The sequence below is a fragment of the Cinclus cinclus genome, chromosome 5 (genome assembly GCF_963662255.1).
Source record: "Cinclus cinclus chromosome 5, bCinCin1.1, whole genome shotgun sequence".
Taxonomy (NCBI): domain Eukaryota; kingdom Metazoa; phylum Chordata; class Aves; order Passeriformes; family Cinclidae; genus Cinclus; species Cinclus cinclus.
In genome coordinates, this window is record NC_085050.1 from 28227460 (window position 1) to 28515817 (window position 288358).

Here is a 288358-nt window from a genome sequence, read left to right on the forward strand (position 1 = left end):
AGCTTTCAGAGCTGAGCATATTGTGGAATTTTGGAGGCAAAAAATAACTTTGTTATGTGCTTTGGGAAAATAACCTGAATGGGCAAACTATGGTTGTCACAGCAACCATTGGTATGCAAAGGATCCCACAGGATCCCACTTATTGAAAATGCTAATGAACCTGGACTTGATTACGAGGGTTGGTGCAGGCTTACTTCTCCAGGGGAAGAATTAAATTAGATTTTTTTATGGGGGGACAAATATCTTTTGTGCCCCTTTAACATTCTACCATCTTAATTTTTGTCAGGCTTAGGTATGTTCATCACAACAGTGAGTTTCACAGTTTTCTACATAACAAAATTTGCATGACAAAAAGAAGTATCCAGCTGGTGATGGATAACAGGCCAAGGAGATGATCCTTAAAAAAACCCATAAAATTAAAAGAAAACACTGAAGATGGACAGAAAGCTCCTTTAATTAAAATTAACTGGGTTTTAATATCTGCAAGCGAAAGGTTCCTTGCTGCAGATTACCATACCCTGAAGACTACAGAAGCTCTGTCAAAAGTCAGACAAGTCAGAGGAGCGGGTTGTGTGCCCTGGGAAATTCCCATTTCCTTATGAGCAGACTTTAAATTATGCTATTTTTATATTTTAAAACATAACCACATCATGCCTGCTGTATGATGATGATTTTCTTCGCTAGTAAGGCAACATACAGTAACAATTTCTTCCTCAGGCCTAGAAAAATTGATGTGTACTAGATGCAATAGCTAACTGGATGATCCTAGTGCCAGAGATAAGAGTCTGTGAAGAATAATCTTGCAGTACTCAGTTTTAACTGATAAAACAAAGATTATGAACAACCATGACAGTACGATATATGGTTTGTTGATTGTGGATTGGAATTAAACTCCAGGAAAAGAAAGTTGCTGTCAAATGAGCTGGGATGCATGGCTGTGTTTGAGGATGAAAGGCACTGCTACTCAGATCATGCTTGCCAGACCATTCAAACACCAGGAATCAGAGAAATAGAGGAAAAAGAGGGAATTTGTTCATGAAAGCTACATACCCTGCATTTAAAAGAAAATAGTTTTGTACACATTTTTTTTAGCCTATATTATGCTGACATGCCTTAGTAAGAACACTTAGTGTTCTTCCTAAGGGGATATCATCAGTTCCACCACTGACTGTAACAGCACCAGGACATATTTTGTGTGTCCAGCACTAATAAAAGGTAAACATCCTTACTCAAGCTACTCATTATTCTCAATCAGATTTAGGTGCTTTGAAAAACATAGTGTAGCAAGCCTCAGGCACACTCCAACTCATCTGTCTGTGCTGTAATTTAAGAGACTATGCCACCACTCTGTTGTGCTTAGTTGCTCACACACATTCAATTTTTAAACCAATTCATTCTGCTTGCATAGCAATTATAAGGATATTAAAAACACTCATATAGTAAATATCCCATGATGATAATCTGCTCCAGAAATAGCAGTACTGCTAATCCCTCTCAAATTATTTCAGATATTTGAGAGTGAATGTTTGAATAAGGATGGATTTTCATTTTCCTGACTTTATTGCTGAGGCATAGATAAAAGAAGTAAAATCAGGAATTTCAGTGCTAGCGAGAAGTTGCAAACACTTGGCAGCTTTTGGCTGAAGCACAGTGGAGATGTGTCATCCCTGGGAGTTAATTGTCGTGCTGATGTGGCTGGGAGCACTCTGCCAGCTTTGCTTGCCTACTGCCAGCATGCTCCCTCCTGACAGTGGGGTAGGGGAGCAAACTCACAAGAACCTCCCCATAAAAAGCTCTGAGGATTAGACTGAAGGGAAGCTTGCCCAAGGTGCTGGTTATATAGTGGTAGGCTGTATGTATATCAACATAGAGCCTTCACAGCTATTTTACTACCATGGAACCAATAAAGTTGCAGCCTTCCATCTCAGTTTTCCCTATGTCTATCTTTACCTGTAAGCCCTACTTAATCTGTAATAGTTTCTTTTCAAATAACCAGTTCTAGCAAAAAGATACTTCTAGCCGTTCTAAATAGCATTGGCACTGACATCAAAACAGCATGGTATGGCTTTCCACTTGTAGTTTATATGAATAGCACCTGAGCATTCAATTTTAGGGCAGAAACAATTAGCTATTTTATGCAAGTCAGATACACTTATGCTCCTCATGAACCATGTCAGCCTGACTCCTTAATTGGGTAGGAAGTGTTCAGGTTTTGCTCAGGGTATAATCAAATGTTATAAGTCAAGCACAAACAAAGCTTATCAGCTACAAAAGAAGAGTAATTTGAAACGAATGGCAAAGGAAGTTCTGAAAAGCAGTGTGCAGCTAGAAAGTTCAAACATATTTTCAAGAACAAAATATGCTACAATAATAATTAGTCATATCCTTAAGATAGGGTCCTGTAAAATGATGCTGTGAGTGTGTGCTCCTTTTATTGAAATAGAAAAGGAGTTGAGAACCAAACAAAGATGAACAAACAGACATTATAAGGATACTATTAATAATGACAATAGCAGAAGGAATTTTTTTCACTTGCAAGATTCCAAAATGAGGGGAAATATAGATTAAAAATATGGAATTTCTCAATACTTAAAAAGCTCAATCTTTCTTTATCTGCTATAGTATAGCATTATAAAACAGAATTGTCAAAATGTTTGTGAGATTTCTAGCTTAACTGGAATATTTGTATTTTAGTAGCATAATCCATTAAGTTATGGCTGAGAAGAAAATTCAACTGAGTTTGGAAAACTACTGTCAGATTTGCTACTTTAAGTAAGTTGCATTAAAAATATTTAAGTTATGAACATTGTCTTTTTCTATATAAACAACATCTTCAGGTAAAGCATTCTCATATTTATAAGTTACCACAAATATATTTTTCATATTTTAATTTTAATCATAAAACTGCTGGTTTGATGGTTCATCATCACATAAGAAGCAGCAAATCAAAGTGCACACTAAGTATTTATGTACATCATTTGAAGAAAGAAAAACCTATTGTAAAAACATACCTAGGGAAAACTTACCCCTATATGGATTCAAATAAGGATCTGCGGAAGGAAACAAGTTGAGCTAAAAAGTGAAATGGATGTCACATGGATGTCTCAGCAATATACAGTAAAGTGAAATAAAAAGGTTTTTGCTCGTTGCCACAGGCAGAGCCACCATGACTTCCTGCATCCTACGAAAGAATCATGTCCCTCTTCCCCAGTCCCCACAAGCACTGATTTTGCTGTGGTCACATTCAAGCTGTCCCAGTCTCTCCAAGGAAGTGAGTTGAAGTGCAGGAGGTCAGAGTTCTGTGTGCATTGCTTTCTTCCTGCTTTTCCACCATCCTTCTTGCTGTGTTTCATGCACTGCTCCATGATTCTTTGTGCTCTTGCCCTGCCTGAGGTCACTTGCCGTGTCCCAGGGTGTCTCTGCCTCGTTTGTCACCTTCAAGGCTTCCTAACTGAGCAGGCTGTGCCACCTGCAGCCTTGCTACTCAGGCCCTGCCAGGTATGCCTGATAACCTCAGTCAAAAGCCATTTCCTGGAAAGAGCACATGACAAATATTTTGAGAGTGCTGTCTCACAGCCCTTTCCCTCATGAATAAGTACCGATCGCAATAAAAAGTTATTGCACATTAGTGAAGACAAAAAAATAACCCACACGCTCCCCCACAATGAAACTGAACAATGAGGTTGTCTCATGAAGGAGGAAAAGCTGACTCCTTTTCATTATAAATAAAATAAGCAAGTAAATAAATAAAGAGACTGGATCAACATACCCCACAAATAGTTTAAATAATTAATATACTTTATGGTCCTTCTCTCTCACTTCCTAAAAATGTTCTTTTGATTTAAAGGAAGTTGTAACTGAAATTATTGGAGTTGAACTGAACCAAAGCAGTAACCTATGTTTTGACAAGGCTGAAAAATAAAAAAATGCAGATGCTTGAATTTTGCATTCCCATGTTCATGACAACCTACCAAAAAAATCACAAATAAACCTGTGGATATGCATACATACAATTTAACCTGGGAGAAAGGCTGCAATTTTAGACTTCAGAAAATGCTCCAGTCTCCTCTGGCCTTGAAAATTGCACTTACTCACAAGTCAAAGACAAAAATCGGGAAGTTTCTTCTTTTGGAATGTACTCTTTCTAGCATAACACAGTGTAATATGTAATAGGAGATTTTAATATCTATTCACATTTTTGAATCTTCTCAATACCTATTAATTAAAGACATGATGCTGTCAGTCTCCAGGAGGCTTTAAACATATATGTATCTCAAATTAATCTTGAATTAAGCAGAAATAAAGATTTCTTACACAAGCCTCAGGGACCTCTGTGCTGCACATCTTAGTTCTTGGTAGGATTTGTAAAAACCTCTCGCCTGCTGTCCACAGGAGTTCCCTCTGATATAGGAGGCAGTGGAAGCTGTTCCCACAAGGAGCACAATAGAACAAGGATTAGCTAAAATAAAGGGAATGGAAAAAATAATTATCCTATAATGTACATAGCATATTTTTTGATTCACACGACTCATTAATCTGATCAATCTTGTGTAGTGCAGATCCAAGCAAACCAGGATATATAATTGGATTCTCAAAGCAGATTTCACTAAGACTAATATCAATACTTATTAAGAGAAATTTACCTTCTGTTCATAGCCATATCAGGTGAATGGTAGACTGGCTAATTTTCTTGTCTTGAAAAGCTAGTCCAGCATAAATGATGAATTGACTGAATCTGTCACAGTCAGAGATCACATATGGATTGACTTTAAGAGAAAATGTTAGATAATACAAAAGTTACATTTCTACATAATGATGGCTAAATAGGTAATGCATGTCCTATAAAAACAGAACAAAAAAGGCTATGTTTTTTGTGTATACTGAAGTGCTTGGAATTAAAGTTCCATTTTTTGAAAGACACATCAGGCAAAACTGAAATAAAACTCAGTGATTAGGGTTTGTCTTAATATCTAGTCAACTATTTCACTGTTTGTTCATAAATTATTAATAATATATATGAAATTGAAAATCTCCATGGTGACCTCTATGAAGTCAAAATAATTCTGCTTGAAAAAAAAAGAAGAGATTTTTCTACACATTTTTGTGCATTGTGCAGAACAATGTATTCCTTTAGATAATAAAAAATCTTTTCTATATGTCAATGAAATAAATTTTTTCATACAAAGATCAAGTGGCATTCAAAGAACCAACAGAGAACAGTGCTATGCCAAGGTAGATTAATGGTGTAATGGCAGTTGTGGAGTGCAAAGGGAGAGAAGAATGATTTATAGCTAATTCTTGAAAGGTTGTACATTAGTTTATTTACCACCATGAAGTTCTTATTATTTGGATAGAGATACTTCCTTCAGGGAAGTTCCAGTCCCTATCATTATAAAACTGTTAGTAAAAAAGGACCAGTTGGACTGATGGCAGGGAGAGAAGAAAGAACTCTATAAAAATTGTTTGGTTTTATGCACGTTTTGTTCCAGTGAGCTTCTCCAGCTATGTTTAAATTACAAACTATTCATAAATAACAAAACTGTACAGCACAACTTCTCTAGCTGTAATATTCAAGCTCTTACTTCATTTGACCTGCTGCTGTGAATAGCATGTTCTTTCAATAGACCGAAGAAAGAAAATTTCAAAAGCTTTGCCATTTTTTTGAAAGTTAAAAAAAATACGTAGAGAAAGAAAGGTGAAAAAGTTGGGTATTGCCAGCTGATATTATTGTCCTTGTGTTTCACTGGAAAAGAAATAATTTTTCCCTACGTTGTGAAACAAAAGAAAAATTTTTTTTCAAGGTATACTGTCAAAGGCTAAGCCCTTTGGTCACTACACAAAACTGTTTTTCAGTCTGCTACACTGACTGCAGTGCAGTTTCTTTCCTACTTACATAGTGGTAAAAAACACATCTTGTTAGAACATTGTGTAGCTCGCTGGAGGTCAGAGCATCTGTTTTATTTGTATTGCAATACTTCAGCATTAACAGCAGGCAAACTCAGACCAACTATAGGAAGGGTCAAACATGAAAACAAAATTGGTTACAACCTGGTCCACAGAGTAAATTTACCCCACCATGTGTCTTTTAAAGGAAATCTGTCACACGTGCATGCATCCATACTACTTTATCTTCCACTTTGTTTACTTAACTTCTGTTTAAGCAGTTCCAGCAACTAGGTTGACAATATACCCACTCAGTCTATTTCTAGACTTACCAAACTTCCTAGTCCGTCTGTCCGTCCATCCATCTATCCGCCCATCCATCCATCCATCCATCCATCCACCCATCCATCTTTAGATGATTTTCATTGGGGCCATTATCTGCTCTGCCCTCATTCTTAGACAAAAGCTTGTACACTGAGTTACCTTATTTCTTTAAGCCTTTTCTTAGTGGGCTTGCATACTAGAAATCTAATTGCCACAATCCTAAGTGAGTTGCACTCCTCATTGCTGAATTGCACTACTTTTTTTCATAAGTCAAAATTGTATTTAGTTCCACTTCTGTCCAATATTTTAGCCCTCTTCTGCAAGATATATCTTGTACAATATCTTTGTTTTAACAAATACTGTAAAATAATAGTAATAATGGAGGTTCTTTTTTCTTTTTTTTTTCTGTGCCATTAATCCATCATAATCCCAGAACTCTGCTGATCCTTGGCTTATCACACCAAATTTGCAGAATAAATGTTTCACAACACAGTAATATGAGACAAGATTTTCAAGAAGAAATTTGGAACAATCTGAGAAATCTAAGAAAGCAGAATTCTCTGCCCAGCAAAGGAGTTAGATCTTCTTAATTTTAGCAGAAACTGATGTATACATTTTTTGTATTGCATTAATAGCACCTCTACATTTTTGAAAGAGAGGAAGGAAAAGACAGCTTTTTTCGTTTGTTTCAATGTCGTTGCAGTAAAATAGTATTGATTAGTGGTTACACCAGAGGCTGTGAAATATCCAATATATTGGAATATATTAGTAGGGTGCTTGAAAATATGGAAAAGATGGTATTGGATAAACTACACCCTTATCTACCATTTAACATACTAAAAAATATAGTACTTATTACAAACCCTGATTTATTCTGTGGAGAGACCATAACTTGTAAGGCAAACCAAGGACTCTGATGTGTTCTCCTTTTGACACCTTGATTGTCTCCATTGCCTGCTAAAAATTTTCTTCCTTTTAAAAAAAATATTAGAACTTCTGAAACCTATCTCAACAGATATATCATATTCATAATTTAAAACCCAAACCAAACCCTAACCCAACAAAAACAAAGAGGTGTTTTTCTAGAGATTTCCCTCATGAGATTTACTTCTTTACCCACACAAGCTGCTGAGACAGACAATTGTCTGTCAGACAGTTTCCTGGTATAAAAAGGCTTCACCTGTGACCTGGTACTTTGTTGTGAAATATACTACAATTCTTTCAATGAAAAACACAGTCTTCCAAAAAAAATTCTTGACATGAAGGAGAACATGCCTTTACCCTTCCACTTTTGATAAGAGATGCAAACTGTATTTACGGTTTGATGCAGTTTTCCTGAGGTAGGTAGCACCTACTCATGGGAGCCATTCATCCATTTTGGGTGCTTCTAAGCCAGTGTCAGAAACCATCAGTAGGAGGTGTGAAAATTTCAGAGCCACTGAGGTCTGCCAACCTCATAGCAGTGACTAACCAGGGAGGAGGAAGTAAAATCTAGAAACAAAACTGAAGCATCAATCTGAGTTAGAAGAATTAGGAAAATTGCAAACCCCACAGAAAGTCTGTTACGGTTTTGGTTTTATTGCTTGTTTTGTTTTCCTAAAGACGATGGTGTAATCAACTTCACTGTTCAAGGCAGATCTTAAATATAACACTCTGTGTTTTTACATTTTCAGCATTTCTACTCCTTTACATGAACCTTTTATAGCCTTAGCAATAGAGCACTCAAGAAATATAAAAAAAAAATTAACTACCCCCTGTTGTATTCCAGAGCTTTGACACTAACCATGCTGATGTCTGAAATTGAAAAAGGGGGGGGGAAGAAGAAAGGGGAAAGAAAAGAAAACCCTTTTCTTACTACATCATTTTCTTTCAAAATATCCGTGTCAGCTTTTTCTTTTGTTCTAATACACAGTCTGTTTCACACAGAGGGCACTAAGCTTTGCCCCATGTCTAATCTCCTATAAAATATGGTGCTGTGGCAGAGGTTGTCTCCTTTAATTTGTTTACAACTATATAGGCTTGCAACACATACTTCAAAACTGATTGTAGGCAAGACTCTACAAAAATATATATGGCTTTAGAAAGATGTAAAGTACAATTAGCATCATCCTGTGATTATTCAGCTGTCCTCAAGTCCCTGCCTTCAAGCAGATTAAGAGGTAGGTGAGTAGGTTTTAGTTGGTACAAAAAGCTTGTAGTAGATACAACAGTTACTAAGAAAATACCTTACTGTTTCCCACTCCTCTTCTTTCTTTTTTTGCCATGTTATGTAATCTTCCTTCAGATTTTGGGGCTACAGAACATTTTACTTGATTTGCTTAACCAGCTCACAGTACATCTCTTCCACCCCAGTGGCCACACCCCATATGTATTTGTGTGTGTTTGTGTGTATGCATACATAAATAATGTATATGTCTACATGATATGTATGTGTGTGTGTATATATATATATATGTATGTGTGTGTATATATATATACACATATATGTATGTGTGTGTGTATATGTATATATATGCATATATGCATGTGTGTGTATATATATATATATAATGTACATGTATAGATATGTATGTATACATATATTATATATACACATATGTAATTAAACATGTAGCTAACATCAGGGAGTTCAGGCAGAAATTAGTCCTAAGAAAATAAACTTGCTAAAGACAAAACAAAAATCAAATAAACATTTGGTAAGGACAAGTAAATCAATTTTGCGAGAGAATACAAGTGTTCACTGATACATTTGGGACTGTTTTTGGAAATCAACAAATTCAAGATATCTTGTTTTGTTTTGTATACATAGAAATTCTCATAGCATTGCAGGAAAAAAAATAGGTCTACCAAATTCCATTGAATTTTTTAACAAATATTTTGAGAGTTTTGAGAAATGTAATGCATGCAGACTCCAACTTCAGCTAACATAGTAAGTCCAACTACATTAGTATATGTCAAGATTTTCAGAAGTACAATTTTGTCTTTTTTTTCATAACATATAAATATTTAAGATACTCAAAAGTTCTGTTTGCTACGATGGTTGCAAATCTAAAATATTTCTATAACAACGTGTACATGCAAACATGTAAAGAAGTGTACTTTAACATACTTGTTCTCATTCAGTCTTGAGAATGATTAAGATTTTAATTTGATTTAGACTGTATTGCATTCCCTAATGATATTAGAAAATATTATTCATAATAATTTTTGCTAAGTATCATCTCTGAAACACAGTAATATTAAAAAGAGAGGCTGGGACAATGATTAAGCTCCGAGATCTTTGAGATCTGCTATCTTAGATTTGTACATCAATCTAGAGGAATCAAGAAATCTGTATAGACCTCAGTGTCCTTTAGAAGGTCACAATATCCAGCCCTTCTTTTCACAAGAAAAAACTGGCACTCATTTACTTTATAAAAAAATCAACAAATAAGGTTTCTCTTAACGTCAACTCACCTTATGACTGCCTGGATTAATTCTTCAGTTTCAGTCCAGGAAATTCTTGACTTTCAGAGCAGTTTCAGGAAGGTGATGTGATCTTATAACACTGATGGCTATATTAATTCTTTCATCAGTTTTCAAGAGAATGATAGCTATAACTCGAATCATTGCACTTTGATTGTGTGGAAATCAATCCTATCACCACTATGTCAACCAGCGCTAATAATATAAGACCAGTTTTCCATTATTCATAGAGGCTAGTTATTGTTTGCATTCTTAAATGGTTTAGCTATTTAGTTTCTTGGCAGAGAGATGAGTTAGCTATGAACATTTTTAATTATTTTCTCTGTATCCTGACAAAATTGATTATTATCAAGGGAAATTAGACTTTTGAAAGCAATAAAATAAGGAGAAATTAGCTATGTCAGGGGTCTTCCATACTAGAAGAATAAGCGAAAGGACTTATCAATTGATTTCTAATTGAGAACGATGGTAATAAAAACTAGAATACATTTAATAAGATATATATGCATCTTTTAAATATACCTTCTGTTGAGTTTTTTTTGTCCCCATAAATTTGTGAGGCCTTTATTTTATCCAGTTGCCCCTATGGGATGTAGGAATACCATTTCAGTGAAATCATATTAATTTTTTAATCCATTGTAGTTCTGAAGTGAGTAGAACACCATCATGAAGGAACAACATTTTAAATTCAGTTTCAAAAACATTAGATAAAACCAAAGTTATCAGGCTTCTTCTTCAGACTTCATGAAAAATACATTAATGAAAGTAAAATCACCATTGTTTCTTAGCAACATCATCATGACAAGCAAAGTAATGGAAACTCTACAAACTTTTGCATCTCTTCACAGCTAAAATGTAATTTGTCCATCAGCAGTGAAGTAAGTTTTCCAGGATCCTAGGATATATACACGACAGTTGAATAAACTCATTATAAATCTACCAAAGAAGAAAATCATAGAGAACTGAAACTTTTATGTGGTCACTTAAGTGGGCTGCACTTGTCTGCATCAGAATCTGTTTCAAGCCAGAATTCCAGAATTAATTGAACCTTGGTGTTGGTTGTTAGGCTAAGATTTTTTTTTTGTTGTTGTTTTGTTACGGATTGGAAGGAGGGTGGAGGGTGGGGGTTGTTTGTTTGTTTGGGTATTTCTTATGTTTTATTTTGCTTACTGTGGGCAGGATGGAATTTATAAATATTTTAGGAATTCCCACCACTACTTTATAAAAGTACACAATGGCATAAATAAAGGGGGGGAAAGTTTACCCAATTTTCTCATCTAGAACTTTGAAATGCTGTTTTCCTTTCAAATGCATTTATACATGAATTGTGTGAAAAAATTGCAAAAACATTGTAATAGCTACTGTGACAAATAATTACCTTTTGCATTTATTCCACATATATGTGGCATAGATATACACACACATACACCTTACATTTTCATCATCATTGTTTTGAGCGTTTACATTTTTCCTCGGGAAACAGTACAAGTTATATAAATCAGATCCTGTTAAAAAAAAAATAAAAGCACAAGAGTACTGCACTTGTTTCATAACAGAAACTTATAGCCCCAGGATGCAAGTGCTAAGCAAATTGGGAATTTGTCTAACAGCCAGAGCTTTGCTTTCTTGCAGAATTTCTCAGAGGAACTCAGCAAGAACTTGTTGAAGACACATAGTTAGTACTATACTATTCCTGACTTTGCTTTTAACTGTCTGCAAGCAGTACAACTTGAGTTAGCTTGGGCTAAATACAGGAAATATGACCCTGCAAACCTGATTTTGTCTTTGAAGTTGGTTTTGCTTTGATTAAGGGGGGATTTCCAGAGATCCTTTCCGTCTTAAATGATAACCAAGCAAACCTATGAAGTGCTGGTCTAAAACTAAATCCCCTGTGTCATAACCCCCAGCCATGTGGTTCACTCCTGGAATTGTTGAATTGCTGTTTGCAAGATGCATTCTTCGAATCCACCATGCTCCATATCTAACAATGGCATAGAGAACAAGTTGTGATATTGTGTGAATTGACATGTATGGGTAACCAGGCTAAACACCAAACCACAGCTGAAATGCAAAGAGCAAATTTATTTAACACTTTATTTAACAATTCTGGGTGGCAGAGAGGTGCAGACTGTGCCTTCATGATCACTCTCTCCCAGCAGGAGGTTCAAGCATGTCTGTGAGAGTGTTATCTCTACACAGAAATTCTACTTCTCAAAATAGGCAGAGGATGAACAACATTAGGCATAATAAATGAAGTTACCCAAACTGATAATTATTAGCCTTCCCAGCTGCAAGGTCACTTTAAGCAGAACTACTCCCTCCTTGCCAAATCTTCTGGCTTTGACCACTTTCTCCTAAGAGATGTTATTCCATGCTTTACTATTCGTAAGACTGTTTGAAGGAATCATTAGGATTTCATGCATAACAGGGGAAATGTCTGGGAGTATCTATGAATCTCCCAAATGCTCGTCCATCCTAATGCAGCTGCTTTGATGAGATCTCTCTTAGGAAACTTATTGCATGGCAGAGGCAGTAGCTCACAAAAGTTCTGGCATCCCTGCTGTGTTTCTCACTCTTTTGATAACAAGCCCCTTGCACCCCACCTCCTTTCTTCTTATTCCTTAACCACTGTTCTGGGATCAAAGACTGTTTGGGAGAGATTTACACATTTAAGCATATCTAATTTCCTGTACTTGTCAAGGAAGCTGTGGTCGATACAGGCAGTGGTGATATAGACAGTGTAATCAATGGAGTCCAGAATTCACTATTGGCCAGTTTTTTTTTAAGCAGCAGGTAATGATGTCCTTAAGGGAAATCCTAGCCACAAGCATTCCAACCCCCATGGACTGTAGATTGGTATTGACAGTAGTGGGAGCAGCCCAGATCTTAATTCGCAGATATGGTAGTTCAAGTGCTTTAATTTGGAGCTGAAACCCTCACCTACTGACTTTACATGTGAGCAGGTTATTCTGCACTTTGCAAAGCAAGAGGAGCATAGCAATGTGTAGACAGAGGGTAAGAGGTGCTCAGCATGTCTTTGCTCCTGAGCTGAGAACCCATGCTAGTAACAGCACTCCAACCCTACCAAAGTGAGTACAAGAGAAGGGCAGGGAATGGGGGGAGTTGTAAGCAGCAAGGGAAGAAAGGCATGAGCCTGGGAGAGCAGGAGAGGAGCAGAAAGCCCAACATAAGGCCCACAGTGACAGTACTGACACACAGCATCTTCAATAACAGCTTGCTCTTACAGCAACTGCATTGTCACAGTATTTTTTCCTGCCCTCTTTAGTGGGACCACACGAGGCTTTAGGGTTAACTAATATAATTTTATCAGATTTGATGCATTTGGCATCTTAGGTAGCTTTCTTAATAAGATATAAGACCATGTCCAGTTATGTTATCTCAGCACTCTTACCACTGACAAAGTCCAAAAAAGCTGGCCTGTATCTGAGGCGTTCTCTACTGATGCCTGGAAATTTCACCAGGATGTTTCTAATCTCAATTTGAAAATAGTCCAGATGGCAACATACACATGAAGTGCTAAGACCATATTATTAAACTTTTACTTAACAAAACCATAATTATCTTTAAAATCTAATTTTAACAGCAATATATTTCCAACTTGGTTCCATATAAAAATACCAAGCCTTTATTTCATAAAAGATTGCTTTAATAGGCATTTGGCATCACTCTTGATTATTTATTCATGTATTTAATATGGTACACCTCTCTTTCTTATCCATTTAAATAAAAATATCTAGCTGAAAACATAATTTATCTTTGAGGTATTTACTGGGAGTAGGTGGCTTATAGTAATTTAAAGATTTTACTGATAGCCCTTTAAGGGCTACTTATAATTAAAATCTTGCAATTACTATGGTATTTGCATTTTTAACACTACGAAACTTCATATTCTACTACACAGCAAGTTAATTTAAAAAAGGGTATATGCAGTCTGACTAAGATAAGACAGGCAGTGATAAATGGCCTAAATATAAAAAACCAATAATTTAGAAGAAAAATTCCGAACAGTGTAATTTGGAGTCTTCCAAGCAACCTTGTGGACCTGACGAAAAGAAGAATAAAAATTAGGAAAGGGAAAAAAATAAATCCATTTAAGGCTGCTATATGCTGAACATACTGAATAATTTTGACTTGGTCTTTAGCACTCTTAAATTTTCTATTTTGTTCTCTGAGAGAATGTTGATAAGATCTCAAGAGCCTAGGAACAATGATGGCAAACAAGGATTTTTAGTTCACACTAATTTTCTTCTGAACTATTAGCCGGGCACAGTTTTGCCAAGTTTCCTTTCAAACCTGGGATTTACATTCAGTTGCTTCAGTAGCAGCAGAGGACTTCTATGCAAATAAAGCATCAATTAACCTGCTATGTGGTTGCTGATTCAAAATAAAGTGAATTAAGGAAACTCTTAGATATGCATCTGCCATCCCTTCCCTTTCCTGTCACATACACACATAAAGTGGAATATAATCTCAAACTAGACTAGGAAAAGATCCTGCCAGAAATATGGTGACAGTTGTGTGCTGTCTAGGAGACAGACTGAGAAAATTGGCCTTCTGTGACATTATGTTCATATATAATGGTAAATTAATGTTGGCACTGCTCTTGGCTGTCTGTATTCACACCCAGAAATGTGGGATTCATTTAATTGGATGAATTTCAAGTAATACTGGAAACTCCTGCCAATAACCAAATTGAATTTTCCCAGAATTAGAAAGATATGGACCATTCCTGAAAAGAAGTGTTGAAAGGTTTGACAGACAATTGCTGACCCAAGATAAAATGAGTATATGTTTCAAATTGAAAGGCAGAGCTACTCAATAGCTCAATTACATAAAATCTCTACGTATCCCTGTTTTAGGATATGTGCCTAATTAAAGAAGTGTTTCCCTTATGATTTATATTAGCATGACTAACACCCTAGAAACTTTTCTCTCCCAAAGGAATGTTAAATTTAACCATGGCAGTGGCTTTCACTTAAGAGTAACCTACTTTGTAGCTTTTTAGTTTATGTCAGTCATATTTCAGAATAATCATTTCAGTAACAGAATGTGGTACTCTGAAGTGATGGATTGCTTATACGTTCTGGATTTTGTAGTATTTTCCACTATACTGGATGAAGACAACTTTTATTAAATAGGTAATAAATTATAGTATTTCTTAATATCATATGCTGATCATATTAATCTCATCAGGTTCAGATAAATTTGCCACATATCTTTAATAATACCTTTAACAATGACACTAGAAGTAGTGATATAACCTTCTTTGTCTTATTCTTCTCAACTGACAACATATTGGCCCAATATTCTCATTGATTAACCTTGACACTTTCTCTTTTTAGATTTCTCTTTAATATGTCAGATTCTGTTTGTCAGTTTCCCTAGTTGAGTGGCAAGGGAAATAAAAAAAGATGAAATTCCAGCAGCCAGAACAACTTAGTATACATACTGCTTCAAATACCTCACCTGGCAGATTCAGTTCTCTTTTCTCTATATGCAGAAAAGCAATGCATCATTTACAATAATTTCTATACCACAATTATTTTTACATAAATAAAACAATATAAAAAAGAAGTACAAAAAGACCACGTTCATCAGGTGCTTATACTTCTATTAAAAAATTAAACTGATTTATTTTATATATTGTTTTCCTTGATAGGAAGAGATCAAGCTTCTGTAGATCAGGTCCAGCCATAATAAATTCTTATAGTGCATATAGCTGACATATTAGTAAAGTTAAGGAGACATTACTATAATGCTTCAAGGTCATGTCGCATAACACTTGTTTAAAGTACAGTCTCACCAAGAATGATTAACTACTGCTCTCAAATTACAAACAAGGAACATATTAAATGACAGTTCTTGTCCCTAAGCATTTTCACAACAATTTAGATACATCTTAACTGAAAGACACTGAATATTGACTCACACACTAAAAGAAAATAAATATTTACCCATATTTGGCACAGTGACAGACCACATGCAATCTCTGAAGTCAGCAATACTGAGTTGGGAATAAACCTGAGTAGATTGGCATGCTCTGTGCATTTCATAGGCAGCATCAAACATAGGCAGTATAGAATCAAAGTAACTTCTCTAGATCAGTGGCAACAGACTTTGTTTTTTCCCATTTGCCCACACTTTTGCTGTGACTGTTTATCTCCCACTGGAGTCCCATTTCCTGCAAGATATTATTCACCCTAAGTCCTTCCCCTAAAGTGGCTCGTATTTTTCATATCTATTTCCTATGAAATGAGTGTGCAGAACAGCCAGATCAGCATGCCTTTTTCTTTTCTCTCTTATAAAAAACAATCCTTACAGAAAAATTTTTCTTTTCTTATTACAGAAATATCTGTCCTATGGACTTCTCAGATTCTGTACACTTCAGGCCATGTAGGCTGGGAAATTCAGGTTCCTTCATGATTTTTATCATAAGATCAGAGGCATGAGTTTTTGGAAAAGTTGTTCCATCTTTCCTTGCTTAGATAAAATTTACCTTCAAAAGTTTAGCAGTTGATGAGAAGTGGAAATCCAAAAGCCCATCATCATGTAAAAAAAGCTCTGGTGTATATTAGCTATGTAGATATGGATGAGTGTTTTAAAACTGCATAGATATAGCCAAACTTTAGGAAGTATCAAGTGTTAAGGCATTTGAAACAAGTGTTAAATGTAGGAAAGCCCATATTATCCAGTACACTGCTATAGAGGAAGATAAATTCTTCCTTTGCAAAACAAAACTACTTCTTCTCAACAAGAAGTTACAGATAGCTAGTTAATGGGGCAGGGGGAGGGAAACAACGACTTAAAGGACAGCTTAATTTCTCCTTCAAATGACAATCATTAACAAAAAAACATGGAGTTGCATTCCGTATAGTGGGAAAAACTGTTGTTGTACTGTACTGTTACAGCACATCACGTAGAGTAGTGCTAAAAATGTCTACCAGTGTTCACATAGAGAACAAGGCAAACATTTAGCTTTGTAAAATAATGAAAAATTTGTAAAATCAAAGCTAGATCAACAGCCTTTTGTGCAATTCATACTCAGTTTTGTACAGGTAAGCCAAAACTGTTCAAGGAAGTGAGTGCACTTTGGTGAGTGGAAGGAGGCACAAGGTGCTCCCTGTTTTCACTTGTTGAACTAAATAGATAGATGGTGACAGAATTTTTGTTAACCCGCAAAATAAGAGGAAGCCTATGGTTAGGGGAAGCTTGAAGAAAATATTTCAGGGAACTAATTTAGTTTGTAGTCACAGTAATGACTGTCAGATCAGAGCCAATATTAATATATATGAGGTGATTTAGCAGCAAATGACAAGCTACTGACTATACCTAAGGAGCTGTTTTTCAGAACCATATTAATATATTGCAGGGATAAGGAAAACACACCTGATCAACTGCAGGGCCACCTTAGACCAGTTTTGACTTTCCATTGTGTTCCCATGGTATGCTGCAGTGTTAGAAAAGAGTTAGTTCCCTGTTGAAGAACTGATGCTTGCATAGGAATGGAAATGGCAGAGACTAGAAAGTGTTAATGCACTTCAGATATTTTCTTCTTTAAGTCTCTACAGTCATAATGCAGTACTCATGATTTCTGCTTTGAGAATTTCACTAGGAAGAAAATATTATAACCAATATTCCTTTGCTCATGAATTCTATACCTTCCCTGCTGTCCAGTGATATTTTCCCTTCAGTATAATTCTACAGGAGAGTGTGAAATGACTAGTGATGCCTTCTGTTCCTGTCTCTCTCTTTCTGTCACAAAGGAAAGAGGTTTGGCTTTCTTCCTTCTTTTGGCAAAAGGAACTTAATAAACTATCCTTCCTTTCATTTTTAAGCCCCTTTTCTTAAGTTAGATTAAAGGGTTGCAGTTCTGCAAGAATAAAATTAATATAGTCAAGAATTGTTTATCAATATATATTTCTACATACCACATTCACTCTCAAAGATTATAGCTTTCATAAAAGAGGTTACTCAACAAATCCATTTGGCAAACTTTTTTGAAGCCAGACAATTTAGTAACCAGAAAGAAGCATTTATTATTTAGTATTCAGTTTCAGTGGTCCTTGGCCGGCCAGATGCTCCCTTCCTTTCAGTGAGCTGTGGAAGACATGCAGAAATATTAAAACTAAAAGACAGGATGCACTATCACATTCAAATAAAACTCACCATCTGACAACAATCTACTGTAAAAGTACTCCAGCTCTAATTAATGCCAAGGCCATACAAAAATATGTACATAGAGACGAAAAGCTGCTGCATACTGGGAGCTCTCATGTTGCTGTATAAATGCCTCAAAAAATGCAGTTAGAAGATTTATTGCTGTCTAAAATTGTGAACTTTAATCCAGACCTAGCTACTTCTGCAAAGCCAATTGGAAATGGAGAGAGGACAGGGCAGAAAAACTGATCAGGGAACCTGATCCTCTTTGCAGTCAATATTCACTTGTTTCCAAGGCCAAAGACTTCTGCATATTTGATTCTTGTTTGCATTGGCAACCAATCTAGCACTGATCTATCAGTCAGCACTACCCACCCATGGTTTGACAATGGAACACATGAGGAGGAAAAGCTGGAGAAAGGACAAGGGACTGGGCAGTGGCTGAGCACAGTGAGAACATTCTCTACACAGGTGGATTAATGAGTCTACAAAGATAGGTCTAGACAAACCCTGCTAAAGATACCACTTCAGGTTGAAGGTGGTAGCAAGGAAACCTCAACCAACATTTTACAAGTATTGCCTACTCTATCCTTATCCAGGATTTTATGCCAAAAATTATGCCTATATTCCTTACAGATGATGAAAATGATTAAAAATGTACACCAAAGAGGTATGGGTCAGCAGTTAGCAATTGTAATAGAATGTAAACTACGAAGGAAATAAGATTTATTCTACTGTTAAGTAATCTTTTAACTGCTTTTCTTGGTAAGCATGGATAAATACATTAAATACCCCTTGCCAATATTAAAACAGAAAAATATTAAATTTTGTACAAAAGTTCCAGTTCTTTCAAGTCCCTCTTGACTTTCCTTCAGGAGTTTAGAAACTAACTGGATTCATCAGTTACACATGCAGTGGTAAAAGGCAAAAAATAGAACATAATAACATATATTGCTTTCACTCTTTTGTTTTATCTATCAACATTCAAAGAATGTAAGAGAAATGGTGAAAATTCTCTGATTAAACTCAGATTTCACTGCTCCAGTTTATAATCTCTGGAAATTCACTGAACTAAAGGGCATTTTTAGGACATTAGAGGACACACAGTCTTTTGGGGAAGGGGAATCTCTGCTCCTTCTCAGATAGCTTTTTTTACCCTTAGCCTTTCAGTAAAAGATTTATAAATAAAATTGCACTGAAAAAATATTTAACCAAAATTATAATTTAAGAAAATTAGATGCAATTAAAGTTAAATAAATTATAATTTTGGTTGGATTTAATCACACGTTATTAAAAATAACCATTAAGGTTAAGATCAACAGCTCTTCTTGCCAAAGATTTTCCACAATATTTTTTGTCTAAAATATGAAGTTTCACATTGTGTCTTTTTTTCAGAGAAGGCCTGTGTCACCAACATTTTAATATTCAAAGAAATAGAGAGCCTGGAGGCAGCTGAAGGAAAAAAAAAAAACCAAACAAAAAGATACTTTTAGGTAGCAGCCATATTTGTATTTTACTTTAAAAATAGGAAAACTAAGTAGTAATCCCCATTTAAAACAAAGAATATAACATTATTTTTCTCCCATAATTGCAATAATGAAAGATGGGAACAATTGTATAAAGCACCACAGCTCTTGTAACAACAAGTAACAGAATACTCCAGTTAAAAAAATTGGAATTTTTAATTTTTCCTTTTTTAAAATTATCTCCACAGTATAGACACTTTTTTATGGTTATCTAATAAATGACCAATATAGGTGCAAGTGACTCCATGACAAAATTTGTATCAATCAGATACCAAGGGCATAAGCATCTGTTTTAATCTGTACAACTGTTTTAATCTGTACAACAGATTAAAACAGATTTAATGAAGATGCGATTACTATTATATTATTAATGAAACAATATTTTAAAATTTAGCAGAGAAACTCAAGATGTATGAAATTTTTATTCAATCTAAGAAACAAATTTAGACTGTGATGGATTGACATTATTTGAATACCAGGTGCCCACCAAAGACATTCTGTCACATCCCTCATCTTGTTTGGGGAAGGAAAATATAACAAAAGGCTCATGAGTTAAGATAAAAGCAATAAAAGATCAGCAGTCACTGTCACAGACAAAATAGAATCAACTTGGAGAAAAAAAATTGAATTTATCATGAATCAAAATCAGAGTAGGATAGCGGGAAATAAAACCAAATCTTAGAACATCTTTCCCCTAGTCCTTCCCTCTTCACAGGCTAACTTTCACTCCCACACTCTCTACCTCCTCCTGCCAGAGGAACAGGGGGCTGGGGAATGGCAGCTTTGGTCAGTTCTTCACAGCTTGTCCCCGACGCTCCTTCTTCTGGTGCTCAGAGGCACAGCTCCTCACCATGGTCCACAGGAGAATCTCTGCTCCAGCACCAGGAGCACCTCCTGCCATCCTTCTGCACTGACCTTGGTGTCTGCAGGGCTTTCAGGGCTTTCTCTGCCCTATTCCCACCCCTGTCTTCTCTGGCTGCCGTTGCACAGGCTTTCTTTTCCCATCTTAAATACGTTATCCCAGAGGTGCCCCCATCACTGCTGGGCTCAGCCTTGGCCACTGCAGGGTCTCCCTGGGAGCCCTCTGGCATTGGCTCTGTCGAACATGAGGGAGGCTTCTGGTGGCTTCTCACAGAAGCCACTCCTTTAGTCCCTCTGCTGCCAAAACTTTGCCACGAAAATTCAATATAAACATTTACCCGTTTCAAGCATAGTCTTTTGGGCCCTATAGGAGTAGGAAAACAAGAACAAGAACAAGAACAGCTGAAGTTATTTCTGTTTCACCTTTAATCTTTAAGAAGCTGATGAAACAGAGAATTAATTGGAACTGCTGAAACAACCCTCACTTTTTTTTCCCCCCTGAAGTTTTAGCAACTTCAGTTTGCAAAAGAACAGTGCAAATAAAAAGATATATCTCTTTTTCTTTTTTTTTTTTCATTAGTCCAGAGGGACCAGAAGTACTGTGGTAGGCTTCTAAAGGGCTAATGTACCTGAAAAGATGAACTGTCATATATTTCTCTTTTAGGTTCACTGCACTGAGCTAAGATGTCTAATTTGAAAAATCCTAGTAAAGCAAATCTTGCACACAAAAATCTACTTCCCTGTGAATAGCTAGCTTTCCCCGAATGTTTTAAAATTTTCCAGTGTTTTGTACTTTTCCATTTCCCTTTTAGTTTTTCTAGGCTGTATGCAGAATTCTGTTAATAACACAATGGTTTTATTGTTTGTCAGGAATAAATAACTGCTCGACTATGCTGGGATTAGCTCTCAAGATTGTCTCTGAGGATATTTCAATCCAGAAGGTCTATGAAAAAAGGACTGGATACAGCCATGAGGAGCAGAGCATGTTTACATATGCATTCTCACAACAGTCAGGGGCTGATCTGAATACACCTATAAAAAAAGGCTGAAAGGATTTTTGTTAGTCACTGATCTCTTATATTTCTGCAAGATATGCACTGAAACTGGGCCCCATATGTTGTGAATGCACATACTTCCATATTATATTCTTTGCTCAGGAACTTTGGAGTCATTATTTTGCATACCTGTGAGGTCAAGATCCAGGTTCTAGTTCCCTAACCCTGGAAGTGAGCCAAAAGCATTTATTGTCTTTTGTTGTGTCTCTACTGCAATCTCAGGTCCTCAGCTATGGATGAGGAGAATGAGACAACTCAAGGGGGGCATGTGGGGGTGTGTGGGAATGCTACCTCTCTTTTCCCTCATTCTCAGCATCTCAACACCCAGTCTCCTGACTGAGCATGTGAAGTGCCACATCTTATATCCTGTTTGTCAGAACACTTTACATTATGCTCCTCAGGCCAGCAGCAGAAAGCTAAGCCATTCACAGATCACTTCATGCGTCTGAGTTTCCCCCATTTCTGCCTCAAAAAACCCCACTCTTCCAAATGCTGATTAGATAGTGTAGTGCCATTTTCCTCCAGGAAACAAATCTCCACCTGTGGTAATAGCTCTCTAGACAAATACTGACAAATTGGATGACTAATAGTAAAGGATGCTGAACTGTTGTAACAGGTAAGGGGAAATTCACACATAAGATCTTGTTGAGGAGCATTTCCAAAGAATCCTCTGTGTCTCTGAGAAATCTTTCAATAATAGTATTCTTAAAACTTAAAAAATAAAAAGTCTTCTTTATTGAATGATTTTTTTATCACTAACTAAGAAACCAATGACATTTTAATTTTCTAACACCTAATGCAGGATCATTTAGCTGAAGAGGGGCAAAAGAAATTACTCAGTCTAAGCCCTGGTCATGAAATTGAAACACCACAAGTTATAGAGACTTCATTACTTGTGCAGCCTACACATCACGAAAGCTTCCATAATATCCTCCTGAGTGCTGTATTGTAGCTCTCTGCTCATTTTCTTACACTCTTATTGATTCATTCCAAGTACTATTTTTTATTTTAAATGTAAGACCCTTATCCGAATACTGATGTTCTGTTAGTGCAGAACATATGTATAAAAAACTGCCCAACCAACAAATCAGGGGCAAGAAAATACTGAAAAACAATTTAGTTTAAAATATTTAATAGATCATTTCATTTTAATCACCTGGGACCGGAACAATCACTATTTACAAACAGTACAGTTAATTGATTCTGAGGGTAAATGAAATGACTACCTCATGGATAGGTTTAAAATGTAATTAAAGTATCTGATAATCATGTAATATTGTCAAATTCTGTATTATGGAATAATAGCATTTGATAGTTCAATGTTTTTGTTTCTCCTTTGTGATACATACAGTTTAAGGACTAAGTACTATAGGCTGCATACTAAACTTAGATGTGTCCAAGCAAATGATTGTACTGAAATGGAATTATCCCATATAAAGATTGGTATGAATATAACTGATTGCATTGAGTACTTTGATAAAGGTAAATATATTTAAACTGGAACATAAATAAAAAAATTCCAAGACAAAAGTGTTTTAATAATTGATTTACCTTCAATAAAGAATCTCCTCCACAACCTCAAAAAATCTCTCAATAATATGCAAGATGCAAAAATCTACCTGTTCTAATAAAAGTAAATCAAAATGCCAGCAATTCAAAAGTAATTTACAAGATAATAGCACAGAGTTAATGTGGGAAAAGAATGACTTTGTGGGTAGGGCATTTTTTTGACAAGCAGGTGAAATGTAAAATTAACTATGTTTAAGGTGTTTAGGTACATTTCCCTTATTCAGTGCAAAAAAGTTACCTGGCAAAGGTTGAAAGCAGAAAATTAGGTCATTTGAAGGACTATCTCTAATTTTAAATTAGTTATATTTTTGGTCTACCATATAATTTTTTTTTCTTTTCATTATAGAAGAAATATTAGATCTCAGTAATAATGGGACATAAGCAAGTCTCAGAGCCCATGATTTAGTAATTCTGCATGTGTGGTCCCAAATCCCTTATACCAGTTTCCTATTTTGAGAAAAGAGGATCCAGTCTCAGTAAGGACACTTAGCTAACTCTGCAAATAGAAATAAGTGAAAAATAGGTCATATTGTGGTGTATTATTCAATTAAAAAGGGATGGCCACAACTATAGGCAGTCATTGAGCAGATTCCCCTCCTATTAAATGAACTGTAAAAGCAGAAAAAGGAAGGTTCAAGGCAACAGTTTAAAAGACAGTTTAAAAAAGAAGTCTGCTATTACTGAAGGACACAAGCACTTCATCAGTGCTTCACAAATCTGCTTTTCAGGGTTTGTGAGCCTCCGTATTCCTGATGCCTAACTTGGAACAAAAGTGGCTAAAAAATATTGATGAGACTTGCTATCATCCTTTCATTTTTCATTTGCATCCAGAACATGTTAAAACTCTGCATGCGGCAGCATGTTTTCTGCTCAGAACCTGATACTCTCTATTTTGAAATTTTGTGTACAGTTAGAATGGGGGGGGCGGGGGGAAATTTAATTCCTCATCATTGGAAAGAAAACAACTTCATCCACAATTTATTTGTCATAGCCCAATAATATTTAGTAGCCATGTATTTATAGTTTTCTTCCCTAAAATTAAATTGCTCAAAATATTGTGGATTAAAACATCAGGTGAGAAACAATGAAGAAACTATCAAATAGCTGCAAACTCATGACTTTTATCTCTATTTAGTCAGTGCAGATATCTGTGTATACTGCATGGCTTTTCATTTTAAAACATCATATGCTATATGACTTGTAGCAGCTGAAAATCTGATTATTTGTGCACGTTTACATTGCACATCTCTATGTCCAGATATTTAGGAAATCAGAGTTACATCAGCTTCATAATTTCATTACTTATTTTCCTGAATTAGAGACAAAGTAATGCTATGGATGAAATTAGAAGTTAATAGTAAATGGTTTTGCTTCAAATGCTTTAAGATTTATGATTAATATCAACAAGTGTGCACAATTTTATAATCACTTTTTTTCTTTACTCATCTTAAACACAGAGAAATAACAAATAATATCACTCCAAAATGCATCAGAATAGGGAAAAACAAGTAAAATAAACGTTTATATAATTTTTGCTGCTAGAAAAATAAATTCTCCTTTTAACTGGATTAACCCAGTTGGCACCCATAATCTTGCCATGAGCAGAACAATAACATTGCTATTTTCCACCGGCACTGTGGTCCTTTACTTCATCTGCAACTAGCATTGAAGGGCAAAGCTAAAATACACAGCCTTCGGTATCACTTCCAAATTTATTTTCACCACTATTGGAATATAAAATGTACAGAACTTAATATCAGCAAAATAATTACGATTTTATCAGATTAACAGAGAGAAGAAGTAATTTGAATCTTTACTCATGATAAGTAAGAGAATAAGCCCAGGAAACTATCCTTGCAACCAGAGAGTATCACGCCCAGAGATCTCATGCAATGAGCAGGCACCACATTTGTTATTTAAAATCAAGATTTTCAGCCAGGTATTTGACACAAGCAGTTTGGGCATCAAGCCCACCAGCTGCGTGGCCACCAGCTGGGCTGCCCAGATTCCTGGGAGTTTTGGTTTAGGGTAAATTTAAGGAGAAAATTGTTGAATGGGGTTGTTTTAGGAAACAGATTTAAGCATGGGTTTTTTTAACTGGTTCAGGGAAATATTTTTTTCGGAGAGAAGTGGAAAAAAACCATGTTTATTTAACAGGCCGGTTGGTGGAGATATTCTGGTTATTAATACAGAGTAAAAACAACCAAAATGCAATTAGAACAGGTTTTTGTTATCACTTTCTCGAGCCATGCATTGGGTGCCAATGTATATTTGTTCTGGTTTAGGGTAAATTTACAGAGAAAAATTTTGAATGGGGTCTCTTTAGGAAACAGATTTAAGCTGTTCTTCTTTTTAACTGGTTCAGGGAAATATTTCTTCAGAGAGAAGTGAAAAACACCTGTTTATTTAACAGGCACAGCACTTTCTAGCACAAAAACGAGTAATACTAAACAGCAAAACCTCTCGCCCCTCTGAAGAGATGACAAATCCAGCAGAGTCCCTTCTGTGTGTTTCAGCCTGGCTCATTCAGGCTGTTCCCAGACCCTCCAGTGCTGGGAAATGTCACAGCCCAGGCCAGGCCTGGTGGGACACAGCTGTGAGCTCCTGGTGTTCCTGTGCGTTTTCAGTCTAGAGCAAGTTTGAACAATTCCAAGAAAAAGAAAAAAACCCCTATTGTCCAGGGAGCTCCTCTGCCTCAGCTAGCCAGAAAAAAAAAAAACAAAAGCAAAGGAGAGCTGTCTCCTGCTGCCCACTGCAGACAGCACAGTCTGTGTGAAGGATCTGGGGGAGCAAGTGCAGTCTCTGATAACAAACTCTGCACCTCTTCTCTCCCCCTTCACTGCTGGAACCAGCCTTAAAGCTGCAGAACTCAATATTCAACACCAACAGAACAGATCATTGGGGATACAAGCATCATAAAGTCACCCCAAGACACTGGGTAGCCCTGGGGAAGTTGCCTCCAAGGGAGCAAAGACAGACCATAACCCACCCCTGGCAATCGGGTGTGGGATCCCAGCAGCTGGAAAACTGCCCCAGCCTTCCCACAGCTGAGGGTGCCAGACAGTGCAGAGCCCGAGGCAGTGGGGAACCTGCCGTGGGCAGCAGCAGATCATTCCTTCAGATGATCTGAAGAAAGCTCATCTTCCTTCAGATGAGCTCAGGAGGAAGCATTCCGACCTGCGGCTCATCAGATGCACTTTACAAAACTCACTGTGTGGGCTGACAGGGAGCAGAGATCCCGTGTCAGTGATCCCATGAGATGGCTACCAGTGCTTCTAGCAGCTGAGAATCCAGGCATCCCAGAGTCACTCGTTCAGTCTGATGGTACTACCAGCATCTGCTTTGGAATGGAGATGGTTAGCAGCTCACATCACTGATCATGAGAAGAAAATTAATGCTTTTGCAAATTGACAAGGTCAGAAAAGAGGCCCTTGACTTACAAATATCGGAATTCTGCACAGCTTAAAATATCCTCAAAGTTTGGACAGACCAAGGCAAGGGATATGAGATCAGAAGATCACAAGATTAAAACCTTAGCACAAAGCTCTATGAGAAAACATCCTGCCAGCAAACTTCCCTGAAGGAGATTAACAAGCTAGTCTGCATCCACATCCATCTGCTTGCGCCTAAACACTGCTCCCAAAAATTTCAAAGCAATGTGAGGTACTGTGATCAGCTCAGTGAAGACCCAGTGATCCATTTGCACTGGTCAGCACAGAGTGGTAGTCTCTCCATACATGGGACACCTCTGACAGCAGAATTGGGGTGCTGTATTCCTTTTTCTCCATCCCAATCTCTTTGAGGATTTTTTTCTGTGTCCTAAGATAACTTTTGAAACCCTGGACTCTGGAGAAAAAGGCTTCAGTGCTCCTCAGCATGCTCAGACAAAACACTTGGCATTTTGAAAGCCTGCTCTAACAGCAAGACAAATAGCTGGGGACAGCAAAAAGCAGGATGACAGTGTGTGAGGATCAACAGTCCTGCAAATGATTTCCAAGAAACTCATCGCGGTGAACCAGCAGCATAATACTTCTCTATGACCACAGAACTGCAGTGTCAACCTGTGACATGCAGCCATTGCTTCAGAATCTTAAAAAAAAAAAAAAAAACAAACAAAAACAACCCACATTTTCCTGGAGCTGCATGACAAACGCCCTCCAGCTACTCAGCAGGTATTCCCTGAGATGTAAGCTGGTCCGACAGCAGAGAATTGGTTGGGTGAACAGTGTGAAGTGAATGCTCATGCTCTCAGCAGGGAAAATGTTTTTGTGGATACCATACATGCAATGGATTATACAGTGAAAACACTGCTGAAATGGATGTTCTTGCCTTGATAAGATGGATGAGATTTTTTTGAATATACTGCATGAAGCTAGTGAAGGCATCACATCACTAATGGAAATTTTAAAAGTCACTATTATGCAGCAAGCCATCATCAATTCATAACTTCTACAAAGAGGTGCTACTGCTCTGGGGATCTGCACTTCCTTTTTGTCATACTCGTCTTAGATGCAAACATATGAGCCCATGCTACTTCCTATTTAGAAGTGAATTGACTATTTCTAGGCAGAAGAATGGTTCTTTCTGTGGTGGATGCTTCAGTCAACAATTTCTTGTTTGTTATTTCAGATAGTCAAACCACACAGTTTTTCTGATTTCCAACAAAATGCTAAGTAATTTACTCTGTTTTAGGATCTCAAATCATATGCCCAAGCTTCCACACCAATTTATTTTGGGCAGAGACTCTTTACAAGAGCATGTACTAACAGGACAAAGGGGTGTAAAAATGAAAGATGGTAGGTTTAACTTAAAATTCTTTATTGTGAGGGTTCTGAGGCACTGGGATAGGTTTCCTAGAGAAGTTTTGGATGCCCCATCCCTGGAAGCATTCAAGACCAGGCTGGATGGGGCTGTGAAAAACCTGGGTTCAATGAAAGGTGTCCCTGTGCATGGCAGGGGGGTTGAAACTAGTTGATTTTTAATGTCCCTTCCAAGTCAGGCTATTCTGATTCTACATAAGTTTAACATTTTTCTTTATAATACTAAAAGACACTTTTCTAAATGCATAAACACATCACCAATGTCTTTCAGATATCTACTCAGATACCGTTCTATAGACAATTGTCTCCGTGAGAGCCCACAAGTTGTCCTCTTTTTGTGTATGGAACAGAAAAGTATGTAACTTCTTCAGAGACTTCTCCATTCTTTGCATGTAGGAGAATATTTCTGTGAAAGCTCGAACTTCTTCCCTCAATAATGCCACAGCTTGGGATATTACTTTAGCTTGGTAGAGCTTGTAGAGGTGAAAACAAAATTTTAAACTAAATTGATTTCCAATTCTAGTGATCCCCAAGCACCCATGTATAGAAATGTGGCCAAAGTATTGACAAGCACTGCAGGGATGGTTGCATGTTGATATTAAAGGTAGAGATATTATCACATGCATAAAAAATATTCAAGACTGTGTTCAAAAAGCTAAAGTTCAGAAGTGTAGAATATAAAAACCCTCTAAGTACTGTTTGCTGTGGATTTTGTTTTGTTTGTAGAACGCCAAGAATCTCAAAGATTTCCATCTAGAAAAATGACTGCAACAAATACCAAAGGTTGTATTGCCTTCCTGTGTCTTCCCTTAAAAAAATATCCAAACTATTATCATTACCTTCTTGGCATATTCTGACAGTTTGCCTGGTAGCTTTCTGACTTCAGAATTCCCAGAAGAGCCAAATGCAGCCCTCTTCATATTTCAATCAATCTGGCCTCATCACAACTCCTTTTCTGAACATTCTAATTTATTTTGGTTTCCTTCAAAACTTTAATGATTGTATAAACACTTCAGAAATTCGCTGGAGCCATAAGATTTCCATCTTTGCTGATATTTATAAAGTATATCTACCACTTTTGTCCAGTAGGCATTCTCTCTCTTATTGTCCATGCACTCTGAAAGTCAAATGTGGGGTAATACAGACTGATTATTTTATTCCAAGTGTCCCAGTTCACAGCAAATTGATATTTTGAATCCCCTAGTAATTTTCAAGAGACATTTTGCTGGTTTTCGCCTCTGTGTTACAGGGAGTTGACAGTTTAGCTAAAAAGCCTCCATAAATTGAAGTTGGCTGGCTGTCACAGAAAAGCCTTTAATTTCCTCTATGTCTGCCCTTACAACTTGGCATATCTCAAGCAAAGAGGAAAATATTACCCTATAAACTAATGATTTAAGGTAAATCCTACACCCCTTTATTATTTATATAATATAAAAAGCAGGTATAAGGCTTTAAACATAAATTATAATCTTCTCTTTGAAAGTATACATTCAAAAAGGACATTAATTTTTATAAATATAATAGACCAAGTATAAAGGCTGGGTACAAAGTCCATATAAAATGGACTATGAGAAAAAATAACTTATTAGTGATAGTTCTACACAAGTATGCCTAAGTAGTCTGACCTGCTTATCTCAAAAGGAAAACATGCTGGTGAGAGCATCTCCCTCTGAAAAGAGGTTTATCTTCATGCTGTGACAGATCTGAGCCCCTCTGAACTGAGTTATAAATACTTTGTATTGTTTGCAGTCTGAATACACTGAGATACCTCCACTGTCTGTGAAACAGGTGGGATGTAAAAATCAATAATTTAAGAAATAGTAAAGGACAAATTCAGAATCATTGGCTGAGAGGCTTATGGCTCAACCTCTTTATTATACATTTCTGTAAATCAGAAACCAGAACAATTGCAATTCTACAAAACAGGTTGGAAAAAATTCTAGTTCAAGAGAAAGTTGTGCGAGAAGCATGAGTTTGGAGTGTGGTTTGCAGAGGCAACAATGCATAATACACTAAGAGAGAAAAAGAGTATATTTTCCACAGGGTTTAGATTTATCTTCTTTGCCATAGTACAGTCTCGATTCTTTCCTTCTACTGTCATATAAATAAAGGAATTAGCAGATTAAAATAAAAATATCCACTAGGGAGAGAGATGGAATAATTTGCCTTCAATGCTTATTCTGCGCAAATGATTCTAAATTTCTCCCTTACGGGGATGTGCCTGAAAGCAGAAGAAAACATTTGTCTCTGAACATATGACAGCACAGCTCTGTCATCTGAAGCTTTCTCTCAGATCTCAGGAGTCAATTTCAGTGCTACCCAAATCATTTGGTAATGCAGAGCCAGGTAACTTCTATATATGTTTTATTCATATAATGCAAAGTAATACCTTTAAGGCCAAAAAAGGGGGAAGGAGTAGTGAATCTGAACAGGATATGGAAATTAGCTTATATAATCATAACAGTGAATATCCTTTGTTATAAAAATCAGACAGGTGCCAAATGCAGCCAGAAAGCTGTCGTGCTGCCGTGTCAAGAATCCAGCTACACACATCTCCTGAGGCACGACCTGAAGACACCTCAGAACTTGGAGAAAGGTCTCAACCATCCTGTGTGAAAACCCAGAATCTTGTGTCACCTTTTCTGTTTGTGAGAGAACATCAAGTTTCCAAAATGAAAATGATAGAGGGACCTTTAGAGAAGAAAGACAGCTATAAATATAGGATTGGTGGGGGAAAAAAGAAAAGTCTTGATGAATTTACATTCTTTGGACAAAAAAGAAGGTGAAACAATTACTAAGCACAACGCAACATCATATTTATTGAAAATGAAATTGAATAACAATTATTGCTAAAAGTCAAGATTTAAATAGTATCTATTAGACTTAAATTCAGGATGTAAATAAGGCACAGTGAATGGAAACATTCCTTAAGAACTTGAGAAATTTGCTAGCTATGGTGATGGCAGTGAAATTAGGGTGGCTTTTGCCCCCAAAGTATAGCCTACTGGAACAAGAAACAATTTGGGCAAAATCAAATCAGATACAATTCAGCAGACAAAGGCTATTTCTTCTGCCTATGTATGTGGCAAATGTTGAATTAAAATTTCAATTGAAACATCTAAAGGTCACTTTTATTGCTTTATAACATTTGGTACTAAGTGTCTTGTGCTGAGCTTCAGAGAACATAAAAATCAAAAAATAATTCCTAAATGAATCTGAAATACCCATTCACTGCATGAAGAACGAAAAGTGTTAAAATAAAAGAAAATATATTTACACATATTTCCATTCTCCCTGTTAATGTTCTTAGTAAACACTTAACTTTTTTCTTGAAAATCTTATTTCAGAATTAGGGGAGTAGTGTGAAGTTAAGCAGCATATAATCCTTGCACAGCATGTCAGATTTGCATCTGAAATTTCCTTGGGAGAAGTAATAACAGAAGCTGGTTACCAATCTCTGATTACTGCCTTTGGGAATGCTCAAACATTACAACAGCAGGGACATAATATGATATGAGACGGAGTGTAAAAAATCCAAAAACTATTGGGAATAAGAAAAAAACAGATACCAGTGCAAAGTGACTAAAAAGGAACCGAATCATTATTTGAGAGCATGCAAGTATAGGGATGCAATGGAAAAAGTGACACTAAAACCATATTTTAAAAGTGCTGGATCAAGACCTTCAGAGGCAAAGAGCTCTAAAAATGATTCTGAGAAATTAGGTAGTGGGAGTTAAGAAATGAGAAAGGTTCTTGAGGAAAACACTCATAAGAAAATAAAATATTTTAGATAAGAGTTCTTTTCCTTTTGCGACATAGATTTAGCAGGAAGCTAAATGCTGAAATTAAAATTAGAAACTCTGTTTTTTTCCTACTATGTACATCTGGAATGTATTCACAGGCTAAAAAAAGGTCCAGAAAATACAAACAGTAAAGTGAACACTCATGATAAGAAGTTCCATTTTCCCAATCTGAGTTATCATTAGCAAAGAGATACTTTGGTAGATTCTTTAACTCTATAAACATGGGAAATGTATGAGGCATAACTGGAGTGTGAGGAATCACTAATACAGAGTTTATCATCAAAGCTTTCACAGAAGATAATGCCAACAGTAGGAAAAGAACACTGGCCAATTAAAAAAAAAGAGTTTCAGTGCTACTCATCAAGCAATGCCTGTGACAGATTTCTAGCATCAAAATTTGCATATTCATGAAGAACTTGAACACCACACATCTGGATGGAGACCTAATTTGTATTTGCTCTGAGTATTTACACTGTATTGACTATGGGAGAAAAACAAATACAGAGTCACAGTGGGCAAGATCAATACTCAGACTCTAATACCCACACCGTTGTGCCATAATGCCTTCCTGGCAGAGCAAACAGCATACAAGACAGACAAACTTTGACCATGACTGGCATTGTATCCAGCATATTTTTCAGTAGTTGAGATGACCGTAAAAAACCAGCTCTTCTTTTCAATAGACTACCCTGTTCAGAATTATCATTTCAGGCTGAAAAGGTTATTAAAACATAATAAGAGTTTCTAGCTATGGGAATTGAAGATACCCAGCCATGTCAGATACCACACACTCTGTTGTCTAAGGCCCTGAGTGACAGGCTGATTTGATTGATATGGCTTGAAGTCCCATTACAGCTTAGAATGTCAAACTGCCACCAGCTCTGTACACAGCTGTTAACTCTCTTTATTCAGTTCTGTTAAGACAAAACTGAAGGATTTATTCTATGACATAATAATTAGTACGTAGAATCTGAATTTTTCACGTGCTTGTCATTGTTAAGATAAAACACAATGAGAGCAAAGCAAACTAAGAACAATGCTGTTCCAACTTAAGAATTTCTGTGTGCTGAGGAAACATATTAAGCATAAAGAACAATCTGTAAAATTTTACTCAAGGTAGAAAGAATGATAAAAACAAGTTTAACACAATGAATTTACAGTTTGCCTTTTTGACTTCATGGAATCTGATATATCACTGATTTTTTGAGGTATGTAAGATTGGTATGTGTGTACATATACACATACACACATCTATACTCCATGTGTTGGTGTAATATCTATGAATTTTAATGCAAGCATGTGTGCTTAGCCCATTTTTGATTATTTCAGTGCTTATTAAAATGTAGGAAATTTTTGAAAAGCCAACACAATTAAATTCATCCTTAAAGAGAAAATTTTGGCTTGCCTTGTTCCCCCTATTCCTGGTTAATTTACTGGCCAGTACTTCCCTGATGAGAGGGATCCCTTCATCTTCTGCATGTAAACTTGTCTTCCATTCAGAATTGAGGCACAATTCATACAGAATGTGGGCTTTGTCAGCAACTTCTCCGAGGCCTTCTTCCTAGCCTTGTTAAAAATTAACAATCTTTGCAAGAAGATGACATTTGTATCATTTTGAAAGTTTTTCATGACTCCACGAGAATGGATTACTGGAATCTGAAGTTGTAAACACGCTTGGTTTGCATCACTAACTTCAACAGATGCAAAAGGCGTCTTTTTGATGATATCTTGTTGTGACTTATCAAACTTATTTGTGCATAAAGTAGCCTTCCCCAACTAATTCTAATAAATAATTTTTACCATGTTTACACCATATTGTAACGTAGCATTGTGTGCTCCAGATGCCAACATAATTTTCATGGCTTAGAGTTACATCTGTTCTACAGAGAGCTTCCTGCCTTTTATGATGAACAAGATGTAGAGATCTATGACTTAATAGGACTTCAACTTTATTAACTTAGGTCATCTGAGAATTCCCACAGTACAGGCCAAAATCCTAGAACTAATCACTCTTCTCATTTGAAACACTCATCTGCTACAAAACATTTGATGTTTTCTCTTCTAAAATTTTTACTGCAGTAATTTTACAGGAAAAAAAAAGTCTTAGATTTATTTTATTTCTTCCACTCATAAACTTAATAAAAATAAATAAATAAATCCGAAGAGTTTACATGTGGTGAAGAATAAGAATATCTGAAATCTCCTTCCTGGCTGTTGAAAACTGTAAGAGAGCTATTGAATAGTTTGAGAGTGGTTCATCTAACTTCCCAGCCCACTACCAGAAGTTTGTTTTGTAGCAGCTTCTATGAATGCACCAACTTCCTTTTTAAGTTAGTAAAGGTTAATATTGTAGGCCCTCTCTTGTATATTTGTTTTAAATATGGAATTCTGCCATAAAAAGAAGAAATCAAGGAAAACTAATCTGAGTTTATGAACAGTTCACATTATTTCCAAGTGAAGCCACTGATTTTGTAAAAAATGGGGCGGGGGTGGGGGGAATGGTGGGGGGAAGTCACACAAGTGTTGGGTCAGTCATTCATGTTTTCTAATCATTCTTCCAGGAAATTATTGGTTATTAAGTTTTCATAAAAATCAAGAATCTAGATGAAGACATATGATAAAATTATATGAGTTTACCCTCTTACAAATCTGAAAGCTATTAATAACTTTACTGTTTTCTCCATGCATTTCTGAAACTTCCTTTAAACTTATACTGTAGAAAACTTTGGATTTGACCTACTTTTTTTTTTTTTAATCAATCAATGCTTTGTGTACCTTCAAGGTATCTTTGTTTCCTTGGATATAAGATATAATTTTAACGTGTATTACAAATTATAAAGTGTATAACAAAGTTAGTCTTGATGCTAAAGATAATTCTTTTCTCTTCCCCCCCCCCCCCCCCCCCCCTTTCCCCTCTCCATCCTGATGTGTGAATAATGCCATGCAAAAGACTTGGGAAATGAGAGCCTGTCAACCACAGTCATGCTGCAAAGATCATTGTAGGAATGAGACCTTTATATAAAAACCTACACAGATAGCAGCAGTACAGTACAAATATTTATTACCTAAATATTTGCTAGTCCAATACTAGCAAAATTAGAAGAGTCTCCATTCTCTACATAAAGACTTCTTGCCAAGGCTGTTGATTCCACCCACTGTAGTGTATTTTTGACATGAGGACACTAGCTCATTAAGGTCAATGATTCATTTTTATATGGTCCAGTAAACAGCCAAGTTCATGAAAATTTTTGGCTGATAGTTCCTTATAGCTGGCATAAGAAACAGCTGACTAAAGTATTCCAATGCTCAGTGAACAATGATAGCAGTGTCTATTAAGGGTATGCAGCTACGCCAAATACAATCATATATAATCAGCTGCACCAGAAACCCCTGTTGACACATTGCAGAATATCATCAGTCAGATGATGCATCTGCTACAAGTGGCAGCTGTTGTGCTCTGGAGTGTAGGCAATTAGACATGAACATACTCCTTGGGCTATCTGCAGCACTCAAGCATGGTATTAACTGACACCTGTTAAGTTGCAATCCCTACAGTTTTGATATCTATCCATGATAATTACTGAAAATACAATTTAGGATATCTGAAGACAGGAGATTTCATAAATAGCAGTGAGCATACCAGCTATACTCCATGCATTTTTGGACTTTAGGAAAAGCTCTTTAAATAGTTCACAAATGATCAGGCTTACTAAAATTATAAGCCTCTTAGCAAAGTCATAAATGCCAAGTACAAATGTATTGACATATAATTTAATATGTGCTGCAGTGTAATTTTTATATGTAATTACTGAAGTAGTAATGAACAATATTGTAAGAAATATTAACTATGTGAACAGGAGAATCAGAGAGAAAAAATCCCTGAATGTAAGGTTACAAAGAGACTGAGCATAAATCATTGCCTTTGGCGTAAATATTTACACAGGCAGCGAGCTAAGATTTTTATTGGATTTTGCTTTTTTTTTTTTTTTTTTTTACTAGATCTGGATTTTTCTTCATATCACTAGATTAGGTGATAATTTTTATTATCCTTCTGACTTTCTCTGGATGACAAATTTTTCTTGTAGTAAGGAAATAATCTAGAGGTTTATTAAATTGTTACATATATCTACAAGAAATACAGACTGCTACAGATGTCCTTAAAAACACCAATCACTCAAGGTTATTAAAAACAGTGTTCTCTGATTAACTCTTTCTCAACCAAGAAAAAATGTCATGCCTGGACAAAACACGATTAATCATGAAAGCATATCTGAATGCCAGGGGTTTTCAAACTGTATTTAAATTCTTAAACTCAAAGTTTTCTCATTATTGATTGAAAACAAACAATGACAATTGTTCTCATACAGAGTGATAAAGCAGACATAGATAAAGCATGCACACTTAAAAATCATGACAAAAGTTTCTGTCTAGGTTTATCTTCCTCTCTTTGTGATAACTTTTCTTGCAAAGAGTGAAAGAGAAAGAAGAGATTTTGTAAAAAATCTGATCGCATAGAATATTAAAAATATGTCTCTCAAGATGCTATAAACACGTAATGCCTTGTTTTAATAACTGTAAGATCTGTTAATTTGCTAATTACAAATCTATTACCACTTTGGGGGCTTTTTATTTTTAAAGCACAGTGGGAAGTATCAGGAAACATCACTAGAAAAACATATTTTTCCTTTAAAGTTTGTAGTGCTGCTAAAGATTTATTTCTTAGCTTCATCAAGTTTTCTTTTTGTTTTTGTTTGTTTGTTTGTTTTTGGGTTTTTTAAATATAATCCTGAATAGTCCTTTAACTCGATCTAAGGCATTAAAAAGCATCTGGTCCTTATCACTGCACATTATTTTATTCTCTGCATTTGTGTAAAGCCCATAGGGTATGTGGTACAAAGTCATGTCCTGATGTATGTACTGACAACTTAGCTGTTAACCCTGAGAGCAGCATCATCATAAACCTTACTGAAGATGTAGCCTACCAGCAGTTAAAGCCTTACACACTTGTCTGTAAGGCTGGAACCTCTGCAACAGACTAAGAGAAGGCAAAGCACTTACGATATTCTCCAATACTGGAGAAAAATAAAACACTTGAAAATAGCTTAGTTATTTTTTGCCATGCAGAAAACACTAAACAACATATTGTGATGACTGTTCGGCTGTCTGGAGAGCTCTAAGCCTGAGAGGGCACCAGACACAGTGCACACACTAGTAGACAATTCCTTTCCCTCCAACAGTGCTTACCATGCTGCTTCACACACCAGACTGAGGGCACAATGTGTTACAGGATGTTGAACACGACAACTACTTCAGAAGTCAGCAGTAAAGACAGCACAAGAGCAAGGATGGGGATTTGATCAGGAGCTAGAGCCAAATCTACTCAGGAAGACAGAAGTTTTGCAGGATGATGAAGACACCAGCTGCAACAACTCCAAACACTGTTTACCAAGCAAACACCCAGCAGGCCTACCTGGAGTCTTAGATACATTTTTAAAATCCCATTTTCCCTGAACAAAAAAACCCTCATTTTGTCTTGCTGAATGCTCAGAGAGCAACATAATTTATATGCCAGATGAATGTGGGACAAATTTTATTGCAATAAACATTTTGGGAATATGACGATAAGCAATTTACTTGGAGAAAAAGTAGTACTAGGAAAGGACAAACTATAACCAGAAGTTATTCAAAAGCTATCTCACTGAATGATAAAATAGTCAAACAAAACTAAAAATGCTGCTTCAGTATGTTTTTAATATAGTTTGGGAAATGATGGCTAAAGGTTCAGGCAATGGCCTAAGAACAGATTTTTCTTGCTTTCTTGTATAGCTTGATTGACCTTTGGGAAGGGTGGTTACAGGGGTCTGTAACTTTAGGAGTGTGCATGACTTGTCACGAGATGTGAATAACACCAGAGAAACTCATATACCCTCTGCAGCAAAACTTTCAGAATTTCAGTCCTGTTAAGACTAAACTTTAATAGAAATGGAACCAGTCTACTGGCACTGAAAATTAAAAGGATTGTAGAGAAGTATTTATGATAGGGACTAGGTGAAACCCAACAGGCACATAGGAGCACCTGGTTCAGAATGAGGAATCCCCTGAGAGGATGTGGTTGATATTCATGTGTCTCTGAAAGTCCAGGAGGGAATAAACATAGAGTGGACAAACCAGATTGCTAGCCAGGCTGTCTGTCTGGCATGTGTAATGTCAAATGCAGAATCACAGAATCACAGAAATAATCAGGCTAGAAATAAACACTGCTTGGTATACCGAAGGTATTCAAGTCCAGCCTGGGACCCAACACTGCCATGGCAGCTAGACCATGGAATTAAATCACCCAGTCATTCCCTAAAAACCTCCAGGGACAGTGACCCCACCACCTCTTTTGGCAGCCCAATCCAACATCTGATCACTCTTCCTGTGAAGAAAAAAATCACCCTTCCTTTGGAATCAAAGTAGAGCAAAGGTAAAATTTATTTTCTGTGCCAGAACTGCAAGCCTAATGCAGAGGGTGCTGATGGTACTGAGGATATTCCCACACTCAACGTGTTCTACACAGCAGACAGATCAGAGGGGCTAAATCACCAGAGAATATATGCAGAAGAACTGCCAAACCAAGTAAGTTAGTGACCAGGACTAAGTGGGATTTATCTGAGAGCTCTGGAGTATTGTAAGAAGAAACTGCAGAAAAGATGGGGTCTCTTGAAGGCTGAAGGAGATACATTTAACTTTTATGGTGGTCGATAGAGTGGCTGTAGAGCTATTATTCATCCAATTAGGGGAGGTTCAGACTGGAAATTAGGTAATATTTCTTTATGAAGGGGGTGGTCAAACACTGGAATACACTTCCTAGAGAGGTGGTACATACCTGAAGCCTGTCAGTGTTTAAGAGCACACTTTAAATTTTTGGTCAGCAATGAAGTGGTCAAGAAGTCAGACTAGATGACCTCTGTAGGACCCTTCCAACTGAAACAGTCTATTCTGTTATATTCTAAATCCTACAATAAAAGAACTAATGGCAGTGAGTAAAATTACCTGAAGATGTGTTTAAATTAGATAAAAGAATGTTCTTGTTAGCTTGCTGTCACAGAAAGCAACTGTCAACAATTTTAAAAAAGGATTACAGAAACCCACGCACAACAGCTTCATAAGTCAATACGAAAGGTAGGGACATGGAATATAACTGTGGTGCTAGGGTAGTCTCTGGGGAAGGGACTGTGTAAGCTGGCCTGACACCCATGCTGTCCTTAAATACCATCCTCTGCTGCCACTGCCAGTCGGACTTGGACATTGGTTGGGCTAAGTGCATTTTCCAGAGTTCACAGAAGTCAAAGGGGAATGATAACAGAAAAACTGCAGAGTGATATCTAAGGTGTTTTATTCAGAGGGATTTTAGGATAATTTAATTTGTAATTATGACAAGACTTTTAAACTTCTTTTGCAAAATGAAGTGTTACTTCCATGTGTTATTCTTTTAGTCTTGAGAAGGTAAGGCTGTTAAACAGAGATCTTTTCCAATACTAGTGTTTGCTACAGATGCTTACAGAAAGAGTCCTAAGGAGTTATAAAGTTTATGGATAAGAAAAAGAGATGGCACAAGCAGAATAATCAAAAATACTGAAAATACATAACTAAAATATTTTACAGATAATTATTCTCCACAGAGTAAAGCTGACAGAGCAGTCAGTTCTCATACAGCTGATAACCAGATCTCCCAATACAAAATCTGATATTACAGAGCTTTTATTTTCACGGGGGCAAAACTAAAAACTGTAATTTTCTTCCTTTTCTCTCTTTCACTATACAATCCTTATTGCAGGTGTGAAGGAAGTTTTATTCTCCTTCCATTCAAGCTGTGTCCCATGGTAATAAATTGGGCAGTCATGAAGCTCAGCTTTTTACAATTTACAAAATGATTTCTTGTTTGTTTTTTAAATCCCTCTCAAAGACTCCAGAGTTGAGGAACAACTGGCAATATACAGTGACCATCTGCACCACCTTCATTTTTTGACAATTCAAATTGATTTTCTTCATCCTGTGGAATTCAAGCCTGATGATGTGCGTTCACACATCCAATGCATCTGGGAAGACATTGTTAGTAAGAGAACATCAGAATGGGAAAACTCTATTATGGCAGATGAAATATGGAATCAAGCTGCTTTTGCCCTTTTTGTGCAAGATAAAGATTTTATCCACGTTTCAAAGCTTGAAATTTAGATAATTTCTAGAGTTGTATAGGTGAAATATAGCCCAATGCCACTGATTCACTTTGTTGATTGATGGCATTTATCCTTAAAGACCCAATAGAGTATGTTCATATAAAGTCACCAGGGCTTCTTAAGACTTGCACAAAATACTTTAACATAATAGATGCTGATACAATTCAAATCAGGAATTAAAATAGTCATGATGCAGAGAGCCAGTGGTGCATAGAAGTCACACACAGATCTGAAAAGGAAAATGGTGATTAATATATCTTCTCAAGAGCAGTTTTGCTCAACTAAAATAAGCAAAAATGAAGCACTGTGGAATGGTCAGAATAGTCTTTCACCTTCATTATTTTACAGTAAATAATTTTTAGATTGGAAGGGTATTGCCTTAATTTGCTTGATTTATGAAGACTGATCCAGCAAAATATTTTATCATGCTCCTAACTTCTAATTTCAGATGTTCCATTAAGCTTACTGGAATGACTCACGTACAAAGCTGAATATATATTCAGAGCTTTGTTGTGCTTGACCTAAGAGTTAAGTGTAGTGACAAAACTGCATTCAGAATAAATAAATCCAAAATATAAGTTGGTATGACTTAAATAACAGAACGAGAGTATACAAATTCTTCTCAAAAACCATAGAAAAGTATATTCCACTTACACAAAAGATATGTGAGACAATGCAAAATGCCATAAAATATTAAAAGGATTAGCATGTTGTTTAACATATTTTCCCAATTAATTATGTTAGCAGAAAAGGTCAGTAAATTGAAGGTGCACATTTCAAAGAAGTTTATACTAAAGAACTTTATTTACATTTATTTAAAAATTAATATAACTTAGTTTGTGATATTTCACAACATGACAATACATTATTTACTTCTAAAAGGGAATAATACACAATTTAGAATCGTTTCTTTGGAATGTTAATACTCTGTCACGCAATATCGAACTGAACTGATATTTCCTAGGCAAACTGTACAGTGTCAAATTTAATTAAACATTTGCTTCTTAGGTTTCATAAAAATAGGCAGGAAAATCACCTAAAACAACAGAAATTATACTGTTCTGTAAAATGTTTAGACAATATGATTTAAACGTATTTTTCCATTTCAGTTCTCAGGAACATATGGCCATTAATAAAGTTTTGTGGTTTAGGTATATAACTTAAATCTCTTAAAAGTACATAATGTACTATAGTTAAACAAAAAGATAAAAACCCACATTATATTAAGCCATGCAAGATTTTGGAAACTGGATGTAAATAAACAAATAATTTAAAACAGCTCCAGGAATCTGGTTAAGCCTGTGGTGACTTGCTCAAAGTGTATGCTAACATGCATGAGAAGAGACATTTGTCACAGCACCATAAAAAAGACTGGTACAATGGACTAGACTTTCCCAAAGTAAAAATTGAAGTACCAAGAGTTTAAGATCAGAATTTTAGTAGGTCTACTAGAGTCCAGCAGTTTATGCTAGGAAACTTGAAGATGAGGTTGCAATTGTCATCATAGAGAATAAATATCTTTATGGAAAATTTCACTGCATATGAACTCATTCATACATAAAGATTTAAAATATTTCTTTACATGGTTATATAAGAGGACTCATCTGGGCTTGAAAACTGTGTAATGTGATGTGAGTAGAGATAAATCTGCTTAAAAATCCTGGACACAAATGTGTGCTTTCATCCATCCCATTCTTTAGTTGATGGATCAACCTTTCACAAAACAAGAAAACTGCTGTTTCTAAAATGTACTCCTTTCTTAATTACTCTTTCATATATATATATATATATACATATACATACACACACACACACATTTCTTGACTGCTGTGAAATCGCAGCATAAGTCTGTTTGTTCTCAGATGCTGTTTGGAAAATAAAATAGAACAAAAGGAAAAATAAATAAGGAAATAAGAAAATACCTTACAGTCCATATCCCCTCCTCTTAAAAAACCCTCAAAACAAACACCTCACCAACCTATAGACTATTGTCCATTTTCTAATTCTCATTCCAGCTTTTTTCCATTTACACTGCTGTAGTCTAATGCCAGCCTCAGAGACTTCTCCTCCCAAAACTGTACTTTTGTACATAAAACTTTCTGTCTTCTACACAATTTCCATAGCTTACAGCTTCCATATCTGTGCCTCTCTTCACAGAGAGGCCAGAGAAGCAACAGAAATTTTCTGATGTTGTTTGCACTGTCTTGTTCCTACGAACAATACACTTCTGGTCTAGAAAAGATTTGCGAAACAATGCTATCCTGAAGCTTTCCCCTGCTTTCTGCTCTTTGGCATGAAATATTTGACAAAGTCAGAGAGGTAAAGAGAAATTTTAACATTTTTTAGCACTTTCTTCCCCTTTAAACAGTAAACCTGTTCTAATACCCTTCTTTGTCTCTTTTCCTATGCCTTCATTCTATTTCCATGCTGTTTCTTTGTATGGTCCCTTTCTCCTCCAGCATTTTGCTCTACCATAGCAGTAATGATTATCTCGAGCAATAACCCACCCCATGCTGCAATTAAAATTCTCAGCCTTAGTACCTGCCATCAGATTTTTCTCTTCCCTTTACACCTAAAAACAGGGATTAAGGAAAGTGTAAAGATAGACCAGGCAACAAAAATCAAGCCCAAACACAATGGAAAGAATTAATTTCCCTAGTTTTCTTCTCCTGTGCAAAAGGAAAAGGAAGCAGCATGGTCAGCAGAGCCTCTTTAGAAGCGAGTGGAAAGGCCAGGAGTATAAAATCTATTGCTTACAGAAACAGTACATCTCCTCCACTGCAAGGAAAAGACTGAGCCAAAATATGAAAAGGCAGTGGCAGTAGATTTTTTTTACCATTTTTTTTATGATTCATTTTGGACATCTTGTAATTGTTTTATTTGGTTTTGACAAATGACTGAAGACTGCACAATTATGTAGAGTTCTCCCTGTGGGGGAATCAAAGCGATACCTGCAGTTAGAAGCTGGAACAATTTGCAGAAGAAAATTACAATAATGTTGATGATGGATTTTAGAAATGCACTATAAAAAGTCATGGACTATGAGGATTTTTTTTAATTTGGCACAAAGCTTTAATGAACATTTAAAGCCTAATCAAGAGACACAGAATTTGCCAGTATTTCCTATTGACTTTACTGGGGTTTGAATCCACCCTACAGTACTGGCCTATTTTTACCTCTTTCTGCCATAAACAGAGATACATGTTCAAACAGAGTTCATTGTCACCCTCTGTTTGAAAAGAAAAAAAAAATATACCCAGGTTACTGATTTTTCTCCTTCCTGATGCTGGTTTTTATAAGATCCAAGAAAATAAAGGAAAAAGAAAACTTGAAGGATATAAAGATACAAAAATGACTCATAGACCTTTTGGACTGAGTTCCAAAGCAGGGCCACAGAAATGATTACAGGGATGAAACACCTCTGATGAAAGGCTGAGAGAAAGGGGTTGTAGAGCCTGGAGAAGGGAAGGCTCCAGGAGTAGTACCTAAAGGTGGCCTACAAGGAAACTGGAGACAGAGACCTTTTATGAGGTCATGTAGTGCCAGCACAAGGGTTACTGGCTTTGAATTGAATGAAGTTAGGCTTAGATTGGTGAGGCACTGGCACAGATTTCTGGTTCAGTGGAAATCAGCCCTGCCGAGGCAGGGTAGTTGGATCTACATGCTCCTGAAGTTTCTTTCAACTCAAACCATTCTAGGAATCTATTATACATCCTCACCTGACTTTATTTCCATTTCTCTGAGGGTTAGGGATAAATCTTGTGACTGCTTTTACTGTTACAACATGATTTGGATTTCTGTCTATGCATCACTGTCCTACACATCCCAGTACAGATCAAGAAAACACTTTATTTTTTGTCTCTTGAAGGTTATTACAACACCGCGTGTCAGCCATCCTGGGGAGCATGGAGCTGGAAAGCATCCTGACTATTTTCTTCACAATATTTAAATACTGTAGATGACCTCTTCCCTCACATGAGTAAATGCCCCCATATCTTTTATCAGGTTCCATGGTAGCATGGGGAATATTATCACAGGTGCTTCTTTTAATACTGTGTAGTAATTGTATTTCCTTTATCATCAGGGGTTTCCTGGCAGAGATCACACAAAACAGCAGAAAGGCTTGCCACTGCATAAGAAATCAGAGCATTAATTTACCAAGGATGAATGGGAAAGTCAGTCATAAACTAAGAGGAACAATATTATGTTATTAGCAGGGGTTTAAAATAGTTATCTTTATGTTATTTACCATTTTAGCTCTGTTTTTTCCTTTCAGATTTGTAAAAGTAAATAAGTGCATTAGGAGAGAGGAACAAATAATGAGTTCAGTGATTTCCTTTTCTATTTAAAAAAAAAAGTAACAGGATAGGACAGTTTGCATTTTTATTTTATGGTGGTTTAAATACATTCGTTGAATGACAAAATTTTAACAAATTAAAAGTTATTAAGTCATCTATAGTTTAACATCTTTCACTCTAGAAGTTTTCCTTCTAGTCAGAAAGACTAAAAATTATATTTACCTGTGTGTGTTTTCCTTCTTATATAACTTCTGCTGTTGCAAAGCAAATAAGCTTCCTTTTGACACAGTTTAAGTAAGTCACACAGGAAGCATCTTGATAAAGAGAAAGCAAAATTCTCTCTTTTTTTGCCTATTCTTTTGTTATTTTTGAAGAAAGGAGGATGCTTAAGGGGACAACTGAAGCTCAGTTGAAGAGTTAAGAGCAGGTGGGAGTTAATAAGGAGAATTTGACTTACTAACTGCTGCAGTATTTGGGACAAGAAAACTGACTAAACATCACCTAAAAAGAAAACAAGTAAGTTTTTTTTTTTTCAGAAAAGTTCTGAAATATATATTTAGAAATAAGTTGTGCTAGATTGCAGATCTCTCCATGGTAAAGTATGCAAGCTCTCAAGATATCATAAAGCACTGAAAACAATACATCTTGCCTTCAGTAATGCATCCGTATTGCTTAAATCCTACCTTGCATTGTTCTCTAGATGATGCTGAAAACTGAACTTGCCCCTCACGAATCTCTCAAACAAGGAGGCATACAGGTGGCTAAAAGCCACTTTTACTTCTCAGATCAAGTCATGCATTAAAGGAAGATTTTTAGCCTCAAGGACAAATTTTTTAATATACGTTGCTTTCACTACTTAAACATGTCAGAATTGAAGACACTTATAGAGCAGGACACTCCTCAAAAAGGTGAAATCCACCTAAAGTTTTCCTGAAAATCAGCAAAACTTTCAAGTTTCAGTTTCAATTTCTTTTTTCTTAGTTAAGTATGCTAGATTTTTTTATTTTTTTTTTTTTTTACCTCAGCTCTTCTGAAACTATTCATGTCCTGGCCTCTATAAGAAATGTATTACTTAAAGACCAAGTAATACTTTCAAATTCAAAGATAATCTGAAGCTCAGTTCAATGTTTCAGAGGAAACATATCTACACTTTACATAGAGAGCTTGTGCTAAATTCTAGTTTCAGTGTGGACTGTGTTGAATCAACATAACATATGGTGCATTTTTTTTTTCCAGTTATCTTCTGTTTATCTTTTACTGTCAGTAGTTTCCTCAGATTGGGCTTGTCCAACCCTGAGTAAAACTGCTAAGAATATTTTTTCTTGTTCTATCAGCTATCTTGTTTTAGTCACTTGGGACTTACCAGTCTGTATTACTGATATATTGTCCTATATTACTGATAGTTCAATACAACTGTTGCTCTTGTACAGAAATTGCTGAGTTTTTTAGGCATTGTAAGGCAAGCCGCTGTATGGATATTGATGATGGCATCAAGGAGCTCAGTGTACACAAACCCACTAAATGCTCACCTTGGTTTTTGTCTGAGCTCTGTACAAGGCTGTGCTGTTATCAGCACTGACACTGCCCAAGGTAACCACAGAGAGCATTTGTTTGCATTGATGACATCACCCCAAAACCTTTTACAGGACTTTGTAATTCTCAAGTGTCTTGTAAACAAGTGCAGTCTAAACAGGAATATGCAGTTTAAGCTTAATCTGGCAAGATACAAAGGAATTTGAGAAGTGTAATATGCTTTTATGGTAGATGATATAGCAGTACTGCAATGTAAACTTTGCTAATGCTGCTGTAGAAATAGCCTATACTTCTTTAGAATTACTTTTTTTAACATAAGTACTGCATTTAAATGCAGTGTCTGATGTTTTCAAAAAATGTTTGAAATAAAGCTGTACTATACTCTGTGTTTGAAGACAAAACAATTGAAAAACAAATTAAAGCTGTCACAATGCTGCCAATGTCGACAGAGGTAAGGAAATGTAAACTAAAATAAAATAAAAATATACAGAAAATCTAAAAGTTTCTCATCTGCTATTGTATATGTTCTTCTCACCCTTAGTTTGAATATTCTTGAAATTAATTCTGATATGTTTCCTGTTTAATGTACCACATTTATTTATGGTTATATGGTAGCACCAGATGGAAATGCTAAGACCAAACAAAAGAACTACAGGAGACATTTCAAACTGACAGTGTTAATTACGTGCTGAAAAGGTTCTAGCTTTCCAAGGAAAAGCAATTTCCAACTTCCAAAACCTTGCTATTATTTTCATTAAAAAAAAAAAAAGGTAAAAAAAATTAAAATCTTAAAAGTTTCAGTGTACTACTTTTGAATAATGCTATCCACAGTTTTAATACAGTCCATTAAATAGAAAAAAGATTTTTTTTTTTTTTTTTTTTTTTACATAAAGCAAGAGGGCACAAAAGCACAGCTTTTGTAATTTTGGTAATATTACAGTTCTACAAACGTATTGCATAGTATGTGTAAGAAAATAGTTCTCATCTTTTTTATATATACTTCTATATACAAGAACACCATTAACATGAAGGTTACAAAACAAAATAGATTAACAGACCTTTACTGAGTAGTGTTTGAAACAATACAACACTCTGATTTTCATCCAACTTTCATGTGCATTACAGTGAATCAGCTGATAACAATTCCATAGTCTAAAGGTATTTAATTTGTTTTTTATTTAGCAATTATTTGGAATCTAAAAACAAAGCAAAACAAAAAATAAAACAGAAAAATCCCTAAAAGATACATTGTGCCAGCAAACCAAATACCTTAAACATCCTTCATTAAACTCTTCTAGACATCTATGGCTGTATCTTCCAGACTTAATAACCCTCTGCATCTAAAATGGTTGAAATGGAATTCTTTTATCCAGTCAAGACAATTTTGCAAGCAAACCAGTATAACTTCTCTTCAAAGAAACTATTTCTTGGCATGTTTTCTTAGTAATACCAAAAGACCCCAATATGCATGAATAGTAATGTAATTGCAAGACACTGACAAAAAATTTAAACCTTGGAAAAAAGAGAAAATCTACAGCTCAAAATGCTGCACAAATCTAAACTATGTTACATTTCATGTTGTAATTACAACTTTTAATCTCTTCATTCCAACAGAATTAGTAGAAACAGCAGTGTCATAGTGTCGGATATAATAGAAGTGTCTGTCTTTGGTCTTAACATTGAACCAATGAAAGCACTGCAATACAGACCATACAGCTAACAGTGCTCAGAGATGTTGCCTGATGCTTTTATTTTTCTCTTCTCTTTTTTTTTTTTAAACAAGAAAGAGACAGTATCCTATAATATGACACAAATATTTTTTTTGCAGGAGATAAATCTATCATATATATTAAATACATGTAGCCAATAAGATCTTTGCAGATATTTCGTTGTTGACATAAGGATGGCATCTTAATTTTCAGTATGGTTAATGCATTGAAATCACTTCTCCAATACTCCCTGAAATCATGTGGGCTAGAAATACTTTTTGAAATAAAAATTGTTTTCTTTTCTTCCCTTCTTACAGTTTTCAACGAATTTAAAGTAAAACATCATTATTATGAAATTCACCAGAATATTAAGACATTATGAGAACTTGCTATTCTATCCCCATAGGTTGTTGAAGCTCTTAAATATACTCTACTTCATATTGATGAGACTCCAATAATGAATATCCTGACAGTGCAGAGCTATGTAAATTTACTGACTGTTTTTTAGGAGTCCAATGTACTATCCACATATATCTTCTAAGTTCTCTTCATACAAAGTGGCAAATTATTTCAGACTTGCTGTTAAAATTAAACTGGTAAAAAAATATTTGTTTTCCTACCTGCCCATTCCTAACCAAGTATGTGTGAAATTTAATAAGTTTGGGTCCTTCCATCCAGTGAACAGAGACAATTTTCTAAATAAATAACGGGTAAATAATCTCAGAAGGTGAAGAACAAACATATAAGAATTTTTCAGTGGAAAATTCATGACAAAGTATCTGCAAGTAATCCTCCAGGTTTGTTTGAGGAGAAAAAGAGCTCCTTAGCTTTTTTTGCTACTTGTATGCAATTTGTAGGAAGCCACATTTTAATTCACCGAATAGATTAGTCACTATATTTGTTCATCTTTTAAATAACAGGTGAATGTAGGTGTGCACAGATAATGCATACACACAGATGTGTCCTCATACATATCTTTATACTTGTCCTCCTGAAATTAATGAATGTCACTCTACCATTCTATTACTTGTGTGCATAAGAAGACATCAATATCCCTATAGTTATAAGGGTGTACTGTATAGCTACACCTTCTCATGTTTTATTGTCATGTTCTTCGTCATCTGTAACTCATTTTGTCCTTCTTACTATCTTAAAAGTTTTAATATATTTTCTTGCAATATTTTCTAGTTTGAAGAAGAAAAATCTCAAATGCACAACGAGTCAGCTGTTAACAGCCTTCTTATGAAGACATAAAATAATCAATTCAAAATCTTCCTTTAACTCTTAAACTCAGCAAATAAAGAACTCTTGCTGTGGGTTAAAATTCACACCTCTGAAGAGGGCCAATGGTAAGGCAAGACCAGTCAAGGCATTGACACGTCTTGTGCTGGTCTTCTGCATAGGAGTGAATTTCATCTGAAGTGAAAACAAAGTCAACCTTATTAGGTGGTAATAAGATGCCAAGGCAGTCACTGTACTGATTTGCTCATTTTCATTCTTTTCCTCTAAAAATATATTTTAAAAAATGTGTAGAAATACCCCTCCTTGCACCATCTCCCCCACCTTTAGAATTACTTTTCCAAAGCTCGCATTTCACTCATGATCTTAGATTCAGAAATCTCTAAAAATACAAGCTAGGTGATGTGATTTAAAGAATAGAATTAAAAGGCACACTTACCTTACACAATCAAGCGATCTTCCACAATAGAAAACACTTTTCTATTGTTTTACTTTCCCGGGTTCTGCAAGTTTCAAGACACTCTCGTTAATTAATGCTGTGGCAAATTACCAGCAGCATACCAAAGCATTTTTATAGGATTTCAATTACCAAACAATCCAAATAAGAACATTGATACAAGGAAGAAATCCCACAGGAAACTTGTCAAAAAAGAAACTCAGTAGTGAGGTCTGAGTGCAAATGTGGCTGAAACAGACCTGCTAATGTAGTATTGATATACTTTTTAATGCTGAATGTCATTTAAAATGTGGTTTTGTATATACTACTATTACGTTGAAAGCTCAGCACCAGATGAAAAAAAGAAAATATAATAAATGTGAATGTCATGCCAGTTTGTGCACTGCTTCTCAGTGTCACACCTTACATTACTACTGATGTTTGTACTGTGTTCAAGTGACAGCAGTAAGACAGTCAGAAAATGGGCAAGATATACCTTTGAAGATTTCTCTACTGGTTTTGTATTTGCCAATTATAAGAACCTCGTTAAGTGCAATACACTGACCAACAAACATATCATCAGAATTTCCTTCTTTACCCTGTTCTTCTTTTACAGAAGCTGTATGTTCTACTTAAAGTAATTGCTTCACATGCAATGGCCACAAAAACATTATATAAGGTCATTCAGATCTGACAAACAAGAGCATGTCTTTTAGCTTTTAAAGTAATATTGCTCAGCACTTCCAAAATTTACCTAGCATACAAAACCCTAGACTTAGTAGACAAATACTAACAACACATTTTTAAAGAAATCAAACTCAGGGAGGAATTCTGTCTCTTTTTGTATTAAAAACCATTTACTGAATGTGTTTAGTAAAGCAAATATCACACAATGCTTTAAAATTTTAAAATTCAGGGATAAAAGTTTACAACATCCAAAAAGATGAATGGAAAATTGTGCTTTCAGACAGTTAAGTTGTTTATCATACAGGGGGAACCAATTCATCTCACCATCAGATTTTGAGTAAAATCATGTACTCTCTCTCTCTATATATATATATATTTATGTGCAGTTCATATCCAGGTCCTGCAAAAATCTAAAACTATGTGCTTCACTTCAAGTAGCAAAGGCACCTGTGTTATTGTCCCTTTTGGAAAAAAAAGGTGATTTTATGTTCTCGGTTTCCTGATGAAGAATACTTTGATTTCTGGATATCTCTCTCCCATCTCTGTGTTGGGTGGCAGCACAAGCCACAAGAGAAGGCAGCGCTGTATTCCTGCTTACAGTGGAAGAAGTTGCTCTGCAGGCCGTTTGAAGCGTCGGATTTGTCACAAGGGAAACCAAACTGAACTGTGAAGCAGAGGGATAGTAACAAAAGGCTATTCTGGTGTGAGGATAAAACGGAGTCATTCTAGCTCCACAAGCAGATGTTGCTACTGGATTGACATGTGGAGCCTGCTCCTGCTGGGGACAGGTACAGTTTACCATTGGGACAGGCGCAGAGCTCATAGATAGTCTGGCGAGGAGCTGAAGAGCTGGGTGAGGAGGAGAAGGAGGAGGAAGATGAAAAGGACCCCATCGGTAGATTTCCCAGGCGGATTGTATCTGCGTTTAAAAATATCTAAAAGGGTGAGAAAAAAAAAAGAAGTACATAAATTTCTTTCAGCAGTGAGACATATTTTAAAGAAGTGCTTTGAGGCAGGTCTGGTTTTTTTAGAAATATATTTAAGATTTTAGACATATTTATTAGAAGTATTATAAATATATATTAGGAATTGATTTTTAAAAGTAAAAAGGCTGTCAGCATTTATTGTTTTTCATCTTGTGTAGTCATTTCTGCACTAATAGTCATTATGACAATATATGCAATTGCTTCAATAACATGTTTATTCAGGTACAAACATTATACAAAAACATTTTGGTAATGTTCTTGAATAGGCTGAATTTTCACTTGTACATTTTATGATTAACATTTATTCATACACAGCAGCAGCATATATTTGCTCTGGCAGAATCTGTATTTTAATAAGTGAGAAGTGATATTAAAGCACATTCCCCAGCGTGCTCCTGTAAGCAGTTGGAAATATGTGCTGAACTGTGCTAAATTGTAGGGGCTTAACAATAGCTACTTCCAGGGAATAATTAAATGAGGTTACAAAATAAAGAGCTTCTTTGACCTAAAGTAAGAGGAGGAAAGATTTCAGGTTAAAGTCTTATCAAGAAGGTCATCAAGATATTTGTTTTTGAACATTGAATATGATTAAAAAATATTGTGTTTTTTTTTTTTTTTTTTTTTTTAAATTTGCCACTGGAAATAACATGAGTCAGTATGAAACTGTAGATGCCAGTAACTTTCATGAATCTCTGTTGAGCTCTCCAATACTTACACTTACATTTGCAGAAAACTACATCTCTTCTACTGGCACAAACAGATGAGTGTTCAGCTGCTCAGAATCAATTTTTTATTAATGGAAAGAGTAAATAACAGCTAAAGATCAGTCATTATCTTAGGAGCAGACTAAGTACTTCCAGACAACAGATAACAAATCAACATGGCTTTAAGCTCTGGAGGTAATACTATAAATCTTAGTAAAAGGTGACTTCCTTAAATACTTGCTAGTGTTTTTTATATGCTATCTAAAATCAACAAAGCCAACTTCACATTGTTATAGCACACTGTTCACAGTACTTGTAAAGAACCTGAAGAAATATGGAAAGATATGGAAAGTATTACCTTTTTTTTTTTCCTACAGGAGACAAGTATTATTTTATGATAAAATAAATGTTATATGGTATCAAAGCAGTGCAGAAACACTGCTGAGCTGCAGAGAAGTCAGGAATAGCAGGCTGGGAAAAAAATTATAAGTATCTGGATAAAATTCCATACAGGGATTGATGCATATTCATGTTTCCATCCACAACAGAAGCATTGTAAATGACTGGAATTATTGAAGGTAATATACTCAAAGCAGCCCTAAATACTACAACTCCCCATCACTGTAAGATCTCCAGCTCCCACAGTAATATATTGCATGGGAGGAAATATTCACTAAAAGGTAAAGAAAAGGACAATCTCAGAGGCAAAGGTGACATCTGCATGTCACAAAGCTTGCTTTAATTCACGTTGTGACTAATTAGAGGAAGGGGTCACAAAACTAAAATGCAGCAAATTATTATCTTTGTTCTGTAACTCATACAACAAAGGAATTATGTATTTAGACACACATACACACAACGTTGCTTGGAAAGTCCAGTATTACGGACCTGAGAAAATGACTAGTCATAACCCCTGCAGAAATCCTTTCATATGTAAGAACTGTGAACAGTGTCGGGAGCAATTTAATAATGTTCTGAGAGAATTAAAACTGAAAAATAAAAAAAGATTTCACGTTAAAACATTCAGCCCAGCTAGGAGCAAATGTGGAAGTAACTGTGGCAAACATAATAAGAAAACAAAATAACTGGGGGGAAGAAGAGTTCAATAACAAACTTAAACTAGGAACTGGTAAGAAGTGGGAAGGAAACAAAGGACAAAGTAATGAATGGAGTGACAAGCAATGAAAAGAAAAGAAAAGAAAAGAAAAGAAAAGAAAAGAAAAGAAAAGAAAAGAAAAGAAAAGAAAAGAAAAGAAAAGAAAAGAAAAGAAAAGAAAAAAAAGAAAAGAAAAGAAAAGAAAAGAAAAGAAAAGAAAAGAAAAGAAAAGAAAAGAAAAGAAAAGAAAAGAAAAGAAAAGAAAAGAAAAGAAAAGAAAAGAAAAGAAAAGAAAAGAAAAGAAAAGAAACCCAAATGACAACAGGTCCATTATTAAAGCAGTAATAGTAGAATTACCAATAGTATTGCGTAAAAATCCAGTAACATTTAACAATCCAAGGTCTATGTAAGTATAAATGTATCTTTTGTACTAAATAATGCTCATCATAGTTCTGTACTTGGAGAAAGATCAAAAATTGATGTCAGAACATGACTGTGATAAAATACTTTCAATTTCAACAGTAACTCAACAGGATATTAAACTGGAGCCAGTAATATCATATACTTTTAATCAGCAGTTCTTGATAACTTTTAGCAAATAGAGATAAAAAGAAAGATCTGAGTGGCCTTTTGGACTTTTAATACTGACTTTCAGTATGCCTTGTGTCACGTTTTAACCCCAGCTGGCAGCCATGTACCACACAGCCAATCACTCAGTCCCCCACCAGAAACATCAGGAAGAGGATTGCAAGGGTAGAAGCTGGGAAGCTCATGGGTTGAGATAAAGGCAGTTTAGTAGTGAAAGTTATGGAGACAAGCAAAGCAAATTAAGGAATGAATTCACTGTTTCCCATGGGCAGGCAGGTGCTCAGCCATCTCCAGGAGATTAGGGCTCCATCACATGTAATGGTGATTTAGGATGACAAATGACAACACTCCAAATGCCGGCCCCCTTATTCCCTCTTCCCCTAGGAGCTTTGTATAGTGAGCCTGCTGTCATAGAGTATGGAATGTCCTTTTGGTCAGCTGAGGTCACCTGCCCTGACTGTGTCACCTCTCGGCTTCACATGCAGTCCCAGTCTCCTCCCCAGCATGGCATTATAGAAAGCAGAAAAGTCCTTGGGTCCATGTAAGCCCTGCTCAGCAATAACAAGAAACATCTCTATATTATCAACCTTGTGCTCAACACAAATCCAAACCACAGCCCCATACCAGCCACTGTGAAGAAAATAAACACTATCCCAGCCAAAATCAGCACACCTTGATATACTTGGAATACCAAAGAAGATAAGAAAAATATTATTTCTGTGGAAGTTGGAGACATTACACTATCATATATGCAATAATAAAACACACTTGAATATAAAAGGCATACATGCAAGGCAATCCAACAAAATAAAAGATGAGCTCTTTATACTTTTGGCAGATTGTGTGACTGGGCATTTTAACAGCTTAGCTGGAGTGATGATGGGGAAGGATCATGAGAAATCTGTAAAACAAAATTAAATGGATTCTAAAAGACATTTTGATTCAAACAAGAATTAACTCAAAAAATCACAGGACCTATGAGTCAGAGATCTAGCTGGAGTTAAATCTCTTGAACTTTATTATTGTATTTGCTGTGAGCTCAATAATTTTTCCGTTTGTTTACATCAGGACAGCTACATGTCTGGAATTCATTGTTGCAGGTGTTCTGTAGTGTACTGCTCCAAGACTTTGATCCAGAACACCTTACTCTGTTGTGCATTACAATACAGTGTAGCTCAGTGATTTTACTCATTAAATGAAATGATCTTTATAAGCATTGCTGTGTAGGCTTTCCCCCTGGTACTTACAAACTTCACACTGTAACGTACAACAATATACTTTTATCTGGTACCATAATCCTGCGTGGTAGCTATCAAGTCCTGTCCCAGCATGCATCCCAGAACATCTGGTCAGCAATGTGCATACTAGGGTATGGTGTCTGAGGAAAATTAAACTGGCTTCTTGAGAGGGCGATATCTGCCACAGTGAGTCCAATTTAATCACATCCCTATAGCTACACCCTGGTGAAGCCTGAGATGAAGAGGATTAATAAAGATGATTTAAAGGCAGTATTAAAATCTACCTCGTACATATGCTGTCAAGGTTATAAATTAAAGATCAAATTTAGAGATGCAACAATAATTGCTTTCTATTAGTTAAGCAGGAATACAAATATACCACCAGAGTAGTCCAATTCATTCGAAATTTCAGAGAACATAATACATATTTGAGGATCTACCTTTCCTGTCCTCTGATTTGCTAAAAACTGAAATTCATGGCTGAAAAATCCTCCAACACTAGCAAAACTTAAACTACTTACTACTTAATGCCTGATATTACCAGGTATCGAAAGAGAAGGGAAGAAGTGGCAAGACAAAGCATTAAACAGTATGACGTTTCTAGGGAGCACTGTTGCTATATGACAGTAGTTAATGGATGTACAAGGTCTTTCTCTAATCTGTTTTGCTGTGAGAGGTATAAGATAAGCCATTTAACACCTCATGTGCATCAAGGCAAAGTAGGCCAGTCATACTCTTTCTGAGAGTCTCACTCCTCAGCAGATAAATAGGCAGAGATAAAACCAAAGCCTTCAGCCATTCTTGAAACATTGTAGGAGACTGACTGGCAGACTGCAAGAAGGAAAACACAGCAGCTACTCAGAGAAATGTTATTTCATGGAAAGCAGACTGCTGAGTGGCATCATTCTCTCCAAATACTTAAGGTTTAGAAATCCCAGATCACTGCTTTGTCATGTGCATATTAGTACAAATACACTAATTCTATAATGTTTAAAAGTAGATCTGATTTCTGACTAATTAAAGTACCAAACTGAATCAGCCTGTAGTGTATGTGATAGGAATGGGAAAATGGTACTATTTTTCATACAATTTTTCCTAACAATGATCTGCCATTCATTTGGCCATCAGACTGTATTGTTAATCTGAACATTGAAAGGGAAAGGGAGAGGAAGGCAAACCAGAAAATACAGATTATCTGGAAAACAAAGACCTAAATTGAAGGAGCAAACTTTCAGTGGGAAATATGTAGGGATGAAAAAAAATCAAATACTCGTAAAAGCCCTTTAATATGGAGCTATGAACCTGTCCTGTATAAAATTCTCCAGTGGGTCTTAGTCAAGACAGTAAATTACAGTTTAAATTCATACAGCCAAATTAAAAACTTAGGAGTTATCGACAATGAAGAATTTTCTGAATCCACATACTCTTTGATTAAACAGTCAGTTCTATAGGGCTGCAAAGGCAAATTTCAGATTTATTGTAGATAATAAATGGCAGGAAACTGGAGGAAATGTGAAAGAAGGAAATCTGATAGGTGGGTCTTAATCAACCAGTATGAGAAGACACTGCAGTGATGTCTCAATAAAGAAACTTTTTGGATTCCCTTAAACATTCAATTACTCTGAATTATAGGAATGCAAGGTTTTTTCTTAGTCTTTTTGCTATTCTGCATAGGCTATTAGAAGCATCCTACAAAGAGGATTATACAGATTAGGTCACTAGATTCAACTATGTAATTTTCATATGTTGATGTGTTTCAATATTCAAGGTTAAGATGAACTATAGGATAAATTGAAGTACTTTAGTTCACATGGACCATTTATTCTAACATTTATCTGTGGCTTTCATTAAATCTAAATTATAGTTCTGAGAAAAGGAGCAAAAAGTCATAATGAAAACTTAAAATATTAACTTGATAACATATATACTGGAAAATTTAAGCATATGGCAGCACAATATCTGGAACTATATTGATCATAATCATTAACAGTTTTGAGGAACAGTTAAACAGTGAAATTAATGTAATGATTGAGATGATACTGAATATACTAAATATTCAGAGAAGACCAGCATATCTAGTACAAACTGTGTATTAAAAATGTATTCTTTATAATACTAGGATCAGCTGACCACAAGACAAATGAGACCTTCAGGCCTGAGGGTGATGAATGTTCTCTTTCTAATGATTATACCTGGTCCACATGAGCAGAGCCACCCTGGCAGCATTGCTCCCATTCCCATCCCCATGTTATGACTACAACTAATGACAATTGAAAGGGAATTGAAAAATAATATCTATACATTTAAAACAGCACTGTGCAATAGTGAAGTGTACAGTTCATTCTTGAATGGAAGAATTTGTGTTTTGACTCATCAGTACCAAAGAGGTGTTTGTGAGGGTAAGGTTTCATTTTAAGTACAAATTTCAATAAATTTAATACACAAAACTATATATTGGTACTTCTGAGATTTAACCCCAATATAGTATATGAATGCCTATTGAAGAAAAACACTTCCTGGTGTATTTATTCTTTCTGTTATGGAAATGATTTTCATTTTTGCAAATTTATTCAGTCTTGAACAGATGTGACTTCTTTGTGGTTTATGCACACAATCCAGCAAAAAGAAAATGTACTCGGGATAGTTCTGCTTAATTTACAGAGTACAAAACCTCTATTGTCAATCAAATAATCATTAGTTTAAAAGGTACACTATTTTTTTAAAAAAAATATATATAATAAATTATTCATTGTCAATTTTACCTTTCTAATAAAATTCCTTAGGGTGTGGATCTTGAAAATTTGGCCATGAATAAACATTTTAAATATGGGTGTTGACAGCTAAATTGCTTTACTTTTGTAGTTTTGTATTTTTGATTGTAAACCGGTACGGAACACTGTTTTTTCTATAAATTAAATTACACTTGAATAACTGCTTTGAAAATGAGTGTTATGTACTTTAAGTATCTGTAAAAACATCCTAATAGAATTTTTTCAAACTTATAATTGAAAAAATAGAGAAAAAATTCCCTTCATTTTCACTAATCTCCTTCTTCACAGACAACAGTAAGAAGTCAACTGCTTAATACCATTAAAAAGGCTTTGAAAACAAAATGCAACACATGTATTAGATATTTGGTGAATAAACAGTGGATCTTTGAGCTCTAGAGCCTGCCATTGCTTATTGTCTATTGAATTCAATTCATGCATACAAACATTTACATTTTTTGCATATATTTAATCTCAGACAAAAATAACTTGCTTGAATTAAACTAATCTGTGGCATGTTTTTGTCTTTGATCAGCCATTCCCGTAGTTAAGGCAAGCAGCATGTACAAGGTAATTCAGTTTCAGTGTATCCACTTAATTTAAAGTCCTTTTTTTAAATTTCCTGTTTCAGAACATAAAAACCATCCACAAAAATGCAACCAAATGCTTTAAAATGGTACTGATATTTGATCTTACAAGTGAAGATCACTGCAGTTTTATTAAATATTAATAAATCTTAATTATTAATCTGTGTTAAATGCATCTCCTGGATTTAGAACTGGATAAGATTATAGATCAAATGTTAGTACTATATGCATTTTTAGACACTACAAAATAATACTGTCTGTGTGTTTCATTAAATGTGCTCTGCTAAAACGGTAAATACAAATTTGGCCTCTTGTCTGCCACACTGATTTTGAGTAAGCTTTGTCTGTTAAAGAGTATTGCTCATTTTTAATGTGACAGCTATAAGCCTTACCATCATGAGGGATCAACCTCATTTTGCCAGAAACAACAAAATACACTCTACAAATGATGCTGCAACAGTTTCATTTGACCGGGAAATACAAGGGCATAAAGCGGTAAATAGGAAAAAGGTCATACATGAGGTGATTAATATGAATACATTTGTAAAAATGAGAAGCCTCTGTACATCTTTCTCCTTTTATTGACTTCATCTTTGACAGTCAACAGGATGCAATGAAAGTGCAGAGCCTAACTTATACAGAAGCCCCTTGCAAAGACACATAGCAGCTGCCCAAGCTTCCTAATAGCTCAGCCTACTTAGCAGCCTTCTGCTTCAGGGACTGATGCAGTCAGTGCCCCAGAGGGCTGTGCAGCCCTTCAAAGGGGCCTTGAGAGGCTGGAGAGAGCAGAGAGAAACATTCTGAAATTCAGTGAAGGCACGTGCAGGGTCCTGCACCTGGGGAGGAGTAACCCCCTGCACCAGCACAGGCTGGGGACTGACCTGCTGGAAAGCAGCTGTCCAGGGAAGGACCTCGGGTTCTGCTGGACAGCAAACTGTCCGTGAGCCAGAAGTGCATCCTGGTGGCCAAGAACACCAGTGGGATCCTGTGGGGCTTTAGGAAGAGCATTGCCAGCAGGCTGAGGGAGGTGATCCTGCCCCTCTGCTCAGCCCTGGTGGGGTCACATCAGGAGTTCATCAGTTGTGTCCAGTTCTGGGCTCCTCAGGACAATGGAGCTACTGGAGCAGGTCCAGTGGGGAGCAACAAAGATAATGAAAGTGTTGGGTCATCTCTGTTATGAGGAAAGGCTGAGGGAACTGGGCCTGTTCAGCACTGAGAACAGACATCTGAGAAGGGACCTCACCAACACCTATAAGCATCTGTGCAGAGGGTCTCAGAGAATGGATCCACACTCTTCTTTGTGGTGCCAAGCAACAGGTGGCAATGGACAGAAACTCTTTCACAGAAAAGAGAGATATGAGAAGGAACTTTTCCGTGTGGGTGGCTGAACACCAGCGCAGATTGCCCAGAAAATTATGGATTCTCCCTCACTGGAGATATTCAGGAACAATCTGACACAATCCTGTTCTGCATGCTTCAGAATGACCCTGTTTGAGCAGGAAAGTGGGACCAGATGACCCCCCTGTGGTCCTCTTCCAACCTGACCAATTCTGTGATTCTGGATGGTCAAAACTATTACACTTAGTTGTTAGGCCAGTGAGTGGACACCATCAAATAGACCTTTCAGCTTGCTATCTTTATAGAATTATGTATTTCAGGCTCAATTTGAACATTTTTATGTCTAGTAAAATCAAGTATCTACAGAATTCAAAATTGATGTGTACTTTTGTGTGAAAAAACAGTAGTGAACTAGCAGTCATTGTGCCAAGTTTCCAGACAAGAAATGATCTTTTACTTCTTATGTGAACCAGTGGATTCAGCTGTAGCCTGGAGCTTCACATTTCATGTTCCTTGGGAATGATTGCTGCTTTAAACCATTTGTTATGGTTTATTTATAGAATAATACATAGTTCACAATTAAATGCCAAGTTATAATTGAATCAAAGGATTCTGCTGATGCCTCAACTCACAACGGTGCTGCTCTAGAGCTTCAGAAAAGGCAGCAGAATCTGAATCTAAATTACAGCCCCCAATATTCAGTCTGGGATCACACATTATAATGCGCAATAGGGCTAAAAGGATTATTATAATACTGCAGTAAATAAAAAGAAAATGTATCAAACAGCAGAATTCAGGATGCTTGCAGAGGCATTCATGTGATGTGGGAGGCTAAAGATTATGCTGCATAGAAATAAAGCTATAGGAAAAATATTTCATAAAAACATTCATGCTCTGAAAGTTTTTCTGAAGTTATTCTTAAATCAAAGCAAAATGTATGTTTCATAGCCAGTAAATGCAAAATGCTCTGTAACATGGCTATAACTGGTTGATTCCCGGTGCCATATAGCCATTTTCTGTCATAATGGGGCAATAACTTTTGCTAGAGAAAGAAAATACTAATTCACATCTCTGACGAAGTTTTGAAAAAGCTTTCAAACATTAAAAAATTGAATTTAGTTAACTAGAATAAAATTAATAAATAACCCTTTCATGTCTTTCTAGTACAAATTGTCTTATCATCAAATGGTTCACTGATCAATTCACAAAGACAACACTAATTTATTTGTGGAGGAAACCTGATCGATAAGGTATTCAATTCTTAGGCTAAAATGAAGACTATTTTTAATACAGATACTTTCATTTTAGAATGTGTTTTCTTAAAAATAAATAATGATAAAAACTTTAAACATTTTTTTTTGTACTGTTTGCCTATCTGCGGTTTATGTGTTGGTCTGTAAGCAGGAAAAGCAATCAATATTTTGTTGTGTAGATATTAAATCCATTGGATGTTTTCCCTGGTTCCTCACACCAGGCTGTAATTCCCTAACATGGCCATAGTAACTCTGCACAACAGCTAATGCTGTGGTGCCTGTCATGTATGTGCCTTCCAAAGTTTCTGCATTTTCCTCTGACCCTCTCCAGTGAAGAGATTAAACAGTGGACTATAAAGGCATTGGCCAGATCTCAGGATAGAATTTCTCTGTGGATTTCAACTACAGTTAATTTCAGATCTTACTGAAATTGCAAGCATTCAAGACTTTGAACTTTCTCAGATGTATATTTATTGAACAGTTCATTAGGAAAGAGTGGAGAAAGGTTGGTAATTTGTTTTCTGATAATTTTCAATCTAACTTCTGTGTAGGGAACCATAGATGTGCAAAGTCTTATAGAAAAATACTGATTTTTAAGAAGAAGTTCAGAAAAGTCAGCTTTTCACTGGCATTTTTTTACTACAAAACATTTAATACCTAATTGAATTCTAGTTCTGAATAATATATAATATAGGCATTATATCTTTTCTTGGATTCCCATTGTCAAAGTCCAACTGAGGTCATAGGACATTATTTCCAAAACTACCTTTCCAACAAGGTATAGTAAATACTTAAGAAAAATTAGAAGTCATGCAATTAAATCACAATGTTGATATGGACAAAAAAAACCTGATGCATCCACAGATAAAATATTTGTATGGAGAGGTGTATGTTACAAAACAAAGAGAATATATAAACAAGCACTGCCTAAATAATAATGGAAGTCTGAGGAAAGGTAACAGTATTTCCATTGGCTTCTTTTTTTAAAACTTGAATTTAAATTTTACTTTTCCTCCCTGGCAATATCATGGAGGAAAAGAACAAAGAAATACATTCTATTTGTAAAAAAATTGTTAATAAATTTAGGAAACAGAATAGATTTGGCCAGGTAGGGAATTATGAAGGGAAGACAAGACAGGTTGCAGGAAGATCTAGACTCAAAAATACACACAGAAAGGACAGTGATGAGGCAGGACAATATCTACTATTAAAAGAGGATTAGATTTTTTACTTCTATCTCAGCAATGTTAGGAAACAATAAGAGAGCTGGTAAGTAAAGATGAGAGACTGGGAGAAGGGCTGTTTTTGGAGAAACTCAAAAATAAGGTGGGGCATGTGGTATATAAATATTTGAGACTCTGAATTAGGAAAACATAGTGCTTTAGTTACACTGGACAGACACTTGCATCAATAAAAAAATGTTATCCAAACAGGTTTGTGATGCAGTATATTGGCCAAAATGTTCCTGTCTGCCTTGTAATGTAGAGTGTGCATTCCAGGGGACTATCTACCACAGATATGAATGTTGATTTTGTTTGGTCTTGCTTATATTGGATAGTGTGTAAAATATCTGGAAACATTTGGTAGAGAATACAAAATACAAAAACAAAAAGCAAAAAAATTTCTAAAGAAAATTCACAATGACATATTTACATAATGGATTTCCAAAAATGCTGTAATGTACCAAGCCCCTCTGAGAACAATTTGAAGATCTATCAATTCCTCCAAAGTGCCTAAAAGAAATCTGATATCTCTTGATAGCTTTCAACAAGTTTTTTGCTTTTTGTTTTGTTTTGTTTTCTAAAGTTGTATCATTTATGATACATGAAGATGAAAGGACTGCCATACCAGCAATTCTTCATACATTTCTGCAATACATAGATTGCCATCCCAACAAGTGATGCAATTTTGAATAATTTTCATGAGTTCACACAGGTTTACATGTGAAGACTCTACCAAAATCTTTTTATGTCAATCATTATCACCAATCTCCGAAACAAGACACTGATGAAACAGGAGAGAAAATACAATGGAAGGAATCTGTCTCTCTTACAGAGATAGTAAAAGATTAAGGAGTTAAACTACAGGTAGAGCAAATCTGTTAAACTTCTTAATCATGGTTTAATGATGCCTTAATCCAAATTAATACAAACTTCTCTGTCTAATTTTGACAGATTAATCCAAATCTAAGTTTTTGCCAGTATCACTTAACTGCTTCTGTTCCATGGAAGATTTTTCTTTGACTCGTAATTTACAAGTAATTCTGATCTGTATTAATTTAACCAAGTTTATTTTCAGTGTGGATGAAACTTGGGAATTCAAATATTTGTAAAAAAGGAAATAAATATTAATAATCGAACAAGCTAAATGAAAATTACTTGAACAAAGGCAAATGCAGAACACTTTTTGTGTTGTTTACCTTGCAGCTGAATAAACCCTCCTCACACTGTGTTATGCTCAGCAGAGGTGTAGAACATTTCTCTGCTGGCTGAACTTACCTCCCCTTCTGTGGACTGCAAGTGAAGTTCCTTCCTACAGGTAGCCTTTAAGTCTCCTGCAGCTGCATTGACTTGCACACCCCTGGGTGCTTCCATCACCAAAGCTCTTGTAGGAGATTCAAGTCTGAAAGACAAAAACAATCACTGAGAAAAAATGCACTGAAATGAACCACCAAAAACTTCCCAGCCTCAAAACCCACGATGCAGGTAGATATTAACATATTTTGAAAGGCAACAAAGCAAAACCAGATTATATGTCTGATCCTATGACTGCCTTATATGGCACAGAGATAGAAAAAAAGTGAAGCATTTAAGAATATACTGATGTAAACTTATCTGCTTAGTGATGCTTTTTGGCACTAGCTGTTAATGCATCTAACTGCTCTAATACTGAAATATAAATACTTAAGAATCTGCGCATCTCTGTTGATGCTTCTGTAATGACAGTTTAATACTAAAGTCTTCTTAGTGACTGATGACAAATGTTTAATGACAATGTTTGATGCTTGTTAATATTTGATGACAAATGTTTAAAGAGAAAACCAAACCTTTAATTGTTTTAGATGATGTGAAACTGGTTCAAATTGCTTTGACAGACTCATTCATGTTTTGGGTATGTTTAACAGCTTCATGTATGAAGAGAGGAAAATAAATCTCTTATACTGCAATCATTTGGGGGGCATTGTACGATTTTTGTGTTCTCCAAAACACTCCTTATGCTCATATATCCCTGTTATAGTAGGTTTAAGAACCATCAGTGCTTCTTGGTATCTTTACTCAAAGCAATTCTTGTTCTACTGTCAATCTTTCTGCTTCTCACTTCCATGTGCTCAAGATCCTCCTTGATGCAGAACTATGACACTTTCTTAGCTGTCCTTTCTCATAGTATTGTAGAAATTTTTCTTGAAAGGGAAGTACTAATGCAAAGACTTTGTAGAAAACACGCTGATATGCTGAATAAGGAAAATGACAGGATGAAAACTATTGAACTAGGAAACAATAATGTAGATTCTGATTGTGTTCAGTTTCAGAGTTACTGTATAGCACTAAAAGGGAGGGAGACAATTTTTTAAATCTATTTACAATTTAGTAATATAATGGTAGGACACAGCTCCACTTTACCTGAACAAAGGCTTTTTGTAAGATGAAATATGTTAATGATAAAAATGTCTAGACTGAGTAGCTTGAAGAAAACACTGCATTTCCAAACAAAGTGTCAGTGTCACAGCTATCCAAAAATATAATGAGGTACTAGATGTATAATGGAGAGAGTAGTTTGACAGAGAACTTGGTGCAGAAAATCCAGATGAGATCTGTCAAGCAATGGAACAAGAGAATTTCAAAGTATTTCAACTACTGTATTTTTTAAGTACAGAGAACAGTACTGGATTACCATTTTAAAACCAAAGTGCCACATTTGCATGCAAAGAAAGTCACTGAGATAGTGTCTGTGAAACATTTCTGTTTGTTGCAGGTCACTGACACTCAATAAGAAAAGGATGAAATGAAAAAAAAAAAAGCATTTATTCAGCAAACAAAATAAAGCTATTAATAACAGGTGTCCACATAGAGAAGAACAATTTGTAGATACTGATACCTAAAAAAAATACATGGGATGCATATAGATAAGAAAAATAGAAAAATATCTATCTCTGGTACTACTAGAACCTTTCTCTTTTTTTTTTTTTAGCTTTGTAGAGGGAGAAATTGAAGGTTCTGCACTTCTTTGTACTGGGGAAGAATCTAAATATCATTAATTATTTAATGACATACGCAAGTGCTTTTCAGGTGGCGGTTTGTGAACTTCTGATGGCTAAAGGACAGCAGAAAAAAAACCTTCCAAAATATTTTATAAATGATGTAAAGGATAAAGTTTAGAAATTAGATTTCTGAGAGTACTCCGGTGCCTTAATGAGGTTTTACCATGAACTTAAAAGAAAAATTGAATCGTATAAATGTTGAAAGATTTTTTTCTTCCACTACATTTTTTTCAGCAGCTTATCATTGTGATTTATAACCTACTTTACAGGAATAGCAACATTTTTCCGTTGTTTCAGATGCCATTTGATAATAATGAAGACAAACGTGTTCTTAGCTACGTTTATTGCATTCAATTCATATGTCTTAGCCAAGTCATAAATATTTCTGGTTTCATAACATTCAAAACCCTAACTAAAACTTTGCAGCTGGTGGACAATTAAAATCTGTTTAGGAACATCAAACAAGAAATTATGTTTTTCTTTAACGAATAAACTTTTGACAGTGTATAGCTTAAAGTTTAGTCTAGTTTCATCACAGTTTTTCATGAAGTACATTATCATAAAGACCTTTTTGTTTGTCTAAAAAGAAGATATTTGGGAAATGAGTTCCTTAACTTGAAAATTTTATAATATCAACCTTCTCCACACCATTGAGAAGAATTTTTTTTTTTTTTTTTTTTTTTTTTTAGGAAACAGAGATTCCTAGCAGTCTGGTAGATTTGAAAACACCACCCTTCTTATTAGTAAAACTGAATGCCTAAATCTGTTTTACAGTTCTAATTTACTTTTCTTATTGTTATTCCTTGGATGATCTGCTTTGCCATAGTTCTGATACCTTTAATCTCTCCTATAAACTCATTATAACACTACACATTGTAATGCTTATCCCTCCAAGGAAAAGTGTACTATTATAATAACATATGGAGAATTTGTTTTCCTTTCAGATTTGCTGATGGTGTGTCATAGTGGCATTTACATCTATGAGTGAATCCTATTCACAGAATTAATTTTTCTTTTCCAAACAACAAACTGCTCTGGTGGAGACGGTAACTACTGCTATTATTAAACAGAAAATATGAAACTGTAGGAAAGACAAAAAGGCTTTTAAAAAGAGTTTTACAATAATATAATTGGTCAATTTGCTAAATGTGATGATGCAAGATGATCTATCCAAAGCAGAGAAGGGCTTTTTCTTTTTAATTATCAGTGGTTAATTTGTGAAAAAAGATAAATTTCATAAGATCAAAACCATATGAATTTGAGCTGAAATCATGAAAGAATGATTGCTAGAAAAGGGAAACTTTTAAAATAACTTGAATATGTTCGTTTGAAGGTATTAAAATATTTCTCATCAGAAATATTTTTTCTTCATTTTGTATTTTCTGTTTACAAGCTGACCTAGATTGTATTTGAGAAAAGTAATTGAAAATATAAACTAAAAGAAAAGGTTTTCTTTTGGGTTTTAAGCAATATTTTAGATTTACCTGCTGCATAACCCTCATACTCACATGGGATATAATTTATCTATGTTAATTTTTTTCTGTTGGTTCCTGGAAAGTATTTCTTAAAATAGAAGGAATAGAAGATTCTCCTGGGCAGAAACAAATAATTTATTTGCTTTGTGTCTATTTAAACCCTATATCCAAACCATGATACTTAGTAAAACAACTGATATAAACCTCAACCAATTTAGAATTGCTATCTAAAACAATGAATTTAAAATATGTCAGCTAGAGATCTCACATGTAAAACAGGTACTCGTTTCCCCTTTATTGACATCTTTATAGCTGGGGAAGAAATCAACACTTGCCAGTATTTAACTTTAATACATTATAGTCTTGCCAACACATACTGTGCTTTTTTTTTCAGTGAGCATAGGAAACCCTTCTAGGAAAAAAAAAAAAGTGTTTTGCAAATATAGAACCCATGGAAAGTCTACACACTTACTTGTTAAGCCTATTGTAGATTTTCACAAATTAAAATAATTGTGCCACTGATCTTGCTACCTGTAGGTCAAGAGTTTTGGCAGACTGCGACTGTGGGTGGGTACAACACACGAAGATGAGAAGGAAGGCAAATGGATGTGCCAAATCTCTCTCTATTCCTCTTCCTACTGCTTTATTGTAAACAAGTACCCTCAACCCTAAAATCTCAGAGACTGCAGGACCTTTCTCTCCCACCAGTGAAAGGATTTTGTACCAAATTAGAATAAAGAATTTTTTCAAAATAATTTTGAAAATGTTTTTTCCAGAAACCTCCAACAATATAAAATATACATTCTTTCAATTTCTATTATTATGAAGAGCTGGCTGTCCTGATGTTAAAAGAAAATTATTCACATGTCCTCCAGTGAGACCAAGAGTCCTTAAAGGAGTCCAATGAATACTGATGGCAATAGATAAGATTAGGCTTTCCATTCAGTCCATTTTTTGGAAGCCAGGTTGTAACATGAAAAATAGCTAGCAAGTTTTATGATCATGGTAACAGAAAATCTTAAAGCTTTATATTAAGATAATGTAACTATTCAAACACTGGATTCTTGAATAGCTACATTTGACATCACAGTGGGAATAATATGAAAAAAAAATATTCAATCATTCCAACCTTATAACTTACACTATTTACAAAGTTATACATGCACATTTTACCATAGATATATATATATAAAAATGACTAAAATATTTTGATACATTTACACGTATCAAAATATGCACCTCTTCAAGATGCATGTGAACCATTGCCAGAATGCTAATACTTCTTGAAGCTTGTTGCATTGTGAAGCTTTTAACAAATTGCTTATATTTCCAGGATGATGTGTTTTTTTAAATATTACTGAAAAGCAGTGGTAAATTTGGAGGCCTCAACATTCTTAATATTGTTTACTGATCAACAGCTTTTCTGTATTAAGAAGCAAAATTCTCATATGTTCGTGTGAAACTTACTTTTATTTATGTGAAAACCCAATATTGGGCATGATTTGTCTCCAGTGTTTGACAGAAAAGTTTAACAGAAAGTTAGATAAGTGTTTTTTTGAAAATTGCATTGTCTTGAACCAATAAATATTAATCTTTTTTCCTCCTAATTTCCAATTGTGCAACTCATGGATGTTAAAATTAAAGAGGAAACTTTCATGACTTAAATCAAACTAGTAGAATGGTATACAATACAACATCGCATGTTATGTCCATGCTCTGCATGTCACTGACTTTGGCATGTGTCAGAATGCCCTTATTAAAATTCTCACCAACCTAGAAATTCACTGGGCTCAAAGATGGGTTCTAATTGCCCTGTACATGCCACAGATTTAAATCCAATAGGTCTGCTTTTTTGTAGCAACACTTGCAACCACTGAATATTTTAAAGTTACTTGGCATAGATGATAGAAAGAAAAAACATTTGACCACATAGGGAAATAAAGGATCTCTTCTGAGAATATAAATTAAAAATAAAATAAAAAAAAATTACTGAAGAGGAATAAAAATGACCAAAAGGTCATTGAAGAGTTTTTCAGAAGTGTTGTTAAAGGAATAGAAAGAGTAAGGAAGCATCAAGTAAAAGTGAGAAAGGCTGGAAAAACCATATATTTAATGCAAGAGCTTAACTAAATAAGCAGGTGATATGAGGAAGGTTAAAGAGAGCTTAATGCATGATTCTTTCTTAGCATGGGTGAAGGCATAGCCAGAATAGCTAAAGACAAAGAAGCTATCAAAACTAGAAGTAATATTAAGAAGAAAAGGAATCAAAAACATAAGTGGCATCTCAGCTAGTAAAAAATCATGCAGGCATGAGTCATCTAAAACAAAAACCTTTGAAAATCAAGCAAATTAGTAGAAATGTAAGGTTTAGAACATGAGTTTTTATTTCTTAGAGAAACACCAAAACATGCTTGAAACCTCCAGGCTGTGAGAAAAAGTTATGGATATGAGACAATCCAACACAATTGCTTAAGGAAAAGTGTGGGGAAAGGATTTGTCATAGTCCTGACAACTTAGAGCTACCCCATTCTACCCTAAATGTTTCCCTTTGCATTATCTTCCTTATTTTTACTCTGGCTTTAATCCCCTTCTACACATGCCCAGCCTTTCTACTAAACATTCTTACATGAAATTTCTTTACAAAAATAGCTCCATTACCTGAGTTGTTTTTTCAGAATATATTTCCTTAAATTAGAAATCTATCTTGTCAGAAAGAGATTGAAGCAACTTGCCCACAGAAAATGCTCAAGGGCTTGTCAAGAGTTAGATCAGAAAATAAAGTGCCTGGGGGAGACTGAAGAGTCTCAGTTTGGAAAACCATTAGTTTCCTGTGATTAGGAAGCAACAGCCCAGACCACCTGTAATTGTCTAATGATATTTTCTATATTGTTTCTCTAAGGGGTCTTAAGATGATATAAACAGATATATTTTAGCTGAGGCAAACTGTGACATGGCTTGATCCACATTTTTAGAAAACTGCATCTCAAGGAAAATTATTCTGCTGAAAATCCTTTGACAGGTTCAACTTCAAACTCCACAGATTAAGCATAGCAGAAACCTTGGAAAATACTTTCCAATGGCCCATATTTGTATTCAAATATTCCAAGAAGAAAATTTAAAAAAAAAAAAAAAACAAAAACAGCCAATCATGAAAAAAAATAAGGTTTGGTGTGTTTGCTTTCAGTCACTTTTTTAGGACAACTGCCATGTCCAAACAAACTAGAGAGATATTTTCACTTTCTGCAATACAAAATTGAGTAGTAGATTGTGAAGAAGTCAAAGAGCTTTTTTAATTCTTTTGGCAGTGAATTCCATCTTGAGATACAATGAATGATAAAATGTGAATTGCAGGATAAGACATGTAAAATCATTCATTCTCTCTGGCCAAAAGCTATCTTTCAAGTTCTCTCTATAATTATAGATATAAACAATAGGAACTGTTTGGTGGACAGCAGAACTAATAGTTTCATAAACTCATGTACTCCCCATAATTTCTGAGCCTCCTTGTTCTTCTATCCAGTTTGTATGAGCTCCAGATCCCTCACAAAATATCAGGAGCATGAGAGGAAAGAATAGACAGAGACACAAAAAAACTATAAAATTAAGATGCCTTGTTTTCTTGTAAAAGTTGTTAAACAGCATCACTGAAAACTGAGATACTCCCAGAGAGGGAAAAGGAACAGCTGGAGTGAGGAAAAAGTATCTTTGGAGAAATTTAGTATGAGGAGAAATTAAAGAAACTAAAGATTGCTCAAATGGGAAAAAATATATCAGTAACCCTTTTTAGTAATGCATTAGTAAGCCTGTTTACTTAGAATCAAAAGAAAGACATGAAATGAAAATATTAGGTATATTACAGCATCGTTGCTTAATGACATATAGTACAATATTTATGGAATATAAGTAGCATACCAAATCATGTTTCATCAGAAAAAAGTACAGCAAATGCAGGCACGGTGGTATGGTGAAACAAGTCTGCATTTAGAGTCCAAAGCATGCAAAAAAAGAGTTCTAGTATCTCTAATATCTCCGGGGTATGGAGGACTGTTGCTCAACTTCCATTTAAAAAGACAATGAAATGCTTCCACCTGTAGTATCAGCGAAAATGAAAAGCTTGGAAAAACTGTGGGCTGTTGTGCCTAGTCCTAGGCTGGACCTACACAAAATTAGAATTAATTAAGCAGCAGCTTGGATCTGGAAGCAGTGTGAAAGCAACCACAATTGAAACAAGCCTTGCAGGAGCCAAGGGCACGCAGGAGGGCACCCACTGAAACCTTGAACATGTCCCTCCGGCACTCTGAGCACTCACTGGCCGTGCCTGCTGTCAGACAAGACAGAGCTTCCAGTGAACAAAGATCCTCAGGTGCCTTCACAATAATTGCAGTGTAAAGTTGCCATGACTTTCATTAATTCAGCATTGTGCAGATGCTTTCTAATGCTACAAGCTTTATATGGGTTTTCAGATGAGGTTGATAGGGCAATATAATTACCATCACAACCCTGTGGAGGTTGGGACAGCTACTCTTGGAGCCCATCTGCGGGTTCCTGAAGGCATGACATGGCATCATCATAAAGCAAACACAATCATAAGCCCAATAGAAAAGGACCTGGGGATGCTGGTTGAGCATGAGCTAGCTGTGCCCAGGTGGCCAAAAAGGCTGATGGCATCCTGGCCTGTATCAGCAAGAGTGTGGCCAGCAGGAGCAGGGCAGTGACCTTGCCCCTGTGCTCAGCACTGGGGAGGCTGCATCTTGAATTCTGGGTCTGGTTCGAGTCCTTCACTGTAAGAAGGACATTGAGGAGCTGGAGTGAGTCCAGGGAAGGGCAACGGAGCTGGGTGAAGGACTGCAGTGTAAGACATAGGAGTGGCTGAGGGAGCTGGGGTAATTCAGCCTGGAGAAAAGGAGGCTCCAGTATCCTAAATGAACCATATGAAAACTCAATGGATTTTTCTATCTCTTGTGATAGTAATATTCCTATCCTTTGTATCTTGGTTCCTACTAGAGCCTTTTCCCTTTCCAATGTCAAATATAATCATCATCACTGAACACCAAAGCAAATCATTCTTTCAGTTTAAGAGCCATACACAGCTACCTTTTGTTTCTACTCTGTCCTATCTGCATAGAAATTACAACCATTCATTACTGGCTTTTTTCTCAGTTTACTTCAATATTTTAAAAATTATTATATATATATATGCACACATATATAGACACATGTATATGTATATGTATATGCATATGTATATGTATATGTATATGTATATGTATATGCACTTAATGTATATTTTAAAAGAGAAGAGTTCATTTATACTTAAAAAGAGAAGCTTAACTTTTGGAAGTTTTTCAAATTTTGCTATACCCATACCTATTTTTGTATGAACATGTATGTTAAAAATTAATATTTTCAACAGCTAGCAATAAGACTAAGCAAACAAGTTTCTGTCAATATACATGCCCCAACAATGAAATAACTAACATAAATTATGAAAACAAAAATAGCAATTATTTCTATTTTATTAGAAAAGGGTACTGAAAGTAGCTAAAATCTGACATTATTAAAACAGCCTAGGAAGGGAGACGGGTTTTTTTACTCTGCTGCATTTTCTACCTTTTTATGGCTAAAAATAACTGAACAGTCATGGTGATTTTGTCACTCTCAACCTGCCCAGATGACTAACAAGTTAAGGTCAAAATTTCTGATGTGATCTCTGGCTCCAGGCTTTTACAAAAGAAATATTTGGGCCTATTAAAAAACCAATCCTTAAATGTCACAAAAGGTGTCTCTTACAAACCATGAGATAGCTCTGAGTGAACCAGACCTCCTGTGCAAGATAGGTGTATTTTTAATTCTTATTAGAGGTAAAGCAGAATTCAAATATCTTGCATGGTTCCTTTCCACTTGATCGATTTTCATCTCATTATTCCCAGCATTAGCTTGCAGGATTAACTGATAGTGGTGTGTGAGGCATGACATTGAAGTGAAAAAAAACCTTAAATTTGATCTTGCAGTTATCTCCAGAGGACAACAACAAATTAATTCATCCCCTTATTAAAGGTGTTATTGAGGGCAAAGTTATCTGCATTTAACTACTCTCTGCCTATTTTGTGCATGGGTATTGCCTATTAGTGCACCATATTTTAATGCACTGTTGGCATTTGGGGAATATATTGGCAGTTTAGCTCTCCTTACTGTGTTCCTGTGAGAAAGAGTAGCAAGAGAAAAATGAAGATTCAATTATTAAGATATAATTAATTTTTTTTATTCTAATGCATGATTCTTTTATGCTACTTATCCCAACTAATGAAAGTCATCTTTAATAAGTTTTTGGGATTTGACACAAAAGCTTTCACAAAGGATTGTATAACAGTACTGTCTGAAAGCAAAACCTTTCCAGTATTCTTTGAAAAAGCAATAAAGGAGAAAGATGTGACCAAAATGGTTGGACACATAGGAATGAATTATATAAGTACTGATTAAAGTTTATTTTCACATAACACATTTTTAATTGTAAATATTAGGGGAGTTTCTCTGTATGAAGACCTTAAAATCTGGCTATAGAACTAAGAATGTCTGAGGAAAGGTTTAGATATGTGGAGCTTATGTAAATCTGACTTTATCTTTTTGCCTTCCTGTCCACAATAGGTTAAACTAAAATCCCAGGAAGTACTATGATCCTTGTGGGTATGAAATTCTTAGCCTGAATTTTCTAGTTATGTTTCAGAGTAATCAAGGTGGTCATTACTCCATTTTTAGAATATTCAGTAGTCAATCATTTTGTATATACAAGGATATTAATAAGTTTCCAGCATATATTATTTTGGAGAAAAAAGTAAAAAAAATGTCCTGAGGTTTATTCATTGACCACAAATACATATTCCAGCAAGAAGAATATGGGGCAATTTATGCTTGAATTAATGATTTAATATATATTTTGTCATCTTTCAGCCCTGTATACAATAATTCTGATAGCTTAATGTATTTACATTTATCCACTGCAATTTGCTGCCAAATTGCATCCAAGTGAGACTACTGAGCAAAAATGAATAGTGTTAATTCAGCAAACTTTCTACTCTTATATTACTTACCATTAATTTTAACCATCCAAAGACACAGGGATGCAGCACTTGAGAAAACAGTCTGGGTGATTTTAGGACTGCTATTATTGGACACTTTGGGTAAGTTTATTCTAAAACATTAAAAAGTAATGGAACCCACACCAGCCCACTTAAATGTCCTAATAGTAACTGTCACATTTTAAAATTACTAAATTTACTTGAGAGTTTAAAAAAAGAATATGATGAAATCCTACCGATATAGAGGAGCACATGTGTACAAAAACTTGCAGGACATAATATGGACTGAATATATTAAGAATAAACCACTTAAAAGTCAACTAAGGTTACTTTACCCAACTCCAAGGATACCTGTTTCTTCACTTTTTTGATTAAAACGTATGGGTTAAATTCATTATTAATGAGAGGGCAGAAAGTTGAATGCCAAATGCTTGCTAACATAAGTCCATCTTGGAAAAATGAACTGAAATAACAGTAGAGTGGAAAACATTAAGCAATAATAGGAATCATGACAATGAATAAAGACAAAAGACTGGAGCGGTGAATGGAGGGGTGAATGTCCCACGTCTGAATTTCAGAAGCAACGTGAGGTGATTTTAACCTTACTTAAATTAATCCTGAAGACACAGGATTATCTATTTTACCATAAATTTTCCCCTCTGTTAATATTATTTAATGATTAGAAAGAAGTAGAGAAAGTAGTGTTTGCACATTCTTTAGAGTGGGACAAGTTCCATCCTCTTACCCAAATTATTGGTCCCCTGCAAAAAGAAAAGCATGTTATGTTTCTTTAATTTCTGCCCAACTTCCTCTGATTAGAGATCATATCACCTTGGTGATTGTCATTAATAAATGCCTTTAGAATTATTTTCCACAAAGGACTGAGAGGAGTCATGGAAGGGGACATGGAAGAGATTTTTAAGATATAAATCCAGCAAACCAACCCTCTGGAAGAACCTAAAGCTCTACATTGCTTTAAAATGTTTGGTGTAAATAATCAAACACAATCATTTACCTCACACACTCCATGTACAATGGTCAAACTTGTCCACATGGACTGCTTCACGTAAATGATTTCTGCAACAGTTATTGGTCCATGTTCCTAAATGCCTTTGCAAATGTAAGGCTGAGAATTTAACCATGCTTTTCCGTAGCAATTAATCAGAAACACTTCTGAGCAGGTAAAGAGATAGTCATGTAATGTTCAAAAATCATAGTAGAATTGACTCAAAGTCTATATTGTTTCTCATCAGTTCTGCTGGGAGTAACATTAGGAAGGACCTTTGATTTTCTGTGATTGTTATAAATCACAACCATATAAATCACAGATAAGTACTTAGCAGCGCACACACATGCACTTAAAAAAAAGCTTTCACTTTAAACCTTTCTAAATTTTCTTTTCTACAAATTTCTTAGTAAATTTTAAGCCTAATCTTTTACTATCTACTGATTTTTCCAATTCTTTGACTATGTACAGAAAAATTTTACATTTAGAAATGCAGCCTTGCTTGGTAATGTATTTTTAAAAAGTTTGTGGGTTAGTATAAAAAAACAAACAACCCAAAAACACCGCTAAATGGAAAAATCAGGGACTGTTTACTTTAACTTGACATATATATTCTGTAACAGCTCATAAAAATATCAAACTGGTCTGATGCTATTGAACAATACTACAGACATTGGACCTTCAAAACACTGGAATATTGCAGTCTCTAGGGAAAATATATTTTTCAAGAATTCTAATATGGGAGGCAGGTCATACATTAAAAAAAAAAAAACACTGTATTTTACATTTCATTTTATAGGAGTTTGTGGGAGATTTTTGACTAGTTAGAAGAAACTGGAGTCTATCAGTGTTTTTGTATCTATGAGTCATTAAATAGGCAGTATATATATTACTATACAGATACTGTTATTTTAGAACAACTTTTTGAACAGCACCTACTTGAGGTCTTGGGAAGGTTCTGCTCTGATATGGGGTGTCTCCACAGAGTGCCCAAACACTGCCCCTTCTGTGCCTAAAATACATAAATAAAATACAGTACAATTACTTTGGAAAATAAAAACACATGAAATATATTGAAATATATGACCACAAGTTGACACTGTTTGTAAAAAAATGTCTGATCAAATAAATTATTAATAATTATAAATGTTTCTTCACAGTTACATCTTCATTTCTATATCAAAATCTGGATCAACATCCTGTGAAAATCTGTATTTCTGCTTTTTTCACATACAAATCTGAAACACAGACCCAAATTTTTCAGGAATGGTTTGCCTGAATGCTTGTCTCCATATTTTGGAGAACAGCTATTTTACAGAGAAATCATATAAATTTGTGTGCAAAAAAAAAAAAAAACAGTAGAGAAATATCTGCTGCATTTTACATTCTGTTTATTTTGATTGCTTAAATTGAGATGCCAAGCTTTTAGAAGTTTTGAGTTAACTGTCTCTTGCCTGAAGATGCTGGCTCAATCTAGATATCTGACAGTTTCAGAGTTTCTTTCCATCAGATCTTTCTCACCGAAAAATTTTATTCTCATGGAATGTGCTTTAGGTTGTGTTAGGAGTGGACACTAAGGTATCTACTACTGAGCATTTAAAATCCATGCAAAGAAAATGGCTAACAATTTTCCAAATCTGAATTGCTTCTCTACTGAATTTTAATTTATATTACTAGGTCCAAGTTGAATATGGTAATTCCACAGTTTTCATTACTCAACCAAGATTTTTCATTGGGAAACACCTCTTCAATTAAAAAAATAGAACTCTAGCAAACATTCACTGACATTATTTGAAAAAAGACTATTCTTTAATCAATTTTAAATGCATTTCTTGAAAGAAGATGATGGGGGGGAAAGACAAAAAAATAATAAATATCTTTATTCTTTGTTAAAGTAATAGAAAACTCAAGAAGGGAACAACACAATAGAATCAGCTTTTCTCTTACCTCTCCCTTCTAAGGACTGGACACATAAGTTATTTATACCACTCACTTTACATTTAATAGATAGAAATAGCCTCCATATATTTTTAGGCATTTGAAGTTTGCCTTCTCTTTTTTACTTGCTGAACAATCATCATGCCTATCCTTGTTTACTGATTTATCCAATGCCATTGTTTTTGTCATCCACTTACACAAATTTTACTTTCCTCCTCTGAAGATGGTTTACTGGGCATTGTTTAGGGCAAACAGCCTAGAACTGGGGAGTGTAACTCTTTCCAACAGAGAACCTCCAGCAAAGGTAAAAGAACTCAAGAAAATTTGTAAAAGAGGTAAAGCATTTATCTTCTATCAATATAAGATCAAGGAAACTGTCTGGGATAACTATAGTTCATGACTAAATATTCTTGAATTAATTGTTATATTTCAACAGCAGAAGGTTTCTTTTGTTCTGAGACTTTAATTCTGAATAGACCTAAAAATATACCTACAATATCTCATAGTAGGTCTGCAAAAAGTGCTCAACAGAACATAAGCATCACTCTAATTGCTACAAAATTTTAAATAAAATAAAGTAGTTTCAATTTTTAAAATATTTAAATATTTTTCAAACTTTTTCAGAAACTCTGGATGTCAAAGAAGATTGGTATTAGATACTTTTACAGTTAACCAATTTAATTTAGTTTCAAACATTTGCCAGGATTTGAAAGTAGAACAAGGCTACAGATGTCCAATTGGTAACATTATTTTTTAGTGTTAAAGGGAAAATAGCCTGAGCAAGAGGCAAAAAAACACCAAGCTAAGAAAACTTCAATCTGGTAATAATTTTCTCCACCTTCATTAAAAATAATAAACTCCACCATTATTAAAAGAAAACATAAACAAAAACAACTAACCAAAAAAAACCAAAAAAACAAAAAAAACACCCAACCAACCCTACCCCACCTCCAGAACCTTCATTGTAAAGTGGTCTACTAGCATGGAGTATTGAAGAGAGGAAGAGTAATGAATTAAAATCCTAAACTGTTATCTCCATAAATCTATAACCTTTACAGATATTCTGGCAAAGAACACTGAAAACAGCTTTATTACAACTGCTACTTTGAAGAAGACACAAAAAAACCTCAACAAAATAGACTATCTATAACCAATGTTTGCTGAGTGCTATGGAAAAACCACAGTAGGAAAAACCCCAGCATCTCTTTTTTTCCTAGTATTATTCCTAAATGTGCTGTGCAGAATTTAGTTTTTAAATCTGGCAATGACTTGAGGTTCTCTTTCCTTGAAAAGACCAGAATAGCATGTCTGTATAGCCAGGCCTTTTGTCACTCAAAATAAAGCTCACTGCCATCTACACTAAATATACTGAGAGCTGAATATCCAAAATCAAAGAGTGTGTCTCCAGATTTTTGAAGGTGGCAATGAGATATGAAGATGTAAATAAGTGAGCAGAATTCAGAGTTGCCAGTCTTTACTTATGAGAAGACCATGCCTGTAATATTTGAAAGAGCATTATCAATGTAAAGATGCACAAAATTCAATCTAGTGTGAGTCTGACATTAAATCAATCAGAATTGCCAAAGGTAATATCGGGCATAATAAAAGTTAAATGTCAGCTGGCTATAACCCAGCTTTAGCATTTCCTCACTTTCAGCATAATTTTTTTTTAAAGGTGAGAAGGCATTTCTTCCCTAAAAAAAATAGAAATCTGAAAGAAAGGCCAAGTTCTTCAAGCAGACTCACAATCCAGGCAGGTAGAATTAAAGATAAACTGATATAATTAAATAAAATATATTTAGAGCTAAAACCAAACCACATAGGCTCCTTCTGCTACTTGAAAATAGAATCTTAATGTTTTTTTCTTCTCATACAGCCTCAAAAGCAGAAGTATAACAATACTTGTGGTAAATGTTTTATCCTTAAAAGAAACCCCCTACTTTTGACAAGTTCAAGTATATTTCCAATTCCTTTTATTATATAGTGGAATAAAAGCAGACACTTTCAATTATCTTGGTTTTAGCAAGAAAGGTAAAAAAGATCAACCAACCAGAATTTACTGCTATATTTCCAGCAGTTAAACAGCAGGATCAAGAAAAAAGAAAATCATCAGCATTACTGAAAAGTACAGGAGAAAAACTATATTATCCTCTTTTTTTTTTCAATTTACTATATACAAATCTATAGTAATTTGACGAGAAGTTGGATCATATTGTTCAGTATTATTAAGAAATGCTACTATGGACATACCTTCTAATGATATAACTAAATAAATAGAACTATAAAATCAAATTCAAAGTCCATAGCATTTTTTTCTAAATGAAAGAAATACACTTTAGGTATTTGATACGTCACAATGTTAAAATACTTAGTTTTTACAGAAATAAGAGGACATTCTAATTACTGTATTTCCAGACTTACAGAATTATAACCAAGACCTACTTTGACATGAGTGAAATTCTAGTGACAGATCAATGAATAGAAAAAAGGTATATACATTTAAAAAAAGGGTTGAACCCTAAGGCCCTTTCAACTACAGCACTAAAGGAAGTAGTTAGGAACTGAATTCAAAGGGACATGAGTTAGAATGGCTAACTATAAAAAGCAATCCTTTTAGAAGAAAAATAATCACAAGGCCATGGAGTAGCTGCAAAGGATCTAAAATCAAAACTGTAAGTGTAACTGAGCAAAATTACTCACATCTTCAGCTTCCAGTTAATGAGAATAAGTTAAGTGAAGACTTCACTAAGAAAGAAGCATCTGTGCAGGCAAATTATCGATCAAAGAATACCAGCTATAGATGTTGCTAGATAAAACTCAGTAAACAGCACAAGTCAGGTAAAAGGCCAAACGTTCAATTTATAAAGAAACCTTTTTATGCAGAGCTGATTTATAAACACCAGATCTTTAAGAACCTTTTTTTGATACAGAACAAATCAAAATTACCCTTTTACTACAAGCAAAAACAGTCACATGTTCCTGCTGAAATGGAACATTCAGAATTCAGAAAGAGCAGTGTAAACTACTAATTTCTGCTCAACTTACTGGTTTCTGAAATTCAACCTTTTAGAAATTACTAGTGTCATAAAAAAATGGAAGTGCAACATCGGCATTTGCTTCTGGCTTGTATTTGCTTACGTATGTGCATGCTGAGGGAGTTTTTCATTTATTCAACCATCAAATAATCTTTTCATACTTTCTGAGTAGTTAGCTTACATAACAAAATGGTACCTTTCAGTGGCTTTGTAAGTGACTAGGATGAAAAGATAGAGCTGGAGGGGTTTTTTTTAGTTTTGGGTTGGTTTTTGGGCGGAGGGGCTTTTGGGTGTTTTGTTTTGTTTTGTGGAAAGAATGTTGTCTGAAGAGATGATAAGGCAAAAACTAAAAACTAATGAAGTGTTTGCTGTGACTCACGTACTACCATTATCCCACCCCTTCACAACATTCTTGTAAGCAAATCACCTGACAATGGAATTGTGAACCATTTTGATGTGTACAAACTACACGCCATGGACACAGCTCAGTTTTACCACCTCGATCTTTTACTAGGTTTTTCAGAAACATCAAATAACAATTACAGAGATTATACAAGTAGTAGATTGGGATGACAATTTGTCTGCCGACTTCCAGACTTTAAAGGAGGGTTTGTAAAATATTTATTATTTTTGAAGCTTACAATTTTATTTGTTGCACATTAATTAGTTAATTTAAAGCATTGACAGATTTCACAGAGGGATAGATAATCAAATTTTTTTACCATTGAAGAGACCTTAAAAACACAAACTGTGCATTTTATGTTCAGAACTTTTATGTTCTAAAAATTTAATTGCAATAAAAAATAAAATTCCTAAATCTTGTACCGTGTGTACATAGATAAAAAGGGTTTTTGTGAACTTTGAGGTCTGTTGCTCAATAATAAGGCCTTGGAAGAGCTAATCACTGCCAGACTAGAAAACAAAAACCCAGAAATATTAAACGGTGCTAAACAATGATCATTAAAAGATGACATAAAATGTTTGTTCCTGCTTTTGTTAAAGTCTGGTTATTGTCATTTACTTTGGGATGAACAAGAATGCAGCTTCTGTTGGTTGTGCATCTCTTCAAGACTTTCAGTTTTTTAAGTTACTTGAAGTGTAATTTAGTTAGATACTTGTATTTAAAAATGAGATTCAACTGGATTTTTGCTATGGAGGTGTACAAAACGAAAATTAAAGTAAGCTATTTTCTGAAAATATGATTAGTATGATTGCTGGCATTTCAAACTTGCAGGCTCCCTCAGCAGGAAAACTGACTAATGTTAAATGATGAAGGTTTCAGAAATGACACTGAGGTGGCCATACATGAGGTGTATTATAGGTAAGAGGTGGTAGTACAGCCTGATTAGATGCAGTTGTTTACTTATAAACTAAAGCATGTACATTGGAATCTTCAATGTTAAGCTGTTATTAAAAAGAAAACTCTAAAAGGAGTGATTTAGATTTATTACTCAAAGCCCTTGAATATGACTAATTTGTGAAGCATATTTTCTTCAGTAAGGCAGCCTTACTAAAACAAAACTTTTACTAAGCCTTTCATTTAAATAAGAAGAACAAGTTCCCCATTAAATTAAAATTCAGCATCTTCAGTGAGCTAAATTTTGATCAAAGCAAATTGTGACACCAGGAAATACTTGCAAAATTGCCAGTCGGTATTTATCTCCTTAAATAGCATCTTAACTTGTAAAATACAAACATCTGAAACACAGATTCTTAATGGCGGGCAGTTGAGACACCTCTTCTCTTTCAATGCAAATGAAACTGTCTGTTCAGTTTCTTATCCATAGCATTGTTTGAAGGTTCACATCCAAAATCTCTGTTTGACTACCACTTGATTTAATTTTCTGAAAAAGTAAATCTATTTGAATAAAATCTGGACTGAGAATAGCAGTAACATAATTCAATTAATAATTGGAAATGGCTTTTCTAAATGCTCCCTCTGAGATGAGAAAGCCAATAAATGTAAATGAAACTGCCAAGAAGTCACATTAAATTTGAATAGTTCCTCAAAACATGAATGAAATAGAAATATATATAAGGGGTTTAGAGAAAAGAGGTTTTAAAAACATAATAATTTCTGTAATATCTTTTACTTTTTCTCCCTATTACGTATGGCAGACGGAGATACACATGACAATAAAAATGATGAAATACAATCATTTTCTGCTTGAATTGATCCAGTCTCCTTGAAACTTTACAACAGCTAGATTTATGAATAGACTTAAAGCTTACATTGAGATTTCACAGTAAATAATTTCTAGTACCCTCCCTCTCAAAATTCATTATCTTTTCATATAAATCATAATCTGGACTTCACTTCTCTTAAAATTGTGTAAATGATTTTGGGTTCATCATAGTTCATCAAACACAAAAAGTATCCCTGTCTATATTCAAAAGATAGCATTTTAATGGGATTATTTTCATATTTAATAAATACAAAAGATCACATTTTCAATTTGTTGTAGTAGATAGCCCTAGATTTTGGAACACTCCGGTTTATGCTCTAATGAATAGTTAACAAGTTTCAAAGCAGAATTGCTGTTTCCCTGATGAAAAATGAATGAATCAATGAATAAGAAGACTATCAAACAGCAGTCAATAGCTTCATAACCAGGGGACTCGGTTGGAATGTAAAGGAACTGTACATAAACTTGGATATCCCAAATACAAAAATGGGAGAATGAGAAAATTTTTTCTTACACAGTTTCAAGAACAAGTAACAATGATTTCCTATTTTGAAGCTTTTTGTAAAATACACCTGCACACCCACAAAACCTAGCCAGGAATGCCTATCAGTTTCATAGATTCATATAATCATTAAGATTGGAAAAGACCTCCAAGATAATCAAGCCCAGTCTTTAACTTTAGAAACTTCTAAAATAAAATGAATTATGATTAGATTTTGATAAAAGTAAAGGGCATTTCCCCTTCATTGATGACATTTCATAAATAAATAGTTTGATTTTGAAAACTTAAAAGCTCAGAGGAATTTATCAGAAATTTGTCCATTAAGCCTAGCCATCACACTAGTTCTATAAATTAGGAACATAGACTAGTTATATTTTATGTGTAGCCAAAATGAAGAAATTGGCATCTCTAGAAGTTAGTTACTAATGATAATGACTGTGACTAGAGCAATGATGCACAAAACCGAAGCACCTTGAAGCTTTTCCTTCAACACCTGATCAGCGGTTGATGATCTGAATGTTACCTAAATTGTGAAAATCTTGTTTGGAAATCTCACTTTAACCGTATCAGAACTCATCCAAGTATTTTAACTGCTTCACAGGGTACCACATTTACCTCTTAAAGGCAAATTCTCTGTGCCACATGGAAAGGGGTATTTATTTCTGTTCTCTTTGCCATTACTGTAACGTACTGAGGAATTATTATGAGTATATGATAATTACTGCTGCATTCATACATTTTAGTAAATTGTTTTATTCATGCTAAGGAGGTCACAAAGAAGCAGGACAATTATCCAGATTTTTTAGATAGCTGTACTATCTTTTACTGTATTGGAATGCCATCTATAAATTATAATCAGTTATTTAGATGAGTGCATTTGTGCACCCTGTAGAAGTTCATCATATGCAAGAACATAGTATGTATTTAAAAAGTTTTCAAATGCTTCCAAATACTTCTAAATAAATGCAAAAATTAAAATCTGTGACAAACCCTCACATGTCTTTCCACAATGCAAAAACAGGGATATTTGGATGTAATACATTTTGGTGCCTTTTAGAGCAAAATTTAACGAAAATACTAGTAACTCAAATTCTTGAAAGTCTTTTTTATTTTTTAGATACGAGAAATAAAATGAAGCTGTAATATTAATTCCTTTCAAGGTTGTTAAAAGGTTTCTATTAGATATTAGCAGTAGCGATTATAACCTATTCTGAGTTTCTATTCCTGCACTTTATTAATGTTCTGGTTTTTGCTCTAAAAGTAAATTACATAGATGAATACAGCACGTTTAAATCTGGAATTAGGTAACTCTTTATTGCAGCTTTAAATGGAAATTCTGCAGCTGTGAGTGGAAGTGTGAATGTAGAACAGTAATTTTGTTACTTAATATTCTCACCTTCAAGTCTGCATAGCCATGAAGCTGTGCTGTTAATTTAGCAACAAAATGGATGCAAGTGTATTTCAAATCAGTTAACTGCAGTGACTGTAAACCACCAGTGGTTGTGTTAACAAACACATGCCTATTTGTTATGTGTAATAACCACAGGAAAGAGTCTTTTCTGCAGGAAAGGACAAGATACTAAAGCATAGTGCAATATGGGAAAGTTGGCTGAAATATGCATCTTTTCCAAAGACTCAGACTTTTTTCAGGCAAGAACCACAAGAGACATGCCACATACCTTTCAGGTGCTGTAGGAAGAGGGTTTACAGCAGTAATTTACTGCTAGATCTACCACTCCATTTTCAAGATGGGACTGAGCTGGTCACAGAGTAATTTATGATTTCCAGTCTCAATAGTTCCTTCTATATCACCAAGGAGCAGTATCCAGGACTCAGACTAGGACCACAATTCAGATTACTTGGCAAATCTTGCAACAGTTCAGCTCTGCTGTGAGTCTTGTGGCAGAACCTTCGTCTAGTCTTTGCTCTTTCACTGTTTGTGACTCAGGAGAGACTCAAAAATCACACTCTCATCACTGCTGCAATACAGCTATCATAAATTCACCTTTCACATACCTATCATAAAGTCAGACTTTTAAGATTTAAGTGCTTTCCACTGCCTTGCTACATACCAAGGCATGTCTAGCTAAAACTAGCAAAGCAGGCTTTACTGCTGCATGAAAATTTGGTGTGGTCAGCTACCAGAGAAACCTATTATTCCCATTCTCTTAAAGTAAAATATGTTCAGGCATTTTCAGAATAGAAAACTGAGTCCTGGGCACCAGAGTCATGCCTAGAGAACAGAATGTCATGAAATTTGACAGTCATCATGAAATTACTAATTTGCTTTATCATTTTTTAAGTTAAAAACACAGAAAGAATTAATTTCCTTTGTCCAGCTATCAACAAAAGCCCTTACTAGTTTCAGAGACTGGCAATAAGAAGTAAAAAGAAAATATATTTTATTTTGCATTTTCTTCAGATCAACTGTAAGAGGTATTTCTCTCTTTATCCACTCAATAAACTGTCATGATGTTTACCACTCCAGCTTTCAGCTTACACTGAAGAGAACGTGACTGGGAAAACCTCTATTCTTTTATTCTTAAACCTTCCAAAGGAATATACTACTTTTAGATTTAATCTTCCTTGTCCTTTAGTCTCCCTCTGGCTTCTAGACATCACTGTAAGTAATATATTCTGGGTTTTTTCAGCAGGATACTCCCTATGGTCCTTTTCTTGTTTTACATTAAAATTCCCTTTAGTACCTATACAATTTTTTACATTGTTTTTTGTGTAAATCAAATTGTTCTGAGTTACTGTTAGATTTGCTGTCAAGAAGGAAAATAAAAAGAGTGTTTTAATTAAAACTTCAAATTCAGAAATTCTAATTGTCTTTTTCTTTCTTTGTAAATCTGAATATAAACCAGGGAGGAAAGGCCAAGAATGACAGTGATAAGAAAAAAAAATGGAATTATAAAAAGCCTGAAACCAGTTCTGACATCTAAAACATTAAACAAACTTGTTGATAGATACTTTTTCTGCACAGTATGCTTTATCTATTGCATTTTCCCTGCTCTACACTGAGAGTGTAAAAACAGATTTACAAAGTAGTCCATCATTTGGTAATGCTGCTAGCATAAAAATACAAAAAATAATACAATTGGCTTGCTTGATATGAAAATAAATACGTTTTAGAAAACCATCTCCCCTTGATATTTGATGAGAAAAACTTTCAGATGCAACTACCAATCATACCTCATGCTTTCAATCATAAATTGGGACAGAAATTTTTCAAGTGAACCTAGCATTTGGCTACTTCCAGTATCTTTCTTTGTTGAGCTTGGAACCATCTGGGGACATAGCATGATATCCAAGTACTTTTAAAATTTTCCACGCTGCTGGTTTCTAGACCTCTGACCAACACAACACACTTTGCAGACAGTGATGTAGATAAAGGGCAGGAAAATGCCCTATCACACTGTAAGCAGTGTAACCTATAGTACTTGCTGTCATTTCAATCACACTTTATGAATCAAATTGGTTTAGAATGATGATACTTAAGGGAAATGGGCTAAAGGACATTTTGGCATTTGTGAAGTGATAAGGCTGTCTGCAAGGACTGGAAGGTATTTGAGGTATTTGTCTGTACATGATTATGCATGTGTGTCTGTTTATATGTGTGCTCAGATGTACTCTCTAGTAGTGTTTTTTGAGCATACTCACAAAAGAGGGTTCAAATGTTTTACAAACCTTATAGCTTCAATGAAAACCAAGATATGTGCTAAAGAACAGTCATCACACAACAGAATTCTAATGCTTTCTAAGTAGGAAGAGGTAGACAACCACATCCCACTATACCTATTACTGGTATTAGTGTTGTTAAGATCAGTACAAGTGTTCTTCATACATTAAACCAGTACAATTTATGATATTCATATTCAGTTCAGTTTACCGATGAATGTAACATATAACATGGAAACAAGGACATGTAGGTTTTAGTGTGGGTGACCAGCTACAGCACAGATGAGTTTCTGAAGAGAGGACCCTTCCTTGCTTACCTTGCTAAGCTCAATCACTCTATTCCTTCTTGTAGGAAAGTGTGCTTATTTATGCAGCTTTCTTATCTTTCCCTCACTGTACCAAACTGTAGTCAAAAGTGAAGTTGATAATACATCCCAAAAGCAATTAACCTAGGTGCAAATCATGTAGTGAGCTCTAATTTTTTGGTTGTGCAGCACACATTTCATTCTAACCAATGTGTTATAGCTTAAAAAAACCCCTGAAGACTATAAAAAAAAAAAACTACAATGAAGAGTTCTGTATCTAATATGTTAGTAAAAGCCAAGATTAGAAAGAAAAAAATGTATTGAAATTATATTAGATGACTTGTGACTAGACATAAAAAGGAAATATCTGAACTCTTCTAAGGCTTATTCCTCTCTGTGATCATTAAGTTCAAAACCAAATCAAGACCAACAAGTTCCTCTTCGACAGATGATATAATTAGCTCTGAAATAAAAATGAAGAAAAATTCTACATTCTCTACAGTCAAATTATTTCCCTGTTCCTCTATTCCTTCACTTAAAAGATTTGTGTATATTTTGTTGATTAGTTGGTGTGAGGTGTTTTGTGGGGCTTATGGTTTTTCTTTTAATCAGTTGGGGGTGGGTTTTTTGTTTGTTTAGTTTGGGTGCTATTTTGAGTTTTGGGTTTTTAACTGATAGATAACATCCCTTGTTTTTCAACAGGTTGTTTCTCAGGGCCTCGAGACTGATATGAAATTCTCTTTGAGATTTTTTCTTTACGCAGCACCAATTTCTTCTCTCTTCCTCAGAAATAATTCTTCTGTACAACTATTCCTCCTCATGGATGTAAATTCTATCCAGTTGTTTACTGAACAATGGTGCACCAAACAGGACTAAACTCTTTGAAGAGGACCTTGCCAGTGTGGAATAAGTGAGAAGATCTGCAGGGCGTATTCCTGTTTACACATTCTAGCTTCTTATTTGACTTTCTTGTTTCACATGATGCTCTTCACCTTTGATCAAAATGCTTTCTAGCTCTTTTTCTGGGGATACCTTTAAGTATTACTTATGATTTCTTTGATTTGAAAATTGACTCCTAGAAGTAAATTAGCTTTTTTTTCTGTTGTATTTCCCTATGACTTTGGAGCAGGGGATGTTTTCATTTGAAAAAAAATAAGATTTCTTTTCACCTTCACATTCTCAGTTCTTTCCCAATGATCAGCAACACTTCACACATTACTTGCTCAACACAGTGTCATTCTTACAATCTGCATGTCTTTTGTACAATCTTGATATTTTCTTTTTTTTTTCCTTAGTCTGTTTCTGTAGTTAAAAGTCTTTTGAAGTTAAAAGAAACATGAGGCCCAAAATAAAGTTACTAGGCCCTATGCATTAGATGATTCTTTTTCTTTATCAAAAGCCTAGTCTGTTTTTTTACTTTTGGTATGGTGGTCAACATTACCACATAGACTATTTGCCTTTTCTTCAATACCCCTGAAATACAAATAATAATCTATTTTGAATCTCATAGCAGTTATGCAGCTTTCAGATACATCCACTTCTGCCTGGATATTGAGTTGTTTTCTTCATTCTAGTTTTGTGAGATAATTTTTACCACAGAAAATTTAATGTCTTTCACAGAATATGTATTAATTTCTACCGCTCTTCTGGAATTTGCATTACCTATTCTGAATTTTTAAGCATTTCTGTCTATACTTCTAAAATTTCATAACACATACATACTTACATATTTTCTGATACTTCTTAAATTTCATAACACATACATACTCACATGTTTTCTGAACCTTGAGAAAAGCCACATTGTTATACACAACTCAAATACAAAGTCCTATATATATATTGATGATATTTTTCTACAGCCAGAATGATGGCTTATTATGTTTGTGTCTTGGTGTGCTGAATTTAATGCTGTCAGACACTGTGAAATTTAAACTCATCATTAGCCACAATGAGGATAGGAATTTAAATTCACAGTGCAGGATGAAAGCTGCAGGCCGAAAGCTGCAGGCCATATTTTTTTGGTCAAAATAATTTTTTCTGGAGTTGCTTCCTGTGTGTGAAATCATTCCTAACTTATAGAAGTCTGCTATGAATAAGATTTGAAATGTATTGCAGAGCAGACATTATTGGAATCTGTGTTTTCAACAGCTTTGCCTGCATACCTGCTTTAAAAACAGGTCTAGGGAAAACAGTGAAATCCAAGATGTCACTGGTGGTGAGCTAACTTTTCCTCTGACTAAGGCTTTGTATCAAACTGCGACTGCCGTGGACTCAAACAGTGCCTTCATGTGAGGTCTTCTGCTACTTTCCACCTAAATTTAGTCAGTCCATGCAAGTTTGTAAAGTATGATGCATGTCATAACAAATGCTTTCATAATCTCACTATGCAGTTTGTGGTTACTGAATACATTAACTTGTGCATAAAGTTGGGATAAAAGTTTGCTTAAGGTTGGGTAAAAATAAAAAAGCCACTTTGTAGGGGTTTCTAATATAATTCAGAGAAAATGAAGTGCAGGTCTGATGTGTATCACATGTCTTACAGTAAAAGGTACATAAGTATATTTGTAGTGAAAAATCAGATGCCTACACTATCTCCTGCAAATGTAACAATATTCCTCCTATTCTGAAAGCTTTACAAATTGAAATCCAAATAATTTCATCTTATTGTGCCCAATGAGAATACTGCTCTAGGACAAAGAAAAATATTTTTTTGGCCTGTAGTGTCGCCATTATAGCATGAGTATTTGGAACCAAGTGCTTTATTTTATTGAACTGAAATCCTATAGTGTTCTGCAGCCTGACCCTTATCTCCAACAACAGATTTTTTTTTTTTTTTACAGACATAAATAAACCACAAGCAAGTTCTTTAAGACAAAAAAGAAAAAAGGAAAATAGAAATGTTGGAGCTGTTTTATGATTCACCATTCCCTCCCGTGAATAGCTGTATCTTAAAAATAGAAATGGGTCTGGCTGCTGCAATTTAAATGCATATTTTCAAAACTACAAAGACTGAGGGCATGTGAGTGTCAGACTTAGTTCAGGTTTAAGAGTTAGAATGTTGTTGCAAAATCTGAACCCAGTTAATACCTGGTTCCTGCATTAAAACCTTCTGAATGTTTAGTGTGTGTTTTCCAAAGAAGTTGATTTTGTTTGATTTAAGAGTTAGCTTACTAATAGTAGGGAAATTTTCCACTGAGCTTTGACCCTTCCCTAGGTCATCTGGATTTGCCTGGTATAATGTAATTCAGATGCCTCAAACTAGAACTATTTTAAATTGCATCTGTGGACTTTACACAGTCCTTCATCAGGAAGTGTAGAGTATGATTAGGAATATGATGCCAAAACATAGGCAGTTTTCCCTAAATTATTAGCTCTTACATTGGCCACAAATATCCAGTAGCTTAATCTTGGTGCTAAAGGCTTAACCTGAAAATCAGATTCACTTGGTAAGTTTGAACTGGCCTCTGAATTGATGCTGCTCTGTACCAGAACAGGGAAAATGATCTCCACTAACCTTGAGAAACTGCTGGCTGCATTCTGCAAGGGAACAGCTCAGGCAAGAACAGAATCAGCTTTAAAAAAATAAACCCTATTTAACAGAATTAAATAGATTACAGCCCAGAAGGAGAGGAAAGGATTAGAATCTGTCTTCCCTTGTAACTGATGCTATCATGAAAAAAAAGAGGGAAAAAAGTCTATTATTTAAGGAGAATTATTCAGGAAGTACGGATTATAAGGTTGACTCTCTAGGTAGGAGATAATTTTCTTCTACTTCTATTTCGAAGTAGTGGTATTTAGCTGTTTGGGGTTTGGATTTTTTTGTTCTTTTCCTTTCTTCTGCCTGATTATATGCTGGCTTCTTCTATGTCTCAGTCTACAGAACAGCCCGGATGAGTATTTTTCACTGAAATAGCTGTAGAGGAACTGAACACATTTTCCTGCTCCTACAGAACTGTTTGCACGTTTGTCTGCTTTTTTGGTTTATTCCCTTTTCAGGAAAATTTATTTTACCAACACTTATTTCACTTTACATATGTTTCTGAGACCAATTCTTCTTTTCCTTCCACATATTTTTAAGTGCCAAAAAGAAAAATCTTTCTTTTGCCAATAAATTGTTATTATCCTTAGGTTAATGTATTCCTCCAGTAAACTACAAAGACATCTGCAGGCTGGTGTAAGTTCACACCGCTTGGAATCTGAACTGGTTGGATGCATTCTACCTTAAAATAGAAGATACAAATATATTTAGGCAATGTCCTGGATAAGAAATTTATTTATTTATTTACTTACTTATTCTCACCATTTGTAGCCTTCCATAAATGTTTCAGTTCATTGACAGGCTGGAGTCATATATATATATATATATATCTATCTATATATATATATCTGTCACTGTAATCAGCTCTGTAGTTCTACCTCCAGAGTCATACCCTGCCAGGTTGTTTTGTCAAAGTGGTTAGACTACCACAATAATATCTTTCAGTCAGAGCTCCCTTAAAGGCAAGAAAAGACATTGAGTGCTTTCTTGAGACCTAAATAAGCTTATCAGAAGCCTTATTCATCACTGGAGTACATATTAATGTACTCATTACTCAGGAAACACAGAAATCCTATATATGTGATGCATTTTAGTTACTGACAGATTATGATAAAAGAATTGGGTTCATTCAGTGTTCAGGATACCAAGAACTTGTCATATCTGCTTAGAGGATTAAATTTTAGTACAACATCAAATACAGTAGTTTTACTGTGGTCAGATAATTTGGCTCCATAAGCCATCTTAAAATGATTAAGTGTTTCCCTTCATCTTATGCCACTTCGCTCTCTAAACTCGATCTGAACTTCTGTCCTGAACGACAATCCACCCACTGAACGTGGCAAGTGCAAGATCTTCTTTCTCATTCATACTGAAATTCTTATTCAGTCCCTCAGTGCACTAGATATAAGCCTAGTGTAATAACCACATACATCAAATAATAAGTTTTTTTCTGCATTTCAGTACTTGTTATAAATATTTTATTTCTACTTCTCCAACCTAATTTGCAATTCACATATATTTCCTCGTAATTCTGTCATATTTCCTTTTTATAGCCATAAGCCATATTTCTATTTTATCCTTTCTTTTTTAACTACCTTGGAAGACGTTTCTATATTTCAATTACCTGCAGACTCCCAGTCCTGCAGCATAATCTTAAAATCAAAACTGAAGTATTGATGCACTCCTCTGCATATTATTTCTGATTATTATTAGAATATTATCAGAATATAAGTATACTAGAACCTTCTGAAGCTTTCTTGACACATTAAGGCTCTCATCTTTCATCTAGTGAAGTCAATGACTGATCAAAAGCCTGACTGAAACCACTGCAAGCATATGCTTCAGTGTAATGAATAAGATACCTGCAGCCCTTCACACATTTTCCTGACTCTGTTTTGGTGTCAAAGTAGTTTTGACCTATATACATCTTGCTATTAATCTGAGAAAGTTATCAAAGTATGTACTCTACTGTCCTTTTCCAACTTCCATTTTTCTACTTGATTGTGCTATTTGACAAAGAAGGGTCTTAGTAACTCATAATGACCACCAAATTTTTTATGCCTCTTTGTTTCTCATAATACTGCTAGCAAATATGTCCAAACCTTTTTGCAACTTCAATTCCCCCAGTGAGAACAATTTTTATGTTTGAAATATGGGAAAAAGTGTTCTTCAACCAATTAGATCATACAATACAGATGTGGAACTTCATGTATCTAAAAAATGTGCGCTTCCAAAAATTATGAAGTGGTTGAACTCTACAGAACTAAAATCTTGGTAAAACTATAACTGACAAGTTTCTAAGTAGCTCCTTATTTCTTTTTAGAGAAAAACGGATTACTGTTGACATGTTAATTACCATAATAAGAAAAATCAGTTATATGCAGAAAGGAACTTGGGTGCTGTGCTAAAACACACTATACCACCCAGATATGCAGCAGTAAGAAAGAAAATAATCCAGCAATTAAGAAAGTAGAAGAAAACAAGATTAATTAGATTTCCTTAAAGGTAAGTAATATTTTCCAAACAATTTAGACTGGGTTATTTAGAAAAATAATATAGCTGATTTCTACATCTAGAAAACAAATTGATTTGACTGCAGAACAGCAGTGGCTTCTGATTGACAACCTATCTAATTTAATTTGCAAATCTAGTTTTGCTTTGCCTTTTTAAAGTATGAATAATAAACATAAAAAGCCACATGTGCAAGTATAACTTATACAGAACCTATGTAAACCTGGAGCAAAACAAATTATACTATAGTTTTTATGGGTCTTGGAAGAAGGGTCAGAGATGAAATCACGTTTAAACAAAGAAGGACATAGAAAAATGAAGGAATTTTATGGATCAAAAGAACATGTAGGAAACAACATGAGAGTTAAATTACTGTCTTGTCCCCTTTGAAATCATAGAGAGGGAAATACCTTTTTCAAAAAGCAAAATTTTTACAAAATTTGAATAGAAAAGTATAAGTTGAATGGCAAAAAAGAGAATTTCCATTAATTTGCATTTAGACTTAACCAAGAAAGCCACCTGAGAAGACCAAGGAGAAAAAACCTTATTTACATTGTAAAAAAAAAAATAGGTGCAATTTGACTAAAACCAGATAAGTTCCAGGTTCCTTCATCCATCTTATACAGCTGCTAAGTATGAGTTTGCTTTAAGGATAAAAGGAAAAAAAAAAAACTAACTATACTAACAGAGCCATCCAGTGAAGGTTTTTATATAACTTTATTTCACAGCATTTTCTCAGAAAAATGTACACTGACCTAAGGGATTCTTAATCTTTCTCAAAAGTGCTCTGGCAGGATAAAGCTGCCCCATGATATGTGCTTGTACTCTCATGAAAAAGGTTGACCAATACAATTCTGCTACAAGAGTATCTTACAGACATCATATTCCAGTTAAAAGAAAAAGAAAAGAAAAAAAAAAAAGGTAGAAAATTTTGAATTAAGATTTAAATAAGAGCAGTAAAAATCAAACAGATACTCTTGTTCTGTACCTGCAGAGAGACCGAAGACTCTGTGATGCCATAGATGCTGTCCATTGGAACAGCAGGGTGAATATAAAACATGGAGAAAGGTTTAACCATGTGCAGAAAAGAACCCATGAGCCCACTGGAAAATGAGCTTATTGTTACTACTTGTTTCCCCATTTCTTTAACAATATGCTCAATTCACCAAGCCTTTCTCTTTCCTCCCTCCACAGCTCTATGACACATGTTAAACTTGGTGGCAGGAGGCATCTCTGTCCAAAAGGACAATAGACAGCTGCAATTATAACAGCTCTCTCTAACAACACAAAATTTAAATCCTTCTTTCCTTTCCTTGAGTAACAAAGCAGAAAAGAGCTAATGCAGTTAAAAGAGGAAGCAAAACTAGCAATGTAAGGAAGAAAAAGAAGTTTAAACTAAACCAGCCAAGTGCCAAATTTTGAAGTGAGAGATTCTTAATATACAAATATATAACTGCAATAGGTCTAAACCAAAAAGTACTGCTTCTGATTCTATATTTTTCTTATCTGGGAAATAAATTGACATCTGGATTATTGCCCTATATCTACTATACCTCTCTTCTTGGAATAGGCTGGCTATATAAAAATTTACAAATAAAAATGTTACATAAAGTAAACAGCGAGAAGCTGTCAACTTAATCTTTCAAGTTTTCATTAATCAAGAATTTCTTAGACTGACTTATGATAGCTTGTTTTTAAAAGCTGAGCATTAAAAACCATTCTTCTGAATGGAGGAAAAATAATAATATACAAAAAATCCCATATTGCTGTGGTAGATTACAAATGCCCATGGGCATACTTTGAAAATTAATTACCAAAATAAATCATTTATGGGACACATTCCCAGTGAAGTGTTTCCAAAGAGTCACTATTGATTGCTACAAAAGAAAAAAAATAATCATTGCATTGTAGTACCACCCTTAAATAAATACGTGTGAGGGCTTTATCTTCAAATAAGCACATCTTATTTTCTCTTTTTTATATTCAACTTCTGTTTTATTTCTCCTTCCATAATTCCTTTCCTATATTCACCCCAAGGCACCAAGGAAATAAAAAACACAAGCTTGAGAAAAATAAACTACATTAAAAAAGTTCTGGTTGATGGTTTGACATTATGATTTCCTGCCAGGTTTCATCAGTCATATCATGCCATGTGGAGTAATACAGTCTGATTGATGCTGCTCACAGGGACTCATCACCTTTCATCTGTTTGCTGAAGAATTTAAAGATATCACACAATCTTTAGATAAAACTAATTCTTATGGTGCCAAATGTTTGATTAAAAAAATGCTCAGGACACCTAAAATTTATGAATGCATTTGTCAGTGGCGGGAATCTAATGCATTAGATTCACCATTTGTACGATGTTTTATTATTTAACTTATGATAGATGCTTTGAAATCTCCTGTGTTAATTGCACATTTAAGATTAGTTTTCTCAGTCTGCAGTATTATGACCAAGTTTGAGCCTTAGCAGGATTCACCATGATTCTCTTTTGCCATGTTATGCATGATGGGGCCCAGCTTTCCTGCAGACTGCTGAATACCTCACTGCCCATGGAAAGCAGTGAATTAATTCCTTGTTTTGCTTTGCCTGTGTGTGTGACTTTTGCTTTACCTAATGAACTGTCTTTATCTACACCCATGAATTTTTTTTTTTATTGTCACCCTTCCAATACTCTCCCCCACCCACACTGGTGGTGGAGTGGTTGTGCAAGGCTTAGTTACTGGCTGTGGTGAAACCATAACAGCAACCTTTATTTCATTAAAAACTAATACAGCCAAACGAAGGCAAGGTTTTTCAGCTAAGCCTCATGAAATCTTAATTCATATGGAAGTTAGACTTGATATTTTGTATACAGAAAAAACAAAGGTCCCCATATAAAATCTTTTTTCTCATTTCCAAGGAGCATTACCTAAACAAATGGCAAACACACCACAAAACAATGCTTAATGGTAACATATAAAAGCCAAAACACAGAGGTAAGTGCAATTTCTACCACAGTTGGTCCTGCAGACTTTAAATTGAAATGTACCTTTAGAGGAATTGATATTTAGATTATGCAGTATCTTTTGGTTGATAATGAGAAGACGCTTTATTCTCCGGTGGATTACAATTTTGTAGAGGATTGATAGTTTAATTATTACTGCAGGTATTAAAAATATATGTTTACATAAATTTAGAGTCTTTATTATTACCATACCTGTTACTTTCAGTCTGTCTGCTCCAATGACAATCTCATCTTCATCTGCAGAAAACAATACTTTTCCACCATCGCTTGCTCTCACTTCAAATCTCTTACACTGAGCTTCCACGGCATCAGCTCCTGAAATAGAAGGAGTGGTCATTCCATCTAAGGTATTTTGTAAGAAGTAACCATTGGCACAAATGGAATATACAAAACATATCAAATACACTATGCTTTACTAAGATATTTGGCTTTATGTAAGATTGACAGATAATTTGCATTATAAGACGCTGTTAAAATAGTTTACAGAAATAACTATGAAAAACATCTATTTCAGCATTATGCGGAAATCAACATTAAAATGTAGAATGTACTTAAATAAAGAGATCTTGAAATGCCAATTCAGACAGAGCTTTCTGGGGTTTGTTCAGCTTAAAATGCAGTTTCTTGCCAACGGAAAAATAAAGATAACACATGACCCTATTCCATCAAGACATAGAAATCAACAGCAGAAAAGGGTCTTTTTCATTCAGTTCTAATGCAAGTTTAGACAACAGGATAACAAAAAAAACCCACAACAAAACAGCAAAACAAACAAAAAAACTCCACAAACTAAGATATCAAAATTTATGATAATTTTATGAAAAAATATTGTCAAATGTCTCAAAGCTCAAAAACCCTAAAATAATTCTGAAATTGGACAGATGTATGAAATTGATCTAACTTCAATGAAGAAAGTTGGCAGGTGCTGAGACTTTTAAATTTACTATGCTTTTAAATTTACTGGTCTGATTCTTACTCTCCAGTGTTTTGCATACGAAATCGTTTCTGAACATTTCATTTTATTCATAAATGAAAGGAAAAGTCACTTCTTAAAATGGCGTTGAAAAGCCAACTGCATAGGGCACAACAAGATATAAGGCAAGATACATTATTTCAGGGAATAATAATCTGAAATTTTCTCTAGGATCCTTAATTAGACTTGTAATGCATTCCTGGGATAAATCTATATGCATAGAAATCATGTGGAGGGCACTATGAACAAAGAATTTTATATATATTATTTCAGTTTAATAATCTGGCCAGAAGTTTGTAAAAACTTGGTTTTTAGTTTAATATGCAAATGCACAGTATCAAAATATGTAATAAGGACTATAAAAACTGTGATAATGAATTTTGGTCAAGGAATTGCCTTAGCAGCTCATAATTTGCAGAATCAGCTATGTAATCAAAACAATTCCTCTTACTTTCAGATGAACTTATGTTTGTACTGTAAAAAATTTCTGGCTATTTTTTGATTCACAAAGGAAAAAGCAAATGAAAAGGAATTATCAAAATAATTGCGATGATGCACTTTGTTGAATTTAGATATGTTTAGTATGTCAATGTGTAAAACAGTATTTTATCCCGCTTACCCCCCCCCCCCCCCCCCCCCCGCTGAAGTTTGTTTAATATATGCTAATTTAGGTTGTTGGCTGTGTTTTGAAAAAATACAAAATCTTCGTAAAAACAGACAGGGGAATATTTCATATTTCAGATTTTTGAGGATCCCTGTGTCCTGCAACCAAACTTATGGTTCAGGAAACCAAAGGATAACTACAAATAACTTAGTACTAAATAGTTTCATCTTTTTTTAAAAGAGCTGATGATAGATTAACCACCTAAAAGCAAGTGTCATTACAAGTACTGTGATGTTACTAATTTACACCCATCAAAGTTGTTAGCTCTGTAAGGAAAAGAAATTAGCACAAAACGTGTCAGAAATCAAAAAGAGAAAAGACCTGCCACATTCTTACTCATTATATATCAGTGTAAGTGACAGCCCATGTTTCAATAGCAGCTTTAAAAATTGTGATGTATTTAGGGTTTCATGAAAAATGACTGAAATAACAATGATCTTGAACTTTGACTAAGGAATGCACATATTTTAGCTGCTTTTTGTGCTGTTTCAGAATCACATTGTATAAAAGTACACCTAGAATTCAGGTAGTCCAAAATATAATTACAGGAAGTAACTAAATTTTAATGCTAAAATAAATGGGCTTTTACTTCATGTTTCACTGAGGACTTAATAATGTATTGCTTGGTATTTCTTAGTGCTGAAATGGTAGTGTGTTCAAGGCACTTGAGGGATTACTAAAAAACATAATACATGTTAAATCTTTTTGACATAGAACCAGGTGTGAATGGTATAAAGCTGGTTTCAAAAAGTTAAACTGCCTATGGATTAATCAGTGCTATCAAAATGGAATTCTGTTTCATTACATTTTCATTTCCCAGTTGAAATAGGAGCAAGCAGCTGCATTTGCAATGTATTAGGGTATTGTTTTCTTAGCTGTAAAGCAAATAGCTGTGTTCCAAAAACATTCTACAAACTTACACATCTCATAAAATGTCTGAATCTTTAATAGTACTACTAATAAAAACAATGCATCAAGTCTTAGAATATTATGCATGAACAAAGGAAATATTCTCAAATTCTAACCTCAAACTTGTAGAGCCGTCACTATTTTCAGCATATTTTGTCTGCTTGAATAATGTATACTTCAGTCCAGAGAATCATGTATAAAAATATATCTTCTAAATTCTGTTTGGACAGGTAATTTCTATCAAACACATGTCTACTTGATAAGTTGTTTAGCTTTGCTACTTATTAGTGTATTGCTATTCTACTTCATACTAGACATGGAGCTGGCTCCATAACAGTTTTAATCAGGAGATGTCTATGACAAACTCTTTTTCTCATCCTGAGTTAAGGAAAACTATTAACTTTTAAATTCAGCTGTATAATTCTCAATTAAATTATTACGCTTCTGTAAAATTCATTTGATTTAAAGTATATAGATGAAAAATATATGTGTAATATTCATATATACATGGTATGTAATGATGGTTTTATAACACATGCTTGCTGCACAGCAGCTGTATAATTGAAACTATCATTAAACCAACTACATTTAAAATGGTACAAAACCTAAAGTTGTTCATTTTAACTGCAGTGAAGATGCATTAAATGAAAATGTTGGGCGGTACATGCAGTAAAACTAGAAAATCATGGTTCTATAATCCAGATTAACAGTAATAGAGATTAAATTTCAAGATAAAAAATATCAGCTTTGAATTTGAAGAAAGTTTGACTTGCAAATAAAGTAATATAATAATAAAAATATGAAGAAAGCATGTTCAAATATTTTGCATTTAAAAGTCAATGATTACTTACAGCACTTCATTATTATTCAGAAATACTGATTAGAAGCACTATTTGCTGTGAAAATAAATAGTTACAAGAACTCTCCAGTCTTACAAGGTTTAGATATGATTACAAACACTAGCAGTTGTGTCTGATTTCTCAGTCACCTTCCATGTCCACCTGGCAAACAACAAATTCAAACACAGAAAAAAATTAAAAATTAACAACCTTAGATTAAATACAGGGATCAGAATTCAAATGGAATGACCACAAATTACCTTGTAAATGGGAAACATAATAAAGTTCAATATACTTTCTTCTGATTCTTCAAGGAAAAATTTAAAAATTAAAAAAAAATTAAACATTCATTAAAAGCAGAGTTTTTTACAGAGTCTGGATGAAAATAAAGTTACTTTTATGAGAATGTGTTGATGCTTCTGAGATTGGAGATTAAAGATGTAAAGCATTTCTAATAAAGATTCAATACTCATCTAGGTCTAAGATCAATTTTTCAGAAGCATACACCTAGATTTTTATATATATATTCATAGGAATGTTAGACATTATGGTATTTTTGTCACCAAAGATCTTAAAAAATTTTCAATGAATGCAAGAGCAATTGTGCAAATTAAGAGAGAGGTTGATCTTCAAGGTTTCCTGCTTTGAATGATTATCTACTCAGACAAGGGAAGCTGAAGCAAATGCTAGATGAGAAGAAACAAAGCACAGTTTTGTTACCTTTTTTGAAAGTGAACAATAACAGCTGTCAACATAAATTATTAGCATAGGAATAAGCCATACATTATTGTAGGAGGAAACTCAGTAGAACCATCTGAATCAGACAGGACACCACCTTCATCATGACCTACAGAACCAGTAACATCCATGAAAGATTAGTGATATTGCAGGTTTAGGACTTTGTCAAATGAAATCTGACAGAAAAGATCTGCCGTCCCAGGCAGATTTTACTTCTAGGAACTTTGTGGAATCATAGAATCATTATGGTTGCAAAAGATCTCTATGATCATCGAGTCCAACATGAACTCAGCACTGTCCAGTCCACCACTGATATAGTATATCAGTTTTACTGGAAAACACATCTGAAATACAGTCTGTCACCTCTGCAGTAGATAGAATACATCCTTCCTGCAGTCTGCCCTCCTGGTGCATCTTGACAGTGGAACCCCAGCTATGAAAATAATATGTGGAAGCAGCATTGAAGTTGCAGCAGACAACACCTTCCATCCTACTTCTATATGAGGCCACAACAGTTCAAGAGCAATTCTGTGCTTTTCTGCCTACTATCCCTAACATATGGTAATTTCCATGACACTCAGAAATTACGTGGCTGAACAGACCTTTGGTCTGATAAGATCCAGCTGTTCATAATTTCATCATCTGTGAGCAATACTCATGCGGGAATGAAAGTAAAATGTGATTCTTTGCTTCTTGAAGGTTGTTTTGAGCTTTAAGTCAGCGCATTTATTTTGCTTCTATAACGGTTGAAAGGATGTGCATTATCTGTAATTTTAGTTATAATATCTTAATTGCTTATATGGGTCCTTAGATAAGAAAGCCAAGCAAGACAAGCAAGACAAAGAAGATATGTCAGGCAACAAAATATAGGTGTAGGACTTCACACTGTGTTTAGCTCTCCTTATAATCCCATTAAGTTTAATTTACTCAAAACATGATCTAGATTCTTGAACTGAGGCTTGTAGCAAGTCAAATGACTTTTGTATCAGACTGTTTTTCTCATAATACTGTAGAAGTGTTATAAACATATAAAAATAGAATAAACTTATTAATAATAAATTAATATGCATGTTTATGTAAATGTATATATTTTAAATTAGATTGTTGCATAAATATTTAAAATATGAAATAAATAGTAGGTTAAATAATACATAAATATGTATTATTTTTTATTACCAGATCTATTATATTATCTTTCCTACATGCTTTCCTTTATTGTCCAGGAATCTACCTTTGTGACATCAATAAATAGCTACAATATGTTAGCTTCTTTTTATAGCTGCATTTATCAACTTAGCTTTCATTGACAAGCTCAAAAGTCCAGCTCATGAAACTGCATTATTTATAACTCTAACGTGTTTTGTGTGCTACAAAATGTGAATGGGAGTAGAAAGCTTAGTCTTTCTAACTCATCATGAATGCAACCTGAATATTACTAAATCCTAAGAGAATTTTTCAAGTTTTCCATTTTATCCTTAACCCTGTAATTTTTAGCTTTTTGTGATGTGATTTGCTTTTACAACATAACTAATTTACAAAGCTGAACATACACCTTTCTGAAGCTGAGGCATACTGAAGCAGTCTGGGCACTACTTTTCCATACAAAATTAGTGGGAATATTTCCATTGTCTCTGTTAGCTGAAGTAGGCTACAAGGTTATAATTATGCTGTTTGGTCATTATGTTTTATGAAAATACCAAATTGTTTCTAAGTAGCTTCACATTCCACTGAAAAGAGAGTTAAAAACAGGCAGAACAACTCATAATGAGATACCTGACTACCTGCTGTACTTGATGTATACCACATTCAAATGAATTAGCAAAAGCACACAGAAATAGTAAGTAAGGGGAGTTATGAAAAGTCTCCAGTAGATAGATGAAACTTGGAGACAAAACAAGACTGTTGAATTTCGCCTTGGGAAAGATAACATCTTGCAGATCACAAGGTCAATCATTCCTTGCTAAACCTGTTACTGTTTATCATTATATATTTCCTTTAGGTCAGACTTCTAGCCAGACTTCTCTATTGAACGTTCTACCAATTTACCAGAAATTCTACTGAAAATTCACTGATATATAAATCTCTATATATTTGTTTTATTCTTTTCTTAAAAACAAATCAAATTTTTGACTTATTGGCATCTTTGGAAGCCTAATCTCTCATCTGCAGGCTGTCTAAAATAACTGCTAGTAGTGCAAGGACCTTTATGCATCCTGCTTTATCACTCCGAGGTAACTGCACTGAAAATGAAACTGGATGAAGTGAAATACATTAATGTAGCCCAGTGGTTCTGTACCTTTCCTCTTACTCATTTATCCTGTGACCTTTTTAAATAACTGTTATGGATCTTACTTTGTGAAGATTTAAAAAGAAAAGCATTTCAGCTTTTTCTTTCTTACTGGTAATACTCTGTAAGCACTAGGCAGTTATTCAGAGACTTTTTTCCTGCCCTGCAGGCATTTTGAACATTTTTTTGTATTTTATTAATATAAATTAAAAGCTAGCAAATATTTTTCATCATATTCACAGAATCATTCATGTTGGAAAGACCTCCAAAATCATGAAATACAATGTTTGACCAATTTCCATCTTATCAATATAATCTCTATGTGTCTTTGTTATTAAGAGGTTGGCTTTGCATCTTCCTTTTTTGTTTTTTCCTGACTTTATTAAAAAGATACAAATTATTCTTCCAGATGCTTTTGGCAGTTTCCCATAGACTTTCAATAAAATCTGTTGTGAGCAAAAATACTGTATAATATTATCTACAATGTAGTGAATTAGACCATTATAATTTCTCTGAATACAAATCAAACTTTTTTGAGATAAAGAATTGAATTAATCATACTCTGAGAGAGAAGACTTAAACAAAGGACAGAAGCTACCACAGTACTTAGAAACTTTCTTGAAAAAGAACCATTAAGAAACACTACTTTACATTTTTATAATATTAATTCAATATTGATAGCTACTATATAAGGAAGACTACAAAAGTCTAATTTTTACAAACTGACTATTTCTCCGATTATCTGTTTTAGCTAATGAGTACAAATATGCTGAAGCTATCGACGCAAAATGTCTTAGCACTTCATATAATCACACTTTATCTGAGAAAGATTTAATAAAAGAATGTACAAAATGCTAAAAGATAAATGACTCATCCACAAAAAGTAGTACCACTGAGTAATAAACAAGAGAAAAAGTATGCCTGATGACCAGAAATGATAATTTTAAACCCTTCTGCTAGTTGGCAGATCAGTGAAATGCATTTGTAGATTTCTGAGCAACTAACATGCATTATGATGATGGCACAACACCATGAGGGGTTAACCCAGCTCTCAGGATTTCTGCATTATCCATTTAGGAAATTACTTGTCTCCTTGCTCTTGACAGTGGGACAATGGCCAGAAAGCTGCAGAAGCAGGATAAAAGCATATTGGTCTCTTAGGTTCTGGAAGTGTCTCTTTTGATTAATGATCTCAGTGGAGTTCACTGTTGACTTCTAACACATAAGATGCAATTCAATTCACTGATGAAGACATTTACCTCAAGCCAGTTACCCTGCTGACACTGAAATTCTGTGTCTTTGTGATTTGAACCACTGCCAGGTTGTCTACGTTTTAAATACTCCACTTATGGGGTACTTCGCTGATGGGAAATCTGAAGTGTCTTTAAAAGACTGTACGATTCTGCATCTAGAAGGGAATATAACCTAGATGCAGATGGATATGTAAATTCAGAGACAAGACCTGCAGCATAGGTGGAATTTTTGTCTGGACTAGCTGAACACTTTCACATCAGAAATATAGCAAGCCAACCAGAATCACTCAGCTAGAGAAAAAGAAATGTGCTAAATTAGCACCTGGTTTCTTCTTCTGCACCAGAAAAAAATGGGTAGAAATCTTTAAGTGTGTGAAAATTTTGAGGTCATAACATGTCCAGATGCCTTGGCAATATGTATGATAAAAGAGCAATACAACAACTTCTGCAATCAAAATATCTGCGCAGAATAGCACAAAAGTAAATCATGAAGTTTTCAAACCCTAATGTTGTAATGTTTGGAACCTTAGCGTATTTTAAAGGTAAGGTAGTCCTTAATTGTTTGGAAAATTTATTTGTTTTTCCAATTGATTTGGAAAAAAATGCTCACTCTATGATTTTGATCTCTAACTCATCTTAGCGATTCAGTGAATGATAATTATTTCCAGTGACTAGTTAAATTCAGATTTATGGAATGCTTTTCTTCACAGGAAGAAATATAGTAAAATTTAAAAATATTATTCTAATAATTAATTCAATGCCATCTGCTCATAATTCAGTTACAAATACAATATTTATCACTCCAAGAATAGCCTAAAAAAAATAAGTTCTTTTCAGAGACATATTTCTGTATTAAAGAAATTTTTAAAATATATAATAAATATACCTTTAACTATGCCGTACATGCTTGAGACAAATTACATCAAGACAGATCTGCTCATCTATAAATAGCATAATTAAACATGTCTAGCATTGGGATAATATGGAACTTGAAACTTAATTCTGTTCTAAAAGGAGGTAAATAAAGGCAAATAATTTAATTTATAAATAAACAAAAAAAGCATCAGTTTTCTATCTATGTTTATTAATTGATATTTTCCAATGTATTTTTAAAGCACACGCACACTGTTGCATTGAAGTTGGTTTTGGAACTATATTTTTATAGTTCTTGGAGCTGTGCAATAAATAGAAATTAAGCCTCAATACTGATGCTTTTTAAAAAACAACATTAACTGCAACATAACATTGAGATGAAATCTCTGATAGTCTGAAGATATAGGAGGGTAAATCCCATAAAACTGAAATTTTTTCATTACTTATTTTTTTAATACTAGTCATCTAATTTATATGAATCGGAACTTGCTATCTAAGAAGTTCACAATCTCATATGGACAAATAATTTTCATGGGCAAACACAAATGTTTCCAAGCCTGACTGTTCACTTGCAAGAATCTCATTCACTAATAGAAACAGGCTAATTTCCCATAGATGTTTCAGTAAGAAAACTGATAGAACTCAGACTTTTGAAAGATAAGTTTGCTGAAGAAAGAATCTAACTCTACAATCAAATTACTTCTCACTTCTGCTTGACAAATCTATTTGCTGTTATTTCAACACCTTTATGAACACCAGCCTGCTGTTGAATTTCTACCTCCAAGTGTTCTCTGCAACTCTGAAATAAGGAACACCAGAAAGATCTCACAGCTCTTCTCTTTCTTTTAAATTATGATTTTTTGTATTTAATTAACTTAAAATCGGCATCTCATTTTTTGCCCCTATTTTGTCCTTCACCCCTTAGAATAATATATTCCTGACAATATTAGTGAGCAGTCTGAACATCAGGGAGAAAAGGGGTAAAAATAAAATCTTAATGTCCTGTCAGAGACTTGTTAAAGGTCCAGATGTTGTAGGTAATTTAATAATACTTAGCACACAGCAGCAGCCTTGTGAATGTCACAACACATGCACAGCAGCTGTTTTTGAAGTTAAATGAAGTATTAGCTTCAGATAAAGCTAAAGACAAAGAATTAGAACCATCTTTGTAAGATGTATGCTGCATCCTTCACCCCATTCCTATACCTCTAAAGCCTATTTATATACTTCTAAATAAGCCCATTTCTTTGACTCTTGGGATGTCCCTCCTACAAAAGGAAATCACTTCTCCTTCCCTGCTCTGAACATTTAGGCACTAGTTATGCTGTCTGTACTGGCCAACAGCACATGGGTAACAGCAGATGGCAATGGATTAATGTTTAAACACTAACACTTTTGCACCACCATGAAAACACTAATTACCTCTTCCCACTCAGATTCTACTTCTACAGTTAAATCAATCAACTATTCATAGTTCCAGGTCCTCTGATAGCTTATGTGGTCACATTGGGTGGGGTGGGAGGAGGATAAAATATTTGAGAATTACAACAGAATACCTTTTTCTCCTGTTTTTCAGTTCTAGTCCAGACTTGCATTTAAAATGCAGTAAGGTAAAATAAAAAGCCTATGAAGCACCAAAGTAAGCAGAGGACTGCAGTACCACTGTCAAAAAGTTATTGATAATTAAAATCTACTTCAGTATGCATGCAGACTCACTACAGATGCTCTGGGGTCGAAGTTAGCATTGACATGAAATACTAAAGGCAGCAAGTTAAGGCTCATACCAAGTGGTTTGGACACATCTCTGCACAGTCACTGTTGTACTCCTGTTCCCCCCTCCATAACCCTGCCTGGAAAACACTGATTTAGTGTTCCCTTTAATCATTTTTGTATCACCTCTAAAGTGACAGTGGATATAGAGCACTGTGTTTTCATGAAAAAAAGAGAGGCATGTATTGGTTCTTTTTGAAGGCTGCCCTGCAGGAAGCCAACACCTCACCAGTCCTTAGCATGCGAGATGTTCCTGCCAGCACCACATCAAAAATAAGGTACCAGACCTTAAAATTCCCTCCACATTTAGATCATGGACAAACAAGGAAAGAAAATAAGCTGCATGTGTTTTGTCTATGGTAGAAAAAGAAAAATATAAAGACTATTTGTAGAAAGTACAAAGTAAGTTTTTCTTTTTGTCTGTAAGTAACAGACAGAAAAGATGCCTTCCACGTTAGATCCATACAAGTTCAGATATGAATTAACATGAGCTGTCCCATGTATCTGAGGTAGAAACAGTCGTTCTGATCTCAGATTGAGGGGAAGAAAAAGAGAAGAAAAGCTGGATCAAGACTCAAATGACAAAAACTTTTAGAGTCTGAAGAAGGTAGAAAGAAGAAAGAAAATATAGTGAATGCAGAAATAGGGGTAAGAGGTCTTAAGGCCTCAGCTCTGGAAGTACTGAAGTTAGTAAGATTCAAAGAAGATTATGAATAACACACTACTGAGGATCATAAAGCAAAGAATCATATCCACTGCATAGACATTTTGGATAAGCTCTTTAATACCAACAATGTATAAGCACTTTCTCTCCCCTGAAATAACCATGCTGAAATTGCACAGAATTCAATTACTATCCTACTGCTGCTTGCAGTGGTGTTTATTCATAGAGAATTTTTAATTTTGGCATCTAAACTGATGTGATATGCTCTTGTATTTCAGGAAGGAGATATCAGGCTAAATAATGGCCATACCTACAAGAAAGAATGACCACTTGGTCCTGATAACTGACAGAGAGATATCTTACTACTCTATTTTTACAGCACAGTTTTATGTAGCAATTCATGTCGCAATGACTTAAGATATATTTTTATACCATAGAGTATTTCAAATATTAACGAGAAATGTAGTGTTATGTCTGCACATAACATATAACAAAATCATCATAATGATATTAAAGGTATTGCTTGAAAACTGAAAATATACCTGATTTATCAAATGCAATCAGAAGTACTGTGTAAAGTATCTCTCTCTTGTTAACCAAGCACAAGCTGGATTTAAAATGGTTGATGTAGTATATTTAACAGTTTTATGAGTTAATTGAGTAATGGATGTGTAAAAAAGTACTATTTTTCAATCCATTTAATGCAAGGGCTTGTCACAAGGGCATATTTGCCATAGCTGAATTTCAAATGCATATATGAAGATTAACACAGAAAATGATGCAACTAATTTACAAGTGAAATAGAAACAAAAATTAGAAAGGAATTGTCTGTCTCTTGATGCTGAATCAAAACAAACAAACCCAGATGCTTTCTATTTTTTGTAAATTACTTGAACAGAGAATTGCAAGAGAAAAATGGGTGGATTTTAAATAAATTATGATGTTAATTTTTTCAGGATTAGGTTGGCAGACCCATCAAAGTTCTGGCAAATAGGTCAAAGTTTGGACCAGTTTTCAGAGAGTTTCACATTTTCCTAATACCACACTTCAGGTTAATTAATTAATGGGAGTGGATTCTCATCATAGTTTAGCCTAAGTCATTAAGAGTAAATATTAGGTGAACTATCATAAAACCTGTTATAGCACAGATGGTTTGTAAAAAGACTTTTCTGTGGACCAGACAGACAGAAATGGAGGCAACATCACGTTGCACTGTAAATTACAAGGAGGGATGAGACTCAGATTCCAGCTGGACATTTCAACTGTTTTGAGGAACATGGCTCACTTTCTGACTGCCTCTTGGCTCATCTCGCGTGCTTTGCCAGGAGGACACATAAAGCCATATGGCCTTCCAGGCACTGCTCCATCATTCCTTCTGTATTGAGTCCTGAAGCAGAAAGAAATCCTTTAACCCTGCAGTTAAGTACAAGGTAAACTAACCTGCATAAAAAACCAAACAAGTTATCTTCAATCTACCTCCATTTAAAAGACCTCACTATGGATTTACCACACGCTAGCAGATGAGATGTATTTTCACCTCCTGATAAACTGTTTCTATTCCTACATCTGGGAAGAGTGCTTAATTATAAAAGTTTAAGAAACATCATAATTTAAAACCAGTACAGTCAGAATGTATAAGGTTTTCCTGTGTAAATTATCCAAATATTTCTTGAATGACAAGTATCTAATCAAAAGGTAACCGGGGAAACATCTGACAGCCAAGTGATGTTCAACAGAAACTTCCACTTAAGGTGAAAAAAATCTGAAAAAATTTAAGCACTGCAAGTAATTTAGCCCAGAAATTAGGGATTCTGTGTTAATTTATTTTTGTATCAGAAAATTAAGAGGCAATGAAGTAACTATAACTTAAAAACCTTCACTACAATGAGAATAACTTGATAAGTAACAAAATGCCCCAAAAGAAGATTTTAAGCTATTACATATTCAGTCTGAATTTCAATGTGCAATACTCCTATTTGTACATAACTGCAAAAGCTGGACTACTAATTCATCTAGGTATGGTAAAATGAACTGCTCAAATGAATTGCATAGATTTCATTTTTGCATACATTTAAGAGGTATTAGGGACCAAAATTTGAGTTTACTCAGTCTGTATTTCTGTTAAGGACTAGAAATTGAGAGAACGCTGGGAAGTGGATAACTCATTTATCTGGCTTTGTTTTGCCGTATCTTTTAACAACAATAATTATCCTTCCACAGTTATTACAAGAGCAATTGCGTTAATATGGAAATTAGCAGAATGTTTAATGTATTTCAGATTTTGGAAATCTTGCTATTGTTTGGAATGACAGGTAGGCAAACCTCTTTGTAAGCAGAAGCAGAAAGTCTTTATTTCACATATTCCTGACAAGTTCTAATCCATGTTTTCCCAGCTGAAGGGCAGAAACAGATAATGAGGGATTGTAAACCAACTCATCCCTTCCCTCCCAGCACCCTAGTACAGATGATGTAAGAACAATAATGGAGATAAGAGAAGAGCTGAGGCCATTTTTTCCCTTTTCCTACAGTGAGGAGAGCGTGTATGTGTATGATCATTCTAAAACCACTGTCTTCTTGCAACAGTTAGGAGAAAAGACTTTAGAGTTGAGGCTACAGTGTATGCAAACAAGATTCTAAACCAGAAACATTTCTTGTCTGATCAAGCATGTTATTAATGGATACTTAGTTTGAGTTCATAAAAATCTTAAGTAAATGTCTGGCAATAGTATCAAAGATTTAGAGCAACATGTATACACAAATATACATATGTACCTTATTATTATTGTTACTACCCCAGAGAGTAAGAATATAAGATTTTGTTACTCCGACAGGTGATTCTAAAAGCAAGAATACTTGAAGTGCATCTTGCTTCAGATTTTCATTGATATCTAAAGGTTGCAAAGGGAACATCAGAAGTGGCATGAGGTGATGAGTTATTTGGCATTAGGTGATGAATTATTTGAACACCCCACAAGTGAAGGGATAGCAAGATGTGTTACCTGTTAAGGTATCACTTGATATAAGCCTAGGAAACTGCCATATATGATATAGGTATGAATGATGAAGGAAACTCCCACAAAGTTATATATCTGCAGTTTCTAATGTCCAACAGTTTCTGCACAATAACTCAAGTAATCTGGATGGAACACCGCAAATAGGCAAACACATTTTAAAGAAAAAGATCTCGGAACACACAAGGCAAGTTTTGTGGTAAATGTATGGAAAGGATCTCCAAGTTTGACCAGTTATTTCAATATATCTTTCAGCAATGTTATCAGTCTTTAGCAGTGCTGTAACTGAAAATCATACATCTGCCTGCTATTTTCAAAAAGTAACTGCAAGAATGTGATATAACATTGGTATTCAAATATTTTTTTTCTGAATTTGCATGGCTCTGGAGATCTCAGTGACTAGAGAGACAGGTTTAGGAGCTCTCTAAAGCTGTGACTTGTACAGGTCTGGATGTCTGTGAGATTTATGATTTTGTCTGAGGGCTCAAAGCTTAGCAGAAATGAAATGAACTTTTTTATGCATTTCAAATATCCCTAGAGTTCTTTATGAACAGAAAAGAGTCAAACGGTAGCAGAAATACCTGTCAGAAACAATTATTGCAGTAAGGAAAAACACCACTCACCAGAAAAAAAAAAAAAAAGGTATAAAAGATACATGCAGACAGCAGCATGGAGAAAAAAGACTTGAGGCTCAAGGTCAGCAACTAATGTGCATTCTCAGATTGATAGAAAGAAGTAGATAATTTTCCATATAAATTATGCAAACATTGATTAAACAGAGAGAAAAGGTTGTGTAAAGGTAATTCAGCAGAATGCACAATGAAGTATTAGCAAGTAAGGGCTGGGAGGGGAGAGATGTGCTAAGTTTTCCAGCAGAGTTCAATGGATTGTCATCTTTTCATCTTTGTTTTGTAGATACAATTCATGTCTGTGCTACATCTGTTCCTTGGTCTTATATGGCATGTCTAAAAACTGAAGGCTGTGGAGTCCTCTTGGAGATTCAGTCACAAACTTGGCAGTTTCCAGACCATATGTCATGAATAGACTGGAGTACAAGCCAACATCTCTTGCTCAGTTGGTACAGATCCCAACAGAAAGCATTGCCACAGCTGTGACTTTCTCTCCAGTTTTTAGTGCCAGTATAAAAATACTGTACTGCAATAATGGGCGTACCCTTGGTATTGTATTGTATGAAGCATAATTTGAATTCATATCATTTAAACATGCAACAACTTAATCATCCAATACACTTAGTTATGTTTTAAAAAAATAGGTTTAATATACTATTTCTTTATTCCTCTTAGGTTAGGATGCTTCCCAAGATATCTTAATGATGCACTTTCATGACGTATTTTGTCTTCCATAGTGACTTACAGAATTAAATACCCATTAAGAGTTTCACTGGATTTTTTCCATCTCCCCAAGTGAACATATAGCCTTCTTCCTCCCAGCCCAAACACCACTTTTTTACATCAGTCCATCTTCCCATTACAGTTCTAATTATATACCCCTAGGGCTGGCCTATTCATACATGGCACGGTTTCAAACACCACAGAAAGAATTTTTAGTTGTCCTAAAATTTGGCATGAGCAGCAATTTGGTTGCCAGATACAGGATGAGACCAGCCTATTTGCTGGTTTGTAGTATCACTTCAGTCCTATGAAATATGGATAAAATGCTAATGATATCACACGTATAAAAAGTGCATTATCATCCTTTTTTAATGCACTGGCATCCTTCTTTCTTTGTAGAATGCTTCTTTCATGCATATTAACTTGTATGCATTTTTTAATGATTATTCATCTCCTTTAAGACTGAACCGATAATGACATTTCAAAGTTTTAACAAGAAAATTTTTCCCCCCCAAGACATGATAATTTGATTTTCTGTTGCTTAAAACATTTTTCCTCACTGTTTATTTTCATTCATTTCACATAAACAGCTGCTTCAATGCACAGCACTAGTGAATGGACAGAAAGCATTTTTAAAGACAGGGATTTTCTGGAGTGCATTTATAACTAATACAAAAAATCATTTTCGTATGTCAGCAAATTCTGCATAGAAAAGTCCCCTTCCATTCTTTCAGCAAATGTGGCCATGTTTTTCCCTAAGGCAAAAGTAAAAACGTGTCTCTGTTCTGTCTTTCACAACAAAAAAAATTAAAAGGGAGTGCATTAATAATACATTTTTACTTTTAGGTTCCTGTTAATTTATTTGATTTCTTAATAATAGAACATCCAGGTTTTATTGATTCTACTGGCAGATGTGACTGTCTTTACTAAGTAAGAAGCATTTAGAGATAAGGAATGTTTTAACATGCATCCAATCCTGAACAGAGGATTCACAACAAACAAAAATTGTATACTGATTTAAGAGATAATAAAGGCCATATCTGAAATAAAGAGGAAGATAGATTAAGAAATAATGTAAATATAATATTGGAATTTAACAAGCTTCTAATCTTCAGAGACAGCACCAGCTGCACACCAAGAAGCTTAAGGTGTTCACCCTAATGATGGTAACATAAAAACACATGTTTTTTTCAGCCCTTCAGGATTTTAGAATATTAACCTCTAGTGTGATGCCTTTAAGTAGGTCAGTCTCAAAACACTCACAATCATTTTCACTGCTAGATTCACTCAGCCAGAATAGTGTCAGTGATAGAAGTATTAAATGTATTTCAGCCAATGTGAATGTCTGCAATGGGCAACTCACCTTTTTGCAATTACCCACTAAAGTAGAGGTTTTAACAAGAGAGTTACCAGATGATAGAGAACTGCATTTCATAATTGCACTGGGCAAGTACAATATGGCCAGAACAGGTGTTACCTTAATTTTCCTCATCTGTACCCGTTAGCAAGTGTGGTTACTTTTGCACACTCATTCGATGTGGTTGTTCAGGGAAATCAGTGCAGATGGTGTGTCACTGTGTGCACTTGGCAAAGATTTTTACAACTAGAAGCCACTGTCTCCAGTCAGTATGATAACTTAGTATAGATTACAACTACAGTTTAATTTAAAATCATTCGTGGGCATAACCTCAGCACATGAGGAGAAAACAATTAATAAAACACATCTTAATCCAGAAGTAAAATGGGAAAAATGAAAACACATAAAATCTAATCTCCTTGAATTTTATATACTAAGGTATAAGGAAGTGTCTCCTTGAATTTTATATACTAAGGTCTTACACATGTATGCTGTTTTATTTTTATCCCATTCCTAGTCAATATATATTGTTTTGTACTAGAACTAGTACATCACTTTTCAGTGAATTTTTTTGGCCAGTATTCTTAAAAATAAATTATCAGTACTCTTCTAATTCAGAAAATATAAAAAGCATTGTTTCATATTTATTAGCACAAGAACTATGATTCATACTAAAAACAAAGTATAACACAATAGACTACATAAAATGGGGGACAATACATGGTAAGTGAAACAGATAAGTAGAGGATTTTTAAATGTCCATTTCATTTGGAACTGTTGTATTTTCATACTTTGTAAAATATCAGTTTTAATGAATGACTGGCAGTATGCTAGCTTTTCATTTAAATTTTGTAGTGACTAGGAAAGCGTTTTGTTTTTCGTTTTTTTTCCCTGATTTTTAATATTCTGTTACTCCAACTACTTTGAATATGTGCTGATACAAATGCCTTAAAAAAAGTGACAGGGACAAAGTAATTGCCACTGAAGTGATGGAAGACTGACAGAAAGTGTAAGAAAATTATGGTTACTTTCCCACTGAAAGTATTGTTGAAACATATTTTGCTGAGACTTTTTCAGTTTGTTTTGTTATGATGGTCTCAAAAATAATAATTTTTCACTAAGCTGTTGTCATTTTAGTAATTTTGAAGCATTTGTAGGTTTTCTTCTTGAGCTAATGGTGAATCACACTCTTATGATCCATTGTATGGAACAGTTTTTGAGTATGGTTGATGAGATTTTTTTTCCTGCCCTTTCAGTAATATTTAGTATGTGATGGTAATTAATTAAACTTATTAATAAAGCTAAACTGATAAACATAACATTCAATAAAGAACACTCACCTACTGTCAGTTGTCCAGTTAACTGTCCCATGTGATTTCTTGCATTCACTGTTACATTTCTGTCAGACTGTAAGACCAGTGGGCTATCCTGGGAAACATGCATGAGACAATAAATGAGAGAACAAAAAATTGAGGTAAAATTAAGTTAGAACTTAATATAAACATGCATGCTGAGAGGGAAGTTGTGTCAAGTATATTAGCCCTTTTTAATAATTTCATTAAATATTATTCAAGTCAGATTTTTATATTAAAGAATAACAAGAATACTATTTTAAACTTGAAATCTTTGTGCCTACAATCCTTGCTTCAGAAATCAGATTTGAACTTGGTTTATTTAATTTGGGTTTTGATTTCCTGTTAATAAGACAAAGTTACAAATTCAAAAACCTTAATGCAAACTTGATTCACTAGACTTTTCTATAGTTTATATTGTTAAACTATACTTTTTAAATTACCTAACCAACACTATATTTCATTATTGTATTAATCTTCACAATCTATAATATTTACATTGCACTTAATAAATCATACCAACACAGACATGCATTTCTTTGAAGAGAATTATTACTCTCAAAAAAACAATGAGAGTACTGGAAGGTGAGATCCTTGAATAACCGAGATTCCTGATCCACTGTCAATGTACCTTGCAGGTACTATTAGGGATCAAACTGATACAGCAAGGAGAAAAACACTTTATGTTAAAAACAGTCATAACAATTTTGGAGTCAGTTGGCAAGATGACTACCTGGCTCTCAGCATCCCACTAGGTTTGAGCCTTTGAAAAATGTTTGCACATATAGATGTAAGCTTATCCTGTGCTCAAAGACAGCATAAGCAATCTCAGAACGAACTGAATTTTGCTTCTTGAAGAATGAGGAGCCAGATGCACTCCTCTAGGGGAAGTGCAGATGCACAGGGAAGAACTTCGACAGAGAGCCAAGAGAAACAGCCTAAAAAAAAAGAGCGAGCTCACCAGTCATGCTCTAGAGTGGGGTGAGTGCATGAGAGAAGAAAAAAAGTAGGATTGTCACTGCTGCTGCAGAGTCACTTTTCTCCCTGGAATCACTTGATACCACACTGTTCTTTTCCTGAAGCTTGCAGAGAGACCATAGATACTTTAATGTTTCTGGGGAAAGAGCTGAGTGAAACAGCTGGGGATGTGCCCTTGGTAGGAATGGCTAAAGGTTACGAAGATATTTTGGAAATTTATTACATACTTGTTATATTCTTAGATTCTTCCCTGGGCATCCACTATTGGTCATCCCTGGATTGAGTATATAAGGTTAAAGAGATCTCATATGTGTGTCTCTTAATATATTGGTTCTTGCTGTTCTTGAACGTCTTTTTTAGATGAGGAGGAAAGGATGTAAGGAGACATAGATAGAGATTTATTTTTACCTGAATGATGCAGTAGGTTTTCGATAAAATTTTTCTGTACTTTACAGTCCTTTCCTTCATATCCAGAGCTTTCCTGTACAAGAAACATTCTTTCCAGTTGTTTTCACTATGATGATTAACTTTAAATGATAATCAGTTCCCTGGGAAGCCTGAAATGATACTGAGCTAATTTCAAGAGGTTCAGGTGTATTTAATCTCTCACTGGACTATGCTATGACCTCTCCAACATCCTGCCAATTAGCTCTGCTTCACAGATTCTGGCAGATGAAAGCGACTGTTTGGCTTGTCCATCTTTCTAGATAAAAAGATACAATTATCAGTGAGACATTGTGTTCAATTTTAGTAGTTTGAGCTAAACATGTGATGCAATCAAGGGAGCTTCTGACAACAAAAGCAGCTGTTAAGGACCTTTTTCTCACCACTAGATTTCCACTTTCCTTATGGTCCTTTGAAATTCATTAGTCCAGGCAACTGCTGCTCTGGGAAAGGCAGTTGTCCTAATAGGCATCTTCAAGGCCAAAGACTTTTAAGGAGCCCTTTTCACTTTGGTGCAGTCACTTTTTGGTGAAAAGTCTTCTCATTTAGAAAAATCTTATCCTTAGCAAGGGAGGATACTGCCATTTTTTGCAAGTACAGCAAAGGTTTGGGAATTTATGCTCACAAAAACTGATCACAATCTGATCTGAAGGTTTCTTTCCTTTCACCATAGAAAAATACTTAACATGAACCTCAGGCTAAAACCTGCCTTTCTGGTTCTAATTTTATAAAAAGAACCTTGGATATCAAATTCTGAAATACAGGATAATGAAAAATTAGTGAGTCAAGCCTTCTTTCTTCTCCTTTCCTTGTCTTATAGAAAAGATAACAAGAGGGCTGAAGAAATTAAGAACTTAAATTTATATTCCTCACTTTCTGGATGAAAAATGCAGGGCAGCAAGCTTAAATTCTGGACCAAACCAAATGCAGTGGCAAAACTGCTATCAATTTAAGCAGTTCAGCATTTAATCTACATTGTTTACCTGCACTTTATTTTAAGCAGGAAGTGCCTAAAGACAGAGGTTCAAGCAATTAAAAAATAGACTACTCAGAGCAGCTAGATATTCAGAGAAGATTTAGTTGAAATCAGGGGAATTGTTGATCTGTAAAATGAGTATAAAGTGCAAGGAATATCACTCATAGGAATGCAAACATATCTAAAGCAGAAAGATACTGGATAATTTTCTCACTGCATGACCAGACCTGTTACTCTCTTGATGCAAACTTCGTCCCAATGATTTGTGATGCCATTTCAAAAATTATTCTGTAGATAATAAAACCCAACAATGCAAGAACATTCATACAGTTACACAGAGCTTTAATAATGCCAATGTATTGACAATTAAATATGACAGAAGAAGGGCTCTACCACCCCTTACTGGCCCTACCCAACCTCCTTGGGGGGACCCATTTCAGTCCAGCCCCACCTGAACCCCTTCTGGCTTGTTTGTGCTACTTGTGTCCCCTCGCTGTTTAAGGAGCATTCAGCTCTCACTGCTTCCCTGTTGGAACCCTGAAAACAGGGAATTTTGAACTTTCCACGTTGTCAGGCACTGACCCCCCAAAAAAACACTGCTTTTGGCCTGGGGCCTTGGAGAAGGCTTCCAAAATTGAATGACAGAACTAGAATCACTGGTGTGTAGTTTGAATAGAAGTGTCTAATATCATATGGTGAAGGGTTTGGAATTTGGGTTTTTAGAATATAGTAATAGGTATGGGACAAGATGGAGGTTTTAGGGCGGAGGTTTCTTTCTTCTGTTTCATATTCTTCTTCTTGGGTTTAGGTGGTATTTGTTAATTGGCTAGAAAATGTCACACTGCAGGTCACAGGTGTTTGGTCATTGGGTTAAAAGTAAAAATAATTTAGGTGTTAGCTTTTAATTGGACTGTTTGGCTTTAAAGGACCTTGTAATGAGCAAGATACATTGCCATTTCTTCATTTTTAGCTTGTTAGCTAGAAGTGCTGTAGCGCTCACTGTACTATAGATAAGAATTAATACAGAACTGAGTCCAAACACAAAATTCTATCTCTTGTGCTTTTAATCTTGACTCTGACTGAAGGGGAAAAAAGAAGATAAAAAACTAATACTTCCTGACAGATGTGATGACCTCAAGAAGCAGCTGATATTCATGATACTGTGTGAGATGACTCTTGTTATAAATCACAAAGCATTACAACTTCAAGATTAAAGGCAAATCAGATTAAAATGTTACAATAGTTACTTCTTATCTGAAACAGGTTTACAGCTTGTATTCATAAAAGTAAAAACGAACTAATTAATGTAGGGGGTATTTTCAGAAAGCTTTCTTTGTAATTACTAGAAATTGTAATCCAGTAATAAATACAATTAATTGAAAATTTATTGAAAAGTTTGAGGAAAAAAAAAATTGGTTTTTATTTTTGTGTTTGTTTGGTTTGGGGTTGTTATTGAGTAAGAATCCCTGTTCAATAATAAATACCAACTTTTGTTTTCAGAATTAGATGAGCATATTATTGTAAGTATATGACAGACTGACAGATCACTTTATAAAATCATTTTACCAGAAAATATTCTACGTGAACAATCACAGCAAAACTTATTTTTTTTAGAGCTCGTTCAATTATTTTTAACATATTTTGGACAAATTTCACGCATTTTGTGCACCATTCAAACAGGCAATCCCATCCAATTATCTCAGTTTTGAAGAGTCTTTCCAAAATGCACATTTTAAATTAGAAACACTTTAAATGGAGCAATTTAATTCCAGTTAGTTTAATAAAACACTGGTTTACTTTAGGTAAGATGGTACACTGTATAATTAAATATAATCCTAGACTTATGCTTGGAACACAGATAATTATGATAATAACACCAACTTTGAGACTCAGGAACAGTACCAACATGTCTACATTGTTATAGCACAAGCAGTGGCTCTTTTATGATTTGATTTCTGTGCTTGGGCAAGTGTAACACTTCAGGTTTATGGACTTTTACATGGTGTCATACAGATGTAAAAAGTAATTTAATAAGCAGGTAGGACTCAAGATCTGCCATGCTATCTGCTGGCAGCTTGCAAGAGGATGTAATTCTTTTATTTGAGCCTATCCCCAGCATGGGCAGCTAAAATGTTTGAAACAGATTTTTTTTTCTTTTTATTCTTTTTATTAAAAAAAAAAAAATCAGTATTAAACTTTGTTTTGATGAGAAACTCCCCATTACCAGATTTTTAAGAAATACAGAGAATATGATTCCTTACTGCTTCAGAGCACCATAGTTTGTCATTTGCTTTAGAGATTCACGCTGTGGGTATCACTGAACAAGCTGATTGTCTGCATCTGGTCAATGACTCTGACAGAAGAGAAAGTGTATGAGTTATTTGACCACACCATAGGAACAAAATGAGAACTGAAAGAAAGTACTTAGTACCCTGCTCAGTGCAGCAGACCAAGGGAGTCAAAGGACAGATGAGTAGGTGTGCATTAACTACAGGGACAACTGCAGTTAAGGCAAATGAGGGAAAAAAGTATGAAGAATATCTTGGAGGGATTAAGTGCAAAAAGTTTAGAAGAAGGATATGAAAGACATAGTGTCAATCAAGAAGGGTAAAAAGCAGGGAAAAGAAGATGTAAGGGGATGGAAAAATCATTCCTTAGAGGTTACCCATCATCCAGAACTGGAACATCAGCATGTTTTAGCAACATTTTCTGCAAATGGGGAGAGATGAAAGATAAAGCTCCAGAGACTAAAAAGAACACATATCTGTAGGGCTTGGAGTCTCAGAGACGTACTTTCTATCATTAAGGTTATTATTAGCCCTAAACAAACATGAAGAAATTTGCATTAGGAAAGATATGAAAAAAAAAGGTCCCTCAAATGAAAGCAATTGCTGAGTTCTTGAGTACTTAAAAAATTGAAGGCTCCATTAAAACTTGTGGAAGTTTGCACAAGTTTGGAACTGTTAAAACAAAAATTAAAGAAAACTATTCTTCATCAGAATATTCCCATATTTTTTCCAAGAATATTTCCAATATTCCATTGTATCAATATTTACCAATGTTAATTATTTCCAAGAATATTTTTTAAAAATTCCTAAGAATCTTCCCAAGGTGTCAGGACAGCAAGAACTCCAACACAAGTGTGTTTCAAATAGGGAGAAATTAATATAGTTTATTTCTGAGTTATTCCTGGGCAGTTCTGAGCTGAAGAGTTAAGATGAGTTTTGGTCCAATTTAACTGGATGCTTTTACTCACTTCCTATATCCCTGCTTTCCCAAAACAAATTTTCACATCACATTTTAGTGTTCTTCCTGTCTAATTGTCCTGTCAAACCTGAAAGTCCAAATTTAATTGATAGTAATTGCACTTAAAATCACAAATCTGATTGAAAATTTTCAGTAAACACATTTGGACTTCTGCTTTAAGGAAACAGTCCAAGTATCTTAACATTTTGACCAAATGTTATTAGAAGTCTGTATTTCTTTACATGAGATTTACACACTGAGGAGCTTTGGAAAAGCATTCAGGTAAACTAATAGGTCAATGAATTTCATTCATCCATGGCCAAATTGATTCACATATAATTGCCCTAAAATGCAAGCACCAAAAAATAATGAATCAGATCTTTTATGTAGCACACTGGCCAAACATGTATCAGATTTGGCTTCGTGTCAAAACAAATTTGGTAAAAATACCCCAAATAATGACATAGGGCCACATCACCACAATTGACATGCAAACTCTACGTTTTTCAAGTCAGAGGGCAATATACCTCACCTAATTGATTCACCAAAGAAATGAAGGGTGTAGAAAAAAGGTAAACAAAGCACAAGCAAATAGTTTGAAACAAACAAATAAAACACCCTAGTTGATACTTGAGGTTATTGATAAAGTTTTAAGAAACATACTTTCTAGATAATTCTTTTTTTCATCAAAGGATGCTCTCTTGATCCCCAGCCTTTGCTGTGGTCCATGTCAGCCTTGTTATATGCTAAAGGCAATCAAAGATATCAACCACACTGACACACCAAATCTCAATCCCAACACAGCTACATCGACCAAAGTAATACAGATGTACCCAACAAGAATTATACACAGAGTTCCAAGAAGCCACGTGAACAATGATCACAGCTATAACCTCCAGATAGAAATAACCTGTTTGCTTTATGTCCTTGTATAATGCACCATGGAATTTTTATTATGGAGGAATTCAATCATGCATACAAAAATGTAATGATAAAGCAAAAGTAGATACTTAAATAGCAGACAATATACATGACTTTTTGTGGGCATGATTTAAACATCAGATTAAATTTAAAATGAGATTTAGATATAAACATGCCAACTAAAAATAAAGCAACACTACAAATGTACATGGAGGAAACCTGTTAAATGCCCAAAGCTCACTACTTAGTCAGTAAACTTGTAACACAACAAGTAAAACTGTATATTACTGAACTGCAGAGCCCCCCAAAACCTAACAGAGACAAATGTAGAAAATCAATGTAAGCCTTAAAATCTGAAGGAAAAACATTAAGGGTAGAATCACTATACTTCACTCCTTTGAAACCTGTCAAAGCTCTTGCAGTATGGGTGCATAAGTTATTAAAAGGATTTTTGTCATTTAAGTTGTGCTCAATGGTGAACAACACTTCATAATGCTATTTTCAGTCTCGGAGAGCAATCTTTCAGTTCTCGTTTGTGTGCAAGTGCTGACCATGCTGTGCCATCACAGTGAAACAGGACTGTCTTTCCCACGCTGCTTTAACTTAAAATGCTACAACATGAAATATAGCAACAATTAACACCAGGAAGAGGATGAAGATAGTACAAGAAAATTTATATAAATCAATGTACATTCATGCTTTTACAAGCTATTTCCCACCATTCCCTATTGAGGGAGAATTTCTCTAGTTTATTTTAGATTAAGTAGCTGAGAGAAGAAAAAAACAAAAACCACCAAAAATCCCCCAACAATATGCTTTAGTGAGTGATCTGATAACCCGGATAATTATGAATCTTTTACAAGAATTCTTGTTTCTGAGATGCTTCTCAGAGGAAAGTCTGTCAACACCTGTTCGCTTGATGTGTGTCAGGAATTACATATCAGTTTTACTTGGCAATAAACGTAAAAACTGATAAAATTTAAAGAAATATTCAAAATAAGCTTTTCCCATTATATTTATCCATTTCTATGGAAAATTGGACATAAAAGTTCTGAAAAATGTGAACTTTTCAGCACATCAATAGGTTCTGGGTTCCACTTTAGTGGTTCCTTGCAAAGGACTGCATGAAAATAATATTTCTATCAGCAGTTTTTATTTCACTACGATTTCTTTGACAGATCTTTTCAAATTCTAAAGCTGAAAAAGAATAAACAAATTAAAGAAACTTTGGGGAACAAATTAAAACTTTAGAAATACATAAATTGCACCAGAAATCTGGAATGAAGCTTATAGCTCAGACAAAGCAGAAAAGAAAGGCTTGCTGTGAAACAAACAGTATTAGAAAGTCTGTTTAATGTGCATTAAAAATGAATATGTTAAATAAAAATGTCAGACAAAAAAAAGACAAGTCGTTAGGCCTTTAGTTAGAAGGTTTATTCTAAGTGAATATTAAACCTATTATTTTATGAAATTATTCTATAGGTGGCAACTTATCTAACTAAATGATAGCACTGGTATTAGCAGCAGTTTTAACAGCAAAAATCAATTACCTGTATTTTTGTTTCTTCATGTAACTATCTTATTTTCTACATATATGTAGAAATATGTAAAATATTTTCTGCAATATGTTTATATTTCCTGATAAGCCTTCCTTCAAGCAGAATCACTCACTGCTGGATCCTAATTACCTTAGCAAATCCTTCTGCATTGCTAGTTCTCTACTGTTCATGTGTTAAATAACCAGAAGCGAACACATCTCAAATGAACTTTGAAACACATAGAGAACACAGGGGATATTATTATTGTTACTTTATTGGGTCTTCCCCTGCACACACCCATTGCCTATTACAATTGTTAGGTGCTTTCAGGCTGCATTATTGCACTTCACTGAGACAAGAACTATCAATTAGGTGGATGTTTAGCATAAGGTGCAACAAGACTTTTATCAAGGCATCAAAAGGGATGAATAGGAATGGCAGTTACAGGAATTACAGATAACTCGCTGATTTTTCTGCTTCTTACCAGCAAAGGAAGGTCAAAGAAGCTGTAACTCTCCCTAATAAAGAATGTGGAAAACTGCTTATAATGTATGAGGAGAAGGCTGAAAAGTCCTGAGGGAACTGGTTTATGTCCTCAAGGCAGTCAGGAGAAGGCACAGGTGACTGCAAAAGGGGAAATGTATCTTTTTTTGAGCAGGGTAGAAATGAGGACCCTGGGAACTGCTGACATGTCAGCCTCACGTCTGTGCCTGGGAAGAACACGGAATGATCAGATCCTCCCAGAAGCTGTGCTAAGGTTCATGGAGAACAGGGAGGTGATGAGATAAAACCAGCACAGCTTCAGAAAGGGCAAGTCCTGCTTGACCAAACTAGTGGCCTTCTCTGATGGAGTGATTACAAGGGTCAAGAGTGACAAGGGAAGGGCCACAGATGTCATTTATCTGTAATTCTGTAAAACCTTTGACATGGTCCCTCAAAACATCTTTCTAAGTTGGAGAAAGATGGATTTGACGGGTAGACTTCAGTGGATAAGGAATTTGTTGGATGACTACATCAAAAGGGTGGTGGTCAACAGCTTCCAATCTCCTGATGGACATCAGTGACATATTGTATCATTCTGGGGTCTGTATTGAGACCAGGGCTGTTTAATGTCTTCATCAGTGACAAAGGGGTTGAGTGCAGCCTCAGTATATTTGCAGATGACCCCAAGCTGAGTGGTGTGGATGACACATCTTGAGGAGTGGATGACATTCAGAGTGACCTGGACATGCTTGAAAAGGGGACCCATGGGAATCTAACATGCCCAAATACAAGGTGCTGCACCTGGCTCAGTGTGACCTCCAGGTATCAACACAGGCTGTGGATGAACAGACCAGAAACAGCTCTGCTGAGAGGGACTTGGGAATGCTGGTGGATGAGTCTGGACATGACCCAGCCATGGGCACTCAGAGCCCAGAAAGCCAAACGTGTCCTGGGCTGCATCCAAAGCACTGTGGGCAGCAGGGGAAGGAGGGGATTCTGCCCCTCTGCTCTGTTTTGATGAGACCCCACCTGGAACCCTGCATCCAGCTCTGGGGTCCTCAACACAGGAAGGACAGGGACCTGCTGAAATGACTTGAGAGGAGGCCACCAAGATGGCAAGAGGGATGAAGCACCTCTACTATGAGGAAAGGCTATAAGAATTGGAGAAGAGCTGGCTATGGGGTTACCTAATTGCTGCTTTCCAGTACCTGAAGAGAGCCTACAAGATGGAGAGGGACTTCTGACAAAGGCTTGTAGTGGCAGGATAAGGGGGAATGGCTTCAAACTGAGAGAGAGTAATTTTAGACTACGTATTAGGAAGAAATCCTTTACTATGTGTGATGAAGCACTGCTACAGGTTGCCCAGAAACGCTGTAGAAGCTCCAGTCCTGGAAGTGTTCAGGCCCAGGTTGAATGAGGCTTTGAGCAACCTGATCCAGTGGAAGGTGCCCCTGCCCATGGCATGGGGGTTGGAACTAGGTGTTCTTGAACATGCCAGGACTGAAATCTTCAACATAATTGCAAAGGTCTCAGCATCTATTTTACCAGCTCCTAAGCAAGAAATTCAGTCCAAACTTGTCTGTGCAGCAATTTTTTCATGAAGGCAACTTCTGTGGTGTTATTAAGAAAATTCAATTCTGACTGTCCAGCTAGAAGAATCAGATAGCTCTCCATGTGGTCTGGCTGTAAAAGAAGAGAAGCTAATTTTTAGCTTTTTAAATTATGGTACCATTACTAACACCTTTCCATACTCCCTGCAGGCAAGACAGTCTTCTTTTCAAGACCACTGTTACTTGCACACCTGATGTCTCCTATCGTCTCATGAGAAAGGATCTGTCTCATGATTTCTTACTGTTTTCTCGATCATTAAGCTTCCCTAGGTGATATGGGACTATAAAACCTCTTTTTCCTCCTCCTTTCTTTATTACACACCAATTCTGATTCTATGGTTAGGGCTACTCTGAATTTTCCTGGGGAAATGACAACTGCCGGCAACTTCCCTCCTGAGGGAGAAGAGTGTGGTTTTCTCATATTGAAAGACAGCCATAAAATTCTCCATTAACAAACACTGGTGACATAAAAAGGAATGATATTTCATGCCTTTGGTTGATACAGCATCCTCAATTTTTGAATAAATATGTGAACAGCTAATAGTAAGTCAGAACAGTCTTTGCTTTCTAATCCTCCAGGCAGATCCACAAGAAGATCTTAATCTGATTTGCTATTTTTTAACAAAGTATGCATTTTTTAACATCATAGGGTATGAACAATCAATACAAAATACTACATTATCTTGAAAACTACAAGTAGAAGAGAGTATTTTAAGATTAAAAACCCCAAATATCTCCTACATATCATGCATTCACCCTTAATCCTTACATATCAACATCTAGAATGTGACCTTGAAAAGTATTATCTCAGGTTTTGCTGTTCAGTATTCTTTAACCTTGCAAAATATTTAGTAAGTAGCTTTGACATTAGTATGACACAAATTTGGCCAAAATGTGAGCTCAGAATTTGTTTCATGTCTCCTCTAAAAACTGTCCTCTTTGGAAAGGAGATATTCATCCCCACATTTATTGTAGGATATATCTTGGTGGGTCAATAAATTGCCTTTCTGCTTGGAAATTTGCCTTGAGACTTGCCAATCACAGACTGAAAGAAGTCACTGAACCTGTTCTGAAGGTCAAAACTGAGGAAATAAAATTCTGTAGAAAGGATTATGGTTAAGGGAAGGATATGGCGCATGCCCCTTCATGGAAGCATATTATTTCCCAGTGGGAACTGCACTATTGTCAACTTTGCTATTGAGATAATTGCCACCTTTTAATAACACAGATCTTTTTGAAAAGATATAATTAACAATCTGACTTTCATTTCAACTCTGAAGTTATTCAGAATTTATTTTTGTTTCAGTAACTGGGTAATTTTTTCCACAGCAAACACTTTTCACTGCAGATTTTTAAATACTGAGGAAAGCTTCTCTCCACTGACAAAGACTACATCAAATAGAGCTTCATGACTGCACTTTTTCCACAGATAATATTTAGATTGATGCAACATGAGAAATGCCATGGACCTGGATCACTTCTGCAACCTGCAGCATTAATCAATAGAGTTGTAAAGACTGAATTCCTTTTAAATTCAAGATTACAGAGCAATATGTGAAATTAAAAATGGTTGTATTTCCTTAGCAAAAGTGTTAAAACTGCCAAAAAGATCTCATTCTAGCTTGCATTAGTGTTTGAGTATTTCTCATGTTTCTGCATACACAAAGCAGTGCACACAGAATACCAAAAAAACCCTGAGAATGCATTCTACTTTTTTCTTCATTGCTGGCACAACAGTAGTTTTAATATTTTATGCTGTGCTTCAGGCAGCTATTCAAGCTGTCCTAAATGTAAAGAGATCAAACGTAAATGTCAAATGCAAAGACTTCCAGGTGATTCTGTATCAGGATTTTACAGTAATTGTCAGTACAAACCATTATACTTAACTTTTCATTGTAATCTTATAATAATATGCCATAAACTTATAAATTTATTTTACTCTTTAAAATATTTCCAGTGGTCCTTAGTTATTTTCAGTGAAACTTTAGATGTTTATTTGTTTTCCCCCACATTTATCCCAAGAGAAAGTGAAAAAATTCTGGCTTGTGTTTTCAGTTCTGACTTTTGAGCAAAGGTAATGAACTAAATTTAAACTTGGTTAGTACATCTCATAGAATGGCTCCTGTAAAGCATAAAGCCTTTGGTTTAGAACTGTCAAAGTGTTTAAATATATGAAAATTATGTCCAAGTCGTCCAAATGTACTCTAAAAGCTGTATATGTAACATTTTCATAATAAATTAAAAAAGAAATTAATAGTGAACTTTTAAAGGAAATTCTTGAGGACTCTAAGAAACCTGTCTAACAATTTCTTCCTTCCTTGACTTTTGTCAGGCCTTCTTGGATTCTGGAGCTTTATGCACATTTAAAACCATTGTGACTTTATATATTTTACCCTTAAACTCAGTCCTGCAATTCAAATAAAATTAAGAAAATTTGTCATAGGAACTTAGTTTATATTCACCTAGGCAAAGATATTGTTCTGACTACTAATTAACATTTTAATAAACATTAAAATTTATAAAATTCCTACGTTTAGTATTATAATTAAATCAATATGCCTTCCTATTTGATTCTAAGTGTCAATGAAAATAATTTACTAGTTTGTAATATAATATAATATATTTGTAATATAATCAGGTTTAATTTTATTAACCTCTTTTTAGATCAGTTGATCTATATATCTAGAGCTAATTCTACCAAGTGTCCTCAAACAAAATCTTGCCTGTGAGTAACAAACTTTAATAGAATATTTGGTGTAGAGAAGTGGCTTAGTGACTCATTTCAACAAATATTACTGATGCAAATGACCAGTCATACTTCAGAATTTTAAAGGCAATGTATATTTTAAAGAAGGTTGTATATAGATAATAATAAAGATTGGGGATGTCCTCAGAAATTTAAAGATAATTAAAAAGAGATACTGAACATCTCCTTGCAGTGCTTTCAATGATGTAAGTCTGAATTTTCAGATTCTTCCAGACCAAATAGGAATAATGAAAGAAATACCAGTTTACCTTCTCTCAATATACAGTTTTGGTTTTTTCTCCTCAGCTAAGGAAATGCATTTCTCCCATCACTAAAATGAAGTGGCTTACTAAAGAGTGTAAACAGACAATAGCAAAAAATAGAATTCAGATTGTTTATTAAGACAATTTAAAACCACAGCTCAACTAAAATCATTGAATGGCAGAGGTAAGAGCAAAGTTCTGCAGTAGTGAATAGGGGTGTCCAACTAAGATTAGCAAGAGCAGAGATTTCTTAAACTATATTTGAGCACAGAAACATAATTCTCTGCCAAAGGACCTAATGTGCAACTGCACTAGAGTCTTCCAATATTTATATAACTTCCATCCAAATGATTTATGGCAAAGTGAGAGAAACTACATCAGAACTTTTGCAGAATGTGATCATGCATTCGATGTCACATTAAGAATTTAAACCAGCTTCAGATAGTAAGTATTTAAAGTTGAAGAGACCAATATGAATTTATTTGAAGGATTCCAGTTTCCCTTCAGATAAAAACATACAACAATAGTTATCCCAGTGATAATTCCTTGCTTTTATACAAGGTTGGCATTTATAGTTAAGTCCTTATAGATTCTAAAAACACCAATTTGGTTTAAAAATAATTTTTACCGAATTAATTGCAATTACTTTTGTGCTAAATTCCAGGACATTATTTACAAGATAAACTGCCCTGTCAGTGAACTTGGGCCCTCTGGGACTCAACTATATTTGTAAATGTCCTTAATGAGTAAGTGACTGCGTGATGATTCCTCTCCTGAAGTGGACATTTTTTTATTTTTATTTTATCCATTTTGCCATGGGAATTATTTAGATGATTGGCACACTGAGTACAGGAGATTAACAGCCAGAAAAGTGGAAAGTCATTTCAAGTCAAGTTTTGCAACTAATTTTCTAACTCAACTAACTCTACTGTTAAATATTTTTCCCTGCCAAAAAATCATGAAACATCTATTTGGAAGAAGAGGTTGGCTATCATTGGCAAACAAAATTATTTAATGAGAATTCTAGCTAACTTATGCAGTATTTTAATAAAGTATTTCAATTTTTTTTTCCTTTAATCAGTCTTGCTCTTCCATTTGCCAATGCCATGGAGGTGGGGGAGGAAGGTTAAGTGCATTATTTCAAGAATACAAGAAAATATCTGATTAAATGTCAATCAGAAAGAAGTCAGCTAATTTTAGATGTACTTGTGCTAACCTATAACCTTTGTATAAGAAAATCAGAATTATTAAATTTTCATCCTCTGAAAATGCTATATTTATATTATATTTCAAATTTATTAACCTTTAACCCAGTGTGGTAATTTTTCAGCAAGTAATGGAAGATATTATGTGTATTTAGATGATATAATGGATGAATTAACTTGCACCAGAAGACCTTTGACTAAAATAATGAATGTATAATCATGCATGTATCTTGAAAATTCTTTTGATTCATCTAATAATATGGCCATAATTCTACATGGCATACTCAAATATCAGCTTGATACCCTGGAAAACACATTTTCTTTTCAATTATCTCTGTCCAATAATTTCATTTCATTCAAAATCAAATTTGATCAAACACTTTTTGGATTTTTATTTCAGTCAGTGAATCTCAAATTGCCATGACTGAAGGAAAGACCAGGGGTGGGATCAAGAAGTAGAGGGACTCCTCAAAGTTCAGGAGCCTCACCATGACCCTTGGTAGCCAACCAGGCAAGGAGGGCCAGTGCTGCAAACAACCAAGGGAGATTTCAATGTCTCCAGGCTATGTGAGCAAGCAGGAGCACAGAAAGCAGGAGATAGGCAAACAGTGGCCTGACACAGCAGTTTGTCCTTCTATAGCCCTGTGCTCCTTAACGTCTTCATAAATGACTTGGACAAAGAACTCAAATGGATTCTAAGTAAGTTTCCAGACAATACAAAACTGGGAGGAGTTGTTTACTCCCTTGAGGGCAGAGTGGCCCTGCAGAGACACCTCCATAAATTAGAATACTGGGCAATCACCAGCCACGTGAAGCTCAACAAAGAGAGGATTCTGCACCCGTGATGGGTAATGCTGGATGTATGTACTGAGGAATGCTGGAGAGCAGACCTGGGGGTCCTGGTCTGGGGCAAATTGAACATGAACCAACAGTGCTCTGGCAGCCAGGAGGGCCAACCCTGTCCTGGGGTGCATCAAGCACAGCATCACAGCCAGGCAAGGGAGGGATTGTCCTGATCTGCTCTGAGCTGGGGCAGCCTCACCTCCAGTGCTGGGGGCAGTTCTGGGTGACACAATATAAAAAAGACAAGCTGTTGGAGAGGGAAGGGTCTTGAAGCGAAGCTGTGTGAGCAACAGCTGAGGTCACTTGTTCTGGTCACCCTAGAGGAGACTGAGGGGAGACATTGCAGTCTTTGACTTCCTCTTGAGGAGAAGAAGAGGGGCAGGCACTGATCTCCTCTCCGTGGTGACAGTGACAGGACCTGAGGGAATGGCCTGAAGCTGTGTCAGGGTATGTTTAGGTTGGATATCAGAAAAAGGTTCTTTATCCACAGGGTGTTTGAGCACTGGAACAGGCTCCCCAGGGAAGTGGTCACATCATGAAGCCTGACAGAGTTCAAGAAGTGTTTGGAAAATACTAGTATGGGTACGTGGTGTGAATCTTGGTCCTGTGCAGGGTCAGGAGTTGGACTTGATTCTTGCAGGTCTCTTCAATTTAGTATATCATTCTGTCATTCTGTGATTAATAGTGCTAGCAATTATGAAATGCAATGCTTTCATTTATCTGTAATAATAAACCCCCAAAAAAGTAGAACTATACATCAAATGGGAGAAAATCACAACAGAATTAGTTTTACTTCATTGTACTTATATCAGCTAGTGGATTTTTTTCCAACCAATAACATTACAAAAACCATAATGAAACACAGTTGCATTTCCCAATTTCCTGAGCTTGAGTTTCATCATTTTTTCCTGCACAGACATCAGCAAATAGACCTATGTCAGCCAAAGGCTGTGAATGTTAGTCATCTATCAGTTTCTTTTTTGAGACTCCAGCATAAAACCGTATTTTAGCAGAGTGCTTTTTCTAGGTCAGCACTTCTGAAGTATCAAAGATCCTAAGGGAAAAGAAGAATTTTAGTTTGGAAAAAATCTACCCTGAGTCAGCGTCTGTGTAGTTTATAGCGTGAAAAGCTCAGGAAAATTTTTTATACGAGAATGCAAAAGACAAGGTAAAATATAGCCATAACCTATATTATCATCTATATTTTTACGTCTCATAAGTTATATAAAAGGAATTATAGCAATAGAAGAAGACTAGTTCAAATTTATGTAAAGGAAAATGGAGATTGTCAAAATCTATGATATTCCCATTGTGTCACAGGGACAGAGTTCTATACTAGCTTCATTTTAATACAAAAATCAGGAAGGATTCCTGATTAATTACCTTTTCATTAGAATCCAGTTTCATTACCATTATCTGGATATATTTTTATATACCAAATTGATAAAAAAATATTTGGTATCCCTTCCAAAATCAGGAAGGCTGTATTTTCAAAACAGCATTTTGCCAACAAAATAGAAAGAATTTTTCAAATATAAAATTCCCAGCAGTAAAAATAAAAAGCAAACTAACAGAACACTCTTCTATATAATTGCCTGCCATGTTGCTTTGATATCATGCTTCTTTTAAATGCCCTAGCTAATTCCTCAACAAGCAGTCAGGGACAGAGTTACAGCTTTTAAACTTGCATTCCTTTGGGAGCACAGCTCCTTTTTATGTCATGTGTACACATTAAGGCAGGTGCTCTACCTGTCAGGCCTCATAGTCCTGACTCTCTTTCCAAGGAATCCTTAAAGGCAACCACTTCTCCCATTGCTCAGGCAACTGCATTCCCTGTTGCTGAAGGGTAAGGAGGGACAGATGCAATTCATCTGACTTTCATGCCAGGGTGAAGTCAAGAACAGAGAAGACCAAAACCAAGGACCTGGGAATCAAGTCCCACAGCACATTTCTCCACAGTCTTTTTCTCCTGACAAGCTGAACTGCAAGGTTGTACCACATGATTCAAGGACAGGTGCTCAAATTTGTTCCAGATTCCCATGGAATTTCTTCCCAATTTGACTGTAGAGAAAGCATATGATTTATAAAACTTGGCACCTTTTTCACAGGGCGTTAAAAATACCTCATATGTCAAATAATCTGTTCATTTTTACACCCTTAATCTTTCTTTCATGAGACTAAGATACCAATTCCTATGAGGTGCACATAAATCTTGCCAAAGAACTTCTATAGTAAAGTACTTAATGGTGTCGAAAGTCCTTTTTACTTAGCCAAAAGTGATTGATTTTCTAAGATTTTTTTTCTCTAAAAAATCCTTTTCTTCATTTTTTCTAAGATGTTTTTCTCTAGTTCATTCAGTTTTTAAAACAATGTCCAATACTCCCAGTTCAATATTAACACTTTAGAATATTATTTTCACTAAGGGTAAAGAAAGAAAAATGAATTCATGCACACAATGAAGTTCATGGCAAGAGAGTCAGAACAGAGCACGGAATTTCAAATACTATCCATAAAACAAATATATATCCCAGGTTTTTTGCTTTTCATTTTTTTACACAGAAAATTGATTTTTTTTTTGTTTTGTTTTCCCCATGATTTATACCTTTCAGACATAATTTTCATGTTTTTTTTCACTATCCAAGGTGCTACATTCAAAATGATCCACTCCCAGTATTGTCAGGATGTAACACAGATTTTAGTAAATATTAATGCAATAGGCTGAATATGATTTGATTTAAAACAGATTTATACATGAGTAGAGGATTGATATTTATCTGTGTGGGCAATTTACCTTCTTCTGTACAACTGTCTTGCATGAATGATTTCAGCCTTTGCTTTAACTTCCTAAGAAGATGCAACAAATCAGCCACCTTTTAAGGCTGAAATGTATATTTTATTATGTCATATCTTCTTTTCTCTAATATATTGTATAATACATCTACAAGTTCTCTTTTATTAATAGAGACTCATTTGGAGTTATTCAATTGTACCATGCTAGCAGTAATTCATTATATCTGCAGGCTCTTCTAAAGCCATAAGTGAGAGGAATGATTGAATTGGGGACAAAGTTTCTTCAAGTGTTGTAGGAGAATTATAAACACAATGGAAATTTCACAGAATTTAAAAGTAAAATCAAGTTCTGCACAGTGTGATTAATTTTGAGGATCCCCTCCAGAAAATGTAAGTACCCAATTTCTTACTGTTAATGACAATGGATTACAAAAGTTTAATTTAATTTTCAATTTTAGACAGTTTGAATGACAAGTCCAGCTAATAGCAAAAAAAGGGTTTTGAAAGTCTTTCATTCAGTTCTTTGACATAGATTAGATCACAATGTATTTTATTATCGCCGAGAGTGGAAGGAGATGCTGGCTTTGCTTTGCTGGGAGGGAGTAAAGGCACACACATCAGTCACTAGCTGACTTTGTGATGTAGATGCTTTATCAACCAAAGAGGCTTTGTGCTCAAGTATTACACTGGAATTCTAGGAGGTGCAAATAGCTAATAGCATTTGTAGAAAGACAGGTGCTTGAGTTGACATAAATTTCTTTATGCTACTTCAGATACAGTGACCTTGTGTGTACGTAGGATTCACTGTGCCACTTATTTCTGATGTCTCTGCTTACTACAAAATGGCATTTCAGTATTTGTATGTGGCAATGATATATCTGTACTGTCTATACTTTGCTGCCACCTAAAATGAGGAAATATTTTTTGATATGAAACTGCAATTACAAGCAATGGCAACATCTGAATCTTTTGAATATTCCAAAACAAAGAAAAGCAAAACAGAAAAAACAGCACTTTCCACTTTATCACAATAGTATCACAGAACCAAAGCCCAGTGCTCTCACCTAGCTGGTGAGAAACTTGGTGAAATTTATGTAGTTGAACTGTGTGCTGGATATCCATGACTCTCCAATACCACTAACTGATTTTTGGAGGACAGAATTTACCATATAAATATGTGTTCTTTATAATTTATTGCCTGAAAGCATTCAATAACCTTAAAATTCTTCATTCACTAGTTCAGAAAAGTGGCAGTATATTTTTTAGTTTATTACTGAGATTAAAAAAAAGTCCCCAGGTTTGTTTTAAATAATAATAAGCAAAAATCAGTAGGGAATACTGGCATATCATTAGGAACCAACCTGTGAAACAGTGATTTGGAAGGAAGAAACGTAGATTCATGATCACGTAAAACAACAAAAGAGCAAGCAAATATTATCTCAGTGAATGGCCAACACTTCAGCAAATTAGCCAATGGTCATATTTTAGCTCATTTACAACTTTCAGTCAACAGTAGGGAGAGAATAAATATTTAAATGCTTAAAATAGAAGAGTCTTGTATTTTAGAAAAAATCGCAGGCTGTAGATGCACATACATGGATTAAAGTGGAATCAAGAAAAGTCCCAGAACTTCTGGCAACTTCTACCACAGCCTGTTTGGCTGCATCTATGCTGCCTTTAAGAGCCATTCCAACAAGGGCACATAAATGTGTCCATCTGTTCTGTCAGTGTTGCCGACTCTTACTATTCCCATAGGCTTCATATTGCACAGGACACCTTTGGAACTCTCTGAGGCAAGTTCTTCCTCCATTCTCCTAGCTGCATGTGATTCATAATGGTCAAATATAAGGAGCTCTGCCTCACTCCTGGCTTACTGAAGATTGCTTACAATTGCTGGCATTTTGCTAAGTGTCAGGGCTTCCAGAAATGTCTCTGAATTATTAAAATCATTTTGCTAAGAGTGGTATAACAAAGGATTATATTTCAGACCAGTGTCCCTGAGGTGACACCGCTTCACCTTCTCTGTATGCCTACTTCTACATGGATTTCAAAAGGTTAAGATGAAATTGCCTGGCAAAATGACAATATATATTTGTTCTAATTGCTACATTATGGTAGAAAAAATAATATAGCCAATATATCACTTCAAGCATTCTTTCTCAAAACAAAACCAGCCTTTGTCACAAGGCCAGCTGTTTGTTTTTTAAAGTTACAAACTTTGGATGTGTGAAAAACCTGAATTTCATCATTAGTCTGAGTTTTTTAGAAGAGTAACATGAGTTTATCTGTCATACAGAAAATAAAAATAATACTGAATGCTTCAACTCATGGCAGTGGTGTTGGGACTAGATGATTTAATAGCTTGTGATTCTATGAACTATGATTTATACCTCTTTTCTCCTTCAAGAAGTCATTTCATTCTATACCTACTGAAATGAAACAACACATATGTTCCACATCTGTAACATAGGATTGTCTAATCTGGGAGTAAAAATTTATGTTTCTATATACTGAAATATTACCAGAAACAACAGATTATATAAATTTTGATGTCTTTATTAGCTAAAAGTGGAAACAATTTTCTCTATGGCTGATCTGTTCAGAAATGTATTTTAAATGTTATTTTCTGATATTCCTACCTCAGTTCTCTTACTTTAAAAAAAGACCATAGAACCTCTAAGAGAAATAAACTGTTACATTCTCTGCCCTACTGGGTATATTGAATCCACACTGCCTCCTGTGTCACTTAATTTTTGAATCACTGAGCCTAAAAGTCATAACTGTCTAATATGTCATAACCATTTCAAAGGGGTTTAATGCTCATATATCTCGTACGTACCATAGTTTGAATGTCTCTCCTTGGGTTCTCTCAAAGTTATAAATATGTAAGCTGAAATGTTATGAATTCCTAATATGTAGTACATTTTTTTTAATAAGATGTGAGACTGTTCAAGAGAGATTTTTAAAAAACCAAATTTGAAGAATTTTCTTACAATATCAGTAGCTGAAAAATCTTGTTCATTTTTCATCCATGTTGCTCCTTTTTAAGAAGGATTGTTGGGCTTTAGCTTGGTGCTCAAATCTCTAATGTATAACTAGCTAAATGTAGTTTTCTCCTTTTCTCTTAATTTATTATTTGCAAGATGTTCCGTCATGCTCAGACTTTCCCAGAATATTTCTGGCATTTATGATATCCTTGCTGAATTGCATTTGCTCTACAGGGTCCTGAAACCACAAGAACAGATTGCAGCTTCCCTTACTCTTTTCCTTTAGGAACATATTGAATTAATTTAAAATAGGTTTACTCTCATCTTCTGATAAATAAATGTAAACCTATGAAGTTCTAAATAATGTGGAGAGCAAAATCAATTATTGCATAGTGCAGACTCTCTTCCTGGATGTCACAACAGCAGCTCATCAAACTAAGGATATCCAAGAAAAACAATGCATCTGTAAGTCAAAAACTACTAAGCAGGGAAAGTAATTTCTCTCAACAGTCTGAGTCCAATGTAATTTATGAAATTATTATCTCACTGCTCTGACAAATTCAAAAAAATTGATGTGCTATATACAATTTTTTCAAGTCATAACAATTAATTAATCTATCTTTCATTACAATCTAGATCACAGAACCTTAAGCCAATAACTTCTTCAATGGTCTCTCTTCCACATCCCTTAGTCAAACCATGTTTTTTCCCAACTAATCAAAATTAATTATATGTATCAAAATATCTATGCAGTCCAAGATCTGTCTAATAACTAATTTCAAGTGTAGGAAAACAAAATATAGACAGAGGTGAAATACAGAAGATTTCTTCATGAAGAACAACCTTAGTCACATGAGTTACAACATGTAACATTTTTGTACCTCTGCAAGGATTTGTAAATTAGTGAGAACTCAGTGAGGCAAACTTTGGTGAGAAAACCCACCAAAGGTATTGAGTATCTCTATCTTAAACTGCTTGATGGTAAAATTCTCACATAAGAATTTTGCATTTAACAAGATTACTATATGCAGAGAAAGTGAGAAAGTGCATAAGTTCTTCAGTTTTACAGCTCAAATTAATTCTTGATACAACTTCTAGTTTCAATATACCAATTGCAGGTACCACATATGACCATAATTTTAAATGTCTTTTGGAAGAGAACACATTTCAGGAAATACAGGACTTAAAGTACCAAAGTACTGCAGAGATGAAAAACAATCTATATCCTTTCCTGGCTCAGGGATGATTCTTACTGGGAGTACACTTATAAAGAACTTTAAAAGTACGTCCAGCAGATGATATTGCCTTAGTTAAAGCTTTACTATATGTATTAACATTTAAAGAACTATCAAGCTCTAAGTATTACCATTATTATTATTTCATGAGGATAGGGCATACACTGATTTTTACTGCTAAGGCAGTTGCCTTGCCTGTCATTTTAGTCTCTTGAATTGCACAAAAATATTAAATCTGCTAAATGGCTCCATTTTCTATCATTGGTGTGCCGAACTCTATAAGGACAGGATCTGGTTGCTTTCCAAAGAAACCTGAATATCCTTTTAGAAAAACACATGGACAGATGGCCTTCTTCCCTGATGATGTTACATTAGAAATGTGTTTGGAGGGAAATCCTGTCAACTTCCCTGAGTCATATTTTACCTTGTTTAGTTTGAAATATTACATAATGTGATAAAGTTCATTAATACATATTATATTGCTGTGTGAAAGTTCATTAATACATGCTATATTTCTGTTCATTGTAATTTTATTGACACAGAATGTTTTATCTTTTTCTTTTTGCATGGAAAAATTAGCACACAGCAAACTACCAAAGTAAAAAACTTAGAGGAATCGCATTTTGCAGACAATTCTTAAACTATTTTCTTCAATTACGTCACTTAGAATAAACATTGACATCTCAAGTACATAGATGGTGCTGAAAACATGCACTCTCAACATGATTTTAGCAACTGCAAATTGATGAAGTAGATCAGGAGTAGTCCGAATGGATTAATGAGTAAGAAATATCTGACCAAACTGATGGCCTTCCACAATGAAATTACTAACTCAGTGGATGAGGAAAGAGCATCCACTCTTTATCTTAAGGTTTTGACTCTGTCTCTTGTGGTATCCTCATAGATAAAATGATGGTTTACATAAAATGATAATTAAGTGGACTAAAAACTGCCTGTTAAACAGCTGCATTCAAAGCGTTGGGATCAATGGCAGAAAGCCCAGCTGGAAGGGAATCCACTAGGAGCGTACCTTAGGGATCTCTACCAGGACCAACAGTATTTAATTCCTTCATTAATAACTTGGACAAGACCACAGAGTGCATCTCAGAAACTTCACATGACACAGTACAGGGAGGAGTGGTTGATACATCTAATGGCTATGCTGCCATTCCAAGGGACCTCACCAGGTTAACGTCAAAAGTCTCCTGGACTTAGGAAGAGTGTCACCAACAGGTCTACCTAGCCTTGCAAGAACCATCTGGACTTCTAGGACCAGTTCTGGGCTCCCAAACACAAGACAGACACCAACCTACTGAAGCAGAGAGCCTCAAAATGGTGAAAGAATCTTAGCATTTGTCATAAGAAAAGATGCTGAGAGAGCTGTAGTGTTCAGACTGGAGAAGAGAAGCCTTAAAGCAAAAGGTCTTAGTAATGTCCATAAATACCTGATAAAAGGGAGGAGGAAGTCTGAGCCAGAGCCTTCTTTGTAAGGCCTAGTGACAGAGGAAAAGAGGCAATTGGTGCAAATACAGATATAAGAAATTCCATCCAAATATAACAATAAAAAACCAAAAAACAAAACTAGTCTGAGTGTGTTAAAGCACTGCAAGAGGTAGCCCAGTGGTCCTTTGGAGTCTCCATCCTTACAAATATTCAAAACTTAACTGAGGAGCCTGCTCTAGCTGACCCTGCTTTGAGCAGGCGAATTGGACCATATGACCACAAGAGGTACATTCCACCTGCAGCAAATATTGGCATGGTTTTATACAAGGACTTTTATGTCAGAAACATCTCTCTATCTATACCATAATGAAATTATGTAATCATGCAAATTATAAAAAACTGCAGTGATTCTATGAAAATAAACACGTATGGAGTATTATTAAGTCTTGTTCCATAGGTCCCCCACATGACTCCAAATAAAGCTGACAGCACTTTGTATTTTCAGAAGTATATTGATAAACATTGTGATAAAATTAGCCTGGATCAAGGTGAATTTAAGTATTTTTAATGTATTTGTTCTACTATAATAACCTGCCTTTTCTTGAAAACTGATATCACACCTACATTACAGACTCTTGGGTAGTATTTATCAATTAAAAAAGAAGCTATGGATTAGACTGGCATTTATAACTGCATCCAAAAAGAACATTCAGGTTCTTAAACTTTAGAACCTTCACAGAAACAGTCAGTATCTTATTTGGCATGGCTATTACTTTAAAACACTGTAAGGTAGAAAAGTTGTTTGACAAAACTTAATTCTCCTTTTCTGAAGAATACAAGAGCTTGATCTTTCAGAATTGTATCATCTATATCATCATGCTGTCATCTAAATCAATTTACAACTGTATGGTATTTTTATTGTTAGTAAGTTAACTATTATTAAAAGTATTAGCTTACAGTCACAATCATTTGTTGCAAAGCTTCTGGTTTGCAAATGTGTACCTTAATGCTATATCTGGTTCTTCCTGGAGAAGTTTATTTACTTATCAAAGACTCCTCTGAGAAAACTAATACTTATATTTTGTCTCCAGCAAATATTAACAAGATATTGCCCTCTCAAAAACAAGGAGACACAGTGAGACTGAACTGAAGTGTAAATCAATTCTTTTCTTTATTTTTCAAAATACCTTTGTCCCTTAGTCCCTCTCTTTCTGGAGGCTACAGTCTTACTTCAAATCCAATAGTTGTACACACTGAGAAAATACATTACTGCTCTCACTAAGTGCACCTCCAAGATGTACCAAGGGGAACTTCTGTGAGCAATCGGCCAGAGGCATGGGAACATCTACACACTAAGGCAAACTGCTATCTAATTTTTTGCAGAAATTTCATTATGGTATAGATAGAGAGACATTTCTGAAGTAAAAGTCCTTGGATAAAACCATGCCAAATTAGTCCTGGCAGGAGATCTAAACAAGAAAACTGAGTAAATAAGTACCTTCCTGAATGAGTACTGAACGACCAGATCTTCACAGGCTCTCATCAAAATCAGTGATGTGCTAAGAAAGCTCCAACACATTTGTACCTACTATATCCTTTCAGTAGAGATATAATGCACAGAAATTGTCTCTTATACATATTTTTCAAAAATATATTTCAGAACTAGAATAACAGAAGTGCATTCCCTTATTTAAACATACCCTGCTATTATAACATGAAATCCAAGCCATATTACATAAACTTTGTGTTTGCAAAAATGCTTACACAGGCATTTGATGCAAATACATTTCCAGTAGGGAATCTGCAATAGATATTTGTATGGACTTTTGTTCTTTCTGATAAATCTATGATTTTTAAATACAAGAAAGGAAAGAGGCAAAGAGATTGGAACCAAAACTAATATCAAGAAGAGTGAAGAAAGATACAGAATACATATCATGTATTAAGAAATGTAGGGATCCTCTTTCCCTTCTGTTCTAACGCACTAACATGAGACTGCTAAGTAAGCTCAAGGTCAACATATTTTAAATTGTTAAGTTCTTGTGTTTTAGGTTTTTGTTTTTGTGGGGGTTTTTTTGTTTTTGTTTTTTTTTGGGTTTTTTTTTTTTGTTTTTTGTTTTTTTGGGGTCGGGAGGGAGGGAGGAGGATCAATTTTTTGGGGGGGGAAGTTTATAAAACAAATAATTGACCTAAGAGACTTAATTGGGATACACAGCAGTCTACACAGTTTAAGAAAGGATTAGAGATTATCACAAGGAAGCAGAACACCTGCTGCTACAATAGATTTGGTTGCAAGAAAAGAAGAAAACAAGCTACCTAAATCTTCATGTTGCAAGGTCTGAATTAGTCAAGTGACAGAAATTGGGAAGGCTGAAGGAGCATAATAAACATCACACATTTCTGTGATCTATTCTTGAGGTTCTCTGGACAATTCCAGAGAAACAAAACTAGAACAGCAAATCAGTTATTAGGATAAAATAGAGTGGTAATTGTTGTGTTTAAGGACATGTTGGTTTTTTGGGTATCTCCCATCTTATATTTTAACCCTGAAAAATATTTTAAAAATTAATTTGTTTATTTAAAACTGATTAGTTTTAAAAATTAATTTAACCTAGTCTTGCATTTACAGAAAATTAACAATTTTTATTTACAAAATAAAATGAAGAAACAATCCTGACCTACTATGGAATTAGATCAGAATTTTAGTAGTTAACAGCATTTGCATTTTGGCCAAAATCTGAGATATATTCATTATTTCTTTTGTCCTCCACAGAGGCTTCCTTATCCTATAATCGATGAGAAATGAGTTAGGAAATGTAAACAAACGAATGCCTTACCTACTTCCAAAACCAAAACATACCCCATAAGCAAACAAAATAAACTTCACAAATTCCTCTTGAGTACAAGGGTGGTTTGGTTTTTGGCTGGGTTTTTTTTAAATATTTTTCTACTTTTCATTGCAAATTGCAAACCAGATATGACTGAATAAAAATCAAATACTTCGAAGATAAACTGGAAATAATATCTTCTAATTCCTTTCTTCTTGGGTGTGCAAACATAGTCACAATTAACTTCTGCAAGCAGTTACAAGCTGGAAAATTTAGCTGACCTTGCTAGCAAAATGAAACCCTTAGTAGCAATAAATGTATTTCTCTGAAGTCATAACACAATAGTATTTATATCTGTCAGGATTTGTATTGAGACCTAATAACACTGAAATATTTTCACTTTACATATTTAAACGGAATCCTTATTTTGTTCAAGTTGAATCAAGCTCCCAGAAATTTTAATAAAAGCATGATTAGATATTTCAGTCAAATCAGAAAAACACAAGTCTTTTTTTGACAACATTTGCAATGTACTTATCTGCCCCACTGACAGTAAGACCTCAGGCTTGGTACACATTTTCTAAGTCATTGCTATTCAAATTAGGTCCGTTTGCTGGGCTGTTTATTAATGGCTCTCAGCTGGTCTAAAACTAATATCTCAAGGCTGGCATATGATTTCCTTTACTTTTAATTGCCTTTTCAGTGTGTCCTAGTGGGGGAGGTAAGGGAGACAAGACCAATTACTAGAATTTTCTTCAAGATTGTAAAGGCAGGAGCTTCTGAAAAGATAAAATTTATGCAAGAGGACAGTAGGAGTGAGAGATAGCTGAATTATGAGAAATGACCTCTCAGTACTGTGGCTGTTGAAAGAGATGAGACACACAGCACTGGTAATTATTTTTCATGGAACAAACAACACACATATAATAATTAAATATCTCGTCATATTAACCTTATGGAAAATCTGTGATTTTTTTCTCTGAAGTAACCACTTAGCTTCCTAACCTGAACCACAAAAGTAACTCACAAATGAATAAATAAATTTAGATTGATCATTTCATTTCACTTACACTGCATGTACTCTGAGGAATCAGACTTATACTTCTGGCATGGAATGAATCTTCACATTTCAAAATACAAATGATATTGGAAATTTTGTGTCCAATATTGTATCTGATGGAAATGACACAGATATTATTTCAGACACATTGCCCTCCATGCCAATAAATTATGCTTTTTGCTGAGAAGAATAATAGGAAAACAAAATTTCTCAGACACTACCTTCTCTCCTGGCTAAGGAACAATACGCACACCTGCATGAAAAATTGGATCATTTTCCAAAAGCATGAAAAATTTCCAGCGCTTAAAAAATTCTGATGGTGGTGGTCCATTCTCCACTCCATATTCCTCTGAAGGATGAGAGGAAAAGAGACTGAGTCATTTAACACACATCTTTATCTTTCAAACCACAAACTAAAGCTATATCAGAAAGTAATATCAGTCAACAATTACAAAAAGCAAAATAAAATTAAAAATCTTTTTCATTGTACAGAATTTTTTTCCTCAACTTCACACCATACATTCACTGCCAGGCAAGCCAATCAAAGTTCCAACACTCTAATCATTATTTCTTAGCCACACAAACTGGTTGGGAAAGTTCTTTTCATTTCTTGCTATGCTTTAAAAGCATGAAAACCAGGTAGGATTTCCTCACTTATTCTGGAAATTCAAGAGTCAAACTAATTATGAAAATTGTTACATAAAACAAGATAAGTAACAAGATAATTGTTACATAAAACAAGAAATGGAGTTTTTTTAAAAAAAAAATTAAAACGGGGGGAAGCACCGCCTCGGATACCACAGTGCTTTCTTAAGTCACCTTGACCAAGATCAGAGACTTGAATATTGGTCTTGTACAACTCTATGTCTGTGATGAGGATGTCTTTCTCCCACTTTTGCACACGTGCACAAGAGAATCAGAAATATCGAGATTTATTTTTTCAGAGGATAATTATTAATTCTCATGGAGGATAAAGAAAAAACAAACCAAAACCAAACCAAACTTTTCATAGAGAGAGGAAGGCAAGTCATAGTGCTTGGCTCCAGAAATTCAGCAACACCTTCAGTTCCTCAAAGCATGGTACACTTTGTGTACTTATCTTTATGATCAAACTTTATTCACTTTGCCAAGGAAAAAAGCAAGTCCTCAGAAAGTATTATAGGATGTGATGCTGTATTCCTAATGCTTTTTTGTAACAAATAGGATATTATGATGCTATAAATACATTGCTTACTTGCAATTATTTTGGAAGGAAATATTTGAGACAAGAAGGATGAATTAAATCTTTCCTAGTTTTCCATCTTTGACAGATCTACTGCTTACTTAGTTTTAGTGGTCCTGCCCACAAAACATCTCAAAGGATGAAAATATTTGCTAGAAACAATTTACAATAAAACTGTTTATCCTTCTTCCCAATCAGAAGAAATATCATCATGAGTTTTATCTTACAATGGGGACATTGTATTAGTTGCCTCATTAGTAAAATTGTTTAGCAAAGCAGTGAAATAATGCCAGGCTCTACTCTTTACAGCATCTGATTATAAAACCCGGTGCATCTCATGTGCAATTTATAGCTCATCAGTCTCAAAACACAAAGGAAATAAATTATGAGGGAAGGATGAGCTTAGAATGATGCCTACAAGCCTGATCTTCAAGACAGGAAACAAATAATATTTGTGACAATAATAGAAGGCACTGAAAATTAATGGGTGATATCAGTATGCTTGTTACAGAATACACCACACAAATAAGAATCGGTAATACTTCCGTGCTTTATATTAATATCCCCCCTTGCCAGGTGTTCCTATTTGCTTATGTTGTCTAACATCACACACAATAATTTAAAATATGTAGCTGATGACCTTCTGTGAGATAGGGATCTGCTTGTTTTGTGGATGAGAAATTGCGGTGCACATACCATGTTGTCTGAAATGCTGGAGAGAGCTGTGGACCTTTAGAAATAAATATAGATCTAGTTCTGCTTCTCCTAACCTTTGTACTCTGTCATCATACGAACCACAAATGGCATAAAGGTAATAAAACTAAATTCTAAGCATTCATGAATTGTCTAGAAATGGTGCCTTCTGGTCTTAAAAACAGTATGAAACATGTAGGCACTGGTGGGCAAGACATTCTTTGTAAATACCTTTTATCTTTAAAGGCATATGTCAGTCTAAAAAAGGTTATTTTATTTACTTTTAGAGAGTCTTTCCAAATTTACCCTTCATTCTTGTATTAAAGAAGTGGAAAACCAAAACATATAAAAAGTGAAGCAGATTGTTCAGTTTTCCAGCTTTCTACAGTAATGTTATGGGGTTTTAATAACACTTTTTTTTTTTTTATTTTGAGAACATCACAATGGAGTTATTTTGTAAAAAAAAATAAAGCAAAGAAGTAAAACATTGAATCACCAAAGATTATTCCAAGATACAGAAAGAAGACTGAATAAAGCTAGAGGCTTAATAAACATATAAGTAGGCACATACAGCAAATTCTCAAGGCACTGTGTTCCTAAGACATCACACCAATTTGTAAAATAAATTTTTAAACATATTTCCTAAACATACACTAGATACTTGAAGATTCAAAAGTGACTGAGTGAAAAAAATATAAAAAAGTGTAATCTTTTAGTAAGGATAAGATGAAATGCAAAAATCTTGTGAAATTTCTGAAAAACCCTATGCATATGCACAGAGAAACATGCATTTTACTTCTATGAAGATTCCCTGCCTGCTAAAACTTAGTAAAAATAGTTTCTTATTTTTATGGGAAAGCCGAATAGGATCACAAGCAAGACTACTAGATATTCAAGACATTCAAGGTCTAATATAATTAAGATAATTAAGAAACTTACAAATTTCTAAAGGTCAAAAATTTAAAAAAAAATAAAAACGGGGGGGGGGTGTTAATTCTCAGGATAATGATTTTTCAGTTACATTTCTGACTTGGAACTTTCAGCCTTTAAAGATTTCTCAGTTTTACTTTATTTGAATGGTAGGGATCTATCCAAATTGTAAGAGAGTGCATTTTCCAGATCACAGCTGAAGACATTGATTAAGCCTTCTGCTTAAACCCCCAGGCAGGCTGACAAAAGAGAAAGACCCTTGGCTTCATTTTAAGGAAGGGAAGCAAAAGAAAGTGAACAGGTTGATGAGCAGAAGTGAGAAATTGGTTATATATACAGCGTGATCCAATTGCAACACACTTTTACAATGAAACTTGCAATGCTGTGGACATAGCATTAGGAAATAGCATCAATTCTATTTTTTTTTTTTTTTGAGGTTACACTTCTGCATATTCCATCTTAGCTTTGCAGAAAGAAATCCAATTTTCATGCTGCAAGACCAAGCCATAACACATACCAAAGGACAGTATTTGGAAAGGATTAGGACAGGCATTACAGAAGTGCTCTTTTGATGAAAACCGAAATGCTAAATATTATGATATGGATCAGGGAAGATTCTATTTTAAAGAGATAGAATCTCATTTGAAAAGGACTACAAGATGAGGGACTATGCCCAGCAACTAGAAAGCAAGTCCTTCACCTGCACTTTGTCTTCAAGAACAAATGTTAAGCTAGTCTATAAAAATACCCAAACTGAATGAATAAATAAAATGTTGGGGGATTTTTAAATTTTAAAATTCTTAAATTCCTATTAAATTCCTATTAAAAAACTACCAAAATAAAAAAAAAATCTCCAGAACATCAAAATAACCGTAAAAAATGTCTATGGGCTTTTTTATAGGGAAACACTCCTAGTCTAAATATTTTTAATTATTTGATCCAAGAGTAGTTTATTTTAAGGGATAAGTGATTCCACAACAAAATTTTGTAAATTAAGTGGAAATTGACCCAAACATGCAATTAAGTGTCTCCTCAATTCCCACTGAAATTCACATAGAAAATCTCAGATGGTGTGAAGCAAGTGTCTCTGTGGACATCATAAAAGATTTCATTACTGTGTTAGAAGGACTGAAGCTTTTTGAACTCTTTCACCAGGGGACGGGTGTCATTTCGGCCTAAAGCTGAGGCACTAGATTTTAGTATCCACAGTTAAGGTTTAAATTATGTTTATTTACTCTACTGGTTTGTGTTCCAAGACTGAACTTGGTTTATTCAATAGAAGGGAATTAAGCAGGAAGGTTATATCATGCTGGTTGCATCTGTAACTCCTGTTGCATTATGCAGCACAACTTGCAATCTCAGCTCAACTGTACTGTTGTCTTGTATGTGTTCAGATGGTTCCTATGTAGGAACTGAGATACCTGGGGAATAAAGGGATAATTGGTACCCACACCTGTTTCTCATTGCATTAAGGTTGTGTGAAATACATAGATCCTGGACTGGAAACTGGCTGGAGAGATTAAATAATATGGATGTACATAGATACCATCTTCTGAATGCCAAACTCAAGGTCAAAACAGGATTTATGCCTGTTACTCTTACAAAAACAACACACATGCGACAAATTTCTTTATAGAGTGCCCCATAAATACTGATTTATACTACTGGAATCACACAACACATCTGTGCCATGCTCATCAGATGCTTCTTCCAATATTTTGACTGGCAATTACATTTAATTGCTGAAATCCACAGATAAAAACTCAGACCAATAAACACCTGCAAATCTTAGAAAGGTACAGAATATCCCAAAATGCACAAATTCTAACACAAATTCTATTTTTAGTCTAAAACCAGTGTTTTTAATGCACTTCTGACTCCAAAGAAAAATCAATAAACACTTTAAAATACAAAGAGCAAAATACAGAGTTAAGAAAAAAATGTGGTCTTCAACTGGGAGAATGTAACCCTGACTTCTTGCATACACTATTGACAATATTTCAGGTAATAATTTCAGTGGGTATTGTGTGACAGCTTTAGAACCATCTCAAGACATTGTTTTTCATCTATCAGGAGAAAAAAATATTGAGGAAATAAAAATCAAAGAATCATCAAATGGTTCATGTCAGAAGGGACCTTAAAGATCATCTGGTTTCCAGCTCCCGTGGGCTGGAACACCATTCACTATCCCAGGTTGCTTAAAGCCCCATCCAACCTGGCCCAGAACACTTCTGCCCCTGCAGGCTGGGGCACCTGCAGCTTCCCTGGGCAACTTGTTCCAGTGCCTCACCACCCTCACAGTAAAAAAAAAAAAAAAAAATATTTTTAATGGTGATCTAAATCACCCTCTTTCTGTTTAAAGCCATTACCCTTTGCCCTGTTTCCTAACCTAAAGGAACAGTAAGCACCACAGCTAAGTATACAGGTGATTCCCTTCCCTTGCCACAACAAACCTGTTTTTTCTCTAAACTTGACTGTATTTTTCCCAAGTGTTCAGTCGCCACCATTTATAAAAGATAAAGAGAGACCACTTCATTCTTACCTTGACTGCTTTCAGGTAATCACAACATTTTATCTGAGCAGTATGAGTCCCATCAATCATTATGCAAATGTATAATTTTCCTCATTTTTAGAAAAACATAATTTTATTGTCCTCATTCATGCTAAACAACCAGTGAAGTTACTCCAAAATTAGAATATGATTCAATGTGATACACACTTTCAAAATAGTCCTGCATCCTACTAGAGGTTATAAGAGAAGCAGCACCTGCATCTTAAAAAAACATTCAGTAGTATCCCTGATCTAAATAGTAATAATAATATTTTTACTACAATATTTTTAAAACTAATTTGCTGATAGTAGAATATAAAGTAGTTTCTCCTGCAAAAAGCCAATCTGCTTTCTGCATTTTTTGTGGTAGAGTTTTGGCTCAGCTTGTCATAAGAGTTAATTGACATTCCAAAATGCCTGTACTTTATCAAAAATACAACACAAGTATGGAGCACTTTCCTTCTGGGATTTTGTAATATACTCTGAAAGAGAGACCACAGATCTATAGGAAGATTCCAATCTGATGGATGCCAGTGGAGAAACTCAGAGGCAAAAGTAGACTCTGTCCAAACCTTGTAATTTACATGCTGATCTAACTACAGAAAAAAAAAATATAGCCATTCTGTATTCTTCAGTTTTCTGTAAACTTCAATGTTCTTTTCTACTAAAAACTTCTTTCATGTAAATCACCACTAGAGTGCCAAGTTCAGTATCAATACAGATTTCAATTTTGCTCATCAGAATTATTATAACTTTGTATTTTTTAAAATAATTTCATCTTCAAATCAAAAGAAAATTCAGCATCAACCTTCAGCCAACTACTGCAATTACCACTTACACTTGCAAAGAGTTCAGCAAGAGTCTGTACTGTAGTAACTGTTGTACAATTATGCATGACAGATTGCCACTCTAAATTAACAAATTTTGTGAACTATAGTAACTTCCTTTGCAGAACAACTGATTTAAATTCAGTAAAGATTCAAATGAGCCTCTGGCTGAAGTCCAAGAGCCAACTTTACTGTAAATCCCCAGCTGTTATTGTACAATCCTAATGCTGAAGCCATAATTACCAATGCCAGTATAGGATGCTAACTTGTTCAGTTGCTTCCATGACAAGATTTCTACTTGTGAGTTTTCTTTGTCCTAATCTCACCCATGGATTTCAGCATCTATAGTTTGAAGTTCATACTAGTGCTTTTTTCCTACTGAATTTCTATCAAAAAAAAAAAAGAAAATATTTCCTTTACTTTGTGACTATGAGATAAAAATAATACAAAACTCAGCAATGAACTAGTTTGCTGTGTTAAGGCTTGCCTTCTTTAATGTGTGGTCTTTGCACTGTGTGGAGATTAACCTTGAAAAACCGACACAGTTACTACTTTAAAAATTTTTTTGAAATTTAATTCTAAGACTTTTTAAAAAATAGCATAATTCAGCGAATTAGCAGAGTCTAATCAAAACTGAGTTTTAAAATTAACTTAATATAACTTATTAAAGATGAGAAATTAGGCAAATTTTTAATTTGAAATTTTAACATATCATAATAGCTTGAGATTAAAGGAAGTCACTCACCTTTTACACTTAGTAATGAAAAGAATAGAATTGTTTGGATTTGTGAAATTATTTCCTGAGGATGCTCTTCAAGACAAAAAAGCTTTCAACTCAGGTTAGCATTACTTATCAGTCTTGGATGGAGGCCAGTGTCAAAACACAGACCTTGTTACGGTATAATCAATGCATCCATTTAATTTCCTCAAATAATAAGCTTCCAGCTGTTTTGGAGTAACAATATTAGCAAAAACTCAAGAATATAATGCATATGATGATGAAATGTGGTACTTATTTTACATCTAAAAAGAATGTTCGTTCTACCTGCCTTTTTTTAAAGATTAATTGAATTAACCACTTATTGAATACCTATATGCAAAAAAGAAGATAACATATATCACTTGCACTGCCTTAAAAGGGAAAGAGAAAAACCATTTTTTTATTCTAAAATGTTTTAGAAAATTGTACTATTTCATTAAAATATTTCTAGCACTTCTTGCATCCCTTTACTTTCTTTACCTTATTTTAACTTAGTACTTCCCCAGTACAGTTAATGCTGTGGCCATATTGCTACCTAAAACTGATGGAAATACAGCAAGTTCCTGAGCAATTGATCGGACAGTATAAAAACCAATGAAATTTTAGTCTCTAAAGAAGGGATATCAGAACTATATAAAAGAGATGGCAGTTTAAGTCACAACACCAGATGGACAGGGAACTCCTTCAGGGAACGGCAAAAAAAAAAAACCCAAAAATCACTATAAACACATTTTCAAAGCAGAAAATTTCATTGTTGGAGCCAAGTTGATTCTGCAAATAGAGGTTACAACGTGACGTATTTATGATGACGACATATGCTGTAAAGTACATAACCAAAACTCATGCTTGTAATAAAACACTCCAGCTCTTAAGACTGACCCAGCAGTTCATACATATGTCTTCATACAAAAAAAAACACTATTTATTATGAAGCAGTAAAATTCAACTTAGCTCTTTCTGAAAGCAAGAAAATACAAAGCTCATTTCAAATGGGAGAGGAACAATATTTTAAATGAAATCATTATATTTGCTTGTAGCGCCTATCAGAAACTGTGAAAGAACAAGCAATTTTTCCCTTAAGAGAACAATGGTGTATTAATAAAACACTGTCATGATAATTATTCTATAACTTATCTTTTGAATTTCACTCCAGCTAGTCAAGATGATTTTTTTCACCATAAACTTTGAAATATTCATTAATTTTCTCTATTGTGATATCAGACAAAATATTGTGTGCAATGTCCCAAAATGTAGAGTATTTCTTAACAGCTAGAAGGCAATTTTCTTTCTTTGCTCAGGGACTTTTATTCTTCCTGATAGATTAGAGAAATACTGAGAACACTAATAGGAAAAAAAATACAAAAAACCCACCACCCAACAACCCTGGTTATAACACAATACAGTTCTGACAAATTACCTAAATAGGTAGAAGAATTATTTTTCCTAAATTGTATCATGAAACTCTGGGAGTAAGCTTCTATGCCTTGGTCACAGATGTCATCAAAATCAAAATTGGTTCAGAACTTCTCACCTCTGATCTGTAACAAGCAGTCTTTAGGTTTGCAGAATTTGGGGAATTATTTTGATATTCATTTTTGTAGATTATGGATGACTTGACTACTTTATATGATTTGATTACAAATGTTTTTAAAGCAAGAAACATCATGCAAGACAAAAAGTATTCTGAAAGCAAAACTGACCAAGTAAAAGAAGACTGTGACAATTCTGTTTTGTTTAAAGACAAAAAAAAAATCTATCTATAATGGGCAACATTTATTTTGTAAATTGACTTATATTTCTGGAATTCAAACTTTAGGACAACAACTTCTGTTTCAGAATAAATACCTTGAGAATCTTTCTTGTATTCATTTTGAAAGTGTTATCTTTGAAGTTGTGATTTGATCATTACCCTCAATACTTTTGAGATTCATCTGACATGAAACAGGAAAAGAAAAAAGAGTGTTAGTACTAATGAGATAGGAATCATTAAAATTTTGAACAGTTAAAACTGCAATGGTTTCATTATTTTTCTTGTTCTCTTTTGCTTCTAAAAATTACTTGTTTGCACACTCGTCCTCCAGTTATATCTCATATGCAGTCTTGCTGAGACACTTTGCTGTAGAAGACAGTCAGCTTGGGCAGGCATGATTTCCCCTTCAGAAATCCATTCTGACAACTTCCAACATCATTAGACTTATAATTTTATTACATGAATATTCTTAGCTTTTAATACACTGAGAATTTGGATATGAAATATCTCCTTCCAACTTAAGACATATTGGTTTTCAATGTTTTTTGTGAAAATATGTCTTTTGCCTACCAAAGGCCTTAGAGTGAGGATATTACACTGCCAAACTTCTAAGAAACACATTTAAAATAATCCCAGCAGCCTTCAAGTCAGGGCTAAAAAAACCATCAATATTTTGGGGAGATAAAATTATGTCAATGAATACTGTTTGTCCTTCGTGTCTTCTGACTTCATATCTTCTGAATAGGTGGATATTGTTCCGCCACAATGACTCACATTTTTGTCTCTTAATTTTACCTGTGCATCCATAGTCCTAAGGGTTACACAGAGGAGCAAAAAGTAAGGTGTTCCTCAAGATTATAAAATGTCATGCAAAGGATAAATATTCTACCAAAAGGAAATATAAGGAAATTCATGCACCAAGAGATCAAAAGAGACAGAGATTTTTTTCCCCTTTTCAAGCCACTTGCAAGTCATCTGCTTTTGTTTTATTCTGCTGGATCAGAATGTCTATGTAAATATTAATAACTTTCTTTAAACATGTAGTATTTCTTTAATTGCTTAGCTTGTGTAAACTTCAACTAAATTATTTCGAAGTTGTTTAGGAAATAAAAGGTCATTCCTCAAGATATCCATACACTTCAAACAGCTCAACCTAAATACACTATACATGAGAATCAGGTACAAAACGTTATGGCCATCAAACTGAGATGTGACATGGCTTCATTGAAATCTCCCCCAGTAGAACACAGATATATTACATGTAAGGAAGTACTTGGAAAACGGAAAATGTAATTGAGGCAAAAAACAACAACAACAACCAACCCCTGGAAAAACAGTTCCAACTTGAATAACTTTCCCACATCCATCTGAAGGAGTGGTCCCAAATCACATTCAGAGTCTCAGGCTGGTATAAAATTGTGTGGATATAGGCCTCTCGTGACATGGCTCATGAATCACAATCAATCAAAGAAAAAGTCTTGGGCAATATTAACTCAGACTTTTCAGTGTAAAAAGCAGAGATCTTCCTTGACTGAGCAACAAATCTCACCAATAGTAACAGGAATTTAAACTGACATGAAAAAGTGATGTTCAAAAGATAAAGTTGTTCAACTGAATGATCCCAAGACAGATTCCATTGAAGTATAGCAAATCAAGAATAAAATCATGAATCATGGAAGTTCTTATCAGTTGTCAGCAAAGACAGAGCACAGCCAAATCAATTTCAGAGTGGTAATCCCTCCAGAGACTACCAACAAATACAGTAGTGGCTTGTCCTTTGGCAAAGCTTGTGATTAAGAAAACGTTATATCTTGTTCATATCAATAAAAGTGACACTATTGGAATGACATCGTGTTGAGAGCCAAAATGACTTAAGGAGTCCTTTATGACTGTCCTAGTTCTGGAAACCAGGACAATGCCACAACAGTGACTTTATCCTTAGTGACAGGTGAGTGGTCCCAAAGGGCAAGGCTTGAAGAGCACATATCAGAAAAACTAACTGGGAAGCATTTCAAGTTTTATCTGAGTGGACTGTGACATGTAGGTACAGAAACAAGTATTGCATTTCATCCTGTGCAATAACAGCGGCAGATTCTTTGGGTACCTTTGTGATTTTTTTGGTACCACAAAAAAGTGTGCAGTGACATCTCCTAAATGGCGTTTCTCTGATACTTATATACCTTAGTGGTAGGACTGCATGATTCTTGAACTAGTTTTGACTGCATGGCAGAGGGGCATCTTACAGAGCAGAAAAGACAGTAGATATAGCAAATCTGGCCTTGAAATTTTAGGAGAACATGTCTGAGTGGAATGTGGGGAAATATGCTCCCCCTACCCAACCTCAAAATCATCAATCAAGTATGAGCATCTTGCAAAGAGGGAAGACTTTGGAAGCTACAGCTGGATCAGTCTCAGATCAGTTCCTAGCAAGATTAATTGGGAAAATAATTACAATGTAGATATAAAAAAAAGCAGTTGGGACAACATGAGCATGGGGTTTGTAAAGGCAAGGAGCACTGACTAGTGGTCTTCCAAAAAGAGAAACCCATTTTAATGCACAAGAAGAGTGTATGCTCCACAACTTCATGAAGACTTTTGATCCTATGCTGCATCCTCATAATTCGATCAGAGAGAAAAGTTCAACAAATACATTGCCTCAGAGAAAGAATTCAACGTTGTCACAAAGGCACTTAAGGCCCAAACATAAACCTAAATATATGCAATGATTTGGCTGAAATTAGCAAAGGTTAATTTTATTTTGATGATTATATACACTCAGAGAAACAGTGATAAAAGAAATGCATTCTAGATTTGCTTTTATCAAGATTGATCCAGGTTTGGAAATTAAACCATGTAAAATAAAGTTCTCTAAATACTTACAAGGATATTCAGTCTCTTGAGTAAAAATCTGGAGGAAAAAATATCTGAAAGAATTCCTGCTTTGAACCCCACCTACAATTTCTTAATTCATATAAAATCACATATTTTAAAACACAAGATATAGAAAAAGTTTTCAGAGTTTTCCACGTTCAGTAAAGAAGTTCATATATGTTCACTATTTCTTGTTTTCTTGACATTTTCCCAAAGACTTTTAACTCAATTATTAAATTCTATGTTCTCTAAGGACATCTCCGGAAAACACACACTATTTTCAGAGAATACAGTCTTAATTTTATTAATTGTGAAAAAAAAAAAACAAACCCAGAGTAATCCCCTCTACATTAAGGGACAATGGGTTACTTCTTTTTATGTAATAGAAAAAAAATGACAAAGAGAAAACTGGATTTTTTTTTTCACCCCTTAATTTGTATGTGCAAATGAAAAAGATTAATAAATACATTTATTAATTAAGGAATACATTCTCAAGAAAACACCATGAACTACTTTTATTGTTATATGATAAGCTAATAAGAATGTATCTCAATTGTTTCCATGCAAAATTGCAGTAGCATGGATGCAGTAGCATGATAATAAAAACATTTAATTCAGAAGAACTAAAATATTGAAATAATTCAGGATGTTGCAATTTATGTTATTTAATTTCATATGTGTCATTAACGATGCAGTATAAAGAATGAAGTTTGCATCACAATAATGCAAATTATATACATAAACATGGAAAATATAACATAGTATGGATGAAAAGTTACTAGTTTCAGGGTAGCAATTTGATCAAAAGTATACAGCTAGACCATTCATATCCAACATGTAATTCTCTGAAAGATTTATTTCATAGAGGACACATGCCCTGGTTTTGGGGATACAAAGATGTCAATTCAGGATCAAACGAGCCCTATTCAGCTCAGGGCCTGACATATAATTTTAAATTCTGACATGCAGCGAAGCCATTTGATGAAAATACAGAAGCTTTCTTCTCTGCATAAACATAGATTTGGGGGTAGGAGCCCATAGTTCCATGGACATCGCTAACTAGGTATGGTAAAAAGGGCAAAGAAAAAGGAACAGGACAAAGGAAACAGCACACTTTTGAGTAGCCTTCCATTTACACAACTTCTACACAAAAGAAAATATTCATTTTAATCAAGACTGGGTTTTTTCACTACTACCTTTGGAAAGAAAAATTTGTACTGTCAGCAGTAAATGTCACTAGAAGTTTTCTTTTGTTTTTAAGAATTCACATACATTTGTTTTCCAACTGAACTTAAATATAAGTGTTTTAGCATTTATTTTGAATATTTAGGGTTTCAATGAAGCAATCATAAGATAAAAGGCAATATTTCAACCTATTTACAAAGTTCAATACCATTCTCTTGATAAAGGCAGTTTAAGGTTGCATTTAACAATGCATAAATGAACTTCTTTGAGCAACCAGGTATGCAGCAGGCAAGTGGTCATCAGTAAGCATATGTGAGCTTTATACTAGCAAATCTAGCCACTCAAAGTGCAGCAGCAGAGAGCTCAGCTCTGCCTACCTACTCAACAGACTGCTGGGCACTCTTATCAGCAGTAATTCACTATAAGAATCAGAGGTGAATGATGCCCTCTCAGTGAACATTTTTACCATTTTCAGATCGAACTTATTAAAAGATGGCACCAGCAGACACATGAGAATTCCAGTCACGCCTCCTGGCCACAGCACAGCATGCCAGCTGCTGTACCTCACTGCTGGTACCAACACTGGCCTTTCCACCTCACTCTGCTCTCCTCTGCAATGGGAGAACAGTGAAGGCCTGACCTCCTGAGGGGAGAGCCTCCATGGAGGTCCCTCAGAGGCCATTCCACAAGCCACGTTCTGCAGTGCAGAGGGAATGTACCAGTCCTGCAAAGTTACTACTGAACATGTTATGAGTCATCTCAGGAGTTAATCAAACAGTACCACTTTAATGGATGTGCTCTTTTATAGGGGAATGAGCTTAAAGAGCTAACTCTCCTTCTAGAAAATAAGCAGTGAGTTGTTGATTTCACAGAATATTTTAATTCCAGTATACATCGAACCTAAATCATTGCTTCCATGGGAAAGGCAGACAAAAACATAGCTATCTGTATTACCCAAAGTAAACACTAATATCCAGTGAGCAGGATAGCGGATCAGAATCTGATGTCAGTATTGACCAGGTCACTACTGACTGTGATGAGAACTCAGAAAACCTAGCTTACTTTTAGATTTTAACAGCACTGTGGTCACTTTTGTAAGTGCCAAAACCTCTCATGTCATGTGCAGATGCTATACAGCTGTAGAAATACCCTGAGAGACATTACAAAACCCTACTGCCAAGCTGGATACAGCTCCAGAGGTTTCTTTCATCATTCCCTTGTGGCATTCCCATTTGCATACAGAAGTTACTTAACTTCAGCACAACTATTGACTAAGTTGGCATAAGACTGGAAAGTCAGCCTAGTTCAAAAGAGCTGCAAGATGAGAATAAAGCCCATGTAAATAACACCTTTTTATCTTGGTGAAAGTGCTTTAATACATATAAGTAGACCTGGAATTCCAAAAGTGTTTTTCTTGAATTATTTTGTCTATTCTATATTGTGCTGGCAGAAATATTGAGAATATTTACTGACAAGTGTTGTTTTTCCATGAGCCTCACAGGACTAGTGAGACCTTATGTTAGGTATCTGTCAGATTCTGCATCCCTTTCCTTTACAATAATTATGCACTAAATATTCATAAAATGAAGGGGTTTTGCATTTTTTTTCTGAGGTTTGTTAGCAGATAAATTAAATTAGGACCCTACTCAAGTCTCATTACTATCACTTGAAACAAAAGTTTCCATCTTCTCTTTTAACAGAACCAGTGTTCTGCAATATGGAGCCTGGGCAAGAAAATATTCCAAATCATTACTCTCACGTAGAGTAACAGGACATGGAACAAGAATACACACTGTCCACTCACAAACAAGAAATGGGAAAAAGGCACACACCATGAGTAATTTCTGCAGCCTTGAATGAAAAGTATGCTCCCTGCAAGGTTACTTAAATATTACAAAAATTTTCATTACCTAAAACAATACTTCTACTCTATTAAACATTGAAAGACCTTGGGTTTACAGAAAAAGAAGAAGAGAATGCCTCAAGGATTTATTAACACAAGAGTGAACTAATTAAGAGAAATGGGCAACCGTTGCCTCACTTATGCATGTACCCCAAACTTTTCTTATATACATAGAAGACAGATTTCAACAGACAAAATTTTGCACAAAGGAATTTAGGGTCAACATACTTGTGATTCCTATCAAATGTTGCAGGATGCACATTAAAATTCTTTTCAGATGACTGACTGAAAACCAACATAACATTCTACTCTGATCATAGGTGAATATTCGCATGGTAAAGAGACGATTTTTCCAGCATTACAATATCTTTTTTAATTCATTCACAATGTTAATATAAACAGCATAAATTGAATAATAATAAAAAAAAGTTAAAATTACCTACACTGAATTTCATGGTACAAAACTTCTTTCTTTTCTTTGTTTCCTCTGTAATAGCCTGATGCTATATGATAATTACATTTAAATAGCATTTAAAATGGCTGCTTTGAAAAATTAAATCCTAGAGACATTACAGAGTATAGCAGGATTTCCTCTACCTAATGAACAAAATAAACCAAAACAATTTTTTTTTTAAGAAATCATTATATCTAGTGATTAAAAGAACAAAACCATTCCTTTTTTCACTGCATTTTGAACTTATCACCACTCTTGTTTTTCTGGACTTTACATCAAATGAGTCAAATGTTCCATTCCCAGTGCTGAGGTAATTTGAAGTATAAAATGTACATGCTTTGAATCTCCTTTCTTTAGGATAAAACATTTCTTTTAAGAAGCAAGCAAGGTTTCAGGAAAAAAAGTCATTTTTTGACATGAAGGAAGCTTTCACTGTGTTAAGATAACCTCAAAGCAAACCTCTACTGACTGCTAATCTAGGAGGTGTAAGAATTAAACTTTGTAGTTTGAGACTGAAGAAATCAATTTATATTAGCTGCAAATTAAGAAATAAAGATGAAAAATACCTACCTTTCGGGAATGGATTTCTTTCACATATAGTGGAAGTAGAAATTCAGATATTCCTTCAAGTCGTATTCCTTTTTTAGTGACTCTCAAATTTCCCATTCCATCCTACAATCAATAATATATATATATATTCACTTTAGGAAATAACCTTGTCCAAAACAATCTAAAAAGAAGACAGTAGTTGGCTTAACCCCTAAAAATGATGAGCTGTCCCACTGTCCCCAGCTCTCCTCATGATGTTGGGCAGGAGGTAGATGGCACATTTATAGCCAGAGCTTCACCTGGGGCTGAGGTATTTAACTGTGCAACCTGATGGTGACCTGCATACTTCATTTCTTAGCTGCACCTAATGCCAGGGTACAACTGTGGATCATCATTATTCCCTGTGTAGGGTGAGAATAGATCCTGAATTTTACAATTGCTCAATTAAAAAACTAGCTAATTTTCTCGATATATATGTAAGATTTGGTAAAGCAATTTCTTAATTGTTATATCTTGTATCTGGTGGTTTTGGTTTTCCCAGTGATTAAAATATATAACAAAAAGTCATGCAAGAAGAAAGAAAATGGATTTTAGTGGTTGCTCATCACTACTAAGACCATGTTGCTGATTACTAAGAGAATGTTGCTGATGAACAACTTTAAAAATGCTAATTTTGATAGTTTGCGTTTATTTATCAGAATAGATATAGGAAAGGTGTCATTGTAAAAATCTGGATAAAACAATTAAACCACATAATTCAATGATCAGTAAAATATAGGCATAGAAAAGTATGTATAATAAGGCTTCAGCTGCACTCTTACAGGGAAAAAAAGCAATGAAACATGCTTGATAGTCAAGAGACAAAATTATTTTGCACAGCAATAGAAATTCAACATTTATTATGCTGAGAATCTTGTTACTATATTCCTGACAGAAAAGTAATTCTTCACTATACAGCCAGTGGAATTTAACTTGATCCACTTAAATGCAAAATAAGCACATTTAATCAAATTCTAACTGCATATTTTGAATCCATTGTTGACTCTAGTGGAACAATGAGGACTTGCACTTTTGTCCTGCTGGCTGAGCCAAGAAGCAAGTAACCTCTGCCTAGTGGGTAAATAGCTGGGTAACAGTCCTTGACTGCTATAGCTGAGTTGTCAAACAATGCTTCTTAAGAAAGTGATGATATATGTTAAAGTATTTATCTTAAATCAAGTAATGTTTATGTAAATATTTTCCCATAGGAAAAAAATTGGGGTATTTGTGGGCTTTCTAACAAAAAGTACAAAATTAAACAGTGATGCCTTTCTAAAAGAAATAAGATAAAGAAATTAGAGCTTGCTATGGAATGTGCAATCTGCATTAATAAAAATTAAGTCTCAATTTGATCAGTCCTATATCATATAAAATTTTAATAGCACAGGATAACCGGCAAAAAAACAACAACCATGTAGTTTTTGTCATTGAATAAATGCTCAACAAGACTTAGGTATTTCATTGATTTATTGATTTGGATATAAATATGTTTCCTAACTGAAAAGGCAAACTCAATATTTTGTTTTACCTGCTTCTGTGGAACGTTTCTAACTGACACACATAAAATATATTTACAATAAAAATAGGGAAGGAGGGAAAAGGAAGAAGTGAAAAATAAGCACAAAATATACAAAATTGTAAAGTCAAACTTTCAGAAAACTAGAAATGCTAAAATTAAAGTTGCCTAAGCAACTTCCATCTGCTCTGTCTTGAAAGTATGTTTAGGATAAAATTCTATATTTATATGTGATATTTACCCTCCTGAATCTCAGCTTACTCAACACAAGTTTGGCACAAACCTTAATCAGCAGCTACTCACTATTTTGCTTGCATGTCATTATTCTCTTTGCTTCCCATTTATTGTATTCTGTTAAAACTCTGCTTTGAGGACAGTACTGTCAGTTTTCTTCTAGCCTTCTTTTCTCATAAGTGTTTATTGCTGAAGTTATATAACTACTATTAGTTATATAACTACTATTAGTAGTTATATATGAAGTTATATAACAACTATTAATTAATTTTCAGAATACTTGCAGAAACTTTAGATAGTGGTACTGTTCTGATGTTACTGACAGAGACCTAATGCACAAAATCAATATGTTCATTATTTTTTGATACTTATATTTTCTCTGTTTATTTTCAGCAGCGCGGAGTTAATTTGTATAGCAAGATTAAACTGTCAGAGTCTTAGAAACAAGGTAATGATAGAGCCTGTTGTGTCCATAAGGGCTTTCATTTTTCTGAGTGACCTGTCTAAGAACTCATTCTTTAGTCCTTCAGCAGAGAGATATCCTTTTAGCAGAATGCTACAGATTGAAGGCAGACAGACTCTGCACAGACAGAAGTACTGGAGCTTCAGTAAAATTAAGCGATTCAACACAAAAAGACAGACTTTGCATTCTGGAGCCTAAGTCACAAAAGGTGCTATTAAACTGGAATGGGATGACTGCAACTTCAATTCATTGATAAACACAATAATCTTCCAGGCAATAACTTCCTGAAGTGTGCAATGACCAGAGTGAAATAAGGCTGAGTAGTAAAATACACAAAATAGTCAGACATGTACTATTATGACATGCTTAATGAAGAAGACCCCATTCAAAGAATTACTTCCTGGTATGTTTTTTTCATCAATAAACCCCCATCAAGTTTAAACAGGGATTGAAATAAAAGGAGTTTATTTTTTCATTGAGTTAGAACTACGCTGTTACGTAGAAAAATTCACGGGTTTTCAGAACTAACACGACTTGGTTTAAAAGTTATTAATATTAAAAAGATTAATCAGAGGAAGGTCCTTCTATTTATTTCCAAATAAACTCCATAAAGTGTAGGTTTTCCAGGGAAATAAAACTCAGATTATCCTTTTGGTGTGATTTGATTTTATTCAAGTGCAAATATAGACTTGAATGAACCATGCCAGTATTTATTTTAAGTGTCAAGTTCAAGTACTGGGAGTGAATGGCATGGAGGTTTTCTTTCATCATGGCAGCTGGTATGATAGTGTGGAGTTTTGGCTAAAACAGAGTTCATAACACACCAATGCTTTGGCTATTGTTGACCTGTGCTTCCTCAGTGTCAAGCCTTTCTCATTTTTTTCCCTCCTCTCTGCCCTCAATAAGGAGAGTAGGGATGGCCAAGGAGTTGAGAGGGAACACAGCTAAGCCAAATGACACCAGGTGGCCAAAGGCATATTCCATACCTGGAACATTATGCTCAGCAAGGAAAAGTGGTGGTGGAGGAAGAAGGGGGCTGGAGGCATGGAGGGCTGGAGAGAAAAAGGATTGACTTTCAAAGTAGCCGCTGCTTGAAGACAGAGTGGACATCAGTCTGTGCTTGGTTGTGACTGATTGTCTTTTACCATAATAATAAATAAATAAAATTCCCTATTATTATTCTGTACATTATACCATGTACAACTTTCCAAATTTTTCATTTAAGAATATGAAACAAACTAACAGTGACTCTGCCTCACTCACATTGTTTTTTTCCCTCAGACACTAAGAAAAACAGCCCCTTTACATCCATAAACATGTCATATACAGATGGTAAAAAAATCAAACATCACTATCAATATTTTATGTTATTGTTAGAATACATCACATTTCTGTTATTAAAACCAGAAATTCAAATAAGAAGCTATTAAAATATGTAAACCAAACATTTATTTTATGCTGTTGTTTATTTTACAACTGCAGCAACCTAAGAAAGAATTTTACTGACTTTGAACACTACATTAAAGTCAACGAACTCCTAAACTATACTTACTATAAATCTGTGATAATGAGAGTGTAACTTTGAATCACAGCATAAAAGAACTCCCCAGAAAAATATTCTGGGAGGCAAAAAACAACACTGACATTCAGAGCTTTTTCAAGCTTGGACCTGCTTATAAACAGGCAGAGATTTATTTTCTTCAATGATCCTGTCTTTAAACAGGCAGGATGAACTTTTAAAAGATTAAGTTATTTCTTCACAATGTGCTGAAAATTCTACAAGGGTGTATTACTTCCTGTATTATTTCTGTCCAATAAACTATTACAGCAGCTGGTTTTATGATAACTACAAATATAAAGTATATGGTAGAACTATGAATACTTCTCAACAAGTCAGGAATTTGGCTAAAACTACAATCTGCAGTAGCCTATCTACAATCTAATCTACTACTGGTCCTGGACCACACATATTGCTATCTAATGAAATATGTGGTGGTGTGCTTTCTTTCTTTTATCGTTCTCTCTCTCTCTTGTATTTCCTTCTTTCTTTATTTTTTTCTATTACTTGTTTAAATGCTAAGGCATTCTAAGAAAAAAGCGAATAAGGAATCCTACACAAATTGCTGACAAACCAGAAGTGTGCAAGAACAAGCTTCGCTTTCTACACAATAAAACCAGTCCTCTGTGACACAGAAGACAACAACTGGAGACCTAGTACAGGATTCACTAGGCTGGCTTAGATCTTTAAGCTACAGAAAGGGAAATATTGTAGCCAAACTGTGGATTGTTTCAATTAGTAATAACATTTTGGAAGTCAGGAATTATATTTTATAAACTCAATCCACCTAAATAAAATAACACCTCCTTGTATGAGATTAAACCCCCACCTTTAATGTTACAAAATTCTTCAAATCTATCAATAACTCTAGTATATGAAAGACATTAAAGTGGAGAAAACATCTGCAATTCCTGTGTAAGACCATAGAATTCAAAATTCCTAGGTCTGGAGAAAATAAGTTGGAAGGTGTGATTCTCCAGGCCAGGAAGAAAAATTCTCATTATGTGGGACAAGAACAGAATTCTGGTAGATTCTCCAATAACTTGTCATGCATCTTATGAAGTGTGCAGTGAGAAGGCAGTAAAGGACAATGCTAACTAAAATGCAGGTTTTTTCTTTAGGATCATGTACTTACATGCAGTAGCACAGTGAAAAGCGAACCAAAGTGTTGATTATTCTGAATTGACTAAAACATTAATAAATAGCATTTTGTATTTCAAGTTTGCATGGTATTTTTTCTGACTTCCTTAATAATAACAACATACACCAAATTTGTGTCTCAGTACTTTACAGCAGGAACAACCAAATAATTGGTGGGTCAGGAAATCCATTCTTATCAATAATATTCAAGGTTTTCAAAAATTCTGATGTTAGATGTGATATCCTGAATGTTTTCTGAGTATATATTTATGCCCAAACTCTGTCTCCAAAAGCTCACATTCTGAAGAAGGAATCATTGCACAAAAGAGGGAAGGGGAAAATTATAAAAATAGAAAAGCAGGGTTTAAACAAAGTGCCTACGTCCGTTATCCTATAAATTTACAAGCATTTAATGTCTGTTACCTTGTAGGTATCATAGCAGAAGCTAAGCATGGAATGGAATTTGCATGATGTGGCTGCACTGGTATGGACAAGCACAGATGAAACATCTAAGCATACAAATGTGCTGTGCCAAAGAGAGGGTGGGGGTGGAAATAAGGGCATGATATCAGAAGAAATGTCTGAACCAATGTAGCAGTAGTGAATTATACTGAAGATGGAAAAGGAATACTGAACTTGGTAAGATGGAGCAAAAAGCAGGTAATAATAAAGGAACAACAATGGGGATGATTAGGAAGATGAACTATATTAGCAGCTATGTTGTTGATAAGATGGAAAATGTACACAAAAGACTGGAAGGAAGATGACAAAGGAAGTGGTTTGTATTGCATTCCCACATGCAAAAACCTGGATTTAATAAACAGAGCTGGAAAATAATTCCAGTTGGAGAAAAATGGTGCTTGGATGTGATTATGGATGTAAAATTGAAGGAAAAACTGTAGACAGCAAAAGTCTTGTATAAATAAAATGGGTAGTGGTATAAGCAACATAACAAGAGAGTATTTTTCTGGATTACTAGGAAAGATAACTGAATTTCAGTAGCAAAAAATAAAGGTAAAATGATAACAAGCTATTCAACAAGCTGTGATAACAAGCTACTGGAATGGCAAAAATCTGGATTGATGGAAACACCTGTCTTTGTCCATCTGCTGACAATAATAGCTGGCACTTTGTAGATGTCAGTGTAAAGCTAGGGAAGAAATTACTATGGCACAGTGCAGCAATGTTTAAAGAAAAAAAAAACTAAGGAAAAAAACAACATGAAAAAATATTGAAATGAACGAAAAGACAGACTAATCTCCAAACTAACTGGAACGAAAATTCCCAGAATATATGTTACTTTAGAATGGTTTTTGCAATTGTGGAGCATGACCTGGTTCTACAGTTATAAACTACCTTTATTAATATAAAATATATACCTATCATGACAATAAGATGAAATTCCTATTTCATGTTTAAAATGTTGATTTTATTCCATTATAAGGGGAGTTTTGCTATTTTTCATTCAAACATAGATACCTCCTTTGATGTCCTCACCATTGTGAGGCTGCTCACTATCATCTTTGAAAGGCTGTGGCAATCAAGAGAGGTACCTAAGAGCTGAAAGAAAGCAAATCTCACCTCAGCCTTCGAAAGAGCAAGAAGAAGGAACCTGAAGAACTACTGGCCAGTCAACTTTATCTCAGTCCCTGGAAAGGTGTCTGGAATGTCTCATTCTGGAATGTCTCATTCTGGAATGTCTCATTCTGGAGGCCATCTCTATCCACGTGGGTGACAAGAAGGTGATGATGAGCATGGGTTCACTTAGGGCAGATCATCCTTGGCCAACCTGATTGCCTTTTACGATGAAACAACTACATGGAGGGATGAGGAGAGAGCAGTGGATATTGTTTAACCTCAACTTAAGGCTTTTAACACCGTCTCTCACAGCACAATGCTCAATTCTGGGCCCAGAATTGTTTAACTTATTAATGACCTGGATGAAAGAGCAGCAAGTTCACTGATGACACAAAGCTGGGAGGAGCAGCCAATACCCCTGAGTGCTGTGCATCCCTTCAGAAGGGGCTCAGCAGGCTGGAGAGATGGGCAGAGAGGAATTTCAGTGAAGGCAAGTGCAGGGTCCTGCACCTGGGGAGGAGTAACCCCCTGCACCAGCACAGGCTGGGGACTGACCTGCTGGAAAGCAACTCTGTGGAAAAGGACCTCAAGGTCCGGATGAAAACAAGCTCTCCAGGAGCCAGCACTACTGAGTGTGGGTGTGTTTATTTTGTCCACATAAATTTCACAGTTTATTTAATCCACTTCCCTGTATTTGAGTCCTGGTTGTAATTTCAGCACAAAATCTTGAATATAATTTAGTCATGCTTAAAATTTAATCATACAGTATTCTTTTATTTTTCAAGTAAGTGATTGCCATACTTCAGACAGAAAAAGTTAAAACTGATATAAGGGGACAATAAAGAAGTAGGCTCTGTACAGTAGCAGTCAACATTGTTGATGAACCTGTAAAAAAATTAACCTATAAGAAAAAGAAAAAAAATTACAGCCCCACTGGTTTGTTGTGTACACATATGACAAAACAGAGAAGTTCTGAGATTTTTCTAGTAATTTCTACAAACAATATTAAGACCTACCCTTATTGTGTATTACAGTGAACTACCATGAAGTAATGTAGTATTGCCTAGATTTTGAGAAGTAAAAAGATTATTTAGGTTGCAATGCCTTGCAATTCACTCAGTCACATGCATGAAATAGCTTGCGTTAATGCAATTTTGTTCTTTGTGCTTTTCATGTTTGCACCTTGCTCTTTCAACAAGCCTGACACAACCAAGACTCCAGCTCATGTGACACTAATCTCTAAGTGGGGCAGCAGAAAAAACAAGTGCTAAATAAGCATTAGTAACTATTCTGGCAGCATTTATACCTATTTAAAAATGATAAAGAATGTCTTGAATTGAGCGGTGGGCTTAGTAGAGACGTTCTGTAAAGAACATTATTCTCTTGCACTATTATGAAGTCAGCTCTACCTTAACTACTACGGACACAATGGTTTGGTTTTCTCTTGTTCTTTCCCTTAAAGGCAGATACTATATCTTTAGGCAAGTTACTATATTTTCTCTACTATCTTTAAAAGTATTTCCTTCATACATAGCCTGAAACTCCAGTGCGATAATGCATTTACTTTTGTTTGCCCTTCAGATACATTATTGCTTAGATTAAATAATCACAGTTCATTTTCTTTGCATGTTATTTTGCATCTTAGAGCTTCACGTTGCTCCTAGTCTGCCTTTATCACCTATGCCTCTCTAAATAGAATAAAAAAGCCAGAACAAGCAAAACGTGTGAACACCTACCATGGCTAAGCAGAGAAAAATTATCTCACTTGTTGATTTCGGAATGTCTGGTATTTCTGCAATATTATTCTGATTCTGACTGATGATATGCTAAAAATCAGATATTGTCATCAGAGCAAATGAATTTAAATATTGGATTCCATAAACTGGCTAGACAATAGCTTCTCTTTTATGTACTTATTAGAATACTTACCCTGTCTATGAAAGGGACAAGTTTTTTTCTTACCTCCTTAGTATGTGATGACTAGTCTGTTGATATAATAGTTGACCCACATTACTCTAATGATTGCTCTTTTCTAAGTAACCATCCCATTAATACAAATAATAAAACAATAATTGGAAACAAATGAAGTAATTTGCCCTCTAAAACCTTAATGTCAACATTCTTTGTCCCAAAATATTTTTTTTAATATTATAATCCATTTTGCTCCATCACAAAAGACTGAGAGCCATTTTAAGACAAGTTTCACAGGGTCAGACTCTCACTTGCAGGTCTGAGTCCTATATTTATAAAGTTCCCTGATTTAGATTTCAGCATCCAAAAAGTTTGATTCTTAATTTTTACTTTTTTATATTAAGGCACGTGTATCTTTCTACATATTTTGCTATAATATGACTCTGTATTCATTATAAAGACCTAACTTACAATAACCTCATGACCCATACAACAGAGGTACTGAGGCACTCACAGCCAAGCACATTCTTCAGTAGCTCCCCGGGCTGGCACTTGTATCTAGCAAAGTGTGCTTTTCTTACAACGAAACAAATATCATTAAGTAGGACCTATTACACCGCTTCCTTGATCACATTGTAGCATTAAAGAACATTAAAGAAATCAATTTTCAAAGCAGTCCAGTCTAAGGAACCTATTACTGTCAAAAGAAAAAATGGTTATTTTCATGTGAGGAAAAAGTGTTATATCAAACAATTTTGCTATTCAAGAAGTGTGACTATGTAACTCTGAAGCCTTAATATTATCTAAGTTCAGACAGTTATTTAGTATTACAGTACAAACACTGCATGCTTTCCAAAAGAACTTATACACATCTTTCAATAAACAAAACCTTGCTCCATTGATACACTGAATAAAATAAATGGGACAAAGAGCAAAGTAGCTTGCTGCAGAGATCCATCTTGTGCTATCAGGGCAAAGAAAATGAAAGTGTAAGAAATGCCACAAAGTTGCTTGAAAATAGCTCCTCTTTTATCTAACAGCCTGCTCAATAGAACATTCATCTCCTAAATTATAGCTTCCAGTTCCTTCTCTGCAGTGCAAAGGGAGTAAAAATACTAACCTTCAGTTTTTAAAGGAGTGTTAAAACAACAATGAAAAGGGACCTACCTAATCTCTTTGCATATAACTCAGCATGGCAAAAATCATTGAGAAGTTATCAGTTATGTTGGCAAATGGGAGAAATCTTGTAAAGGGGAAAATTTCACAAGAAAACATGAAAAAAAAACAACTGTACTGCATAATTTTGAGGGATGATAGTGGGTTCTCAGATATCATAAATTTCCTACGATGTGTCTAAACTGATCACAGAAGCACAATGCAAGATAGGTATTTGTGAATCAATACTTCAATGGCTCGCTGACTTTCATAACAGGGAAACTTTAGAGACAGATTAGAGAAGGGACTTTAGAAAAAAGTTTAGCACCACAATTCAACCCCTTAAAAGCACAGCATCGGAATCACCTTTGTCATCAAATCATGTTCAGCCTACAGCTCTGAGGATGCAGGCTGGACACAGAGCAGCTAACTGCTCTTGTGGTCACAAAGAAACCGTGGAGGAAAATTCTTCAGTTCAAGTTCTGTGCTGAAACCAGAGAACACAGACCCATGTCTTCCAAAAGCAGAAATTAGGAATGAAAGTGTCCCTGCACATATCCTTTAGGAAACTGGTAGAAGACCTATAAACAAAGTGGTGAAACAGAGAAACCTATATGATACAAATAGATATCAATAACATTAGGCATGAGGAAGTGAAAAAGTGATTGACCAGCTGGAAAGGAATGCAGGACTACCAGACATGGAGGTTGAAATGGAAACCCTCCAAAGCAGCTGATTAAGGAAGCAAATGGTCCAGTACCCAAGAGCAAATGTAGAACCCATCTCAGTGCTAGTGGAACAGAAGTTACAGGTCACTACACCAAGAATCATGAGTTAGACTGGATTTGAGATTCACCAGCCACCTGATTATTACCTCATACAGCTGATATGTAATGATAGTAATAGCAATCTAAGAAGAGAAGGAGGTTGAAGAATTCAAATTCACATATTACATCTTGTTGAGGAAGAAGAGTAAGGGAGCATGGAGGAATCCACTTGTTTTGAGGTTCAGACCAAAAAGGAGAAAGAACAACTAAGTCACTGCAAAGAACATGTAAAAACTTAAAGAAGAAAAACAAAACAAACCCCAAACAACATTACCACTTTGGGATTTCCCTCAATGACCAGAAGGATCTTCTGGTTAGATAAATAATTAGATAATGTATTTGTGAAGAGTGAACCAAAGCACAGACCTCAATGATAATACAGGTGACTGGCTAACATCTTTTATGAATACAACAGGATACAGGATGAAGAGGAAGCTCCTGAAATGCTTTCGTGGAAAGTAATAAGGGTGGATAGCCACTGCTTCCCATTTGGCTCCAATTGAAAAAGAATAAAGAGTGAATGGGAAGATTAAGTGGTAATGTAGTTCAGATTAGTCACAAAAGGACATAATTCATGAAAGTTAGATTAGAAAGAAAATAATTCAAAGTAAAAGCAGTGCTTTTCAAGAAGGCAAACTTCAGTGAAAGAACGCTTAGTTAAAATTTCCTGGGAGACTTGCCGAAGGTAAAAAAGAAATTAGAGTGAAGTGGTAGCTCTTTAACAAACTAATTTACCCAAAGGAGAAGAAAGGCTTCTGATAGATACTGAAGAATATTGGCATTTCTTATGCATTTTTTCCTGCTTTCTAAATTTCTTCTTTAGTTGAAAGGTCAAAATAAATAGGTTTTCTGTTTTAATTGGTGCACCAGTGATAAAGGATTAAGATCCTGCAAGGAAAGGATTTACGCATTTATGAATAGTTGAATAGTTGTATAACCTGGGTATTTTCAAGCCCACTGAGTGAAATGACCTTCATGTTGAGGTATACAAAATCAGCAAATGATAAAATATTAGCTAAAAGGTGTCTACAACAGTGACATAGCTCAGAGCAGTAGAGTGCAGTAATCCCTCATTTCCCCACTTACTCCATGTTGGCTCACATTGTGGGGCAGTTTTTCTGCATGTGAAGGGGATTCCTTTTGGATGAAATTAAATCAGAAGATCTGTTCAAAGTGCAGCAACAGTCTCTAAAAGGAACAGAAAGGTCTGAATCAATGTGTGATCTGCAGCACAAGCAAGTCCCACAGCAAGTACCAAGTGCACATGCACCAACAGAATGCTCTCAAATCACAGAGCCCTCCTGTGTCCTTCTGCGTCTTGTACCACACAAAAGGCTAAAGGTCTCAAGGCCAGTAACCAGTTCACACAGATGCCCTCAAGCTAAAGGTATTCTTTTATATTATATCAAGACCTCCCATGGTTGAATATATTTTCTTCTTTCTTCAGCTGCTGTATCCCTCTTCAGCATTTTTCTGATTTGTCTCATCTGCCTGCCTTTTTTTTTATTATCTTTTTATTTTTTCCCCTAAATTAACAATGATTTCCCTTTTCCATCAACTTTTTTGTCTCACAGAAGATTCAGTGCATTGCAGTTAAAGTACCAGTTCATGGTCAAGGGTCTCAGCTATGTCACTTTGTGTCCATAAGTTCTGCATCTACTGCCAGTTGTCCCCAAGATTTTGAACTTCTCTCTGTCCAACTGCAAAACTGCACATCCTTGCTCATTTATCCTACCTTTTTCTCATACAAAGGAACAGCTGAGACATTGAAAGTCATAATTTCATGGTGTCTACTTGATCATTTGCCTCCACCACAAGACTTAAGATAACATCTCTTCCATTGTAGCCAATACCCAAAGAAAAAGTCAAGAAGCAATAGGCACTATGGGTTGCATTTAAGTGAACAGCAATTAATATAAGACTTGCTTTGATGTAAAGGGGCATGAGAAGACCAATGTGCTCCTGTCACCTCCACTAAACAGATGAAAGTATGCTCTGGCACTTGCTGAAGCAACAGCAGGAAGCCTGGACAGCTGAAAGCAACAGTCTGTAAAATAGCTTTCCTTTGGCTGTCTTTGAGCAACATGTACAACAGGGATATTTTTTTTCCAGGGCACCAGAGTAATCAGAAAGCAAATAAATATGCATACCTATAGTCTAGCTTTTGGGTCCTCAGTACAAACTGTTTTTTCTATTGATCTATTCGTATGTGTACAAAGTTGTGAGAACTCATAAAGAATGGATGAGAGCAAACTGTACAAGTGAAAACTAGAAGGCAAAACTGGCATTTATCTTTTAAAAGGCAAAAGAGTGGCAGTAAAGATCAACTTACCTTGAATCCTTTGAAAAATATCATGAACTCTACCAGAAGAGATAACCAAACAAGCTATTTGTAGGAAGCTGGAAGATACCCATTAGATCTATGAGATGCAAAAGCAATGAAAAACCAAAGCAGGATAAGGATGACACAAGGGACAATGCAAATAAACATTAAATAATAAGGGGTGTGAGGGAGGAAAGTAAGAGAGACATACAAAGAAGGGCTAAAATTGATGACATGGTTCAAACTGGTGAAGAGAAAGTAAGCACACAATAATAAAATATGAAAACACATGATTGATTTCTACTAATAATAAAACAATAAACAATGAGGTTAGAATGAAGGAACTGAAATCAAGTGGGTGTCAGTAGAATATAGAAACTAAACCAGAAAGATCTTGCAACGCTGTGCAATATCCATTCGAAAAGATTTTATATAACTTTTTTGACGTTCCTTTTATCAGGAATGATGCACAGTTTAAACTATGTTGCAGCAAAAGGTGGAGCAGTTGACTTTTGAAAACCTTTTCCTGACATTCTTTCTATAATTGTTTTCAAACTTCCATGCAGAAACTATTACATATGGTATGTATCTTTATAGGATACCATACCTTCTTTGAGGAAATCCATGGATAAAATGCATTTAAATCTCTTTTAAGCCCACTCAATAAAACTGCACATATCTAAGCTGCACAATTAAAGAAAAATCAAAAATGGTAGAATAAATTAAAATTTATACTTTATTAACTTTTGCAGAACATATTTTTACCATTCTTACTGTATCTACAGTACTTTACTGAGTCCATCCACAGACAAATGGATATAAGAATGTTGTTTCCATACATCTTGCAGATATCCAAATGCAGCATATCTGCATATTTTTCCAAATATTTTAATATTAAAAAATACAAAACAAACAAACAAAAAAGAATTATAAAAGATGAATATTAAAGCATATCTGAATTTTCACTGATTGCCTTTTTAGTTGTTATAGTCAACATAATTTGTTCTAATATTGCCCTTGAATGCAAACAGAAACATATTTAACACCTAAGTTTCAGCACTTACTGCTGACTTCATTATTCAGCAAAATGTATGCACACTTAGTTGATTTAAGATCTATATTTGCTTTGACTTTCAGGATTATGATAAAATTACTGTAGTGATCACCAATAACTGACAGTTTTATTGTACTGCAAGAAAACAAAGTACCTTTTTCTTGTCTAAATAACTGACGTAATCTATATGTGTAGGGTGCTTTTTGTGGAAGAAGTAGTAGAAAAATGGAACAAACAATTTCTTACTGTGCAGACAGTAAGGCAGTTTCGAGAATACCTACATAAGTTGTCCTGTAATGCAGTAAATTATTCACATACTTATATTCCAAAATACTCACAGAAGAAGGGTGAGCAGGGTCCCTTTTTACATACAAAATGGAAAACAAAAGAAGAAAGGCCCTGAAAATTGGGCTGACTATAGACTGAGAGCAATCTGTTTGATTATGCTCTTTTAACAGAAAACTGAAATGAAATTCCAGAAAACACAAATCCAGTTGTGGGTAGTGTACCACTGTGCACACTGCAAAATAAAGATATCCATATGCCATAGACCTAAGTGCAGCTGTCAAATAATAAAGCAAGAATTACTCAAACAGATAAAAGGGTATCAAGCTTTCAAAGACAATATATATAATATTTGATCTGCCTAGTATGTAAACCTTTCAACTTGTCTCGCCTGAGAACATACCTGAAAATCAGGTCTAAAAACCACAGAAATTTAGAAATGTGCCTTGGATTACAGGAAATATCTTCATACAGTATCAGTAGTAGTGCATTAATTCCTTCAGTCATGTAAAACGGCAATAGAAACACAGAATTACTGCAATTGGACTGCACCTCTGGTGTTTGACTCATCCTGCCTACCATGTGTTCACAGCAGCTACAGCAGCTTGCTCAGGACATTGTCCACTTTGAACTCAGACAGCTTCCAAGGACTGTGACTTCACTACCTCCTTGGGCAATCTCTTTCAGTGCCTGATCTACCTTACAGAAAAAAAAAACAAAACAAAAAAAAAAAAAAAAAACCAACCCAAAACAGTTCCTTTGGATGCACTTTACTCAAATTATAAAGCTAAGGATTTTATCTTAAGTTTTTTTCTTTTTTTGCATTACAAAAAGAGAAAGAGAACAGAACCTATTGTCAGGGCTCAAACCTGGAATGTGCTGAACTAACATGAACCTCATATAGTGAAATGAAGAGGTTCCTAGTGCCTGCTGCATGGGAAATCACAGGTCAGGTGACAGCACTGAGATTTCTGCTGCCCATTTCTTGTCAGTATTTCAGCAAATATATGCAATGTAATTTTCAGCATCTGAATTTTAATATCTTAAAGTTTTTTAAAATAATATAAATGTGACAAAGGATGAGATCTAGTGCTTTGCCTTTTTGTTTTTTCTCCCTGATGAAAATCAACCCTATTATGACAACCTGGTCAAACATGTTTATTTCAAATTCTTGTAACAGAAACCCAAGAGTTATCATAACAGTCACACAGAAATGGAGACCATAAGCAACCTGAGTTGATTCCTTCAGCAATTAAATTTTATTTATCCTTACTTTGAGGTTACACAGAGATTTGAAGTTTTTCTCTCAGACAGGTACTGACTTTTGATATCATGATGGAAAGTCATAATTTAGATTGGTACCACCTTCCATGCATCATGCACCCTTTTCTACAAAATGTCCAAGAAGCTAAACTTAAGAGGCCTAACAAATACTATATGCAGACTGAAAGGCATCCTAACTCTACATTTTTTGGCTTTATATATCCAAAGTTTGCAAACATTCAGAGCTATGTTAGTCCCTATCTTCATCATAAACAATTTACATAATAATGGAAAAAGTAGAAGGAAAAAGTGTGGTTGACCTCAGTTCCCACAATCAAAGTATTCTGTCTCCAAGCTCCTGGTTGTCAACACCATAAAGAGCTTATCGAACTCAATTATATCAAGAACTTAGACATTTTCAGAAAAGAACCTTTTCCAGAATGCATTTTCAGATTTTAATTGCTATTTCATTGCTATTTCATAAGTATGCCACTGATAGACATGGTCACATAATGCTAAGTATCTGAACTATTATATAGCACTCTAGGAAGACAGATTGCATTGGCTCAAGTATCCTACATTACAAACAAGATTTCTTGATATCTAAGACTACACAGTATATTTCAAGAATGTTTTTAACAATAGCATGATGAATTAAAGCTGCCACTGAATGATATTAGAAGGATGAAAAAGACTCCAAACTAACCAGCAAAACAAAAATGAACACGGAATAAACAAAGGACTACATTAAAACAAGCAACATGACACTAGAGTCCTAAATGCTCTTATATGTACTATTTTAGCATATTTCTCAAAAAAAATCTGCTATCTTATCTCTACAGATTCTGAGATAAAATACATGCAGTACCATTCTGAGATTAGAGTCTAAATTTAAATGGGTAAGAAATTAGATTGAATCAAGAGTAATAAAACAATACTAATAGGTACACTTTATATGTCTATTTTTTTCTTCTACATATGTACATCATACAAATTTCAGTTTTAAATAATGAAAAATTGTTGGCAGGTCCATCTGTTTTGTTGCTCCCTTTGGCACAGGCTAAATATAACAGAGGTCTGGAATAGATTATATGTTGTTTCATTAGGTTAATTTGATCTTGTATTGACATTAGTATACGTCAAAATTAATGGCTTTTTAATGACAGTACATGCTAATGATTAACTAGAAGAACTGAGAAGGGGTGAAGGCCTAGATTTAAAAATTATTAATCTGACAAGCTTTTCAATATTACTATACATAAAACTGAGGACACGTAGGAAAAAAAAGAAAAGAAATAAGAAAAGAAAACTTAAACTAGTTCCCCTCTTCCTTCCTTTCTGGGAATAAAAGGAGAACAGTAAACTACAGAAATAATATTTGCTTATGTCAAGTCTGTAAGGACTCCCTCAAAATCCCCTTTTCTCAAAGTATTTTTTCCAGAAAATAAAATAAAGATTGCAAAAACAGAGCGAGTATCATATCAGTATCAATTTACCTACAAAAATTTTTAAAAATCCACAACACAACTGTCATTCTGATACAAGTTTATTAAACTAAATTATAGTTGCAAAGCAGAAAAAGCACATTACATTCCCCTGCACACCTGCAATTAAAATGCACAAAGAAAAGGAGTTGGAAACAATTTTTTTTGAATGGTAAAAATATTTTTGAAATGGAAGTCCTTAAGCTATTTTCTTCAGGAGTTACAAAAATTAATTTGAGTGAAAATTATTCAGATAAAACTATTCAGGGAGGAAAAAAGGTCAGTATTTTTAAAGATACTTAGAACAATGGGATTCAAAGGAGTTTTTCCCAGACCTCTGTCAATATCCAAAGTGAGTAATATCTATTTTACTTATATACAAACGTTTAATGTTATGTAGCAATGATATTGTTTCACCAATTGAAACACAATATTTCTCCATTGCCCTATAAGTGTGATTATGAAATGGCTGATATAAAATAAAACAAACACACAAAAAACCCCTCATAAATCCTTAGTTTCTAAAAACTAGCAAAAATTGTGGGTTTTGATGTGTTAATTGTCCATTTCTCGTCCATATTTACCTCATTTATCTTTATGACTTTCTGCTGCTACTCCATGCCCCTTTAACCCTGTTGTTTCATCCTTGTAACTCTCTTCCCATTGACCTGGATCTTAGGAAAACCATTGCTTGTTACTTGCTACTTGTTACTGTATAGTTGACCTGCTTTTCATTCCTCTTTCCTATTTAGCAATGGCCTTGGGATCAACTAAACTTGCTGGGTTCAAAAAAGCTCTCAGTGGGTTGGCTTTGGCTCTATTTTAGGCCTTTTGTGTTGTTTTGGGGGTTTTTTTGGTATTTTTTTCTTGTTTGTTGTTGGTTTCTTGTTTGGCTGGTTTGTTTTCGGGCTTTTTGTGTGAAATTGCCTTTATTTTTATGTGTACTAGATTGTGTTCCTTTCAAATACAGTAATTAACAACCTCTATGCATTCCACAGTAGTTGCTCTGTGAACTCTATCATAACATTTTCTTCAATATTATTGCATGTTTTGAAAATTTTGTTAAAGGTAGATTATTTTTGATTGATGCCTAATAGCAGCCTAAAATATAGACCATTCTAGAACAATTATACAACATACAGAGCATTCCGTAACAATTAACATGAACACTGAGCTATATTCAATTTTCAAAACACTTCAGTCACTTTATGCAGACAATAATTCCAGCCTGACTAATGACATTTCTGAGTCATATATGCTTGAAGAAATGGCTCAGTAAATTCAACAGCCTGCATACACTCTGCCTAGTCAGCAAGAGATTTTTGTATGGAAATTTATATATATATGCAGACAACGACAATTTTAGAGAAGGTTTTTTACACAGTCAGTCATGTTCTTCTGTGGAATCTGAGGAACTGAGAATTGTTTCCAAGAACAAGCCACTAGTTGGATAAAAAAGGAAGGAAAGAGCCCAGCATAGTTGAGACCTGGTGATCAAAATAATGGACAAGAAGTAAATGCAGGCAGTAGAAGTAGGGACAGATATCCTAGGAAGAGTAGAAGAATACTGACTGGCCATGTAGGAATGTGGTTGGGAGGGCCAAGGTGGTGCTGGAGTTTAACTGGGTAAGGGATGTGAAGAATTAGGGCTTCTACAGGTATGTCAGCCAGAAAAGGAAGGTCAAAGAGGGCATGTCCCCATGATAAGCAAGAATGATAATCCAGTAACAATGGGTGAGGAGAAAGCTGACACACTCTACAATTTTTTCTTCTCCAGTCTTCAATGGCACCTTCTCTTCCCTCATCTCTCCAGTGGACAGTAGGATGAGGACTGAAGTAGGAAAATGTCCATTTTCTGACCATGTGAACACAGTTGTGAACACAATTAAGTCTATGGGACCTCATGACATGATGATGACGTGAGTCTTGAAGGAATTGGCTAATGTAGTTGCCAAGCCACTCTCCATGATATTTGAAAAGTCTTGTTGCCCAGAGAGGTGGTGAATGTCCTATCCCTGAAAATATTCAAGGAGGTCAGGCATGATGGGTCTTTGCACCTTGCCTAGATGAATATGTCCCTGCTCATTGAAGTGAAGTTGAACTGAATAATTTTTAAAGATCCCTTCCGACATAAAGTACTCTATAACTAGTCCTAACTAGTCCTACACTTTAAAATTTTGTTTAAGACTTGGATGAGGATATATAACATACCCCCTCCCCCCACAAGAAATCCACAGATGATTTCTGTAGGTGAGAAGCTGATAAAGCTGAATAGCAGAGCTCCAGAGAAGGGTAACAAAAATCTAACATTTACTACCAGGACACACAAGGGAGAAATAATGGCATTAATGCAAACAGGCTGGTAAACAATTATCTGAGTACCAATCCTGCTGAAATACATTCAAGGCTTACAACACATTGGCTTACGGCCAAGTTAAATATAAGACCAAAGGAAAATTCTATCTCCCTCTACTTGGTCCTGATGAGGTAAAATCTGGAATACATGGCCAGTTCTACATTAGCCCCACCCCAGCTCAAGAGTGACTTAAAACCAAAGTTCTGTGCAGGGCTACTAGGATGGTCAGGATCCCAGAGAACATGACTTACAGCATGATGCTAGGGGAGCTGGAGCTGTTTAGTCTGGTGAGGATGTGGATGGGAGAGGTAGAAGAAAAAAATTAACTACATGGGGAGCAGTTACAAATATGTAGAGCCTCAGCTGTGAAAATATAACAAAGGTACATCATCACAAATTGCACACTGCTAGTATGAGGCTGAACATTAGGGAAATCCATTTTTCTGGGAGAGGAGGACAGTGTGTGAGCACAATGTTGAGAAACACTCCATACTTGGAAGTTTTCGGGACACCAGCTGAACTTTCTCTGGTGTTTATGGCACTTGACACAGGAGGCTGGGACAGAGGACTTCCAGAGGTTCTGTCTACTAATATTCCCATGGATATTTGTGGGAAAAATAATTAATTGGAAGAATATCTAAAGATTTACTGCTGTGAAAGAAGTACGTGATTTTGAAAAATGCTGCTTCCTGGAGGATTAAGCAATGTAGAAATGGAACAAAAATGTGACTAAAGAAATTAAAGCTTTGCACATAAAAAACAAAGTAAAAAGGAAATTATTTAATTTAGAGGTAGCATGAAGGTGGTACACAGCAGAAAACTAAAAACACAGCAAGAGGCAGAGCAGAGAAAAAGTGAGTGCCACAGAGAGCTGTCATATGAAAATGAAAGAGAGAAACAAAAGTAAATTAAAACTTGGGGAAAAAATATAAGAGACTAGGTGTGTAACTAATTTGTAGAACTTCATGCCAGAATTCAGCACTAAATCCCTGTGATTCAAAATATAAGCCCAGGATTAAGTAATAGAAATTTGAAGCTGTAAAGAAAGCCATCCTGTTAGGATTTCAGTAACCAAACATGCACTTAGAGACTTTCTGAAATATTTTCTGCAATCTGTACCCGTCACTGCCAGAATGCAAGGCAAGACAGTTCACTGGTGTCCCTGGAAAAGGCTTGGAGGGTGGAAAGCCTCACATACACAAGAGAGATTCAACATAGCATGTACCTTTTAAAAGGTTGACAGCACTGAAGTACCCATGTGACAAGACCCAGGAGTTTGATCTTTCCATTTTTCTATAATAATAAATCAAGTGGTGATACAATTTATTCTACTATGCCTTTTTGAAATCTGGCTGGTAGAATTATGCCCTGTTAGCATAAAACAATACATTATTGCTGCCAAGTGCTATTTATCATTTCAGATGTTAAATTCTTAGTAGTATTAATTATTTATAAGGCAAAGCTAACTCAACTATTAAAATGCAAAATAAGGATGCAAAGCGTCCTTTGATGTGTATCCTTTGAAATACAGAAGTGTCACAAATCTTCCAGTTGGGTATTTTTCCAGTTTAAACCCATCAATTTATACAAACTTATCAGAAGTGTTTTGTGCTGTTCAGTTTAAGTAAGCCACCTATTCACTAGGTAATACAACGTGCTTTGCAACAAGATCAGATAGTTGCAATTCACAGAAAGCATCTTGTATGAGCAGACTTTGGAGTCCTAGTTTTGGAGCTCACTTTGCAGCAGACAGGAATAACTGCCAGCTGAGGCACAAGATTTTGCAGGGAAGAGCACACTGTACTTGCAGGTATAGTAAACTCACACACAAATGCATTTTTCATCAAGATGACATAGCATCAAAGTTTCCTTCATAGACAGAGGAATAGCAGTGCTTTAATTAGAAACTACCGGTTTCATAAAGTATTTGATATTCTAAACCATGACGGAAACTATAAAAAATGAAAATCAGTCTGGCTTGCACATTAAGCCAGGTGTCTTGTTAAAGTTTAAATAATTCTAGATGATGCTCCCCTCTTTAAATAAGCACAAATATAATCAGGCAAAAATTTCTTTCTAGACATTAATATTTAGCTTATAATCTAGAATAACATTTTTAAAACTAGAAACTGGGGAGGTGGGAAGGCGAGTCAGGGAAGAACCCTAAATTTATGCAAAGGCTGGGAAAATTATTACTTTTTTATTTTATATTTATGTATAATTTATAGTATTACATTATACTTCTGCAAGTTTAGATGATATTTTTTTTAAATTAACTTTCAAATGCCCTTTTATTTTCTGGTTAGAAATAACTAGAGTAAAAATATGTGAATTGACTCTAGATCGGGGTGAATAAACGTTCCCAAGAATCCTACCAAAACCCTGTGGTTGCACTGCATAATGTAACTCAGCTGGTTTCATGGAAATAAACATATCAGTAAATAGGTTGATCATGAACTACCTTTTCCTGTCAAGAATGTTATTTCAGAGATTTAGCTAGATGTAGAAAGAGTAGTGTGAGACTTTAGTAGTACAGTCATTGCAACACGATGTCTATATATTCACTTTATGTAACAGGCCTGATTTTTCTGTATTAGGCATTTTACACAGTCAAGTTACACAAAGCAGACCCTAATATTATGTCATTTAACAGACAAGAACACTGTAAGGAGTTCAGAGCTATGATTTCAGCTTAAAAGTGGCACCAGCCGTTGAGTTTGGAAAAGTGTATTCCTTTTTATCTGAAGGCAGAGAACAAAATTTTCTCAGACTGATGCCACACAGGGTGGGGGGGGTTTGTGAAGGTTGCTTCGGTTGTTTGCTTGTTTGTTCTTTTAATCTGGTCATAGTTATGAGACAATTGAGGCAATAAAAACCAATCAAAGACAATAAAGGTTTTCACAAGAAAGTATTTCAACATAGAACTGAGAGCTCAGGGAATTCAAATTGCTAAATCCCGGGCTAAAAACTAAGATTTTTCAGAGATTGCATAGGTACTGCATGTACAGAGCTATATGTTTTCCTTGCCAAAAGAACACAGCAGAGCTGCATAAATATCTCCAATGGATTCACCTTTTTGATAACATGGTGAGCTATCTCATAGCCTTCAATAAGTGAGACAGTACGTCTCTAGAAGAAATAACTGCCTCCCTTATTATGAAAAATACATTGAGCTCCTTAAGCATTTTATTTTAAAACTCATTTTCAAACCACTGCATTTGTAGACAGTTGAACCTTAAAGTTCTTCTTGTTTAATTGTTATTCCTTTGGGAATAAAAATACAAGAAACACCCCAGTATTTCCATTGAGACATCAACCCCAAATTAAATTCAACGTCACTGAGGGCGCAGGGACATGAATGGGTGAGTGCTAAGGTTCTTATATTTTCCTTTTTAAGGGTTTTTTTGTTGATATTGGGTTTTGGAGAGTAGGTGCAATTAGGGTTTTGTTTCTTTGTCTTTAAATATGTTCTACAGTAGCATGAATCTCTTGCCCTGCTACATCAGGTTATCCATTAAGACTTTTAACTCTTTTTCTAAAGACTTTGCTTCAGGTTAACATTCCTCATCCTGTTGCAAAGTCAATGATTTTGTCCTGAGCTAAATAACTTCCATTCAAGTTTTGATCTGTGTTTGGGTTCTGAGGGGTTTTTTGTGTGTTTTAACATGGCATTTGTATGAATGTTTGATCTACATGATATTACAATGTACTGTTAGCAATTTTTCATCCCCTAAAATGTCCATACATCCAATGTATATGTTTTGCCCTATATGTAATTAATCTTTGGCATCAACTACAGATCATCAAAAAAATACTACTAATAAAATCACTGAAGTGATTATGAAATCAATTTATATTCCAAGACTAAATAGACAGTGTTTAAACTGGTAAATACATCCCTTATTATTTCATTTTATATTGAATAACAACAAGCAATAAGGAAATACATAAAAGCCCTAAATTGCATTGTTCACAACTATTTTATCAAGCAGAATGAAATACTGCATTTTACATGGTCTCTGCTATAAATGCTGCATGGTGGGCCTGAGGATAACTGTAGTAATTTTTTCCTCAAGTCTCGTTAGGGTTTTTCTTGCAGCACCAGAACCATCACAAAAGAGAAATTCTTTGCTCAACTGAGTGCAGGGATCATTAGGATGAAGCTAACAAGATAGAAACTATCAACTTGCTAATGCATATCCGAGTATGTGCATAGCATGAGTCTCATATAAAAGAAAAATAAAAGTCTCTATTTATGTACTGAAGTACCTTAAAGAAACAAAGAGTATTTACGCTTGTTTTTTCTTCTTGGAAGGAGAAGAAAAAAAGTTCAACAATATTTGCTACAGGAAGAATTTGAGATGTAGAAAGGAATTTTAATTAAATTTTTTTCTGTTCTCTTCCAGTGCTTTGAGAAAAATAATATCCTCTAAAACACTAGATGAATTATTTTTGAGCTGGAAAGCAATTACATTGTGTTCTGTTTGTACTGTATCACTGTAATTTGCCTGAAGCATGCAAAATGTGAACACTGATCACATACACAAGTTTCCAACACGTTCTTTTTTCTGTGCATGTTTTTTTCATTAAAAAATGTATGGAAAAACTCCAAAAAGTAAGATATACACAATCATATATATAACCACATACATTTATATATTCACACACATATATATGTATATAGATGGGGGGAGAGAGAGACAGATGGATGGCAACCAGACATCCCTACCTAACAGAACAGAAATGTGATATTTTGGGATGCAACCATTTAGATATTTTAAAGGTCCTTCCAATATTTTGGCACATTACTATTTTTATAAGTTTTGGTGGGTTTTTTGTTTATTTTTTTCTCACACCAGGGACTAAAATGAAAGATCACATCATTCTTAAATATCTTGTATTTTTGTATGTAAGGGACCTATTGGTAACATTTGATATGAGATATCCTAGACGATAATGTTTTAACTTTATCTCAGTCCCCAATACATAAAAATATTTCATAACAGCTAAGATAAAAATGTAATCTTTGTGGTCCAATACTTACATCTGAGTAGCCCATACAACTTGTAACGAGTGCAGAGGACTGAACACGAAAACTCCTCTGCTCACATCATACAGGTACTGTGCACACATAGCACAGCAGACTCAAAATGAACAGGACATCCAATTTCTCCCTTGAAGCAGCCGAGAGGGGTGAGTTGTAGAAGCTGTTTAAACACTTTTGGGGAAATCCCCCCAAAATCGTACACGTTAGAAGCAGACTGTTGTGAGCAGAGTAATTTGTCCAGCTCACAACTTCATTCTGAAAAGCCCATGAGCAAACTGGTCACTAGTAAGCCCTACAGGCTAGATCAAATCCTAATATACCAGAGTCAAAAAGCCTTTATCAGAAAAGTGAAAACAAATACACCAACAAACCAAAACTAGAAACATTTCTAAATAAAAATGTCAATAATAACAAATATAATTATGGGTGTAAGAGTGCTTTCTTAAAAAATATATGTTCATCAAAACAAAATTTAAAAATCCGTCCAAGAGTTCCAAAACAGCTATAAAAATCCAATGCCCAATGATGGTTTTAATATTTTAATATTCTTAAAAGAAATGTTAAGATCTCAGGAACTGCCATACTAACTCAGGCCCAAGGTCTGTCCAGCAACACACCCTGTCCTGACAGCTGTCAGTAGCATTTGATTTGAATAATAAAAAACCAGGACCAGTGTAGAATGATACCAGCTATAAAGGCGCTGAGGTGAGACCTTAACTCCTGTATTTAATAACACTGCTGAATATATCTATCTACTTTTAGTTGGTCTAAGCTTTTTCTTTATTTATACAATTGCCCAGCTGTGATCTTCACAGTTCAGATATGCATAGAATTAATTTGAAGTAACGTGTTTAATGTTCCCACTTCTAAAATGCTCCCACTTCTAATTTTATAATTCTCTATCTATTCTTCCGTTTGAGATCCATTCTTTATAAGGCATAACCTTGCATTCTGCGATCCACTTCTCCCATATTTCAATCTCAAGATGCAATGAGAAGAGTTTCATGGTGTATTTGAAGTTAGGTATGGGTGGATGGAGTAGGATAGTAGAGTACTTCAGCTGTTCAGGACTTCTCTGATAAATTCCAGTCCACAGTTTGATATCCAACTAAGCCACTGGCCTCAAGTTTTCAGAAGTTCTAAAGTTCATATGCCTTATTAGAGATGTAGACAGTGTACTGCCTTCATCCAAATAACAGTGAGTGGAAAACAAAAGACCATCTGCCACAGATGAAAACAATTTGTTCTGAACAAAAATAAATTTACTCAGATAATGGAAGTAGGGTTATGGAGGATTATTTTATGACTTACTGTTAATTTCTGAAGTTAAAAAATCCAAAACATTAGGGCATATAAAGATAGCTTTGGATCTTTTCATACTCCTTCATATAGCAGAAAATATTTAAAGGTGTGAAGAACTTAAATACCTTTCCTATTTTTCTACATATGTGGAGCCTGTGAATCTTTTTTCCTTTATCTGATGTTGAAGAATAAATATAAGTTCAAAACTTTTGGCGTATCTATATAAAATCCTCTGTCCTGTAAATAAATATTCTCACCCCATACAGTGCTTAGTTTTCACATATGTCATGACACTGGAGACACTTCATAATAACAATAACAAAAATTTAGCCAAGAAATTAAAATCAATTTCACATCAATAATTGTACATACAATTACAAAATTAATTCATCCTACTCTGTTTAATTTCCTCATTAAATAATATATTAAAAATAATTTAAAACTACAGTTTCCGTAGGAGGGGACAAATCTCTGCAGAGCACAGTTAAATTGTTTTTGCAGACAGGGACAAAAATTGGCACTCCTATCTATAAAATACTTCAAGGAAGAAATATTTTCTATTTCTGAGTGCAAATAATAATCTTCAGAAAAATATTAGTCACTGTGACACTAAAAGAGCATATTTAAAAAGAAAGAAATAAAGTGTAACTCTGACACATGGTTGTATACTGTTGAATGCTATTAACACTTAAAACAGGTTACCACTGTTTTCTCATTATTTAAAATTAAATTAAATTGTTTAGCTGATTTATTATTAAGTCTATGCAGGCAGGGAATATGATCTCAAAGAAAGAAGAAAAAAAAAAAAAACAGCAGACTCCAGGCTAATATTCTTGAGCTCCTGAATGCCACAGGCAATCACAGACATAGTGACTTTTATCATCATCCAACACAATCTCACAAGAAACAGCTGGAGTTTTGTCCAAATGACACTTAGCATCTGTTTTCACATTACCTTCACAGAAAGCATAAAAAATACAGGCAAATAACAGAATAATCCATCTGATTACTAAAATGGTTCGGATGGCACAGAGTGAAACAACAAACAGGGAGATAATGGTACTTTCTGAGCTACAGAAAATACTGTTCTGTTAAACTATACCTGACAGTTTTTTTCTATGGATTTCTTATAGTCTTTTTCAAATCTGTACCTGAAATACATGAGTTATGATAAAATAACAAAAAAATTAAAATCAAAACAAAACAAAAAAACTAACCAACCAACCAAAAAAAAAAAAAGCCCCACAAACAAACATTAAAACCCTGAACAAACAACGCCCCCCCACACTAAAATCCCAAACCATCAAACCAAAATCCACACAAGATATTTGTCTACATTGTCAGTCAAAATGCATCATGCTCCACCCACAGTCAGGTTTTGGCTTTGTAATTGTGAAATTTATCCCAACCAAAAATTTATAATTCTCCATAAAACATTCCTGGATATGTGTTCCCTATTGCACTGCGACCACTAAAGCAACTAAGGATTCAAATGATCCTTGCAAAATGATAACTGATGAGGCAACACAATAAGGAGATTAAATAATGCAGAAATAATTGAGGAAAAAAAAAGAATGCGTAAAAGAATTAAGATCTCACTAGTGGCTTTATGAAAATATTTTTTTCAAACACAAAATAGAGTATAGTTTCATTTATACCCTTGGATTTATTTTCACTCTGCAGAGCACCTGACTGTCTCAGCTGTGCAGAGCTAAAAATGGGGTCCCCCATCTTTTGAAAGGAGCCCATGAAATCAAACTCCACATTGAACATAAACTATCACTGTATTGATTTTTGATGTTTGCTATTTCTACCAAAATTGTTCCATTTCCAAAGAAAAATATTTAATATTTATGGCTTTAAAGATAAATACATATATATATATGTCTTCAAATACCAATTAAAATACTTTGCATAATCATATCGGTATTCTGAGAGTAGAAGTATATGTGCATGGACTAGTGAAGACAGAGTATTTGCATAAATGCATCAACACTAATTTTACTTATCCCATGACTGCACTGATATAATACATTTGATTTATTACTTGTGTTACAGTTTACTTGATAAAAATCCAGCTGTGCTTAGCATTGTTCAAAGAGAAGACAGAACTTGCTGCTATCTATAACATAAACCTCGTAATCTATTAAATCATAGGCATTGAATAATGACTGTGACTGCAAGAAACAAGTAATGGAAAATTACGTGAGTATTAGTAAGAACTTAAATTTACATATACAGCAGAATTATGCATATGCAGTTTTAAGTATACAAATTTAATAACAAACATAATTTAAATTCAACAAACAAATGTAAATAAACAAACATAATTACTAAGCATACTTAAACAGCAACCCCTGAAATTTCTATGCTATTTAGCACTGGCCACTTATCTTCCATAAACTGTCACACATAGGTGAACAGAGGCTCTACCAAGAGGGTCCTGCAGCAGGAAGAGAATCCCAGGGAAGTGGGGAATGCATATAGATTTGTGTTAGCAGTGCTGAAAAACCTGACAGGTATTCATGCACAACTTCATTTAAAAATGTGATAATGTTCCAAAGAAAATTCAAGTTAATTACTTGGAAGCTAGCTTTTCTGCCACTGAAATCAAGTTACCACTATTCTTAGATCCATCACCAGGCACAGTAACTGGCAGCAAGGTGATAAACTGAAAGCACTTACACAAGAAGGGTGATTTACTCAGGACTACAAAAAGGACTAGAACTGTGTATTTGATTACTAAAGAAAGGATCCAATAGCAAAATAACCTGGGTGGGTATCAAGATCACAGTAGTTGTTCAGCTGCAGATTTTGATGGTAGAGGCACAGAGCATGTAGCTCCAAGTCTGAGAAATGAGATGTGCTCCAATCCAGCATTTAATGTGTGTCTTAAATGGTATAGAGTAAATGTCCTGGTTTGGGCCAGGACAGTGTTAATTTTTTGCAGTAACCAGGCGGTGTGACTACGGGGACAGTGAGGTTTTTCTATACCTCCTCAGGTTGTTTCTGAGGGTGGGAAGAAAGGGACTGCTTCAGAGGAGAAGGTTCCTGCAGGTTGAGAAAGTGTGTGGGGGTGGGAGATGTCCAGTATTATTTATTGTTGCGTGTTTTCCTTGTGAATAGTTTATTTTCTCATGCATTTTGTCATTAATATACTTTCTATTAATTTTTGTTCTCTTAACTCATTGCTGTTTCCAGCAAATTGTTCTTATCTCAACCCATGAATTCTGCCTTTTTTGCTTCCAACTGGAGAAGGGCGAGAGGAATCTGCCTGTGGCTTTAGAGGGAACGCTAAATTCAAGAATACTGTTATTAATCCACTACAATAACTAATTTCAGAAAACTCTGGAATGGTGGGGAAATGCAAAGCATTAGCAGAAGCCATACAGAAACAGAACAAAGTTTAAGGTAATGCCACAGATCTTTAGATAAAGAGGGACAGAGATGAGAAACAGAGATGCTGATTTTGCAGGCTTTCTTCTACCCTTTCTTGGAGTCAGTGGAACTGTTACTGCACTTTGGGACAAAGTCTGCATGCACTTGTCTTGCTCTGCAGAAGCATATCTAGGTCTATGGAATTCCCACTTAATACCTCAGAGATATGTGAAGGAAAAACAGAATAATTCCTGCCATTGTAATCTAGAGCTAACATGGCCTTGTCAGACAGATACAGCTTTTCTCTGAACTATTTCTGCTCAGGATTTTAATCTCTACATACTTCTTGGAGAACCAATTATAATTTATCCAAATTACTGTATGCTACAATTCAGTTTCTCATATGTCTGTGCTTCCATCTATTATTCCTGCAACTTCATTATTAACTATAAACTATTTATTAACTTTCTTTAACATTTATCACCTTAAAAACTTCTGCTCACACATCCAAACCCCCCAGTGAAGTACAGTCCTATGCAGCATTACTTTGACTTTCTTCAGTGACTCAGCTACTTGATAATTAGCAAAGTCCCTACTAAGATTGATCACCTAGATTCTAATGAAATACTCAGTGTGAACATTCCCTGATTAAATTCAATTGCATTATGCAAAATTAACGCCAAGCCCAGACACCTATTCTTTGCTTGAGGAATCTGTGCCAGCAGTACTCTGCTTTATACCTTCATTTTCCCAGGCTTCTGTTTTCAAAGTTTTTTTATTACAAAAAAATTTAATATTTTTATAACTATAATATATAAAATATATAAATTCTATCCTTCTGCAGGGTAAAATTAGAAATAAGAATGAATATCAGCTGAACACGAGAACACTCCTTCCTCCAAAATCAGTGAAACTTAGCAGGATCACCTGCAGATTTCCCCCTGACTCAGGGGGACACCAGACTGTCACTCTCAACTACCTAAAGCACATACTGCTGCATAAATTGATATTCCACACAACTGAGTTGATATAAAAGAAAAAAGCCAACACACACTGATTTGTGTTGCACAGCAGTGCTGTCCATTGTGGCCATAAAACTATAAAAAGTATCACTAAATTCAGAAATCAATTTATTTTTCCAAAAAGCCTAATAAAAATTATATCCCCTCTTCCAGAAAGTACGAACTTTTGAACTTTGGAGATACTGTCCCAGTGAACTGCGTCAAAATAATGTCCTTGTGAAATATGCAGATACAATGCTTTGAAAATTTCAGAGTAGAGACAAAAAGACCTAAAACCACAATGAAAAATAAAGACTAGAAAGCCCACAGTTCATACAATTCATACAGAAAAACCACAGAAGCAGAAAAAGAGCCATGTAGCTTTTTTTTTTTTTTGCAGTTCTAAACAAATAAGGTTACAGTAATAGGTAATGTTTTAAAGAAACCCAATTACTTTGTGGAGGTATTCATCATCTGCTGGTTTTTTTTTTTTTTTCTTTCTTGGTTGGTTTTTTGGGTTTTTTGTTTTGTTTTTCTTTTTTGGGGGGGGGGCTGGTTTTTTGTTTGTTTTTTTTTTTTAATACTCTGGCATTAGAGTCAGAGACACTTATTTTAGTACTTAGGAAATGAGGCATTGGTTTCTCTAGAATCAAACTGGCATTCTCCAACTTGAAAACCTTCTTCCAAATTCAGTTCACATCACTCCTCCTAGGGCCACAGGATCCTTACATATCCTGAAACAATCCTCACCTCCAGCTTAATTTTGTTGACATAAAAGAGAAATTAATGTCTGAACACTGCATGGCATCTAGATATCTTTATACTGAAAATACCTTAATTTATACTTTGAGAACACTTGACCAAGTTTTGAAAATATAGTCTTTAAAGGAAAAAGCAAGAAGCTACAAACAGACAAAAAGGATCAAACCCAAAGGAGGCAAAAATACCAGAAAACTTTTGTTGCTCCTAAGTGATCGTTGTTCTACCTAAATAATGCAAGCAGGGCTGTATATTATAATGGGGAGCATAGGAAAATAACACATTTCCCATCTCAATTGAAAGAAACAATCTTATATAAATACTCTATCAGCCAGAAAACTAAATTTAGAGAACTGAGGAGCAGCTAAATTAATTACTGTTGTAAATGGCCATTACAAAATCTTTCATCAACACTATTAAAAGGGTTTTCACTGTACTTCTTATAGTAAACCAAAAGATGAATTTGAAAGGTCTTTTCAATTTGGCAAACAAAAAAATTTCATAATTTAATCTCTGGGACAAACTAGAACAAAGGAAGTTTCCTATCTACAAATGCAACTGTGCTAAAAACCTTCCTTCATGTTAACTTTGCATCACAATTATAATGTAAGAAACAGACCATTAAAAGGATTAGTAGTCACATGTAACAGTAACTTCATCACCAACCATCAAAAAAAGATGAAGTTAATAGCAAAAAGAAATATAAAAGTTTTAATCATCATCATAATATTTGTAACACCAAAACCAGCTAGGTAAGCAAATTTGTCCTAGTTACAGAGAGAGGTGGTGGAGTTTTTTAGCACTGACAGGGGGTCACCACAATGTTTATTCAATACCACCACCGTCATTGCTGGGATAATGCTTTCAGCTGGAAACACCTGGCACTGGAAACCAGAAGTTTGCCATCTCTGCCACAGCAGATCACACACTCCCCTTAAAACCCCTGCTGAACTGCTGTCCACCAGCTCCCACCTTCCCTTTTCCATACTTTTGCTATTAATATTGCATGTTTTCAGTAAAGTGTTATTTCAACTCATAATCTCATTTCTTGTCCCCTCCTCACCAAAACGGGGAGAGGAACAGGAGTGGCTTACTAGGAATTTAATTTTCCTAGTGGTGTTAAAACCAATACAAATGTTAATGGTTTCAGGTTTATACACTACCCAAACTAGTTTCGTTCTTTTTAACTTGAAGTTGACTGCTCTTTTCTGTTTTACAATGCATCAGATGATACATGATACATTTTCCCATTCATGAAAGTTAGCAAATAAATCTGAACCAAGTGGAACCGTATACCTGCCTACGACTGCAAAACCAGTATTTTAAGAAAATACTATTAAAAAACCTTATTATCAAGACAGTGAATTTACCTTATTTAACTAATAGAATATTCAGAGCAACTCAATTAAGGTATTTTCAAGAATGCCTAACACAGGTTTCTGCACAAAATTTTGCGCATGTCAAGGAGAAACACAACCTTTCAGTTGCATTTATGCTTGTTTAGATCCCAAGGGTATTTTTAGGCCTCCCTAATTAAGGCAATGCTTTACTAGTTCTCCTGCAGTTGCAGGTAATTGGCAACCACTAACAGCAGGGATCTGATGAGGATTTACTTTGTTAAACTAGTAAATAAAAATAATCAAACAAAAAACAATCTGTTTTCTTTTTTTTATTTCTCTAAGACTACAAACAATAGTAATGAATTTCAATTTACCTTAGATTGTACTAGGCGAGTTATTTTATCAGCCAGTTACGTGAAAAATTCCAAGACCCAAGCTACCAAAACAGGGATCTCTCATAGCTGCAAAATGATGAATTTTAATAGTAAATGTTAAATTTTAAACAGCAGGTTTATGGGTGTTTTACAAATAACGATAACACAGAGACGGGGTGGGAGGAAACCACAGGAGATGATTGATTTTTCCTGAAAACACACAGATATATTAAACAGTACATATGAGATAATAATTGCTACATATAATGTGATGTGGCATAGCCCTTCAAGTAACTGTTGCACAAAGTGGAGACTCCATCCACCACCTGAGTCTTCAAAGGCTCCCTCTGTTGAGAAACAGTTCAAAGAGGTGAGTTACCAGCAGTGGATGAGGACTGAAGCAAGGACTAATTGGGAGAATTCAACTCATACAAATCAGTGGGAGCCAATGGACTGAATGAGGGTGCTGAGAAAACTGCTGATGCACCTGCAAGGCCCTTTATTATCATCTTTGAAAAGTCATGGAGATCTGGGAAAGTCCACAGCAACTGGAGAAAGACAGCAGTTCCACCCACCTTCAAAAGAGGGGAAAAGGACAATCCATGGTTATGGACAGGTGCACAAGTGTGTGAGTGAAGGTGGGCTGGACAATTCGACATGCAGGATGGTGATTAATGCTCATCTCCTATCTGGAGATGGTGACAAGTGGTGTACCTCAGGGGCCTCTTGTTTCAGTGTCTTTATCAATGACTTGGAGGAGTCAAAAAGGGTGGGCTGTCAAGATGTTTTACTGAGATAATATCAGCCATATACAGTTGTAAATTTGGACAAATGCTCAGATTTTCTGTTTATAATCTGTATGTAGATATATGTATGTCTTTCTGTATACATACTCACATAAATGTTACCTCTAGAGCAAACTACTTAATGAAAAGCTTAATAGTGTTAAATTAATCTCTGATGAAACACCATTGGACTTGTACACCTTCTACTGAGGAGCTGGGAAATGTAAGAACTTTTATACAACTCTTAAAAGAATAAATGTATAAACAGGTAGAATATCACTCTTTGTTGTTACAAAAAGAAAAAAAAACTCATTGAAAGATATTTATAGCAGCCTTTTTATAGAGGTTCTTGGATATTTTTACAGGACATATATAAACATATTCTTCTATTTTTGTTTCTATGAATCATACCCTCTTCTCCCTTGAGATTTACCTATGTTAAGTGTAGAAACCATTCACTCAGTGAACATAAATATCCTATGTGGCCTTTCTGACTGATCAATACTAATAAATCCAGTTTTGATATCAAGTGTTACCATTTCATCTATGCATTTGGTATACATTTCTATAATCATTAAAATGTCTTGAACATTAAATAAACAAAGCACATGATGAATGATACACAATTAAAGTACTTCTGAAAATTTATCTATTCATAAATAAAGTAAAAAAAATGATTGAATGAAATATTTTCTGGAAACAATTTTCCTTGCTTTGCTTGGTAAAAAAATATATACTTTATACAAAATATGCACACTATCATTAGGGCACCTAGTTTCTGTATCCACATTTAACTACAAACATTACTCTTTTAACATCTTAGGACAATTAGGCAGATTACTGTGCTACATCAAATAACAGGTCAAAACCCAATAAATATTAAAGGAAATTAAGTCTCTCTTCTGAGACTTTAAATTTACTCCTGAATTCTCTACCCTTCCCCCCTGCAGTGGTGCAGAGAGAGGGGGAATGGGGGTTATGGTCAGTTCATCACAAGTTGTCTCTGACACCCCTATTCACACTCTTACTACTCACTCCAGTGTGCATCTTTTCAGAGAAGTCACCCCTGGAGACCCTTTTCACCTCCTTTACCCCATTATCAAAACCTTACCACACAAACCCAACACGGCACTAAAAATACTTTAAGATGGGAGACTTGTTTCTGAAGAAAGTTCATCTAGAAAGGGAAAACTTTCTTCTGAATCTTCATGGTGGAACAGACAGGCACCTTCCAAGTTCAGGAGTTTAAATATCGGCTCTTTCATTCTTGTATGAAATTCAAAGTGTAAAAGTCAAGAGAAAATCAAGAAGTACATTGATAAATTGAGGAGAAAGTTAAGGGGTGAGATGAACTATTAAAGGATTAGGAAAACTGTTGCAAAGCCTTATACTTAACTTTGAAAGACTCATGAAGCTCCATCTTTAAAGTTATGGACAGGAGTCAAAGTTAAGGAGCTACAATCAAAAACCTCACTCATTATGTGAAAGAAATATTCTCTAACAACCTTGATGCAGCACGTAGGAACTAAATATAAAACCAAGGTACCATACAGACAGTACTATCACATGAATGGATTTTCTTATTAATATTACATAAGAAGTTTGATGAATTTGCCACAGTAGATCTTTTACCAGCTACGTGATAAATTAATTCCCCCTCCTGTCTTCTTTTAATTCTAAATTAAATTGCAGTACTGCTTAGAGAAGCTAATCACATTAGAGTGATTATGATGGCTGCTACACAGACATAAAAACAATGCTACTTTTGATGTTTGCAAATTAACACAAAAGGAAAGAGAGATTACAATGAAATATCTCTCTACCAACTGGTTAAAAACAGATATGTGTCTGTTGGCCGCATATCTCAACCATACCTTTCTAAGCATATTTCTAAGCAATAACACCGTTCTGAGTAGGTTTATGAAAAGTGTGCTGTAACAGCCAAAATTACAGAATCCTGTGCATAATTAAACCTCTCTAACAGATATGTTGAAGAATGTGTGAACAAAAGAGGCACTGTTGATTACATCTTGCTGACCAGAATGGAAATTTTATGTTGTCTGAACTTAGCAATTCTGATCTTTAAAAAATAGAACACAGATAAGATACTGTAAAAGAAATGCAGTAATTCTGTTACTTATTGTGAGAGACTGTCTCATTCTCTAAAGATTTTAATAACTGGATCATAACATTTAAAAAGAAGGGGAATATGTATAACTTTTTCCCTATGCTCACTGCTTAAGCTGAAACTCCTTGTTCTGGACACTTATTTAATGAACAACATTTCTATAGCAATGATGCTCTGGCAAAAATCTCTCATAGCCTTCCAGTACTTAAAGGGAGCTTATAAAAAGGAAGGAGAGCGACAACTTACATGTGCAGATAGTGATAGGACAGTAGGGATGAGTTTTAAACTAAAATAGGTGAGATTTAGATTAGATGTTAGGGAAAAAAATCTTACAGTGAGGATGGTGAAGCACTGGAAAACACTGCTCACAGAACCTGTGGATGTGCCATCCATGGAAGTGTTCAAGGTTGGATGGGGCCCTGAGTAAACAGATCTAGTGTGCAGTATCCTTGCCATTGGTGAAGGGGTTGGAATTTGAACATCTTTAAAGTCCCTTCCAACCCAAGATTTTCTAATGTTCTGTGAAAATCAGGTTCAGTTAGCATACTCTCCTCTAAGTTCGGCGAATCCTGAAAAGGTATCATAGCTAATTTACAAGCAGCACCTAAACTTACAAAATACAAATTCACAATATCCATCCAATGTGCATACACTAATATAGTTTGTTATTTTCCAAATGACACTTCTGTAAATCCCACTTGTAGATACTCTGAGTAACTAATATAGCATCCCCCAAAATACACAGCTAGTAGTCCTAACAGAAAAGTCTATCATCAGAAACCAGTATGACAGCTTATTGTACTTGGATTTTTATGAAGATGAACTTAATTTAAACAGTACTAGATAAATCCTACTGTAACTAAGATAAAGAAGACCTTTGGAAGGGATTTTAAGTATTAGTGGCTATGGCTACTCCTTTGAAAATTATTCCATGAACACCCAAGAATTTTAAGCAGTGGAGTTTTGTTTGGATATGCATTATTCAACTATCAAAAAAGCCCCCAAAAGACTGCAAACATCAATTGAAAGCCAAAATCAATAGTAACATGGTACTTATGATAATCTACTCATTATCCAGAAAAATGCAGTACTAAGACTAACCTCATGACTAATTGCATTTTTGCACTGCACAATGCTTTTTGCCAAATCTCCCCTTACCACAGTTAAACTGGACAATTGGAATGCAAATTGAATTATCAGCTTACAAAAGCTGTACAAGGAAGCACTACACAAAGCAAATCAATATGGCTGAAATGAGAGAAAACATCCTCATTCCTGAGGAAGAGCTGTCCTAAAGTAGAAGAAGAAGGTGAAGCAGTGCAGAGTCATAGCTGCTGTTTCTTACATTCCTCTCCAGCCTACAGCATTTGTTCCCTCTTGGTTGTCAAATCCTTTGAGTAAATTAGCATGTTTAGATACAGTCTGGTCTCCTCAATTTAGCCTCAATCCCATTAAGGCCAGAGAAATGAGAAGCACCTGCTGCATGAAAGGAATGGGATATGAATGGGATCAGAGCTATATGTGGAAGGCTACATCCTTTGTTGTGGTCACTTGGAGAACAATATCTTAAACAATCTTGCCTTCATTATTCAAAGCCAAAGATCTACTACTAAATAAGGAGTTGTTTAATGCAAGTGAATATTTTAAAATACTAGTGGCAATAAATCACAATCTAGCTTGCTTTTACATAAATGCAATTACATTCTAAATTTCAGAGCCTGTGAAGCATTTAGCATTTTTAGCATCAATGTATGCAAGCCATATGTATTCATTTTCAATAAATTTAGAAAACTTCTATTGCTCTACAGTACAGTAGAGCTTTTTTAAAACCAATACTAGAGCAAGTGCAACACGCAGAATAAATGACAGATAAATGTACTGTGAAGTCAAATATTTCTATGAATTATATTTGCATTCCTTCTAATTCATATACAGTTTCATGAACGTACAATAAACAAGCATTTGGATAAGACCAAGGCAATTTAACATGTTTATTAACAGAAAAGTTTTGCTGGTTTTCAGAGAGTAATTATAAAAGAAAGTACTTTTCAAACCAATCACAGATAAAATGTGTCAGATTTTGCTGTAAAAATGAAGCTGTAAAAGTAGATATCACTTTGGGTGTATTACAAATAATGATATTTATGCTTGGCTATTTTCTACGAGTTATTATAGAGTAGCATCTAAAATATCTATTGCAACCAAACAGTTCTTTCTGAGAAATAGAGGCATAAGAAATCCTACTCTGAAGGTGAATTTGGTCCTTGACTTGGGAGTTTTACAACTGGGATCTGAGTACCTTGATTTGTCAAACTCCTTTTGGGAGTTTTGTCGGAAAAAACCCCCCCATAAATAAAACAGTCACTCTATTAAGGTTAATAGCAAGTATTTAATCTCATTCTGTGATTCTATGATTTAAGAATTTAATCTGCAAACACAAGGGCAGATTATTTTTAAACTTGATAATAAGATAACACACTTGTTTTAATAAAATGCAGAAGTTTGAATTTCCTGCATAGATGACATCTCCTTTGCCCATGACAATTTTTACTCAAGCATGGGCAAACGCAGTCTATCAATGAAGGTTTTCAGAGGTGGAAAATACATATGTCCATTCCTCTTTTCATAGGCTTGCATACACCTCTGCAAGTTGTACGACCCACCTGTTTCCCATCTATTGTCACCCTGCACTTGTATCTACATAGCATTAATTGCATGGTTTATCTTAGAAGAGATCTGATGTGGCATGCACAGACAGCTGTAAACAGCCTTTGCTTGGATTGCTGGAGTGGATGTTCTTAGCGTATTCAAAATATCCAATAACCATTAACTGAAGAGCAGAGACTGACTAATATTGTTTTTAAATTATTTGTAACACTGTCAAATACAGAAAAAAGAAATTCCATGTTTTTTTCCCTATAATAAAAAAAAAAAAAGATCAAGTTTTCACTCTGATATGAGAAGGTGACTAAGCTTCCTCTTCTTAACACAGGAAAAAACATCTTTCTTTTCATCTAGATCAAGCTCTAGATAGAATGGAACAAAGTTGGTAAGTGTTCTTCATTCTAAATTCCTTCACCTCAAATTTTACTGCAGCATACTTGTACTCTACAGCCCTTATTGAGCTTGATCCTCATTTTCTGAACTTCTTGAAGGCCTGCACAAGCCTTGGGAATAACTCCAAGAGTTAATTTAAATATATAGTTTTAGTTCAGGTGAGAAATTCTGGTGTGAATCTGCTGAAGATTATCTCCAGATCATTCTCACTTATGCTGCTTAATTCTCTAAACATGTAAAAACCAGAGTATTTTCTAATGAAACTAGATGGCCTCTAAATCAGTAAAGGGTATTAAGTCCATGGGATATACAATTCAGGATAATAAAAACATGCTTCTTATTTTACCACTTTCACCCTAAAACTTTTAACTTTCTGAAGCAGATCAGAAAACTAAAAAGAAAATGAATCTTAAGAAGAGCCCTACTCACAAGTATTTTTATATCTACAATGATATAAACCAGGGAAATGAGCCAAGTAGGTTGAACAGAAAACAAGAAAGGCAGCCACATTCCCAGATGCTACTGCTGCTGCAGAAAAGCAGGGTTTTTTAGTTCACCATCTGGAGTCTACTGCTGCCAAGCACATCTCATGAGTAGTCAATGGTACTGAATCCATTGCTGAGGCATTTCCTAAGATGGCACAGGATTACACAAAGATTCTTCTTTAGTACCAGCAAGAAAGACTAACTGAAATTACATGTGTCAATTCAGCCTGGAGTAAACAGTCAGAAAAGAGCTTTCCATATGCAAAATTGCAGCTTTAAAGCTTGGTGAAAACTGTTAAAAAATGAAATAATTATACTTAGTGAACAATGGAATTTTTTTTTTGTCAGCATTGTTTTGTATGTTTTTCTTCTGGAATATTTGCTTTCTTTTGAAGTATGTTCCATGTACCTTATTAATACACAGCTTTGATATGTGGTCACATACCAGATGCAAATATTTTAAACTATAAAAGGATGCAAATAAAACAGTAGAGGAAAATTGAACCACAGCGTCTATATTCCATTCTCTTTCACTGTTGTAATTCTAGTTTACATGAGCACAAATCTGTATGAATTGAGTCAATCATCAAAAGCAATTAAAATAATACATATTTCATGCAAGTCAGAAGGTTGTTCCATTAGTTGCAATTCTACTAAGCTCAAGATCATATTCATAAAAATCTTGGACTTCTCAAGCACAATCAGTGTGAAAATAATTCAGATGTGACTATCAGAGGACTGTAAATGGTTGCTTTGTAAGCCTTAAGACATTATCTGCAGAGGGACACGTGTAAACAGTAGGATTCTGAGTCAATTCTATTTTATTTTCTTACACTATATACTTTTTTATTTGCTGACTTAAAACAGGATTATAGAACTAGAAGAGATACCCCTACTCATAAAGTTCAGTCCCTTGGCCTTCACTGAACAGCAACGTTCCCTCAGTAAGGTCTCTGATTTTATCATCCTCTCAATTGCAGGCACTGGCGTTATCTAAGAACATCCAGAAAAGTGTAGCATCATGAATATTCACACACATGCTGTGGGAATATTGATCAAAAGGCATAGTGGAAAATCACATCTACACTAGAGTGTAGTTAGCAAGTAAGTAAATAAATAAATACTGTTCTTGGCAGTAGGAACTGTTCATATTTTTCTAAATTGTAAATGACAAGATCCTTGTCATAAGGGACACTGTCTTTATTCCTTCTAAGGACAGAAAAACTTTGATTTAGGCAGGAATTGATTGCTAGATTCTGTGACGAATCAAGACTACTTCCCCAGTATAATCTGGACTGCAATGCACAGGTTATGGGATATAATAGGAACATCCCATTTTCATGTTGTGGTTGGCCCACTTTCTGCTGGTCCTGGACACTTCTTGATTGCATTACCATGTCTTGTCAGATATGATCAGTGGGTGAATGCCAAGCCTCCATTCACCCTCTTCACTAGTTCCTGTCTGATCACGTGAAAGAAACAGATACAGATAATCTTGTGAGTCTCCAGCTCAGATTCCTTTAATACCTCTCATGTATGGTGATCTGTAGCCAAGCCCTTGCCAAACAATAAAGGCTTTCCAAAAGTACAGGTCTGTGCATTGCTAGGATATGGCTAAAGTATTTGAATTGTTATTTTCTGTAGTGGATTTTGATATTTTAATGCAGTTAAATATGTACATTAAACCAAATTTAGCAGTCCAGCATACGCACTGAAACAGTGATGCAAATTAACTACATCTCTATTGCCAAAAGTTACTTGGATTTCAAATACCTTTAAGTTTTCTAGACTATAGAATCTTTTCATTAATTACAACACCATTTACCCCCAAAGTAGTAATGTTCTCTTTAACTTTTCATTTTCAGAGATGATTCCTTCTTCAGAACAAGTTCTGAAAACTAAGGTGGTAGTTATGGTAGCTGGGAAACGTGCCGCTTACAGGTTCAAAGCATATTTTATATATACAAACCTGCATCAGACCAACATGATCACAATCTATTTTCAATACCTTGTATCACAAAGAACCTTTACAGTATTTTCATATGTTTTGTCACAATGAACTGGTTTTATCAATCAGAGGATAACAAAAGGATCTTACATATGGAAACTGCTTACCAGGTTTCCAAGTTTCTTCTTTTGATACTGCCAGTAGTCTTTTATTTCTATATAACATAATTTTAAGTGCCACTGTACACACTATATCTCTGGATTTCACCAGTAAATTCAAACCCTTTCATTTTCACTGAATTAAAAAATGTTCTGAATATTAGGTACCAGAAAGTCTATATTTAAATTTTAATTTGGTATATTAGTATTATTACTATTCAATCACGTCAATTATTTTTGTGCGTCGTATGGAATTCTTTATTAACTGGTGAAGTATAAAAACAGTTGTGTTCATTGATGAGAAATTCATCACATTTGCTTCATTCTCATATTTCAAACTCTTTTTTTATATAAATATTGTTTCTAATATGTCTTGAAGATTTGAGATCTGTCTTGCAGCTAACACTCTGCAGCTTGACCCCCTCCCCTTTCTTTCTGACATATATATGTTAAAAAGATAGATAGATAGATAGATAGATAGATAGATAGATAGATAGATAATGTTTCTGATCCAAAATAACTGATAGGGTTTCTTCTTTAAATAGGTCCTAGTAATGGCTCTTCACTAAACTGTCTGTGCATATTCTGTCTGTGAATCACTAATGATGTAGCATAGTAGGTTGCAGACTATTTTTAACAAAACATTTCCCCCTAAGTTGTAGCATTATCAACCTTACCCAGAAAAGGGTAATTTTACATTTCTGTAATGTAAAGAAACAAAATGGAAAGAAACTTCTGCCTAAGAAATCAACAAATAACTATCTTTTTTACTTAAATGATTGAAGAAGAGGAAGGTGAAATGTTAGTTCAAAAAGTTTTCAAAATTTTCTGTGGACCAAAGAGCTCATCTAAGTTTTTTATTTCCAGGTTTGTTTTTGTTTCTTTGTTTGTTTTCTTTCCTTTCTTCCTGAACTCAGCATGGATATATATGACTGCTCTGCAAATGATTCAGAACTTTATGGATGCTCTCATGTATTGTGAGAGAATGAGGGGTTAACCCCCTCAATGATGACACTAGAGCATCCTTCCACTGAGGACAACTTGGTAAGATATTGCTGCTACGGGTGTAACCTACTAGAGAATTAACCTATTATGCAAAACTTCTAATTGTTAATTTAGAAAACATAATCAACATTTTCTAAGACATTCAGTACTCCAAGATGAAATTAAAATATTCATATACATACTCTACTATCATGATTTTCAAAATAAGCTTAGAATATTCACATCTTCTACCTTTCTGTCAAAGATAGCTTTATGCCAGATTAACCTGCAGTGATTTGAACATATTTCTTCATTTCAATAAGACTGGCAGTGCTTTGTTGCAAATAAAGTTATGAAGCCAAAGCTCATAATAGTCTTTGATAAACTTTGTCTGTGCTAGGAAGGAAGGAACTTGGCTTTTTCTTGTATGTCCGTATCAATTATCAGTGCCATTCAGGAAGGAAAGGACACAGCATTATATGAAAGTTATTAAACTAGAACCTGAGGAAGTTTTCTGTTATTTTTGAGACTTCTTAAAATAAGCACCATTATTCATTTTGAAGAATGCAAAAATGAGAGGTTTAGTTTATTCAAACAGATTTCTTCCTGGCTGCAAAAATCTATATTGTATTTCTTCAGGAAAAGATCTTCTAATGAATGCTACACTGCTCATTAAAACACATTTGTACACTGCAAGTTGAGGGAAAATTGATTTTTTGATAGCTCATTGTTTAGGCTGCTTTCTCCTGACATGACTTCTAGTAAGTTTTATGCAGAAAGCACAGGAAAGTCCAACTTTATATGTGAATCCAGAATTAGAATATCAGAATTGTATTGGCTTTTGTAAGCACCCTAAAAGAAGACTTTAAAAGGTTGTTTTGGCTTTTTTTTTTTTTGTCTTCATAGCTTTGCAATTGTAAGCATGTTGATGGTGAGGATTATGAAGAGGACAAATTCAGAAAATGAGTCATAGGCTTTATGCTAAAATACTTAGAAATTATGTCTTGCAGAATATCTGCTTTTTTTCCTGATATGTCATTGTTAATCCCCATTTAGATGACAGCTAAAAAGATATTTTTGGTGAGATGCTGGTTTCAACTCAGTAGTCAAAGGAAAATATCTGACAAAGAGCCAAAATAAATTATTTAAACTCAATCCAAAAGGCAGCAGCATGTATCAGCTTGTTACTAAAGGGCAGAGGATGCTGTGCTCTGTTACAAAAATCTTAGAATTTTTGAAGCAATTAATTTACATTTAAAACCAAATAGACTGCTTAGTTTAGACTCTTTGCTCTTAAATAAATTCCTTTTGGAATGGTTTTATGTGGCCATAGACAAGCACATGTATTAGATTTGGCTTTTTGTTCTATGATAAAATTAAGGAATGACCTGGTACCAGCAGGGAGCAGAATCAATGCCATGGTGTACCGAGGTGAGCAAACACTAAAGACTCATATTCAGCTAAAATAAATATTTTGGGATTCATGGCATAATTATAGTAAGTGCAGCCGTAGAACCCGATAAACTTCCATTTCACTAAAGTAACAGAATAGAATTGACCATATCCATTCTTCATAGGTATCATGTCACATAAAATCTGAAAGACAATGGATGCACTGGCTGATTCAGGTGGACTTCTGGGATTCCCTACAGAGGAACATGAGATAGGACTGCAGTATAATTCTGTGAAGACTATGCCATAAGGAAAAAATTCACCCACACAGTGCCAGACTCTCTAGGATGAATAAAGAAAATACATAAAAAAAGGTCTTGCAAACAAAAAACCACAATGGACAGATAATGGTTTCAGACAGCAGCTTGGAAGTATGGTGCTGAGACTTCTCATAGGGAGAAAAATAGTAAATCCAGATGTTTCAGGGCCTTTCATACCACAAATGTAAGTGTAGAGGATTTCACTGAAGTAATTTTTATGCAAACTGTGCTGAGCTCTCTCCACACTTGGATAGCATCAGTGAGGCAGAAGAAGAATGGCGACCAGCACTGAACTTGAACTTCTGATTATTGAGCAAGATTTTGTGTTTTTCTTGCTCTGTTTTATCTGATCTGGGGAGATAGTGGTGTGTTCTTCTAGCACTGTCATAGTTAGCTTTCTTGGCTTTCATTTTCATATAGAGAAGAAGAGGAAGGTAAGGCTGAACAGAATGGAGTAAGATGACCTTTTGTAGCTGACTGAAGCAAGACTAAAGGATTTTAGTTTCCATGCTCCTATGGATCCACTTAGTAAAGCAAGAAAGGCATTGCTCTGAAATAAACATTTCAGATTCTAGATTGAACACAACAAATTTGTTTGTTACCAATACTGCATGCATAGGTGTAAATTCATCAATGAATACATAAAAGGAAAGCAACTACACGTAATTAAAATCTGTCAATTGTACTGTGTGCTGGTAAGTGCCAGAAATGGGGAGAAAAAGCAAAAAAATCCACAAGCAATGAAATCTACTAAACTGAAGATCCAGATACAGGGTGTAGGAGACTATGTTTTGAGTTTTTTTTTTTTTTCCTCTTACCTTTCCCTGCCTATCCATTACATAAACCAATTTCAAATTTTTCAAATAATTTGCCTTGAAAGATGTCGCCTTTAGAGATAATAGCTAGCACTCAATGAAGTAAGATTTTTATTCACTTATTTAGAAATCTGACTGCAGAGTCTAAAGAAAGTGTTAATGACAAAGAGCAATTTTGTGTTAATCTTTCCATTGTTACCTTATCCTTGCAATTTATAGACTAGGTTAAATATATATCTGATGATTTACATTATTCTATGGCATTCATTTTGATAAGAAATATAAAACCAGGTATAAATAATCTCAGCACGCAGCACATTTCTAATTCACAATATTAAAATGAACAAATATGAGAGACTGCACCAAATTAATTTTTATTTCCAGCTCTGCATGCAATAAACTACCAAAAAGCAGGTTGTGTAAATATTCTATATTAGCATAAAATTGAATTATGTACTAGTGTTGCGAAACAGACTAAATGGAAACCTAACTTTTACAAACTTTATCTAGGCAACATTGAATACAGAGATCCACAAGCAGGAACCAAATTTGTTGCTTATTCACAGACTCAGGTGAAATAGAGGTCAATATTATGCAGACAGTTTTTCCAAGTATTGAGTAAAAACTATTAAGCTACACCATCTGATGTCACCAACATAATCAGGAATTTCTGTACACTCCCTGTTAGCTGTTTGACATGGCAGCATTGCTGGTGCCACACAGATCCATGCTCCACTTCCTAGCACCTGGAAACTCTAGGAGGATGGTTCAGCAGTCCCAGGTGAGTTCTTTCTGCTGCTTTAATGAGCAATTTTAATTGGCCAACATAGGACCCTTTGATTCCATCTAGAAATTTAGTATTTAGAAATTCAAGCCAGAATTGTTGTAAGAAATTCAAGCAAGAAATTGTCAGCATTAATGCATTAATTCTTGAAAAACATTTCATACACACAGAAAAAATAAAAAGAAAAAATATTGATGAAATCTAGAAGATACAGAAAAAAAGCTTCATTCAGAATTTTTCAAACAGCTGAATAATACCAGTGCTAACTTGAAATCCTGTAGAGAATTTCTACTTAAGGCAACAGTAGAATGCATATTATTCTTATGAATATTGAAGTCAGCATTTAAAGAAAAGTTTCAAAGTAACTGATACATTTGCATGATTTCAATGTCTAACACTACTTATTTTGTAGTGATATAGAAAATATTCATCCTATATGAATTTTAGTTCCATCTAAGTGTGCATAGAGACTGAATTGTATTTTTTTCCATTCATTTCTATAAAATGCCATAGGGAAGCAGTTTTTGCCATAACTTGTATATGCCATCATCTTGTTGGATTTATTCAGTTAAATGACTAATATTATACAGGCACCAAATATTTCATCTTATCTTTTATGACCATTTAATAGCCTTATGAATCTGCAGGGTGATACTGCAGATTGTTTGCTGTATCTAAGACTTGTTTAGGGGCAAAAAAATAAGGCTCATTCACTCAAGACTGAGTATTTTTTATACTAATTTGTTCTCCTCTGAGCTGACCACAAGAGCTTTTATTTTACCTAAAATCCAAACCGGATCTTTTTCTGTAATTTGTTTTTAATATTCCTCTTACTGTTTGATGTAGCAATTGCATCAGCAACTATATAGTCTCCTATATACAAACACACACATACAACATTATTTCTTTCATAATTTTAACAAGAATTACTTACCCAGGAGTAATGAGGTAAATTTTACTGGCATTACAAAGGCATTTTTTTACTGCAGTTACACTAATGATCTAAACTGCAGAGCCAAAAAAACATAGACCATCTGTTTCCTGCCAAAGCAACTTCAATATCAACGCTTTCATATTGCACAATCTCTACTAAATTCTTTGACTGGCAATTTGGATAACAATAACTTACACCGCTACAGGAAAAACACTGTTTTATAACCATTTATATTCCCACTTTACCTATTTGCACTGATGTCATCTGAGTAACTATCATAAAACTTCTATAACAGATGGATTAAATGCAAAGTTTGCTTCTAGTAATGGATCACACTTTCCGTGTTCTGGTCAGGGTGACTAGCACTTACTGCAGTATTTATTTGTCATTCAAACAGCACTGCAGTTTAACCTGAGTTTCTTTCTTGGGATTAGAAACAGACAAAGATACAAGGAAAATTTTTACAGAGTCATGTGTTTTCATAACAGTACTAACCAGAAATGCAACATGATTTTCCAGCTCTAGTTGGAAAAGAAATCTATGCTCTAACTCTCTTGTGATGGACATCTTCCACTACAAGCTGCTCAAAGCCCCATCCAACTCGGTCTTTAGGGTCCTTTCCAACTCAAACTAGTCTCAGATTCCACTATGAATATTTTAAATACATTGTGTTAAACTAATTTGTAACTGACACTATTTAATATTCCAGCTACAGAACAAAGACGCAATTTAGCAAATCACACTTGATTAAAGTAATTGTTTCTAAAATCAAATGAACAATTCTGTAGATGGAAGGCAAAGTAGATGATGTAACTTATCTTGATTTTAACAAAGCTTTTAGATCTTGGCAGCCAAAAAAGCATATATGGACTGAGTGGAAAATTGGCCAAATTATCACTACCATTAGAACCTTTAAGGGGGAAACTTAAGAGAAGCAACACTGAAAAGCAGTCTTTTATGACTAAGAAGCATAGCCACAGGGCATTAAAAACAATCAATAAATCAATCAATTCCCAATCTTTTGTCGAGTGGCCATTACACTGAAAATCTAATATGCTGCTATTATTCACATAGACAGAATGATGTGTCAGTAACAAACTGGACTGTCTGAACACTGTGAGGAGATTCTGCACTTGCTCTTTAATGAGATCTAGATTGTGCTAATGTACTTTCAGAGTTGTGCAGGGATACTATTAATTTGGACAATATAATCAAGCCTTCTATGTTAGTACTTTAAATCTATACAAGTAAGTGTCTGAGTGTATATAAAGTAGTGGCATATACTTCTGAAAGGAAAATACAAATGAAAATTGTCATTGACCAAAAAAATCCACCTTTTTCAAATGTACAGCATATAAAAATAATACTTGGATTTTAATGGGATAATAGTGGCCACCTTACCTAGTTGGATATTACATCCTGCTAGAATTTGCTTAATATTATTGAGCACTTTAGGAATGTTCAGAGAAATTAATCAATATATCATCAAGGATGTTGGCAGAAGAAGTCTGCAAAGAGCTCAGAGAGATATTGATAAACTTGAAAAAATTCAATGGGCTGAAAGTGACAACAAACACTTCCTAGTTTTTAAATGTAATCCTTTCATATGATGGTTTAAATGTAAGCAGAGAAAGGGTCAACCACAGTAAAGAAAAATAATTGTATCAAATACATATCGTAACCACTTAGCAAATAACACTCAATAATTTTTAATCAGTTGCTGTCTAGGCAAAAAATAACACACTAATTGCAAATTCCTCCATTTAAATAAGATGTTAGTTTTTAGGGACTTTAGATGTACAGTTTTCAATGCATCAAGGTAAACATTTCTAAGTGGATACGAACATGGTCCATCAAGTTGTCAAAAAGCACTGAAAATGGCAGATATTTCTGTTTCAAAAGAAACAATCACACAGGGCAGTACTACTTCTCTGTAAGACACTTAATATTTTACTGTGCCTAGTGCATCACTATGACTGTTTATGAATGTTTAATTGGAAGAAATTCTCCAACATCATTAGGCAATTGCTGCATAAACTGCATATGTTGATAAACTCTTACAGCAAAATCAGTAAAAAAAGAAAGAAACTCTCGAATCTTAGTGTATCCTCTTTCCTTCTATTAAGTTATTGAAAAAAATTAAGGATTAAATCATGTCATCCTTTTTACTGTTTACTGAAGCAAAGTTGGCACTTGATATATTAAAACAATTTCTTTTAAAACATTTAGGTTAAAGTCCCTTCTTTTTGATCTTCCAACATCACATAAATTTAGAACTTAGTTATAGTACTGAATTCTAATATTACAGAAGTGGAAAAAAATATGGAAAATATTGGAGTAAATTACAGATATCACAGGAAGTTTTATAATCTGTTCATTAATACAGTGTTGATTTTTGTAGAGCTTACAGAAAGTGTAAGAGCACAGTTCCATAAATCTACATGAAGGTGGCACTGGAGCACTCAAAGAAATACATCCTATAACAACCATGTATATATATTAAAAAAAAAAATCACTATTCTGTTATTCAATATTACAAATGTCTGTGGGGGAAAATTTCCTTTGCCAAAGGGAAATGCAATGTTTCATCAAAAACTGTACAGTAAATAAATTTCAACCAACACTGTAGCACTGAATTATTTTTAGCTTCTGAAGAAATTTCCTGATCGTGTATTGTCTCTATCAATTATATGCTGAAAAATGCATACTCCATTGTTTTGCACAGAATACATTTCTTATACTCTGAACTTCTACAGACTTTTAAATACAATCATGCTCTTTCCTACAAAATTACAGATCCCACTTCAGAGATTCCATTTCAGGGTAATGTCAAAGCACACTAAAAAGCAACACTTCTGAAGAGACACAGATCCAACCCACTTGCTCCCTCTGCAGTCTCAGAATCCATTGCTGTTCATAGGGGTACAGAGCACTCTTAATCACTTCTAAAGGGTTAATCTCAAGTGCATCACTAGCTCTGAGTGGATAGGATTATTCTGATAGAACAGAATGAATGCCTAAATCTAGTAAAAGAGACTACTGCTCCTTCTGAAGAAGAATTGGTATCCCAAAATAGTTTTCAGAGCTGTAAATCATTCTAACTTCACAAAATAGCCTGGAAAAATACAAGGAAACCACAGTGTTGGAAGATGGAAGCTTTGAAACCTTACTCCTAGTAGAGAACAGTAAACTATTTGTTTCTCCCTCTTTGCTGCAAAGCTTCTATTTGGTTTGCAATATCTTGAAAAAACTTTAAAAAATATACATCCAGTAAAGAATGGCATAAATTGCCCACCATAGTGGCTGCAATTGCCACTGACTGTAATCAATGAGAATTTTTGTGTGATATCCATGGACAAAACCTGTCATCTATCCACAATTCTGTATTTTCACTTGAATCAGGGAGCACAAAGCACATATCAAGATCTCTGACAGACTTTACCAAATCAAATCAATCACGACAGAGAGTAGAAGAGGAATGCATGAGACCTGGGAGACATTTGCAGTAGCAGACAGCCTGGGCAACAGTGGCTGCATGCAGCACTGACACTGGCTCAAGATGCATTCCCACAAAGTGAATTCTGCTGCAGCAGTTGCTGTTCTACTTCTTTCTATAAAAAAAAAATTTACACACATACAAAAAGATGAAAATATAATGAAAATAGTCAAATTTCCTGATATTTTCTTACTCTCCCTGACTTGGCGCCCAAGTGCTCAAATGAAAAAATAAAACAAAGTAAAACAACACCCACCAAAAAAACTAACAAACAAACAAACAAACAAGGAACAAAGTAGTAACATCAGAACACAGCTAATGTGCTTTGTTGAATGAACAGGAATGTGCAGTGAAAGAAAGAAGAGGCTATTGATAAAGGGCTGCTTAAGATTTCCTGTCCCATCACCGGGGTACAATGCAGAAGCTACATTACCCTTTTTAATAAAATCAAGAGAACAGAGCTTTACAAATGTCTAAGAAGTTATGACTCCACCAGCTTCAGACTCCAGTCCTGAAAGAAGAGCGGCCTGATAAAACAGCCCATGACAGCAGAAGGGCAGTTGTGACATTGTCCCCATCCCAGCTCCAAGTGTTATCCAGATACTATGACAAGGACAATGGCAAACACTTTAGAAGTAATTGTGAAGAGTAATTGTGATTAGTTCAGTCTGTTCAACTATATACCAGTTCTAAAATATTTAAGTCTGGATATACCTTCCCAGCAAATAGAAAAAGTATTTTAGCTTTGCCTGTAATTTGTTACTGTAAAAGAAAAAGTGGGTAGGACTTTAAGATATATTTGGGGACAGTGTTTTTTGTGTGCCTACAGCTATTAGCAGTTCATGAACTGACAGCCACAACCACTACCAGAATAGATTATATACAGACAACTCAAGAAGCAGCAAGTAAAAATTGCAAGAAATACTACATCAAGAATCTATCATTAAAAATAAGAGATAATTTTAAATCTGAGGAGGCACTATAGTAAACTTCTCTGTTGATGAAACATAATAAAATTGTAACAAATTCTCACAAAGAAAATTGTGAAATGGAATTATATGTTCCATTGATGTAATCCCAAGAAGAACACCCCATTAACTCAGATACATTTTTTTGTCATTATTCAGGTAACTACAAAATTTTCAAGTTATAAACTTTTCCAAATAAAATACTAGTTTTTAAGATTACTACAAAACATATTAGAAATGTGCTGAGGTTAATTTAGAAAGATATCTTCAGAAGTACTGGAATGCATGATCAAACACTATAAAGCTGCTGTATTACCTCCTTTGAACTTGTCTCCTATCTTACAATTGCAGTTTCAGTGCCAGACTACTGGATAGTTCTTCAATATGGTGAAACGTTTATTTTTGTTTCAATGGGAAACAAAAAGTTTAGAAAATTGGAAAATATTTTCTTGCAATTTTCCTCATTTACTGATATTCCCTTATTTCTCTAGGTATTTTCAGTATTTCAAAGGAAGATTCATATTGTATTTCACCTGTGTTTCTCTGCTTGCTATCACTTCAGTGCACTGACTCTATGCCTACACAGAAAACAGTTTCCATAGCAGCAGAGATGCGCCCATGACTTGGTGAAGTTTCTATTCAATAATACAGTGTAACAGATTTTTATTCCTGCATTCCTTGCTGACACCTTCCAATTGCTCTTCTAGTCTTCTGGTAACCTCAGCTTGCCATTCTTTTACAGTAATCCTATTACTCTTTGTTTTTCCTTTCTTTAAACTTAATGCCTGCTCAATGAAGTTGCATAGTCTTGGTCCTGAGGAATCACAAAAGAACATGTGAAGTTACAGTACAGTGTGAAAAACAATACACACAAATTGAAAAATATAAAATAAGCAATTAATTTGACTGAATTATTTTTCATATAATAAGTCTGGGAATTAAACAACTTTTGTTTATGTGATGCAACATATGGCAGAGTTTTTTTTCATCTAATGATATAGAGAAGCAATGGCACAGGAACTTCTGTGACCAACATGATGTGAAATCCAAAAAAAAAGCATAAATCTGTCCTTATAAAATTCATGCTGCTTTCTACAAATTTGTTTTTTCCTGGATGTTTCTGTAAGTAATCCCCAGAGGATAAGTGGTTGATTAACCTGACAAGAACCAGGTTCATAACAATCCAGGCATCCTGAAGCAGTAACTTTCCTGACTCCCCAGCCTGATTCCCTCTACCAGCTGAACTCCCCAGCAAACTGCGCTTTTCTTTTTAACAGGTTATTTCAGTAATGTGGTGATGCAAAAATTCAACTGTAATACTGAAATGGTGATGATTACTAAGTTTGGACAGGAATTTCACAAGTCAGTATTGCTGCTCTATCTCTGATCTTGTGGCTCTTTCCCGTGTTTCCATTCTGCAATATCAACGAAGATTTACAGAGATCACATACAAGTGTTATCATCTTCTCACCACCTTTCCTGCATGACATATTAAACCATTGAAAGGAACTATCTCGAAATTAGGAGGCAAAGAAACAAGACAAAGTAGTATCACTTAGTAGCCCAACTGGTTAAAGGGATAAACTCACACATTGAAACAAACACACTGAAAACACTGAAACAAAAGCAAACCCAAATTGAATACAAGTGCTTTGACTCTAACTTAATTACATTAATTGGCTAGGTAATGTGAGAGACAAGTGTGGTTGGCATCCATTCAGAGAAGTTATTAGCAAAGGAATAACTTGGAGAAACAGCAAGAGAGAGAAAGCCAGTTATTACCTATGAAAAATTAATGGTAATCTGATAGAGAAGTGAGGAAAATTTTAATGGGTCATAAACCCAGTGCTTTCATTGAGTTCATTCTTTCCATATTTTTTACGGCTGCTAGCTTTAGTTTCAAGATTTATGCGCTGAAGATATTTTGCAAGTTTCCACTGAGAATTAGGTAGAAGAAAAAAGGTCAGATATAGAACAACCATTTTGGGAAAAAATATTTTCCCACTGATATTTTCTGTTCCTTATTGTACTCATGAATTTCTTTTGAAACACTGAGTATCTGAGTAGCTGATGTGATAAACAAAATTTCCCTGTGATAACTGAAAAATGTATTTTACATTCTCTAGTGCATGTGTAAGAATAACACTAATTATACAATGTATTTAATATTCTCTCTGTACCATGGGAGAACATATTATTCTCATTGACTTTTTTCATTAGAAAATTAACAAATATTTTGCAATATAACTTTAGCCAACTGACAGTAGAAGGTATGTCATAAACCCTAGACTATAATGTTAAATTAAGATTTAACCACTGAAAGTACCTGTTATTGTCTTGCTCCAGCATGAAGAAGGTGGAGCATATAACGAGCAAACACTGAGTGATTTGATTAGTAATATACATTGGATTTTTCTTAACGTGTTTGTTTTGATAAGAATAGCTCTTCCAAAAGAGGATGTGCTAGTGGATTTTAAAAACACAACAGAGTGCCTCAAATTGCCTGATTTTCAATGTCCTCAAATCTCAGACATAACCATTAGGGCAAAAAATAAAATTACAAAAAAAAACCTGTCCTGTGTAACATGCTTAATATGCATCAATTTTCCCATAACTAGAAAGGAGTTTTCATCACTATGCTCATGCATCCCCATAAACTGTTCATGAAGTACACAGCCAAAATTGCCAAACAAGATACTCATTAACATATCATTAACAAGATACTCTCCTAAGATGCTGGAAATTTGAGAAGAAAAAAGCAATAGTCCTTTCTTGAGGATTATTACTGTTCTTATTTGGATCACTGTGAAGGCTATTTAAATAAATATTGCAAATTTTGAGGAAGTAGTTTTTTGCCTTTGCCAGCCAATACTCAATGTATATCCAAACCAGTAATACTGCATCACAATTTAAAAAATAATTATCATAAACTAAATCCTCAGGCATGAAATTAGCCATCTATGATAAAAGATTAATACTAAAGAGGAGTTAGCTTTTTGTGCCATTCCATTATATTTACTGCCTTGGGTTATAGACAAAGTAGTAAAATTTTTGTTGTTCTTTGTGAATCCTTTTTATTACCTTATTAGTGTTTTTATTTATAATTCTTTCTGTATAAACAAACAAACCTCTCAAACAATTAATGTTTGTCACCACACCCAGGTTTTTAACCTTTCTGAGACAGAGAGGATGACTGAATCCGTTGCAAAGGGTAATGGTCATTTCCTTCACGTTGATGTCCCCAGTCCTGAATAAATTTTTGTTTCCACTCATGTCAGGCATTCCTGTAGCTTGTTTCAAGCAAATAAATTATAAAATCTCAATCAGGTCTATTCAGATTGCATTGATTATTCTATTTATCTTTATTGCTTATTAAATTTTACTTCTATTGAAAACACATTCAAAAGACATCTTTACTGACTCAGATGGAATGTACATCAATAGATAATTTCTGTTAATGATCAACAGATTATTTCTCAAAGGACCAAGAAAAAACCCACTGCTTAGTCTGAGCAGCTCAGTTTGTACACCTATGTTACACATTATACATGTGAAATAATACCTAAAGTTGTGATACTCCACACTCTGTGTTTTATTTGCCTGCAGTTCCTCATAATCTCCCATAATTCTTAACTGAGGTGACACTGAAATTATCATCTACTGACTAATTATTCTCTAGCAAAAGTGCATGAACGAAAGTAGCTAGAAATAAATGTCTCTGTTGATAGCTAGATTCTAAATAACAGTGGGTTTGGTTAAATAACAGTATTTAAATTTTAAAAATCAGCATGTAGATAATTTGGACAGGGAGAACAGTTATTTCAGTTTTAAATGAAAATTGGAACATTATTCAGATGTATCATCATTCTTCCTATGCAATTAAAAGCAATATAGTACGTCAAGTAATAATAATTCTAGCTAATAGTTTAGTTCTGCACATCCTTTCCTAAAACTGTGCATTATAAGTTGCTTTGTTGAAATGAATTTTCAGTAGAGAGAATAACTTTCAAGAATAGTTTCTACCCTTCAAATGAAGAGAATAAAAAAAAATAGATCAGGAATAAATTATGACATTATATAATACATTTTTAACAGCTGCAAAATTCTACAATAAATAGCATTTCAGGCATTCTCTGCTGAGCCTTAGATTTTATTTATACCCATGATCCTCAGATATTTGCTGAAAAGCAAACCACACACCTGATTGGAGCTGTCAACCTCCATGTCCACAGTCCCTGTTCACTGAAATTTCAGAAATCCTTTGACCTCATACAGAATGCCAAGGGTCAGTTTGCACAAGCAGCATGAAATCAGATGTGCCATATTGCTCAGCATCTGTTCCTTACTTCACACCAGTGTTTCCCTGGAAAACACAGGTCTGTCAGCATCAAAAATTCTATGCTAATCCATCAACTTTTACCTATATTTTAGCTCACCAATTATATACTCCTTAGAGCTTATTTAACTATCTACACCCAGCTAACGATTCTCAGAACAACAACTAGGAAATTACAACATAATTTGCATTGAATATATGTTGTTTTTTCCTTCCTCTTTCCTCTCTCCTTCCTTTCTCTACTCTCATTTTCAAGACTCAGCCTGTATTTCTTCTTGCCTTAGTATGAGCCTGAAACCACTTCCTAAACACCTTTCTCTTCTGGTACTGCAATTTTTACAGTATCATTATTGAATTTAGAGACAGTTTTATTGTAAGTAATAAATATTTCTAAAAGAATTCCAGCATCCAGCAATTGTATTTATTTAATGTCATTAGCGCATCACAAAAGATCATAATTGTTAGAGGCCAAAAGCACTTATAAATTAATATAGAATTTATATCCCTCCATTAATTGGACAAAGCAATAAAGAGAAAACTAATGACCACCTACCAGATATTTCAAACACTTTTAACATTCTAAAATATTTCAAGATACATTTAAACCTGTAAATCAGATAAAAATGAATGTGCCATGTACTTCGTGCCTCTCTGCTATAGCACACACATGCTGCATCTGTAGTGGCAATGTTAAAACTCACACTTGAATAAATAACACCTTGCTGCTGTTGCTAAATATGCTAGAATTTATCTTCCACTGATGTGAAAAGTAATCTTAATTTTTAACAGATTTATAGTTCCCCTAGCAAAGATTTTCAGAGAATTGAAACCAAGTGCCTATTTCCATTGAACAGTAATAAAATATATTCAGTGTAGTTCCACACGAATAAAATGCCAGTATCACTCCAAGAACCTAATTTTAGGTATATTTCAGAGGATATTTCTGTCCTCGCAAAATTCACATAGTCCTGCACTAGTCATTTAAAAAAACGAGTACAGTTGTTTGGTTTGTCCTGATTTTCATGTCTTATCTTTTTCCTCTTTTCTTTCTTTTTTTCTGTTGCTTCCTCTATCCATATTTTTTCTTGACTCTTATTTCCTCTTTCTTACCTTTCCAAAACTATATATTTAAAAAGCTGATTTCCATAATTCCATTCCAATTTCCATAATTAAGCTGATTACTGTCAGAAAAGCTTTTCTTAATAAAAATATTTATTTAAAGATAGTCTATCACAAGGAAGAATGAAAAATCTAGGAAATAAAAAAAAATTAGATACTTGTACCAGTACTACAGGTGGGGTTTCACAAGGGTAGAGTAGAGGGGTAAAAGCACCTCCCTCAAACTGCTGGGTGCATTTCCTTTTGTGCAGCTCAGGGTATAGTTGGCTGTCTGAGCTGCACCCTGATGGGTCACGTCAAGCTTCTCATCCACCACAGTCCCCACACCCTTTCCAGAACTGCTCTCATTCAATTGGTTTTCCAACAACTTTCATTTAGAAGTAATAAATCATTAACATTCTCAGCTAGGCAACTGCAAAGAGTTGCTAAAAATCTGATTTTCAGAGTCCTTGTTCAATGATTTATTCAGAAGACTAGAATACTTCTCTGCAATATATCATATCTGCTGGTGCTGTCACCATTTTAATTTCAGTGACCTAAGAATTATGTATTGTTTTTAAATTTAAAAACTTATTGCTGCCTGCGGCTAATACATCTAATTAGCTAAGAAACCTCTTCAATATGAAACATAAATGCCTTTTTGTCTTTATTTCAATTTTTATATCTCATAATCCTTTTTTATCTCATAATTTTACCACATTTGATTAGTCTTTTCTTCTGCCTCCTATCTTCTTCCCTTGCCTATACATTCTTTCCTGTATACCTTTAAGCTTTCACTCTTCATGATGAGGAAATCAAATATATACAACCAATTCTGAAGTAAACTATATGAATAATTCCACTCACATAATAATTGGAGTAGTTAAAGCATTTTATTGCTTGGGGTTTCTGTCCTCATGCTCATCACTACAGTATGACTACATTAAAGTAATGTGCAAGTAATATATTTTAAATTGAGCTAACCACATGGGGTGATTTGATAACCATGAGTGATAGTGATGAATACAATGGATTGGGGAACAATAGGAACAGAGTCAAAAATAGGAACAGAGTGGTCCAGAGGAGGGGCACCAAGTTGATCAGAGGGATGAACACCTCTCCTAAGAGAAGACTGAGAGAATTGGGATTGTTCAGCCTGGAAAAGGGAAGTCGTCAGGATGACCTAAGTGCATCCTTCCAGTATCTGAAGGGACCTTATAGGAAAGATGGAGAGGAACTATTTACAAAAGTGTGTGGTGAAAAGAACAAAGGGAAATGGGTTCAAATTGAAGGAGAGTAGATTTAGATTAAGTATTAGGGAAAAGCTCTTTACTGTGAGGTTTGTGAGGTACTGGAACAGGTTGCCCAGAGAAACTATAAATGTCTCAGCCCTGTTCAAGGCTGGGTTGGATGGGGCTTTGAGCACCTGATCTAAATGAATGTGCCCCTGCCCATGGCAGTGGGGTTGGAACTAGATGATCCAGGTCTCCTTCCAACCCAAACAATCCTATGAGGATTCTGTGATTCACTTATACAAGTGAAAAAAGGAAACACAGTTTTTTATTATGTCTTTACCTGAAGATTCATGAAGCTTTTGCTGACTTGTGTACTTTTAAGGATTTTATAGACCTCAGAAGTTGCTTTTATACTGGTATATAGATTTCCTTTGCTTTCCTAGGAGATCTAATGAAAAACAAGAGAATGTTGGAGCACTCAATATAAAGACAATTTTTGTCAAATAAGAAAAAATTACTTACTGAAAATACACAAGGCTTTTCTGCTTTCACATTACATTAAATTTAAATTAGAAAGGTTGTTTTTCCCCTTACATAGAGTGTTTTTTGGTTTCTAGGCAGTTTTAGAAAATTACCACCTCAGATACCAGTAATACTGCCACCATACTTCTAACTTGCTGTGTGTGGATCAGAGATTCTGGCATTTTTTAATCTCATAGTCAAATAAAAACTGCCATTTTATTAAAAAAACAATTGGAGGTGCACTTTTCTTCAAATATTGTTAGTTTCAAAACTAATTATGGAAAATATTCTAGCATTCTGTGATGATATTCCTGTTCAAAGAGATTAATCATCCTCAATCACATGGACAAAGTCAACTAAAACACTCATTCTATGATCTTTCTGTAGCTAGGTTCTAAAGCCTATTCAAATTTGAATATATGGACAAACTTCTGGCAATCCTTGCTTGTACATTGACTTGCTTAAGGTCAGAGAGCAAACAACAGATGAATATTAAAATGCAGCCAGCATAAGAAAGGCCATCTATGATACACATGGGTCACTGTACACACATGGGTTTCATACACACATATGGAAACACAACACATACACCAGAAAGGGATAGACCCATAATGAGTTCTAGGAAGATAAAGATAGCTTAAACATATTTTTGTTTCTCTAAATTGTTGTCATAAACAGCAATTAAGAAATAAATAATAAGTAAATCTAAATGATCTCAGCTACCCATACACTGGTCTCTTACTTGTAGATTTTTCAGAGAAACAGAGAGAAAGATCTAAGAATAAGCACAGAAAATAATCTAGGTATATGGATTATTTTTTTTAGCAATTTGAAGTGAGTTTAATTCATTCTAGTAAACTGAAAAAAAATTATAAAAGAACATCTATAACATTTTGTTTGACAAATTTATACAAGTTGTGTAACACTGTGTTGCATAAGGTATTGTCTGAAACTAAAGGCAAAAACTGAAACAACTGATCAATGTTTTCTATTCAAGATATTCTGATGGGGATTTCTTCAAAACTTATACAACCAATACCAACATAGTTATTTTTGTAAATGTGAAGGAAAAATTTGAAATTCTAGCCTGGAAAATATCCTAAATATATTCATAAACTGTTATTCCAACAGCTTGCATAGCTCTTTTTACCATCTCTTCAGAATTTCTCTTAAACTATTCGCAAAGTTATTTGAAAGCAGACATTGCTTGGAAATAGTTTAGTTAACTAAGTCACACTTTTATGACAGAGAGCAATAACTTACAGATCCAAATCCAGAATTCAGTTTGACAAGATATCAGTTTAGTTTTGTTCTCCTATGCTACAACACTGTTACTCAGCCTACCTCTATTTTCTTATCCATTTATGGCAGGAAGTAAAGATTTTAAACAATTTCTAATTTCCTGGGATTAGGACTAAACCACTTAGTTCTATTGACTTAACGTGATCCTTAAATTCCTAGTTTGACTGCACACTGTGATGCATTGAAAGACACAATAGAAATCACTGGTTTACCAATATAATGTATAAACTGAGAATCATGTACTCAGCCCTGCTTTCATAAAATCATAAGAATGGCCATTCTGGGTGAGACCAAAAGTTAACCCCAATGTCTCACTTCCAATAGTAGCAGACACACAAATATAAAAATAGGATATTCAGATCCAGGACTTTTTTTTTTTTTGGTACATTTTCCTTCCATGTGCTTACCCAATGAATTCCAAAATATCTATCAATTTTTTAACAGCCACATCACATCACGGGGTGAAGTTCTTCACAGATTAACTACACATGATGCTGTCAGAGTAACTCTTTTGCCCAACTTTTAACAACTCCTCTCCATCCAAGTGGCTATCCACCACAGAATGGTCCTTCTGTGGCCTGAACAGCTCTTTGTAGCTCATGTTCAATTGCCTTCCCTCCTATATGGACAGCTTTTCCTAACTGCCTTGCTTTCCTGGACTTACCCTGGAATTGTTACTTCTAATCATCAGTAATAAAAAAAGGAAGGTGAAAGACTTGTGTGCCTCACATACACCCCTAAAGTATAATTCCTGATCTTTACTATCCTGCCCAGGCACATAAATTCTTTGTTTGCATACTTTACTGCTCCACCTTCGTAAGAATCAATACTTCCAGCACCACACTTTGAGCTTTTAGAGCCTACATGAGAATACTGCTCTTCAACACCCTTTATAGCAAAGTATTTGTTTATTTAGCTGTTATTTTCCAGAGTTCACCCAGCATACTATGCATATGTACAACACACAAGAAATACTGTGCTCGATAAGGAAGTATTTCACATGGAATGGATCTGGAGAACACCAACAGATCCATCAAAGATCTGGATCTTACAACACCAACAGGCATAAAGCTGTGCAGGATGGTATTTTTCAAATAACATCAAGGTTGACTTTCAAAAACCCAGCCATTAACTGCTAACCTGACACTTGAATCTTTTAGATTGAGTGTATAAAAATAATACCAATGTTAAAGCATACAAAAAACCCACCCAGAAGAGTGAAAAAGTTTCTAGAAATACTTATAATCACATTCAACAGAGTGCACTACCAGGTAGTGAGAGGCTTTAATGTCCAGTAAACTAAAAGCTGTCACATGAGATTTTGGAAATGTTCTGTGTAATACAAAAAGATTAGTCGATGTAAAATAATTATTTAGGAATATAATTTCTGTGTGTGCAAATTTATACACTGTAAGCCTGCTGAATATTCAGTAATACTCTACTAATAAATTTCAGTTAACTAGAAAAGTCTTGTGAAATATTTATACGGCCAGATTAGTTAGATGGACTCTTCAGATGTTCTGCTAACAAATAGTAGTAGTCTGCAGAATATTTCAGCTGAGCTTATACCTTTGAGAACTTGTGATTACACTGTATTCTATGGTAAAATCTATATATACTTTCATCTTGATTGAGGCAGTGGTTTAAATGTGTTCAGAATTTTTAAGTATGTTTAAGAATTATCAGGTGTTTTATTACACTTTTACTTTGCATGTGACTCAGGTTTCACCTTAACATTAGGGTATCTGAAGTAATTTTATTCACACACACCATGAATCCAAAATCCATTAATATTTCCCTTCAGACTATGAAAACTATTTCTTTATTTGTACAGTAATCAATGCCCTTATCTGCCATTGAATTTTATTTTCTTGAAAGTAAATGTGTTAACCTTCAGCAAGCTCCAGGTTACAGCTTTATTAAACCTTTAAACAGAAGTATAGGAGTCCTTTGACAGATGAAAGCTCAGATAAAAATTCATAACAGGATATTTATTTTTCCACAGTTCATATTAAGAACTGCAGACCATAACATTCCTGCTTAATATCAAAAAGTGATGTGAGAGTTTAGAGCAAGCATATTCCCCCAGAGTTTTATATCTACCAGAGAGTTTGTGCTGCCATACACTTTGCCCTTTGTTCCTGTCCAACAGGTCTTCCTTAGGTACCACAAAAGATTGTGACCATTTTGCAATCATGACAAAAGGATTTCCATAGTAGCATCCTGTAGATAGGATATAATTTATATTATTTTGCTAATAATTGTGTTTAAAAGTATGAGCAAAATAAAGTAGATGGAAGCTTAAAAATCAACCCTCTCCCTTGACAGTTAGCATTTTAATTCTCGAATAACCAAAAATAACTATGAGAACCATCAATAAATTCAAATGTAAATAGTTTACATCCCTCTTAAAAAAAAAAAAAGTTTGGATGTTTATATGCACATAAGCTTATTCCAATCAGTCTGAGGAACAAATCCATAGGCAAATTGTTGGCATCATACAGTCTTATTTTAAATTGACTACTGTAAAAATGAGCACATTTTTAATAGTGATTATCACCTTTTGATAAATAATAAATATGTTAGAGTATGTGACAAAGACTATTTAAAATAAGTGTCTTTCATACTGCTTGTTCACCAATAAAGCTAATATAGATATTTGTTTCCTCTGTTACTTCTACGTAGCATGACCAGACCCCTAAAGATTACTGATATGAATTGTATATTCCTGAACACAATGAAGGAAATGAGAAAGCTCCATCTCTAAAAGATGGAACAATGATTTGAAGATTACCAAGTATATATTTTTTAATTTCTATCTTTACATCTGCTTTCATCTACCATTACTATTAAAATACCTCAATACTCAACTGAGCAGAGAATATGACAGCAATTTTGATTTTCATTTCATAAAAATAATTGCTTTTCATTTTTTGACTTGTGCCATCCCAGTATATGAGAAGAAAGAGGTGTTAAAATTTGAACTAGTCAAATATATAATATATATTAATGCCTATTGTATTTTTTATTATGCTTATTCCAATTTTAGTTTTTTGTTGATGTAGACAGAAATCTCTTACCATCTTGCACATCCTGGCTGTTATAAACCTGAGCCTTGAAGATAATAAGAAAAGTAAACAGAGTAATTAGAAATTTCTCTTTGGGAAAACAAAGATGTTGCTCTACCGTATAAATAGATGTCAATGAAGGAAGAAAGGAAGATCTATAATTACAACAATTGTATAGATTGTGATTGCACATCACAAAAATCCTGATTTCATTATTATAGATATTAAAGTATGTATCAGGGGTTTGGGGGATTTTGTTTTGTAAGAAGCAGTAAGATCTTACACCCTCAAGATCTTACACGAGGCTGCGCGCAATTTGCTGAATTTAATGGGTGTCAGTGGAAAAGGTGAGGACTACATTATTGATGGAGACTGATGTGAAAGACAGGGTATGCACCATGCTGCCTGAATAACAAATCATTGGACAAGCTCTGTCTGATGCACCAGGCTTTTCCAGAAAAGGTAGCCAAATCTAGATTACGATTATGAGGTTTAGGACTGGGTATTAACATTGACTTCTATTTTGTGGTATTCCCACTACTTCTACATTATCTCTGGCAATACAATTTATGATCTGCTTTTTTTGGATTTCTTGATTTTCATTTCTTAATTGTACCTAGCAGTAGTAAAATACGTTTGTCAGGCATAGAAATGATACCTTGTGTTGTATATTTTGGGTAAAGTCTTGAAATTTTTTCTCCTCATTTGCTGCAGGACAGAAAAATGCCTTATTCACATTTTTTATTAAAAAAGTCCTTTCTTCTGCATCAGTGAAACATTTGATTCGTTATTTAATCCTGTCTGGGATTCCAACCACACATTTAATATCCTGACTTGTAAGAAAGAAAAAGAAATATTCTGCCATGTAAGACATTCGTCTCTACTTATTCTATCTTATCTTCCTGTTTCTTTTTTATTATAATTTCTAAATATACTAGGTCTAGTTTAGGCTAATTTGCATAAGTACATTCTGCTCTTGTACTTAATACACAGACTTGTATTTATTTCAAGATGGAAGATTTGTACAAAGAAAAGCAGGATTCCAAGCAGAGAATGTAATTTTTTATTGCACTCTTTACTAAAATAAGTCATCCCAATAATAGAAAGGAAATAAGAATGACACATTTCATTATTCATACAGACTGTTGTTGCTTTTAAGTAACTAAAGTTTGTTCAAGTGGTTAGTTATCTTTCTAATCACTGCTAAATAAACTTAAAAAATATTACTGCTTGGACTGAACTATAAAATTAACTCTAATATAGTTGCTCAACTTGAAACAAACATGCTGATTCATAAGCCTTCTTTTGTTTCCACGACCTTCTGTTGATTATTTTCATGAACCCTGGTATACAAAATTAATTTTTCCACCTTTTTCCCCCTCATTAAAAATGACTGCACATCAGAAATGTTCTTCAAATATCTGCTGTTCAAGTTATGCACTTGGACAACTATAAGCATCAGAACTATCTTATTCGATAAACCTTAAAGAATTCAAAATTATATTTATAAAATATTCTCTTGAAAATCTCATTTTCTATAGACACCAATGTCATGCTAGAATACACACAGAAAGGAAACAGAGAACCTTTAATGGAAATTAAGTCAATTCCATTTTCATGAAAGCAAATATTTGAAAAAAATGCTGAGATACTTGTTCCAACCTATTTACACAGTGAATGATTAAGAATAAGCTGTCTTGTAAACACTGATCCCTCAGCTTGAGCACATGATTATTTCAGAGAAGGCAAATGTCTGCAACCTGAATATATATATATATACACATATCTATATATGTGTATACATATTTTTGACTAGCCTATTACATGAATTTAAGCTGTTGTTGACCTCTTCTGTACATTCTATAATGACACTCTGTGTCATTTTTGGAATGTTAAGGCCTTTATAAGAGGTTGCACCAGTTATGATTTAATGCCCAATTAGAATCACTCCAGTGAAGGGTAGAAGATGTAGCCATCAACGTTTTGAAACATGGGGCAAGCTACCTTTGAAATGCTGGTCAGGTCATATTGCATAAAGGTACAAGTTAGAACCAACTTAAGGGACTTAACATATAAGTCAGCCTTGACATTTAATGAAACAAATCTAAAGCAGTGAGACAAATGAGCAAGAAATGACCTTGGAAAGGCAAATGCCTCTTCATGTTCTCAGTGCATGACTACAAAGTAAACATTTTTAATAGGCAGTTTTCTCTAGGAAGTCAAGACCTAGATACTAGAGTACAATTTTCCAAAGCCACTGTAAGGTCAAGTTGAAAATGTTTAAACAATTGTGTAAATAGATTAAATTTTTCTACAGTTAATTAGACCACCTTTTTACATGACTTTCTAAGGTGCAATGTATTTGTTTTTTCTCTTGGAAACTCTACTAGTACTCGTCCATTAAATCCGAATGGCCAAACAAGTCTAAAAATGAGAAATTAATTTTATCCCATTCTTTCTTCATGAGAGATCATTTGTTAAAAACAAACCCCAAAATGTACCCCAAGCCATCTCAGAAGTAAAATAATTTAAGATCTGCATTCAGCCACACAGAATCAGAAACATAACCTACTTTTTACCAAAAGACACCTTTTCATGAGATGTCCAGTACTGTAAAATACACCAAAAAAAATATGCTTGACTGTTCCTGCAAGCTCTTGCCTTATGTATCACAAATTTGATGTCAGATTTGATGTCACCTTTCCACTGGGACACAAGAGGTTTTATATGAGTTATTGTACAGTCAAGTAAACCTACACCGTGCTTGCACTGACACTGATTTTGTCCTCCCCATAAGGACTAAGAAAAGAGGTATACAATACAGGAGGTAAAAAAGTGATTTAGAGGAATGGTACTAGAAATACTTAAAATGAATTTTTTGAATTTGCTCTGGACAGCAAATATGTGAAATGCTCAAAAGAGAGTAAGAATAAATTAGCTCATTCTTGCCTACGGCACTGAAAATGAAAGAGGACATGAGTGGTACAAAATACCCTCCAGCTCTCTAAAGTTGTGCTTTAAATGAGTGTTACAAAATGGGATAAAAATGTCCAAGCAAAATTAATTTGCTGACATTCTATGAGTAAATTGTTGATCTAGTCATGGAGCTGACAGGTTCATTCAATTAATTAAATTTCTGATTTCCAGTGCACCATAAGGAATGAGAACATATCTGTTACATAAATAAGACTGTGCATACATGTATACATGTCCTTTTGTAGACATCTGGTTTTTAATACTCATTTTAGCTGAAGATTTTCTAAATATTTTTCAAATATTGTACCACCAAGATAATTAGATATTAAAGAACAGTAAGACTAAGCTACCAGTGGGAAAATATCTTTCAAAAAAAATATTACTACATCTATCACTCCTCCATCTAATATTCCTGCTACACAGATATTAATCACTTTTAGTTTTGCATATTATACATCAGATAAATTATTTCTAACTTGTATTTACCTTTCAAGTTTCTTACCTTGTACGCTGGAAGAAGAGATTGCGTCCCTGAACATTTCTCTGTTTCCCTAGTCATTTCACATAATCTGATAAAAGGAGACTTGCACACCTTGCCTGCATTATGTCACAATTTCAAATAAACATTTTTTTTAATTACTTCTTTGATAAGCTATTCAACTTTTGTTCGTAAGAAAAATTGACGTCAGTGGCCTATCTTACGATGAGATGAATGTTTTACAGAAGACCCTATTTCTACACTTTGAGTATAAAAAGAGCATGGGCTAACTAGCTCAGATTCAGAACGTGACTTTTACGTGCAAGGTCAGTATATTCCGAAAACTTTTCCAACTAGAAACTCGATTGCAGAAAGGCTTTTATTATGCCAAATTGTCAATGGCTGTAGCTTTACAGTTAAAAATAGAAAGTCAACAGCTAATACAAATTAACAGTATTGCAATTGTCAGACAGCAATGACAGACCATGGCCTGGCTCTTCATGACCCTGTGAAATGTTGCAATTACAATTGTCTTTATAGAAAGCTCAACACTTGCTTATGCTAAAATAGGAAACAGTTTAAAATAATGTCAAAATGCCAAAGCAGTACAATTTCAGCAATTATTTTTATCATGGCTGTATTCCTCTTTTGAGTAAGCACTCTTGAGGTTTCTAGCTGCACTTCTGATTTCCTATCACTTTTCAGTTGCACAAATAAAATTTCTCAGTTTATATCTATCTGTACATATATACATGCACATGGAGTAAGTATATACATATTCCAAAGCCACTGCCTTTTTAAAGACACAAACTTTAGGTTCATAAACTAAATTATTTTATTCTTGAACACCTGCCCCTAAGAATGTGACTTTTTCTGACTTAATACAAATTTCCCACTTATGTTCAAATGCACATGCAAGGACATGAGCATGAAGATGTTACTCAACTTTTAACATGACAATCTTCTAGCAATCTTCTAGCATACAAGGATTTCAATGTGAATAGTAACTCCCCAAAGTAGAAGACTACCTACCATTCCATGAATCTGCAGAAGTAAATTAATTCTTCAGCACATAATTTTAAAAATGTATTTAAATATGATCAAGGAAAAAGTGCTTTATTATAAGAGCTGCAACGATTTGTTTGTTTTCTGCACTAGATTCCAGCACTGATTTGATAATTCACCACAAACTTTTAACTTGCCAATAAACTTTAACATGCAGGAAAGAAAAATATTTTGAAATATCTCTTTTTGTTTTGTTTAAAAAACCTGCATGATAAAATTCAAAAGGATTTCAACTAGATAGTGTTTGGATAGCGTTACAATAGCATGTAGTGTGGAAGGTCAAACAATCCCTAGATATAGAAACAGTACTTTCAAATATTCTATTGGAATGAAATGTACTGCAGAGAAAAATTCTGTGCTTCTTAAAAATCTATATTTTAAAATTGCTTAATGAGCTATGCCTAAATGTTTCCAGTACAAATGAATAACTATTTTAATAAGCAAAAAATATATATGGGTGTCCTGTTTTGAAAAAAAAAAAAGACAGAACCAGGAAAAAAATAAATTATATATATATGTGTGTATATATATATATGAAGACCCCTCGGAAAAAAGGCAACCCCCCCAAAAGATTCTCACAAACTTTCACAATATGTCTCACCAGACAACAGTTTCAGATAATCCAATGCATTACAAATCATCAACAGAACTAGAACAATTTTAGACATAGGTTTTATGCTGGTTTTGCTCACTATTCTTTTATTTCTGATAAGCTAATGGAGAAATGTGCTGTGACAGAGGAGTTGGAAATTTATAACTAACTATATCAAAATATGGATTATGAAAGTTAAAGTCCAAAGAAGAAGATGGCACTGATCCCAGCAAAAACACTGTTATTTTAAACTGTGTAGAGTTCTGTCTTTTCTTTTCATATACAAAAAGTCACTACTCTGCATACAGCTAGTACAAATTCCTACCACAGTTTCCATTGAACACAGATGTTCTTTCAAGTGTACATCTGAAATACTTTGCTGATATTAAAGATTCCAGCCAGAGACTGACTCATGAAAGGATGTGTCTTTTAGACTCACCTACAGCCTTATCAACCCCAAAAAGAGCTACTCCAAGTCCTAGGTGAAACAGTCCAAATTGGCAGTAAACTTTAAAAAAAATACAAAGAACAATAAAAAACCCAAAAGCTATAAAAGGAATTATTAATTGATATGATCAAACCAATTCCCTCCTAAGAGAGATACTATACAGAACAGATATAGTAAACTGATCTTGCTTGTTATTTAGTGGTGACAAGAAAACAAAAGATGCTTGAGGCAGGGGGCAGCAACCATGACATTTTTGATTTGAGCCAAAAAAATATAAAAATCTAAGACCCAGATATAGTTTCAGAAGATATGAACCAACAACATCAAAATAGATAGGGCACCAGTCCACTCAGTGCAAAATATATATAAGTATAATAAGCATCATAACTAACATTCAAAGAAGTACATATTATTTTTCCTCTAAAATTATACAATTTCTACATAACATGGTAAAGGAAAAAGAAAAAAAAATAGAAGTTAGTACTTGAAGAAATGAGGTACATAAAATTACTGTAATACTTACCACTGTGAAATTCATAACCTTCAAAATCCATATTGTCATTGCTAAATTAACAATCATGGTAACCAACAGCAGAAGGACAAAGAAGTATAAGCACCTCTTTCGCCATCCATAAATCCCTACTGGGTAAAACTGAGGATGTTCAGTCCTTGGAAGGCTGTTCTGTTGTGTTGCTAATATGTACTGCTCTCGTGTCATCTGTAAAAGAAAGATGTAACTATAAGTAAGTAAATGAGAGGTCTGTTTTTCACATGTAATATTATATGAAAAATATACCAGAATGTATAGAAAATCAGTTTCTATGGGCACAGAAAATATGCATTCATCTAGCATTAACCACCTCAATGTTATTTTTACTAAGTATCTACTGTGAATGTCATGGATTTTATGAATTTAAAGTAAACCTTTGGTTTCTCTTTCAAATTGGATTTACATTTCAAATTTATCAGCAAGAAATTATTATAAATATAAAGTTGTCCATGCATGTATCTTACACTCTAATTTGGAATATTGTTTTATTGTCTTTTATGAGATCATTCAGCAAAATTTGGTTCTGGAGAAAGAAAAGCTTTTCATGTACCTTTCCTTTTGTACTGGTTTTGGCTGAGGTAAAGGTAATTTTCTTCATATAGCATGTTGCCAGTCCACTCATACAAATAGAAGAAAATATCTCACCTTTCTAAAATACATCTTTCATGAATTAAGTTTTAACTCTTTTAGTATACTTAGCAAATTAAATTAATAGTTGATGATATTATACTATTATTATGCTATGCTTCCTTATTTAAAAAAAAGAAAGGAAAACAAACAGAAAACAAACAAACACCAAAACATCATTTTGCCCTTTAAGAGATGGATACAATGTTGAATTTCTGAGCTAGTTTAAATTCTTCTCACAGACAAGAAAGTAGTAACTGTTGACAAACTGCTTAAAGAACTTACTATTAATACTTTCTTAGAAAAAAAGTATTTATGCCATTTGATAAGAAACTGTATAAATGCTTTTCCTCCTTAACTTTCTTTTACAGATATTTATATTCATATTCAACTGTCACATTGCCTTTAGAATGGAAGGTATTAATTTTTTTCTGTGACTTAAAAATTAAATTAAAGCAGTCTCATTCTGTTTATGTAAGAGTTCTTCCTGCAATATGCACATTAGAAATGTTGTTTTAATAGGCTTTTTGCTCAGGAGGAAGAAGAAAACAAAACAAAAAAAAAATCCCAAACAAACACAAGTTCAACAAGCTTATAAACCAGATAAAACAACCAATTTTGCTGTTAAAAGCTGCCTTTCTTTTGACTAAAGAAAAAAATGCACAAAAATGAGTCAGTTGATTCAATGAGAAATGAAAGAGAGATTACATTCATTTGAAGGATCAAAGAAATGTTGATTTAATAAGATTTTAAAAAATGTGAAGCTCAAAAACGTTAATGTAATTATCTGTGTTGCTAGATATTTATCCAAATCAATGTTCTTTAGGCTTTACCATTCTCCTAGTGAATGAGATATTAATGGAATAAATTAACTTACAGTGAATAATTAGAGCCATAAGTCATAAAACACACATCCATATTGTGACAGTATATGTATCATTGAAATAAGTCAAAACAAATAAAAAATTTTAAAAGCAGATTTTAAATAAGTTAGCAAACAGGCATTTTGTAGTTTTTATGTTTTCAATCATTATTTCTTCCCTTTGCCCTCAATTTCAGTTAAATGCAATGTTTAGCAGTTTATTTATGTAGTAAATTTTACAAACAAAATTTCCCTCAATGACACTTCTCAATCCTCCCAAAACAAAGTATGGCCAGGTTTTAAGACCTTGGATCACCTTCTTATCACATCCTCGCAGTTTTCATCCTAGTTGAGTGAAAACACCTTATAAATACAGAAACTGAGTACATAAATAGGTGAATCAACTTTCTCCAAGTTTCTACACGTTTATTTAGCCAACCATTGTTACAAAAATGCAATGCATGATTAAATTTTGATATTTAAAGAAACTGGTTAATTTTACACCACTTCCATTCTCTTGTGATTCAACTTTATATATTACCTATGAAAAAAATATTTTCATTAAAAATAACTGGAAAGTCAACTTTCAGATCATGACAATGTCAGAAGTAGCACTGGTCCTAAAACTGTGAGCATAGTCCCATGGAACAGACCCTTTGCAACACAATCAGTAAATACGATGACATTTTATCCCATCACCATAGCCAGTCATCCCTCAGTTCCCTCTGCATCCTGTTCAACTCTGTGAGGTTTGGTGCAGCAAGCTGTCCCCCTGCAGCTCATGGAGGGCCACGGGGGAGGAGACATCCACACCACAGCCCATGGAATATCCCATGCTGGAATAGCCTGAGGTGCTGGAGTCTGCGACCCCATGGAGAGTTCCATGTTGAAGCAGAAACCTCTCTGGACCTGTGAACCCGTGGAAGGGGCCCACACCTTCTGTTGAAACCATTGCCTGGAACATAGCGCTACTCCTAGACATTTTCATTACTGACTAATTCTCTGTGCATCATTTCCTTAATTCACAGGAAGAATGAAAAACATCAAGGTAGTTTAAAATACACATTCACAGTATGACAGCATCTAAACCAAATAATCATTTGGTTTGGTAAGGAACTGGATGAGCTGTAGAGTTTCAGATGCAGAAGAACAATAGCTAGCTGGGAAAATTCATCATACCATCATTTAGAGGGAAAAAAAAAAAAATAAAAAGCAATCTGGTCATGACTAGCCAAGTCATGGCTTGAAACACCATACACATGATTTACCCGAACCAGCTAGCTCTCCCCACTCACCCTGAAAGTAACACAGCTCTTGGCCAGCAGGTAATGCTGTGGAGAGCTCTCTTTTTGTGTGACACTACAGCACGCCATTCATTTTGCTTCCCCTCACACAGTATGTGGCATTGAGCTTGCAGCAGAAAATGTTACTGTTTTCTTTATAGACTTAAGGTGAAAGTTTACCCAACATAGTGAAAAATGCATCACACAGAGCAGGAAGTTCTATAACAACCATAGCACTTCTTGTGTATAAAATATACAACTGCTTACAATGTTACATCCCAGCCTTGGCTTTAAAATCAAGACTTGAGAGGAAATTAAGATGCTCCTTATCAAAACAAATATGAAGATGGAAAGCAAGTGGGTTGTATCTTTTGAAAAAGCCTGATGCATAAACAGATGCATTTTCTTATAAAGCATTTAAAATGCCAAGCACCTATATGTGAAGGTCTTGCTGTCACTTGCAGTATCTATTGAAGCAGATTAATTGTTCCTTCTGTTTTACAAGTGTTTAGTAAACTAGAATACTTCCAAAATTAACAGAAAAATATTGCATTATCTTGATTTGCTTGGGATTATATCAACTACGATTAGATTGAGAAGGTATTAGATTGACCTGCATTCTTAGAGAATTAAATATTGGGGGGAGAGAGCAGCTACCTCTGAAAATTTTTGTCTGGGCTACACCTGACACCTGCTAAATCTTTTCCTTATGGTATTAGTCCTTCAAGCCTTTCAAAGGCAGCCAAAACTGCATCAGCAAGTGACCCTACTACAGTCATTGGTGCACAAATCATTTGCCAGATAAGCTAAAAGCCTCATCACTCTATTGTACACCTCATGCAAAACAGAATAAACCTTTTTGCCTGGTGGGCAATTTTGTATTTGTTGGATTTTACGTATTTTTCACTTAAGTATAATTGGGATCATTACCAAAACTGCTTCTGTAGTTCAAAAGTGTTTGGAGAGTGTGGTTCTTCTGCTCTGTACTAGGATATGTCATGGAACTACAGAATGCAGTTCAAAGAGGTGATTTGGTCCAACCCAAAGGATGGAGACTAAACAAACTCTGCCTCACAATAAAATAACAAAAATATTTATTATAGACTACTTTTTTCATGTAGGCATCAAATCAGAGGGATTTCAAGATTCTAATCTGAGGGTCTGATGCTGTTTTGTTCCGCTGTGGATTTTTCTTCTTGTAACTTCCAGAAATGAAGGTAGAATTGTACAGAATACTCCAAAACTGCATTTTCTAATGAAGACATCTGGAAATCCCTTTGCACCCTTGAAAATCTAAAGGAAAAAACAACATATGCAAATAACTTCACTATCTAGCTGTACATAAAGTCAGTTGATTACATAATTTATGTGATTTTAAGTTTAATAATTCAGAAGAATCTGCTTTTTTTCTTGGCCACAAAGTACAGTTTTGTCATCAATGGCAACAAGGCTTAAGTCAGTCTATTTTTACTGACAATTTGTTGGGCTTTATGTTGACAACTAGAATTTATTTTTTTTCCTAAGTCAACAGAGTTAGATTACTACAGAGACTTCATTACAGCCACAGGCAGGACAACAGATGAGGTAAACAATTTTCTCCCTGTGATGCCAGTGCTCACTAAACACTTATTGAAACAAATGTCTATAAAAGGACAATAAATGTTTGCACCTTGGATATTGTACTCCAATAAAATTATCACTTCACAAAACGAATATCAGTGACCTGATACTATTACAATTATTACTTAATGTAAGCATTTATGGCTGTTCTGTTCAACATATTTAATTGTTATGTTCTCTGCACAATGAAGTTCACAGCATGTTAAAAGAATAAATAATCATGTAATGAATAGAATCATATTTTTTACCAGTCTTCTGTGACTTGAAATATTTCCAAATGATAATAATAATAATGTGCTATGCTGAATTTTCGAGGAAGCGGGATTCAAATCCATCTCAGGTTTGATGTTTCTCAAACAATGTGCCTTCTTACTGAACCACATTTCAGAACATTTTCAGGGTATTTTTAAAAGAAGCTTTAGTTTCAAAAACTTACTGATTATTTCACTTTATTTTGATTTATAATCATCTAATTTTGCATGTGGCGTTTGAGAATAACTTTTTGAGGTATTCTATATAGCTACACTGACTATTAAGGATAACCTGAATCAAACTAGGTGGGTAACAGCAACATAAGATTCATATAGCTCAGTTGTTGAGAGAAAAGCAGATGCCTAAGGAGACAATCAGCCTGCTGAAAGATACAGCAACATTCTGCCCTACCACCTGAGATAGGTCTCCAGACTTTATCTCAAATATTCCTTCTGCCAGACAAAGAGATAATTTTTGTCCTACTGAATAAATTCTGAAAGAATTTCAAATTAAAACAGAAACAGAGTCAGGAAAACTACAACAAACCATTGGATCTCAGTTTAAAAAACTCACCACTTTTCTATTAAACCTGGTGGGCCCTTATCACTGTTGCTCTACATGTCACAATAAGGCATAGCATATTCGTAAGTGCTAGTACAGCACTTTACATCTGCTCAGTTCCTTCTCTCAAGGCCACTGAGAAGATGAGTAATGTCTTTGCTAAGGATATTTCATCAGGAGAAAACTTGGCAACCAGAGCAGTGGAAGATGGCAGGACCAATATTTCAGTAGCTTCACAAAAACTGGCGCTAATTTTCCTCTGTGAACGATACCATTTTTTAAATCAGTTTCAGTAGATGGTGGCAAAAGTGTAATCTTCAAGAGTCAGGAATGATGTTTCAAGAGTGGCAGATTCACCAGACTCAGCTGGACTGGAAGTGGAAGGTGGAATGAACACTTTGTGAGGAAATACCTTCTTTAAATAGTTCATTTCTGCCTGTAGTTTGAAGTCTAAATTTCATGTGGTTGGGCAATCATATAGTCTAAAATGACAGAAGAGAAAAGATAGGAAATATGAACGAAAACCTGAATTTCTAGAAAGATGGAAAATAAGCTTTTAAATATTGTTCTTTTTCCCCTTATTTACATATATGTATAGCACAACTCCATCATATGGCTAGAAAACCAATATTTGTAGATCTGAATCCACATACTTGGGTGTTCTGGCTTAAAACATGTCACTCTGTTAATTCTTATTAAAAATAACATGGACCAGATATCAGAGTGCAGAAAAAGCTGCACTGAGTAAGTGCTATGATATGAAGGGCAGGAGTATTTCTTAAAAAGAGACTGATTACATTTTGAGTTTTACTTGTATTTGTTGAGCTTCTTCAGTAATGTTCAGAGGCACAGCTACACTAGTCCTTTTTTTATCAGTTTTTCCATAATGTGAATTTAATGTCCTCCTATTCAATATTAATAGATTCCCCATCCCTTCAAGATATTTTTTATCAACAGTAATCACAAACTTATCAATAAGTAATCATACTTATATCAATATGCAAACTAAAGTATTGGTGTTTCAGGAACATGAGCATGGTTCAGATCTTACTACTATCCAAAACTCAAAAAATACAGTATTTTACCTGTCTACCTGATAAGAGTACAGGCAGAAAAGAGCTGAATTCATCTTAATAAAAGAACACAGAGCCCACTGTGAGAATTTGGTTTAAAAATACATATATGTAAGTATAGATAGATTATATAGTTATAGGTATAGATTGGATATAGATTAGATACACACACACACAGTAATCTCTAATTTTATAGCACCTACCAAAATGGGCTTCTGCTCCAGTCTAAAACAATAACATTGTAAAAATATAAAAAGAGAGGTATTTTACCAAGGGATAAATATTAATATTCTGGTGATGTATTTTACTGAGATAACACTCACAAAAGACTCAATTCTTAAAATACCCTCAGAATACAGATTTAAGTCATTAATCAATAATTTCACTATGTATTTCAGATGATACCATAAAGCTATAGAGAATACCTAAGCAGTTTGTACAGAGACAAGGAATGTAAGATGAAATTACACCTCCATTTCTTAAGTTTACATGTTTCTAATTTAATATACTATAGAGGACTAAGACTAATTTGTTTCCCTATTTGTCTTCAGCATTTCCTCCCTTTAATTAGCTTCTTCATCCTCCTTGTTACTAATGGATGCAACCCTGATCAGCAGTTTTATTATTTATAAGTATGGTTTCACTGTGGCTTGTTTCTGTGCCTGCCTCTTTATAAACCATCTTCATGGCATCCTAGCAGAGTAAGAAAAGACTGCCTGTCTTTCTAGCACCCACATGACCAATGACATCTCACCAAAAAAGAATCCAATACCAAGAGATGCTGAACACAAAGTGCAATTTGTAAAACTTTCAAGTGAAAGGAACCTTTGGAATCATCTTATCAATGATCTAAAAGCAGCATTAAGAGTACATCAGTGGAGCAGTAACTTATTTTTTATTACATGAAATTTGAAATTATTGCTCACTGCACTTTTAAAACTATATTCAATAACCAAACAATTTAGTTCTGTGTTTTAAAGTGCAAAATAATTTTGACTTTCTTTTCAGATGTTAGTTGATATTTTGGAAAGAGTCATAAGTTTTGGTTGCAGGCTTCACAAATCACTTAAGATCCCTACATCAAAAAGATTTTAACAGTATTTTCCAAACCTATTTGAAACCTGGTCAGCAGTGTTAAAGTGTAATATTAATTATGAAAAGGAGATCTAAACTCCTAAATCACCCTGGCAATATTTTTCATCAAAATGGAATCACATACTTTATTATTTAAATAGTTTCCACATTTTCACTTCCTCCATTCTACTTCTGTTTGCATTTGTTTCTTCCCAAAAATGCATGCAGAAGTACATTCACTGATGAACAGTCAACTGGTTCAGATTTAGTAAGACAAAAATCACTGAGGAAGTGTTTACTCAACCATACAAGAGTTGAAACCCCTCTTCAATAAGGAAACAAGTACTTACAAGTAATGAAGATATTTAATATGTAATGATTGAATCATACATTTCTTCCATATTCACCAGCTAAGTTGGCAAAACTGAGAATGTTTTCACTTTTTCTTTGAAAAGTTAATAGGATGCTACCACCTCATGGGTTAATAGAAGTGAACTCAACTTCCAGGTGAAAAATATCCAATCCTTTCAGGTGGGAATTCCAGAGAGATTCAGTCGGTCATCTATATCTCATCTTTACTGCATTAAACTACCTTCAGTTCTTTACTGGAAGGAACTGGGCTAAATCGTTTGATAGTCTAATGCAGGCAGAGGTTTTTCCTAACTTTCTTCAAATGATTAATGAAAATTATATGAGACTCACCCCACAGAAAATGTGCTCACTGCTTTGAAAAGAAAAAAGAATCAATATAGCTTGATGAAGAGACAACTGATTGGAACTGAACAAATGAAGCCTTCTTTTCATACTAAGAAGACACTGAAGGAGGGAGGAACCAGTGCCAATGCCATTTTAGCATCTAAGATACACGTAAGCACAGTTGGAAGAACGGAAGAAAAAAAATAACTGCTCTTCACTGGAACTCTACTGAGCCAGCTTTATCAATAGACAGTGTGCAGCTGCCTGTCCCTGCAAGAAGCCACGGTCAGCAAAATGGAAAAGTGACAAAATATCAAACACTTGATTTGTTAGAGACATTTGCTCAAAAGTCATTACTCAGTCTAACTCTTGGGAACAGGATATTCAAGGGAGATAAGTACAGAAAAGAGAGAGAGACAAATATCTGGAAGAAAAAAAAAAGACTGGAAAAAAAAATCTTTGAAGATGCTAGTAGGAAGACAGCTATAAAAATACAGAAAAACGAGAAGATGTCCTCCAGAAATTAATTTTAACCCTACAAGTGATTCATACTGAAATTTATAACTAGTTAGACATATGTGGGTAAGGGAGAAAGCCTAATAAATGAGCTGTGAGAAAGACTGGCATGATTCAATCAGTATGGTTATAAAAAAATGTGTAAAGAAAATAAAAAAACCAATCTCCCCCAAAGAAAACAAAAAAAAACCCCAAAGAAACAAAAACAAACAAACAAACAAAAAGTAAGACAGACATAGTTGTGCTTCAAGAAACAATAAATTTTTGCAGTAAACAAAGAACTGGGAAAGAAGCCAAGCATTCACTCTTCAAATTGGCAAAAGTAAGCTCATTCTCTGGGTATTTTGGGAGAGCAGCTACTGCATCAGCAGAAAACACCTTTGCATATCCTAGGAACTATCTCTGACTATCAAAAAGCAATAAGCAAGTCTTACTGAGAACAATCCAGGAAATTAATGAAATTTCCAGAGTCAGTAAAAATCCTCAGCAACACAAAGCAACAGAAAAGGCGAAAACATTATTTTTTCAATAGCTTGCTTTTACCACCCGAACACACTTGTCTCATAAACAAATAAGAACCTCCAGAGTTTCCTTTACATAAAATCTATCAGATTAATAATATTCCATGTTTGTTATTCTTCAGTGCTAATTTGGAAACTGTAAACTCACCAGTAGTTAAGTCACGCCTAACAACTCTCACCAGAATCAACATGACTGACAAACCTTGTGACAGAGACAAGTTGCAGGAATATGGTGGAACCAGAATCTCCCATTTGACCAACTACCCACTGACTTTTGGAACAATGAATCAAACCTTCCGATCAGAAATGCTCATACTAGATCCTGTCTGAAGTTAAGGTTTGCAAAACTTCAAATCAGCTTACTGTAATTTATCCTTTATATTTCTTATAAGGAATCTTTTTTACAAAGTACCCTTGGATTTCGTATTTCTGATCAACCAACCTACTAACAGATGATATTAAAGCCTTAAAATAGTTTCGAACAATTACAGAAAATTCCTTGTGCATCGATGCATTTTTCTCCAGCAACAGTCATTTTGGTGGGCATATCCTGTATCTTGGTACATTTTTTTCCTTTTTATGCAAACTTCTGGTGATGCAGCTTTTGCAGACTTCCAGCTGCGCTGGTTTTACTCCGGGGGGAGGGCACACTAGGAAGTTTTTCCCACGAGAAATTCCCCCGTGACTTGATGGGACCAGTTGGAGGCTGGTTTAGTTGTTGACAGCCTGAGAAACCAATTGGAAAAGTCGGTTCGCTCCGTGACTCACGTTTGAAGCAAGTAAACCCCGGGAAAGTTCCTCTTGCATTTCCATCCTCTCCCAAGGTAACACCGACCTGGCCCGGGCCCCTCTCATACGGGCAGGGCTGGGCTCGGGAGCTGCCGGGCCCCGTTTCCAACCAGGAGCCCCGATAACCAAAAGAAGCCGAGCCCATTGCTGGGATCCTCGCCCTTTTCCCGGTGTGTCCGTGGCTCGGGGGGCCCTGCCCTGCCCTGCCCCGGCTCGGAGCAGCCCTGGGGTGGCCGAGCCCGCCCGGCCGCCCTCACGGGCTGGGGGGAGGCAGCCGGGCCCGGTTCGGGAGAGCCCCCAGGGCTTTGTGTGCTGGGCAGGGCAGAGGGAGAACCCCCGGGCTGCGGCTGGAGCTGGGGGCGGGCAGCGCCGGGGGAAAGCCATGGACACACGGCCTTGGCACCCATTTCTCCTCTGCGTGGACTCTGCAGTTCTCGTCCTGCCCCTCCAGCGTGGCCTGGGCACCCTGAGATCCTGACACGGCTCCGGCATGGCCTGGCACAGCCCCTGCAACTTCTGGGGGAGATTTTAACTTTTCCAATGCTCAGATAGGACTTAACAGACTTTCCATCCTTCCTTGAGTGAGAGGGAGAAGAACAGAAAGGATACACCAAAGTCAATGAAGCAAAAGCTAAGTTCCTAGATGGAAGGAGAATGAGGAGACGCCATGAAGGTTGGCTGAAATATCTTTTTGTAAGTTAGAGGGGTGGACTGTACTTCGCTAAAAAATTCCTTGAAACCATGGAAAAAAAAAGACATGGGGAGGCGGAGCAAGGTGTAAAGTGTTTGAAGAATCCTTTGCCCCGAGGGGAAAAGGGGATCTCTGTTGCTGAAGTATGAATAGAGAGAAGTGAGCCAAAGAGAACTTTTGCCTGTGAGTAGCTCATCCTTAAACGTAATACCCCTGACCTTTTTTTTTTAACATGGTCCACTCGGCTCTGAGAGGAATGAAGTGGGAGGAGGTTCATGATGGCAGATCTTGGGCGGCTGTTAATCGTGAAAAAAGTCAAGTCAGGAGAGAACTGGTTGTTTCCTCTTGAAAAAAATCCTTATAACTGAACAAGAAGAAACTCGTCTCCCTAAAGTGAACTGAAAAACATTATTTAAGTAGGAAATTGGCTGAAGTGTCTCTGTATGTTGTTAAGCTGTGACAAAGGGGAAAGAAGGACTGGTCTGAAAATCTGTTCTGAATTTATTATTATTATTATTCTTTGTGTTCTTAATAAATTTTTTCTTTATTCCCTTTTAAGTTTTAGGCTTGCTTTGCTTTTACTCCTAATTATACTTCACTACAAAAGGCAAATATATTACAATTGGAAAACCCAGACTATTATACCAGCTTTCAGATATCAATGGACTTAGGGCCTTGATTTAAGATTCTAGAGGCATTCCATGCTGAACTTCATCTCTCTGGAAAGCTAATTCCTCACTAGCTTCAGCCTATTATTCAGGTAAAGCTATAAAACCATTCCTTTGGAGAAAATGACCTCATCATTGCCCTAAGACCCACAATTCCTTATTAATCTCTCCCCAGTCTGCTAAAACAACAGGGAACCTGGCATTTTTAGGGTTTCAAAGCTTTCCATTCCTTGCAACATAATTAGTGCGTTGACAATAATAAATGCGTATAATTATTTTCTTGAATAATCTTCCTTAGTCATGTGAAATAGGAAATAGAAATCGAGCACAGGAAATGCACATACTGGGAAATAGCTATCACATATACTGAGCTTTTGATGTTCAACAGGGTAGTAAGCCTATGAAAATAAGTAGCAACAGCTAAATACTTCATTAATTTAGGGGGTATTGCTTAGTAGAAGATGGTCAACAAATCAGGATCCTTTCACAAAGTATTCATCAACAGGGGAAGAACTTAAATGCAAACACATATCTGTTTCAATTCTGTCTCAAAGCACTTTATTGTAAAATACAAAATGGAAAATAAAAACTTGGTTTCATAAAACATTTGTTCTAGTGCATCTAAACATTTTGCAAAACAAATTTTCAGTGGATTAGCTATCATATCACCTAATGATATTTTTCTCAACTGATTAATGTATTATCTGATTGAATGCAGCAATTATGAGCCTCTTTATTCAATGTTTTCATTAAAATCTTCAGAGAATTGCTGTACGGCATCATTTATGCACAAAAGCATCACTGAAAATTAAGAAATGGTATTCACAGAATTTTTAAATTCCTGGTATTATGAATACTAAAATAATCATACAGCAATTTTTTATTTCAAAATATGCAAGCTGATTCTCAGAAAGAAACTGAGAATAAAAAGTCTATTGTTAAGTGGGAAAAAGTATTTTAGCAATCTTCAAAGGAACAAGGAAACACAAGGTTGGTGATGGACAGGGGGAAAAAAAAAGTAAGTAAAGCCAAGAATGTCTAGCTCAGACAAGAACAGGGACCATTTTCAGAATTCATTGTCAGAAATATCATAGTGCAAAGGAGGGCAGTACCACTATTTTTATGCCTCAGGGAAGACAGAACTTCAAACGCTGCATTTCTAGTACTTCACAGAGAATAATAAAAAAAAAGAAAAACTACTGGGCAGATAATAAAAATAGTAGTCTCTGGCTTTTTAAAATTAATATTAAGACTCAGCCACTCATGCTCACATACTCTAGCTAGTGATTGTAGCAATTGCCTTACTCTCTTTTTAAATTCCCTAGAATGACTTCACCTTACATGCTCCTCACTAGAAACAGCTACTGGAGTAGCAAGGCATTGCACAGCTACTTGTTGGGCAATCTGATGAAGCATGATTCCTCATCAAACCTTCCCAATGTATGTAAAGCTTGCTTTGAGCTTTGTCAAAACAGTGTTGACTTCCTCCCCTCTGAAGCCTCTACGCCTGTAACTGGAAAGAAGCTCAGGAGCAAAGCGTGCCCACTTTCACATTTGTACACCAAATACACATTCATCACCATCTGTACTTTCCTTTTGTTTTCACTAGGCCATCTTGGGAAAACACAAGAAAACATTTACACTAAGCACTACAAATGTACAGAGGACAAAGAGAAACGTCAGATCCAAAATACTGTTTTCCCCTGAGCCTAAAATGCCATTCATTATAAGAAAGGCAATACGGTACTGTAAATGTTAAAAATTATGTGTACAACTAGGATGGAAATGGCTATGTCTTCAGGATTCTATGATTGGGTAAGAGATTTTGTTTATTTATTCAAAACTACTGGAAGAGAGTGGGTAGGCATACCCATTTTGGAATTACAAGTCCTAAATTGCAATTAATATGTCTATGTGATCTAAAGATATACTAAAGATTTTTTTTTTTTTTTTTACTTCAAGGATAGAATTACTTCTTTGCTTTAGAACAACAGGCAGGCTTTTGCAGTCATTAAACATTTCAACCCAGAATTTTAGTGATGTTATGATCTATGTATTAAGTAAAACCTAAGCATGCTATGTTATGCTACTCTCATTTTGATATATCTAGATTGAAATCAAGCATTTATAATGGATAAATCAATGTAGCAGATAAAAAAAAAAATCAGAGTAACCACTATCATTCATAATAAGTTTCCCTTAGAGAGCTTAGATTGATCTTCTTGTTTACATACAAAACATCTCATTTTATCATACAGGCTTTTAAATTTCAGTCAGACCAAAAATATTGAAACTGCCGTATTCCCCCAAGCCCCCTGTACAGAAAGATGTTTCACCTAGTGAATACAAAATATTTCAGATGGCTCTTCATTCTTTGCTGGATTTTGCTGGGGTAGAGTTAATTTTCTCAGCAGTAGGTTGTGTGGGGGTATGTTTTCAGATTTGTGCCAAAACCAGTGTTGATAACAGAGGGCTGCTTTTCTCATTGCTGAGTAGCACTTGCACAGAGCCAAGACGCTTTCTGCTTTTCATAACATCCAGCAGGGAGACTGGGGATGCAAAAGGCATTGGGAGCAGGGACAGCCAGGCCAGCTGACCCCCACTGACCCAAGGGATATTGCCCACCATGTGGCACCATGCTCAGTATGTAAAGGGGAGAGAAGAAGAAGAAGGAAGAGGAGAGATGTTCAGTAATGGCAATTGCCTTTCCAAGTCACTGTTTCATGGGGCTCTGCTCTAGTGGAGAGGGCTGCACCCCTGCCTGCCCATGGGAAGGCAGTGAATTAATTCCTCACTTTTCTTGTTTGTGCACATTTTGCTTTACCTATCAAAATATTTTTGTCTGAACCAATATTTTTTTTTTTTAACTTTTATATTTCTGATTCTCATGCCCTTCCAGTGGATGGAAGAGTGACCAAGAGGCTGTGTGGGGCTTAGTTGCTGGCTGGGGTTAAACCATGATAGAGGTGAATTCTATGCATTATTCTTAGTGTAGGAGAATGGGAAGTACTGCAGTTTAAGCTTATATCCATTTAATGATGAGCAGCATTTCTCCTGAGCAAGACTAACTGCTCTGAATTAATATTGATAAAAATTTGAAAGAGGAAAAAGTTTAAAAATTTTGTGCTAAGAGGAGACATTTATTGCATCCTTTAATTATGAATCGATTGGATTATGAAGCACCTATTGCCACAAGAAAATTAAGTACAGTTCTGATTTACCTTATTAGAAAATACTGCTGAAATACTATTTCTGAAGTACTGACAAAACTAGTTAGGAAGTAACTTCTATCTCTACCCAGTGTCTTGTGCATTCAGCCCATAGAGAGTGAGTCATTCTTGCCTTAAAAGTGAAGTTTCTGGGACATCATCTCATGAGATCCATGGAAAATGTTTTCAGGGCGATCTGGCATATATACAGCTAAAACTGGGGCCTCTGACCTAGAAAGGGAATGAATTTAACATTGCAGTTTAAATTTCTAGGTCAGGTGTATAAGCATACTGATTATTAGATTCCTTGGAAACTCAATTCTGTGTAAAGATAAAGACAAAATATTTATCTGAGAATTTCACCTCTTTCTGAGTGTGAATTGTTTTTCTACTCTTTTCATAATGAGGGAGATTTTTCCAGATGTAAAAATTATTATACGCAAAAATATATTTAGGGTTGCTTTATATTTGTTGGTTAAGATTTCCTGCTGCAACATTATTCACTATGCTATTCATTTGAATAGTTTATCCCATTACTTTTACAAGACTCATAATAGAACCTTGCGATGGTAAATAACTGAAAGGCATTAAAGGCATCTACAGCTTATGATGATTTGGAATAAACAGAAGAATCAAGGCTGCCACCATATCATTATTTCATTTAAACAAAGATCTTTGTGTCCTGTCCCTTTCCTAAAAGTTATTTCAAAACCAGGGGGGGGAAAGGTGTAGATGCCAATGGGTTTTGAGGATACATCCTAAAATACGCACACAAACTCAGTTAATACTGAAAGCAACAGGCCACTGTGAAGTCCTAAAAAAATGGCATATTTCACTTAGTTATTCAAGTTGCAAGTTCAGCAACATGAAGAACAGCAATTAAGAGAATGAAATTACTTGATCAGACATCACTGTGAATACAATCCTTGTATGGCATTCATGCAGTTCCTGCCAATCCACAGAGAGAAAGAGAAAATAATGTTTCTGACTACAAAAAGTGGGAAATCACAACTGGTTTCTACCAAGCTGCTTAACTCTCCCTATAGCATCACACATGGGAAAACTCTCAACAATGTATTTTCTGCACAATGTAAAATACACTTCAGCTGTATTTCAGTTATTGTGCATCAAATGAATCACACACACTATAAAAATTATAACACTGAACATAAAGAAAAAGAGGCAGAAAACCCCACAGAATAGCAGCATACCAAGGAACACAATTTATAACAAATATGAAACTCTATAACTAAGAAAAGAAGTAAGCTCTTTCTGTGCAAGAGCAGCAGACTATGAACAGATGCCTGAATTTGAAATCAATATTCTAGAGCATTCTGGTATCATTGTTTTCAGTCAATTGTGTACTCATAACACACTGACAATTGTTTTTTGACCTGTTTGTGTGCTGTTGATGTTCCTGGTCTTTTTTTCGTGTGTCAGTACATTTCAATAAAATATACTTTTATCTATCCGTATTTAGAAAGCATAAATATGGTATGCATTCAGAAGCCTTTAATAGCAGTATTTCAGTATAAAATATAGCTTTTGTGTGTTATTATTCAGGAGGATAATAATGTGAATAGATGTATTCACAAGGGATCTGTTAAAACTGTTATCACAGTTTTAATAAGTATAAAAGTCAGTTTTCATATGATTAACAGTTGGCTTAAACAAATCAAATCATTCAAATACAAATTTCTGAAGTTATTTAGCTTAAAATCTACAGATTTTCTCTTCATTCAACATTCAAATGGGCATAAGAATCTCGAGCATGACTACAGTAGCGTAACTGTTGTAGGCATTTTTTCTGAGCTTAGAGCTAATGAGTTATTGCCATTTGAAAAGTAAAGAAATTATCAATATTTTGTACAACAAATATTATAACACCTGAAAATATCACCACAGTGTTACAAGAAGTATTTAGCTTTGTCTTTTAGTACATATGACCTGAGAATAAATTTTTTAAAGCTTCTAAATGCATCACCTGAAAGTACAACCTACACTGATAAAAGCTGCAATTTTCTGCACTGTCCAAGACTGATGCAACAGCTTCCAGTTAAAACTAAAAGTTTCCTGCTGATCCACGAAAATTAGAAATAATTTTGCTGGACAAGCCCAGGATCAGTCTCAATAAATATTTCTAGCAGGAGGACAGAAAGATCCTTAAGGTCCTAAACACATCATGCCCACTCCAACTCCTCCTCATATAAGTGATCAGAACAATTATAATTTGGATAAGAATTTCCACTTATTTTCAGAAAAACAAGGACACAGAGAAAACTAGGATGCAAGGAGAAGAATAGGAGAGGACAATGTGCCCAGAGTTAATTAATTAGTTGTCACATTTGATTTAGGATATATCTAACCCAAATAAGGTCTGCCAGCCATGAATATAGTCTAAAATGATTTGGAAATGAATATCTAATCTCCATCTGCAGCCTTATTTCAGAGCCATCAACATCACTGTTTTGCATGAAAACTTCCAAATTCAATGAAAACTTTTAAAATTCAACCAGCCTCTTCAAAGTGCTTGCACATGCTTTAATAAATTTACTCCAAACAAACAGATGAACAACAAAAAAGTGTTTCAGGAACAAGTGCGAGTTAATAAAGAAAACTATTTGTTTCTTTTGTCATATAAGAATGTGCTTAACAGAGGATATATTTACCTCCCTATACAGAGCTAAAACCTGATAAAATGTCTGCTAAAACAAAACTGATCCCATTATTACTTGATCTGTTTCTAAATGCACATTATGTCTGAATTATTCTGAATGTAAAGAAAATAAGTAATTTTTTAAAAAGCACAATATCATTGTGATAATTTTCACTTCAAATTATCTACTCTTCAGTATTAAAAATACATCACCAATCCATTGTAGAAAAAAATATAAAAACTTTAATACCAGTAGAAAAGTTTTTAAAAAGCAATTCATTAAACCAACTGTTGTTCCTGCAGTATTCTAATCTAGAGAGATTTTGATAACACCTTGCTAAAAGGGAACAAGAGTGCTTTACACTGTCTGAAATAAGTGAAAGGGGGAAGAGGGGAGAGGAGAATAAAAAGGGAATTTGACACTAACTCTATATGTGCTGTTGCAATAATAGCATCTGCTCCTTATTTCAAATGAGAAATCTGTTAACAATTTTTTGTTCTTTGGGTAAACCCTTTAACAGCAGCACAATCATCTCTATGAAGCTCAGTGAAGGAGACTGCCACATATTTTGAAAGTCATTTTGGAATATCTGGAACAGCTTCCTTTCATTAAACTACTTCTTTAAAGAAGCAAAGTCTGCATTTGCAGTTCAACTCTGTAAGATTCCAAAGCAAGAAGTTTGTTTGCTTTTAAATTAAACTGCATAATGAATTATTTTTCTTATATAAATGTGCAAATAGGCACCTAGTACCAGAAGCCATTAAAAAATGTGGAGCTACTTTTAGCCATATAGATAGCTGATGCCATGGATTTTTTTTTTGTTTGTTTGTTTTTAGGTTTTGTTTTTTTAAACAATTACTTGGAAACCTAATAAAGTTGATTAGGAAGTAGGTGCTTATTTTCAACTGAAACATTGTCCAGAATGAGATTGTTTTTCATATGATCGTCTGATTAAGGAACTTTAGAATTTCAAGCAGTACTTTCACAAAGAGCACTATCCATTTTCCTGTTATGCCAGGCTTAATGCATTCCAAATATTTCTTCCTCCCGAGTCTCTGCAAGAAAAATTAAAAGAGAGACTTGAAAGCCAGTGCATTTCTTCCTAGCCTTATTACTATTTCTTTACTCGAGTTATTGTGCTGCTTTGTATCTGACAGCCTAATTACCTGTCATTAGTTATGACAAACTCTTTTAATTTATGCTCTATTTTCATTTTGCTAATATTTCAGACAGATGTACAAAATTTTATGATGCTATATACCAGGTGCTACATAAAGGAAAATGAAGCAATTTTTTTTTATTACACCTTGTTTTTTGTGCAGCTTGTAGCTACAAAGAGAAATATGAAATGGTATTTAGAAGCATTTTACCCCACAATGTCCTATACTTCCTTTCTCCTTTAATATGATCACAATTTAAAAATAATCATTGCATGGCTCTGGTTTTCTACAAGTGATCTATACAGTCCCACAAAACTGCTCTCATCAATGGGAGTGTCTAGGCAGCTATCACATATATCAACATATTTAATGCTTAAAGAGGGATGTATTACTCCTTCTTGCAAAATCTCTCAGACTTGCCATAGGCAGAACCACAGATTTTAAAGGTATCCCTTTAAACATTAAGCTAGCATGAAAAGCTTTAAAATATCTGCATCTATTCAAAGAGCTTCTGAAATTTATCCAAGATTAAAATCCTCTTTATTTAAGAACTATTAATTTTGCCACTATCAGTTTCAGCATTTCCACTATCTAATTACTAACCGCTAATCTTAAAAAGCTTTAAAACTTAAATGCCGTGTACAATTACAATGAATTAATCACCACAATGAAAAATCATGTTATCTGCATTTTTCCCCTTGATTAAATAACTACTTTAAGGAAACAAAGTTTAAAATTTAACATCTGCAGTTCAATTTTCACTTAAGATCACTGAAGTGGCTTGACACTTTCTATTAACAAATCATTCATTTACTCCTACTTTGCAAATAAGCAATACTCTTTAAAATTCACTGGATGAATTAGAAACACAATAGAAAAATAAAAATTTAAATTAAGCATATTAACATATAAAACTTTTACTTATGAAGAAAGGCAGGAAGCTATATGTAGACTGACACATTTAGCCAAGAGGAAAGTACATTAAACAGCTCTATTTCTAACTTTAAAATGTCAAATATGCCAAAAAGAAATTCCTGAGCAATAGTTCAATTTGAAGCTAATAAGTACTGTAGCATTACTCAAAATAACTTATTCCATCAACCTAAGTTGTCCAACTGACAAAAGTGAGTTTCACAGTGCCAAAAAGATTAATAAGGCAGGAGCAAAACTGGTTACATGAGAATTCTTGGCTTATCATAGAACGGTGGATAGAAAATCCAAGTCTAGCATATTCAAACTTGTGCAGAATCACACATTTCATATGGACTTGTTTTCAAATTAATGATGCTTAATCTATGGTCTGGAAGACAATAAAGCTTATGCAGTCCTAACACAGAGGAAAACTTTGGTGGGGAAAAAAATAAAAGGAGACTATCAGAGGTTCAAAGGATGCACTCTCATAAAAGTCTTCACAGTTCAATTTATACTATTTTCCAGCTCATATCTTTTATATATTTAAGAATTGGTCTTGTAGCTAACTGTTGTTAGCATTTTTCCTTTAAATTTTTCATCTTTTATAAGGTTATGTCCTCAGTTTTATCTGATATTCTCAATTAATTTCCTCTGTGAAAACATCTAAGGATGCAACTGGCATTTTGAATACAACAAAAATAAAAAATAACCCACCAATCAGTAACTGGTCAGACTCTTAGCAATCAAATAAAAGAATTAAATAGGAGAAATAGTGAATCAGTCTGTTGTCTATCATCTCCCCTCCAAAAAGAGGTGCTTAACAATTTAACAGTGTCTATGCAGATTACTAGATCAATAGGTAGGTTAGGTGCTAGTAAATCACTTGGCCTGTGTAGCATTCACCCCAGTCTACCAGCTGGACCTGTAGAACCTCTGGAGAAGTTCTGCAAAGTGTCTGCAAAAAAACTGAGGCAGCGGGACAGCCTCAGGTTTTCATTGCAGCATCTGTCTGCAAAGAGGACTAATTTCTTTCCAAAATGATTCGAGGAACTACAGGTCACTGATCCCAATTTCCATTTCTGGCAATCACTTAAGACTCTGTAATACAGTGCAATGTCACTGGGTACACTGACAAACAGGGTCCATTGGAAAGAGCCAGCACAACTTCTGCAGAGGGGACTTAGCCAAATCAAACGAGCAGGACGATCTTCGGAGCTGATAATTGCAAGGCAGTGTAGCTGTAGAAGTTATCTAAGCCATGCCTACATAACCATGAACTCAGATTTAGGAGAAAAAAGGTGGGAAAGGAATCTAGGGATCATTAGTAATTCTCTGAAATTATCAGCTCAATGAATAATAACAGCCATAATAAGCTAACAAAATGCTGGAAATTATTTAGGAAGGACACTGAAAATGTAGTGTTGACACTTCAGAAAACCTTCATTCATGTTTCTCTCCAGCCTGCTATTTGCCTAGGATTTTCTGCATAAATTTAAAACAGTAGTTGTTTTAAAGCAGTCATGAGATATGTCCACACTAGGTTATTTAGGCTAATTCCAGAAATGGAATAATAAATTCAAAAATCCACATTCATCACAGCAGTAAAAAAAAACGAAAACACTTAATTATTCTGAAGATTACCTCTACTGCTTCCTCTACAGTATCTTTCTTCTTGCTATTAATATTACTTAGCTTTACATTAAAAGAAAAAAAAAAAAAGAATTTGTCCAATTTTTGCTAATGGCTATTTTAACTAATACAAAATTGCAAGTATAACAGTGTCAGATATCTTCAGGGGAAAATAACTGTGACTTGATTTAACATGCCCAAAGAAATAATTTCCATTAGTAAAAAGATGAAGTCAAATATTGTAACTGCTATCTTGTTTTCTGAACTACCTAAGAAGTCATTTAAGGAAATAACTACTGCTATAAGTAAGATGAGTGCTGCTATTCTGAGGAGAAAGAGATAAAAACCTGTGCATATGAAATAAGACTATAGAATATAGTGGATAAGTTATTACCACATGAAGGAAGTTAAAATGGAACTCTGACTAACAACCAATATAAGAATAACTAATATTTTTAATTTTTTTGTTACAGTCATTATTTAATTTTACACATATTTCTAGAGGTAAATATTAGTGTACAAAACTGATGATGAGGAGACATTTGCAAAGGAAGAAGGCATAGGATAGATAGATATGTACTTGGATATTACATTAACACTGAAATACTTTATGGGAAGATTTTTTAGTTAATATCCAAAGTTAAGCCCCTTCATCTTCAACTAAAAATTACTCACATCACTTAATATAACCTCAACCTGACACTTTACTTTTTACCATATTCCAGAACACCACTTATATAACAGTCCTGTACCCTTTAAGGAACACAATAGTATCTATAAAAACAGACTCCTGCAAAAATTTGGTAACAGTCTTAAATTTCACTTGCTTCCTGTATTTTTGTTTCAATGGATGTGTAAAGAATCAGTGCTCAGATCTCCAGAACTAGTTAAATTCTAAAGTTCACCATTAATATATTATATCCCTTCTTTCCCTGTTTTCTAATTAGTCTTAATATGCATCAGAGTATGAGTTCCTTTTCATCCTATAGGTAATAATTTACTCCTATTTCTCCATTTGACAATACTTATTGTTGCATCAATTATGGAGATCCAAGTCAACTTAGAACTACTAAGAAACTCTCCCTTATCCAGGCATTCAGAGAATTGGAAAATTCTAGTGGACTGTATCCATAGAGCTCCTTTTACAAATATTACGGTTTTCCCTGAACTATTTCTTCATTATGCCACTAATCATATTCTTTATTATAATTTCTTTTAGTGCATTTGACATTCTGAAGAAAATTATTTAAAATCTATTACTCTAATAGTCCTAAATTCCTGTAAGCAGACTCCCAGAATTTTGCTATTTCCTACCTTAGTTCTTGCTGTGGGTTAAAACTCTACATCCATTTAAAAGATCTGCATAACATCTGCCACGTTCTCATCCCCAGTGCGAAGACAACTTCAAGGCAGAGGTTATACATGATGCTTAGTACCTCCTCTATCCATTGCTATGTTATAGATTCTTAAGTAAAGACAAAGTAGTTTGCTACAGCTGATTTTTTTGATTTTGTCTTCTGTCAACAGATTTTTTTTAGCATGATGTGATTAAAGGCAGATCGACAAAGAAGTTGGATGCAAAATATTGCTGCATCTTTCTTGCACAGCCTTATATTTCAAAGGGTTTGCCTTCTTGTCTGTACATTGTTTCTATGTGGTCTGAAAAATGTTTTACTTCTGATACCATCAGAAAAGCCAAAGGATTTATCATCAGATTGTATAATATCTCTTTCTAAAATATGTACCATCACCACCAGTTCCCCTACACTAAACTGTCCTATAGCCTCTGTACTTTGTCATTACAATTCTCTTCACTCTTCCCCCCACTAAACTTCTATCAGTTCTGTCATTATCCTCAGAAAAAGACAGTATTCCTCTTCCCTCTGATTTTGTCAATTCAACTGAAACAGTTTTGTCTCGTTCTTTTCTCTCTTTCACCAGCCTGATTGGGACTTTCATCCTCCTAGCTGTTCCTTGTAATTTCAAAGTTTAATTTTGTCACTGCTATCAATTGGTTGAAGAAAGAGAACTTATATATGGTTTCATGTCTAAAATGTTATCCTTAGCCTCTTGTTGTTTCATATGTATTCTTTCCTACTGCATTTGTTAAGAAGCCCTATAAATAAGCCCGTAAATTAATCTGAATGCAATTTAGTTCCATTCACTTAAGAAATAACCCTCTTTCCTTTGGCTTTTGATGATGATTCTCATCACTCTGGGAGCTCCTGAAGCTTCAGAAGTTACATCAATATTTATTGATGCCAACTTCTTGGTCCTGCACTTTCCTGCCAGCCACACACTAAAACTTTGCCACTCCATCCAGTATTATGAACATTTTCGGACAACCACCAGCAGTCCGTCTTCACCTGCCCACTTCATTCCCAGACTCTTCCTCTAGAACTGCTCCTCAACTTTTCTTGAGTCCAGACATTGCATGGCCCTTTGATCTCCCCATAATTTTGTAACAAGTTACCATTTAAGGAACCTTATGAAGCCTTACATAACACAGTGTAAGCAGTTTCATCCCATTCTGTATATTGCAATATTTGTCTGAACCATTTAGCAAAGTCAAAATGTACAAATTAAATGCTATAAAAGCATAACAGTTTGGATTCACAAAGATGGTAATACTTTAACCCAATGCAATATGTACAATGTATTTCTAAATTAAACATTTACTAAAATAACACCAAAACATGACAAATGAAAAGCCTAAAAATAATGTATCTTTTCAAGAAGTTAGTTAGGTCTCCCCAGAAAGGATAATTTTGGAACATCCCAAATGTTTTTTTTTTTTTTTTTTAATATATTTTTATTCAGAAATAACTTTTTGGACTCTCCTTTCCAGAAATGTCTTTGTATTATTCATTTACTCTTCCCAGTAAGACCTCCAAAGAATTCTTCTTGCAGCCTCTCATACTCCAAAATAATTCAATGCAGACCTCAGGATATACGTAGAACCCTACCCTAATAAAAGTCCACGTCTGAAATAACACATATCTATGAAGATACTTCTGGTTGCATAGCAACATATCTCCCAGCTTCAATACAACTTTTCACAATGGCCTGAAATGAAATGGTTTGTGTAGCAATCATTAAACTTTTATAGGATTAAATTGATGCATAGGCTGATCTTGAGCTTCACTCTTGCATCAGCAGACATTATAGTATCAAGTTTTGATTTTGTTTCTTTTTTTTTTTTAATTTTTACTTCCCCCTCCTTCTTGAATGGAATGTAGAGAGGTAACAAATAATTTATCTGTTACATTGCATTTAATATATCCCAGGAGTGTTTGCTTCTTAGGCAAAGAAATCCAAAATAAAGGGTTTTTTCTCTTAAGGAAGAGTACATACAATCCTTCAAATCGCAAAATCACAAAATTTGAAAAATAATGAAGTAGGTTCTTCAGTATCAACTTTTACCTCAAAGCAGATTATATCTGGAATTATCAACCCTTCAAAATTCAAAATGAAGTGGGGAAAAAATTCCACAAACTTATGTAATATTTTGTTATGTGAATGCTGCTGAAATAGTAATAATTATAATTGTAATAATAATCAAATAATACAGGAAAAAGAAGCCAACAATTCAACAATTTTGGCAAATTCAAGAAATCTCTCTGCTTTTAATTTCTCTGTATTTTATTAACTTTTTAGCCAAAGCAAAACGAAATATACTGAATAATAGATAAAATTCTGAATTTTTCAAAGCAGCACAACTACTTTGTGGAGTTTCTTAGTCAAGAATCAGTCTGGGCTGACAAATGAAGAACAAAGGATTCAGCTATGTCAATACCAACTTCTTGAGGTGGGACCAACTAGTTATAAAAGCATAAGTGGTTGTAACAGATAGTTAACATATGCAGCATGAAAATATTTTGACATCAATAATTTGGTGACTATTTTACCTCAATCTTTTAAATGGCAGCATTTTCTAGAAAATTCTAACTTTATTCTGATTAGATGATGAATGTTGCAAAGACGTTAAAAGGAGAAGGAAAAAAAAAGAAAGTAGAATACCAGTTTAACAATTCCAAAGTTACGAAAACATTTTAAGGCTCCTCAATTACCTGATGAAGAGTTGAACATGAAACGGGAAAAAGAGTGCTGGCAAATTTCAGGAATATGTAAGTTATTAAAGCAGTGGCAAGTAATTTATCCAGAACCAATAAATAAAGCTCTACTCTGACAGTGAATTAAGGAGAAATTTGAGAGAAATTCACCAGCACTCTGGGACACATTAATGAACCACATACTCAGTTTTGATCATCTAGTTGTACTCCTTAGCATTACTTTTATCCTTGAACTACAAGAGAAACATCAGTGAGAGAGGATGATTGCCTGAATTCTGAGGTCTGGGTTATATAGAAATGTCAAGATAGTTCAGGGTAGTTAAAAGACTTACCAAAAAAACTCCAACCCACTGAACGTACAAACAAAAAGGCCCCTGCAATCCTAACAGAGGCCACAGACCCTGAAAAACCCCACCCTAACACAGTAAGACATACACAAGCTACCTAGACATTTTAAATTAGGAAATATGTTCACTTGTTTATACCTGGAGCTGGTAACTAACAGAAGATTTTGTCATACCGTAAAGTACATTAATAACATTTTGACATAAAAACTATGCAGCAGAGAAACAGGATTTTTTCAATTTTTATTTTTTTCCATCATAAACCTTTCAAAAGAACAGTTAACTTTAAATAAATAACATCCCTTTCAGATGGAGTTGTGACTTTTATTTTCCATATATGAAAAAAAATTCCCTAAAGCCAAGCTGCATACACATCTTGACAGAAACAGTAAAGTTGTGATGATAAGATTATGCATAATTGAAAGTCCTGTGAGAAATGTGGGGGTTTTTTCTCAGTGGTTTCTCTGTGTGATTGTTTTTATTTTTTTAATGTCATTCACAGGTACTTTTAATTGGGTTTGGTCTTCAAGCTAAGGAGATTTTTAAAATGACATTATTTCTCTTCCTTTTCATAAAAAGCACGCACTTCTGCTTAAAGGAGAAATTAGTGAATCCTAAATAGAGGCAAACAGAAACTGTTTAAGCTATGTTCAACTACCCACAGCTCTGACAGACAGCACACCAAATATCATGTAATAATACCCTTCTACTGTAAAATAATTACATATTATATTTCTTATATCTTACCCCTTAACCTAGAAATGTTTTTTTTCTCCCACTAACCATTCCAGTTTCCTATCTTTACTTTTACCTAGCAAAACACAGTTGCTAGAAGAAACATTTTCTATCTTCTTAGAGTCTTTCCACATTGCAAAGGCTGACTAGTCACTCATTTCCCAGTCTCCTAATCAGTAAATCTCCAACTAGAAGTGAATGAAGCAAAGAGATAGAATTACACTCATCTATAGTCCTAAATTTATTTTGTGTCTGAGCATTTTTTCCTAATTCAGTAAAGGACTATCATATTTACAACCTTTTCCACATACATTTCTTCATCCTATACATCAACAAGATAATGAGCAGAATATATCAATGCTACATCAGCCTTCCTATAGACAGCAGCAATGAATAAGGAGAGCAAGCATGTTGGCGATGATTAATCCTGCAGTAGAAGCATGGAAAAATCGCAATATTTGCTGTGAATATGTCTATGTTGTCTTTTAAATCTGAAGGTAGAATAAAAAATTTTACAGCTAGATTTATTTTCCAACCCTGTTGGAATTTCATGTCTTGGTATTTATGAGAATAAATGATAATGACAATCAAAGCTGAAATTGAAAAAATGGTCAGCATTTGGGAGAGTGAAGTATGTTTGTTTCTTCATGGGTGCAAGAACTAGCAGCATAACCAATTCCTTTTACCAATCATGTGATTTCCTTGTCCCGATCTACATTCAAGCATGAATTTCACTATTGGATTACGTTGATGGCCACTATTTATCTATACCTATGAGGTCTTCAGTACTGCACAACACATGTAGTGTGCCTCTGAGTATTTTTTGTAATAGCATAATTTGACTTTTAGACTTGGAAAGTCAAGAATTCTCTCTCGCTCAGAAAATGAAAGCTCAGTCAAGCTGGGGAGTGATGGACAATGTTCTTTCATCTAACTCCCAGCTCTTTCCCTGGTTGGGAAAGTATATTGACTCCACTGTACAATCTTCTAAATGGGTTTTATTCATCCTTCTGTCGTAATACTGTTTCTCAGGGCTTTTAATTCCCTGTTTTTTCTTGCCACTGAATTTTAAAAATGTACTTCTTACTGCTAGCATTACTGAAGCTCAGATGCATTTTAGGGTGATGTGAAGGTACTATAAATTAGCCTACTCTTTCACTACTATTTACTCATTGAGCCAGTGCCACAGCACTTAATCCTTTGCCAGCAAGAGTGCCACAAGTCTGTAAAACTAACATGAGACCAAAAAAAACACAAAACAATAAAAAGCTTCTCCAAGAGCTAGAGAGAGACAATGAAAAGTAGACCACTTGGGAAGAGTCATAGCTTAGATATTCAATTGGACTCTTCAGCAGAATGAGAATAAAAAAAAAGTTCAGTCATAAAAAATTAATAAAACATTTAATAACAACAATATTAAACATCAGGAGAAATAGATAATTGCTGTTTCTCAAGTATTATATTGCTGTATAATAGGACCCCTACAAGTAGTATATTGGCAGTAATATTTCAGTTCTACAGCCCTGATCCACTGCACATTACATAGACTCTCTTAAGACTACTGATACTTCTGTTCAATCTCATTCACCACAAATATCTACAGCAAGAAGATAGAAAAAACCTTCATTTGTTTTAAACACAATTGTGGAGATAGATTTGCAATTCTGAGCACAAAAAGATTACTAAATAATTCTTCTGCAGTGATGCTCATTTGCATAATTAAAAGCTGGCAACTCTTCATTCAGTGTTCATTTCCTCTACCTACTCGCACGATTCACTTTTCTCAGTGTACATAATTAAAAAGCAAATTTACTACTTCTAAATAAATAATACTAATCACCAACTAGCTAATTGAAAATACATCAATTACTACTGGATTTTCTGTTGCTTTGTATTGTATTTACTTGCATTCCCATATACACAGAAACAAGCAAAGTTCAAAGATTAAAGAGGTGAAGGTTATATATTTTCCACGACACAAATGCAAAGCAGTTCTGCTCCTGATTTTTTGCTAATCAGCCAATGTAAATATACTGCAAAATATGTACAATATACCATAAACAGACCACTGCATGGTGACCTAGACCTTTACAGTATCTCTCCTAAAGGTAAAAAAACTCCAGTTCCACCAAGAGAGAAAAAAGCATTCTAGACCCACACACACCAACTGTACTCACATCTAGCTCAGCACTGCAATTCAGTCATTCCAGTGAGTTCTCAGACAGGCAGCCTATATATTGAAAGTTTTCTCTATTACAGTAGCAAAAGGTAAGTACCTTGACATGGTACATCAGCTCTATGATGGGATGTATTGCACTCTGGAAGTGTCACTCAACACCCAGCAACAATACATGAACCGTCCAGAGAAATTAAGCTTCTCTCAGAACATCATTCTGTAACAAATGCCTATAAGCATAAGTACAATTACAATTGTACTAATGAAGTTAAATACTGGACCACACCAAAACAGCAGGGAAAAGACATTAGTAGCCCTAACATACCTCAAAATATGTCTATTAAAAATCTGTCCTCAATTCTGAAGGAAAAGTACAAATAAATTTGTACTAAAATGATAGTTTACATATACTGTATGCACAATATACTATACAAAATAAATGTAAAGAAACAATATAGAGAATATAGGATTAAATGAGAAACACTGATATGTGGTATTGAGTTTGAATTCATATTTACTATCTGCTTTTTACTTGAATCTTATCTGAGACCTTTAAATTTCCATAATTTGCAAGCTTTTTATAGGATAAAATAACTTCAGGCAAAGCAATAAAAGCAGAGTGCTTTCTCATCACTGTCCCACATCTTTGCCGCTGTCATCAATGTAGGCTACGAGACTCAGTGACACCAGAACAGGTTCCCATATTCTCTTGGGTATTTTCTTTTTTTTTCCCTAAACCTATTTATTTTCACATTTTTCTAGAAATCTCTAAGGAAACATCTTTTTGTTCTAAGACTTTATCAAATGGTCTTTCTCTGTAATGATCTTTGTAGTGGACATCTTCCTACCATGACTCTCTTTTGTTTTCTCTTCCAATACCATTTTGAGTATTCCTCCTTCTGAAAGCTTCATTTTCTTCTCTACATGCAAATTTTAAATCCCTGCTTTAAGTTTCCATTTTTATTATTTGAAGCTCACTGACCAAAAGTATCTTGCAGCCATGCCTCATTCAAGCATTTCTTGAAAACACACCCATGTTGAATCACCCATCAACCAAGTCAGTATTAACTGAACATTAAAGGTTTTTAGCACCCTAAATACAGGATATGTTTTCCTGTTTTGAGTGATGTGACCTTATTGGTTTTTTAACAATGGCAGCAATTAAATCAATTAAACATTTACAATTAAATAATTAAAATTAGTTATAATTAATTAAACTAAATAGATTAATCAATTAAACACTTAAAATTAAGAAGTCTTGCCAAGTTCTTCTAGAAAGTGTATACTTGCTGGAAACCAATACTCCTTTACCAGATCAACAATTCCACTTTCCAAAAACAGGTGAAAGCCAACAGAAATGTAGCACTGTAATTCCCCAACAGCATTTTGGCAACTGTTACAGCTTAAAGGGATTAAAAAAACAAAAGAAAAAGAAAAAAAAAAACTAAAACCAAAACCAGTTCTATATAAGGCATCTTACCAGCAAAAGCACCCTTTGGTGCCTAAGCAAATGAATCCCTTAAAACAGAGGTTTATCCAAAAAACTTTCTGCAAGATTATCTTTAGACATCTGAATAGAACCTAAAGTGCTGAGGTTATCCTAATACAGTGATAAATACTTGGTTCCTAGACTCTGAGCAATGAAAACAGAATTCTGTTATTGCAATTGTAAAAAGCAGGGGTGAGCTGTAATTTGTTACTCTGGTGATACAGAGTCCTCCTGTCTCATCTTTGTACAGCTAAAGAATAATGTCTGAACAAAAGAAGACAAACTAAAAAACAATCAAAAGCACATACCCTTCATTGTATGCTGCCCACATAATGTTCATCAAATAAAATGAGAATCATAAAATATAGAAGTCAGATAATGTCATAATAATAGCTACCATATTTTCCATAACTTTTTCTAAAGGTATTTCATTATTATTCCCTTGTGTAAATTGTCATTGCCCAGAACTCAATTCAGAATTTAATTTCAAACTATTGTAACTATTCTAGAATTTCATTAATTGGATAAAGATGGAACTGATCCAGTAAACAAACTGAGATCTGCTTTTTAGAGACAAACAATCCTGTCTTGTATTTCCTGCCTAAGCACAAGTGAAGAGAAAGATGTTTTAGTCCAAGCAATTAACATTTATATACTTATATGTCATTACAGAGAGAACCATACAGACACTCAATTAAAAAACATTGATCACATAAGATAAATCCTTACAAACATAACTTAAAGAAGAATTTAGCTATCTTGTCTGAAATTATACTGGAAGTATAAAATCATTAATTATGATTTAGAAGAGCCAAAGTATTTAAGAAATATCAGCATGACAAATATTCACACAGTAAAAGGATATTAATCTCAGGGGTTTTTACAAATTTATTGTGAATTGCTGACACTTCACTGTTAAGTGAAATGTGAAAGTTTTAATGGGCATTGATACTATTAAGGGAACTGTAATCAAAAAAGATTGTAAGAAAATTCAAAACATTAATACAGATCTTGAGTAATTCTGATAATTCAGATGTGAAAGATTGGTTGTTATGGAAGAATGGGGGAAAAAGGCCTAAAGATTTAAAAAAACAAAATTATATGAGCAGATTGCATTGACATTAATGTTGGACAAATTGTGGGAAAGCAGCTGTCAGAGTAATCATGAAATCATTAAAGTGTAATATAAACACAATTTGTTACAACAAACAGCTGATATTTCATTCTGATGAAATTTAATTCATCATATAAACAGAACTAAAATTAAATATGCTAGGCTGTTACACAGCTATTGATTTGGCACTCCCACAAAAACTTAGAAATGTAGCGTTTACGTCTGTCCCACATCACGCTTGGTGCCCAGCAGTGAACAGCCCCAGATCTCACATTACCATGCCTTGGTCCCAGCCAAGGTTCCTTCCTCTCCTCTTGCTGCTGGGGCACAGCAGGTAAACCCCGGTTTTGATCTCCAAGGTCAGTGGGCAAACTCTTTGCATTATAGCACCTAACTGCAGGGCAAATGCGTCACACACGGCGTAGTAATTAAAGGTCGGTATATTCCAGCAGTAGATCAATTGATCTCAAAGCTAGTACTAATCATATTTACATCCCCAGTACTAAACACGTTTTGCTTCCGCTTTTCATGTTCATTTGCTAAATACTGAGCAAACACTAGGCTGAATTTACACTCTGATGAACAAAACTCCTGTCAGACATTTGCAGTGTCTACCAACCCCAGAAATAAACCAAAAACCATAGAACCATAAAAAACCTGGATGGGTAATCCAGAAAGGACATGAAGTATCCCATTTCTATGCAATAATTATTCTTTCCCTCTCCTAAATTTTGATTATAAAAATCTCTATTCAAAGTGCTCTAAGAGTCACATTGATCTGCTTTTAATTATACATAGATTTCCACCAAGAAAACTAATGTACTGAAGTGGCATTCAGCAACTTAATTTTATGTGGTTTATTTGGTCTGTGATTAGGCTATACTTCTTCATTAAATGAAAGTTCTTGTAAAGTACAGAGAGAAGACAGAAAAAACATGTTAGAAACTCTCTTGCATGTTAGGAAATCCAAGCATCAGCTACTAACTTTTGGGCTAGACTAGCAAAACACTGAGTTGCACAAAACTACTTAATACCCCTACCCTCTCTAAGAACAAAACTTCGAAGAAAAATTTCATATATATCCAAGGACATACATAAGTTTCACAACTGATTAAACTGAAAGGAAAATTTGAAGTTTACAAAACTGTATTCAAATTGATCATTTAATGTGAGTCATTTTGTACTGAGGAAAATATGAAGCATAACTAAGATTATGACTAGAGATTTGCTCCTAAGCAAAACATTCAAGAACCTTCATTAATCATACCCATGAATATTAGTGCTTGCATATTCTTCCTAACAATAATACTTTAAAACTTAAAAAAGTAATAACATAGACTATCTCTGAAACTTTTAAAATAAAAAAGCAAAGTTACAAGACTCTAATGAAGACTCTGCCACTTTTTTCACCACCAACACCCTTGCAAGTTAGAATTTTTTGATTACAGAATCCAGGGCCAGATATTACCTCAAGTCACTAAAATGAGCTGAACATTAAATCTGATACAGAAAATTAAAAGTAAAATCCTGGATTAATTGTTTTCTTTACTCAAATGAGTTATATCAGAGTTAAGATCACAAGTAAAAGTAAATAGTAAATCAGGAGAATGAGGCTTTTAATGGTGAATCATAAAAGCAGAACTAATTAGCAATAGCTTTCAGTAGCCTAAGCAATTTTAAAACTGTTGTACAGGGTATAAACTAGGAACATCCTTCAAACTTAAGCAGATATGCTGCCAAAATTAAAGTTGATTTTATGGTAGCAATTGTGTCAGGAATTATTCACTGATAAATTTATGTTTTGCATAAAAATTATGAGAGTCACAGTATGGCTAGTGTTAAAAATCTGGTGGAAGACATTAACAAGATATATTAGAATTATAAATAAAAATAATTATCTGTTCAAATATGTCAACATTTTCTAGATTGTCTTGATTAAAATATAAAAAAAAAAATGAAAGAACATGGTCTTTTCTGTTTAACTTGTTTGCTTTTTCTATGCCTACCTGTGCATTTTACTGAAATTATTATCAGGATTCTGCATGTTTTCATCAACTCTTAATTTACCCACTTGGTCTCTTCCAAGACATTTTGTACAACTCCTGCTCTGACTAATTTCACATGTTAAAAAAAAATTGGAAAAAAAAATCAAGTAGAAAATTATGACCTTATATAAACTCACAGAGTGTTAGGCTAATGTTGAGGCTCATGTCAGCCACAAAAAGAGTGTGCCACAGTGTAGAAACTGAATTAGCTTATTTTAGTGCACAAAATAAAGTTTAGAGCTGTATTTCCTTTAATAAATTCCTAGAAGAAGAACAATGTGCACATTCCTAGAAACAAATACGAAGTAAGAAAAAACTGAACATTCAAAAATGCTATATAAGAATTGAGGGTAGAATACTGTCCTAGATAACCTTTTTCCTAAACAGCTATTCTATTTGCTTTATGTTTTTCAGGTGTTCAAAATTCCCAGATTTCTACAACCTTTGTAAGGTTTAAAGGTTGGTTGTTTTTAAGTGGAACATATTGTCTACAATTGTTTTACATGAGAAAACAAAATTTAAAGAACAAAAGAAAAAATCAGTGACTCCACTGCGAATATTGTCTTAGCCATTATCTCCGTAATAATTCTACAACAATGCAAGACAAACCAAGATTACAGTTTGAGGGTGATATTAATTATATGCAAGAGCAGACTTAAATTCAAAGGTTCTAGTGCTGTGCAGTTTTATAAACACTTAAGTGTTCAGGGACAACGCTAAATTCTCTTACAACAGTAAGGAAATTAAAGACAAATCTCTTTGTACCAAGAAGTAACTTCTGCAAAACCAGAAAAAAAAAAATGGGGATTCTATGAAAAAACAGGCAAAAATACACAGCCTGGCATCCTGGGCTGGACAACCCTAAAGCAAAAAAAAATCCAACAAAAAGAATCTCCAAAGACCACAAGAGATTCTGAGACCTTCTCATCCAGTCACTAGCACATTTCTGTCTTCCCCTATTTTACAATAACAATAACTACTTCTAATGGTTATTCAACAAAATACAGATGTCTGCATGGACCAAATATAATTATCTTGCATGCAAATTTTTTGCAGCATTATGAAGTGAGAGCAGTATATCTTAGTCTTCTGAGGTTGGGAATGGCCCTTCCTGTGTTGAGTTCAACAGAATTGTTCCAACTTTTGATTTCTAAGGATATATCATGCATTCTTTCCTACAGTGAAGGTCACTCTTCAGGATGTAAACAAATCTAAAGCCTTAAAAGACTTCAAGTGGAGAGATTTTTATAGTTATTTTGATATAAAGTTTTGAAAACACCATATGGAGTTTTGATTACAAATGTGATGCTCTGTATGTTCTGGTCTACATTGCTTAACATACTCAGTTATGACCATAAAATTCCTGCTATGATTTTATAAAATACTTGCTTTTGAGTAATCTACTCTAAAACACATCTATGTAAATGTTAAAAAAAAAAAAAAAAAAAAAAGAGGAGTCTCCTACTGAGTAGGTTAACATTTTTCAAAGGATATTAAAATTCTTGATGTGATTAAGGCCAAAGTAAAGTAGTACCATACACTTGAAATTACATGAATATTTAAAATTAAGTAAACATGCCTAAGTTACAGAAATTAAGGCATTGATATATTTGAGAAGTCGGCTTCATTGCTACCCCTAATTTTTGAATGAATAATTCCACATATTTCAGCAGGTTATTGACACAAAAATTTCTAAAAATAATTTCTATATTAAAATGGATTTACTGGCCTAATGGATTGGAAAAATCAAGTCTCTTTCTCCCAGTATTTTTTTAAATTAATATATTTTTACTGCATTATTCACTTATAAAACAAGTGAAGACTTTAGTAGATGACAGTATCATCAACTACATCTATAAGTTGTGGCATATTGTTAGCTAAAGAGAAATCATTCACAGATATTAATATCCTGTACTTTTTGTACATATCTCTGGAAATAGCTAGTACTTCCCTTTCCATGTGCTCTTTAAGAAACCGGTAAAAGTATGAACTGCAGTAAGGAAAATATCTTCCTGGTACACAGCTAAAATTCTCCTAAATTTACAAGGAAAAGAAAGGTACAAATTAATGAGAGAAACATTTATCTTTTAGCATGAATTTTTTCCTGGCCTTTTTTTTTTTTTTTTTTTTTTTTTTTTTGGACATCTTCTGACAGATAAGATAGAAGGTTCACACAACCAACACAAAATTTCTTATTCTTCTTTAGATAACTTGGGTCCATATTTTTCTTTCTTATTACCTGAAAAATCACAATCATAAGACTTATCTGAAAAGCCTGGACGGTGTGGTCGAACAATGGATGACATGATCATTGCGAATTCTTAGGTTTTCTTTTCAATAACACATATCTATGGGGGTTTTTTAGTTGCTGAAAATCAAAGTAAACTAGTAACAAAAAAGTAATAACAACCAAACAAAAGAGCTGTAGGGTGGTATGTCTACTTCTAGGTATTATTTGTCTCTAACATTTAACTCTTCCGTATATTTTGAGGTTTTTTCTTCTCTTACTAGCCTTTAATTTATAAAAGAATTTTATTGCATAAGTAAAAATTAAAAAAACTCAAATACCTCAAACCAAAAAATCCCTCCAATTATATTCCAGATTTTTACAAATAAATTACATGACATAAATAAACTGGTTTTGGTGACAGAGTGCTGGTCAGAAAATTTTGCTCACAATTTTCAAAGGCATATTAAAAGCAATCCAGTTACAAAAAGATAACCAAGAAAAAAAAGAAACAAAACAAAAAAACCAAAAAGCAATGCTTTGCATAAAAAAATATCAATTCCAATTCCTGGAAAAATAATAAAAAAAAGGATTTATAATATTTTTTGAAACTCCAGGTAACTAATGCAGAAATCAAAATGACATATTTCAGTTTTTTTAGAAAAATAATCCTTGCCAGTGTAGTTAGGTACACATTATAAATTCAGGAACAGTAAGAGTTGGGTATTATCACATACCACTGGCTTTATTGGAGTTTTAAGATCTGTGACTGTTTAAATGAAAAGGCTATCAGAAGCTACCAGACTGGTACTAATGAGCAAAAGTGTAATAAGGTAAGGTTAAATAAATGAGCTGGAGGATATAAAACATATTTACATTCTTTTTTTCTTTTTTTCAATTTTCCTTTCAGAAAGTACTTTTATTGGATATCTTCCTGTTCATAACTTCAGCATCGCTCATGCAAAGATTTGCACAGTTGGAGAGCTGGATCTTTATTCCAACAGGGCTAACAGTTTGCAAAAATATTCTTTTATCTGTATTTTATTATATCACTAAAGTATTTCAACAACATAGCACTAAAAAATTGCATCTCTCTTCAAATTCTGGAAACCTCACTCTTTCTGCTGATGGACCAAATATTAACACACTCACATTGCCTAAGGATTTTTTAGAAATTTTAGATAATTTCATTACATTTATTATTTTAATATTATTAAGAAGTATTCCAGTTAAAGTTGCAACAATAAAAACCATCTAGTAGCAAATAATTTTAAATAGGCATATCTTTACCAAATTAAAAATGCATGCAGATATGCAATACTACTTGTATGTTTTCCAGTTGGGCTTGTGGCCAAGTTATCTGAAATTAAACGAAGTTCAAGAGGTTAACTGAATAAATTTTAAACGTCTTCATGTCCATCTTTCAATTTTCCCATTCAGAAAATATTTATCCCCTTAAAACAAAAATCCAGAAAATCTACCTACAACCTGCTAACTAGAACCTGCAGTGTTATTTAAAGAATCAAATATGCTTTCACCCAGCTCAAAGACACTATTACAGCCATCCCATAGAAATTGGAACACAAAATTGGATATACGTATGACAATTTAAACTATATAAATTGTAGAAACTTTTATCCTGAATTCATGGCATTTAAAAAGAGATACTGTATATGATAGTCTGTAAAAATCAAACGGACTAATCAAAGATTATTTGGGATTTTACAGTAGTTTCCTAGGAGTCCATAAGTAAACTACTGTTTGATGATACCTTAGAAGTAGAGACGATACAAAGAAAATTTCCTTCCAGCAAGTGACTTGCAGTTTGCCTACTAAAAGAGTCAAAAAGCTAACTGCATTCAGTGACACTATTTATTGGGGGTGAAAGTAAATATGACTGTTAAATCAGGTAAGTGAAAAACTGATTTGATTTCATTTCCTTATAATGTCTCATTCTGTAAGAGAATGTGGGTTTATGTCACCATATTACTATATTGCCAATATGGGGAGGGGAGTAAAATACCTCAGACCTCCCTCTCCCTCCCACTCCAAAACCTCCCTGTATAATCAGGGCCTCTCATTAACACTTAGGCATTTGTTATCTGTGTGAATGGTATTGATCCGAATCATAGAACTTCAATTTTCACAGTGAATGACTAAAACCTTAAAGTACATCTTAAATAACGCTTCCAGTCTGTACAGATGTAGAATAACACACCGCCTAATGCTCAAGGCATGTCTCTCCAACATCTGTCTCCATCATTTCAATAAAGCAATATACATTGTTTATTACACTTCAGTTCTACCTCAAATTTATTAGTCCAGTTTCCATTTCTAGCTTTATTTCATAATATTTACTAATTCCGAGAATTTATTTCACTCAGTGCCTTGTTTAAAAAAGAAGGCATTTTTATTCATATTTTGGACATATCCATTTCACAAGATCTGTGTCTTACATGTATTCCCAAAAATCTGTTCGTGTTCTTTGCAAGAACAAACTATTTCTAGTCCCATTTCATGGTAGAAAATTGGTGTCCATTTTTATCTTCGCTACAACTATCTGAAACTTTGCTTACAGCAGTGACAAAAAAAAACCCCGTGTATTCTAAAGAACTCGCAAACTGACAGCAACAACAATATACAATGTACTGGGACACAAGGTATTAAATTAATTATTATTTAATGTATTTTGGAATAAAATGAAATAAGTAAACTTTTAAAACAAGAACTAACATAGGAATGAACCAAAACAGGATTCTGTGTGCCAGAAAAATAATTTTATAAAAAATTAACAACCAAACCAAAACAGTCACAAACTGAATTTGAGGCACCCAAACTAGTATTATTAGGATGTGGAGGTAGAGAACAAGTATAAAGGTTGATGACTAGATGAAACTAAACAGCATTTCATTTTGAATGCATTAACTGCACAATCAAATGAGACACGGTTAAAAAAAAGGGTGGTGGGATAGAGAAGTCTGTAGAATGAATAAAAATTAATTAATTACTGTGAAGAAAAAGATAGCAGCCTGTTGCTACATGGTAGAGCGAACAACATAACTCAGGAGTGAAACTGTTAGCGGGCTTTTAAAGCAACAAAAAACAAGATGAAATTTTTGTCAAACATTTGGGGGGAGAAGAGATGGGAGAAATACCATTAAGTACAGCAGAATTTAGAAATGTTTAGTCTGCAGGGCAGAGATATATGGTTCTGAATAGATTTATAAATGCCATTCCTTATTGTTCTCCACACTGCTTAAACAAGAATCCTACACTTTAAAAAAGAAACTTTGACTTACATGGCATCTATTGCTGGGACAAATAGCTCTCTCCAAACTTCACCTGAACAAGATATTAACATCCTATCAAAAGCTGCAGCAGTTTGTTACTACAGCCAAGCAGACTTTTCCCAAAAGATTTAAAAACCTTAGTTGCACCTTTAATAATGCACATTAATATGAGCAATTAAATTTGGTCATGCTAAGATGTTCAGTGCCTCTAAACTTAGTTACTTCAAATCAATTCTCTTTCTTTCTCTGAATAAGGATTCTAGGTTTCACATGCTAGGTAATCATATATGCATTACATGACTAGAAGAAGGCAATTTTCAATGAGGAAAAATTAAAATGAGTATACAAAAATTATATACAAATTGCTGTGAAATGAAAGAGACAAGTTGGAAAAGAGAACATTTGTAATGACTTCTCAACTTTTAGTCATAGGCATCTCAGATAACATTTGCACTGGAACCATACGTAACTTTTTGATAGAAATGGCTACTAAGTATATAGAAAAGATTTAAAGTGCATTCACAGTTCATTCATTTGTGCAAGTATGAAAACTTAAGAATTATAAGAATTTTCAAAATATGTTCCATTTAGGTTGCTTCCTAACTGATGGAAGTTTTTATCCATCTCCACTTACAGCTGAGGTTGGCTGATACCTGCAAGCTATTTCCAACTTTATAAGTGTATTTATAAAATCTCAAGTTTTCAGTTTCCAGTAAGCTGTGTGCTACATTAGAAGCAGTGGCATGAACACAGTAAAAGCAATAATGAAATATCAATATATTATTTGAATAATACCTTTTGTGATCCAATATTAATTAATAATATCTCGTGGCCATTCTTATTTATATCTCCAATGTTCTTTCTCTGATCTTCCACAACAAGCTTTCTATGAAAATAAAAGTTATTAATTAAAACCAAAAAAGTAAGAAAATTAATTTCTCTCAAATGAATAGGTTTATGTTCCCACTCTGAATTTCATACATTATGGTGGTCATTTCATTAAAATTGTGCTTATAATTTCAGAGGGCCACCTGGTATATAAATTGCCTTGAATCAGTCCAATCTGTGCATTACCTCTTAGAGGTTTCCTAATCCTCCAATGCCTCAATTAAAATTCACATGAAACTATAGTGATTTACACATTTACAGAAAAAGACACTCACAGAGTTTTAAGGACAATGACACTGTGATGAAAGCCAAGACAGGATATGCTGGAATGAGAAGGCATGCAGGTTGTGTGAATCCACTTTACTGCTCTTCAGGAGGACATAAAGAAGGAGTAGCTAAAACAGGTGTAACAGTAGATACAATGCAATACTTCAAAACGTGTCTCAGCAATTACTTTTTATTACAGAAGAAAAAAAATTACATTAAAAAATGTTGGAAGATAGTTGATAAAGACATCGAGACAAGCCACATTACACAGGGCAATGCATCAGAAGTTATTATGTAAAAGTAGTATTTTTGAAATGTGTGTTGTTTCTGAAGCTTATCAGACTCATCTAATTTCCTTTCTCTAGAAATTCTTTAGTCTATCCTAAGCAGGAGTGATCTTAACTTATATTGACAAGCACGCCTTTACTTTCCCTCTAGCATTTACGGTCTAAAATGAAGCTTACATTTCAAAATGGTTTTAAAAGCTCACATTTCATCACAGTAGTACTCAGCTATCATTGCCTAATCATAGTAGAATGCTCCTTCTACCCACAGGAAAATATGAAGTAAAACAATAAAAAGATTTAGCAAAATATGAATCTGCAAGAGATCACAAATTTAGGACACTACAAGCATAAGTGTGTATGAATGTATACAGACAGAAGATAAATGCACACGAGAACTGAAGAAGTGTTCCCCTTTTCCTGGAATCAATCACTTTGCAAACTTTCTGGTCATTTTTAAATTCCTTCCTTTCTTTAGTCTTCAAATTTATGATTCCATCACCCTCATAAAAGCTACTAAATTTATTGCTGATTTTCCCTCAAGAAGGACTGGCTAATGACTGACAGAATTTTTAGTGAAGAAAATTCTCTGAATATTTGTATAATTCAATTATATTATCATAAAGTAATGATTTAATTTACTTAAAAACTCATATATATTAAAAAATAGTTTTTTCAATCTTAGGGGAAAAAAAAATGACAGTTTTTATTCACAGACTTTAGACACCAAAAGTGCAATACAGGATTTTCAAGAGTCTGACTGCAATTACACATTATTGCACTTAGTAGATTTTTCATTTTTTAATTAAGTCAGTAATTAAACTCAAAATTTCCTCTGAAGACTCAAAAAAACCCAGTCAAAATAAGGAATGGCTCATCTTTTCCATAAGGAAAACAATGAATTTAGACTGGAAAGTAACTTTCTAATTAGAAGCACTGTGTTCCAAAATTCCTAGTTTTCCTGGATAACATGAATTGCTAGTTGTCATGTTTTTCAGTAATTAGGATATCCTCCTATCATGCTTTTTAATGATGTTTCCACTCCTTAACTAAGATTTGATCCAGACTGAAAACCTGTATTTCTCCAAATAGCCTGCATACTGCAAACTGTTGGAAAATGTTTTACACTCACTTCACTGGTTATTAAGGGTACAAAATATGATAGTGAAGCCGACAGTAGAACTGTAGAATTGCCTGCTATTGAAAAACAGTGAAAAAACCTTAAATTAGGGAAAAAAAATAAGTAAAAAGTATAATTTTTATAGTTGACTGACATGCAACAGCATGTTGGACTGATGCAAATCAGAGGTGGGGACAGACCAATGATAGAAGATATTTTAGAAAACAGTCAATGAAAAGAAACTATTTGAAAAAATGAAATAAATATTCTTGTACAACAGCCACTCAGAAACTATACCAGACTGAGAGAAAAAAAATGTCTTTACAGACAGTAACTCAGGTTTTCTCAAGCTTATACTTCTTCAGTAATGTGACTTTTAATTAATACTAAATAAGTACCATAGTAATACTAATAAAACCATAGTTTTCCAGAAGTCAGTCCCAAATTAACTACTATTTCCATTTCACTGAAGCCAGAATCTCCTCTAGGAAATATTTCCCCAAGGACTATGTTCAAAAGCATCCTGTGCTATCATTTCACAAAATACGGTACTGCACAGTCTACCTGTAAATATCTTAATCTACAGGTAAGTTATAGTACCACACATCCTTAAAATATATTTTTTCTTCTATCTTATTTGGTGACAAGGGAAGATCTTGGACTTGGACTACTCAGATTTGGTTCTCTAGCTCTTTTTCAGCAGTCCTGAGGAGATGTACTATAGACCTCTGGTGCAGCAACCACAGTCAGCTCTTCCCTTGTGATCCATGTAAACATAATTCCCTTCACGTTCCACTGTCTCCTCCAAGATTACAGCTCAATTTTCTTAGCCATCTCCAAACACCAATTGCTGCATAAATCCTGTTTAAAATTGGCTTACAATAATTTTATTGTCAATTTACAATTTCAGACTGAAGGAAAAGTAAACACACAGATGACTAAACAACCACAATTTTCACTAGAATGCACATAAAAGCAGACCGAAAAACCAAAGATATAATTTTGAAAGAAGACAGAAAAATGAAAAGGAGCATGTAAAAGCCTTTTCCTTATGAGTTTCTTTTTCCTTTAACCAAAACCCAGTATAGAAATACAAAATTCTAGCAGAGAGATTTTGTCTTTTGATAAGTTAAAGCTGAAACAATCAGTTATGGATAGCCATTTCTTTATTTGTACCATGTTAATAGGTTTTAATCTCAAAAAAGCATGCATATCATCACACTGTGACTATGCCAGACACAGATAAATCTAAAATAGCTGTAAGCATTATCTATATGATACCAAATAGTTCAAATCAAAACTGTGTGACTATTCTAGTTCTGCTTCTTCAGTAAGCTTGTATTTTGAGATACCATAATTAGGTGGCTTCTTGCACAAACTGCCTAAAAAAAGCCTTTGCACACTTGTAGCAGTGTGCTGTAATACAGGCAGCTTTCCTCCTTACTTCCACACCTACACTTCCATACCTGCTTCCATACATACCCCTTAAATTAAGCTCATCTCATTGATCTCTTATTTCTGTTTTTTCCACACAGAGATGTGCTGCACATCTTCAAAATATGTTATTTTGCAGAGAAAACAGGAATTTCTTTTTCTTGTGGTGTATTAACATTAATAGGAAAAAGACCTCAATCTTACATTCTAACTGAAGGAAATGTGTCTTTTATTTAATATAAACTATCCATTCATAGCCATGTCAGATTAAAAAAAAAACATAATGCTGTCAGATAAAAGTGTTTTTATGTCATCTACCAGTGCATCAGTTAGGAAAAAGATGCCATCATAAAAGACTAGATTTGTTAAATTTTATAGGCCACCTCTTCAGACATCAGCAATCTTTGTAGTATCATTAAGTCACAAATGAAGATTCATTTTACTCATTTTAGGGCAGGTAAGGAGCACTAACCAATTCTACCCATGACAGCATGATTATCACTTGATCTCATGTCACAGTCAAGTCTTTTATATTTCAAGAGTTTTCAATATGCATTCTTTGATTACTGCAGAGACTCAACCAGGACACAGCTTTAGTATAGAAAACATTAATCTCACCAGTCATGCAGCTGCAGCATTCTCAAAGATAAAGGATAAATTTTATATATGTCCTTCCCCTGGCTTGTGGTAACCAGAGAGAAGCACAAAAAAACCCAAAAAAACAATGAAAAAAAAATGGGGATGGGAAGAAGGGGGGGAAGAAGAAAAAGGGGGGGGGGGGGGGGGAAGAAGAAAAGGGGGGGGGAAGAAAAAAAGGGGGGGGGAGAAGAAGAAAAAAAAGGGGGGGAAGAAGAAAAAAAGGGGGAAGGGGGAAAAACAAGGGAAAGGAAGCAAAAAAAAAGCATTTCTTCTGGTATCCCAGGTCCTGCCGGACATTCAGTTGCAACAGAAGGAATGGGAAGGGTGGGGAGTTAGGGACACAACCTGAAAATATGTTTATATACATTGTGATTAAAAATAAGGTTGTATTCTCCAATGACAGTCCATCACCAGAATTTTGTAGAACTGGGGCCTGCTAATTAAATTTTCCTATTCCTGAATCAATCTCAGAGGTAAGACTGAAAAATATTGATCGCCTTGTAAGTTTGATACGTATTTGGGCTGACGTTATTGAAGTTATGTTACATTTCAGAGCCCTTCTTTTAGATTTGTGACTTTCAAAAAAAAGCCAGGTAAAATGCTACTCACATCTGATCCACTTTTTAAATCTACAACATGCACCTTTTACTAACTGTAAATAATAAACTTTTAAAATCAATATTTTAATTAGAAGAAAATTAAATAGCAAAGCTGGGTACTTCTAAGATACACAAAAAGATTGCTTTATCAATAATAAAAATATTCTCAGCACATTTTAATGACACTGGGACTGGGAACACCAATTTAAGGCAAAATGAATACTGCTTAATAACAAGCTGCATAGCACTGCTCTCAACCCAATAAATGTGAATATGTTATTCACACCTTAAATAACAAGGATACAAATAAGAGCCTGCTTTGGATTTGCAGGGTAAAATGCACATATCACCAATGTGCCTCTCTGGAAGTGTGATTAATTTTTCATTACTGCTTATATTTGCTTGTACTCATGATAATCAGGATAGTTCCTAGTTTTTTTGCATTTAAAGATATTTATTTCCCTACATATATATATATATATATATATATATTATTACTTGTAAATTCAGGTCATATATGCTAAGTACTAGAAAGGCTTCTACAATAGCCTGAACCTATTATCTAAAATGAGGAAGGAAGCACCTGTATTCCATAGCCTGTATTTATTCTGCAACTTCTAACATGGCCTTTTTAAAGGATACAGGTAAAAGGTCTAATGACCAATTCACTTCCATTTAGATTAAAAAAAAAAATTAAAACAAATCCAAATTTATTTTGGTTAACTGTGTATATTTTCTTCTGTAGTGTGTATTAAACAGGACCTATAAAAATTTCTATGCAAATAGCGCACAAAATATTCACTATAAGGGAGCAATGTCTTTTGAAGCCAAATGTACACTGAAAATGCAGACACTTGTATGGATAAAGTAATATTGTTTAGATATTTTAGATCATAGTGAATAAGAAATGGTCCATTTACAATGTTTAAAGTAACAACAGTTAATCTGGAAAAACATAGAAACAGCATCTGACATGAAAGGTAAATAGTACCAGAAACTTTAATTTTGACCTCATTAAATCATTGATGCACACTGACTTACATCTGGAGCTTGATACCCCAGGACTAAATCATCAGCAGTGATGTCTGCTCTTGTGTTAGACTTTCCTGCCTCCTGACCATTTGCCAAATTCTAATTACCTGAGTTCTCATCTACCTATGTACAACTACATATTCCCAAGAGTGACTGTCCTTTGGCTTTCTTTATGGATCCCTACTCAATTTAAATTTTACCTGTTGCTTCCTTGCCTTTCAACTTAACATTAGGGAAAATAATGTAGTTCATCAGAATATTTAGGCACAACTTTGGTCTGGTAAAACTGAAATTTATTTTAAGAATTCCAGGTATTACCCGAACACTGTTACCTATTCTATTGCCACAGCACTTGGAAAGTTTAGTCAGAAGACAAGGGTAGGGCAAAGTAAATGCAAGACAAACAGGCTCAAATAGTTTCTCTGTTCAAGCATACAGCGTGAGTTAAGACAGAACCCCAGCAAAATGTGCTCCCATATAAGCATTTCTATGCTTTTATTCAGATACTATATCCACAGTCAATAAACCTTCACTTTTTGAAAAACAGGTTCTCTGCTTTTCATTAGTCACTCTACTTGACAGATATTTTGTGGCTATTCTTTTCATTTGGCATTCTGCTGGTCTAAATTGATCTAGAGTGAAACACACTGCAGTAGGTTCTGATGAAAACCAAACCCATGTTGTTATATTTTAATCAGAAAAGGCTGAGTCTCAGCTCTTGGTTATATGACATTCAAAATTATCTTACATCATACTTTGGGCAAAACTTCATCTAAATGAAAAAACACTCCAGAACTCCTCTGCCCTTGTAACTGATCAGAACAGAGAATGAAATTTGACCTTTAGAGTTCACTTCCAAGCACATTAATGGTCCACAGTTTCACTGCAAATACTAAAAGAAATAAAATATACCATAAAACCCACTGCAGACAGAAGTGCTGACAACTTTCGTAGCATGTTCTGTTTTACTTTTGCAGGTGAAGCAAATCTGTTTCATGGCTAGAAGTCTCTCCAAAGCATAATAAACCCCCCCCCCCCAAAAAAAAACCCCAAGCAAATGAACCTAAACCAAAGAACTATACATAAAATCTTCCAATGTCTCTTATAATCATTATGACATATAATAAATGTTATCAATGGTTATATGAACCCATGTACTACAAGCCCCTATTTCAGAGATTGGCACTTTACACAAATCAAGGTAGCAAGACAATTCCCTTCATTTTGTGACATATATGCTATTTCTGGTTGCATACACACCCCTAAAGAAAATAAGAACTTTTACTACCTTATCTGCTATCCCAGTAATTTTATACCATGTGTGTATCCTACTTACAGAATTTACCTTTATGGATAATAATGTGGGCTAAACAAGCAGCTACCTTTCCACCTGCACAGCCAGCAAACTGCAGAAGGTCAATGGAGATGGAGCTCATTATGCCTGGGGTAGAGTTAATTTTTTTCATACTCACTGATGTGGGGCTGCACTTCAGATTCGTGCTGTTGATAACACAGAGATGTTTCCATTATTATTGAGCAGTGCTTAGAGTCAAGGCCTTTTTTGCTTGTGAGGACACTGGGGGTGCACAAGAATCTGTAAGGGGACACAGCCAGAACTGCTGACTGTCACTAACCAAAGGGATATTCAGATCTTTTGGCATCATGCTCAGCACCCACAGCTGGAGAAAGGAGGAAGAAGGGGGATGTTTGGAGCCATGGCATTTGTGTTCCCAAGTCACCATTACACATGATGAGACCCTGCTCTCCTGGAGATGGCTGAACCACTGCCTGCCCATGGGAAGCAGTAAATTAATTCCTTGTTTTGCATTGCATATGTGCATAATTTTGCTTTATCTATTAAGCAATCTTTATCTCAACTCACAGACTTTTTCTTTCTTTTAATCTGATTCTTCTTGATCCCACCTGTGAAAGAGTGATCCAGTGGTTCCATGGGACTTAGTTGTTGGCTGGGGTGAAACCACAACAGGAAACTACCTAAAGCTTCTAGCTCATTAGTATCCCTTGACAGTAACCAAAAAATAAGATACCCTGCCACTCTTGCAGTAACTGCCCTTTCTTTCCTCCCATCTTCGTAGGATAGTAACACAAAGTGCCAAACCAATGTTTTGTTTCCTCTCATAAATACCTATTGATACAAGTTTTCCTTCAAAACTACTATTGTGCTAAGATGTAAACACACCTCATTCAAAGAGATTGGGTCCGGTTCTCCCAAGGAATACATTTGAAGGAAAAGAAAACAAAATTTCATCTTTCTTTGACGCACTTACTGGACCATGTGACATGAATTACAGTTTGTGCTTTGTTTTCTTTTCCTTTGTTTCACTTGCTATAAATTCATGCCTTGCATCACACTTTACAAGGCTGGGTGTTCTGTCTCAGTGTTTTTGTTCAGAATAAGCAGACCAACTAGGAATGAATAATACTATAAGAATGCATTTGAAAGAAACTTCTAAGGATAGAATAAAAAGGATCATGACAAGACTAAGCACACAGGATAAATTACTTCAGTAAGATCATAAGACTCTTTAAAGGCTTTTATAAGAAAGAAAAAAAGGAAAAAATGTAAAAGAAAGAAAGACTAAACCAGTGTTTCTAAGTCAATATTTCTACTCCTGACACTGCTACCATATCCAAACAAGATTCATGCATATATCTCGTGGTGAATTTTTGAGCAAAACAAGCTGAAAAAGAGTGGCTTATACAAAAAGAAAAAAAAAAGAAAAAGAAAAAAAAAAGGCTAGATCTAAAAATCTAACTGAAGGTGAGAATCCCCCAAGTACTGCATAAATAAAGCAGAATATTTTAAATTATCATGTGGTTCAGCTGCTTGTCTGCTTCAGCAATGATGAAAAGCTTAAGTTGGTTATTGAGAGGATTGCCCAAATGCCTCTGTAATACTGACAGGACTGGGGTACCAACCACTTCTATAGGAAGAGTGCTCTAATATTTGCCTATCCTCTTGGGAAGGAAATGCTTCCTAATATCAAGTCTGAATCTCCCCCAGTACTAATCAGAAATTGAAGATTCTCTCAGATTATGTCAAAATCCCCCTTATTTAATTTTAAAAACTTTTTAAAATTTTTAAACTCTCATATTTTAAATAACAAAGCACTAAAGAAGTCAGAATGGCCACACATATAAAAGATTATTGAAAATTTGCTAATTGGTCAAATTAAAAACATAATGAAATCAAACTGAAAAAAATCATACTCAACAAACACTATCATCATAGCTATCTTTCCTTTGTCTACATCTCAGATTGAAAGCTATGCTGCTGACTAATTTTATCTGAAAATATTTGAATCAAATGGCTTTAAATGAGATGATTGAACCTAAAATCATCCTTTTCTTGTATCCTATCAGCCCCAAAATGCGGTGGGTCCTGGAGAAACAATCTGGAAGAAAAGATCCCATTTTTATGCCTTTATCACCATCAGTCCCCCCCTCCAGCTCTCTTTGAACTCTTCCCACATGTTGTGGCATGGTGAGGACTACCTGATTTCCATTAAGGCATGGAATTAAATATTTCAAACTATCTTTCTGGTCACTGTAACACTAGCTTAATAGATAGAAAAAGTTTCTTCTTAAACTGTTTTCAGTCACACTACAGCTCAGATTAATTTTCTCTAAAACAGAGTGATGCTTGGCTCATAAACTTTCAAAATTGTTCATGTGGCAAACCAGTTGTATACCAAGATCAACACATTTTCCATAAAGGATGAAATTACAACTATGTAAAAATGCTGACCACATGGGAAAGGAAGTCTTTCAAGGGTTAACTGCTCCACAGAAATCACATCTATCCCTAAGAAGTCATAGTAAAAAATTAGCTAGACTCATTCATTATTGTATACAGGCATTCAAGTTACTATAGGTGTTTTGACTAGTCACTTAGCCATAGTTGAACTCACATTAAAGAATTGTGTTGAACAAATAAATGTAACTTGATGGAGCAATGCTCTGAGCTATTTAGCAGTTCAGATTATGGAATGTATCAATGAAGAACATGGTTTCACCTACTGATATTTTCTTCAACATAAAAATTAAAAAAAAAAAAAGCCTGTTATGTTAAAAACTGACATTGATGAGGCTGGGAACTTTCAGACATGTGCCAACACAGATAAAATCAATCTGAGATGTAGCAAAGTGCTATTACTTCATGACATGATACTCTGCTTCTCTGAAAACAACACAAAGAGGAATGATAGTAGAAGCAGCAAACATGAAGAGAGCATGTCTGCCGCCCCAAAAGAACATCTACAACAAATCAATGATACACAAGTTGGAAAAGCACAAAAGTGTCAATTGCTTTACTCTTAGATCTTGTATCAGTGAAAAGAGATCACAGAGAGAGCATTACAAGTGGTAAGAAATGACACCTGAACTAGTGGAAGTGCTAACATCTGACAAAGAAAAAAATCTTAGCCAATCAACCAACCAACACTAATCCTATACCACCCAAAGAGCAGATGCTCTTAGGACTTCTAATCATACAGGGCATTTATTACATCTAAGAGAAGAGTTGATGTTTTACTACCCTTTCTTTTCTCACCGGAATCCTTGCAATGACACCTGAAATTTCTTCAGGCTATCTGCCTCTCTGCCTGGTATAGTCCTACAGAACAGCCATAGTGGTTCAATAAATTTACCTGCTGTCTTAGGCACAGGGATATTATTATGGAATGTGTTCAGAAATTGTGCCATTAGAGGACATGTTCAGAGTATTACAAGGTACCACAGACCAGTCCTTCTTTTCATTCTTACAGTATGCATAAGAGCACAGTGCAATGGATACAAAAGCCTTTATTTATTAACAAGACTATTTAAAGAGCACATAGGATGGCTACATGGCTATGCTGATAGGTCTCCAAATACTTGTACTATGGGCAAATGCCTCACGCTGAAATGCTTTTATTTAGTTTTTAAAGACAAAATATACTGTGCTTCTGATATTACCTGATAAAAAAATATTCAAGTGGTGCCTCACCCATCCTAAACATCATACCTTAACAGCCTGCTGGAAGAGCCCTTACTCTGTCCTGGATCTGTTTTTTTAATCACATCTCAAGTGTTAAGAACCTTGTCCTGTGATATGCAAACAAGACCAAAGTCTTTATTATAGGAGATCTATGGCTAAAATACTCGCCCAAGATGGGTGTGGTTCCTTCTGTTCTAAAGCAGGATCCAAACTTTCCAAGAAATTGTCCTGACATCAAATCACAGCTGGCCTTTCTTCTCATTAGGAATTCAAAAATCACATACATGTACAATAATAGGGACAAACTCAACAGCTTTAGCAGTAGGAAACACACACACCTTATCAGCTGAACGAAGTGGAGAAGGAAAGAAAATTGCAGAAATCCTGAAAGCATGTCATCTATTCCTTTAATTTATGGTGTGTAATCTTTAAAATTATAGTGAAGAGTGCACCATTTGATCTGAAAAGTTTAAAGCATAGTTTTAAAGACAAGACATCTCTTGGGTTTCTGGGCACTCAGTTCTAACAGCTTAAGACACTCACTGATTTATATAAATGAACACATAATGACAAAAATTGTGAAATAAAAACAAAAAAAAAAAGGATATCAGCATTTATTAAGAGAACTTTCATATTATTATAACTTATGAGAATAAAATCCCACAAGATTCAGGTTTTTAGTTTAAACATTTTTGTTTAAATATTTCAGGGAGCACTACTGTCAAACATGCCAAGGAAACATCTATTTTTCTGCAATAAAAGAGTACAAAAACTAGATAACTCACTGTGCCTTCCTAACTTCAGACAACATGAAGCAAAAAAATTCAGAAAGATAAGTCAGTCCGTAAACTACTGTTGAATATTGCAGCCATTTTAAAATTAGCTGGCTCCTGCTATATTTGACATTTGCAAAAAAAAAAAAAAAATTCATTTTGTTCTACTGCTGTCCTGATAAAGGGCAATTAACATATTTCTTTTTAAAGGAGTGTAAAGTGACCTTAATTAACTAACATGCTGTCCTATTTCATTAGCTGAAAATGCTATTGCCTGTTCAGAGAGACAGGCAGAATTCTATAGAATCTGACCGTAATAATTTAGATGCAATTCCTGTCTTCCTTTTCTTACCTGCACAACTGTACTATAGTTAATAAAACAGGTCTTGAGTTTGAATGCACAGCATGAATTACAGTCCTAGTTCTCACCATCAATTCAATCTTTGCTCAAAAGAAGTTATACTGTAATTTTAATTGTATTATCAGGCAGTTTAACTCCAAATTTACCAGTTTGAATTTTCCACGTCTTCAAACAATTTCCTTTAAACACTGGGTGCTAAGATAAGAAGCACCCTTCTGAGTGTGAAATGTGAGGAAATTATTCCCTTTTATTTTTTTAGTTCTTATAAATCTTGGTCATATTTGTATCTTTCTTTGGAATATTTTTGAGGTTTTAATCCTCACTTTTGTCAAAAGAAAGTAGAAACAGATGTGTGCTCTTAGGAGTATGGCCCAGAAACTTTAGAAAAAAAAAATAATTGTCATTAGAATTGCAGGTCGTTGGAACAAAAGGAAACACCAAGATGGTCCTCACAGAATTATTATTTTATATGCTGATACTGTTGCCTTTTGGCTAAGTGCAGCTGGGAAAGTTTTGATACACCTAAAATTCTGAACTGATTTCTACTAGTTTTGAGTTTCATTGTAAAAAGAGACTTTTCAAGGAAAAACTGTGCAGTGTAGTACAGATATTATTTTATTCTAGTTTTCCTCCAAAGAAATTTCTTAGACTCATTTATGTGGCAAGTATATAGAATTAGGAAGAATAATATTTCTAGCCATTTCTTAAAAAAAAAAAGCAAAAAGACCCCACACAGCTTAAATGCAATTTTCTTCGATACAGTTGCAATTAAAGACCACATGAAAATAGCTATCCTTTTCAGTGTGGAAGTAATTCTTTTAAATAATACATTCAAAACTCTCAAGAAAGGTATCTTTCAGGTGTCTATGAAAAGTCACTACAATTCCTCTTTTTTTTTTTTTGTTTTGGTGGGGCAGGAGGTGGTGAGCAGATGGTATCATTACACAAATATGTCACAAATCCTACTGAAAAACTGTTATACCAATAGGCCTATTAATATTTCTCTAGCAAAACAATGTTTTGGGGAAAAAAATATTTCCTCTGTTTTTACCAGAGAAGTCATATTGATGGGTGTGGCTCATGCAGCAGTAGTAAGTATAACTTTGGCACATTCCAAGTTCAGCAGCTTCATTGACTTTTCTAAGATGAAAATGAATAAAACTTTCTAGAGTCTCTTCCCAGAAATACCATCAGCATGGCTTTGCTAAACACAGACAACTTTGACTGATAGATCAGGTCATTTTCTGAGGGGGAAATAGCACACATACAGCTCCAAAACAGGCTAAAAACTAACTCATCAGTGCAAAAGTCAAGTTAAGATTTCAACTAATGATTTTAGAAAGTATCAGCCACTGATGTCTGTTTGGTATTCTTTACAGGCTCTCCGTTGCTTATTTTTACTAAAAAGTAATTAAGTTAGTACAATAGAATGGGTTTCAGCCTATTAAGTTATTTTCATGGGAATTTAAATAAATTAGTTATAATTAGATCTAATGAAATCTCTAAGAGTGCTGGGTTTAAGTGCAGAAATCATTATATTGCCTGTGACTACTACAGTATCAGAGTACATTCAAAATGTACTTTACATGTGAGCTCCCAAATTAGCATAAAGATGTAAAAGAAAGTTCAATGTTTACTTTCTCTTGCCATTCATTGTTCTTACATATTAAAATGTGTAACAAAAAGATCAAAACAAACTAAAAACTATTAAGACAAAAAAGGTTGTAATATTAATTGTTGGAGAAAAAAAGAGGATAATGGGCTCAAGAAAGTATAATTTAAGTTGAATTCCTAGAGAGACTGGAAAATTAAGTCAACAGATCTTTTTGCAGTACTTCTAAGTGGTTCAATAATAATATTATATAAATGAAATATGGAAATGAATTAAAAGCCTTGCTTGCAGTAAAGAAACAATCAAAAGTAACATTTTTGACAAAGTGAACACCTTCAAAAAGACAGAAGAGCAACGCAAGGAAATTAAGTTCAAGCTTAGAATAAAATCTCCATCTTACATCAAAAGCACTGATCACCAAGGTTCCCTCTTAAAAGATCCTAGAGCTTCTAGAAAAGTAACAGATCTCCACATGGCTGCAGTTACTATTTATTGTAATAATAACAAAACAGTAGCCCATAACGACTTTTCTTTCATTCTGAAGTTCCCAGTACCCTTGTTTCTAATGTTTTTTGTTCATTTAAGTAAACAGGCTTAATGTATCTCCCCTTTATTCTACACAGTAGACAAAGATAAAAACTTTATCCTTTTTTCCTCTTCCTGTTCATTTTTTAATTTCACAGGTCTTACTCTTCTTATCCTCAAGTCCTTACAATCCACAATTCTTTTGCCTCTCAGATGTTCCAAAAAACAGCACATATAGCAGTCTATATATGCAGCCTGAGAGTCTATAGTCTCTTCCTGGAATTCACCTCTTTATGGACAACAGTCCAAAAAGACTGCATTATTGATGCCTTATTAACTATTCAGCCAGTGAAAATTTAAAAACAGATATCAGTTTGTGACAAATTTCACTGTTATTATATTTCTTATGTGAGTAGGTATTGCTCATCTTATTTCTCAATTCAACCACTTTCTTACCACTAATCATTATCCCTACTGCTGCTCAGGACCCTTTGTGTTACACCTCAGCTGAGAATATCCACTAAATGATTAGCACAGTCAATTTTTGGTCAATAGTTATAAGAATAAATTCACCTTTTTTTTTCCTTCTTGAAAAGACTTACTCCCTTTCTGGTACTCTTTTACATGTTACTAAGCCCATCTTCCTATTGTCATCCTCATAAGAAGTCTGTCCTCTATGAGAGAGCCTCCTGCACTGTAAAGGGCTGTTTCAATATATTCAACATGTCACTGCTTTGTTACATTACAAATAGGCACGTTCCTCATTTACCTTTGTGATAAAAGACTTCACACCACTGAACATATTGAGGAGGCTCAGCATACCTCTGCTGAATATCTTGACAACTTTGCTTATCAGAAATTTCACTTCCTTGTTTTCTGCAGTCAGACATTGTCAACAGATTTTATCCCCTCCATCATGTTCCTCATATGATTTTTAACCCCCAAAAAAGAACTATTTTAATTTTCCAGAAATAGTACATAATTTTTTAGGTGTAAAATTTAACAGGAAATGTTGAACAGGGTTTTGTTGCAGTAGGGCACAGTGGATGCTTATCCCCATCTTTACCACCCACTGGTAGGTCACAAATAACAGGCAATTCCAAATAGGTGTTTAACACCATAAAGGACCTGTTTTCCATTGACTAGAGGGAAAGCCCAAGCAGAGTATGTTTGAAAAGATGGAGAAACACCATAACAGCGATAAAAAGAATTATCTTTTCTTTTGTAGCTTCAAGACAAAGAAATATATTAATTAATGGAGAGAAGTTAGAAGTCAGCAGGTCCAAGAAATTTAATTCTGGGTTTCTTGATACACTGTGAAAAAATTTCTTTATCACAGCTGTTTAAGTTTTCTGTAGTATCACTGGTTGCCACTGTTTTCTTATCAGAGTCCCTCCCATATTTACAAAGATTATTCCAGAATTGGCTCAGCAGGTAACATATTATTAGGAGGTAGCAGGAAGAAAAGATAATCAAGAAATGCTCACAAGCAAAAACCCAGAGTTCTGAACTCCAGAGTTCAGAAACATTACAATGACCTTTTTTCTTCACTAGTTTTATTTTCTTACTCAGTGTTTCCATCTGCCTAAGTAACAGCTTGTTCAAAATCCCCACTGGTCCTTTTTTCAATGCAGCATTTTTAAAGAGTATACAATATCTAATCCATAATTATGAATCCTCTCAGGATATCAGTCACTATAACAAAAAAAAAAAAAAAGCCTAATTAAATCTTCCTAAGATTAATAGCGAATTTGATACAAATATGGCAGTCAAACCAACATGAAAAAAACATACAATAGAAAAGGAGAAATAAATAGCATCTTCCCAAACCCCAGAAGCACTTGTATTTCTTCAGCTGAAGTCTATATTTTGATTGCTCAATGACTTAATCACAAAATTAGACTTCTAAATTGTAACATAGACCTTTCAAAGCAATAGAACAGACTTTCAAGTTTGCCTGTGAAATCCTAAAAGAGCAAATAAAGCCCTTGAGCAAACTGAGAAAGAAAAAACTGTAACATGCAAACCCCAGCAATTTGATCGCCCACTATTTATGTTCAGGGATTACTAAAACCAGCTGATATTTTAAGCTATCTCGTAGCTGGTAATTCCAGAATCATCCTTTGACCACCATAAAGGAAAAACCTCAAACAAAAACAAAGAATGGACAATTAAATGCAAACAGAATCTAAGTGTACTGGTTATCAATTACCAATAGATCAGCTAATTAATGTAGTTTCAAAGTCTCACTCAGAAGGAAAGGGATCCACTCTAAAGGAAACCTTATCCATACAGCATTTGCTGGCATCCTTCTTTTAGAAGAAGAAAATTAACAGAAGGAAAAAATCTTCACATTTTTGCAATTGTCTCTTTTACATGATCTTACTCTCCCTTTCCTTGATTTTTTTTTGCCTCTATAAATTTAAAGGCAGACATTTGATTTTACAGTGTCTATGAAAAGGAGTTCCTGCATAACTGTCATTCATCAGTGACAGAAAAGACTGTAATATGTCAAACCAGAGAAGCAGCTACTCTAGAGAACATGGATTAAATGCACACTTTATACTCTATGTAAGGATGCAAAACATCTTCAGTGTAATATTATAGTTTAACAGTATGTAGAAAGCTCTAAGGACTTCATAGTCCCATAAGGAAACATTTTGAAGCAGCAGTGTTAAGTCATTGCTTTCATATGCAGAGATGTGACATTACAGCTGGTAGTTAAAGGAAACATGGCAATTCCTAAGTGATGAAGTTCTAAGAACAAAATAACTGCTTTTGGTAATTTTGCAGTTGTGTATTTGGCTTCGACTACAAGAATGGAAAAAGGACCAACAATTCCCTCTCTGAATAATTTGACAGTTCATGCAGAAAGTCTTGCTCAACACATTGTACCTAAAGAATCAAACCATATCAGAAAGACAAGTTTAGCTTCCAGCCCTCAAATATAACTAAGGCTACCATTTTTATTTGCAAAACACCAATAAAAGGCTATGTAGAGTGCTAATGAAGTTTTCCTAGCTATCAATAAGTTTACATGACTATTAATACCTTTAAATTGTTCCGGTAGCTAAAATTAAAAATTAAAAAATCTAACTTCAAAACAGTACTTGTACATCATCCCTGCACAATGGAAACCTCACTCTTCAGTGAAAAAACGAGTAAGATAGATACCCAATCTTCCACCTTACAATATGAGCAGTAGCTGAGGTTTGTTTATCATCTGGGGTTGGTTAGTCTGGGAAAACAATGATCAGGAGGGTCTTTATCTCTCTCTACAGCTACCTAAAAGGAGAGGGTGTCAGTCTCTTCTCGCAGGTAACAAGTGGCAGAATGAAAGTAAATGGACTCAAGTTCTTCCTGGAGAAATTTAGATTAGATATTAGGAGAATGAGGATTGGGAAAGCTTTAAAAGCATTGGACAAAACTGTCCTGGGAAGTGGTTGAGTCACCATCCCTGGCAGTGTTAAATAACATGGATACAGCACTTGAGGACGAGGTTTAATGATGAACACAGTGGTGGTGCTAGGTTCACAGCTGTGCTTGATAAAACTATACTTTTCAAACTTTAATGATTCAATAATTATGAATCATAGAATCCTGTAAAGGAAATATTTTCTATATAACTATTGTTTGCAAGAAAATTATGACCATTGTGTGTCTAGATTATAGTATTAAAGTCATTCACATGGTCAGCTTTGAAATTGTTTTTCCTGAAATAATTCTATTTCACTCAGTCATTTATAGATTAAAAATAGCTTATCCTTGTAGTGTACCTACAAAATTAGGCACTACACTCTTGCACAACAGGGCTTTGGATAACAACATCTAAAAAAGTGTTCTTAAATGTTCCAAATTAAACGTATAGTCCATCTAACAAACAGTACAAAAATATTCTCTGATGTTAGCAGAAAAAAAGTGTAAATGGTTTCAAAACCACCAAATATGAAAATATTTGCTAGGAGCTAACTTTTTTAAAACAAAAAACCTAATATACGACTTATGTAATGAGTACCTGTATTTTAAAACTGGGATTATTTGCAGATACATTTATTAGGTTATGAATTAAAAGTGAAAGCTGTATTTTAAAAGAAAAAAATAAGTTAAAATCAGCCAGTTCATGAACTAAACATTTAAACAGCTTCCACAGCTAGCAGAATGCTCTTTTTTTCAAAATATTTAAGCTACATATGACTAGTCGGTATTTCAAAACAATACCTAAGACACTCTCAGGAACAACACTATGTTTTATTAATTAAAATAACTGTAACATTTCTAAAATTCACTGTCTTGAAACCGAGGCTTGTGAATGCCATTAAGGAATTCAGGCCAGAGTATTAAAGTAGGGTAGTTCATCTCATTAGCTTCCATAAATTTTACTTAAAAGATATTTATTCATATTGGCACCTTTCCAAGCAATCCACTGGGCCTCAGAGCAGTGCAATTGGCCTCAGTAATTTTGTAATTAGTGCTAAACAAATATGTTAATCCAAATAATTTCTAAATAAAACACAGTTATTTATGTAATTACAAGAATAAGTAAATACAGACAAACAATCTAGAAACACAACAAAAAAATATGGTAAGTTGAAAGCTATATCTGCAGAGGATTATTTTTATTACATGTTTTTCTATTATTTACAGAATTGTACCAGTATGAAAATGAATCGGAGAAACTTAAAAACATCCTATTCACAGACTGATAAAAATACCCTTATAATTAATATTCAGAACTAAGAATCCATTCATTAATGCTTTAAACATCTGCAGTTTCACAGAGTTATGTGCACACAATTAGATGCCATTTTACTTAAAATATAATTTGAAAAATCACTTGACAGCCTCACTTGGCTGAAGTTAGTTACTAGTCTTCAATGGTTTTGACATGTAGAATATTAGTTGAAAATTAACAGTCTTGCCTTTCAAGGGAGGTAGTACTTTCAGCTAAACAGATGTATTGTCTGACTCTCTCTCCACTAATGTAGGACATGTTTTCCCTGAAGGCATTTTTGCAATTCATTAATCATTCTAACTGGAAAATTTCAAAGTTAGAGCTTTATGTTTATGAAAAGTTTATGTAGATCTAGGTACCGATATTGCTTTCAACTACTTAGAAATATATCTGGAGTAGTGTCTAGTGATTTCCAAAACCTAGGGAGCCTGACCTAAAGGCAACAGAAACCATTGCATGTTCTCATTGACCTCACATCCTACAAATCATGGATTATAAACACTTCTTATTCTGAAAAAAAATCTGACTTAAAATGTCACAGTCTGCAAGAACTGACTGTATTTTACATACATCAAAGTAGACTTAAAGTTTCCTGTTTATTTTGAATGCTGACATAGAACGTTGGTGTTTCTTTAGCTTCCAAAGAGTCTGTGGGATAACAATAACAATAATTCATAACAGTTAAATTACACTTCAGTATAGGTAATTCCTTAAATGCAAGAAAAAAGCTTATGGCAGTACTTCTATTTTAACAGCAGGAAAGTAACTGGAAGGCACAGGTCCCATCAAAGTGGTGAGTATCAATGCGTGACATAAATGCTCCTGTTGCCATTATGCAAAATCAAATTTAATGATTCCTTTTAAAATTTATAAATCAAACTGGTTTATCTATGTTCTTTTTGTACCTTCACATCAAAATGGAACTAGACATCTACCTAAGATTTTTTTTAGTAACTCTTTCCACAAGCAGAATGGAAATCATTCAATTACCTTCTTCCAAGAAAACTGTTTCTCAATTTTAAAGACTTCTTTAACTGAATATTTCTAATGGTCACTGAGAAGATAGAGATTCTTGGTGCTTTCTCAAAATTAGTTCTGTAGAGAGAACAAATTTTTATATGGGAAGGCAGAACTTGCACAGCCCAAATTCAAGCAAATCTTCGAGAATTTACCTAACAGCTCCTAAGAAATCATGGATTTAAAGCAAAATTTATGCCAAAAACCCCTTATGTATTTCATGATGTTTGCAACTTCGGAACAAGCAGTATTTTTTAGGTTTCATCCAGCCAGTGCTGACTGGAATTTCACATAATACAGAACACAATTTAAAACAGAAATCTATAAACAATCACAAGAAAAAAAAAAGTTTCATGTTCTGATTTCTATAATTAGGGCAAAAAACTAAGGGTTTGCTTTTGTTAACCACTAAAGAAAAAAAAAAAAACAAAAACACAAAGTGTCTAGAGAGTTTAAGAAAAACTGATTATGAACGTCAGTCAGTTACTGTGAAACCAAAAAAACAGATATTCTGGATCAGATACCTGCTTTCTCAATAATGTATTCTACTGAGGTATTATACTGAGAAAATATACATTTTGATATTAGACTTTCAATTACATTAAAACTGCCTAGATGGGATATCAAAGATTTTTTTGCCTGACCTGTATTCATTCCTGTTCCAAATGCATGTTACCTGAAAATACAAAATAATGAGAAAAAAATTGTTAATTATAATATTTAGCTAGTTAGAGCCTCTACAGATTTCTTTAAAAAAAAATAAATACGACCAGTAAAACTGGTAGAATAAAGAGGGTGAAAAGAACTGCTGTGACTTTGAACTTATTTCTGTCACAGTGGAAATTTACATATCAATTAATTCATACCTGTGCTGTAATCTATTCACAGCTTTTATAACCATTGAGATTTTTCCTTTTACATTTTGTATTGAAATACCTTGATTAACTCCAAATTCCACAATTACTTTACATAAAAGTCTTCACATTAGTAGTGCATAAATAAAAGGCTGGCAAAATCAGTATGATAACATCAATGACAGAATATGTGCTTTTTATTTATACTTCAAAGGAGAGATTTTAATAAATTAAATGCACATCAGAATTTGTAAAAAATCTCTGCATCAAAATGACTGTATTTTTCCTTCTCTTCCTTTCTGCCTCCAAATGTATGCTTCTATCTATTTCCTGATTGACAAATTCTTTTTATTATAATGTTAATACATTACATCAGAGTTGATAGCATATGCATGGAGGAGAAAGATAAGTGATGTATCTTGGTACCTTTTCCTGTGAAATTACATTAGCCTTCTGGGATACAGGATAGAATGAAGCTGCAGATTCGAAGATCATTACACTGCTTATAACCCTTTGTATTTATCTTCAGGGCTGCTAAAACTTTACAGAAAATCTCATTTCTCTGAGGCTGCATTAATGTCAAACCACCACTTTTTGTATGCCAGACTTCATTCCAACTGACAGGTAACGCACAAAAGGATCTAATATCAATCACAGGGAATTATAAAAAAAAAGCTAAAGATTTGGCATATTTGGCAAAGAATTCAACCAGTGCTCTACTTCTAAATTACTATGCCATCTTTTCTCTTCTATTCTGTTTGTGCTTTATTAAGCAGAAAGATGAAGTGATGAGCAATGCAGTCAAGGTTGTACTTAATTTTTCCTCATTTTCTTACCAGCTGGGAGGACTTTTATGACTAATACAGGTAACTTTTTCAACCTCAGAAACAGTCACTTTACAAAAAAGGTACAGGGCATGCCTAAAGGAAGAAAAAAAAAAATCCAAGGGCCAGCTAACATTCCAGTCAAAACAAAGCAGAAAATAGAACCTCTCTTCATTCACACACCACTTTGAAACAAAATCCCACAGCAACAGTGCAGTGAATGAAAACTGTCTTCTCATTGATCTATTCCAGTGACTGACTGCTATGTCAATATTAAGCTTAAGATTTCAATTATAAACATAAAATCTATGTATTTGTATTATATAAAAGAAGAATGGCCCATATAATTCAGAATGATTTCCATTTTTTTTTCACTGAGTTACTTAGAAACAACTTGAAATTTCATAAGAATTTTACTTTTATAACCTCCATATCTTTCTTTTGATGATAGCAAATAAATGCAGGTCTTAAGAGTCTCTTCTGAACAGAGAAATACTCAAGTGGTGTTTTATGCCCTGTGCCAAAGAGATGGATTCCAGCTTTTAATCAAAACAAGAGGCTTTTATCATTACCAGGTGTCTTCAATAGAAAGAACACTGCAAAGTACAACAACAACAAAGTCATAGAATGATTTGGGCTGGAAGGGACCATTAACAATCACCTAATCCACCAGGCCCTGCCCCAGACTGGGATGCTCTTTGCTGGAGCAGGTTTATCAAAGTCCCATTCACTTTGAACTTTGAACACTTCCAGGGCCTCAACACCATTACTATAAAAAATGTCTTCATTAAATTCAATCTAAATCAACTCTCTTGTACCTGAAGACCATTATCCCTGGTCTTACCACTACAGGGTCTCCATCTTTCTTACAAGAACCCTTTAGTACTGAAAAGCTGAAATTACATCTTTCTGCAGACTTCTCTTCTCCAGCATAAAGAACTCCAACCCTATTAATCTAACCTCAGAGGAGAGGCATTCTGTGCCTCTGAACTGCTAAATATTTTCGACCAAAATTTTATCTATCTTAAGCTGACTCTCTTTTATCTATTACTCACATGATAATAATGATGAGCCAATCTTGTTGAACTGATATGGTTTTCTTCATAAGGACACTTTCACCATAGAGTTTTACCTTCCCTAATTAATGCTCGGTATCTTCTTTTTTGGAGCAAGAGATATCTTTAACTGATGAAACTTGACCTATTGCATGAACATGTACATGTAAGGTACTCTAACCTAACCTTGCAGTAAAAGAAAGGCATTCAAGTTATTAAAGAGGAAGCAGAGTTCAGCTATAGTGGATTCGTGGAGCAGTGCAGATGATGAAGCCTGTATACATGGCACTCAGGGACATGATTAATGGTGGACTGTTGGAGCCTATGGCCTTGGGTACCATTTCTATCCTAAAGGATTCTAGAACTTCCTGTTTCCCTTTGCTAAATCCAACCACATGTCAAGATCCCTAGTTTTCAGATGTTCACAAAATTAAGTCAAGGGACTACAGATAAAAGATGAGACTGGGAAATCTGACTAGCCATCAGAAAAAAAAGTATGACATGAGAATGGTCAAATAGTGAAGAAATTGTAAGTTTGAATCCTTAAAACCTAGATGGGCTAGACCTACAGTCAGATCTAACTAGAACTACTATGAGCAAGGGGTTGAACAGGAGGACTTCCCCCTCCAAACAAAGTCTATGATTTCATTTGCAATGCAAATTACAGGAAAAGTTAGTACAAGCATTAGCTGGCAATATTTCTCACAGGCCTGAATATACATCAAAGCAAAACTTCAAAACAAAGATCAAGGAATATTAAGTAGTTCTGTGACTGTTTCTTTCCAAGTGTTGGCTTATTTTCTTTCAAGTCAAATGACTCATCTATGACTGATATGTGTGTGTAAAGTCACCTACATCAAGCCCTGAAAAAGCTCAAGTCTCTTCAATAGCCTACTCTTAAAACTGAATTTTGCAAATTAATATGTAAAATATACACACATAAAACCACATACTGAAAACCAATAGATTCAATTTCTTGGAAGAATTGGTAACTTTAGTTACCACAGAGTCAGTCTAAAACCCTTTCTGTACTTCAGAAAGTACTGAAATTTTTGTTTCTATACTTCTGCACTTCTGCAGAGGAAACAAACCAAAGTACTCTAGTGAACTTATGAGTAAAATGTTTGGAGCGCCAGACACTGATACTGGTATCTTTCCACAAGCAAAACAAGGGGATTTGAATTAGACCAAGAAATCTAATATAGAGAAATGTTCAGAAATTCTACCTGGAACTGAAGCCAAGGCAGCTGTGTTTGAACATACTGAAATTACATACTGATAACTGTTTGTAAATATTCACTGTTCCAGAAGGAATACTTCTCTTTAGTTGATACTTCAGACTTAAAATCCCACCACTCATACTTTGTCACATACTTTGAGAATAAGGATGGAAATGAAAATTTCACCTTCCATGATACCATAAAAATAAATTTAGGATTGTGAAGCACTTGGGAACCATAAAGATAATTGTTATTAAAGAAAAGTAGGGCAAAATAAGAATTCTATATTTAGAGCACAACACAATACTTAAAAATGAATGAAAAATCAGTCACGTACAGAGTAATAAAAAATTAGCACTTACTCTCTGAACTCTGCACATCCCATAAAGCGAGAATTAAAAAAAAATACAAACATGCATAAATCTCCAGGGAAAGACTACACACATACAGAATAACATATTAAACACCAGGGAGAAAGATGTGATGTAAGGTGATGCACAGCTAGAATTATATCCTAACTCTGAAATATTTAATTATATTATTTTGTTATCAGGGTGATTAAAAGGCTTTATTATATAATTTTAATTCACTAATACCATTTACCTAGAAAAATACCTTCCATAACATGTCATTTCACCACCACCTATTTTGCTTATCTTTTAGCACTGATTCTCTACTGGGATTATTTTTATTGTTAGAACCCAAAATAATTACAATGCAGGCAGTAGAGGGAACTTATATTAATATTGCTTCTCATCTTCTTACTATTGCTGACTAATATTATCCTTCTGCTTTTCAATCCTCACAGTTGAAATTAATACTAATTAAAAACTGGCATAGGCTTTATTCACAAATATTTAAGGACTCAGATCAAAGCCTTGAATTCTCACAGATAAAAAATTCAGTAATCCTCTGCAATATCTTCTACAAACCTGCAAGTAGAAGACAGCGTCCTTTACTTTTTCCTGTATAGTTTTCCTATAACTCACTTGAGGAACTATCTAGAGGTGGGTCAACTGGGCATTTAGAAAAATTTAAATTCTGATGTCTTCAATATATAACTTTGGTTTTCTAAAACTTTTAGATTAACCAAAATATTTATATTTTCTATATCACTTTGTCAATTTTACAAAAATAATTCACTTTAATCTGTTTTCAATTCTAAACAATTTTTATAAATTATTAACCACAACATGCATTAGAATACAAACTATTTCTATAAAACAAAACAACAAAAAAGCTTTCAATAATGCTTTAAAGAGTTATGCTTCTAAAATAATTATTTATGATAGTTATAACTCAAAATTAAATCTCTGTCATGGACAATTTCATTAATAAAAAAATGTAATTCTTCTTAAGTAGATTACAACCCTGTCGTATATATTTTTTTTTAAGAAACATCTAGAAACACCAGCATGTTAAGCAATAGAAGCCTCAAAAATATCTATTTAGTAGATACAGAAAAGCAGTAAAATATCACACAGGAAATATCTACCAGAATA

The 288358-nt window shown here is 34.6% G+C and overlaps 1 protein-coding gene across 1 annotated transcript; it reads right to left on the reverse strand.

The window, feature by feature from the left end:
- Positions 1–50330: 50330 nt before the first annotated feature.
- Positions 50331–227190, reverse strand: SGCZ (sarcoglycan zeta). The gene is given in 8 exon segments (XM_062492813.1): positions 50331–50540; positions 62662–62785; positions 74918–74990; positions 94877–94999; positions 112715–112802; positions 156039–156140; positions 224302–224496; positions 227086–227190. Coding segments are annotated over 8 exon segments (1020 nt in total).
- Positions 227191–288358: the final 61168 nt, after the last annotated feature.